At 33.6% G+C, this 260,656-nt stretch overlaps 1 protein-coding gene across 1 annotated transcript; it reads right to left on the bottom strand.

Moving 5' to 3' along the window:
• Positions 1 to 17,126: 17,126 nt before the first annotated feature.
• On the bottom strand, positions 17,127 to 223,103 carry SEMA3A (semaphorin 3A). The gene is made up of 17 exons (XM_045828814.1): positions 222,547 to 223,103; positions 160,829 to 160,986; positions 155,166 to 155,228; positions 139,743 to 139,862; positions 103,691 to 103,784; positions 94,786 to 94,905; positions 60,637 to 60,779; positions 58,952 to 59,066; positions 58,786 to 58,855; positions 55,965 to 56,109; positions 53,226 to 53,445; positions 50,305 to 50,396; positions 41,809 to 41,850; positions 36,122 to 36,279; positions 32,589 to 32,656; positions 19,930 to 20,072; positions 17,127 to 18,370 (listed from the first exon to the last, which is right to left on the bottom strand). The coding sequence occupies exons 1-17, from the start codon at positions 222,656 to 222,658 to the stop codon at positions 17,915 to 17,917; spliced, it is 2,319 nt and encodes a 772-aa protein (XP_045684770.1). The 5' UTR covers positions 222,659 to 223,103; the 3' UTR covers positions 17,127 to 17,914.
• Between the last annotated feature and the right edge of the window lie 37,553 nt (positions 223,104 to 260,656).

Genomic DNA, 260,656 nt, shown 5'->3' with positions numbered 1-260,656 from the left:
ACTCAAATTGCACACTGGTGAAGTTCTACCAACTGACACTATCATAGATTTACAATGTGAGTTTTTCCCCTGTAGGTTTTTAATTTAAAGAAGGACAGATGTTGAGATTCAAACCAAGTGGGACCAGCTCTCTGTGAAATGTTTTCCACTTGATTCCATGTTATGGCACAAAATTTGCAAGTGAAAGCTCTTAAATGGTTGGACAGCAGGCATCCACTTGAGTGTAAAGGTCATGAGAGTCAGTTAGCTGAGAATTTATGTGATGATAACATCAGGAGCTGTTTGTCTCATATTAAAAGATTGCTGAGTGGCATTATAGTTTAAAGCATACGTACGTTTGCTGGCATAGCAGAAGTACTCAATAGTCATTGAATTAATGAACTAAGATGTATATTATAATCAAAATTTAATTATTAATAATGGGAAGAGATATAGTGCAAATAGTAGAACTTTCAAATAATATAACTCTCACCTTTAATGCTTGTAATGCATTTTATTCTCCTGCTTGGTATATCTGCCATTCTGAGTGCTTTCAGCACTTTAATTTATTTATTAAAGCCACATGGAAAAGACTAATTTTCAGCCACAGCTGTGGCACTTCTTGGCTAACCTTTATAGCCTCCATACCAATACTAACGCATTTCCCATTTCACAAAGCTAACATCATTGCTTATCAAGATGATTCAAATTATTAGCTGAAATTGCTTTTTACTCCTTGATTTATTTTTGTTTTCAATTCTAGCCTTTCAGATACCACCTTTAAAGATAAATAAGAAACAACATGTCTTTGTTTCATTCTTCAGGATGCGTTCATGGGCAGCCAACCCCACTTGGATGTATCCAACCAGCTACCAGAACCCCAATTTCTACAACACTACCAATGCATTGTCCATAATTTCATGATGAAGTAAACTGACACTTTCCACCATTTACTACATGCAAGGCACTGTGACTTACATATTAAATGCATTATATATTTAAATCTTTACAGAAGCCCTGTAGATACCTATTGTTATCCTCACCCAACCAAGATGATAAGTACCTTGCTAGCAGGTAACAATGCCAGGCTGCATCTTTCATCTGGCAAACAGTTATGGAACACATACTATGTACAAAACACTTCGTTTGGTGCTAGAGAAAATAGTGAGCTATTAGATACTACTTGTTTAATGTTTTATTGCCTGTTTCGCACAATGAAATGTGAAATCCTTTAGTGTAGGAAAACTGTCCTTTTTTTCATCACTAAATATTTAGCACTTTGGCAGCATTTGGCATACAATTAAAGATTTAAGGATGAATGAATGAATGAATGAATGAATGAAATATGTTCTCTTGGAGCATTGATAAATGAATCAGAGGTATAAAAAGAAATACCATATGCAGGAGAAATTCTTTGCCCAGAAGTACAAATGCAATGTAAAAAGAAGAGCTAATAGATACTCTACTATCTATTTTTTTATGCTCATTAACTAGTTTTACCATTTTTTCCCAATGAAACTAGGTTAATTCAAAAGTTAGATTTTTCCAAAGTGCTGAAGGTGAGAAGCAAAACAACAACAAAAAAATGGAACGATGAAAGGATTTCACAACTCTATAACAGTTGGGAATCCCTGTGGTATGAGCTGTAAAAGGCTTTACTTCATGTAAGAAAGTTGTGCAGGTGTGGGTCTCTGGGGACGGTGGCAGGTGCGGCTTGGCTGAAATCATGGAGCTTTTGTAATCTACATTCACCTGGACTCTTGTAATGTTACATTTGTCACGATAATGACACATTGAAGTGTCTTTCAATTGAAAATAAAACGTCAAAAGCACAAGTTTCCAAGAAATTCAGACCGAGACATTTTATGATGTGAAAATAGCCTTTGCAAACCCCCTAGATACCCATATACTGTGAGGCCTTTACTTGAGATGCTGACAGCCGCTGATGCTTTCTCCCGGTACAGACCCATTCTCAAGCTAAAAGTATTCCTGAAGTATGTTTTAAGAAGTGAACACACTTGGCTAAATATAAATTGTGCATAACTTCAGAGTTATGTGAGGGAAATGAATAATCTAAATTTTTAAGATCTTTCTACATAAAAATGAAACAATTGTTAAGAGGGATTAATAGGTATGAATAGAAGCCACTAGCAGGCAAATTGAAAAGCAGAAAGTTGTCAGGATGAAATATTTATTTCTGAAATATCAAGAGTATTTACACAAAAACATTTTATATGACCAAATTTGTGTAAGTATATTAATGACCATGGAGAAATATTTATATTAACTTCACACATTATATGGAAAGTATTCTTTAAGGAGACGTGAACTCTAGTCCAGCATCACAGACTTCTACTACTTGTCTGTTTTTTTCTGTGTAATGGTTAGGAATGCTAGATCTCCCTGAGAAAAGGGAGCTATTCCAGAATCGGTTTTGATGTTTGTCTAAAACCATGTTATTTGTGAATTTCTATAACACATAAACCACTTAAGATATCTCTATTCACTTAACCACTTAAGTGATACCACTATCTCTTAAGATAGTCATTATTTACTCTTACACGTTTCAGTATCAACCCTTAATCTGTACGTTGTAACTTCTTAGAAGTTAGGTTTATATCTCCAGAGTCAGTACATAGTAAGGAATTGAGAGATAATTTTTAAGTGAATAAATGAGATATATCAATGTCTTCTGGTCTTCCCAGTGTTGATTCTTCCTAACTTATCTATCTCCTTGTGAATTTTTACATATTCTAAGTATGTGACAGGTGATTTTCTGTCATTTATATTTCTTCCTGATAAATAAAACTGCAAGTTAACGTTGTCTGAATATGGTGATGGTGTGAATGTAGCATAGGGGATAGGATAAGTTATTTTTAAAGTTGGCTCAGATTATAACCACAGTACAAGAGCCTGTCTCGCCACAGTTATGAGCAGAGATGAAGAGGTCTCTCATGTAAGGAGACAGTGAGGTAGTGTCCTTGGCATTCAGGCAGAAGAGGCACTGACATGAATGATAAGATTTGGGGCAGATCTTCCCTGCTTCCCAAACATTTCTCTTTAAAGGTTTGATATTGTCACTTAAATTTTTGGGATTTCCCTCGTTTACAGCAATTAATTTATGTTAATATGCATAACCTGGGAGGTTGTTAGAGTCGCATTATTAAATATTTTTGGAACAGTCCTTGATATTGGTAGCATGTCTTGAGGGACTTAACTTGGTTTACCTTTTTTCTCTGAAATTTGTGGGAGGAGTTTTAGGAAAGACTTGGAGGCCTATATTTGGTGTCTCCTTTAAAAAATGCATTCTGAGAAGTAAATGAGAAGAAATGCACTTGAGTATTTTCACCTGGGACAGAAGAAAGTATTTGACACAAATCTTCATCTTGTCTGAAGTCTGTCTGGGTTTAAATTAACACAAAAAAAGATTATTAAGAAATTTTAAAAATCCATGTATACTTACTGTGTCTATTGTTCAGTTACATGGAACTTACCAGGGACTCAGTGCTTTTGTTAGAAAATACCAGAAGCATTGAAGCTGGAGCAGCAGAAGAATTGGGATGGCACCAGTGAGTGACACCAGGGATGGTAGTGATTTCCTAGAACCATGTCAAGTTCTGCATTTGTAATGATTAGCCGAGATAGGCTCTAGGTAGTTCAGGCACTAGTGTCTGAGCTAGCTTGGGATGAATGCAGGTATGTAGCAGTAGAGATTCGGAGCTGGTCTTGATGTAGAACAGCAGGAACTGAAGGTGGGTTGCAGCAGGGATACTCAACATAACTAGAAGGGCAAGGCTCTGTAGGAGGAACTTATAACCATGAAGTGCCATATCACATTTTATTTTTCCAAATGAGTTGCCTGTGAATTTGGTAGTAAAGGTGGAACTGTTGGGTTTGTTCCCACTGATGTGCACATTCCTACTGAAGGAGGAGCTAATCCATTCTATTGGCTAATGGGACAGAGAATGCAAAGATGAGGAAGGTGGATAGGTGCTTGGGACGTAAATGCCAGAGATTCCCGTCAAACAATTTTAGCTTTGAAAATCAGGGTTCTACAATTACTTGCTTCAAATTCTGAATGCAGAGAGGTCTATAAGTTAGTTTGGACATGTTTGAATTAGTTAAAACATATACAAAAAAACACACACCTCTTTGAAACCCAGATAAAATAACCTCCATTTGAGGATTTGTACTTCCAGCTCAATAGTCAACTCCTTCAACAAATCCCTTAATCATCTCCCTTTTCAACCAATTACTTTTCTTCCAACTTCACTGTAATGGTTCTTTTGGAAGTTCAGATTTCCTAAAGGAAGGAAGGTCAAGTAAATTAATGTTCCACCATCTTTTTTACTTTTCTTTCTACTTTCACTTTCTGATATCTGCTCTGACTTCTCAAGCACATGTGGCTCTTTTGCTTTGGCTTGGGGGCACACACTTCCTCTCTGGAAGTGGTCAGAATCCTCCTGCCCCAACCTCTGCCATTGTCCTCTCTTTAGCCCCAAAGTGCAAAGGATGAAGAGCCCCCTGGAAAACACTGTTCTTCTGACCGATTTTCCAGCCCTTCTGAAAATTAAAGCCTTGGCCATGTTGCATAACATTTATAAGTTTTAAGCTACTGGCCACTACTCTATCATGGTGAGCAAAGGACCTGACCAATAAAGGAATATGGATTCTTCACGGTACTTGGTCAAGAAAACAGCTACTAAAGGCTTGTGGGTCTTCAAGAAAACTGTTACAAATCTATCTCAGGACAACACATTTCCCAATGCAGACCTGAAACTGGAGGAGATTATTTGTGCTAAGAGGAGATTTGGATTAAAAAAAAGTTAGCATTGGGTTTTGGCTAGTGACATAGCTGTTGATGCTGTATGAGATTTTATACAAGGGTTACCTTTTATGTTAAAAATATAAAAATACATTAAGTCACACCAAGAATCTAATATTCAATGATACCTCTTTGGTAGTGACTTTACAAAGTTGCTCAATTAGTGTATCATATCTGCTTTGGAAACATTCTTATACCTCAAATTGCCCCAGATTCCCATTTACCATTGTTTCCAATTTATTGTTTTCCCCAACAAATTTGGATGTTTTTGCTACACATTAGCAAATTGGTAGTATTTTAAGATGATTTACAGATTACTTTAGCAAAGACTGCACTTTTTAAACTCCATGGCTGGAAACTTTCTTGAGCTTTAATTTAAAGTCCCTGCTTTCTGAAAGCCCATTGGCATCATGTACTCTATGCAACAGTTCTAAATGGTTTTCTTGGAAATGATTTTTAATAGGCCCACATACTGCTGATGATCAGTAAACCATTTTCATAGGAACAATAGCAAAGAGTCTTTTTTCCCCTTAAGGATAGATATTCTGGTTGATAAGAATGTGTACCTACAACAATGGATAAGCTAAGAAAAAGTTCATGGGCTGCTTTAAACAGATAGTATTTGTTGCCTTGACATGCAACAGTGAGTGCAACAAAATAATTTCATACCTTCACAGTCATACTTGGGGAGAAATTATCAGGATGAATTTAACATTGCAAAAATATTTGTGATTGTATGACTAATGGTAGACATTGTTAATTTTTCCTGGTAGCAAACTGACGAAGTTACTGAAACCTTTGTAAATATCATCTGGAACTTAAACAATGCACACATGGATTGTATTAATGATGCTTTTCAGTAACCCTGAACTTGGGATCAGTTGGTTGTGGTGTGAAAAACAGTAGTAAGACCACCCAGGGTGGAGTACAAAATATATCTCAGAAATCGGTGGCATGCACACATGTGTACACTTCAGTGTTGGTTGTGTTTTTAAGTGTTGGCTCTGCACATCACTGCGATTTAATAGCTCCAAAGTATTTTAAGAAAATGGCCTTTGATTACTGTTTTTGCTAAATTACATATTTTATTATAAAAGGCTTTCTGTTGGCAGTCCAAGTAGTTCTACTTATAGTACAGATTTAAATTACTATATTCTCTTCACAAAAATAAAATACTGTAAAATTACAGGAAAAAAATGGTTTCAGAAATTCAAGCAGTCACTTTTATACTACTGCCAAATTTCAAGAAGCCTAATACTGGAATATTAGAAAAATGTGTACCTTCATAGTCCTAGAAAATCTAAAGGAAATGAGGTGACAATATTATCTATAAAGTACACCCTCTGACTGCATGGTACCACTTCTCCTAAGAATGTTATTTAAAAACTAACTAAAATTACTTATATAATTGAGGTTTTTCATATTTCATGTCCAAAACAACAATAACAGCAATGCAAACAAACACAGAAAGCCTCACTTTTAAAAAGGTGGATAATCTTCTAAATATCTTCTAAATGGAATTCTTTCACTCTCAAATCAGCCTGCATCATTATTGAGCAGATATTACATAAAACACAACAACTTGCTATAATTTCCATGGCAATCACTCTAAAAAATAGGTAATATTCCTCTTCATCAATAGTCCAAGTAAATCTCACCTGATGTGCCTGGGCTCAGACATCTTAGTATTTGACCTCTGCCCCTAGAGCCGACAGGTCCTGGGGGTGGGTTGGCCTTCCCAGGATTCAGGAATCAGAGACCTGAGCAGAGCTGTCAGGCCAATGAAGTCTTAGGAAATCAGCTATAAAATTCAGTAAGAATTATCTAAATTTGTGCCCTTGAAAGAAAATGAGATTTAGAAATGAGTCACTTAAAAAGAACCCTGGTGCTGAAACATTAATGTATGCAAAAGTCGTTGGAGGGTTTGGCTAATTCTGAATCAGTTCTGGTTCAGAAAGTCTGGGGTGGGTCTTAGGTATCTGAGTTTCTAATAAGCTCTCAGGTGATGCCCGTAGTCTACACTTTGGCCATATGTTTCCAGTAGCCTGAACTTAGTGGGTGGTCCATCGACATGGGCAAGATCAGTAACACATAAGTGGAATCTCCAGAAGAGTACAAAGAGAAGCAGATGAACCCATGTATCTGCACAGTTCATACAAGAGATGCTGGATGTATTCCTTTATGTTTTCACTTCTTTGAAGATCAATGAACTTTCTTCTCCTGCTTTCTCCAGCCACTATTCTCTCTTTCTTCATACATTCACAGCTTTTGAGATTTTTATGCTCCTTATGTTCTTAAAAATTTTTTGAGAACCCTCTTCCAATCCTTTAGCATTCTGTTAAATATGTTATGTCATTATGTAACTAATAAATGGAAGTTGAACGCACAAGGTAAGTGTTGCATTCAGCACAAGACATTTAAACATGGCAGGACTGACCAAAGTGCACAGAAACACAGAATTCAAGAAAATATCAAGAGAGGAGACCTAGAATGAAGACATAAAAGAGTTCTAGTTCAATGTTCTCTGAAAATTATCTTTAGTGCTCCATAAATATACAAGGTCTGTCCAGAAGGCATCCAGCCATGTGATATGAAAAATAGAGACATTTATTGAAGAAGATAAAAATATAAAAAATATTGTACATAAGACAATGATGCCTCAGTCCCTTCAAAGTAGGTACCTTGAAACCCCAAACAGTTCTCCCAATTGCTATCAGCTGCCCTGTTATACTTTCCTGAATCTCATTCGAAAGTCTGAAATCTCTTCCTTTTCAAAGGTGATTTTAGTTTTGTGAAAAGCCAGAAGTTGCAGGGCACCAAATCTGGGCTATAGTATAATTTGATGTTTCACCAAAAAACTCTGTGTCAGACATGATGCATTAGGGGGCATGTTGTCATGATAGCTGCCAATCACCAGTTTCCCATTCTCTGGCCTTTGAAATCATGCAGATAGTTTCTGCAGGGGAATGTTCAAGGTTAACACAAAATTTGATGCAGATTCATTGCTCTACTTGCTCAGTCATTTTGAACGTGATGGCCATACAGTACACATGCTCACTCAATGGTGTCTACCGCCCCCACTGACTAGTACAGTGAAGTCATCACTGTTCATTCATGAGCATTCCAGTCCACTCTCCTTGGCTGCCAAGTTACATCAATGTTACACAAAGCATTCTCATTATATTGACAATGGCTAGGCCTTTTTTAGACAGGCCTTGATTAAGTTTTGAACCTAATGCTCTTTTTTTTACTTATGGACAGTACAAATTTTTTTTAAAGATTTTATTTATTTATTTTTAGAAAGGGAGAGGGAGGGGAAGAGAGGGGGAGAGAAATATTAATATGAGGAAGAAACATCGATCAGTTGCCTCTCAAATGTGCCCCAACCTGGGACTGAACCCACAATCCAGACATGTGCCCTGACTAGGAATTGAACCATTGACCTTTCTCTTTGTGGGACTATGCCCAACCAACTAAACCACACCAGTCAGGGCTAAAATACTTTTGTACAATCATTATTTTTCCACCTACCAGATTGTCTGATACATACAGTAGTTTTTACTGGGGATGAGTCAAAATAGTCGCTTAAAGTCCCTATAAACAGAATAATCCTACTTCAAAGCCTACTTTTTTATTTCATCTCCTTATGCTGCTCTTTAAATTAATATCCGAGATAGTTAAAACTGAAAGATGACAATACTTCAAACAAAAGCAATTATTGTACAAGAATTACCAAATAATTGAAGCTGATCGGTGTTCACACTTTTGGAACTTTTATCCTCTCCTACCAGACCTTGAAGTTTGTCAGATTCTGCCAAGACTTTCCTATTAGTGAACATCTGGATCATGTCATAGATTGGTCTTATTTTTGCCTAAGAGTTTCCTTGTGGATTTGCCTCCCACAGCACATATGGTTTATTTCTTATGTTTATCCTTAGTTTGGCAGGGTTTTATAGTGTCATGTCTCTTTTCATCTCTACTTTTAAAAGGGAGTAATTTTGCATAAATTATTATCTTTCTAGGTGTGAATTATGGTAGTGCTCTTTTTCATGTGTTCTTTAGAGACTGTGACTAAATGCCTCAGCTTCTTGTAAATTATATCTTATTACAAGAAACATAATTTCATCTACACTATGTTTTTCAACTTAATTCTATTTTTGACAGCTCTTCATCTGTACTTGCAATTGCTTAGACTATGTCTCAAAATTTTTTTAAATATAAAAGCATACTTAATATAATATAGTTTATTTGAGCTTACATGAAAATAATTATTTTGTTTTCTGGAAGACAGTTTATGAAATAATATATAGAGATGTGTTTTCTTTCCAAGCTTGAAAAAGCCAACTTTGAAAACTGTATAATACGCACACACACACACACAAGTCAGTACTTAGTACAGCAGAACAGTGGTCTAACTTACCTTTAGAATATATCCTTTGGGGTGATGCTGGTAGACAGTAGCCCTTAAAACTAGAAATAAAAAGTTGACCTAATTAGGAATTAAGATAAATGTGTCAGTATCTTAATTGTATTGGGTTTTATGAGAGTATGAAAGTCAAACACATAAATTCTTTATCTTTAACTAGAATTTCTTTTGAGAATTTTTATGGGAAAAAGGCATATACAAAAGTACTCAGATGAATGATATGACTAAAATTATTATTGCTATAATTTAGAATTTCTGAAATTTTGTTATGCTCTTTTAGTTTTCTGTTTTAAAATTACATTATTAGATATATGTACCAAATAAATACATAATTTAATAGAAAATTATATATATTGGAGTTGAATATATATATACATGGTATGATCATAATTATTGTTGAAGAATGAGAACCTATACGGTATTTCTTCTGGCAATTATTGATATACAATATTGATAACTATTATATGATAAGAAGTAGCAATTCAATCAAAAGTGTAAGGTTGATCTAGCTGCACACTTTTTAAAAAACACTATTTTGAGGTTTGCTTCATGAATAGATTCATTTACAACTATGAAAAATAGATGTTTTGATAACAAAATTATTTTCAAATAAAAAGCAGACTTTATAAATGCATATATAATTCCAAAAATATTTTTTATTTTGGTCACATACTGAAATATATAAAGGAACCTCATTTTGTATGTTATAATATTCTTTTTTGAACTAATTTCAACAGTTCAAGAAAGATAGATGAAGAAACTAATAATTTTTCTTTGATTTTTTTTGTTATAAGAAGTGAATCAGTTCAAGTGAATGATAGCATTCAACCAACATTTCATTAGTTCATTCATCTTCCATATTAATTACTATCTTATATTACCAAGTACCCAAGTCAATAAATTGTTTTCTTAAGTTTACATTGTTTTAGATGATCTAACTAAAAGAATGGTTATTGCATTGGTAATTTATTAAAAGTGTAATTGATTAGTTACTTTCATTATATGATACAGCATCGTAAAAAAGGTTCTGTTCTAATTGGATCAAAAAACAACATATTAATCTGGTAATTAAAATTTGCTATATGTTAGATGCAGACAAGCCATTTGTTAAATTTCTCTCCTACAGAGCTGGGATGATAAAATTGCCCTACTTCATATAAGAAAGATCAAATGTGATCATGAAAATCCTGTGAACATTATAAAGTGATATAAAAAATGTGATATACTATCAAGCAGAGCATTAATAAAGCTTTATTATACTTCTGCTTATATTGATTTTACCATTATATTAAATTATAATACGTGCAATATATAATAATGTCTCTATTGTTGGGTTTAATATGTACTGATGTAAATCAGATAATTTTACAAAAATGTATAAACATTTCCTTTAAACAAACTCAAAAATATAATTTCTCAATAATAAATATAAAGCTACCTGATATTACGTAATTTTAATAAACACTGTTTAATGACAAAGAAGATCTTAGAAAGAGACTAGTATGGAAACAATTGCAGATTATATTCCGATTTCCATTAAGGGCAGTAGGATATATTTTTGGGAACCGCCCTGCCTGATATCAGAAATTGTAACCCCCTCAAAGGCTAAGGCTGAAGGAATGACCTTGGAACCGTAAACCACCAAGGAGGCAAAAGCTTATCTCCCTGGCAGGAGCACTGCTTCTGCTACTTCATTCATAACTGACCTCCAATGCTTGGTTGGTTAGCCAATGATGGGTAAGATTCCCCAAGGGGGGAACGACCTAAGACAGGCACGATCACATGGGAGGCCCCCAAGAAAGGACTTTGGGGGCTACAACAAAAGGGGGTGATGGACCCTAGTCCCTTGGCTTTGACATAGCCTGAGTCCTCATCATCTGGGAGAAAATCTCCTTTTCTCTTGGTTGCCTAGTGCCCTTACTCCACCTAAACCTGAAACAATGACAGGGTGGTGCAGCTCTGTGCTGAAAAGGGCGGGTTCCCCCAGTGATCAGGCCTAAGAAAGAACATGTAAAATCCTGTGAAACCTGCTTTGTTTAGAATGCTCTCAGTTGAATGATGAGTGTCCAGGGAAGAAGTAAGTTTGTTCCGTAAAGTTTTTTACAGCTCTTTGACCCTGACTCAAAATAGGCCCTCAGACTTCCTTGTTACCTATTGTTTGATCCTTACTTCCTAGCAATGAGTAATGAGCTTTACCTGAATTCTTATGCAAATGAAAACAATAAAAAACCTCTCCGGTGGGGGGAACGGGGTGCTCTCCCCACCAGAGAGAGTGGCCATTCCGTCTTTACTTCCCCACAGAAACTGCTTGTCTCTGTGTGTACCTTTCTTGTGTTTCGATGAGCCATCCACAGCGTTCCGCACTCACTGCCAGCTGGTGAGCACGCGTCAGCATATTTTTTGAATGATTAGAAATTCTATAACCTAGAGTATTTGTTCTCTGATTTTTAAATTCCAGAGGGGTTTAAAAGTTGCAAGAGAAACCTTAATAGTTGCATATTTCTAATGTCAATAACTATTGTTTTGATCAATATAATAACCTTGGGATGAATATTTAATCAAACTTTTATAAGTGAATATGTTTCATAATTATAAGAATTCAATATACCCTTTGATATTACGTTTTTCCGTATGGATACCGGATTTTATTTTCTATGTAGTATATTATTCAGTAGGTAATAATTTAACCTGCTTCCCATACCAAATAAAATATAACTAATTTCAACAAACATAGTATTAGGATTAAAAAAGTAATGCAAGAAGAGAACGAGTAATGTTTCTGAAATTGGTAGATGCCAACAGTGCTAACTTGAAACATTGCTGAACCACTTTTATTTCATATTTAAATTCACATAGATTTTATTGAATGCTATATAGAAACCTACATTAATTTGTTGACATCAGAAATTTAAAACATGGCATGAAAAAAATTTAAGGGTTGATAAAACTACCATTCATTTTTTATAAATTCAAAGATGCAAGCCTCCTAAATATTGAGGTGTATTAAAAATAATCCTTAAGTGGAAAAACTCTTTGATATTAGACACATAACTTTGTCTAAAAATGCTTAAGCCTTTCTCAAGTTAGATATAAAAACACAGTTTGAGCATTAAGAACTGGACTACACAAGTGACATGAGTTTTCAAAAATGTATTTACTTGAGATATAATGTTTCAGTGAAATGCAGAGAAAAAGGATGGAAGCTGAGACTTCAAAATTAACCAAATTGTGATGAATTCAACACATTTATGAAAGCTTTTGCGTGGGTACTGTAAAAATAAACAGTGTGTCTACAAGTGTAAAGTTTAGATTAAAGGACATAAAATACAGTCTTTTGTTATACAAGACAAACTTGACAGTTTAATATAGTGGCAATGTGGAGCTGACAAATTCAAGATGTAACTAGGCCTGCTCACTTTTTAAAACTTGTGTGTGTGTTTGTGTAAAAATAAGTCTTTGCTTGTCAACTATATACACTAACCTCACTTGTATGATTGTTTAGCCATGAAATGCTCCATGTAGGGTAACCATGGAATAAAGACACCATTTATATTGTAGTGATATCTTTGGGGAAGTCTTGTTAAACCAAATAAACTATCTGCAAATTAGCAATGTAATGTTGGAACCTGTGCCTGAGCGATCTAAAAACAGATGAGTGAGGTGGTTTTGAAGGAAGGTGAAATATAAGAGAAATTATCTGTTGAGTTGTGACAGCAGAGAGAGAGCAATCTGATGAAGCTGTCTTCTCCCAGACATTCATCTGTGGAATTCCCAATTCTAGCTGAAGCGTGGACAGTTGATCTAGAGAGGAAATTGTGGTGTACAGATTAGTTTGAAGATGGTTGTGGGAACTCTGTCCAGTGCTGATTTCAGCTGAGTCAGGATAAAAGAGGTAAACATTAAGAGGGAAGGTAGGGAAAGAAAGCAAAGTGGGTAATGGGTGGAAGGTAGGAGAGTGAATGACAGCACAGCCCAGTGATGAGGATATGTGGTACAAATAGAGGGCAATAAACCAAACTGTAGGAAAAGCCAAACAAACACCCCATTTTGACTCATAGCAGTGGGGCATTTTACTTTTCTTTATGAACATGTGCTCTGTCCATCTAAAATACTTGTTCCCAAAATAAAAGCATTTTTCCCACCTTTCCTCCACTCTCCTTATTTCTCTTATTGAGGTCTCCTGGACATCATCTAGACAAATATGTCTTATATTTTGGTTTATAGCTTGTATGTTATTTCTTTTCTGAAGCTTTCTATCTCTGGCCGAAGGAATTCCTCCTTCCTCTTTGATAATATAGCACATTTATTGTGAACTTGTATTTGGAATTTACCACATTATAACCTGGTTCTTTGCAACCATGACCTCACTGAACTCCTTCCCTGAGCCAGGAATCCTGCTAGGCACTAGAGTCAGAGATAGTTAAGATACAAACCCTGCCCTCAAGGAGCTCCCATACTAGAAAGTGAGATGGTGCTGTAAATAGAAAAATCATACCTTTGTGTTAAGTGTGACAATGAAAAAATATACAAGACCCACATTTAGTGTTGAGAAGATGGCTAGCTTCAGAAATGGGAGGTTCAGAAAAGACTTGCCAGATATGATTATAAGTCATGTTACTATCTGTTTCTTTTATTTTACTGTGAGCTCTTTGAGGACAAGGGTTAAGTCCCAGTCATCTCAGTATCCTCATCCCTTACCAGTGCCAAGTACACAGTAGATAGACAAGATCTATCAGTGGGATTTAATCAAATAGGTAGGAATCTGGCTTTAATGGGCAGTGTTTACAAGCCCAGTTTCTTTACACTTGAAATCGCCTTTGGTTTGGTTTCAGTTGCAAACTGCCTCTACTTGTGTGCATTTGCATGTTTGAAACCAGAGCCAAGCTTTTTCCTTTGGCCACATGGACTGTAAAAATGGTCACACTGCATGAGGCATGATTTTTGTGGCTTCATTCTCTTCTGCACGTATGGTTCCTCTTAATATATTAACTTCAAAACATGGTTCTTTAATGAACTAGTCTAGAACAAATTTTAAAAATAAAATAAACTAATAAGATTTTGCAGACTTTTTGAAAAAGTGTTTTCTTTTTTATAGAAACATGTTTTGTAAATATAAACGTTGACTTTAAATAATTATTACAAAGTCAAAATAGAAAGGATTGCTCACTTTGGCATTAGACCAGTTTATATTTAACAACTTACAACCCAGTAAGATGATTTAATAGTAACTTTGAAGCTATTAAATTTGATAGAGTTCCATTAAAGTGAAAGCAAATTGTGTGTAAAAAATGAGTTCATAAAACAATGGTTTCAAAATGTAATACTATTCACTCCATATTAATGCTTGCTTATGACCTTCAAGACTGGAAATTTCAATGACAAATTATCAGGCATCTTTGAAGATCCTGAATAAAACCAAACTGATTATGATGACACATTATAGAGTTTCATTCCCACATTTCCTTTATAGATATGTCATAAAAATAAAAACATTTAATTTGAAGGGCATGAATATTCACATCATCACCACAAATATAGAGCCCAGGTTACAACTGATGACAATGCAGAAACCTGATAGCTGATTATGTAACAACCTGATTGGTTCTCACCATTTTCTAAACTTATGTTCCTTGACAATATATGCTAGAGGGAACAGTAAAGACATCTGAATTCAAATATTTTGAAGAAATATGTATTTAGCAACTGAATACATGCTAAAAGGAAAAATTTACAGCAGCAGGTTCATTACATTTTCTCTCCAGTTTTGTAGTTCCCATCTGAAATGCAATGATAAATACAGATATGGAACATATACACTACCTGGAAAAAACATGCTTTTTGAATGGGCACACACCTTCTGCCCTTAAATAGCACATTAGCCACCTCGTCACCTGTGCAGGAAATCTGGCATTTTAGGATGATGTTGAACACAATGAAATGGAGTACCTATAAAAAGTTGCATTTTACACTCTTCTTTTCAAAATTATTCACATCTCTTTGCCTAATGTGTAGGTAGCAAAAATATTAAACACATACCATTGAAAAATTGCTAAATAATACATAAATGTAGTATTAAGTGTGCATTTACATGCATTTACATGTTACATTTGATTTCAACTGGGCCATAATTTCTCTGCTACAATGTACCTCTTTTTCTACCTTAAGACTGTGGTCATAATTTGCTTAAAGATCCACGAATCTCTCACCATAGTTTCAACTCTGATGATCCATGCATATGTTAAAGTCTATTAAAAATTAAATGGGACATTATTTTTCGTGCAACCAGTCCCGACTCAATACACATTGGCAGAAGATTATGATTGTAATAAGAGTTATTTACCCACAAGTTATATCTATAATTGTCTTTGAAAACTTAGACCTGATGACATATAAAGACATAGATTTGTTGGTCTTTTGTTTCTTTTAATTGATGTCTAGACTTTCTATGGGTGTTTTAAAATGCTAAACAAAATGCATTCAGATATTGGAAGATATCCTGAAGTTATATATTATCTCTATTCCTTCAAACGTTTTATTTTTGAAGACTAATAGGAAATAAAATACTTCTGTGATTGAAAATAAATTTGTTTCAGTGGAAAATATAGAATAAAATGGAACACCAAATTTTAGTACAGTTAAGATATCCTATAAAAATAAAAGAATGACCTATTTTTGGAACATTCTTTTATATGACTTTTATATCTCACACTTTTGTTTTCTCTCCATGAATATATTCTTCAAATAATTTAAAATTCAGTTAGCATTTAAAGATGTACTTTTAAAAGTAATACTGTATTAATCAATGGAGCTTAAAATTGAATGTAGAATTTTTTAGGCTTTCATTTGAAAAAAGTGTGAATGGATTGTTTATTCAAGGTTATTATTAAACTTGTAAATTGAGCTTCCATCTGTGAAATTTTTCAGTTGATAGCGAAATTTTAGAAAATTCACTGTGGTCTGAGGTGAGAAATTAATGCTGAGTTAATTAGAATCCCAAGACAGAGTTAGAATTTCAATGCTGCCTTCATTAAGTAGCAACAGGAAGTTTCTTTTACATTTTTGTCATGATGAAGGACCTAAGGAAGGATTTCTGGCAAGAAGAATGCAGCACAAAAGAAGCAATTGCAATGTTGATGGTTTTATACACCTTCAAGTCAAAGATTCTCAAGAAATCATCTTAGGACAATAAAGCAGGCAAGCCCTTAATTAATAATCTTTCACCTTATTTTAATAAATTGTTGCAGGAGACAAAGACTTTTACATGTGTAAAGTGTGGATTGTGTCCTGAAAATAGTTTGTATAAAAGTTGCTCCTACTGACATGAAAAGAACTAATGTTCTTTAGAAAGACAATTGTCTTTAATGTGAGATAAGAGACAATTAATACAGATATAAACAGAGTTGTAAAATTCATTTTTAAGATGTTTTGAATATTATTTATCTCTCTTTTAAAAAAAATAGGTAACACAGAGGTAATTCCTAATGGAATCATAAGAGAGAGTTTTTATGTCTCAAATATGCAGAGATTCAAACACAGAATTAAGGGACATTTTCTATGAATATATATTAAGATAATGCTTATTCCTTTCATGAAATATGCTCTCCTTTTCTCCTCATTGATTCATCAGATACAACAAAATGCATTTAACAAATCAATTTGTTTCTTCCCTTTTTGAGAGGGTTAACTGCTGTTTTTCTAAAAACACATGCATGTTAAAATCAACTTAGACAATACTTAAAGAAGGGGAGGTGTTATTTCTTTGAAACCCTCAGAGCAATAAAACATAATTTATATCCAGGCTTTACGAATTAACTGTGATGATGTGTATATATATATATATATATATATATATATATATATATATATATATATACATATTTCTAAGACAGTATTGGCTATCCCTCTTGCACAACTGAAAACAAAAGGTTGGGGCAAAGCAGCACAGAATTGGAATTTTTAAAACAAAAACTATATAGCACAATAATTGTAAGATGAAAACTTACTCTAGCTTAGAAAAGAGCTAAATTTTACTGCATATTTGTCATGGTACATTTAAATTATAGTTTTAATAAAATACATCTTTAGATCAAAGCTGAAAGAAGACATCAGTAGTAGATCAGTGAATTCCATTTGTTTTCTGGATGATGGATGGTTTATGTTTTTCATATTTCTATAGACCATTTCATTCAGTATCATTTTACTCCTCCCATACATATATAAACACAAGCGCTGGTAGACAGAAAAATATCCTTGGATCCAACCACATTTTGGAATATTCATCAGCTTAGTAATTCCATGCAGTTTATTTTAAAGTTTTAGTTCAATAAAATGGCTTTGCTGATGCAACTTTTCTTCTTTAGATGGCAATATGGCAAATGACATTTTTGTTTCTCAGGCAAAGAGGAAAGCGAAACCTGTACAGTGAAATCCCATAGGAAACATTAAGTCTGCTCAAGAGAACATGTGCACTCGCCGGACCTCTATTCCACGTTGGTATTAGAAAGAAAGCCTGTTAGGAAAGTTACTCATGGACTTAATTTATAATTGGTGGAACTCAGTTGCATTTCCCACCATTGTAAACATCCACATAATGCCATGGAAAAAAGTTCACGCATATTGCATTTTTTCCAGTTACTGTCTCAGGAGAGTTTCTACTTGTTTGAGGTTTCTAGAGGTAATACAGCTCAGACACTCCTAGGTGCCCTCTCAAATTCGTGGGTCCTCCTGTTTCTACCTTTCTTATTTTCCTGTAAGTGCTTCCATTTGTTACTGTTCCCTTGGTTATGTCCTGGCCTTTGCCGACGTTGTTTCCTGTCCCTTTTCCAAACTTGTTCACAGAACTCATCCATTGTGTTCAGGTTGGGGTGGTTAATGAGCTGCATGAAGTCTCTGTACCAGACCTTCTGGCTAGGTGTCATGCTGTTGGACATTTCTTTGGTCTTAGAGCCATCTCCATCATCATCTTTATGAAGAAGTTCTTCCAAATGCTCTGTGTCAATGACTTCCAGGGTCACTTTAAGAAGAGTTTGAATGAATCCGTGTTCCACGGCATGACACAGGTAATTGCCCGAATCCTTCCGCTGAAGACTACGCAGTAGAAGTCCTTGTTCCGTCCTGATGATATGGTCATCCACTCTAATCTAGCAAAAGAAAAAAAGGCAGTAAAATACACATATTTAAAAGGACCATATTTCTGAAACTCAGTCTCAGTAAAATTTTAGATTATGTGTTGAGGCACATTTTAACAGTCAATAAAATTTATAGCTTAAAAGACATGATAGCATTTTGCTATCAGAAAAAAGTTATACATTTATTTCAATTGTTTTTAGGATGCTTTGCAAAATATTGGTTGCCTATGGTTTTAGTAAATTTTCTCATTATAATAATTTAAAATATTCAAGATGATGGAAGAAAAGTACCAAGACATACTTTATTTTGCATATTTGAAAGCAAGCATATAAATAGAGGAGAAAGTTAACATTAAATATTAGAGTTGGAAATACAGAACCATGATACTAGAAAACAATGCAGCATTAGAATAAACATGTAAAATATGAAAAAATAAAGTACAAAAAATTAGCAGTTGAACAAGCAGAAAAAAGCATGGGTTACATGCTTCATAATTATTTATTTAATTTCCTGGGTCTTAGATGTGACATAAAAATGCAGATATGTTCTGGAATACATCCAACCTCACTTTAATTTTGAATGCGGTTTATAACAGAGATCCCTAAAAGCCTAAGCTATAATGTATAAAATCAACCTTGACACTTGCATGGTGTGATTATACAGATAAAGACTGCTTCAATCAAGAAACACAATGGGAGAATTTTTACCTTTATATTCAGATTATGCTTGTAAAAATGTCTGCACATAATCCATTTAAAAATCACATACTGTGGTTGCTTTTATATAATGCTTTTCAAAAGCTTTGAGTTCTCACTGAGATTTTCTTTACATAATTCTTTAATTTTACAAAGGAATAAATGTATTCATTGAGGAGACAGCTCTGATATGCAAATTTCATATCAGAGTTCATACTGGGACTTTAGATGTTTCATCCTAAATCTCCTACTCCCTTTCTCAAAACTCTATTTCCCATTTGAGGTAGAAGTTAATGGAGAAAGAAATACATATTTGGATAGCAGCATTAATTGAACAAAAGTAAAAATTAGTAGAATGATTTTTTTTGTACACAAATATAGATAATATAATACCTTGTAGATAACTACAGAAAGGAGAAAGCAGATTCTAAAAATATTGGTCCTGGAACAAATAACACCCCTTTTTTATTACAAAATCTTTTATTATAAAATCATAAGCATGTAATTCTATAACATAACAATAGCACACTCAAGCACACCAAATGGTATTTTAGGTGAAATCTTTGAATTAAAACTATAAATTATTGCACCCACATTATTACTCTACCAATTGCACTCAAGCAGGTGTTACTTCTGCCAAACATTTGTATATAACCACATGGCTTCTGGGACAAAACTCACCTTTGTTACTGCTACACCTAGCATATAACCTGCCATCTAATCAGACCTTCAATGAATATTTGTTTAATGAATGAGCTGTTGTTTTGTAAGAAAAGGATAAAGATTCATAGTAATTTTTCCCTTTGAAGCCAACCATGCTGGGGTGACTTAGTATAAGTTAGATAGAAATAATCCAGTCTATTTCATTCCTATACCTCTTCTTTGCGCTCTTCGTTTCGTCTCTGGAATTGCCAGTAGACCAGAGCTTGCTGTGATTTTGGGCTGCATTCCAGGAACGTGCTACTATTTTCTACTCCATAGATGATTCTTTCTTCAAGGCTGTGGCCATGGTGATTATCTGTTCAGTGAAAAGATGAAATGAGAACATGTTAGAGAAATAAACTCAACTTTCCAAAGAATTTATTTGGAAATTCAGGAGATAAATTTATTGCCAAGTTGGAAGTGTTTTCCAAATTGATTGAGGATGGTAGAAATGTCAAGGATGTAAGGTTTCAGAACCCAAGTGCTTATCAAAATAGACATTATTTTGTATGGATTATATAAGGCATGTGCAGATATTTGTCTTCCAGAAAATAGCATTACAGTAACAAAGTCAGTCATGTGTGCAGTGTAACTATACATTTTTATATGCCATGATAATACTCCCCAAGAAATGATTTTCACTCTAAAACTCTGTGCTCTGAGTAATGGGGCCAGTGCATATTGTACTATTTTCCAGCAGAGAACTCATTCCACAGGGCTTTGGAAACAAGATTTTGCCTCTTTGTGTTTGTTTTTTATCTGTAAAATTAAATTCACCAACCAATATTTATCTAATATTTTACAAAAAGTAGAGTTCAGGAAGTTTATACTCCTTGCCAATAACCCCTAAATAATCCGCAAGTTTGTTCTGAAGATCAGTTGGTGTGAAATGTTTGGAATGGCTCAGAAGAAAGATGCATAGTTCTAATGCAATGTGGTTTCAATTGCCTTTATTTTAAAATGACACATCTTTTAATATTTTCAAGAATTAAGCTAAAGAATATGGCAAGAGTATATAATAAAATGCAGCAATAAGAAATCCTGTTTTCTGATTAAGTTTCTATTATTTTACCCTTTATGTAACCTCCTTGAATGTGGTAAATGAAACACAGTTAAGATCAAAAGTACGACCTAGGGAGTGTAGGTAAAACTCATTTAGAGAATAAAAACCTCCTTATTATCTTGTATAATCCTGTTTCCATTATGACATCCTGTACAATCTGGGATTCATTAAATTAATTTAGAAAAAAATAAATATATTTTCACATGCATAGAAGGCTGACAGTACAGACAGATAAAAATATTTTGTTCTCTATTTCAAGCTCAGCTAGATTTTTAATTTAAAAAAGTTTTCCCCCTTTTTGGCATTGCTTTGACAGTTTTACTCTCCTTATAATCAACTGAGTATTTTGTCTGTCATAGACAATATGATTTGCTTTCATTAGCCTTAAAACTCTCCAAAATCCTGCTTCCATCCAATCCTTGTCCATGATTGAGGTCCACCCTCTCCTAGTCTCCCCCTGCCTACAGTCAGCCTTGGGCCTCCATTTGTTGTCTCTGGGGCAGTCAGCCTCAGTGCTTTTGCCTTTATTTCCCGATGTGTGAAATAAAACTCTTATAATATTGAGAAATATCTTATTTAAAGGACCGATCCCTTAGAGTTAGGAAAAATGAGGAAATCACTGAAATGTAAAGAAACAATATTTAACTGATTTGAAGTCACTCTATTTTCATATTGGAGGTATGGATCTTTTTCAATGTCTATATTGAATATAGTAGCATTTTTCTTTTTTTCTCTGAAAGTATTAGTATGTCTTTGATTGAACAGATTTGGCACATGTGGCTCTACTAGTTTGCAAGGCATCTGCTTCCCTGGATAGAGATAAATGTAATCTCTATGCCCAACAGGGTCTGGAAAGTCCCCTGTGAGTCAGGAGTTGCCATAAATAATTAAAATGCTTCTCACAGAACTCAATGCAGTGTACATGGAATTCTTTTTGTTCTTGCTAATTGCTTTGCAATTTAAATTTCTTTGATTTAGAAATCCTTTCAGTTGGAATATTAGTCAGCCTTAAAAAAGGAAATCTGCCATAAGCAACAAGGCATAACATGGCATTTGGTGTGCTTGAGTGTGATATTGTTATGTTATAGAATTACATGGTTATCAGGACAAACTTTCATTAGTTTGTCCTGATGGACCTCAAGGTCCATCTATGCTAAGTGAAATAAGGCAGTCACAAGAGAACAAGTATGAGAAATAAATCCCACTTATATGAGAAATCTAAAATAATCTGAGAGAAGCATGGTGGTTGCCAAGGGTGGGGGAAAGGGAAATGTGGATTTGCCTTCAATAAGAATGTGGTTTTAGTTATGCAAGATGAATAAGACTTTGAGATCTAAAATTTGTTAAGAGGGTGGATCTCATGTTGTGTCTTCACACCAGTAAAATCTTAAAAGGTTAAAAAAATTAATATAGTAAAAAGTTGTTTTACTTATAAGAAGAGAGTTTTCATTCACATTCTAAATATTACTGAATCATAAGATATACGACAGCATGACAATATAGAATGAAATCCATTGGATTCAGAAACAAACACCATGGTGATCCACTGATATCTTCTGATTTACCAACCATGCCTCCCAGGCCTGCTTTGCTTGTAGACTTGTCTCTCACCTAATCTATGTCACTATAAGTATCTATAGAAATGTAAGGTATAAGTAAGTTACTGCTCTTGAACATAGAACTCTTTAAATACTTTAGTATACTAGTTGCCCCAAAGGTAAGAACAATGTAACTTGTATAATAAGAAAGAACAGATTTTTATATTATATATTAGTTGGGTACATTTTTAAAAAACAACACTAAGTTTTCTTCTTCCCAATTAATTTAATCATTCCACCTGGTCCATAGAGAGTTTTTGGTTCAATTTTCTTAGAGTCCTGAGAAACCTGCTCAGCTTTTAGTTTCTCTACAAGATTTCCCCTGGTGACAGCAAACATTTCTAAACATATATATACACACAGAGGAATTCTCTTAATAAATATTCTCTTATATTTTTAAAAAACTCATTTTAACTGCTATTTATCTATAGGAGAATCTAAGATAGTATTTGATTTAATCAAGAACTTACAACAAGTTGTGTTTAGTTTAATAGAGTAGAAGTTCATGGACTTTTCAAGACACATCATAACATTTAGGTACTTTTCCACCTGAATAAGAAAAGAACCACAACTGGCGAATTTGGCACATTGGCTTGGCACCTTTCATTAGTTTGTCCTGGTAACCGCTCTTGCCAGTACCTTAAAGATTCATTCCCCTTTCACCTGGCTCTTTCTATCTCTTTTGTCCAAATAAAAATCAAAAGAGAATCTTTTAATTGGTAAGCAGTGAGCCAAAAGTTCAATCCTATTAACCTTAATAGTAAATTGTGTGTGGAGGTACTACTGTGGTTCTTTGGTTTGAGACCCCCCTCTTGTATGTTCCGTTGGGTTCTGCTGCCATCAGCAGTAATTGCAAAAGTGAAACCTCCACTGAATACAGTTTTCCGCTGATTCCACCGCAGCGGAATATTTCAATCATCAGTAACTTTGAATTTCAACTGGAACTTTAATTTAAAGTGGACTCAGCCAAGAATTCATTAATTTGGGTGCTCAGATGTAACAACCTGTAAGTGTTTTTCTGTTAATTTCCCCACACCTGCCACCTTGTAAACAGATATCCAGTAAATATTTTAGAAAGAATGATAAGACACTCAATAAATACCATTCTTCTTCCTAACCATTCTACCCCAAGTGCTTGATCAAATTTTGTGCAACATCAGAAACATTAGACGTCAAATAACAAAGTTTTTCTCCCCATCCTTTAGGGGCTCCCTTCTTCTCCCTGCCCCTCAATCTGCCTCTCCTCTCTCTCTCCCTCCTCCCCTCCTCCCTCTTGCCCTACTCCCTCTCAAAACATTACAAACAGGAACGATATTTCGATTGCCTCCTAACATTACTAGATTGTCAATACTTTCTCGGACTACAAGTGTGCTACCATATTGACTGTTTATTAAAGCAAACAGCTCTGCATAGAAATGGCAGCATGGTATAGTTAAACTGTAAGCGCTTTTTGAAGCAATACTACTGAAATCATAATTAGCCGATATAAATCAAAAGCTCAACTGAGAAGCATTGTTAATTAAAGATTTCCTGAATGATAAGAAATCTTGCATATTCATAGTAAATATAAGCTATAATATGTCCCTGGATTAAACTAGTTGATCAGAGAGCTGTTTACATGGAACACATTCTGTTAATGTCATGAGATAATGGATTTTATTAAATTGTGTTGTGCTGGGCCCCTCTGACGTGCTCACTGTGTTTATATCATGACGACTTTGCATGTGGTGTTCAGCACATCATAGTGTTTCCTGATGTACATCTTTAATTTTCTTTCTTTCTCATGTTGATTTTTAGGAATTATCGATATTCTCTTGATTAATTTACATTTTAATGTACCTTGTGACTCACCACTTGATCATATTTCTCCCTCTACATTGACTAAAAATGTGTTAGAAAAATTTATATCTTACCCTTATTATTTCTTGGTAAATATATTCTTAAATGCCTGCTTTTGTTCTCTGTCAGCAAATTTACTTTGCCTTGTGACATTATTGCTATCTTTGTTTTATATTTGTTTTTAATCAAACATAAATAACAAAATATTTATAACCCTTTAAATATGGTTTTTGTTGTTCTTAAAATATACTACATAGAATAACAGTATAGTGTTTGGACACAGAAATAGTCATAAAACTGTGCAGTATTGTTGTTATTACTGTTGTTGTAATAGTTTCAACTGCTAATTCATTCAAAACTTAAAACCTTTCATTGAGAATTCATATGAGACAAATTACAAACTCCTTCCCAACATCAATCCTACTCCTCATCACCATCACAGAAAGTATTTCCTCTTTTATGATTCCTAAAAATCTCTTTTGTGCATATATTTTCAGAGTACATACCGTCTTATTTATTATAATTGTTTATTAATCTGATTATCTTTCTTTTACTGTATATTCTATAAGACAGTCATTAATTCTTAGCTGAGATTTGCTGAATGGCAAATCTAAAACTATGAAGTCTGCATTTATAAGCATAAGTCTCATGTAAGCTTGATATCCCCAAGATAGAGTTATCATAATTTTATTTAAAGATCATTTAAAATATAATCAGTTAAAAAGGATGCAGGGATTATAATCCTGGTTATGGTAGAATACATTGTTAAACCACTGTTAAATGTAAACATTTCAAATTTTCTAAATTTGTTAAATTTTTAAATTTTACAACAGTTGATTTGAAATATGCTGGGAGAAAATAATGACTAATCAAGTATACTCCAAAATCAAAAATTCCAAATATGGGATAGTGAGAAGACAAAGAAATTTAATACATCTTATGAATATATTCTCATATGCCCAAGGACACCTAAATCTCTAAAAGACTTCCTTGGCAATGAGTAATCTTGTAAATTTCCAGAAAGAAAGAATTCCAATTTAATCTATTTTAAAATACATTTCACACTTAGAAAACAACTGTTTGAATACAAACTTTTGTCATGAAAATTACCAGTACACAAGAAGGGTATAGTTGTTAAATTTGCATAATGAATTCTCATGGCCTGAATTGAATATTTAGAGCAAAATAATTAAGAGCAACAAACATTAAAATAATTTTAAAAGCACCACAGTGTGTTTGAATAACACAATGTTACAATATGTTGCAGCTGTTAATGATGAGAAATAATGTTTTTAAGGAAGCAATTCTCAATTAATCACTTCCTCTTTTAGTAGGATAATTTATGGAAATGAAATGAGCCCAATAAACCAAAAAGAATGGGAGGAAAGAAAGAAGTTAAATAAATTGCTTCCTTTTGTAACAACAAAAATCCATGATATCCATCATTTGGCCAGAAATATCATATTGCTAAAGGCCTTATTTAGTATTTGATTCTCTTCCAATAAAGCAGAAACAGAAGGCATCACATTTCAGCTTTCCATTTATTCCACTCTCCATTTTAACCCCATAAATGTCTTTTAAGAATGAAACGTTAATAATATAAGAGGCTCAAAAAATTAGATGTCATGTAGAAAAGACAAAGATGGGTGAGTTAATGAACATTATATTTATTTAACTATTTGACCTATTATCATTTTTGATGTCCTCCCATTTGTTATTGAGAAGTTGAATTTAATAAATAATAGACATAAAAGTAAAGCAATTTTTGGGAGGGGCAAGTGGTTGTAAATTATTTTAAATATATTTAACAAATACAGTTAATTGCTGAAATACATAAAGAGAAATCTAATTCTATTTGTTTTCATCACATTGTAATTTTAATATTTTACAGTATAAGTTATTTTTTCTCAATTGTATTTACTGGGGAAGGCCAAGCAAAGAAGGGAAAGAAGCATTGCCCAGCAAGCCCTGGTGATGTAGAAAACTGCAGATATGCACTTCTTCAGTAAAACATCATTACTTAGATTTTCCTTACTAGATTCTACATGATTTTTTCCAGGAACAGAACAGACACTTTATCAATAGAAAATATATTAATTTGGCTTAAGGTGGATGAATTGTACTTATTAAGTTGCAGTAGCTAAAAAGGCACTTTATGGATGATCAAAAACTCTCTGGAAGACATAAAATACTTACAAATAAAAAATCGAGGACAAAAATTTCATTCCGTTCAACATCCATGCATATTCTTGGATCTGACTCCTAAGATGGCTAACAATTGTCTTAATTTCACATACTGTAGTGCACTTAAATTCTGTAGCCTGTACTAAGCTATATAGCAGGGATCTTGTTTGCTTTTTTATTAAGATAATGCTTAGTACAATGCTTCTCCAATTTTGTATAGGATGCTCAAGCTAACTAGTTTCTTTGTAAATATTTGTTGAGTGTCAGTTTGCGTGCACACGTGCACCCAGATATGAACACATATGCATATATTAAATCTATGTGCTCAATACATCTATTTGTCAAGTAAAAAAAAAGACTCAGTTAGTGAAACTTTAGAGACAGTTTAAAGTTACAAACTTATCAACTTGAAAAAAAGTTTAGGAATTTCAAACTACTTTGATTTATGCCCTAAAGTAAGATCGTCTCTGGTGCTGGGGAATACTTATTGGCCAGTATACAGCATTTAAAATTTTATAATTCAAGTAGTTTCCAATCTTCCTTGAATTCACTGATTCCTCTGGATTTGTATCAAAAACGCTCCTGTTCGTATACAGATAGGTAGATGAAAAAAAATCACAGACAGATATGACCAGGGCGCTTTAATTTCATTATTCATAGATAATTATTGTTTCAGAAATGGTCACTAGTGACTTATTTTTTAGAGATTTATTAAGTTAAAATATGAAAATGAAATTGAGGTATTAGGAAATTACTATGAAGCCATCTGAATAGTTGTATTTAATACTGTGCTTAATATCTTGTGATGCTGAAGTCTGCAATGCTTCTTAGCATAGAGCAGGCCGAAACTCAGTTACATGAAAGCCAACACCAATATGAAGATGTCTACTGTAATGTTAACATAGTCTATATCAAAATCTAGTATGTATTATTTTCATAATATTATAGCAAATGCTTTATCAAGATAACACATAATTCATATGCCAAAGTAAAATTATCATAGGAATGTTTACTTTTAGAAAACATGAAACATGGACTTTGATATTTAATTTACTTTTCCCCAAGAGGTATGACAGGAGATAATCGACAATACCCATTTGCTAAGGCAGAAAACTTCCATAAACAATAATGAAAAAAAATCTTCTGTTTTAATATGTTCTCCTTGTAAGTTTTGGAAATTAAAAAATACAGCATCCTTAAAATGTTTCCACTTACAATGGTTAGATTATATGAGTAGAAACACTTAAGTGATCTCTGAGGACATATTTAAAAACTTTAATAAAGAACAAGGATGACATAAAATATTTCAAAATTGTTATTCAGATGTACATGCATGTTTAGCACACATATACTATAAATAATTGGATTATTAGCCTAAAGTACTTTCAGAAGATGTTTATTGTGGTGATTGGTTATCTCCAGTGAAAAAAGTTTTGAAAAGGGTTTACAAAAGTTATGGAAGATAATACTGTAGTAAGTTCATTCTAGACGCATGCTTTTTTATATTTTAAGATCTCTGATATCAGAATGCAATGTCACAGTTGCTCTTGATCTGAGATGAAGTTGCTTTATTTGGGAAAAATTTGTTCTTCTGCAGTACACATGAGAATCTACTAACCTGATACCTTTTTGGTCTACCCTGTTGGTGCTTTCAGAAAGTAAACCTACCCCCGACTAGTGTGGATTGGGCATCATCCTGCAAACCAAAACGGTGCTGGTTGGATTCCCAGTCAGGGAGCATGCCCAGGTTGCAGGCCAGGTCCCCGGTTGGGGGTGGGAGACAACTGATGGATGGTGATGTTCCCCTCCTTCTCTTTCTCTCCTCCCTTCCCCTCTCTCTAAAAATAAATAAATAAAATCTTTTAAAAAAGAAAATAAACTTTGATGAGTACCACCTTGTGGTTCAAAGAGTATCCCCTCCCTTTTCACTACCCATAATTATGGTTGAAACAAGCAAATTTCCTTGCTATCTTCTGCTCCGGGATTTGTTTTGCCTTCATTTTAATACTGAAGCATATTGTGTTATGGTGTGCTACTGGGAGCATCTATCAGACAACCCATCTGGGGCAGGTATTTTTGTTTTTGTTTTAAGCAGTGCATAAAATAATGGTGTATCTTACATTCAGTAACATTTTAGACTTGATACTAACTTGATAATTTATTAAAGTTAGAGATTTGATAATTTATTAAAGTTAGAGATTTTTTTAAGGCTGACATCATACTCATCTATCAAATCTTGAGGCTTCTCTTGGGGCCTAATGCTCAGATTCATCGCTGGATTTTCCTACATGTATAAAAGAAGCCAAAGTATAGACCAGGCAGCATTGCTACAAAATACTAAATTTACAACTCTGCAGACCATAAAAATGACACTGCAAAAGATATTTTATGAAATTTTGATGCCAAGAAAGACATAAATTGATCCAGCTGTCAAGATAATTACGAAGACTGAATTCTGCAGATATTTTACTATGGGACACTGGAAAGGAGATGCATGTATGTAGAACAGCCAAGAGAACTATCACAAAATGAAATTCAATGATGGTGTTCAACTAGACGTTAGGATATTAAATACTTCAAAGATTCAAAAATTTAAGATGTAAAATTTAAGAAAATGTTACAGTGGAGGTTTATTCTTCTCTGGATATCTAGATCATAGTATGACTCCTTTTTGCTTGGTAAGGAAGAGGACATGGGAGGCCGTTTTAAAGGTAAATTGACTCAGATACTTATGCTGCTGAATGTAGTCAGACCAGCTCCAATTCTGTAGGCAACAGTTATTTTAAGGGAGGAAACATGTTGCAAAAACCTGAGGCTTGTCTTTAGCATTCTGTATGAGGTGTGAGTGGAAAGACAAGAAGATCTGGCAGCACAGACATATTTAGGGTTTTACACTAAAATTTCCCGAGGTGAAGAGCCACCAGTGACAGTGGAGAGCGCCCTGGATCAGGGGAAGGGGAGCTGGATTTGTCCGCCTCACCTAAGCCAGCTCACCATCAGTGCTGTCTTTACACCAAGGGCACAGGGCGCTGAGTGAGTGTTAAGGGTTTCATCAAGAGTAAGATTCCTTCCACTTAATTCTGAATTATTTTATGTAGTCTCTCTATTAAAACCTCAGGATACGTGAAATATGGAGTGTTACAAAATATGTTTACCATTACAGCTGGAACTGATTGTCCTGAAGTGTATAATTTGGCTTCAAGTTGCTTAGCAGCTTTCTGTGAAAACATCTCATGTCTTTATGTTTCCATATGAGCACAGATATTTTATTCCATGTGCAATGTGACATTAGCAAGACAACACACATGACATAAGAGGGCTGAGCTCTGGACTTCTGCCCATTTTACTTTAAGTATTGACAGCACCCATTCCAAAATAGTTCACTGATCCCCAGTGGTAAGCCTCAGCCTGGCCAGATGGGTATGTCTGACTTAGTTTCTAAACATTTAAAATTTACTATAAACTTTGATGTCTAGTTTTTTATGTTTGGTCAATTATCAAACAAGCAGACGAGGAATAAAGAGGCCTTCAGAAAAGAAATGCTTCACTGCTGCAGAGCCATTCAGAGTACTTTACCATTTCCTCCTGAGTGTCACAAGCATCTCCTTAGGACTGTTCACACACACACACACACACACCCAGTAACACCGAACCACAGCGGTTCCTTCTCCTCTCTACAGTGTTCATTCTGATAGAAGTCAGCAAGAACTTGATTCATGTTCATTTTACTTTGTGTAACTAAGCAACTTCATATTACCAATTTTTACAGGCTTTTACTAATCTGATTTCAAGAAAACACCACTTTAAAGTCTGAAGCTCTCTCAGGCTTAGTCAATCAACAGTCAACAATGATAATTTATTCAGTTTCACTTAAAAAAATAAATAGGTTTTTGGTCAGCTTCTCCTTGTATATACACTCATGATTCCAGAATATATGTAACTAAAAAATACCAACTGGGGCTAATAAGGGCCTGGATTGCTAAAAAAAAAGTGGCTGTATCAGTAAAATATTGCATTAAACACTCTATTGCATTAAAATTGTGAAATGTCATATTGTATTATACTAAAAATTGATTATTAGTAAAATATAAACATATACATATTTATATGTAAAATTCCCTACCAATCTTCAAAGTATAGCATGATATCCTACATATAGTGGTGTATAATAATTATTTATTAGCTAATTGATTGACTGATGATATTTCTTAAGATATCCCAATTCTAATTATGATGATATCAATAACAACATATGACTTAAAAATATTTACAAAAAGGAATAGATGTTATTTCAAATTTCTACTGTAAAAACAAAACAATTATTAGCTATACTGCAGCTTGAAATTTTTAGATGATTCATTTAACAAATATTTATTAAATATCTATGTGATATTTATTACCATGATATTCATGATATTGTATCTGTTATAGCCCTCAAGTTATAAGAAAAAACAATATAACAAGATCCATACTCATATGGACATTAAAGTCTGATTAAAAATGAGCTCTATTATATCATCTTATTTCTTAGCTTCTTCATAGCTCAGGAAATAGATTCTTTAATACAGTGAATTAATAATTGATAAGACTATATAGCATAAACATGCTTATCATAATTCAACATTTTTACATGAAACAGATGAACAGAATAGTGAATGTTAACAACATTTGAAAATTTAAAGACTGTAAGTCAATAAGGTACTATATCTGTACAAGGACAAAAATGTATAACATCTGCTCTAATGCAGTGGCATTTTTTTTCTTTATAATAAGAACAATAATAGATAAGAAAGTCCTTAGCAAGAAAATTTCCAAGCATAACAGATCTAAAATACAGGCTGAATTTGTGACTACCTGTCTTCTGATATTGGCATCTTCCAAACAACCCTGTGATTGGTCACGAATCAGACAGTGGTATATACAGGATACCTACCAGAGGATGTGGCCTTCAGAAGAGCAGCTAGATTGTAGAATACATGCGTGCCACTCTGTGGAATACAAGAGTGCCACTTGTGCAGTGTGTTTTCTTTTGTAACACTCATGAAACATGAATATTCTACATTCAGAATTAGTAGAGCAAATCCAAGTTAACTGATGAAAATATTAGACCTTCCTTTACAATTAATGTAAAAGGTATCAAAAAGTTAATAGGATAATTATGCTCAATTACATTTAAAATGCTTACATTTTACATTTTGGCTCTTTTTAACTATGAATTATTCATTAATAGTGATGTCATTGATCAGTTTCCCCAGCAGAGGGAAGCAGAGTTTCATCATTATTTTTGTAAAGGGTTGAAGCACAGGAGTAAATATACTACAATTTTACTCCATTTTAAATGAAGATTGTTGGTATTTCAGCATTAAAGAAGCATTTTAACATTAAGTAGGCCTTGACATTTTTAGCAGGCATAAAATGAACTTAGTCTAAAATCCCCAGTTCAAGAGAATATCATACTAGTAAATTAGCATGAAGACATTGGACTTATCTTCTACTTGACTAGGATAGCCAATAACAATATATTGGGTCTATGTCACCAGCATATTGATGAATACTTTGTATGACATTTAAGAAATACACTTTCTGCCCCAGTTGATGCAGCTAAGTGGATTGAGCATGGGCCTGCGAACCAAAGGATCACCAGTTCAATTCCCAGTCAGGTCACATGCCTGGGTTGCAGGCCAGGTGCCCAGTAGGAGGCACATGAGAGGCAACCACTCACTGATGTTTCTCTCCCTCTCTTTCTCCCTTTCTTCCCTTCTCTCTAAAAATAAATAAATAAAGTCTTTAAAAAATACACCTTCTTCTTTAGTATATTTACACATATATATTTGCCTATTACTCTCAGGTTGCTACTATATATGAAAGCATGTACTTAAACTGGGTTTTTTTTTGTTAATATTAGAAAATTGAGCTTTAAGTCTCATAAGGGTTCAAAGTCTTTACTTTATCATACCTGTAGTAATAAGACCTAATTCATTTCTTTGTGTTCTTTAGAATTTTCTTTCTCTTTGATTTTCTTTCTTTTTAGCTGTGTTTCTATGAGTATTCTGGGAGTGGTGTATACCCTGCCTGTGTGTGGATATTCATTATTTCTTGTGATTTTATCCTGGTGGTAGCAGGTTAAAAGATGAAAAATGTAACTTACCATGGTGTTGTAAGTCTGAACAGTGAGTTAGTGGGTCTCCATTTCTTATATCTTGTCGTCTTGTGCGTCTAAAACAATTCATTTAAAAGGTATTATTGTATCTCTAGTCCCTCTTGGGAATTTGTCATAAGAATTAATATGAATCAAAAAGCAAAGACTCTCAGAGTATATCGAAAGAGATCACCTATGTCTAACTAAAAGATTTTTTAGGAGCAGTTTATTTCACCTGTGAGGGCAGTCTCTAAGGTGATCGAAATGACAAGTGGTATGCAAATGTATTAACAATGCATTAGAAGTCTTCCAAAGACCTCGGTAATAGAAAATTAATGTTTTGTTTTGTTTTGTTTTGCTACTGGATATGAATCAGTAAAAATTGAACATTTAGAAACTCCTAAATTTTTAACATCTTAAATTTTGATTCCCAGCAAAAATCACAAAATATAGAATAGCAATCCATTTCTTCTTAAACAGGTAAATGGTTTTCTTTTTTCTTATGACTAATGAGGGAGTAAGCTTGAAAATTAAAATTCACATGAATGTTCTCATTCTCTTAACATAATATACATAGTTTCTTAAATTGACTTTTGTTAAGTTTAAAAGTATTAAGACTATCAATTCCATTGTTAAATTAGCTTAAAGTTTTCTTTTATGGTTGCTATTATCAACCTTTTTAAAACAAAATATTTCTTTTAAGATCACAGGGCTGTGACTGAAAATTGATTTACTTATTCAGTGAATAGAAGAAGAAATTCAAGAACAAATATTGAGGACAAGGCCTCCTGTCAGAGTCAGGTAAGAGAGAAGACAATGAACTTACCTCTAAAAGAAATGCCAAATTTGCTATAAAGATCTAAATGAGTTTCTCCTTCCTTCTACTGCTCAGATTATGTTAGTGGTGGTATATTCTGGGTGTTCTGCCTGCACTTAGCTAATGACTGACCAGGAAGAAGGAGGTTGTCTCTAGCCATTGTGGTGCAAACAAGATATATAGTTTCAGAAAGAGGCTGAAATGGAGATTGGCCATGTGTAACAGACTGGAAGAGATTGAGGACACTTGTCCAACTGTTTTCTGCATCTGTTTTAGTGGGTATTGTCTTTCTGCAAAGTTAGTTACTGTCCATGAAAAGAGCTCTCACAAAGGCAACTGAGAACTGCAAACATGGAATTTGTTACTGTATTCATAAATTTAGATGTCCAAAGTATTTATAGATTCCTATTTGTAGAATTGGTGAGACTGTCAACAGATGTTGCACATTTCAAAATTGAGCCAACAAGAGAACTTGTGAAACATGAACCACAAACACTTGGGAAGGCATTTTTTTACTGCATTTTAAGCTTTGAAAAATGCCATTACAAAGGATATATAAATATGAGGTCTCTAAACATCCTTTTCAAAGACACATGAAACTGGATTAAGTAAAATCTGCAAAGCACAACAAAATTTTTTAATAATAATTCCTTCAATCATGGATCGTAGGTATGCAATAAACACATTTCAAGTATATAATAATACACAGCTTTTTAACATATGATAGCTGTAGTTATGTTTTTAATCCTTCGTATTAAAATTAGCTTAAAATTAGAATGGAGTATTACTAAATTAGGCAATGTGATACACTCACACATAGAAAGGAAATAGTATTCAATTTTAGTTCAAACATGAATTCACACTTTTTGAATAACAGTGAAAGTCTCATAGAACTAACTGATTTAAAGAACCACAAAATTTTAATCAAATATTTAATTTGATTGCTATAAAATTGCACATTTTTATTTATTAAACTATCCATAGTTTCTTTAATCAATAGCACATTATCTCCACACTGACTTTTTGTTTTAAATATAAACTTCCAATTAAATCAATAGGTGTATATAAATGATACAAACATGTCATCTCAATTCTGAATGTTAAAGGCTTAAGAAAATTTTATTTATTAAATAGAATAGCCTAACACTAAATTTTCATTCAACATTATTAGCAAGAAAACTATATAGGTTTGAATTCATGTGGACTGACTATATGGCAAAGTTATTGATGATTTACCACTACATGTCAATATTATCTAGAGTGTATAATCAACAGAGTTTAGTAGATATTAGGGTTATTTTTCCCTTAATATTTCCCAACATTAAAAATAAAACAAATATTGTAAAATACACCTCACTAGCAATGAAAAATATCTATGCTATAGCTTCTTATAGAACATGAAATATGATAATAAAATTTATTTCTCCTAAAGTGCAGTTGCTTAATAATGCCAATTTCTAGCTTATATTTCAATAATTTTATGTGCATAAGTTTATGTGCACTGTTAGCCTTTAGGTTTTTATTAGCATGATATTGTATATTACTTTCATCTATCATTCCTTGTTTTTTAAACAGTGGTAAATATCAACAGAGAAAGGCAGCTATAAATGGTAGAGAACATGTTGAGATAATGATTTTGTAAAAGTAAGAAAAAAATTAAAGCAAAAGTAAAGCAAGTTAGTATACAACTTTCAGATTGTGCTGAGTTTCCTGAAGTATAGCTGAGACTCCTTAATATAACACTATATACAAATGCTCAAATCACTAATTCATTAGTGCTGTTCCTAATACATTTAACCTGCCAGATAGTGACTTACAGTTACATTATATGTAAATATATTTTAAAAATAACTTCTAGGCATACTTTATCAGTTTTCATTCAAGCATGACCTAAAAATATTTTAATTAGTATTATCAAGAGTATACTTCAAATATTTGTATATAATATATATATATACAGATTGAGAAATAGAGGTATTTTTAATGCAGTTTTATATTTGAAATTCAAACACTGCAAATACATGACAATACTATGATAATATAGTAGCCTTTATATTTGGGGGTGATCAAAAAAAGACATATTTGGTCAAATGAAGATGTAAAGTTAATCAACACTGTATAAAAACATGATACCTTCAAGCCTAGAAACAATTCTTTTAAATTTTTTATAATTGAGCCCTTGTGTACTCTTGAAGGCTCTAAAGGTAAGTAAATTCTTTCCTCTGAAAATTTGCTGTTCACCCAAGAACATGGATTGCCATATTAAAATTTAGAGCCAGGGTGAAATATTGCTGGATAAAAACTGAAGAAGTTTTCTTTTCTTTTTGACAAAAGAGCGCATTTTTGTCAAAAAGTACAAGGCTCAGCCTAGATTCTGTCTGTGACTTTTACTCTCAGTTTTCTCCTGTGTAAAGTGAAGCTGCAAAACTTTGTAATTTCCAAGTATAAACATTCAATGATATTATTGTGATGTTTTAGATTTCCCTCAGTAATTTATTAAAAGTATCTGTCCCATTACATTTGTCCCATATATGATAGGACCCAACTACCCTATTACACATTTTTTTCTGATGGTTTTGGGTTTTGACTATTTAGGGAAAATATCTAAACCTCTTTTTATTCATCGAAAAAATTTGGTACACTTATGTGAAGAAAGCTGTTTCAAAAATAGAATCAGGTACAATAAATAGCAAGCATTTGTGTTTATTCTTAATGTCTTTCCCACCTCTTTGCAGTAGGAAAGTAGCGAGAGCAGGAAGAGCCGTCCCAGGCGCAGTAGGGGTCTCGGGCTAGGCAGCACTCCGCGCAGGCTTTCCCGTAAACATCGCATCGGTGCAGAGGCAGCTGGGCCACCCCCACCACGGAACCAATATAGAGCTGTTGCTGCAGAAAGAGTTTGCCGTTACAGGAAAAACTATCTTGTTTTTCAAATCTCTTCTCTCTTAGTAAAGTTTATATATATCTTATCAATGATAAATTTATACTTGTACATCTAAAAAATCTTGTTATTGTTAGTCTCTTCAAAGGCCTGACAGATAATGTGACAACTTAAAATGGGCAAGATGAAAATTCAAATATTTGACTGAAACAGGTATAGTTTATAAGTGTAAAACCAAGGAAGATAATGAAGGTAGTAATAAGTACCATATATGTCAATTACACTTAAATTAAAAAAATTAAAAACAGTAAGACACTGAGCAATGTAATGTTCAAACTTTTAGGTTTTTTGTTCTTAATACTTGTTTGTTTTGACTTCTACTGTTCATGATTCTGAGTAAGCAGGTTACTTGCTGTGAGTTCCTGAGGCAGGGATCATTTGCTTCTGACTCTTGGCTGCCTTACTATACACTGCCTACCGTGTAGTTTCAGGGCTTGTGTCTGTGAGTTGTTCTGCCCAACACCAACTGTGTTGTTCTTGCACTACCTCCAGGAAGACTACTTGAAACAAAACCACTAACTTCTCATTCGAAAGGTCATCAAAGAGGGAGATCAAGTGTATGCTGGCTGGTGCAGTAGACTTAAACCAAAAGCTCAGGCATTATGAAACAGTGCTGTAATGGACATCAGAATACCTGCATTTTAGGTCTTGCCCTACATTAACTTTATGTTTGATCTTGAGCCAGTCACATAATATTTCTAAGACTTACCCACAAAATGGGTATGTTTAATTAAACTTTTAAAGTATGCATCCAGATAAAATGTTCTACAATGCCATTGTCCTCAGTTTGTTTGGAGTTACCCAATAAGGCAGATACAGGGGGGAAAACTTTCCAGTAGCAACTAATTCAGGGTTTCAGTACAGTGTAAAAAATGTCTTTAACAAAGTTGAGCAAAGCTAGCATATCAGCTGCAAATTTTTCTAAACACGACATGAAATATAAATATAATTATTTTTGTTTATTCATATTTACTGTAATTAGTGTCATAGCTCCTCTTTCTTGCACTACAAGCTTGAATAAAAACTGTGTAAATACTGTCCTGACCAGAGTGGCTCAGGTGGTTGGGCATTGCCCTGCAAAGTGAAAGGTTGCTGGTTTGATTCGCAGTCGAGGCACATGCCTGGGTTATGGGCCAAGTCCCCAGTTGGGGGTGTGTGAAAGGCAACCGATCTATGTTTCTCATATTCTCTTTCTCCCACCTTTCCTCTCAATCAATCAATCAATCAATCAGTATTTTTAAAAAATCTTTGTAAATACTGAAACGTGTAACAGTTTACATGGAAAAGATCTTAAAAGTGTATTTTAATTTCTCAACAATATAAGTAAAAATAAGTTACAGAAAAGATGGTCTCTGAGCCATGAGTGCTCTTTTATGTGTTAAAAATTGCCTGAGCATCAGCAATGGATATTAATACAATTGTATTTCCAAAAGACTTTCAAAGATAGACTACATATATGAATCAAGTTGAATAAACTGAAGTATCTATTAAAATTAAATTATTAAGGTTATAAGGACTACTTATATAGAAAGTAATTCTGTGCTTCAAGCTAACCAACTAACTTTTATCTTAATACAAGAAAGGGAACTTAGGGGAAAGAAGTAACACAATAAAAAATAAACCACTGTAGAAGCAGTTATCCTGATAAATGTTGCTCATTCCATTCAAGTAAGTGAAAACTATAGTATATCATATTTTAGTAGACTATAGAGCATATACTATAGCTGATCAAATTTTTATAGTACTCATATTTTACTACTATATATTGAAAGATGACACAGGCCATGGCAAGTTAAGAAATGATAAAGTCCCTGGGAGGAAAAGATGAAGTATTGTCTCTCAGTTTTTTGTTGAGAGACAATTAGATTAAATTGTATCTTTCTTAAAGCATTGTTACAGGGTGCAGCCAAAAGGGGGGATCCCAAATAGGCATTTGAAATGGGGTCCAGAACTCAAGGTGTCCAGGAGATTTTAAGCTGTCTTTACCCCTTCCCCCACAGGTGTGAGTTGGGAGAAGGGGCACACAGAGCAAGAACATACAGGGCAGCTTTGCAGCTAATTCATGGCATGGTCATTTAGCCTACCTATAACCTTTGGCTGGTCACTTAGATATGCTAAATAGCTATGGCCAGGCACAAGGCCAGGGGGATGGAAAGGGATCTCCCCCCAAGATGGGACTGGGGGGCAGGTCCCCCGAGTTACAGCGCCTGCGTGGGAGCTCAGAGAAGATTGGCTCCAGGACATGGGGTCACACCTGCCCAGACTCACGATGGTGACCAGAAAAGCTGGAGAAGACAGCAGATTGAGGGCAAGTGTGCCCAAGTGTAGAAGGAGTCGGAAATGGGGCTGCAGAGGAAGATTGGCTAGGGGATTTAAACCCAGACACGGCAGCCATTTAAGAGAGAACCACGTGGCCTGGACAGAGTGGGGACTCTTCCTTCCTGTAGCCCTGAGAGGGGGAACCACGTGGCCTTGACAGAGTGGAGACTCCTGCAGCCCTGAGAGAGAGAACCACACGGCCTTGACAGAGTGGGGACCCCCGCAGCTTTAGAAGGGGGAACCACCACCTGGTTTTAGCAGAGATCTTGGCGACTCCCCGGAGGGTGCCGGGAACCCAGGGAGGTCTCCCAGTCGAGATGGAGTACTAACTGGGAATAACCAGAGGACTGCCTGAGCCATGGACTTCTATTTCCTTTCCTGAGATACGGTACTCTGGACTGGGCAAAGGGGGAAGGAAGGAAGGAAGGACTGTGTCTGTTTGTGGGTGTTTTAAGGGACTTTAGGATTTTTGATAAAGACATTAGGTCACTACTTTAAGTTTGTATAGCATTAAATAAACATTTCCTTTCCTTTTCACAAATCTCTGGCATTGAGAGATGTCTTTCCTCTGGCAGTGGACGTGACGGACCTGGGGGCTTTTTTTTTCAATAATAGTATATTGTCCCAGGCCCCCCTTGTTTGTTCTGTAACAGCATCTACAGTATGCATTAACAGTTGACCATAATTTGAAAAATATTCACAGGAAACTTAATTAATGGGAGAAACTTCCCCTGCTCTTATCCTTTATTTCTCTCTTTCAAAAAGCATCATTTAAAAAATAAACTTAGACTGTAGAGAAAGCAATCTCAATGTTAATTATTTAAAATGGGGTAGCAATATCCTGAAGTGCAGTTGGCATTGGAAAATATGGACATGCTGAACCATATATTGGGGTCATTACTGTTTAAAAAGCTATTGATCAAGTTTGTCATTCCTAATAAAAAAAATCTCTATGTCCAATAGCTTTTAAGAAACATGAGCAAAATTCATAGTTATGTTTTTAAAAATATGACAATTGAGTAGAAAAAGAGTTGCTATTATCTAATATTTAAATCTGTAATATCCCTTTAATAGAAAAATAGAGAAATAATACACAGGAAGAATATAAACTCCCAAATATGGCAACTGAAATTATTGTAATGAAAACCTAGGGTTTATGAAATGCCAAAAATTAAATACAATCCAATAGCTAACTTATATTTTCCAATTATTCTGTGGTACTGTTAGTGATTTGCAAAACTGACTATGCTGTCTAAATGAAATACCAGGGAGGTTTGCAGGCACCATTGAGCATAATCCAGTTGCTAGCGAGTGACCTGATGTGCTTTTTCTGCCTAATTTAACATCACCATAGGCTTTCTCACTATCCTCCTTAACAAGTTGCAGGTCATAAAGCAGGAGATGAGTCTATTTATCCAGAAAATTAGTTGCAACACTGCTTATCCTTCTTGAAACTATTGCCTCACTTTTCAAATTTCCATGAGCAATGAAGAAATTGAGTCACATCTACATGAAATGAAGCTTCCACTATTTGAAAATAAAGCCTAGAGACACTGTCTTCTATTTTGGTATTTTAAATGTATATACTGTATTTTTTTGTGAGAAGTATTAAATTTACTAGTCAATTCCTAAGATAGCTTTATATCTGTTTAATCTTTTCTTAAAGATTTTATTTATTTTTAGAGAGAGGGGAAGGGAGGGAGAAAGAGAGGAAAAGAAACATCACTGTGTGGTTGTCTTGTGTGTGTCCCCTACTGGCGACCTGGCTTGCAACCCAGGCATGTGCCCTGACTGGGAATCAAACCAGTGTCCCTTTGGTTTGCAGGCCAGCACTCAATCCACTGAGCCACACCAGCCAGGACAGCTTTAACATTTTTTTAAACAGAAAAAAATATTTTACAATACTTGATAGGTATAATGTAATTAAGACTAGTGATGAAACCCAGCACAAAATAAATAACACATCATTACAAGAGAGAGTATCCCAGTCTCACTTCCATCTTGGAAATCCTCATATTTTCTTGCCAACAGTTGATAATTTTTAGATTATAAAAACAGGTGAACACATACTTATGAAGTGTAGGATAATAGTATCAGGTCTGTAATATCTGCACTCTGAGTTTCTGTAAATATCTTGGAGTTATCAACCTATTTTGACATGTATGTGTGGAAAGAATATACACTGAGTTGTACTGGCATAGTATTTCAGTGTCTTGTACAACGGGTAATGCACGGTCAGAGATAAGATTAGCTAAATGATTCTCCTATTAAACAATTTTGTATTTGTAAGTGCTCACTGCAGTGAGTGAGGGGCACCCTACCATACTCTGTTTTATTTCCTATAGGGTTATTTAATAATTAATTATTAATTCAACTTAATATCAAATCTTTTTGAAAAATATAGTTACCAGTTATATATTGGATAGAATGGTCAGATGACATTTATGAGGAAAAGACACATTTCTTAGAAGTTAAAATTATATTTGTTTTGTACATGTCATTTAGCAGTTAGAAGTCATTTGTTTTTGAGTGTCTTGCCAAAGGATTAATTCATTGTGAATGGACAGACTATTAACATGCCATCCATAACCTATGAATTCATGGAGTAGAATGACATCATTTGGCTATGACCATTTTTCTGCTTTCTATGCGTATTTAGCCAAACTAAATGTTTTTTCTAGAATATAATACTACTGAAAGAGTAAAATTACCTTTAAAGTCAAATTCTCCAAACACATATAATATGGTACATAATTTTATTAGTCTATAAAATGTATTTTGATTATACATGCAAATGAAATTATAGACTTATATTCTGAAATATTCATAGCTGTTAATTTTAAAGGACAGAGAGATGAAAATAATTATTGAGTAAATTATATTACAATGACTAAAAATGTTATAAATGAAAATTTACAACAAATAATAATCCAAGAAATATTTTTATAGAACATACATGAAATTGGTCAAAATGTGGGGCCAATGAAAATATCTTTAATTTTATTTTACTAGCGTGTTGTAAGACCATTCTTTTCTCTTTGTTTGAACAATTGTTAATAAATCTGTAAAATTTGATGGATCATAAAATATTTACTTATTTGAAACACAAAATTAACAAAATGTAGAATACTGATTTAAATACATAATGAAAGTACCTGTTTAGTGGAAAGCTCCATTGCTGAAATAGTAGTTGGTTCCTAAAGAAGAAAAAGAAAATGTAAACCTTTGGTCAATTATAAAGTCATTAATTAATTAACATGGAACAGAAATATTAGTTGTCAGGAAACATCAGTGCTCTAAGAAGCAACATAATTGGGAAATAAGACACATGAAAGAAATTGCTTAGAAAAGTATTAAATGTGTAGAATAGACAATAAGAGTGTGTTAATATCCCCCAGGCAGAGACTATTAAGAACACAGCTGTAGTTGATCAAGTTGGGTTTATTGTTCATTGCAAAAAGGGAGACCATGGTACTGCTCAGTAAGTGTTGGAAAAGACTTACATCTTTTGGGCTTGTGTTAGGTGATTTAATAGAGGGTTCAAGGAAGTGAGGGTTCACTCTGCATTAGAAGCTATCAAAAAGCAGAGATAATTCTATAATTAGATATCTATATCAATCTTACATAGAAGGAGGGAAGAACAGAGTGAAGATAAAGCAGTGGCTGGAAAAAAGTAACAATCACTCATCTAGGTATGATAGGTGGATTTGGTTACTTTTTATGGTTTGGGCAATGTTTATGTTCTTATCTGTGTTCTGACATAATTACAGAAAGGCCTTGCATTTCTCTTGACCCATCATGGTTTCAGAGTGAACATCTCTGATGTTGGCCTTCTGTGAAAGTGTGTATCTTTTTCTGGCAAACACTGTGGCCTGCAGAGTGGCAGGCCAACTCCTAATAACACCAATGAAGAGTTGATAGCATTAGGCTAGTTTCCAGCCTTTGAGGACTGTGTGGGCTTAGTTGGGATGAAAACACTGTTATATGTTCTACTGAAGCCTATCATGAACACACAGAGTTAGCAATAATAAATACTGTTCTTTGATGAATTCAGACTACCAAAATGCTGTTCACCTGAACTCATTAGCCTATTCCTCTTAGTTCATTGAACTATGCTCTACCATATCTTTCACCAATGACAAATAACACCAAGGAGATTTCTTAGGGGTTTCGGAGGTCACTAATGAGAATGAGGCTTAGGTAAGAAAAATAATCTTAAATGGCATTTCTTTATAGGTGGCTGAATCTGAGCCTTAAAGTGTAAAAAGCTAGACTCTGGTTCCAAACTCTATGTATTTAGATAGTAACTCAAACCTGGACAGAAGTGTGATATTAGAGCTACATAATCTCTTTGTAAGTCAGTTTTCTCATCTAAGTAATAAGTATGATGGTACCATCCTCAGGATGGTTGAAAAGATTGAGTTAATAAATATAAAGCACTTTTGCAAATGTGCTTGTTCTCTCTTTTTGCAAGTGCGCGTGCACGCACACACACACACATACCCATATCCTTTTCTTGCTTTAGTTTTTCTCTTTAGTGCTTATCATTACCTAGAAGTATATGCATATAATTTATCTTGTGTCTTATGAGTTTCCCCCAATGTCCCAGAGCAGAGTCTCAAGTATGCTTTTATCTACAGATGGAGAGCAAGAGTAAGGAACTAAGAATTGAGAGGAAGGAGGAAAAGTCAGTAAAAGGATATGTCATTGAAGTCACCACTGAAGGAAAATCTGAGAATAGAGGGCAATGACTGCCAAAACCGTCCACGGAGGTTTGTACCAGGAAAAGTATTCATTCATTCCATTACTCAGTGGGTGCCCACAGGGATGTTAAATCTCCTATCCTACCAGTTGTGACTCTTGTTTGCCCTTTTGCCTGCTGTCAGAAAGTGAAAGACACACAGCGGGAATTAAGGCAGGCTGATAGGATATGAGGAGGGGCCAAGTTTAGGACAGGTATTATTTCTATTTTCACTGCCATATCCCTAGCACCTGGGACTGTTCCTGGCATTTAGAGATTCTCCATCAGTATCTGCTGAATGAATGAATGCAGCAGTAAATTAATGAATGAATCCTTTACCAATTTTCTCCTTTCTCTCCTATCTCTTCTACTTTGCCCAGTATATTCTGATCCTTCCACTGAATTCATATATGAGATAAAGGCACCTATCATTTTAAAAGTCCTTAATCCTTCAAGCTTAGCTGGAAATTCTTTGAATCTATTATATTTAGACTCACTGTTTTTATTTGTTCATTTCCCATTTAGTGCCATTCATCCCTCGGCCCACTGAGTTTAACCCTTAACAAGAGAGGTTGGCTACCAACATCAGAGGCAGAAATCACCAAAGCGCTGTATTGCTGAGTGGACAAATTCAAGTCTATATTATTTCTGGACTTTGTTTTATATGGCACTATTGACCACTTATTTCTTCTTGACTGCTTCCTATATTAAATTTCTGTATGCCTTGGAACTCTTTATTGATTCTTTATTGTTAGCTTTTTTTGAGAGTCTTTTCAGGCTTTAGCTGTTCCTCACATGTTAGCTTTCCTTTGCTGAATCCTGTCTACTCTCCTTTGGATGCCACATTCTTTCCTGGAGAGCTCATACACTCTTGTGGTTTAACTTACCCCACTATGTGCTGCAAAATTGCACATTTCCACTTCAAATTGTGAGCTAATTGCAAGATTTTCTTAACAAATTTAAGATAATCTGCTTGAAACAAATTAGAAAAATAATGTAGCATGCAATTTAACTTAATTGGGAGATTTGTATATAATAAATTATATAATATTAATATAGAGATTTTCCATAGTTCCCCATTTTCATAGTTTAAATTAATAACATTTAAAATGTTTTGTAGGAATTATAGCCCATAAAGACAACTATGATAAGAGGAATCTCTATCAATTTTCTCTATGAAGAGATACAATCTTTAGAATTTAGTAGCATCAAATCACAAAGATCAGGGGACAATTCTTCAATGATTTTTACCTTAAAAGACAAAGATGACTATTTTATTTAGTTTTATATAATATTGGAATCAATGAACCTAAATAGAGAATTTAGAAGAATTAGGAAATTTTCCATAGCAATTTCTTCCAATCCAAGAATTTTATATGAGAAATGATTAGGTTATTATGTAAGTAGTGAACTTCAAGCAAGCTTTCATAAGGTGTATTTTATAGTCAAGGTGTAAGGAAAGTGCCTCTTAGAGAATTATTAACAGCTTATTATAACTGAAGTTATATGTATCTAAGTTCTTTGAAGAACTTAAGTGAAACTATTTAAAAGGGAAACTGATTAACATTCATACATTTCATCATCATTTAATTAAATATCTACAAGGTAGATGAAAATGAATTAATTACTTCATACATAAATTGTAAAACAAAACTAACCCCAATCCATGCCAGACTCACATTATGTCACATTATGATTTCAACATTCTTAAATTAAGATCTTAGAATCCCTTAATTAAAAGAACCTTATTTATTTTTTAGACTAGAAAATTAATTACAGTTTGGAATGAAAGGTATACTATATACTACCTGTGGTTGAGTTAATAGGTAATATATTAAGATGACATACATTTAAAGAAGCTATGTATTTTTCTGAGAAATAACTGATGGTAAATATAATTTCCATTTAAAGCAGATATAACTTTATAAGCATTTTTTTCACACAAACAGATTCACTTGCAAATACAATTGGTATTTAAGCAATTAGCATCTTTTCAAGATTTTCTATGATTCTAATTTATTATATTTTTTCAGATATTTTAACCTAAACCTTTTTAAACTTTTGTACTTATGTAGCTTTTCAACCTGCTGAACCTAAGACAATCCAACGCTGCTGCTCTCTGGAGGCTAGGCACATGGCGCTCCTTTAGAATGAGTTCATGGTCTAGGTTTCAGAAAGCATCAATTTTGCCTTATATTTGAATGAAAATTAAACTCTTTCATTTACTTGCTCTGCTGTCATGGAATATTGCATAAATTTGGTTTAAAGTGTCTGTGTTATTGAAGTAACTACCTTGCAATGCCTTGCTGTCAATAGGACTATAAAACCCATCATACTAAATGCACTGCAACTTGATGTAAATACTCCACTGTCTCAAAAGTAAAATGCGATTTGGACTGGAAACAAAATCCTGCATGGAGAAAAGTAAAAATCAACACATGTCTGACTTTTACATCCCTTTAATATTTTAACAAGATATATATGTGGAATTTTCAAGCATTTTAAAGGAGACTTTTATTTGAATAACTAGTTAACAATAGCTATCATTTACTAGTAATTTTAATTAAAAACAGTCAAAAATTATGAACTGAAGAAATTGAGGATCAACTGATTGTACCCAATATGTTTAGGATCACATAGTAAATATGATTCAAGTATTAATTTATGATTATAATAATATTTGAATTAAGTTTATCTTAGTATGTTAGTACCATTTTGAACATATAATGGCAATTTAAAGTCATTTCTAGACTCCTGTAACAATGCCAATTTTATTTCACTTCTTATTACCTATTAAAATTTTACTCTAAAGTGGAAATTTTTACTACAGGGGAATATTTTTTCCTATATTCTGATTGGGATTTGATTTCACTCAAATAAAAGTATCTTGGATATAACCTAAGCCACTGGAATGTTCTGTGAATAGCCAGGGTGTTTTCCTAAAACCAACCTCAAGATGGTAATGGACATAGCACTGGCTCTAATTCAGGATTTTATATGAGATTTGGTTATTCAGTTCAGCAAGGGTACATAATGAACATGGTCTACTGGAGATAATATGGTAAAATTAACTGGTTGGTTGATATTAAATGTCTTTCTTTTTAAAATCCAAAAGTGTCAGATACTTCCATTGATCCTAAATGTGTTCCTTGTCTATTTACCTGGTCACACTACCCTAATGCTCAAGTTAACACTTTAAATAAATCTTTAAAATTTATTTTTAGAGAGGTAAAGGAAGGGAGAAAGAGAGGGAGAGAACCATCAATGTGTGGTTGGCTCTCGCACACTCTCTACTGGGGACTGGACTGCACCCCAGGAATGTGCCCTGACTGGGAATCGAATAGGCAACCCTTTGATTCACAGGCTGGCACTCAATCCACTGAGCCATACCAGCCAGAACAGATTAACACTCTTTAATTTTATGTTAAATGGAATGAATCACAAGGATCAAATAGAAATATAAAGACTGCAACATTTCTCTCTGCTTTTTTATTGTATATAGCAACTGTTTCAATGTATTGTTTTTTTCCTCCCACTGCAAAATTAAACAAAGTTTGACAGTGAAATATTTCAGTTGCTAGACCACAATATGTGTATGAACTTTGCCTGATAGAATAGAATGTTGAAAGTAAATATTTCTCTAAACTCTGCTCAGATATGTTTTGTCTACTGGAGGACCATAGAAATAATGACAATAATGCAGAGCAGACAATATATGAGCAAACTGGAGCATTTATCTATGGAAAGAGATGTGCTCTAAGTTGCAATCAGTCTTTTTTTTTTTACAAAATCATAAGCTCATAAACAATATTTCTATGCTGGTACAGTATTGATTACTTGTATTTAACTGTTAAAGACTGATAAAGGAACTTTCTAGTGACTCTTAAAAATTACACAGATGCCATTTAATAGTGATCATAAGTGTAATTCAGTTGTATATTTCTCCAGCAACTGCCACACACTAAAAACATCTAATAAGTATTAAACATTTGTGCTTGCAACCTATGAAGATGTTGTTATAAGTCATTTAAGATCAGCATAAATTAATCTTATTAAACAAAAATTTTTATTAATGTACTAAAGAATATAGCTAACATGAAAAAGGTAAGCTTAAAATTCTAGAGATATGGGGAATGAAAATTAGCTAGAATACACCATTACTGCAAAATTATGCATGTTCTGATTTATAACATACCAGAACATAATTAAATAATAGAAAACTTTAATTTAAAAATGGCATGATTCCCTGGCTGGTGTGGCTCAGTGACTGAGTGCCAGTCTGAAAATCAAAGGGTCACTGGTTCAATTCCCAGTCTAGGGCACATGCCTGGGTTTTAAGCCAGGTCCCCAGTAGGGGGCCCATGAGAGGCAACCACACATTGATGTTTCTCTCCCTCTCACTCTCCCTCCCTTCCTTTCTCTCTAATAGTAAATAAATTAAAAAAAAATAAAGGTAAAAAGTAGAAAAGAAATAAAATGGCATGATATAACTTTTTATAACTCCACAAGGCAAAAATTAATTGTACTAATAGATGATAAATTAAGTCCTTAAAACTATGAGGGAAAACACATATGAATCTATAAGCTGTATAAGGTCAGGGACCATGTTTATGGCATTTAACTCTGAACCACCAGAACTTAGCATTGTGCCAGATTCATGGTAGGTACAATATATTTGTTAATTGTGAATTATTAATTCACTATGAATATTAGTAAATTATTAACTTGTTAATTAATAACAGTGAATTAATAATTAAAATTAAAAATAATATATAACAACTCAAGAGAAATATAAAATGAACCATGGTGAATCTGTAAATAAAAACTCTAAAAATAATTCAGAAATTTTTAGGTTAGCATACTCAGTATCTCCTATAACTTCATATGCACCATTGGTAGCAATATTAATTTTCAATATATAGAATTGGCATTTTTTTCTAGTAGAGAATAATATGGGATATAATCAGCGGTATAACTGCTGTTATACTTGTTGCTGTTCCCAGTTTCTCTTCCTCATATTTTGGCACCTCACTTTACCATGATCTCCCTGAGGAAGACTGTCTTTACTTTCTCATATTTCATTTTTTCATCAATACTGATCCCTTCATCTATTTAATAAATATTAGTTGAAAACATATTTTAGGTACTAAAAGACACAACAGTGGACACAACACCACAATTTATTTATCTACCCTTCAATGCCCACAATTGTTTGCTAACTCTGGATGGACTCAATATTGCTCACACAGTCCACTTGGAAAGCTGTAGTTTTGAATATGTAGATTAAAGTCTCAGTGTGTAAATGCTAAAATGGGGCTTAGTGAACAATAGGTATTAGGCATCGCCCTACACAAGACATAAGTAAAATAAAGCCCAACTACCCAATTAAAAAAATCATAATATAATTATGATGATTTTATTATTTTGAAGACTTACACCAGCAATTAGTAGAAAATGCTACTGGATATGTGGCTTACTTTCAGTCTAGCTAAATTAAAATAATAACATTAAATTAGCAATAAAATTTTGAGCACAGTACCTAGACTGTCCTGGATGTTTAACATGTAGTATCTTCAATTCTTTTTGCCTCCTTGTGAATTATGCATTCTTCTTGCTGTTGTACTGATGGGAAATCTCAGAGGGATCGTGTAAATGTTCCTACAGAAGTGCCATGTAGACAGGACTGAAGAGCCTACTGTTCAATTTTCATGGGAACAGTGCTAATTGTTACTACCAGATGCCTATGGCAAAGTTTATCGGTTACTGTTTCAGTGTTAATCATAATTTCAATCAAATGAATATACACCAGGATCTTGCCATATTGTACTTCTTTCCTTCAAAACAGTACTGAATAGTAAGCAAGAGCCCAATTAGGTTAATAAACTGGTTTAGAAATATGAGGCTAAGAAAAAGTCTTGGGAAAACTTTGTTTACGATTAACCAACTGTAAATATCTATTCAGATGCTTCATTTTATAAAGTAACTGAGACATGCAGAGACTAAATGAGATAATTGTGAACTATAAGACTACATCCAGCATTTTCTCATTCTGTCCACAAAAGTCTTCTAATCCCAGTTTACTTTGCAGTCTTATATGATTGCTCTAGTATTTTATCAACCAATTGAAATAACACCTTTCACAGGCATTTACTTCCCTGTCATATTATAACTAATTTCTACCAAGATGTGCTTCCATTCAAACTTTTCTAATTAGCCAGCTTTCCGAAGAAAAAGACATTGTGGTGAATGCTACATTACTTCAGCCGGACTCTCTCAGGTCAACCCATATCCTCCTGCCTCTACCCCAATCCTATATGAATCTAGCTGGGCCTTCTGTGATTCAGGACAAAGGGACAAGTATCGTAAATTTCTTAAATGTGTAGATTAGGAATCCATACAAAATGTGCTACCAGTGATTACAAAATCTCAAACTTTTTCTTCTAAAACTAATTTTTAGTGAAAATATGGTAATGCAATTCATGGATAGGCTATGGAATGGTTGAATACATTCATTCCCCTTTCATTCTGAATATATATTCCCTTAATATATTCATGAAAGTTAACTACCATCTCAGTTATATTGTTAAGTGTAAAAGAGAAGATTTTGGATGTGGGGGCTCATGAAGTTTGTTCATTGAGGTAACTTAACATACATGATATAAAATGTAAATCATATATATTATCACTGAGAAAACAAAATATGAGCCAAGAATACATTTCTTTACATTTTTATATTTAACTGGCATTGAGAATTTCAAGGTTTATTTTGACTAGTGTCTGGCTTTCTAATTGACAACCTAATTAGAAGGGTATGCTAGACTACTTGTCCATACCAACTTGAGTGTGCAGCTGTCCTGGGGGAAAGACATGCAACTGAACTTGTTGACACTTGAAATGAAGCAGCACTCACCCGAAAAACTGTCATTTCTTCCAGCAGAACTTCTTCTAAATCATGCCAAGTCTCTTTAGGAATTGAAACTACTTTGAGAACAGTTCCAACATCTTTGAAAGAAAGTGGAGAGAAGAGCAGAGTTTAAATAGATCTGAACAGAGTTCAGTGTTAATGAATGGAGTCAGTATTTGACTAGAAGTAACATTTTGACCTCAGTCTTCCTTGTTTTATTTTTGTTACAGCATTAGTAAAATACTCATATGCATTTCATGCAACTAGATAAACTACAAACATAGCATGATATTAAAAGAATTGAAATTTTAGAATATACAAAGTTATGAAGATAATGTCACATTGAACTTGCATTATTACAAATATAAATAATCATTAGGTTAGACTGTTATTATTATTTTTAATCTCCAATGTCAGATGTATCAGAAAAAACCTAAAATATTACCAGCTTTGACATGACAGGTTTTTCCACTTTTGTTATGAAATCAGGGACTGCTATGAAAATTTAATGTAGATGCAAAAAGCCAGGAATGTTGTCAAGCAACAGAAAGAACAGTATTAGAGCTTCAGAGCCTGAGAGCTCATCTTCTTGTCCCCTGAAAGCCTTTAGTACTTAGAGGCCCCTGAAGCCAGCTCAATGACCAGTAAGTGATGAAGGACAATAACTTGATTTTTCAAAATAAACACCTTGGATTACTTATCATAGTGTTTTTGTAATAATTGGTTAATCAGTTTTGGTTAACATATTGGTTAATCAATTTTAGAGTAATAAAACTTTAAAATTCAGAAACATAAATTATAAAAACTATTAAATTGAATATATTTTATATAGATTTCTACATCGTTTATTCAAACTTTCATTGTTAAAGGAGACAAACCATTTTAATGTGGAGAACTGTCACTTTACTCTTAGTTGGGTTAAGTGCATATTGAGTTTCCAGTATTTACCAGCACATTGATAACATGCAAAATAGGACCTTATTAAAATAAAAAATTTGACTCTTCACCATTTCAATTCTAATCAGCTGGTCAAATATATTTAGCCTCACTTGGCTCATTTTAATCAAGTTTAAGAGGGTCATTATTGGAGGAGAAAATCTTGCCAGTAAGAAAAATAAATTATACCAGAAAAATAATTCAATGTATTTATATCATTGATAACCATTTTCAGGTTATCAATATGAGATCAAAAAAAGTTGTTAGCATATCCCTCATAAAGTTTAAAAAAATCATCATTTCAGAGGATCTTTCTCTGTTTATAGGACCTTAACTCCTTATAACACCGAAGATTAAAGGCAAATTAGGTTAACCTGCTCAGTGCCTCTGATCAGCCTCCGGTATCCAAACATAACTTTATCTGGGTTCCCGATCAAGTTTTACCGAGTAGTATTTCGAACAATTTCACACAAATTGAATCAGATTACTCAACCCGGATCAATACGTTATGATGTGCTACTTAGTATAAAAGATAAAATTACTGTAATCAATTTGCTTTGCTGACAGATGACCCTGGCCTGTGCTGACCGATAGCCGTCCACATCATACAGTCAGCATGCTCAGGCAATTGGTTCCTGTAAGGACAGCTTGTGTCCGAGTGGGATTAAAAACTCATGACTGGGTATCTTTGGTCACATAGTTGAAAGCAAGCTTTTGTTGCACTGACAGTGAGTGAGGGACTTCTTACCATATTTAGGCCAGAGGTGAAGAAATAGGCAAGTGTGACATTCATGTACAAAATTAATTATTCTGTAGAGAGATCTAATTAATTTAATTTGACATTAAAAGATAAATTAAAATTTATAGGAAATAAATCATATCACCTTATAATTTCTAAAGATATTTAGGATCAGAAGTTGATATTTACTATTCATTGCCTTTTATCAAACACTGAGCTTCATTGGGATGCTTTTATTTGATAGAGAACCTTTCTCACTCACAAAAGCAGACTATAATGACTTGCTCAGAACCTGACACTGATATATCTGATAACATAAGTATTTCACAATTTTGTTATAAAACTGGAAGTCTTTAAAGCACTTACTGCAAGGCTGCCATTCCCCTGTAGTTAATGCATTTTTCCCTTGTTTCTCACCAAGGGAAAATAAATGTTATTACACAAGGTTTCAGTGGAGCACTCACTCAGTTTGCCATTGATTTATGTCAGTTAACAATGCTAATGGAGACTAGGAATTTATTACCTTGGAACCTGACCCTAAGTAGCAAGTTTCAGATTTGTAACTGGTACTTTCAAAATAGTATTATTAAAGAGAGTAGGGGAAAAATAAAATAATATGTCACAATAGCAATGGAATTCTTTCTGAAAATATACCTATAAAAAGTATATTTCTAATAGTAGAATAAGTAAAAATATGTTATAAATTTCTATACAAATGGATCTAAAATATATCTGATGATCACGTAGGTCCATTTTGTTGTTTTTTGATAAAGTGTTTTTTCTCACTGTATGGCAAAAACACTGAACAAGTTTTGTTGCCAAAATGTACTTCCTGGAAAATTTGCACCCTATGGGAATTTAAAAATTTGGATAACTTTACATCAACTCATTTGGAAACCATTATTGAATGTCTTGGCAATTTCAGGTACGGTTTGAATAATTCATCTTTGATCTAAGAAGACACTGTCCAGAAAAGAGTTATGATTCAATTATAGACATTGATTATTCACCTAATTATTAGCTTTACCTGATTATATTTCTCAACTTTCAATTGAAAGAAAAGTTAATTTAATGTATGTCAACTTGTTCAAAAAGATAACACATTATCCTGGTAGAATGTTCATGTTGTTAGGCATTTATTAGAGTTTAACTATACCTTGAACGTGACTATAAAAACTGCCTTTAATTCTCAGTATACTTAGTTCAACTGAATGGTCCTGAAGAAAATGGAGAGTTGAAGTTAAATATTTACCTGTTCCAATAAACATGACATCATACTGGCCATCTTCTGCATCCACTCGATCCACTACAATTTGGGTAAACTGATAGCTTACATCTGTTTTGATCATTATCGGGCGGTTATTAATAGGAAACACTGGATTGTACATGGCTGGATGACTTCTTGCAAATGTTATAACATCATCAGGAAGGTCTTTGGTAGAGTCAAATCCACCAAATGTTTTGCTGGGACACTAATAAGATAAAGAGAATATCTTTTGATTAAAATATAATGAATAGGATTATAAATTTTCTAATAATATGTGGCCTAAATGATCTGTGAATCTAAACCTATGGTTATATATTTTTAAATAATCAACTAAAAGTTATGTTAATTAAATTAGTATATGTAATATATACTATATATTTTCTGAACATATGTTAAGTCTCAATGGGATTTGGTTATGTTGTTCTTTCTTACCCCAAATTGCAAATGCTTCTAATGAATTCAGTGTACGGTAAGATTGGATGACTCTATTAGTGACAACACCACATATTTTATTTATGTAATAGATGAAGTGTTTGAACTAATGAATGGAATATGTTAAAGCTACATGCGGTTAATCATTAGATTAGAGAAACTCAGCATAACTGTCTTAGATATATTTGATTTTTATCCTATGGCCAATGCTGAAATACAAACGCTCTTTTCAACCTAAAAGCAATACAAACTATTCTTTATTGCTTTGTTTCTGATATAACCCTGAAAGAGTACCTGAATATATGTACCACAAGTACTATGTCTTTAATGATTAGAATTATTTTAGGGATAAGGAGAGATATTATTAAGTGTTCAATCTGCAGGGCACAGAAACTGACCACTCAGAATAGACTGAGTAGAGCAGATAAGATAATGGCCATAGACACTCAGAAAGGATGCTCTGTAGTATACTGTTGAAATATCACCTCTGGATGTAAATATTCCACATAAGGCAACACAACAAAAATGGGAAAATTCAGATTTCACTGTCTCTTTTCATTGCATTTAATTATGTGGTAGAAGCATTCAGAGTACAATATCTCCAGTCTCTTGCTTTTTGTCTTACACTGACGCAGTTTCTGCCACTTAACAGCTTGGAGCTAAAAGGAATATAGATAGATTCTTAAAAGAGGCCTAGAAGGAGAAATCAATTGTCTGTAATTACCTTGATATAGATCATTAATAATTCATGAGAAATAAAATAAATAAACCTGTTTTGAAATGAGAGGAGTATCTATCTACTTATGAATATATAAGTATATACACATTTGAATACATATGCATGTAACATTTAAGGGATTTAAGGAATTACTTTTTGTTTAAGTAAATTATAAAATTATTTATATTGTTATAGAAATATCAAAAAGCTATGAAAATTCTTAGCAAAAATAATAAAACATTTTTATGACATTTACTTATTTTTGCTTTTTATTTTTAAATATGGCTTGTAAAAATTTAGAAATGTGTGACTAAAAGTTAAAATAAGAAATTTATTTATTTTTATTTTATTCTATGTTTGTGTCATTTTCTTGCCTTTCTGGCCTTTTAGTTTTGCATCTAGTACTAATTAACTGTAGGTTGTTCTTTAAAAACAAATACCATCTACTGACACATTGTTTGAAGATCACAGTATATTTTTTTCCAGTAACTGATGAAATAAATTCTCAGCTGCCACCTTTTGGGATTAATGAACTTATCCATGTTGCTGACTTAATTTTACTTGTTATAACAACTCTCTGTGAATTCTGGTGAGAACACAGCCCCTAGAACCAAACCGCCTGGACCAAATGCTGGTTCTTATCCTCGCTTCAGTGTCCTCAATTGTGAAATGGGAACAATAATTGTTTTTTGGATTATATATATATATATATATATATATAAATCTCATACAACAGGGTCTGTCACACAAAAATTTTCTAATTACTAATTTTTTTATCCTCACCCCAGGTATGTTTATTGATGAGAGAGAGAGAGAGAGGAGAAAGAGAAAGAGAGAGAGAGAGAGAGAGAGAGACAGGGAGACATGGATTGGTTGCCTCCCATATAGATCCAGACTGGGAATTGATCACCAACCCTTTGGTGTATGGAACGATGCTCCAGCCAACTAAATGACCTGGTCAGGCCCTGAAGTCTTTTCTTTTTTTCTCCCTACTTTAAATTAAAGAAACAGATTTGGTTTGATTTTGAGTTTTGTCCGGTTTTATTTATTTCTCTACGCCGGAGTGTGTGCAGGGTTGTTGGAGGGAGAGGGGAGGCTGACCAGGGCAGACAGCATCTAATGCAATGACAGGCCCTGCTCACTGTACAGGATTTCCTCACACGTCTTCCTTACCTACAATATTGATTAAAAAGATGGTTTTGTTTTCATTTCACATGCACTCCTTGAGCCTTTTCTATGATCAGAGAGAACAAGTCCAGATGCACACTAATTGCTTCAACTCTCCATAAAGACCATTTTCATTATACCCCATTCAGAAAAGAAAATAAATAAGGCTTCCAAATCTATTTCTCAAAAATTATGGGTATTAATAACTGGATTTAAACACTGATATTTGTAAAGAACATGGTTTTAAACTTGGAAATCCATGGTATCATAGAAAATCCTTGCCTTGCTTTCATTTACAGTCTTGGAATCTTTAACATTATCAGAATTTAATATCTGTGTATAGCTGCTATTTTTAATGTTTAGCAGAAATTTATTCATTTTATGTTTTAAGCACCTAGGTCACTTACAGTTCCTGGTCGTGGGTAGGGGACTCTTCCTTGATAAGGCACCCACTGGTAGTTGGGACCATCCCTGTGAGCATATGGACCAAGAAACACCCTTCTCACATCACTCATGCTGTACATACACACAGCTGACCCCTTGAAGATGTTACTAAAAGAGAGAAAACAACAAAAAGACATTTTCATTTTTGTACAATGGCAGAAGAACTGCTGATATGAAGTTCTTAAATTTCAAATATCAATGATCAAAATGAACACAAATTTTTAGCAATCTCAAATAGTGTTTGGATTTTTTGTCTTTTTTCTCCTTTATTGAATGCATTGAGGTGACATTGGTTAATAAAATTACACAGGTTTCAGGTATACAATTTTATAGTACATCATCTGTAAGTTGTTGTGTGTTTATCACCCCAACTTAAGTCTTCTTCCATCACCATTTATCCCTCCTTTACCTTCTTTTACCTTCCTTTACCAACCCCTCTGGCAATCACCATACTATTGTCTTCTTCTATACATTTTAATAGTTCATAAGAGAACAAATTATTATTCTCAAAAAATAGAAGGAATAGATAAAACTTTTTATTATTCATAGAATATATATCATATTATTGGACTATAAGACACACCCTATTTAGGAGGAATAATGATTGTTAATGCTGCTGTTGAGTTCTGTTTACATTTACATTGTGAAATATTATGTTATTTATGTTATTAAATATTTTACCACATTTTTTGCTTCAAAACTCTTTTCCCTATTTTCCTCCTCTAAAACCTAGGTGTGTCTTATGGTCCAAAAATACCATATATTTATGTCATATATAAACTTGGATAGGAAAAACATATAATTTTCTAAAAAGTAATCTTTAATTTTAAAATCAGGTAGAAAAATAAAAATATAAACTTTGGAAATCTGTTAAGCCTCAAGCATCATAAATCAAACTAGGAATCTCTAAACAAGAATGCTTAAGAACTCATTTTATAAGCTGAAACTGGTACATAAAATGAGTAATGTTATATGACATGTTACATCACAATCTTTTTAACTCCCAAACCACCATCAATATTAGAACAACTAATTTTGTGAAGGCTTTTAAAATTATTTCTTCCTAGCACAGAAAGTCATTTTAAGTTAGTAGCTATAGTAGAGTATTATAGCAATTATCTCCATCTTTTTGCTGGACAAAAATCAGGTAATTGAAGCAAACCAGAAGTTTGCCATGAGCTGCCATAATTTTCCATTTTATTTTACTTATGTAAATACAGCCTGATGGTTATATTTATACAATGATATGAAACAGTTGTGCACATTTAAAATATGGAATGCTTATCTCTTAACCAATCTATAGAAAATTACATATAAATCAGACTAAATGAAAAACATGTGTTTATAGTTTATAAGAGTGTATCATTAGAAATCAATCACTGCTTATAGATAATGTTTAGTAGAGCACAAGCTTCATGAAGGAAGAAACTATGCCTGGCTTCTTTCCTGTAACTTTAAGTACATATTTCATGGCACTTGACACAGAGTCACTCTCAGTGAATAGCTGCAGAATTTCATAACAATATTATCATAGCAGAATGGCAAATTAATACACACTTGATACATCATAGTCTCTAAGGTTTATATATCCTTTTCCATTGTTATATACTTTATTGATGAAATCAGTCATCATTGAAAGACTTGATAATGATTTACAGCTGTTAAGACTAACTTACAAACATCCAGCTCATTGAAGTAGACAGGTGAAATTATTTTACCCATTAACCTAGTAATTTTCAAGGTATGTTCCTTAGCCAACAGAATGGGTATCATCTGGGAATTTGTTAGAAAGGCTAATTCTTAGGTCTTCCCCATTCCTACTGAATCAGAAACTGTGTGGGGCAGTGCCTAACAACCTGTATTTTAACATGTTCTCTAGCTGATTCAATGAATGTTCAAGTCAGAGAATCATTGTGACAGGCATTGAGGAAGCAGAGAAACCGATTAAATTTTAACGTGGACCTCTATTTTACACCAAAGGGGGAAATATTTAGATATGTACATAGTTTTAGAAATATGTCTTTCTATTAGTTCAGAATGTCCTATTAATTTGTAAGGCTTTACTATTTACAGAATAAATTGGTGTTGGACATTGCAGTTAATCTTTCTGTTGATGCTTTTATAATCTCTTCCAGTGGTTTTTCTGATTTTTTATTTTTAATTATTTTTTAAACATTTTATCCATGTAGGAATGTATAACCTTATGTATGTGCATGTAAATACGTTTTCTTTGTCAATTCCAGGTAATATAAACTTTATACTGAATGATATGGAAGATAATTGCTTGTTGATTTATAGAGAGAGCCTTGGGGGGCATGCAGAATGGAGGACAAGGAGGGGAAAAAGGGGAGGAAGGAAAAGGAGATGAGAAAGAGGGGAGGGCCAGAGAGTGAGGGAAGAAGAGGGGCTTGGAGGAATTGGCTTATAGGAGAGAGAGGGAAAAATCTTTTTCACTTTTAATTTACATCACTATAAACCTATCAAAACTCAGATTTCCATTTTTATAGTGCTCTACATTGCACTCCAATTTTTAAAGTCAAAGCTATACATAGGGTATTACATAAATTTTTCGCCATTATTTTTAGTGATAATATTTTTGCTTAAATTTATTTTAAAAATCTATTTAGGTCATAACTTATTTCTGCCACCAAAAAATGTATAATGCCTCAGAGGTTAAGTAAACATTGTTTCCTCAAAACTCTATTTTCATAAATTATGGATGCTTGGAAAGCACCTAAAGGACAGGAAGTTTCTGTGATAATAAGATAATAAAACATTGTTTACCTGGAAGTTGTAAACACTCCGTATACAATTGGGTTTTTAGGATCTTTAGAATTCATTAGGAATATATCCTCTGTTTGAAAACAAAATTGAGAAAAGTTGCACTTTTTGATGATTATGGCAAAGTCTAAACAAGTATTCTCTGTGAAACACAACCAGTTCTACGTACGCAATTCATCAAAATGAGTGTCAATGCCATTTGGACCTGGCACCGAGCAAATCAGGCGGGCTTTGAGGAATGTCGTCCATTTATTTACCAGACTTCTGTGCCCCCCGAAGTCATTCTGAAAGGAGAGAATGCCAGTTTCAGGAACTGTGCATAAAAAAGATAATCTCAAATATTTCTCTTATCTTGATGTAGATATGAATGCAATCTGTCGTATTTCAAAATGAAGAATGAGGAATTTTAAATGACAAGATACAAGTACCTATGTTTTTAAGTCATCTTGTTCATCAAATCTATTCACTCAAACTAAGGAGTGACTTAGTATTAAAAAGTCGCTTTTTCTATTCTCTTACTACTCTTCAGTGAACAATTATTACTCTTTTGTTTGTTTTTGGTTTGGTTTAAACTCTCTCTCCTGCACGTGCATTTCCTGAGATCTTATTTTTCTAAGTTGAGTCACAATAAAAGTATTGAACACGATGGCACATAGTAGGCACTTAACAAATATGTACTGAATGAAAGAATAAACTCATGCTTTAGAACCCACACTGAAAATACATCATGAACAAAAGCATGATAGCACTAAATATTTTATAAGGTTAAATAGTTGAAGCAATGCTGACTTTACAAATAGCATGTTGAAAAAATATTTGCATAAACCTTAATAAAGGAACCTCATTCCAGTGGAACATTTTGAAAAAGTCCCTTCAAAAATATAATACTGATTTATATTTTGTTACATGATTTTATATACTACCAAGATTTTTAAACTTTTGTAAGTAGTGCTTTTAAATACACATTCTGTAAAGAAAAGATTCTCATATAGTTCACATATTATTCTATGCTTCCAGATTGTTAAAACTTTTAATTTTCAAGTAATTTAATATACTAGAGATAAATAATTAAATCATTATTGGGGTAGCAAAGAGGCTAAACCAGCTTCTAAAAAAGAGGTTATTAAAATTTCATTACTTTTTTGCAAAAGAAAGAATTCTGTTCTAAGACAGTTACCAGATCTGGCTTTGTTACTCTCTTGAGATGAAAGTTGCTTCAAAATATACAAACAGCTGACTTTGTTCGCGTTGCACATACACCGTGCCACACATAGGCAGAGGGATGTTTAATGCTGTTATCATGTCTTACAGTGGTGTCAGTATGGATCCATCGGTATCGCTCTATATTTGTTCTATGCACCTAACACTATAATGCAATATTACACTTGATTTTGTGCTACACAGTAAATGAATCACTCGGATAAAGTTCAGGCCTTCATAACTATGTGAGTGTATATATACGTGGGGTGTTATGATAATCAATTTATAAAAACAAGCTTTAATACTTTTATATTAATATTTTAGTTATCCTAACAACTTAGTAGAAAAATGTGGTAGGTCTGAGAATACAAAAAAATTATCCTATAATTTATTTCCCTAGAATTTCAAACTAAAATCATTTAAGGTAATGTAATTTTGAAGTAATGCCTCATAACCTCCACCTGCTTGTGCGACTATGAAGAGTTACTTATAAACAATGATAATATGTTTTCACTTTTTACCATTTAAATATATATAGTGATTGACCAAGTATTTTAGCCAGATTTTTTTATTGTGTATGAAGATAGGTGGAAAAACAAAGGAAATAAAACTGTGATTGAACAGTAACCTCCTCATTGTTTTTCTTTATCTCACCTTGCATATCTGACCTATTCTAGCATGAGTGGCTTTTCCAGTGTGCTCTCCATCTATAGCGCTTTCCCGGAAGAAAAAATATACTTTGTCATCTTCAGGGTTGTCACTCTCTGGGATGAGGTGAGCACTAATGAACCTCGGATCTAGGAGACAAGTTGTAGGACATATGTTAATTCACAGGTGGAAAATAACATCATTCACTGCAGTCCACTTTGATGTCCCCAACTCCTGTTTGACATATTTCAAGAACTGATTTTTTCTTAGCTCACTTTTTTCAGTATATGCAGACCATTCTTTATACATTTTTAACTATGTTACAAGAATACCTTGTATCTCATAAAAATATTGATGAGTTTTTTTCTCAGAAAGTTGGTAGTAACTGCAGAAATCCACGGTGTGACCACATAGTGGTATTAAAATATTTTGGAAATTTTAAGTGCTATTGAATATTGCTTATTTCCATTGCCACTGTTATTCTTCCTCTCAAGCATAAAATAGTTTAAATCAAACTGCCAAATAGTCTATTCCAGTTTCCAGCAAAAACTGGGTGGGAGGGGAGAAATGAGATCTACATAAAACATCCAAAAAAAAAAAAAAAAAAACAACCCAGACCCTCTCCTGTTGTTCCCCATCTTAGTAAATGCAACATTATTTACTAGGCACTCAAGCCCAAAACCCTGGAACCACCCTCAAGTCCCCTCTGTCTCTCACATCCCACATTCCATCAGCACCTCCCTGTTCATCACCATTCCCTCCCACATCCTAGAAGACCAGACCCTCCCAGACAACCTTTGCCAGTGACAGACGCCTAATAGCCTCCTTGATCCTGTTTTACCAACCTTGGTCTACTTCTCAACACAGCAGGCAGAGAGAACATCTGATATGTCACTTCCCTTTCTAAACCCTCCTATATCTTCCCAAATCACTTACAATGAAATATTAATTCTTTTTTTAATTAAATATTTTATTGTTTTTCTATTACACTTGTCCCAATTTTTCTGCCTTTGCTCTCCTCTGCCTACCCCAGCCCCACTCCCACAGTCAATCCCCACCCAGCTCATGTCCATAGGTCATTCATACATGTTCCTTGCCTAGTCTCTTCCCTTTCTTTCCACCTTTACCACCCTTCTTCCTTCCCTGGCTGCTGTCAGTCCATTCCTTGTTTCCATGCCTCTGGTTCTGAAATATTAATTCTTATAGTGAGCAGAAGCCATTTATGATCCAGTCCCTGCTACCTCAAATGACTTTTCTGGCTGCTGTTACTCTGGCTGCTGTCAGTCCATTCCTTGTTTCCATGCCTCTGGTTCTGAAATATTAATTCTTATAGTGAGCAGAAGCCATTTATGATCCAGTCCCTGCTACCTCAAATTACTTTTCTTCTACCTACCCTTCCTTCCCTATCTCACTCCTGGTCAGCCATGCCTTCTGTTCTGGTTCTCAAACAAGTTAAGCACTCTCAGTCCTGCTTCAACATTTCCTCCCTGTGTAACTCTGCCTTCATGTGTCCTAAAGTCTGGGTTCCTACTTTTACTCAGGTTGTTGTTCAAATATTGCATTATCAAAATGATCTTTGTTGACTACTCCCTTTAAAGCATTGAAATCCTTACTTTAGTGTTTTAGTTTTAAAGAACTTATTTTTATGCATTGTTTAACATTATTCATAATCTGCTAGGATACATCTCTATCTCTTTTTTTGTCTCCCTCTGTGTCTAATCTTCATTTTCTCATTGCCTTCTTCTTCTCCACCCCAATGGAATATAAGTTCTATGAGAACAAGAACTTGGCATGTGTTGTTTCATGTTATGATCCTAGAGTTTAAAACATAGTGAGCATTCAATAAATATCTGTTCTAGGAGGGAAGGAAAGAAAACAGGAAAAAATAAGACTGCCTAGATTATGTATAAGGTATATCAGCAGAGTTTAGAGCCCTACTTTAAAAAAAAATACTCCTGTAAATACCTGGGTTGATATGGCTATGGCTCATACAAACTATAAAAATATGTACTGACTTTATAGCTTTATATGTAATATAATAAGAACCTGCATTTGTCTCACTGAAAGCACTTAGGACATGGAGGGTACTTAAATTCTTACAGTAATCTACCTTTATTCCCATGGTGTATGTGTAAACAATGAAATATATACACACAGGTCAGCATCATACTTAAGAGACCAGGAAAGAGTTCAGAATCCTGCAGTTAGATTTATTCATGGTATTGAGTCCTAATCTTTACACCTGTGGAAAATCATTGTAATCATGTTTTCCATGCTTGTAACCTTTCTTTAACATTTGCTCTGGGACCATGTACTTAGTATATCCCACTATCCATCTTAGGCAAATTATACAGACTCTGTAAGTAATGTAAAACATATGAAATATTACCTATTCACATTTAAAGTTCAGCGCTCCACTGGATAAGAGTGAGAAACTAGTAGTTTAAAAGTTGAAATCACTTAGCACCTCAATTTCTAAAATATACATAATATAATGGATTACTTTAACCTTAATAATTGTTGCAAATCTTGCCTTGTCTTCCTAAATTTGTACTTGTTCATATACAATATACAAAAAATATATTTGTGTATAAATGTTATAAATATGTGTGTATGTATATATGTGTGTGTGTCTGTCTCATAAGGAATGATAAGAGGAAAATTAATGTGACATGGTAGGAATTTTAATGTACAGACCAAGAATTATTACCTCACTGGTGAAGTTAGGCTCCTAGAAATAAGATGTGTGTGTATGAAATAACTCAGTTTAGTCACTTGCAACTTTTGTGACCTTTGATGTTACTCTTACTTCTCAGATCGCAGATGCCTAATTTTCCAATTGGATTTATCTCAAATTGAGTTATTTCAAACTGGGTTCTATTTACTTTGTATGGCACAGTTTATATAAAACCAATTATTTAACCTGAAATAATGAATGTGAAACAACTTTGCAAAATTTTAACAAATACATTATTATCATTAGAAGATAGTGAAAGGAAGCTTCAATAGCCTGCTAAGTTTAAGGGGTCACATTATAATTCAGCTGCATCATTTTTAATTTTAATTATAAAAATTCACACATTCTTTTGCTTTAGTCATGGACCAATGGAGAAGATGGTATAATATTACCTCCCAAATTGGTGTAGTTCTTCATGTAAACACTTGAATACATATTTTACATAAATACATGCAAAATACTATGTAAAAAACAATGAAAAAATATATCCCTTGTTCTCTACAATCTAGCAAGAGTGATGGTAGAAACACAAACACAACACAAAGCAAAGAATTTTTTACATGTAGAAAGAGTCACTTGGTGTTGGGCCTGAGAGAAGGCATTGTTGAGCATCACGTCTCCCTCTCTAAAACATATCAGGATAATTATCACCTTACAAATGTGGACTTTAGTAAAATATGATTCAAGAAAGTTATCAAGTATACCAATTGGTGAAAGGGACTTTCATCCTAATTTCTTCTTCAATATGTGAAACTACAGAAATAAAGGATATTGCAGGTGAATTAACAGTTTGACATAACTTCAGACACAGTCAAAAAATAAAATTATACATGTAAAATAACAGCCAAATTTATTAAAATAGGAAAGGAGAATATCAAAGAAAATTATGTCAATTTAATATAACTTGTATTCAAGAAATTTAGGTTATATCTTATACTGGAAAAACATTTATTCTTATTTCAAAATAAAATAGGTATACAGGAACAAGTATAAAGGACACATGAACAAAAACTAGGCGGAGGTGGAAATGGGAGGGAGGTGGAGATGGGTGGGTGGGTGGGTGGGCTGGGATGGGAGTAAAGGACAGAAAACTGTACTTGAACAATTAAAATTTAAAAAATCAATTAAAAAGTAACATAAAATAGGTGTTTTGTTGCTCTAAAAAATTTAACAGTAATATTCTTCTAATATTGCAAACTTGGAAATTCTTCTTTTTGGTCAAAACATTTGCTCATTATGCATTTTCTGCTTCTTTAGTCCACCAATTTTGCCTTCTCTTTCTTGTGCTATTTTGTTCTTTTACCCTCTCACTTATTCTATCAGTTTATTCCTCTCCTTACTCATGAATTCCCTATTTTATCCATTTTGGATGTTTTAATCAGTCATTCTAATTGTCTTCCTTATTACCTTAGGACCTCTTAGCCTTACAAACATTTGCTGTACTTTCTGTGCAAAACCCGAAAACTTTCTTCCATTTGGTCCTATATCTAAGCAAGGATGAACCAAATTCTATAATGATAGCAAATGGATGTGCTATAAATTCACTCTATCTTAAATAAGAATCTTGGTGTTGCTAAGGAATTATTTTACTTATTATAGATGCACTAACAATGACTTTTAAAGATCATTCTGATTATCTTAAGGTACTACCATCTTTCACTTTGCTTTCCAAGGATGGACTTGTTATTTGCTATATGGATAAGATCAAAGACATTAAGTAAAGTCTCCCCCCTTTTTCTTTCTTCATTTCCATTCCTCCTGCCTGTGTGTGTGTGTGTGTGTGTGTGTGTGTGTGTGTATTTCCTTTTTGTGGGGGAATGATCTATCCTCATTCTAAGTCTAAGGACTCTCTATATGTGCTCTCAATCCAATAATCTACAGAATAATATGCCAAAAACAATCCCAATTCTCCATGTAATCGCTCACCATTTTTATTTTCATTGCTCAAATATTTTGAAACTCTGTGCTATTTGTTGCAGAATAATTGGGGATATTATGATGAAAAGTGTTATGTCCACTTTTGCTTACTGTCTGTCAGAGAACACCAACAATTAAATAGAGAAATTATGAAACTGCACTAAAAGAACAAAACTAAGAGTTTGTGAAGAACACAGTAGAAAATCAAAGAGACAATCTTGCTTTGAAGGAATTAGGGAAAGTTTTTCTTAGAAGATATGACATATAATGTAAGAACTGGAGAATAACCAGGAACGTCCCAGGTAGAGGGAACAGATGCACAAGGTCACAGACACAACAGACAATGCTGTGCACACAGAGAGTGGTCAATGAAGACAGGTGGTCAGAGATGATGAGGGCGTTAAACAGAGGCCAGGATAAAGAGAAAGTGTTGTTCAGTAGTGTATTGTCCTAATGGCTAGGAGGGAAACCCTTGAGCATTTTAAAGCTAGTAATGCCATTATCAGATTTCTATTTTAAGAAGATCATTCCGATTGCTACAGAGTAAAAACTTATGGTGAGGCAAGAAAGAAGACAGATAGGTCAGTCTGGAGATAGGTGAGAAATGATGGTGATCTTGAGCTACATAAAGAAGGAGACATATGTAAGGACTACATGAAAGTAGAATTGATGGATTACATTAATTGATGTTGATAGAAGGAGTAGTGAAAAAAATAGAGATATTAAAGAGACATCTGATGTAAGTAACTGGTTGGATAGAATTCATTACTAAGAGAAGGAACACTTTAGGAAGGATAGATACAGCTCGAAATTCAAAATTATGACTAAAAATTTTTACCTAGATATTTCACTGCAACTTTGATTCATCCTACCAAGCAAGAAACATAAAAACATATCTTTTAAAAGTACTTCTACTCCTCCCTACCTTTCCATTTTGTTTAATGTCAACATCAACACCTAGACATTAAATATTATTTTACCTTAAATTGTCTCCATATCCTGCAGGACTTTTCCTTTGCACTCTAAGTTTATGATCAAACATATCCCAGCTATCATTTTCATTACCTTTTCCTGTTTTATAGTCTTAATGCTACTCTCACAATTCATTTCCTTTTTAACTTACAGCTATATTTTTGGAATCATCTAACTGTTCTTCTACTTGTATTATCCATTTCTTCAAAGCTATCCATACAGTGCTTTAGAAACAAATATGAATACATTTGTATCAAACATTTTCCAGAACAGATTTCAGGTGTCAGAGGATATGACAAAATAGCATAAATTAAACACACATTAGTATAAAGGATAATAAGGCCTATGTTACTCTGATCCAGAAACAAGACCAGTTACTACATTTATATATATGTAAATATATATTTGTTTATGCATATATATAATGAGCCACATTATATATGAGCTCACTGATATATAATGAGCCACAATTTCAGCTTCAAGCACTCTAGCATAAGAGGAAAATAGAAAACCTTGTCAGTTACATTATTCACAGGTCCTCTAATATAGAAAATAAACTGAGGACAATCAGTGTTATCCATAAACTAACTGTTACCTATATGTTCAACAGAGCTGAAAAACATTCATTCTTTAATCCCTTAGTGAACCTGTTTATCACTCTAGAAAGCACTGTGGCTACTATCTTTATAAGCATGTAGTTCACATAATATGAAAGAAAGTTTGCTTCTACCTGTCTTACAACATTTCTTTCTCTGTTATCCTCATTTTTGTATTTGTTATGACAGGCATTTGTCCTACATTCCTCCTTCTCTTGCCTTCAGCTTCTATATAGAACAGATTATTTCCCTAAACATATTTTGATTCTGTCCCACTGCAACTACTCAGATGTAGGTCCTTATCTCTTCCCACCTGGCAGTCCCCTGCAATCTGTTTTCCCTGCCTCTGGCCTCACCTTCTCCTAACCATCCTGTACTGATTATCGCCTTTTAACACACAAAACCATTCCCTGGCACCTGGTGCACATATATTCCCCAATTAGAATCTATAAAACTCTGTATCACTCACTTGTTTTCTTCCCCCTTTCTTCTTGTATGCTTATCTTTTTATTAACACTGACTATCACTTTCAGGCTAATCATAACTTCTGAAATAGAGCATTGTTCTTAAGAAGTAAATAAATTCAAATCTCCTGAACTAAAACCTGTAATTTTTTAAAAAAAATTTTGTTCTGTAGCTTTCTTTTCCAAAATTTACTTTTCAATTAAAATTAAGATACAATATTACATTAGTTTCAGGTATACAACATAATGATTAGATATTTGTATGACTTACAAAGTGATCACTCTGATAAATCTAGTGCCTGACTGACACCATACATAGCTATTACAGTATTATTGACTATGTTCTTTATGCTGTACTTGACATTCCCATGACTATTTGGCAATTTGTGTAGTTTTTTTTTTTAAGAATGAATCACAGTTTCTTGCCTTCCTGATACAGTTTATTAAAGCTTCTGGGGCGAGCAGCAATCACCACAGCTCAACGATGTTTAGGTTTCTGGTTAAAGAAACTTTTAGACATTCCCCTTTAAATGGCAACTATTTTTAAGGGTTTATGACAAAACAGCAGGTTTTCAAATAGTCTTCTGAAATGTTATGAATGTTCTTTCAAACTGGAATAAGCTTTTCTCTTTTTTGATTGCATCCTTTTGAGTTAGACAATTAATGAAGTAAAATTAATCATCTGTTTGTTTGCTGTTTTTGAAAATTAGATTGCATCAATAGGATTAAAGTAACAGAAAGCATATTTCTCCATTTTATGAAGCTAAAAACAGTGCATATGTTGGAGGTCAGAGATTACCAATATCCTGGAAAACTACAAGCAGTTCAGTAACTTGCCCTGTCATCAAATACTCCCCATGGGAATGTTTTACCAAAACACACTTGGACTGATCTACTTTATTAGTTCTTCTTAGGAACCTAAGAAAGTTTGTGGTATTCAAAAAGAAGCTATTCTACTTCCAGTTGCTACCATCAATGGCACACAGACATGGAAAATCCAAGTTTACTAGTTCCTTTTTTTCCCAATGTCTGTAGCCTATTAAAGCAGATAATGCCTATTTCCAGCCCACAGGTACAAATTCCTGATTTTCATGTGGCTAAGTCTATTGAAACTAACAGGTACACACATAGAGATCTTTTCATAATGTAAACAGTTAAAATGCCCCTAGATACCTAGCCATACTGCAGTGTTCTGTATTCAGTTCACAGAATCTCAATTGACAAAAATGTAACAAAATATTTGAGCTTGTACAATTTGAAAATATTTCTTTCCATGTGAAGTAGAAAGTCAATGGAGATGTATATTAAAGTTGACATCAAAAGAAAGTGGCAAATCCATTTAAGCAAGATCAAAGTCCATTAATCTCATCAGCACAAAACTACAATGCAAATACTATGAGAGGTAAATAGAGTTGGAAAGGAGTCTCTCATCTGGAAAGCTTAAATGGTATGCCTCTGGGGAAGAAACTTTGTCTTTACAGGTACGGTGGTACTTTTGCAATGCCTGAGCAGATGGCAGAAGCTGAACAAATAATATTTAATAATCTTGAGCCAATGCTATTATGTGAAACATGAAATCTATAGTCATGATAATAGCAACACTGGGTAAATACACTTCTATTTTCTTTCGCCCTTTATCTCCTTCACCACCCCTTGACATTCTTATCCCACAGATGGTATTTCTTGCAAAATTCACGTTTGGGCACCACCTGCCACCCACTTGTAACAGTACCACTCTGTTGAAATATTTTTAGCAGCTGCAAATTAAACTGTCCTTCAGGTGCAATCTCACACTTAATGAAAATGACACCTTGGCAAAGGACACGCAGCTGCCTTTATGATTCATTTGGCAGCTTGAGCTTATTTAAATAATGAACACATTTTGCTGCTCTCAGCATTAGAATCAATCTGAATTTCTAGTACAGCAATATTTTTACCAGCATTTGGATGGACCTATCCCTTCCACGAACAAGCCTACAAAGTACAAGAACATACAACTGAAATTGTAGAAATACTTTTTTATGGAAAATGAATTAGGATAATTAATTAAGGCTTTTAAAGTATCTATAAATTTAAAAGTTAGGACATATATTGGGTTTCTAGGATATAAATTATACATAGTTCATTAGAATAGAGGCTGGAATGAATGATTATATGCTATCTTGTTTAACTGCTACAAGCACCAGTTTCACACCATGAAGTAGTCAATCCCCTTGTAAAGCATGGCAGGAGGTTCCAGGGTACAATAGGAGGAACACAAACCATCAACCCCTGGTGGGAAAACAATCCAAGTTACCTAACTCTGAATTGACTGTGATCACATTTATGAGAGTAAAAGGAAGGCTTGAAAATTCATGTACTTCACTATGTACAGGATCTGTAAATACTCACCCTACTGTTGCTATGACTACCCATGAAGGAAAATCCTTACTAAATACTACTTTTATTATCAAAACATTTTTCCTTCACTGTATATATATATAAATATATATATATATAAAAAAAATATATATATATATATATTTATATATATATATATATAAATATTCCAGGATAGGAGTCAGAGAAAAAAAAATAGTAAAAACCAAGCTCTCCCAGTCACTCGATTTGTAACTTCAAAAAATTAATTAATGTCAACTAGCCCCAGTTTTCATATCTATCAGAAGTGCATAAGTACCATATACCTGAGAAGTGCTGGGATAATTACATTAGAAAAATTATACATCACACACACACACACACATATATATATATATGTCTTCCTTCCCGCCTTCCTTCCTTTCTATGTGTCTTATTTTACTTTCTATCTACCTACCTACATACCTACCTACCTACTTACATATGTCAGCATATCATTGGTTTTCAAAATTGCTAGCTGTTATTATAACACTGTTCTTATAATTTTGAGAAATGCCCTATATAAATTATATGTTTTAAAGTTAATGGTAACATAAACTTTTTTTGCTAATGAAAGCAAATTGAATCAGAAACTAACTGATGAGGAAACCTGTTGAAGACAACTGAGAAGAACAAAACATAATTTAGGTAAATTGTAAAATTATTTTTTAAAAATTAAAAAAACATTTCCAGTATCACAGCCTCAGTCTTCAAAATACAGACTAACTAGAGAGAAATTAGTGATGGGGAAAGGTGATCAGCAATTGACAGCCAGCACACCAGCCTGACAGTCATCGCGACTGGTTTCTTTCCTTTCCTGTGCAGCAACGTAAGGAAGGGAAAAGTCCCTCAAATCAGAAGACCTTGAATGGGAACTTTCAGCACATTGGGAATGTGGAGAATGCAGCACAAGGTCATTCTAGCTAATAGCCTACGCAAAATGGATATATCATTTTTGGCTGTGGAATAGAAGAACCTCGGCTGCCAAGGAACAGGCCTGGAAAAACTTTTGATGCTTAGCTGGCTGGGAAACTATGAATAGCTCTTGGGATAGCTTAACCCGAAGAAAGGTTGAAGATGAGTCATGTCAGGAAGGAGAAAAGGGCTGATTACGATGGAAGATGAGCATGAATGTTAAGTCATTGGTACTATTTACTGTGTTCTTTCCTCGTGCTTTTTATACATTATTGTAATCCACACTCACCCCAGAAGAAACCCTGACATTAAGACCCGGCAAATGCCCCAAAGTGCAAACTAGCACAAAAACAAGAGCTGAGCTCCTTCTATTGTGTTCTGCAGCATCAAGTATTTATACATGTACTTTGCACTGTGTTTCCAAGTTGCATTTGCCTGTACACTACTAGTTATTTTGTTTGCTATTTCAACAAAGAAAACAATGTTTATTTTTTAACATTAATAAAAAATCAGTGGAAAAGCTTGCTGTTTTCTATCACAACAAAATAAGTATATGTGAACAAAATGGTCATAACCAAATCAAACTTTCCACAGCTTTTCTCAACTGAGGGCAAATTACTGGATAGGAAATGAAAAGCCTTTGGGATATTGGATTTACAAGAAAAAACATATGAAGTAATTTCAGACATCACTGTGGCGTGTGATGCCTCCAACTGTACATGTCAAACCAAATTAATGACCTTACACTTTCCCTTATTTGGTCCTGTAAAGAGACGATGTTTTTCCATTTTTATCTTTTCAGTTTCATTTCCCCTATGTACTTAGTTGGCATTTCTTACTAACTCTACCCCTAATGCACTTTTTAGTGTATTTTTCCCCTTATTTCTCTTTTCCTAATTAAAGTTCTTCCTTCTCTCTCCTAAAGTACTGGTTTGTGTTCTTTAAAGATCCACTCACCTCAAATCATTCTCCTCAATCAACACTTCACAATTTAGCCAGTGTCAATTTCTAAATACACAATTTTATTGATGGTTTTCCAATGGCTAAACAATTAAATTCAGGCTCAATTACTAATTTATTTATTTATTAGAAAATTTATATATATATAGGTATACAATATTATATTAATTTCAGTTATGCAATATAGTGACTCTACATTGATAAATTCAGACTCCTTTAAAAGGTATTCAAGGTCTTTACCATACAACCCTAATATATAAAGCCTGTTCAGAAGATATCCAGCCATGTAATATGAAAAATAGAGACATTTATTGAAGAAAATACAAAGATACCAGAAACACTGTACATAGGGCAATGATGCCTCAGTACCCTTCAAAGTAGGGACCTTGGGACCTCTCACAGTTTTCTCAATCTCTATCAGCTGTCCTGTCATATTTTCCTGAATCTCATCACCAGTCTGAAATCTCTTCCCTTTCAAAGATGATTTCAGTTTTGAAAAAAGACAGCATTCACAGAGAGCTAAATCTGGGCTGTAGGGGAGCTGAGTCACCTGAGGATTTGATCTTTCACCAAAAAACTCTGCACGAGATATGATGCATGAGCAGGCACATTGTCATGAGGAAGCTGCCAGTCACTAGTTGCCCATAGCTGTGGCCTTCTGAATCATCTGACAGTTTCCACAGAGGAATGAGAAAGCTTCACACAAAATTTGGTGCAGATTTGTTGTGCTATGTGTTCAGTCATTATGAATGTGATGGCCACATGGTACACATGCTCACTCAATAGTGTCTACTGCCCCCACCAACTAGTACAATGAAGTTGTCACTGTTCACACATGTGCATTCCAGTCCACTCTCCTTGGCTGCCAGGTTACACTGAATCATGCAAATCATTCTCATTATATTTACAATGGCTGGAACTTTTTTGGACATACCTCCCATTTCATTTCCCTCTGTACTCTTCTATCATATCACTCTGGATTCCCAGAACTTCCATTTTTAAATAACTTTTCTAATTCAAATCCTTTCTGAAGAATAATACCAATTTTTCAAGATCCCTTTCCATTTTTTCCCCAAAAGTGCATTATTTAAATTCTTGAGGTAGAAACTTTGTCTTCTAAGATTCCATAATGTTTTGTTTATATTTCAATGAAACTATTTATATGTTCCCATCTGCCCTAGATTATCATTTATAGTGATATACTGTGTTTACTCACTAACTTCTTTGGATGCGTGATTTTGTCATTCACTTTAGAATCACTTCTACTTCTCAGGATAGCATATTATAATTTAAGATACTGCTAACTTGAATTCAAGTGAATGGTATTCTATTTATACAATCATTTTATGGTTTGTAAACTGACTTCACATAGACAATAATGGTGTAACTGACCAGTGGTTAAGGGGTGGTCACAGTATTCAGCTTTGCTCTATTATTTACTATCTATGTGACCATAAGGTGAGAATATGGAGATGTTATAAAAATGATGATAGAGTTAATATGTGTATACTTGGAACAACATGCTATCATGAAGTGTGAACTGTCTTTATTGTTAATGCAAGGTTGGTTATCTCTGCTTCATTGTTTAGCCTTGTACTGTTCACCAGATATCATTTAAGAGTATCATCAAAGTCAACAAAAAAACAGGTATCTTTAAAAAAAAGGAGTCAGAGATAAGGAACAGAAACCAAGAGCAAATCAAGAGCTCCTTTTCAATCACATGTTTAGAATGAAAGAAACAATCAGAATGAGTCAGAAACTAGAAAGAACAGCAACAACATTGTTCTCTATACTGGCAGATAAAGATACATGGATTTAAAATATTCAGGAAGAGGCTTTACTCCCAGTGCTGGGGCTTGAATAGTTATGTTCTTAGTCAAATAAAACTAGGTGTGCTGCTGTGTATAAGATTTTCTTTGTAATTTCTGTCAGCAAATTAATTTACACCATAAGTGTACTCAGCACCTTTGCAATATTTAAATTACTATTATTTTAAATTATATTCAGTATAAACACAGTTACATGGGAGTATAAATACAGTTATATGGGTGCATAAAGATTATGAAGAATTTAAAATTATTTTGGCTGTTACATATAAGAATATAAAAAATGTAGAGAAAGTAAATACTTGAAGACATATCACCCATGGATGCTGCTTCTTTCCCTTTCCTGTAATTTTTTTTTCATTATCTTAATCTATTTGATTCCCTGGTTCTCAGACTATTTTTCTATGCTTGAGGAGAATTTTTGGCTGAATTTTGACCATGTTCACAAAGTATTGCATATTTAACTAACTCTTCAGAATAACTATCTTATTTCCATTCTTTCCACATCTGGTATCTTTGTGGCTCAGTCATAAACTTGAACTACAACAAAATTAAGAAATTCAAGCATAAACTGAACCTGAGAACTAATCATCACTTAGATTTTCTTAGACATGCAAATTTGATAAAGTATAATCTTCAGTGTATGGTTAGTTTTCTATATCTAGATAGCACGTATGTTCATTTTACTTAAATATTATGATCTCTACCATCTTCTATTTAAATAGGAACATTTCTGTAACATAAATGCATACATGTTGAATTGTGCTTAGAAAGTAAATTGGAAATAAATATTTAGTTTATATGTTTCTTAAAAATATTTTGTCACATTTTGGTTTTGTTTTCCTGTTTTACTGACTGACTGATTTATTTCCATCATGTATATCTTCCAATTATTTCTTTATTTTGGCAGACTTCACAAATTGCAGGACATAGTGCTGAGCTTAAAGTAGGTTTTAAGGAAAATTATTGAAATATTAATCTAATTAAATGGATATATCACAAGGTCATATGACTATTTGTTATCATTATTTGATAATTATGTACCAATGATTATGTTTCTCTATGTTCCCACTCTCTTGTAATAACGTCCTGCTGTTTACAAGAACACTATGTGTAATGGTTTAGAGGTTTGTGTTTTATCATGGTAAACATAAATTATAAATATTTTGATATCTTTAGATTTAATTGTTTTCTCAGCTATAATATTGATATATATAATATAATATATATTATATAATATACAATAGTATATTATATATATTATATATTATATATATTATATATTATATATATTATATATTATATTATAATATATAATATATATTATATTATATATTGATATTAAATATATCAATATATAATATAATATTTCTCAGGCATTTCTATAGTTTTTGACATTTCTTCCCTCTTAACTACAAACAGCTGCAATATTTATAGATTATTCCTTGTATTAGGCCTGCAATAAAGAAATTCATTCTATTAATGCACTCATCTATCATCATAAACTGTTTTCATCTTTTATATTGAATCCTGTTGTGTATAAACTACCGTATGACTAGATTAGGTGGAATTGTTTTTTGAGAAGATCAGATGGAATTTCATGAAGGACATAATGTCCAGAAAGAACATTTTTATTACCTCACAATGCATGCACATATATGTATATAATACATGTATATTTGCAGGTAAAATTTGATATTAATTTTGATTACTTAAGGACATCAAGAACTGAATACAGATTTTTTCCCAAAAACCATAAAAATTGAAAAGATGTGGAAAAATAAAACAATTATCTTTTACAATGACATTATAGGAGATGTCAACATAAAGGGAAATTATGTAGAATATGCATAATATAAACTCTGTTTGCTAAACACAAAATGATGCTATCAGTGAAGTCTATGTTCATAAAGTAATTATGCTATATTGTATATAACACAAATTAAAAATAACTTTTGGACTTGAGTGAAGAAAACCAAGACAGCAACCTTTCATTTTCTACAACTAAAGAAAGCAGAACTTTCTATTTAGGAAAGTGAGTGCTCCATAATAACAAATAATTGATATGATCTTAACCAATGACTTCACACTAAAACTTTCTCTTAAAGAGAAAATTGATAGAGGTTCAAAAAAATATGGTATTACCTAACTCCTATTTTAAATTAAAGCAGGTTTTTCTTTCTTTTGCTAGAAAGTTCATCAATTTTTTAGACAGTGTTCTTACTCTGCTTTATTAAATGAGATGAAACAAGTGCAATTAAATGTGTGATTTATTTTCTAAAAGTTTCAGTGGTTAAGCAATGAGCTAAAAAAAATTCACCACACCAAAGAGCTATAGTACAGGTGTGATTTAAATCTCTGAGAAAGAAAAAAAAATACCAGTGCCTTCTTTTAACTTTCTCCAATAAATAGTCATATCTCACTCAATGGTTATGTTTAAAAATTGAAAAACAAATTTTTTACCCTCATCCAAGGATACATTTCATTGATTTTAGAGATAGAGGAAGGGAAGGTGGAGAGAGAGAGAGGAATGTCGACATGAGAAACATCCATCAGTTGCTTCCTGTGCATTCCTGGAGAATCAAACCCACAACCTAAGTATGTGACTTGATCAAGAATTAAATGAACCTGTAACCTCCTGATGTGGGGGCTGATGCCCCAACCAAATGAGCCACCCAGCTAGGGCCTTCACTTTTTTTATTGTCTTCTTTTTTTAGAGAAATAGACAAAGTTTTTGTTCCATTTATTTATACATTCATTGGTTGATTCTTACATGTATCCTGACTGGGGAGGAAACCAGCAACTTTGGACTGCTGGGGCAATGCTCTAACCAATTGATCTACTTGGCCAGGGCTCATTTAAAATAAAGAGAACTATATAAGTTTAAGATGCATTTCATGGAAATAAATACAATTTAGAAGATGATTATATACAGAGGATGAAAACTCAAGTCACTAAGAGAATATTTGCAAAATACATCTGATAAAGAACTGTTATCGAAATATATAAAGAACTCTTAAAATTCAACAATAAGAAACTACTTGATTAAAAAGTAAGACAAAGATCTTAAAAGACACATTATCAAAGTAGATATTCAGAGATGTTGCTAATATTGGCAGCATAGGTAAATTCAATACTTGAATCCTCCCACAACCACATCAAAATTTAAACTACAGAAAGACCATCATTCAGAATGTCTGAAATCTAATAGAAGTCCTACAAGTATGAATATAAATAAAAAGCCAAATAGAGACTGGTGGGAGGGGTGGACATGTGGAACAGGTTGGTCCCACACCCCAGTGTGGCCAGTAAGAATCAGCAGGGATGTCTCAGATGCAGAGCTTCCCCTAGAGGGTGAAGGGTCCCAGCCTCACGCCAGGCCTTTCAACCCAGGGTTCCAGTGCCAGGAAGAGACGTCTAATTTTCTCACCCACATACTTAATACATGATTCAAAAATAAATTAATAATTGAAATTTTGGTTCAAAACAAACAAGAAACAGAATCCCTAAGCAAAACAAAAACAAAAGCAAATATGGAACATCAATTTAATTTTTTATATAACATTCTCTTAAAAATTATGTGTGTACTCAATTTGTTCTTAATATTATTTTTCTCTGAAAAATACCTTATAATCTACAGATGGCAAAACTGGTATTTGTGAATGCCAGTAACAGTTTTATCTATTTATTAAAAAATATTTTTATCCTTACTTGAGGACATTTTTTCATTGCTTTTGGAGAGAGAGGAAAGGAGAGAGAGAGAGCAGGAGAGAAACAGTGATGTGAGAAAGAAACATCAATTGGTTGCCTTCTTGAACTCACCCCGACAGGGGATTGAACCTGCAATCTGGGTATGTGCACTGACCAGCAACTGAATCTGTGAACTTTTGGTCTACAGGATGATACTCCAACCAACTGAGCCACACTGTCCAGGGCCAGTTTTATTTATTAAAAAATGTTAATTTTCATATAATCATAAAATTTACCAAAATTTTTCTGAATATGTAATCTCAAAATATTTTTATTCTGTGAAATAAAAAAGTTAATTTTATAAATTAAATAGAAAAGTTTCCTTTTTGATATTTGCCCATTTCATAAGGCATAGTAATAATTTAAGACCTAATTCAAGTGCTTCATTGACACAGAGCTTTTCCTCTGAGGTGCCTCTCATCAGGCACTTGAGTTCCAGGGAAAAGGAAGTATCTGTTAAGAATGTGGCCTGATTCTTAAAATAAAATAATGATTTAGGGACCAGGAAAGATTTAGGTCAATTTTATTTGACACAGACCTTGGCAACTTTTTAGTAACTTGATTGTTATTATAGATAGAAACTAATTATACTGATTGCAACACTGGTGGAGTTTCAGCACTTCTCTCATCCTCTGGTCAGAAAATGTTCTCAAAAATGCTGGAAATCCAGGCTCTCTTCAAACAAGTAAAACCTGTCCAACTGTGATATAATTAGCAGCTTGTATTGCTTTTGTCTTAATAGACAATAATAGTTTTGATATTTAAGAACATCTAATTATATGGGGAAGGAAATTCAAGGCAGAAATGAAGATAATTTATAGCATAATTTTCAAAGTAATTAGAATTTGCAGAAAACAATTCTTATTATAAACCCTATTTAATTTGTAAGATCTTATTGTCCTTTAAGAAATAATAATTCAAGTGTGGCATTAGATACTATTTTTTGTACTTCCCTAATCTCAATGTGTTAAAAATAAATAATTACTGTTATTTTAATACAATTTCCTCTTATTTTCAGTTTTATTCTTTTTTAGGGTTACATCTATGAAAAGTGAATAGTGAGAAATTTGCCAGTTATGTATACATAAATTTGGGAAGTAGTTTTAATATGAAAAAGGCTCTATTTCAGTCCTACAATTTATTTATTTATTTTAGCTTTCATATTTTTATTGTATATTTCCATTACCATTTAGTCCCCTTATATTCCCTTCTCCCCAGCAATCACCACACTGTTTCCCATGTCCATGAGTCTTCTCTTCTTTTTGGCTCAATTCCTTCACTCCCTCCCCTCCCCCTACCTTAGTTGCCATCCTGCTCTCTATCTATGTGTTTGCCTGTATTTTGCTTGTTAGTTCAGTTTGTTCATTAGATTTCCCATATGAGTGAAATCATATGGTACTCATCTTTCTCTGACTGGCTTATTTCATTTAGCTTTATGTTCTCCAGGTCCATCTACACTGTCGCAAAAGGTAAAATTTCTTCTTTTTCATGGCTTAGTAGTATCCCATACTATTGTAAATGTCCCATAGTTGTTTCATCCACTTATTTACTGATGAACATGGGCTGTTTCCATATTTTAATGATTATAAATAATGTTGCAATGAACATAGTGGTGGTTATGTTCTTTTGAATTAGTGTTTTGGGTTTCTTTGGATATATTCCCAGAAGTGGGATCCCTGACACGAAAGTCAGATACCACTTTTTTAAGGAATCTCCATATCCATGCTTTCCACAGTGGATGTACCAATCTGCATTCCTACCAACAGTGAATAAGGGTTCCCCTTTCTCCACATCCTCACCAGTACTTGCTGTTTGTCAATTTATTGATAGTAACCATTCTGACAGGTGTGAGATTATATCTCATTATGATTTTAATTTGACATCAAACATCTTTTCATATGTCTATTGGTCCTCTTTAAAGAAGTGTATTCAGGTCCTTTGCCCATTGCAATACCAAATTAATGTTGTAACATTAAAAAAGTATATATCTTTTGTTTATGTTTGGGTTTGGGTTTGATTCTGTTTCTTTGCACTAAAGATCTACCTAGTTTTCATTACTGGATGCTTTTGACAAAAAAGATGTTTATAAGGAGTTAAATGAGTTATCATGTATTTTAAGCACCACATAGCTGTTTTATCATCCTTATAATACTTAAAATAAAGTATTATTTAGGCATTCACTAGAGCTAGGCATTAGTCCTAGCCTAGCTCTAGTGAAGGAAAGTTTATTTATTGCTTTAAATTTTTATTTATTGATTTTAAAGAGAGAGAGAGAGAGGAATGGAGGGAGGGAGAGAGAGAGAAAGAGAAAGAGGCATTCATTGATTTGCTGCTCCACCAATTCATGCATTCTCTGGTTGCTTCCTGTGTGTGCCCTTCCTGGGGATTGAACCCACAGAAACCTGGCATATTGGGATGTTGCTGTAATCAAAAGAACTACCCAGTTAGAGTGCAGTTAATTTATAGTAACCTGTTCTGAAAATGACCTAAGAAACCTACCTAAGTTTTCTTTGAACACTGGAAGTCATAACCTCTACCACAATTTTTTAAAAAATAATTAACATTTAACAGGACGTGTAGTTGCGGGAGATTTTCTGAGGTGCCAGAAGGTGCTGGCAGCTGTATTAATCTAATACCACCTCAGTAGAAGGATTTAAGCAGAATAAGGTGGGCAGTACTAGCTTTACATAGAGTTCATGTTAAGTGGTTATTGCATGAAATTCCACCCTACCTTTTTCAAAGGATGCTTAATGTTTATATTTCCCAAGTTTAAATGGAAACAAAAACCACTAATTTAAGAAGGCTTATATTAGAAGAATTTGAGTTTGTATTAGACCATATCACTCGAAATAAACTGAGTCTAAATAATGAGCATACTCACACAGTCGTTCTGCATTCTAACATCAATTTGAGTAGAGATGTAAGATAGTCTAGTTGGTTGTTGAGAAAAGTGCACTGTTGGTGGGATTGCAGACTGGTATTGTATAAAGGACACATGGACAAAAGCTATGGGGGATGGAAATGGGAGGGAGGTGGGAAGGGTTGGGGGGGTGGGCTGGGATGGGAGTAAAAGACAGAAAACTGTACTTGAACAACAATTAAAATAAGATAAGATAAGATAAGATACGATAAGATACGATAAGATACAGGCTATTTGGGAACACAGCCATTGTGTCTCTATGTCTCTTTAACAATCAAACATAATATATTTTGGTAGTTTTATATAGTCTGACTTAAATATTAATGTAAAAATAATAGAGTGGAGATTCTGATTGAGCAGGTCTAGGTGGGCTCTGAGATTTTGCATTTCTAACAAGCTCCCAAGAGATGCACATGCCACTGGTCCGAGGTCTAGACTCTTTGGAGCAAAAGTTTATAACAGCAGAGTTTTCAGTGATTTGAGGTATGCATAAGTAACACAGTTCATTCTATGATCCATTATTGGATAGAATTCTTTAACTCTGTCAAATCTTTGCTTTTTACAAGGCATGCATTCTCCCTGGTTGGTGTGGCTTATTTGATTGGAGTGTCACAGGTTCGATTCCTGGTTAGGGCACATGACTAAGTTGTGGGTTTGTCCTTGGTCGGGGCAACCAATCGATTTTTCTTTCTCACATGACATTTCTCTTCCTGTCTGTCTCCCTCCCTTCCCATCTGTTTAAAATCAATAAGCACGTCTGTGAGTGAGGATAAAAATAGATAAATAAAATGCATGCACTAGATGTGTATCATTTGTTTATGTTTTCCTTTATTTTCCTTACCTTAGGAGATGTATCATTAAAAAACATTGCTATGTAAGATGTCTGACATTTCTTTTAGAATTTTTATTGTTTTGCAACTTACATTTAAGTCTTTTATACATTTTAGTTTATTCTTGTGTATGGTGTAAGTTGGTGGCTCAGTTTTATTTTTCTGCATGTGCCTGTCCAATTTTCCCAACTAAAATCTTCTGTACAGTGAAAGAAGCCATCAATAAAATGAAAAGTAAACCCATCGTATGGGAGAATGTATTTGCCAATAATGACATCTGATAACAGGTTACTTTCCAAAATATATAAAGTACTTATACAACTCAACATCAGGAAGACAAACAGTCCAATTAAACAATGAGAGAAGAACCTGAATAGACATTTCTCCAAAGATGACATACATGTAGCCAGTAGATACATGAACAAATGCTCACCATCACTAATTATCAGATGGATACAAAGTGTAAATACAATGAGATACCACCTCACCCCTGCCAGAATGGCTATTATTAATAAACCAACAAACAAGTGCTGGCAAGAATGTGGAGCAAAGGGATCCTCAATAGTGCACTATTGGGGGAATACAGATTAGTACAGCTACTGATGAAAACAGTGTGGAGTTTCTTTAAACATTAAAAATAAAACCACCTTTTGACCAAGATCCCACTTCTGGGGAGTATACTCTAAGAATCCCAAAACACCCAATCAAAATGCATAGCTGCACCCCTATGTTCATTGCAGAGTTATTTAAAATAGCCGAGACCAGGAAACAGGCCAAGAGCCTATAAATAGGTGAGTAGATTAAAAAGCTGTTGTACCTTTACATAATGGATTATGTGGATATAAAAAAGAAAGAACTCTTACCCTTTGAGACAGCATTGATGAACTCTGATGTTACTATGCTAAGTGAAATAAGTCAGTCAGAGAAAGAGACACAATGTGATCTCACTTATATGTGGAAACTCATGAACAAAACTGACACAAAAATAGAACCAGTGACATGGATGCATGGATCAGACTGACAGATCCCCGAGGGGCGGAGTTTGCAAGGGACTGGATGAAGGAAGATGAAGAGATTAGCCAAAGAACATATATGCATAATCCATAGGCACTATTTACAAGGTTTTTGTGAGAATAAAGTGAATCTTATTGGAAGCATTTTGAGGGTATAAAACATTAAGTAAACATAGGATTTCCATTGTTCACAATTATTTCAATTATTTTTATATAAGTATATCAATTTTTCAAATTATTGCCTTAATTATTAAAAATTTCCAATATTCATTGTAATAATATGAAATGTCACAGCACTTACAGTGTGGTGTGTGTGATGTAAAATTGCTACTGATGCTTAAATCAATTTTTGGTCTTTTTTCAGTTCAGGGACTCTATTAATTTTATGCTTTTTTGTATGCGTGTGTGTGTGTGGCAACTCTTTTCTATTAATTCTTATTTAAGAATGATTATGTATTTTGAGTGCTAATATAAAGTTATTTCCATAGACACCTAATCAAGACTAATAAAGGTGTTTTCTAAACCAATTTGATGTTTCTACGTTAGTTTAGTATGGGTTTTGTGTCATTTTTAAAAATAAAATTTGAAATAAATTTAATTGTACTATCTGATGGACTTACTATTTCTATATTCTTCCATGATATCCGTAGTAAAACACATGGAACCATTATCTGAACAACACTCTAGTGAGTCTTATATAATTACATATTATTACAATAAATTTCTTAGACCACATACATTTCTTAGAAATATACATATATTAGTTAAATACATTAAAGAAAAGATTTTCCATTTTTTAAGATAATAGTCCTCAAGATGTTCCTGAGGCCAAACAAAGAAGTGTTTATAGATTATCTGTAACTGGAAAGGCAGACAATAAAAAGGCATCACAACTTATAGACTCAAATAATAACCTCCCCAAATTGGAAAATTACTATATGTCTGTTTAATGATAGAAAAGGAAGGCAGTATAACTATTGATATGTATCAGTTTTGTAGCAAATGGTGTTAATTAATTTAATAAAAATTGCTTAAGAACACTATGCAGATCATGCATTTTAAAACTTCTATTCAACTCCTGCTTTAAGTAACTTAACTAGGAATTAAAATCTTAAAACCAAATGAAATGGTTTTACTCTTAGAAAAATATTTGTATCAAGAATCACAATTATTGTTAAGTCAATTGATTTTTGTATATTTATTAAAGCTCAGAGAGCACCTTAAGAGACTTTACTTACTTGTTGGAAAAGAGCCCACACCATGTACTATTACTGAACCACTAAAACCCCTGAATATAAAAGAACAGTGATTCTGGTTTCTCCTTACTCCCTGACTATTTCTTGAACCACAAATCTCTGTTTGTCTCAGGATTTCTGGGATGACTTCCCCTCTTAAAATCTCTTTTTAATTAGTAAAATGTGCCATTAAAATAACATCTTCTAAAAATCTATAGTTGATTATGGTTTTTCTGATTCCCATCTTTTTCTTCAAAACCTCCAAGGGTTTCCATTTTTTCTGAACTCTCTTGTGCATGTATTCTCGAAGAGAACGCTGAAGAAGCATGTACAAAAGGCAGCCTCCCTTACAAGCTGTCATATCTTTCTAGTATTTCATAGTGAAAGCCTCAGACAGTAGTTCTGATATTGGTTTTAAACCTGAAAATTGATTGAATCAAAAAATTCACATTTCATTAAAAAATGAATAGTAGTAACTCCTCCCTTACTTTATAGGTTAAACTATGGTTTTAAGATATTAAGATACCTTGGAAGTATATGCATATGACCTCATAAATGTGCCAAGGCTTCTAGGGTTTTCCATTTGCTAAAAAGGGATCTCTCTTTCTCTTATAACAGTTTTTGGTATATAGAGGTTGCCTAATGGGTGTAGAAAATGCAAGTTACCTGGAGTAATATGTTGGTAGCTAGCAAATGTAACTAGCTAGCTAATGTGCCATTATCAGTGACCTAGGAGGACAAGATACAGCTGCAGGGTGAAGAGGACAGAATAGCATTCTAGCTTAGTATTTGGGTGATTGATAAACAAATTATGTACAGAAAAATAGAAACACTGTGGAATGAGATGTGAAGTGGTGAGACCGGAAGGAACTGAAAATCCTCATTAAAAAACAGAAAATAAGCACATTAAACAATAAATTGGATAGTTTAATATCTCATTAAAGTGATCTTTTCTTAACTTCCCATTAATAATGGAGCTACTTAACCTCTATTACATCGTATTACCTAGTATCTTGACTATTTTTACTGTCAACCATGCAGTCAGATATGAAATGGAAATCTCAGCATTCTCAAGAATGAGTATATGTTCCAGTAACATTTTACAATGCTCTAAGTCTGTGAAAATATTTTTAAGTATGTATCACATCTAACGTACATTATAAACTTCGGGGTTAGAACTTTAGTTAGAAGACTTTATGATGTACTTTGGGGATTTTTATTTTAGTTTGTGATGCTATAAATCTAATCAGAAAAGTATTATTAATCATTTTATATTTCTCTTTCTTCATTCCTCCCTCCCTTTCATCTCTCTTTGCCATTCTACCCTCACATTCTACCAATGGACAGATTTGCTTAAAAATTTTTTTTCCTTATGATGACCTCCATCCTAGAAAAAACAAAATAGTTTCAAGTAATCAATCATACTAGCCATGACTTATTCAGCTTCCTCAAATGCATTAAAATGTATTAGAGGAACTTTCACTTTTGCTATTATTATTAGAATGTCCTTTACTAACATCTTTTGATAACTCTGGTCTTTTTGAGGACAGATTGGGAATTCATGAGTGGCTTATAAGCAGTATTAAAAAATGGAGTTGCAGCACATTCATACAAACTCAAGAAGACAAAACTAATCGGAGTAATAGTAAATTTATTGGAAGTTTTGTAAATCTTCACTACATGGTTACCATTCTCTTCGGAGCTGCCACTGTTTTGTCTTTACCAACAGGCTTTGCTCTGTGGGACTGGGCAACAGTCTACCAGAGTTCGAGCTCCAGCTTGCTTTTCTTCCTCAAGTCTCTCTCACTCGGGACTTAGAAGTGGAAAAGGAAGAAAACAAAAGTAGTTACAGTTTGGGGAAATGTGGAAGATTAGTTCACATTTTAAGATTCATTAACCCAATTATCTCAAGGTCTTTCAAAGGCAATTATGATATACTACTTTGGGCACTGATTAATCAGAGCTGTCTATAGTTACCTTGCTATCTATGAAAAATATGATTTTCTCTTTTTTTATGTAATGGAAAGAAAACTAAAAAGAGGTCAGTCATTAGCCTTCTTATGGCAAACAGCACTATTCCACTACTTCTATAATTTCTTTTCAATCAAAATATTTTATGATTAAAGAAAATACATAAAGGTTATTGACTATAGATCCTGTAACTTATTGGCTTATCCTAGGCATATAAGCCCAAATTCCATAATTTGGATTGTTAATATGATTAGATTTCCCTTTAATTCACCCTAAAATGAGTATTACCACAAAATTTTTATGGTAATACATGTGTTTTGTTTCCTGTCTTCCAGATTAATTTATTTTTGTTTGATTTACAAAATCACTTTATCACCCTCCAAAACAAAGATATAATTTTTTATTCATTCTTAAATATGTTTAGAAAACATTTGATAAATACTGACTCTCTGGGTGTTAAGCAACTAAATGGCAGTCATCAGTTAAATGTTAGCATTGGCATTATTTAACTTCCAGGATCAGTGACATGAAGTCCAATGCATTATAAATGGGTCATAATACAATGTATAGGCCCAAAGCACAATTCTGTGCTGGCTGTAACACCAATCCCATTGTGTGCTAAACAGAAAAGGCAGTGTGGTTCCCAGATAGAAAGCTGAATCTGCTGTCCTAAACTTCCTATACACATTCATGTGGGATTTTATAAATGTATAAATAAGATGGGTCTCTATGATATTAAAAACTTGTGATCTTTTAAAATCAGAAATTAAATGAGCAAAGGAAATTATTTGGATTTATATGAATAGAGAAATGTATAATCATATTGCAAAGACACATTTTTTTCATGGGTCCCTCATGCTGTCAGCCTACATTAAATCTAAAAATATTTATCAAATCATCAAGCAAAATAACAAAAACTATATTTCTAATGAATAAAACATGCACATTCACATTAATTTATAAAATCACTACTGATAGCCTTGCCTGCTGTGGCTCAGTTGATTGACTACCTGCCTGTGAACCAGGGGTTCACCAGTTCAATTCCCAGTCGGAGCATATGCCTGGGTTGCGGCCAAGTCCCAAGTAATGGGTGTGTGAGAAGCAACCATACATTGAGGCTTCTCTCCCTCTTTTTCTCCCTCCCTTTCCCTCTGTTTAAAAATAAATAAATAAAATCACTACAAATAATAAATTGTAATGTTTTCAAAAGCATACCATTATTTTTGATTCAATATATTTAAAAATAATAATATTACCACATATATAATGGCATACTGTTTAAAATGCACAGTCTATGTGATGATCCAAAAATGTCATAGGAAATCAATAGATTTCTGAGAGCAGGGTGTGGGAGGCTGGGGTGGGTGGTGAAGGAGATTTGATTTCTCTCTTATCTAGTTCTTTAATCATATAGCAACACAAATATGTCTAACCTGAAAGTGCTCCTTTTAAAGGCATCTAAACACACTTAAATCTTCCTTACTTATAATATCAGGAAAACATTTTAAAGCCTCTTATCCTGGATAACCTTTGGTAATTTGTATTGAGTTGATATATGAAGTTTAGAGCATTTTACTGTCTTTTGTCATGTGTAAGTAATAGTAATAAGTAAGTCACTAAGCTTACAAAAATCTTTTTTCCCTTTATGGAAGCAAAGGAGTAGTAGATTCATTTTCTTCAAAATGTACAGATATTGTTAGGCAAGAAATCCTGTATATATAGACTCAGTCTAAGGAAGGGACAGAGGTCACTCTCACTTGATCTTTTGTTTTCCCTAAACCACTTTCATTGCTTTCCTAGAAATATGTGGCTGCTCAGTTAGTGAGATTGTGTACTCCTTTTGTAGTTATTGGACATATTTAGGCATTGTCATTGCCCCCTTCTTTAAAATTCTTACATAATATTACAAAACCAGGAAACATCAACTAATTTTTTTTTTGGTTTGTTTGTTTTTGGTAATGGTAGTGACTATTCCAAATGCTTTATGTGAATTTACTCATACATAATCCTCATAACAACTGAACAAAGAAGGAATTTTTATTATTGCATTCAAACCAGGGAACACGGAGCACAGACAGCTTGCATTAACTGTCTATAGTTGCTCAGTGCCCAAGGCAGATGGTTGAACTCCATACATTCCATTCTCTTAACAACTGTCCCAGAATTTATGTATGATGTCTTCACATGGAAAGATTTAAAAGCTAAGCTGTGAAACAGCAGGATGAATGATTTTCTTGTAGTTATCTATGTAGTCAGTCTTCTTAAAAACTGTACTGGAAAAAATAAATAAAAATCAACCTATATTTTCTTTATTTTAGTGGTGATTATTGCACTTACTAGAGCTAAGTTAATGCTTAGAAGAATGCATTTATTGAAATTTAGCTTTTGTACATCAATTCATTTTTTTCACATGCTAATTTTGTTGAGCTGAATTTTACTAAAAATTTGATTATTATTTTAATCCTAATTTGCCAAATGTGCATTATGAACTATTAATGTGTTCACTCATATTGTTCACTATATGGATGTGCCAAACAAGCATTATGTACTATGTAGAGAGCTGATATGCAAATGACAGTAGCAACCATAGTTATTATGAGCATTTGTTATACTATCATTCACTGTTCTCACTGTCTTACATGAACTGTCTCATGCATCCTCAGAAAAACAGCATAAGGTACTAGAATTAACTCCATTTTACAAATAATAAATGGGTGATGCAAATAAGTAAAGTAAAAGCCACAAAGGTAGTTAAATGGAGGACCTGAGATGCAAACTCAGGCAAATTACCCCAAAGCCAATGAATCAGATTTATTGAATTGTTTCTTATCTGATAAATCTAGAGTATAAGGCACTGTAATAGAAACAAACATGCATCGGTGTGCTCTAGGGATTCAAAGGTGGGAAAGATTAAACTCCACTGGGAGAATGGCATGGTTAAACGAAAAAAAAGGTAAATTTGAGGACAATGAACTCTGTTTGATTCCAGTGTGTCGGTGTTTAATATCGGAGAGGTCACTTAGGATTAGATGGCAAAGGACCTGACAGGGGGTGAAATCTGGATTCAATTCACTTGAAAACTGAGAGACATAAATGATTTTTGAATGGAAAACTGTTGTGATAGTCACCAGAGCTGTATTTACGGAGATCCCTGCCAGTGTTATATACAAAGGGAAAGTACATAAGGCTTATTGTGTTAGGTAGTCTCACAAAATTAAGCATAAACAATGATTTACTGACTAAAACAAATTTTCATGAGTCAAGATTTATGACTCAGGATTAATTTTATTGGGCATTTGAAGATTATAGTTCAAACAAGTTAGGGTAAACATATGAACAACATTTTATCAAAAAGAAAAGGCATTATTTTACAAACTTTTTTCATTTAGATATTATCATATTGGGTTTTGAGACACTGTAATTAAAACTTTCCAGTCTGAAAGCTTCTGAAATCTACCACTATGAAAGTATTTGTGTCAAGCATACATTTAATAATACTGTAAACTTATTCCTTCCACTGAGGGGATAAGAACATAGTAAGTTTGTTGGGGGGGAAGGGCGTGTTGGTCAAAACTATCCATTCCATTAAAGTTCAATGGCATTGCTTGCCATCATTCAGCTTTATCTGGCTAAAATCCTTTAATTCCCCAGCCCCTGCTGCTGGGGAGCTCTAGGCTCATCACACTTAACCTCTGCCTAGGCTTCTCAGAAGAGAATTTGTTTCAGTCCATTCATACTTTCAATAGTTGAGCAAGCCACACGCAACTGCACACTGGTCTTTTACCCTGAGCACACTAATCTGATTGTTTTTCCACTCTACAAACTCTGGGTCAACAATCAATCTGCCGCCAGAAACTAATTAATTTGCAAACAGGCTTCTGTTTTCACAGAGGGAAATCTTTTGAGAGCCATGTCGGAGAGGCCGGTCACACCATGGTTACACACATTGTGAGGGCATCCACTCCTCTGGGCAAATCCCTTGCTTGATGTCACTGCACACATGAACCCAGATTACCCAGCCAGCAGTAAATCCCTATTCAGGCTGGCTGAGCTCTGAATGCCGTGGTTCTAGGAGAGGAAATTGGCATAGACAGGCTCTGTATTCATTCAGCTGATGGTGAGACTGGAGAGAAAAAATTTAACAACTTAGGAAAAAGGGAGTTGGCTTTAGTTTAAAGAATTTTCCAAGATATTGTCTCATTTTCATTGATTTTAATTTAAAAATTGTAGAGGCGGTCAAAGGGGAAAAATGGCACACATGTAATAATATGAAGAATATTATATAAAAGTAAATATAAAAATAAATAAAAATGGGATTCTCTTGAGTGTAATAATATCCTTAAATGTTATTTTTCTATTCTCACTATTCAATTGTAAATTCTGAAATAAGTTCAAAATTTGCAACTAATAGGCCATTCTTCAGAGTTATACTTTTTCAGCTCATTGTTAAAAAATGTTAAAATATCATATCCTAACTATTTTATCCAGGTACATTTTCTCAGAGCTCTGGAAAATATAGAGTGACTTTCCAAAGATTGCCTCTGAGCTAATCTTTATTCCAAAGCTTTATCTGCTTTTGTCACTAGTGCCATTTAATTTTACATACACCAGTTGAAGGAGATTGTATGCCTTAGACAATGTATGACAGAGAAAGTAGTTCCTCTGAAAAGATCAAATATGTATTGGTAACTTTTTGCTCTTTTTTTAAATAAAAAGCATACTTAATGAACTTATTAAATGTATTATCATTTAGAGAGTAATCTCATGATATATATTTTTTAAAAAACTTAGGTGTGTGCTTTCTTTATTAGGATGAAAATCCTTCTAGGTAATAGATTCATGAGAAAAAACAGATAACTACTAGTTTGTATTTAGCTAAAACATGAATAATTTTTGTTGTTGAGATCTGTATTTTATTTTATTTTTCAATCAATGTTTACTTTCAATATTATTTTGGATTGGTTGTAAGTGTACAGCAAAGTAGTTGGTAGGTATGAATACTTTTAAACTATTACATATTCATGTTTCAGCATATTTCAGTAAAAATAACCAAAATACGATTTTTATTTTTGACTCTTTATAGTGATACTACAGGAGTGTTCACTAACAGAATAAAATTCATAGTTGTGATCCAAAAGTTGAAAAGACCACATCCTTGATGTGTCTTTCACAAGCTATGAAAACCAAGAAGACATTTGTGGTTGCTGTTGCTGTTTTAACTAGAAGGTCACTCTTCTTCCATAATATTCATCTGCTCATATAACCATAAAGTAAGGCTTCCAGAGGGCTTTTTTCTCCAAGGTCAGCAAAATATATTGCTAACTTATTTAAGCCAGAGAAATAATTCAAAATGGCATCATTGAGAAGTATGACTTTATACAAAGCTAGATTTGTTTTACTTATTAAAAAAGCCTAATTAAGTACTCTGACATAGTTTATATCTTTAAAGATAATAGAATTAAAATAGTACATCAAAAGAGTCATACAAATGATTCACAATTAGGTATCTGGTAACATTAATTTGTACTCTCATAATTTATTTGCAATCACATTTCTTGGTTCTATTTACATAAAAATATATCTTGTGGAGAAATCTGAATCTTCAGAGAACCTGAAATAGCCTGGTACATGACCACAGGGGAAGCTGTGCTCATTCCAATAAGGGCAGGCCAGGCTGGTATGAGAGTGTCACAAGTGAGAGGAAGTGGAATGATGACTTGCATACCATTTCAATTACAGAAAAAAGCAAGTGGGTTGTTCTATCCACAGGCACAATCCTTTTAGGAAATCCACTAAAAGAAAACAGGTCTTTCTGAAATGAGTGGGAAGGCCTCACACTCTGGGCACTGTAATTAGGTCTGTTTGTGTTCACTGGGCCTTGGTTCTCTCAAGGATCCATGTGGTTTTATATTAAACCCTACTGTGACTGCCCTTTCACCCTGACTCAAACATAATCACTTGCAGAGTGAATCTGACAAAGCTTCCGAAGTATGCTCCACCCAATGGAAGTGAAAGAAAAGATATGGAGGAAATTCACATTTATTAAATGCTTACCACATGCCCATCACTTGCTTAGTACTTTTTATAGATTATTATGAGGTCATATTTTTCACAACTATAAGTCATATGTATTAGTATCATCCCATTAAAAGTAAGGTCCAGAATAAGGTGAAACTTTGTCTTACTCTAAAGACTATGGTCTTTCCTCCATAACATATAGCCTTCCAATGTTAATCCAAGACATAAACAATACTGAGAATAGTGCTCATCAAATAGGAAAATAAATGTGGGTTAGCCATACATCTGCTCTAATGCATGTCTAGTATGTACAAGAACTAGGTAGTAGTACTTACATAATAAATGTTAAGAAATCATTACTATAACAATAGCATAAACTTCTTTTGTATCCTTACTATGAATATATAAAGAACATTTTTACCTAATCCTCATATTGTTAGTAAGCCAAAACTAGAGCTTAAGTTTAAAAAATATATAATATGGAGAAAATTTATAATGCACAAGGATAAGCATTCTGAATCTGGGACATCATAGCAGATACATACCAGTACGTTTTCTGAAATAACAAGTTCTAACATCTAACAGTCTTCAATTAGGAGCTAGTATCAATAATAATTCTTAAAAAAACAATTCTTATTTCTTTACTAAATATATTGCTCATTCCTAATATTTCTTAATCAAATAAAACTGAATTTAAACTATTACTGATATATTATACAAATGTAAATTTAGCCAGTAATTATGAAAGTAGTGAAATTCCACTAAAATCAGATATTTCAAGATTCAATTCTAGACAATTTTTAAAATTTTATTTAGAAAGATAGTAAAGGTCATTAAAATAGGACAACTAATCCTTCCAAAAAGAAATAGATTGAATTAATTTGAGAAAAGTAAAGTAAGTCCTGTGCCCAAATTAATTTTAATAGAGTTTTCATAAAGTACCATGCAAGGCAATTAATTTATTACTTCTGGATGCACAAATGATTGTGTAGTCTATTCATGCCTCTGCACTCAATTATTTTATGCATGAATATGTAACCATTACGTTTTTAACTTTATTCTGAAATGGTACTTAATTCCGCAAGGCTGTGATTCACAGAGTCCCTCGTCTCTATCTCAGAGGTGTCTGCGTCCCCCATCTCCCAGCAGCTCTGGTTTCTGCACCCTGTCAAATGTAACCTTTGTGCTAATTTGGTAAAATCCGTTCTCACGTTTAGTGCTGAGAGACTGATAACTGAATTCTCAAATGCACTACACATTTTCAGAGATGAAGTACAGAGCTGCGGACAATGACTCTTTTCCCACAGTGTAAATTCTTCGGACTCAGCTGTCAACATGTGAGTGTGTGCAGCGCAAAAACAGCTTTAACTTGATGACTTTTTCCTCCCAGGCCATAAAAATGAAATGGATACTGTACTTTCCTTTATGTGACTCCATCTCCTAATGAGGTTTTCTTTCTCATGGACAGCGAAAGCCTGTATGCCTTTCAGTTCCTACTAGATCAGTTTCATTCTTGCAGAATAAAAACAAACATTTTTCTTCCTAAATAAATAAATATTTCAGTTGGAGAATAGACCAGAGAGCAACCGTGGATATTCCAGAATTGTCCTCTGGGAATTTGGAGTTAGGCTTTTTTATAGTTTTACAAAGATAGGTTTGTCATGATCTCAGTATATTTTCTCTCTTTTGGTGAGACACACAACTTCTCTGATGGCCACCCCGCACTCAGAGCACTTCCTCTCTCCCCAGGGTAGGTATTTGACTATTTGTCCAATCTCCTTTGACTACCACGGTGTTTGTGGTTAATATCAAAGGTCTTAGGCATCATCTACATTAAAGAGAACAACAATAGGGAAGTGAATGATATGAAACTTACTTAAAACTTGGTAGAGCAGTAAAAAAAATGCTAGTTAAGAGTGACAAATACTTCAGGAGAGGTCTTTCTAAGTGGAGATTGATAAAAAACTACAGAAAGTGCTCAGTGACCTAGGAAGAGGCAGTTTCACCAGATCAAAGTCAGGTTGAAAGCAAGAAAAGGAGAAAAAATATTGAGAAAACAAGTTTGTAACCAGGCTATGAATTTGGATATACAGGGACTTCATTACATACCATGATTAAAGCAAGTGTAGGAATAGGTTAGATGAACAAGTTTTGAGGTCAGAGGGAAACATGGTGGTGAAGAAGAGACAAGGACAGCAAAAGAAATGTGAACTGGGTAAATTTATGAATATCATCAGTGCAGTTAGGAACAAAGGCAGGGGGTAAAATGTGGAAAGTAAGAGGCACGCCTTTCCCACTAATACATTAAAAATAATAGGATGATCAGAACTGCTGTTGCAAGTGGGAAGAGATGCTGATCAAAGTTATTTGTGGTGTGTTTTATGTTTTGAATAGTCCCTTAGAATGTGAGATATATATCAGAACAAAGATTGTCAAACACAACTCACGGTCTCCTACATTTCAGTGAGGTTCAGAGGCAATATTATAATTTTTTCCTCTAACAAATCAATGAAGGACTGAGTGACAAAATGAATTTTGGGGTTCTCCATAAGAAATGCCAGGAAAAACAATTGTAGTAGAAGTTCAGAGAAATGAGATAATCAAGCATCTTACTGAAAATATAGATGAACTATAAACCAAGAGTTTCATCCTTATTAATGTGGCATGTGAAACCAGTTAAAAGGTCATGGATGGAAGATTAGGGACTTGGCAGCTATTTTTATAAGACTTAAGGCAGATGTAAAGGGAGATAATAATTTAATAATAAAAATAACCATGATAATACTGTGGGGACCATTATAAAAACCTTTGATGAATGTGTAAGTGAATCATCCAAACAAAATCAAACTCTAGCTATAAGAATATATAAGATTACTCAGTTCAAAAGCTGAATAAAATAGCATTTATTTATTTTAGGCATATAAATTTTGTACCTTTTCTCCTGCACTAGAATTATTTATTTACTGAAGAAAGAAAGAGAAAAAAAAAACATCTACTCATCAAGTACTGAAGCCAGTGACTGAAGTTAGAAAAACTGGGTTCTTGTCTCACATCATCTACTACTGGGTCACAAGTAACCTTAGATATGAGGCTCAGTTTCCTTGCCTATAGCATGGGAGACAGGGTTTTAGAAAGATAAAGGAGAATTGGAGTAAATGTCATAAAAGTCCTTCGGAATTTTGAAAATACTTTCAATGTGAATGTTGTCATCAGCACAAGTTTTGAAAACTCTAAATAACTTACATGATGTTCTCAAGGAAATAAGAGAGGTGTGGAGGAAAAAAAAAAAACACTACATCATGAGACTTGTTGTGGTGCTCCTGCAAGACTGGATCAGTAAGTCATCTTATCACTTCACATTGCCTCCCTTCCGCAGCTCCAGCCCAGATCTCTTTCTTTCCGTAGTTAACTACTCAGAAATTTCACTTTTGGCACAAAGCAAATATTTCCCTGAAGCCTTAATCACTCTTTTCTCTTTTGCCCAACTTTCTCACACCCACAGTCATGAAGTCACCACTATAAGCTTAACTGCATACTAAATCTCAAGGCATATTGTTTGTAATACAAAGGAAGTTCTCCATTTACTTACTACATCTATACCAGCTTTGTGTCTGTTCTTACAAGCACCACCTACCATTTAGCCACCTGGAATCATGCTGCTCTGTCCTGATGGGGTGGTGGTGCCCAAGAGTTCGGAAGATAGCAAAGTCTCTCCCCATAAAATCAGCTGCTGTTCCAGAGTATAATTCTCCATCTGTGTTGTGACAAAATAAAAGCACATATGCATACTTTAATTCAATTAAGGCAAGAAAAACAAAACAAACAAAATGCAAGTTTGATGTTAAGACCATGCTAAAAAGAAAACAGAAATGCTCTCTGCACCATTATGCAAAGCTACTTATTTTTTAATCTTGTCTTTGTTAAAAACAGTATTTTATTAAATGATCATTTACTGATTAAATACTACCTGACTACTCATGAAGTACTACCTTTGAAAAATTAAGTAAAATATGATTCAGTGGATATTATTAAAACATGAATTTTGTTCTTTTAAACTATAACCAGATACAAACTTACAAAGTACATACACTGTTTGCTTTCATATCTGTAAAGAAACTAAGGTTCTAATAATCTTGTTCGTTAGGATAAGGAATCATTGTTAAACCTTTCTTATAGTTCTTATTTTACAGAAATGAAACTTCTAAGATATTCCTTTTTAATAGAATCTTATATTTTGCAAGTTAGAAAGTACTAACATTTTCTTTGCTATTTATTCTTTCTATTTATAACCTGGAAAGTGTTTTAATTTAGTAGAAATACAGTCAAAAATAAAAGTCTACCACCTAATCTCATATATGAGAGATGTGTTTGGAGAAGAAGAAATTTTATAAACACAGCTCACAATTACTACGGTTCAAATTCTTTGTCCTTTGACTCATTCCAGCTTGAACTGAATTAACTCTAGGTCAGAGTTTAATAATGGAAGACTACTAATCAGAAAACAAAGTATAGGAAGGGAAAGGAAAAAGGAGGAGAAAGAAAGGTAATATTTACTAACTACTACTCTGTGCTTGCCCGGCAGTACACCCTGGCTTGACACTTTCAAATGATCTAATTCAGTTATGCCAACAACCTCATGATGTAAATGTACCCCTATTTTACAGTTCAAGTAACCCAAGGTTGCTCAGCTGACTAGGTAAGTCAAGGTGAAAGTGCAAACACAGGCCCGTTTAATCTCAAGCCTCTTTTATTAAAATATAGGGCCTTTCAATAAACTGAAGTTGGTAAATGTTATGTTTTCTTTCTGTTAAACAGAAAGTGTCACATATTATTTCATCTAGAAAAATATATGATTGCTTGTCTACTTACAGCGAATTATCAGCAAAACAAAATAACAAAAAAATCCTAAAATTTTCTCCATATAATCTACCATAGTGACAGTAAAAAATACATTATGTTTTTGATCATTTGGGTATGTTAATGTTTTTCAATTCAATTATTTGAAATATATTCAGAAAATAAGTGGGAATTGATAAATTATAACCTAAATATTTAAATAACACTATTTTCAAAGAAATTTTATATCATTAGATGAATGGAAAACTTCCTGTGAATTTTCAGTTATAAATGCCCTTGAGAAAGTTTTATTAATTTGATTGCTTATTCAATATGCTTTGTTCACACCCTCAATTCTCACTTGCAAATCAGGGCTTTAAATCAGAAAATAGACATTCTCAGTGGTCCAACCAAAATCAATTCCTTTGGTAAAACCTGTGGTCCTCAGCAATGTTTGAATGTACCAGGCTTTGAGGCAGTGAAGCCCAAGGCATTGAAGAATAGTTATATACAACCATTGAACAGCTCCAACTTATGACTTTAAATATTAATAGAAAGACACCTGATCTTGGAGAATGAGTTTAAAAATACTGATCATTTACTTTGGATTGCTGTGAATCAATACAAATAAAAAATGATTGTTGGACAACATATTACGTACAAACAATCAGTTAAGTAAATAGAACTCATATTACATCTCAAATTGTCATACTATAGAATCTTTGAAATTCAAAAGCATCTATGTTCTCTTCACTTAATTGAATATAAAGTCCAAATCCGACTTGTTCTCACCATAACTTGCTGCAATAATATTTTGTGTAACCACAAGCTAAAGAAATAACCCTTTTAACAATGTCACCCCAATAAATTTAATTAAAAAAGAAATAACATTTTTCTAAAAGCACAAAAATATTATGAATATGTTAACTGTGAGTTTAAAAGGTACTTTGAAATACTTATTGTTTCCTTAATTTAAATCTATATTCAATTACTGTAAGTTAGTGTTTTATGGGATGTTTATATTGTCCTTGATGTACCATTCTTATTAAGCTTGAGATTTTATCACTTAGCAAATAATTTATATATATATATGTATATACACATATTTAAACTTCTGGTGAGTTATTTTTCTTGTTCTGTGTGAATAATGGGGTGTCAATTTAAAATATGTTGTGAAAGCAGCCTAAAATGTTCATGTCAATTTCAAAAATTTTTATGTTGTAACACCTGTCATGGGTTGCTTTATATGTTCTTTACCTTCAAAAATAAAAAATATTAAATTATTAGTCCAACCTCATTGCCCAATTAACCACATGTTAGGTGGTGAGAAGCAGAAAGAGTGAAAATAGAACTACCAACAGTGAAAACTGAACAATATTATGACAGAATGTAGTCTGATAGGCATGCCTAACAGGAGGTATAATTAGAAATATAAAGATCATTGTTAGTTAATCATTCATTTTATGTATTTAGCTTTTTTGCGAGTAAAATCTATAATTATGGTTGTTATTACATGTAAACTCTATTCAGGAGACAGTTGAAATAACAAAAATGACATCAACATAAATTGTTACTTGGATATAGATAGGTATTTGTTTCTCTTATTCATTTGGCTAATGATTTTATAACTTTCACTTACTTTTTCTAAACCACGCACACATGAGGAAGGCAAAAGTCAATATAAATAAAGGCAAAGGAAACATGACTGATTTGTTTCTCTTTCAATGATAGGTTGGTCATTCAGTGAAAGTAGGAGAGCTATTCAGCAGAAGGGACTATTAACTCAATTTACTACTAAAAACAGAATTAAATTAAACAATTGACTTATAAATCAAAGGAAGGTTGAAGTTTGGATACCAATTGCTTCCAGTTACAGGAAATTACCTCTTCCACCTGAATATTATTTTTGGCAAGAGCCAGAGTGATTTCTGTGAGCTGGAGGGAACCAGATAATTGGGTGGCCATGAAGGGGGCATTCTTATAGCGTCAGTACTCGACATCAGTAACTATTATAACAGGACTTAGATCAGATTTTCTGCTGAGGTTTCTCTAAAACTTTTATCAAGGATAATTGCTCCAGAAAATGTATGACAATTTTTTGATGCAAAATAAGAGGTGGTATAATAACCTACTCTTGCATTCTCATTAAGTAGAAATATAATTTCAACTCAGAGTATATTTCATTTAATATACTTGTTCATTTTCACCATATATTAAAGACTTAGTAGCCACATTCTGTGGCTATCTCAAATGATCTAATATATCTGAGCATAAGAAATTTACTATACATTTCAGGTGGCATGTTTACAAATATGTTTAACAAAAATGCCTACTTGCCGAACTTCTTTTGTAGTTTCTAGGTTGTTAGATATAGGTAGGCCTAGGAGGAATGAAAATCACCAGGTGAGAAAATGGCACCATTGGAAGCTGCCTGCAGAGCCTACCCAGGAAGATTAGGGTCTGGGGTTGCCTTATACAATATAACAGGATGCAGCTTTCACACGGCAACCAGCCAATCAGACTCCAATACCCCAACCACAGGTTTTGTATTTAAAAACCCTGATCTAAGAACAATCAAGCGAGTCCAAACCTCCCTTGGTTGGCTCTACTTTCCCTCTTATTTCCTGCTAATAAACCCTGATCTCCTTAGCTCCCTGCATCCATCGGATTTCTTGAGTGACTCTGACCTAACATAGGTCAATTCTGAAGTTATCAAATTATATGTTGACTCTTGGGCATAAAGACAATTAGCCAGATTCTGATTGTAAATATGCCTTCCTGAGAATCTGAAGTAGTGTATTAGGTAAATGTTATCTTATGATGAAATGACATTATAGTTATGATAGATACTTTTGGGTTTCCCATGTATACTAAGCTACCAGTGAAAGAACATATGACATGTGTTCAATTTATTAAATTTATGATGAAATAATATTCTCAAGGAATTGTTATTATATATATCAAAAGGTAGTTGTGGATACTCTGTCCAACAATGTTTTTAAGTCTTTCCACAGAAGAAAACATAGGCAGTTTGGTATCTCAAAAATAATATATTGGAGTAAGATACATTAGTGTGACATTTGTAATTAACCACTCAGAAATTGTCAAATATAAAAGTTGTTTTTTGAGTACACTGCCATTCTTTCTAAGTAGATAGCTTTTTAAATAGTCTTTAAGGAAAGCATTCTTTACTGAGATGAACGAGAAGTTTAGTGAACTGCATTGCCACTATTGCAGAGTTGTCTGAGAAACATGTGTTAAAAACAAAAGTTCATGTGTACTCTGGACTTTCTGTTCACAGCTCAAAATGAAGTGCAAATGTGGCTTAGATCAGCTAATGTATTATATTACAATTCCTAAGAAGGGTGTGGTGAGGAGAAACAGAAGGTGAAAAAACATTTCCTGATGAAATTGAAGCATTACTAACACAGGTGTAAAGTGTGACATGGATGTAAGCAAAGATCAAACAAAGCTACAGACCAAGCCCCATTATGTTGTTAACACCTTAAGTAAACTCCACTCAGAGTAGAGAGTAATCAGAAACAGAGGACAAAGAGAAGTTTTTTGCTCTCTCTCTCTCCCCACCCCTCTTTCTCTGCACACACACACGCACATATGCACATGGATGAAATCTATTTCCAGAGAATAGAAGGGTATGGGAATAATTTTACATTTTTAAATTTATTGAATGCCTTTTTCTATACTGATAAATACAGAGTGGGGCAAAGTAGGTCTACAGCCATTCATATGAAAAATATCAATAAATAATATGAATATTTATTATTATTTATAATGTTATAGATAATAATATATTTATTAACATTCTGTATTAATATTTTATATGAACCAGTAGTTAATAAATAGTAATACAAATAATAAATGATAATGTAAAAATAAACTGTGTTTTACATACTCAACTGTAACTGAGTTTTGCCCCACCTTGTATAATATATATTAAATATGTTGTTTTTGTTACTTATGCTATCCTTTAAAACCAACATTTTTGAGTAGTTAGTATGCACACACGGTACAAAATTATTAAGACATAAAATTTATAAGGTACCAAATCTGTCTCCCAGACTTCACACAGACAATCACTGTCACTAGCTGTTTTCTGTTTTGTTTCTATTTCACATATATTTCAGAATATGTAATCACTCAAATGTAGTATGCTATTGTACTGTTGTATTTAACCTCACAAAAAAAAAAAAAAAACAGTGAAATCAGCATGGCCCAGCCATTTTGTATACAAAGAAACTGACACTGCAACAGCTTCAAATAATTTTCTCAATTATAGTTAATTAATTTAAGGAGCACCTTGTTTGCACTACTACAAAGTAAGAGTATATCCTAATGTAAAATTTTGTTCTTTCTTGAGGCCCAGCAAAATTCTAGTTTGGGAAAATAAACCTTAGCTAACCATCTAGACCCTTGAATCAATAATATCTCTTAGTGATGGAATATTTCTAAATTATTAGCATTGCAATGCCTAGAGAAAATTTCAATGAGGAAATAAAACTGCTTTCAAATTGACTGCTCTTTTCATGTCATGAAAATGTAAGATGATACTGAGAAAATACTACATTTCAGTCTTTTGTTGTGTTCACACTTGGTATTTATTTTAAGCAAGACAGCAACTACAATTTTTAATAAAGAACTGTTAAAATTGTCATAAAATATTTACATGTGGGTAAAATAAAAATACTTAAAAATAAATACTAGAGTGATTTCATATTGTCAATGGCTTTTATTAAAGGAGATTCAAAAAATTAACTTGACTAATGTGATTTTTAAAAACTTAGACACATAGGATTTGGAGACTTAATTCAGTAACTATGTGTTGCTCAGGAGAGAATCAATAATTCCTATGAACATCAGCTTAAAAACCCATGGCATTTTGGAAAGAGGTTCTACTAAAGTATCATAGATTTCATAAACTAAATTTTAAGCTGTCATCTGGTTTTAAAGTTTACTACTAGTTGAAACTGCTTAATAGAGGGTATAAAACATATCTGCTGTCAAACCCCATCTAGCCACTTTATAGGTGTCTTGTGCCAAACATGAAATTTTATTTCCCAGTATTGGAAAAGAAAGCAGCCCAAATCACCTTGAAATTTTTTCTTATGTGCTGAAATGAGGAAACTATATTCAAAACCTTTTGGTAGATAGGTTTTCCCAACAACCTGTGTATTTCAGAGATAGTAGTTACCCTTGTATATAAAAGTTTGGGAAGTGCAGTAGAAAATACTTATGTTTAAAAAAACCCCATGTAATTAGTATGCATTCTTTATAAAGCAGCATAATGGAAAATGCCAGGAAAAATCCAATAAGGGGAGTTAAATGTACTGTGAGAAGAAGAATTTATAGCATAGTTATGAGAAGTAAATAACCTCGATAAAGAAAGTCACAGCTCTTGAATTAAAGTGGTGTTGTGGATATTTTGAGAAAATTTACCAGGCCTAATATGGCCTGTTGATTTTTATGTATATTGTTAATCAATTGATTAAGAAATTAATTTATGTTGGCTTGAATAATCCTCCTTGTCAATAAGCACTAAATATTTTTGAGTGGACTTCCATTTTAAAGCTGATTTCCTGAAATGCCTACTGTTTTTTTTCTCTAGTCATACATTCTGTCCTTGACTCACAGCACTTCCCTCATTCTCTTTTTCTTTTCACAAACTTATACAACTTTTTTCAAAGAATGTCTAAGATAAAACCCGAACCATGGAGTTAAATATTCTTTGTGGACTTTGTGTGGTTGCATACCAAATGAACTATGCAATACTTACTTGTCATCATCCTTTCTCAATGGAATATTAAAATAAATAATCAAACAAATCCCTACTGAGAAACATACCACACATTAAAGCTGCTTTGGGCACAATTTTACATACAGCTTTTTGAGGAAGATCTATCCTTTATTTCAGCATGCAATTTAAGTAAGTATAGGCTGCATGTTCAAACAAAGCTGGTTTCTTCTCTTTTGTTTAAGACAACTTTCCAATTTCTGTGTGTGCACTTAAGGAAGTCACCCACATGTAATCACTAGGCCATCTGTGAAAAGGAAAATTATGTGTGCTAAATTTGCTGCATTTCTTTAGGTCTTAAATTTTTGCTAAAATGCTCCAAAAATGCATCAAATGGACTAAAATTGTCTACATTTGAAAAGCAATGGAGGAAATAATCATGCTGTAGTGATTTTATTCTTAATTGAGAAGGGATCAGTGATATGTAGTAATAAATACTAGAGAATACTGAGAAAATACACTTTTATAGTTGATGTAGTAGTCAATATGACTAGTTCTATTTTGTTGAGTAGAAAATCAATTTTAAAAAGGAAAACACTAGAAAACTTTATGGACTTTTGACACATAAAATGATAATCTAAATATACAAGAGCATTATGCTAAGTTAAATAAGCAAGGAGGTGAAAGACAAATAGCATATAATCTCACCTACAAGTGGAACCTAATCTACAAAACAAACAAGTAAGCAAAATATAACCAGAGTCATTGAAATAAAGAACAAACTGACAGTAACCAGAGGGGAGAGAGGAGGGGAAGGGTCATCAAGGAACATGTATATTAGACCAACATACAAAGTCAAACGGGGGTAGGATTGAGGGTGGGAGATGGGGGTGAATGGGGCAGAGGAAAATGGTGGAGAGGAAATGGAGACAAGTGTACTTGAATAACAATAAAAAGAAAAGAAAAGAAAACTCTAGATTTATTCTTAAGATTTCAACCAGAAATTTTTATACTTGAAAAGCTTTACTATTATTTTTGTTGTATTATCAAATAATTACCTTCTATAATTTATAAAATAGTAAACAAAAAGTTACATAATTTCTACATGATTATATAGAAAAATACATTAGTAATAGGGTAACAACCAAGTATCTTTTGTATTTTAGGTTGTTGGTGTACTCAAAAGTTAAGAAAAAAAATTGTTTAATGATGTATTTTATTAAACTCCAGTATATAAGCAGTAAAAAATGTGGAAAAATGATCTTTCAATACAAACTAAAGTTTTCTCCTTTATCTGCCTATTTCTATCTTTCTATTTCTATCTTTTCAAAATCTGACTACGCATTCACTACCCATCTTCAATATTGAAGGAAAAATGTAAAAAAGAAAAACTGGAAAGAAAAATGGTTTAGAGGAAAGGATAGAAACAGTATGCAAAATGTTTTGTTTTATTTAAAAAAGATTAGAAGATGTAAAGTTGAAACAGATGGATATCGAAGGCCTTCATCAACTCAAGGTGCCTCAGCAGGGCCACTGCCAACTGTACCACCGGTTAGACCGACTATACTGAAGTTTCCTAATAGTGAGAGTGTGACAAACCTTGGAACTACAATGAACAAGACAATCATTCATTTTCTTTTGATTTGTCAAAATTCACCATTTAAACATATGTTCATGAAAAGAAACAAAGTACATTTCTTTCAAAATAAAAATTGTAAGTTCTAGTGAGGATGTGTAGTATTGAGCTGGTAACTTGAAAGAGACTATTAAACCACTTTGAGTTAAAAGAATCATAGTCTAGATAGTGCAATCATCAAAGGAGCATTTAGTGTTTTCTCATTTTTCAAAGTAGTTTATGATCAATAATGGAATATATTGGCATATGATAAATAACATGCCATCTGATTGATTATCTATAGAAAATTCACTCTTTCATTCATTGTTCTTTACGCACCTATTAAAAGAGATGCTGTCAGCAGTTTAGGGTCATATGGACTTTTCCCACGGCCGTTTTCAAAGTGTGAATCTTCCAGCTTAAAAATATTGTCCTGTAGATAAGAAAGAGAAGGACTGCATTTATTTATGATAAGAAGTATTTTTAATGTGCCAGTTTATCAGAGGGAGATTGAGTATTCATTCCCATTATCAAGGAGTATATTTATATAAACTTTAGATATAGAAATATAACCAAGTGAATTAAAATCTAGGTAGTACTAGCCAAAAATCTACTAAACTCAGTGATTTTTAGTAATGTTTACCATGTTGCAAGTAATAATGTACAAATGAACTCTGAAGACATGTCATGAAAAGAGTGGAGGGATCATTTTATTACATAGGTATGCCAAGGGCCATGTTAATAGCTCTTGAAAGAAATAATTTTAAATTTAAATGACCCTTTTTATTCCTTCACAAAAAGAAGAGAAATATTCCACTATACTTAATTTCTAGAATAAAATACACTGTTTTACTTTTCTTTATGATTCACAAGGAATTGCTAAACAGCCATAGCAGTCCCATTCCCCCTTCTTGCCATTACTACAAGTTTGCTACTTACATGCCCCTAAGCATTGTAAATTACTCACATTGGAAGGTAGAAGGTACCTGAAACTATCCTTATTGATTTCTCTAAGTGAGACATATAAAACTGTATGTGAGGGGAGGTATGCCTGGAGGTAGTATCATTAGAACAGCAAACACATAGCCAACACATTTTTATCACTGGGCGGTCTGCTCAGTTGACTCAAGTACCCAGAAACTCAAGTGCATGTTAGTCAAGTGCATATGTTTCGAGGGAGAAAGTACTCCAGAAAGCACTGCAACAAAATCTTTAATGAGGAGGCAACTAACTCGTGCCTGAGACCCTGCCCTCAGAATGTGTGTAGCTACTGCAACTTCTATGTGACAGTAAAACTAAGTGGGGGCTGGGTATTTCTGAGCACTCTTTCAGAACCAGGTGCACTAGAGAATAAATTAGGTCAGAATATGCGTGCTCTTTCCAGGAGCACATTAACTTGTCCAGAGGCTGAAATGAAATAGCTTCTTTGGCAATTTCTCTACTATTCATATAAAAAAAAAGTATTTTCTATCTTCTTAGAATAGTAAGTGATGTTCATTTTATGGCCAATGGAACATTTTATTTAAAATTTAATATTTCTGATGGAGCTAATGGCAGAGTTTCAAATTATCACTCTTAAAATTCATCTGAGTTAGAGAAGGAGAGTGAAATAAAAAGGAAACCAGAAGTGTTCTCTTTTTATTACCATGAGTAGGAATTACTGATTTTATTCTTTCCTCACATTGATTCTGTATTTGGAAATTAGTCGTCCCTTATCAACAATGACTTCTGTAGCTGGGTTCTAAAATTGACCCTGTGTGATATTTACAGGGTTTCTCAGAATTGTGCTAAGTTGTAGTAGCAAGAAGAGTGATGGGGGAGGCAGGGCCAGCGAGGCCAAAGGTTAGCTCTGGTGCTTTGGTCACCACTTGAAACCTTCTAGCCTCTGGCTCCAAAACATCAGTGCTGGTAATTGACTTGTTCATTGTGAAAACATTTTTTAGAAAATGAAATAAAACCTTTTAAATCAGCAAAATATAAATAAATACAATTTATTTTTATTTTAGTAATACTGCTTATATCACCATTATAACCAATAAATATAAAAATTAACTACACATTACCATTATTGTAAGTTTTCCTAGTATAATTTGAAAGAACTAGCACTTAAAGACAATTATATAAGTCATAAACTTACAAACTTGTTTACAAATACAAATTTATCACTGGCACTTGGATATTAAGATTATAATATGAAACTTATTGGTGTACACTAAGAAAAAGCATAGACAAACCTCTTAAATATTTCAATGTAATTTGATAAAAATTAGAAAGCAATACAAAAGAAATATGTTTAGAAAAAGATATATACTCTACTACCACAAGTCATAAGAGTATTATTTAAGCTTGCATATATGATTATCACAACTTATAGGTAGCAGCAGGGAAAAGTGGTGGTGTGGTTGAAAATGTTGTTATACATATTATAAATGTTTTGTCCTCATATGACATTTTCCAATACTGACGAAGATGGAGGAGATATCCCTCAAAGTATGAGACACTTGATAACTGGGATCATATGTCCAAATTAATAAGACAATGCCAAGTTGCATGAAAGTACTTCCAACCTCATGTTTAGTATTTGATGTACAAAGTAAAGGATTAGACTTCATAGGAAGAGAGGTTAAGCATATCAGTTATGGTTCAACAGAAGATGAAAATCTATCCTTTGTCATGGTGTCAGGCAATATGTTCAAAGCTGGCCTGCTTTTCCTTTCCTCTTTTTTTCTCCTTTAAATGTAATTCTTACCCAAATTTCTAGGTATCTACCATTCAATTCTTCTGCATTCTTATATGATTCTATTGAAGGGTAAAAAACTGAATTTCCTTTTCAGCCTAGTGAGTTGGGGGCCTGGAATAAATAAATTTGGTTTCTGAATAAGGAAGTAAAAAAGACATGTTTTTACATACAAATGTCTGTAGTGTAAAATTCATACCCATTACACATAGTAATGGGGTTCAAGGGTGTTGAAATCAGACAAAGCTGGTGTTATCCTTGGCTCTGCATTTTATTAGCTCCAGGCCTCAGGCAATGCTTACACCTTTCTCAACTCAGATTCCTCATCTGTAAATGGAGTATAAAAAAATCTCATAGGGATAATGAGAAGATTTGCTGTAATAAACTATATAAAATAATACTTATTGTTCCCTTAATAATATTAATTAATTTCCTACTTCTACTGTTCTGTTTATAACTGGCAAAATAAAGCTAGTCTTTCCTATACTGATCCATCTATCTTGTGCCACAGTGGAAATACCTGCCTATCTTTTCATAAGTGGAAATTGGGACATATGTTTGAAATAAATGTCCATCTTTGGACACTGAAAATACTTTGAAAATTGTTCTTTGCTATAGCTAGACAGGTGTCTAGTTCAAAAGCTATCCTGAAAAAACACTGTTAAATAAAATATATGTAAAAATTCTCAACAAGACTGCCTTTCTGATATGTCTGATAAATTTAATGTGATTGATACAAAGAGATACAAATACTGCTTTTTCTGTTATCTTATGAGTGAGACCTATTAGGTGAAGATATTAACCTATTATAAAAAACTTAAAAGAACTATGTCAATATAATAGATTATTAGCATCCTATGTTGTCATATGTAACATTTCATGTAGAAAACTCTCCAACTGTACTTGCTAGGCCATTTGAAATTTTATTGCTACTAGATGACTTTTTTTGTTTTAAAGAATGTGAAATAGATCACATATGCAAATAGTAAACCAGAAAATCCTAAGAACAATGTACACAATTAAACTGCATAGTTTATAAGTCTTACCTGAGTTGAAACAATTTTTAGTTTTAGTAATACATGACCAAGAATCTAGCTGCATGGATTCTAATTGCTTTAGCAGATACTATGAGCATATCATTTAAGTTATTATGCCATATTTTATTACATGATTGCATCAGTTTTCAGCAACTAGTTTTAGCTTTCAAGACCACTTTTTCCCCTCTGTCTTTTGGATTTCCTGAATGTTATTAGACTGTGGTGAGGTAAGGCATTAGAGGAAATAATAACTGTGCTAATGTCTAATCCAAAATCTTATAAATTATAAACCAAGGATGACATCATGGAAATATATTTTCTAAATCTCAATCTTGTCCAAGTAATAAATTTAGATAACAATGTTGTAATTTTATTTGTTTTATGTAATGATTAAAACATAAAGGATATTTGCAAAAGAGAAAAGAATATAAAATCTTACATCTAAGTGATAGAACTTCCATTTTTGGTGGGGAATGAATATAATTGTATCAAAATCAATACTTAGTATTTAAAAGTATACACTATTATCTTTTTTTCACCTTTTTTTCTCCCATCATGCTCTTCACAAAAGGTTCCTTGTTTGCCAGTTATACCGAATCAGGTACTCCCTGGTCATGCCACACTTTGTCTAGTCTTTGCAGAAAACTCTTTCTCCTTTTCACTCACCTTCGGCTCTCAACCCCAGGTGAACTTCCTTTCCTTTAAGAGTAAGTTCAAAAGTCACTTCCTGGAGAAATCTTCACAGATTCATGCAGATATAATTTATTAGTTTCTTTTGTGCATGTCCTAATTAACAATAGTATACAGGCAGTGACTAAACTGGGTAAAACTATTGGTTTTGGCAGAGAAGGGATGTAATAGGATCTCACAGGAAATGTTGTGGCATACTGTATTTTGCCCAGAGGAGATCTTTTTGTGGATCCAAATTCATCTGCAATTTATTTTTCCTAAAAAGGTGACGCTATGATCTATGTTATGTAACACTATAGTCACGAGCCGCATGTGGCTATTTAATTTACTTAGTCAACATTGAAATTACCATTCCTTGGTTACACCAGCTACATTTCAGGTGCTCAATAGTCACAGTGGCTTGTAAGTGCAACACTGTGTAGATTCAGGCATTTCCGCTGTCGAGGAAGTTCCTTGGACAACAAAGCTCCAGCCCCAGACTCCTATTCCCTAAGCAGGAAGGAGTAGAATCAGAAATCAAAGTGCCTCCAGGGAGAGAAAGCTTGTCCTCAGATCACAATCACAGCAGGAAAAGTCCATGAATTATATGAGGAATTACACTAAATACACTGGTTGAGCCATTGATTTCCATGAATCAGGGTTATGCTAAGTAACATTTAATGGCTGTGCAGATGAACAAATAAGTGTTCTATATTTTCTTGTATGTCGTTCTGTTTTAATTTGAATCACTTTTCCCTAATCTATGCAGGTACAATTTTTACCCATAATTTAAAGTTTAAGTTATGATATCCAGTCCACTAGATTTTCACTGATTTTCTCCAGCAAAAAAAAAAATGTTTTATCCCTAGAACTTGCATACCAACCTGTTCATACTCTCGATCATTGTTACCTTCAACCTTGATATTCAATAATGCAAGTGTTCTGCGTTTCCTACTAAATTATTTTGAGGTAAGAGATAAATCTTATTTAATACATTTCTATTAATACTAAGCTACAGCCTTGCATGAGACAAATCACAACAGAAGAATCAATGAAAAAGTGAATGAATAGATGAGTCACTGTGTGACTGAATGTAAGAGGCTTGATAGAAAAACTGTATTCGAGGAATAATGAGGACACAGCCATGGCTTCTAGGAGCAAATATTTTAAGGATATCATACACATAAGAAAATAATTTTGCAACAAGTAATATTCTATAAAATTCAAATATTAAACCAAGTATTCAAGAGAGTTAGGAAATGTGATATTCTAACTTTTTGTGCTATGTGTTACTATTAATATACTATTTACTTAGTATACACTTCAAAGATGAGTTTACTCTTACTATAAAAGATAAAGAAATAAAGTCTAAAGACAAAGAGTATACCCTTACAATGTCTTTAGATTTATATCCTTGTTTCTTTTCAATTTTCATGGGTCCCTGTAATTCTTCATTAGTATTGATATTAAGCTTATTAATAAACTATTCCTCTCAACAGAGCAATCTGCACCAAAAGGTAAAGTTATCACAACATTCCTTTGTAAAAATTCAAAAATCTTTCTGATCAATGTAATCTCATCTCTCCTGTGTATCCCATCATTCAGTCATAACTGCGTTACCTTATGAATTTTTACTTCTAAAGCCTTTGGGAAATAAGCAAGTGTGAGAGCAAACTAGAGATGCTGTTGGAGCTTGCCAAATGTAATTTTCTACTTATCAGAATGCATGATTACTTATTGGTATTTTCATCTTTGTACTTATTTTAGAACTTTCTAATTTATACATTTTCTGAAACACTAATATAGTTGTTAGTTGATTCTGTAAATACATACTGAGCTGTGACTCTAAGAAATATGTTTGGAATATGAAAGTGAAATGTCTAGTGGTTTAACTCAAGGAGCATAAAAGAACTCACAACACGATTATATAATGATAGTAAATATGATATTATAATTTTTATAAAGTCTTTGGTAGCTATTACACTTAACACTGAACACATACAAAATACCAATGATGTAAGACTTCATGCACATTATTTCACTTTGCATTCAAGCAACCCTCCTATTTTAACAGTTTTATGGATGAAAAATTGAGACATTTTAAATATAATATTTCAAGTTGTAAAGCTGATAAGTGATGGAGTAAGAATTTAAGAATAGAACTGTATCTTCTAAATCTGTGTTTTTAGCCATAAAAGGTAGCTTACCATAAATATTATGAGAGATATACCCTAAAAGAGTAGAAACTGGAAACCATAGGAGTTAAAAATGTGGAGGTGTACTTCTCTATTTCAGTATATGAAAAGAGGCTTTATTTGATTTAGTTCTGAAAAATGTATTTTGGTGGGAGATGAGCATGCCTGAGGGTGCGCATGTGTGTGCCTGGTGGGGGGCACTGCAACTAGAGGAGCTCATGGAGAGAGGGCAGAGAAAAGCAGGGAGGCAGATTACTCTATCTGGAGGAAACAGGATGAACAAAAGCCCTTTGAGAAATAAAATTCATATGTAAGATATAACACAAAATTGAAGTTAGACATTGAGGAATATATACGTGTGTTAAGAGATAAGGCTGAATATAAATGTGGAATCAAGCTGTGGAAAGGTTTCTGTGCCAGAAGAAGCAATTTAGTCTGTGTTCACAAGGTGTCAGTGATACAGTGATAATTTTAGTTGGAGAACAATAGCATCAGGAGGTGCAATATTATGATGAGCCTGACAGTGATGCGTAGGATGATTTAGAGACACACAAGTCTGGTGGCAGGGAGAAAACTATTGCCACAAACTGGAGAGGGAAAGGAACTTGGACTTTTTACATGGTTTAAAATAATTTTTTATGTTGTGACTTGGTCAAATCATTTAGCTCCGTTGTAGCTCAGGTTTCTTAACTTTGGTTACATCAGAATCCCCTTTAATATTTTAGCAAATCTATGAATTTTTTCCTCATGAAAATCGAAGCTCAGCATACATACAGTACATAAGCAATCTTTAGTGTTTATTGACTTTATGTAGTCACGGTAAGAGGTTCCAAATTAGTTCTCCTCCAGGGACCTATTCATTTCTAGCATGATGTGATTCTATCTTCCTGTCCCTCTGACCTTGAGCATTTGCTTCTGTTATTCACTGTCCCCCTCCTTGAACATAAATATACGCGATGAATCAAGTGATTAACCAGATTTTTAGAAGCCATTTTTTATTTCCATTCTCCACGTACTACTATTTGGACTTTATTTATTTTTATAAATTCAGGCACTAAACTTCAGCCCAGTCCCTCTGCAGTTCTAATCATTGAAACCTGGGTTTCCTGGCCTGAATGGAACCTGCTTATTTTCCATAGTTGTCTCAAAATTGAGAGCTATTAAGAGTCCTTGGCTCTTCAAAAGACTAAAGGAGCGATTATGAATAATAAACTTCAAAAAATTACTGTCAGAAGTAGTTATTTCACAATATACATTGTGGGAAGATACAAAGGAAATGTAACCTGGTCTTTGTCAGGGAGCACTGAGAAATTTAAAAAGCAATGCTGTAAGAATAAAGCAAGTATAATTTTCTATCCTGATTATAATGCATTAGCCCTGTCTTATGTTTAAATAAGATTTCAGCCATATCATATTAAAATTTTGCCTTTTCTACAATAAAACAAAGGAAAAATTCTGGGTGGAAAGGAAAAAAAATCAACAGTAAATCATTGTTGACTGAAAAAAAGGAACTTGGTAAAAAGTAAGTTCAAGGAAAAGGCATAACTGTCAAGGATTTTAGACCTGAGTATATTAACAATAATTTCCTTTCACATTAACTAATAGTTCTGAGTATTTTATATGTACAATAATACAATAATTGGTTTTAAATGCAAAATGTCATTGTTTGAAGTGGAAATATTTTGAAGCAATAATGGCAATTATTATATCTAATAGTTGCCACTTTATTTTTAAATATATTCTTAGGAAAAAAGTTTCCTCAGTAAGTACAGCTACAAAGCCCACTATATAATAATTGTTTTGAAAAAATGTATTTTATCTGTAAAGTTAAAATAATAAAATAAATAAAATAATAAAATAATAAAATAATAAAAATACTCCAGTTATATAAAATATGACCCAGTTTAATATTCATGCTACATACAATCAATCTCTAGTTACATCTATGTAGAACTTTAAATTAAATACAATTTTTGTTTCTAAGGAATTCTTATGACCCAAAATGGAAGTAAGAATAATACCATCAGGGTAGACAACATTCTTATAAAGTTCATAAATAGTTTGAACTTAAGTAGAGATGGTTGGCCTCTGGCTTCATTGATTTCAGTTTCTACTGTTTCTGTTTAAGCATTGCTCTAGAATAGTGGAAATCATACCTCTGAAATTGGTCTCCAGAGGTCATATGGCTTTTCTGTGACCCAGAACTTTCTCATTATTTGATCTTTAAGGTAGATGTGGTAAAAATATTATTGTTTATGAATTATGAAACCTAGATTCTGTGACCCATTATGCAAATTATTGATTGTATGTTTTAAAACAGTTTTTAAAATCTCTGGTGTCAATATTTTTATTCATGAAATGGAAACACACCACAGAATTACCTCTAGAATTAAATAACAATGTATATTAACAGAGAAACACACTTAAGCCACATAGAAATTTAGTTCATTAGCATTTTAGTTATCATAAGTACACTATCAATGGTACATCTTTGCTATGGTAGCATGCTGATAATTCATTGTCTATAATAATAATAACTAATATCTCTTAAGCAATCATCATGTAAGCACACTCTCCTAAGTGTTTTGTCAGTATTTACATTTTTTTTATCCTTACACTGGTTCTTGAAGTAAGGAGATTATCCAAATTTTGTAGATGAAGTAATAAGGAGAGAGAAAAAAGGACCTGCCTGGTGTCACACGGCTTGTAGTATAGCAGATCCAGGTAATCTGTTTCCAGGAACTATAAATATAGAGGAATTATAAAAACCCAATTTTTTGTATGTTTCATTTCCACAACCATGTTACTCTGTTGACAACCATCACACATAAAGTATTGTTATACCTAAAATCTATTAACTGTGCATTTGAATTGACCATGAGAGATAACACTGTATTTCATATACTCTTCATATTATAGGATAAATAAAAACAAGTAGGAGGAATTAACCGATTTCTAACTTTATTGGCAGAAAAATATGTGAAGTCACTTTGTTTTTAGGTGTATGTAAAGTAAGTATCACTTTATTCAGTGTCCTCATAGTAACAGTACGTACATATAGTCTTTACAGCTGGATTACATAGTATTTGCCCTCTAAATTTAAGAGACATGGACTTATCTGGGTTCCCCAACAAACACCAGTGACCCAATTCATCTGCTTTTTGTCATCATTAAAATTAATGGTATAAACCAAGTAAAAAAGAAAGCACATGTGTTCATACTTCAAGCAGATTGTATTTTTAATAAGAGCTTAATTTGAGTTTATGCAGATATCACAAACCTGTCACAGTATAATTATTCAGCTATAAATGCCTGTTAACTCCCCAGGTACATAACAATGAGAGGAAAAAAAATCTATCTTGGCTTGAGTGAGAAACTCCAGAACACGGACAGTTCACTCTCTAGTGTTTCGCCCCAGTGAGACTCGGTAGAGTAAACTCAGTCCAAGAGCAGATCTTCAGTCCAATGAAAAACACAAGTGGAACAATTCACTTGATCTTTTCACTTGAATTTTGTCTTATATATTTAAAACATCGTAACTTTTATTTGCTGCCTTATAATTTCAGAAAGCATCAGAATGCTTTTCAATCTTCAATTTTGAAAGGACAGCTATTACCTTTTTACAAATTCCTTTGTAAAAAGGAACACAGGGAATTTTATCAGTCTAAATATAAATATGTTGATACATAGAGCATATGTATTGTAAAAGAATTGGAATCTAATTATATGGTTTCTTTACATTTTATGATTTTTTGATACATGCCATCTGGAGAGTAATGAGGCCAAAGAGCTAACACTTTATTTAGACAAGGCTTCGTCTGAGCAAAGCCTTGTCACTACAGTCTTGTCATAATCAGATGATGTAAATGTGTAATTTTCTTTCAGCAAATTAGCAAATTAAAAAAAATAATTCTTATTTAGGTAAAGGTATTGAAGAAAACAGACAATCCTGTTTGGAGAATAATGTGGGGTTTAGAAAGATTATTAAGGTTCCATATAGTTTATCTTAATAATTTTGCTCTTGGAAATAAATACAAATGCAAAGGAAAAAATGTAAAGCAAGAAGAGGTTCATTATGGCATTTAGAATTCTGGAAAAATATTTAAATGTGATAAGAAGGGGACAGTAAATTATGACACATCTACAGAATTGCATAGGACATAGGTATTAAAATAGATGTTTATATCACATAGGTTATAATATATCATCCCCCAGTATGCAATAGAGATGGGGTGCAGCAGCCCTGTGATTACCAAAATCTGAGGATGCCCAGGTGCCTTAGTGGGCCCTCCATATCCATGGGTTCTGTATCCCCGGATTCAACCAACTGCATATTCAAGAAACTACCAACTTAGAGGGCTGGCTCTTCCTAGAATTGTTACTTCTGTTAAATCATTGGAAGCAATATGGAGTAATGTAACAACTATGTAAGATGAATAAGAAAAACTTGAAGGAAATGTATTAATTTTTTTCTTTAGCTTATGTTATATGGGTACTTTTTCTATTTATATTGTTTTTCTCTATTTTTAATATTTTATATAATTATCATACAACACATATTTTAAAACAGGGTCTCTATATCCTACTATTTAAGTAAATATTTAAATTGTCAGGGCATGGGCTGACTCTGGCCCCAGATGTGCCTTCCACTGGACTTAGTACTTTTATTCCTCATCCTTTTTGCATTTCTTTCTTCATCTTATCATGTCATGTACACGGCCACTGTAGGCATTTGAGTTTGCAACCTCTATAAAGCACTGCAACTTGATCACCAACAACCACATTGCATTTACCATCTTATACCCTGTTTTTCAGATTTATTTCAAATAACAAAATCCTCAGAAGGACTGTAGTCATCCTCTCATCTCATGATGGAAGTACTACAAACTTTAGCAACTAATCATGGTTAATCATAGAAGTTAATGGGAATTTCAAAGTGATCTGAGACTTCTTTAAATAGCATAGTGTCACATATCTCCATCACTTTTCACTCATTTTTATGTAATTAACCTGATTTAGCATGCACTGCTTTTTAACAATATATTTCTGCTTTATTAGAAAAGATATTGGCCGTGCCAAGTATTTACATCTAAATATATTTTCCAGAATCCTTAAAAGTTGAACTTTAAGGCTGTGTGGTTAACTACTGAAATATACAGGCAGACCAATATTCAGAAAAGTTTTCATATATTGGATGCTTTCTTTTGCTTTCAAATGAATGAGCGTAGAGGCATTCTATGTGACATGGTGAGTTATCTATTGGGTCATTATCTGTGATCTACTATACTGAACACTTGAATTATTTATATTTGAATGTTTCATACTAATAGATATCAGTTTTTGCTTATAAAACAAGACTTTTTTGTTTTCAAATAAACACATAATTACATAATCTGGAATAAATCAAGCATTTTTATTCAGTTTATTAATCAGAATGTTTGATGTTGAAAATTATACTTTATACCTAAAATTATCATTCAAATAGATTGGAAAATTATATCATTCTAAATAATATTTTTAATTAGAGAAAACATAATAAATCTCTATTATAAATTATTTTAAGAGTAGTTGGTACCCCAATTAATATCTCACTAACTTGTCCATAGACATTTACAATCCTTACAAATATACTTTAATCCTTGCAATTAAAATTTTTAAAATTTGAAATGTGAGAATATTAACACAAGTTGAGAATAGCAAAACATTAATTACTGTAAGTTATAGCATATATTAGTACATAATTTGTGTTACAGAAATTCAAAGCAGAGGGTTGAAAGACATGGTTTAAGTAAGTTGAAGCAATAACGTGATGATGTATTTGTGGCGTACTTAGAAGACTGGTCCAACCTTAATGTTGGACTGATGTAGGAATAATAGGAAAGAAAAAATTTGCAAAATTGTGTTTTCTAATTGCTTAGGCACTACTAAATTTAAAAAAGGCAATATTTTCCCTAGTCTAGGTTTGATCAATGTTGATGGGTAATACATAATTTCAGTTAGAAAGCCCCTAAATAAATAGATATTCAACAAATAAAACTAGAAGGCAATATTCAGATATAAAAAAGTTACGTTGGATTACTATTTATATATTCATATGCATATACACTTATAAACATGCATATTCATATGTAAATATACATATATATGCATATATTTTATATATTTGACCTCAATATATTATATGTTACATATAAATCTGTACAACTTGATATTATACTTTTGCCCTGGCTGGTGTGGCTCAGTGGTTTGAGCACCAGCCTGCAAACCAAAGGATCACCAGTTCATTTCCCAGTCAGGGCACATGCCTGGGTTGCAGACCAGGTGGAAGGCATGTGAGAGGCAATTTCATTGATGTTTCTTTTCCTCTTTTTTTCCCTCCCTTCTCATCTCTCTAAAAATAAATAAACAAAAAATCTTAAAAAAAAAGAAAGTTCCTCTCTAAAAAAAACCATTTTCATTAACTCATCTTTATTTATAATGTTGCATAACAAGGGTCTCTTAATTTTTAAAGATAAGTTATGTTTAGCTCATGAAAGTTTAGTCCTGGAGTCCTCTTTATGTCATGGCCAAGGAAAATCTATGAGCATTTTGAATATAGAAACTTGATAGGTAAAATCTATAATGCTATTAGCTTTTGAGTTAAAGAAATTTCTATAAATTAGTGATTGATTCAAAATCACAAGAAATTCAAGCCATCTGAAATCTGCACATGGACAGGAAATCTATAATTTTGATTTTGTGGCAAAATTAGGTTGCAAATGTCATGCTTCAGAGAAGTCATCTATAGCTTAAAAATTACATTTTGAAATCCTGCCTGATTTTCACAGGATCATTTAAATAATACACAATAAATTGCTAGTGCTGTTAATTATTGTTATTGTAGTTATAATTAAATTGTTTTATCCTTAAATTTGATATTAAAATTTAAGCAGTTGGGAACCTTTTCTTAAAAATATATAAAATCATTCAAAAAACATAATTGTTGAAATGTATACTAGGTCTAAATTTGACTGAAAACTAATCACTGAAAATTATTTTGGTAAATCAATTTCTGATAATATTTCTGCCATTATATTTATATTAAAATATGTTAAATTGTGGAAACTTTTTAAGAGTTGGTTTATAATATATGTTTACTACATATAATTTACATATTTACTAACATTCACTAATATAATTAACTAAATATTGATATAATTAACTAAAGAATAATTTGAAACCACATTTCTTTAAAATGTGCATATTTATTTGAAATTGTATATAGTTAATATAAATAAAACCAAAATGCTACTGACTCAAATATAAATGTATCTATAACTTCTACATAGTTTTTAATTTATTAAGATCACTATTTATATAACCCACCAAAATAGTTAAAATCACAGAATTTCAGAGAGAAATAAGTGATTATTCAATATTTCAGTTTTAGAATTTTTCCACCAAATGATCCTGCCTTTTTTCATGGTAACCTTTGTGGGTTACTGTTACAACATTCACTCCCAATTCATAATTAATTGTACAGATGTCATCATACTACATATAATATAAATTACATCTCTAGTTTCATTACAAATTATCTTATATTTATTATTACTGATTGAGCTGCTTTAAGTCCAGAATTCTGCCTGGCTGAGCATCAGTGCTCATACCAGTGGTGGTGTGTGGCAGGATGAGATACACAATGGGTCATTGATATTTCAGCTGATTACACATTTAATGTCTTTTGTTTTTTGAGTTAAACTTAATTTCATAAAATGATTTACACTTTTGTTAAAGTTCTCAATTTATATATCTCAAATGTCTAAGTTTTATTTATTTTCATAAAAGTACTTTTTAAAAACTGATCATAATCAACTAAAACTGGCTACAGGCTATTTTTTCCATACAATCTTTAAAATTATCATACATATTTTGAATAAATGACCAAGTAGCTCTAAGATAAAAGTATACTTATATTTTGTGTAAAAGTAATTATAAAATTAGGACAGTAAATGACACAGCAGTAAAATTTTATCTAATGAATTGTAATTCTATACATTTCACTTTTAAAACTTTCACTCAGAAACATTTGAAAACATAAAAGAGATAAATCAGCTTGCTGGGTAATTGACTTGAGATGGTGAATTGAGAATAACTGTATTAAAAATTAGGTGAAATTGCTTATAGCATTATTTAGTCTTACCAATTTTCCTTAAATCATAAAATAATCCTCTAAACTCATCTCTTTTAGCATAATGTATATTGTAAGAATTTGGTGTGGTGGGGGAGGGTGAATATTCATCTAATGTGCTTAATGGTTAGCAGCATAATACTGCTGCGCTAGAGAATATTATAAAATCTTTCCTAAAAAGGCAAAACACTCTCTTTACAGAGCTGCTTTATGTTGTGATTTTTAGTAATATAACATTTTTTTAAAATTTGAGCTTAGTCTTCTATATTTAATTTTATGCTCTCAGATATGGCATAGATTAGAAAGCCAGCTCCCCGTTATTTGAAGATACTTCAGTTTGCCAATGTCAAGGTAGCACTTTAAGAAAAAGTGGAAAACTAAGTAGCTCTCTAAAAAAATACAACAATGATTAAATAAAAAAAATATTAGAAAAAGACACCACACTAATTTGCCTCAAATGCCCTATTGCTTATGTTTAAATTTCTGAACATGACCAAAATAAGGTAAAAATCTGTTCTGTACATTAAGGTTACTTTTCTCTTTATAGAGATAGGCTGTCAAGTACTTGCAAACCAACTTGTAAACTGTTGTCGTCGTCGTTGCTATCCACTGTCAAAGACAATGCCATCAGAAAAATAAAGTCACAGGATGTGGAAACCTGAAAATGCCTATGTAATGCAATGCCTCATAACGTGGGTTTCTGGAGGGATGTGAAGAATTAGGGATGTGTCGATAGTAGTGAAGGTGGCTGCTACATTTGGAATGAGGTATATTTTGGCTAAGTGCATCAATGGACTGACTGTATTGAAGTTTAGGAGGACCAAAGGGAGGATGAGAGGGGGTGTTGTAGGAAATGAGAACATAGAAGTAGGAGGGTATTATATTACACAGAGCTTTGAAACTGATCGTAAAATCTTAGACACTGTTCTGGGGGAGAAAATAACTGATGGGCTGGGACGAGGGTGGTGAGTGAACGTAAATGGAAATGAAAAACTGCCGCAGGATCAAGTGAGGAGAAATATGAGATGAACTAAGTTGAGGAATATTCTGAAATGTGCTAAATGTTCTAAATTACAGCATAACTAAAAATTTTGAAATTATGATTTTTTGCAGATAAAAGTCCAATAACATTTACCAGAGGATAATTAGAAAACATGGAATACATTTGGTGAATTATTTATACCATATAATTAATTTTATCTTCCCATAATTTTATTTTTAGCATCCCAGCATATTACCCTCAATTTTTGTAACTTCCTTACCCTTTTAGAAATAAAGAAAGCCATCATTCTCCATGAAGACTTTGTATCCCTCTTGCCCTTTTAAAAATAAATAAGGCAAAAAGGAAAAGCTGCATATGAATGGGTCATCAGGAAGACACAGCTGTCTGTTAGAGGCTTTGACACCATTTGTTTGGAAGAGAGAAGTATGGTCAACCCAGACTACTTGCCTTACATATTTTACTGTTTTTCTTTTGTTGGTTTGTTTGTTTTTTGCTACTGTTGGGCATTTTGTAATTGCTTTAACTCCCAAAGATACACAGCTGCAAGAAATCAGAGAAGAGGTTAGAGCAATGTTGTTTTTATTGTTTTCCCTACCCCTGTTGCTGTTATAAGTTGTCTGTGTGCGCTGTTAGATGATTTCATAGAACTGGAACATGAACATCAAAGGCATAAAGCCTGCTTCTGTTGATACTGCTACTACACTCACTACCTCTAGTGTCGACTTTGCCAGCCCTTTCTCCAGGACTAGCATTAAATCACAGCAGCACAAGGTGAGAACACAGAAAGATGCTAGGTTATGCGCTGGCCATTGTGTGACTTTGACCTTCAACTCCCGAAGGCTGTTTTCTCCTGTGTAACAATAACACACAAAATCTTTGCTATTCTTTGTATTATTGTTATTTATATAACATATTTCTATTCCCCCAAAATGAGCTATAAGGCAGATGTTATTTTCTTCATTTGACAGTTAAGGAGGCTGCTTACGCTCCAGAGGGTAGAACTAGTAATTAACAGAACTGAAATTTACAGTGATAACATGCATGGCCACAGTATGATATGAGAAGATAGTAGGCTTAACTATTCAAGGTGGTGTGCATGAAACATGATTTTTAAAATTCATAGCAAAAATTATGTGGTTTGCATACTGGAAAAACATTCTACAAACAAAGAACTATTATTTCTAATCTTGCTTTACCACAAGTTGTCTTAACTTGTTTCTTTCTTAAAAACAGTAACCAGAGGCTTGTGTAACAAATGATATATCTGAGAAACAGGTTTCAATATGTAATCATTGATTTCTACAGTATTTTTCATGATCCTCCCTCATGCCAGGGGCTAGGGTTGCAAAACTGAACAACACAGACACAGTATCAGTCCTCTGGCACATACAACTCTGTAGAGGAGACAGACATTAAACACATACTTATACAACACTCATGTAACTTTAATGCACAGTATTCCCAAAAGACAATATCATATGCAAAATAGGATGGTGATTTAACCCAGGTGGGGATGGGGTATGACCCAGCGGGAAAAAGCTTCCCTGAGGGAAGGACAGCTAAGTGGAGATCTAGGGCATAAACAGAAGGTATGTTAGAAAGGTGCTCAGGTGTAACTCAAAAATAGTAGTTTATAGTTGTTGTTTTATTGTTATTATTACTACTCTCTATTGTATTGAACCTTTCCTGAATCCTTCATTCCCATTGACCTCTGTTCTTGAAAAGATACTGCTCTGTGTCATATTCTTGCACTATCAACGGCTTTCATCTATGTTTTGCATTTTATTTTGCTCTTGTTCCTTTGTGCCTTGCAGTGTTTGTCCCATTTTCTACAATGACTCTATTCATGTCTTGGTCTCATTTGGAAGTAGCTCTAATACTCTTAGGCAAAATTGGGTATTCTAGAATCAAGACTTCTGTGGTACATTATACATAGCTATATTATAACAGGTCATTGCTTTATGTTTCATATTATTTATTTTCCTAATGCCCATATAGTTCTAAGTGCAGGCATTTATATTTTATCCATAAATTCATTATATTGTTACCATTATAAAATGAGCACAGTAAGGTATTTGTTGAAAATATGTTTGTTGATTATGGTAGTTTTATGACTATAGCAGGGAGTGAGGGTAAGGTTCCCGTCTTATACAGTCTATTCTATTTACCTCTATCATAATATGATGCAGGTGGTATTTGTGTGTGTTGTAGGGTGATTATGAATACATTTTCACATCTATTTAAAGATATTAGAGCATTTCATTTTCCTTTAACTATAAAATTTGACAGAAATTAGAAAAATGGTGTAAAATGCATGATCTTACTTATTTTTCCCAACTTCCTGCCCCCTAAAATGAAATCACCATAATATGAAATATTAGTTTGAGAATTAAAAAAAACCAAATATATGATTTAATTACACCTTTGCTAGTTAGAAGATTCTGTTGTTGCCCTGAGTATTCTTTAACGGTACTTTTTTTTCATCATTTAAAACAATGAGAAGGGGGTTTTATTAGTTCTAATAAGTAAAGTCATTTGCTTAATGTTTTGAGCTTATACTGAGTGAAAAAGTCACTAAAATAAAGATCCTCCTAAAACCCAATGATGAGTTGATTTAGAGCTTTTAGGGAAGAGAATGCCACTTGGTGAAAATTATGCGTCAAAACATATCTCAAGCACTACTTTACAGCATGTTTTCAAAGTAGTATAAAATTCTTTCTCTTAAATAGGAACAGAATTCTCAACATCATATCATTCTGTTTGTTACTCCACTTGCAGGAGGATATATGTTACACATATTGCCACTACTATAACTGGTACAAATTTTGCCATTTTTAAAAATAAAGCAAATCTTTATTGGTGGTAAAGTCTTCAACAAGAGTATTTTTAACTTCATACATACAAATCTACAAAACTTGTCAATTATAATTCAAGGCAAGGCAAGTAAACTGGCTAGGCAAGTCAGTTTAAGTATCTATAGAGAAATATCAATGTGTATGTTTAATGAATATTTAAAAAATTGACAATCAGTACTACTAAATCATGAGAAGTCCTTCTTTCCATTTCTAAAATGTATTCTTTGCCCTAACTGGGTGGTTCAGTTTGTTGGATCACAGTCCCATACACCAAAAGGTTGTACGTTTGACTCCCAGTCAAGGCACACACCTAGGTTATCCCAGTCATGGTGCGTATGGGGGGCAACCAATCAATGTTTCTCTCTCACATCAATGTTTCTATTTCTTTCTCTCTCCTTCTCCCCTTCTCTCTCTTTAAAATCAATAAACATATCCTCCAGTGAGGATTAAAACATCCTTTAACATTTTCTCCTTAAAAAATGGGTAGGCTACACAATGTTTGCAGATGATTTGCCTAAATATGTGCAGGAATAGCCTACCAAATGGCAACGACATGTTTTCCCTGCAAGGAGAGAGGACTCAACCCAAATACATAGAAAAGGAAATACACAACACAGAGTTGAAGAATGAAAGTTAAATGGCATTTAAGCTTATACCTAAAGAAAAGAAAAAAAATCAAAATGGAATGAAATGCATGCTTTTAACTAATTGATTTTTTTTCTATTATAAAACAATCCTTTAAAAGCATTGATTTTAAATCATCAATGTTGATTAATGGATACTAATGGCTACTTGTTTTCTTAAATTAGTAAATATAAAGCATGTAAAATGTGTCAGACATTGTGCTATAGAAAAGTGTGTAGGTAGGTGCCTTGCTAGGTTAAACACATTTGATCACAATATTCCTTGGAGGAAAAATAATGTAGTAAAACTTTAATGTAGCAACACTGTGCTTAATTTAGTTTCTAAAAACTCAACCAGCCTTAGAGAAAACTGATTTACTTTGACTAATGTTTTAGGCAATAGCCATACTTTTCTCTCAATGACTATCCATAAATTTATTAATTTATTAGTAACTCAAAAGTAAAGAGCTTTCTTCAGTATTTTTGGTCTGTCAGAAGCAGGCCGTGATTTTGATTATAATTCTCTCTTTCTAACCTGCCAAACACTGCAGAATTCTAAGATGCTTTATCTATAATCTAAATCAGTAAGTTATGAACAATACTAAATGCTGTATTATATATAATGTCATTTTTCCAAAAGGACAAATATGCAGGTTGCATTTTTACACAATTCTGTACACTCTGCTAAATTCTAAAGTCTGAATTCTTGTCAACCTACCATCTATTCTCTGACAGCATTAGTGAATTAATGTTTTACACATGCCAAATGCATGCTCCTCACAAAGAGGGGAAAAAAAGCATTAAAGAAACTCAAGAAAAATGTGTCCTGTCAAGTTGTTCCACCTCTGAAATACCTGATTGTTAAGCAGGTTGTGTCATCTCCTGCCAATTAGATCCTGATGGGGGAAGATGAAAGGCAATTCTTTTACCAAAATAAAATTTGCCTTTATCCTCAGAGAGCTTTAATTCGAAACTCAAACAATGGAGCATAGTTTTACTGTAATACTACCTTCAGCAATCATCGTTCGAATATTAGTGTGCACGCATTTCTGCCTTTGCCTGCCTTCCTCTGGTCCCCTTTGCCCTCTCACCTTAAAGCTCCCACTTCCCTACACTGTCAGGAGGAAGGCTGCTGCTGAACATTGCCCATTATATTTATTGCTTCCTCTGTACTAGTCTTCGTCAGTGAAATGCAGATTTTGACCTAAACATTATGTTATGAGTGAGAGCATCCAAAGAATTTTTAAGTATCATACTTGATCCAGAGTATTAAAATCTATAAAGAATTTCTGGCCTATTTTGAATAAAAGGCCTCAAATAAAAAAATTAATAGATATGTTATTTTATTACTATTATTGTGTAATTATTCCATTGTTAGCCCAACCTCTTTCATCAAAATGGATTTTGAAGCCTATTTCTCCTTAATTCCTTCTCTCTTTCTTTCCCTTCTTTTCCCTTCTTTCCTTCCTTTTTTCCTCCCATTAACTTTGGTCATGTATATCATCCAACTATTTCTTTCCTTGCTACATAAGGGCTTGAACAACAGAATAACTAAATTGCAGATCTGTGTAAATGTTATTGTGGAAATTTAACTTAAATCTGTTCTCTGCTAAGGCCATATGCATATGAGGAATAAAATACATTTATCACCAGTAACAACAACAAAGAAGTGCTAAATATTTCAGCATAGTTGTATGTTAATCAGTATGGATTATTCCTGACTTGAAAGTTGTGATATATGTCAAATGTACAAAATGGCTTGTACTAAAATATGAGTATCTATTTAAAAACTTCTAAAGAGACTTCTTAGTGTTATTTCTCTAAGGGTGTATACTGGCTGGGGATTTTAACTTCATGTTTTCATTCTAATTTTCATCTTCTGGCTTTTGTACAAGAAAAACAATAACTCTTGAGAGATGAAGGATTGATCTTCAACAGTTCAAAGGTTATGACATGAATCCTACCTGCCAATATATGCATTAGACAGTGCTCTAATCCTTATGATAGGACTAATCACAATATATATGTATCTATTTACTAAACTGCCTCTTCACGCATGTTGCTATGAGAGTATATATAATAGTAGTATTATCAACAATCAAAAGAATTCAGGAAAAGTCATTCGAAGGGAGTGATGCTTCAGGGATTTATTAAAGCAAATATGTGAAGGAAAATCTGTCCAAGAAACAGTAATAAGTGCAAAGACTTAGAGGAAGAGAGATGCAAAATGAAAAGGAACTGAAAGAAGAAAAGGAACTCCAGAGTGTCAAGAGAGGGTAAGGGGAGAGTGGTCCAAGTAAGGATACAGAGGTAGGAGGGTCCAAGACTAGAAAGCAGGTTTCCCTAATTGCTAAGATTAAAAGGAGACAAGGGAGTGTTGAGGTGACAGGCTACTATTTGCTTTCTGAGAAGATGGCTCTGACTTTGATGTGGAAATCAGACTGAACAGTGCCAGCGGTTGTAGTGAGGATGGGGTGTGGAATGCATGTAAGTGAAAAATATTATTTCATCAAGTGTAACCATATGTCCAGGTGACCATTACACCTCTGGTTCCGTGTCCAGCAAAAGTGTCTATTACATACAGGTATGCTCTTAGAGGCAAATATATTTTGTTTGTTTGTTTGTTTCCTAAATACTTTCTCACTGCCTCTAAGCTCATGGCCTTTTGCCATTTTTTTTTTTGCCCATTATTCTCTCTTTCTGACCTGAAACATGGCTCAATTTCCTAAACTTAAAGTATGTACCTTTTTAAAAGTTTTCTTTTTAATTATATTTTAAAAAGAAATTATGCCCAATTCAAGATTAAGGCTTCTCCATCATTAATTTTCGAGGTTAAGGCTCTAATGTCATTATTATACCCATGTGTATTCCAGAATATTCTTATATATGTATTGCTGGGCATGCTCACAAAGGAATGTCACACATGTGCATGTTATTTACCAGATATAAGGTTTGGAACAGCTGCTGTAATATTCAAAATTCAAGAAAACACTAAGCTACATGATAGCAAAGTTTATACTTAACTGCATAATATAATATCAATTCTAAAAACAAAACCACCACCGTCAACAGCACCACATTTTGGGATATGAAAACACAAAATGAAAGTTCCCCCAGATTTTTAAAGTACTGATGAAAATGTGTTTGCTTTAGATATTTGTAGTAGTGGAGTGATGGACAACACCCAAGCAAATTCCATCTGTATATAGAACTGATCAATTTCAAAACAATCATTCTGCCCAAGATAAAGATTATTTCCTTAAATGGGAAATACACTAAAGTCTATATTTCAAAGTATACTCATATGTTCAGGCAGTCTAAATTTACTTTTTTGTGTGTTCTAAGGTGTTGTCATCCACTATGGATATAAACACACTACATATAATATATGTTATATATAGTTTTAAATATTATATACAAATATTATATATATACACACACACACACACACACACACACACACACACATTATATATAAATAGTTCCCATAGAAAACATTTGTAGAGAACTACTACAGGAATTAAAAATATTTTAAATATGAATCAAATTGCCTTTATTACCTTTTTTTTCCAAAGCAGACTTTATTTCTTCGTACCTATTGAGTTCTGTGACTATTAATAACTTGTTTCTGCATTTTATCTTTTTTTCTCAGGTTCTGTGTCAACACTCTACTAGAATTCACCCTGTTCATTAAACCTTTTTTCCTAACAGATGTTGCCTTTTTTCCTTTTACCCTTTCATGTTATCCAGGAGAGATCAAAGCATCTAGTCATTCTTGTCCATTGTACGCAGAGGTGTGTGGGTGAAATTTTGCATGATTCTTGTGTTCAGGTTGCTTTCCTAATGTTTTCAATTATTTTCTTTGATAATATATGATATGTGTTGATTGCTTCAACAGAAATCATCTTAAATTCAGCTACTTTTATGAGATAAAATAAAACAGTGTGAAGTGTTGAAACCACATTTAAATTGTATCTATATTGAAGAGACAATGGACTCATTTACAACAGATAAATATTACTTTTGTGAAAAAAATCATAAAAATTTTCTCTGAAATTACATGGAATAATTTATAATTACACCATGAGTGCATGGATAGAATATAAAAGACAACCATCTTTTAAAAATAGTTGTCTAATGTTCCTTATTTATTTTATTTCAATATTGGGTAAAAGAAAATATAAACACCTTAAGTACATGGAAAATTATGGTCTCCGTGTGCTTTTACACATTTGACAGTGACAGTGAAGGCGGTATGGTGTAATGGAAAAACTCTCAGTTAACTGTCAAAAGACTAAATTTAAGTCCAGCTTTTATCAATAAGTAGTCATGGAATTTGAGAATATTATTTAACCAATCTGAGTTTAAATACCCTATATTGTAAAAAGACTAGGGATTAGAAGAACTATACAGTAACTGTAAGTCATAGTGTTTTTTAAGTATATATCTTTGTGCAAGAATTTTATGGAAATTGTGGTCACAGTCTAACTCTGGACATATAATATTTTTAAAAAGTGGATATCAGAGATTGCTGAGCTTTGTGTTCAGTGCAGTATTGTGCTTAAGTAGTTGTGAGTATATTGACTTTTCCCACTTAATCATTTTATACTAAAATGTTCCAAATCAAAACATTTTTCTTAGTAGCAGAGTTGAAAAATGGCCTAAAAGATCACTGAAAATTTCAGACTTTATTAAGTAGATGGTAGAAAAATGAGTAGGATTAAAACTTTTCTCATTCATATACCGAATGCAACATTTCTTTTTTTTTTTTTAATTTTTATTTCATCTGAAGGTGTTAATCCAGAGCCTGGAAACTACTGACTGCCTAGGATGTGCTTTATAAACTACAGTGCATCAGGTTCACTTCCAATGTTTTGGATGTTTGCATCATAAAAAAGGTAATATTATGCTTACCAGTTAGATAACCTGCTCTCATTCCTCTGTCAAATGAGTTATTACACCTTATTTTAGAAAAAAATTGTTTTTTGCATATATTTAATATGCTGTGAAATTTCAGCATGAATTAAAAACAATTCCATATGGCTGTCAGAAAAATTTGTTATGGTATCAAAGAAGTATATGGAATTGCTAGCCAGCATGAGGTAATATAAAAAAAAAAAGTAGGCATTTCTCCCTGCAAATCTTACATTTGCCTCCAAAATTTAGGCCAGCTATGGGCAAGTAAATAAGGGACACTAGACATTCATCTTTTCCAGGTTAAGTAATTTAAATATGAGGTAAGACAGCTATTAAATGCCAACAAAGTATAAATCAAAAGAAGAAAAGTTTGCCAAGATGAAAGCACTTAAAAGGAGCTTGATCCCTGGCATGTATACAAAACTGCATTAGCAACGTTTGAAAGACCCAGACTTTTAGCCTCTGTGCGAAGCTTCGGAATAATTTCAAGTGAGATAACTCGTTGAAATAGAAGTTAGTCTTGTACGTCTTGATCAGTAAGCTATTTTTTAGTGGATTTACATAGTGTGTATTAGGTAAGTATTTTTAAATCATGGGAGAAGTCTTGATGTATAAAAATGTGAAGGAGACCAGTTTAAAGTCATTTTGGTGGCAGCAAAAGTCACACACACAATGAATCAGTGACAGACCTGCGAATTGATTTTTGGTCCCATTAGACTCCCTTTTTAGCCAGTCAGCAATTCCTGAGATTGCTTTCGGCGACCAAAGATGCACAATTAAATTAAAATGTCAGACTGGAAAATAAAAATAAAGTAAAAATGGAAAGTAGTGATTCAGTGTGGCTTGATATCTGGCAATTTTAAAAGATATATGTAAATACACAAATCTCAAAGCTGTATTCATGTACTATTATCAAATTTTCTATCACTTACATAGGAATGAATTTCAATTACTGAAGTATAACAGCAAAATATGCAAAGATAGAAGTAATTGTATCAAATGAAAGTTGAAGACCTATGCCGTTCAATTTTTTAGGCAATGATTAAAGAATATCTCTTCACATAAATATATGTTTTTTCAAATATATTTTTCTAGCTGAAATTTCTAAAGACTCATAAATACAAAATTAAATCTGAGTAAAAAATGAAACTTCCCACCCCAATCTTGGTAATATTTCAATATCTTTATAAGCTGAGATAGCTTGTAAGGCCCATTTACATTAAGCAAAATGGAATAAAGAGTATGCTTATCTTTAGTTATTTGATAATTTATATGACATATTTTTTGTTTATTAGAGAATTTAAAATTCTATTGATATAAATATATCAGTACTCAGACTTGTCTGTGTTCTTGAAATATTACATGATCAAAATATTAAGAAAAAGTGAAAGGACAGGTTTCAGTGCTAAACTTATGTTGAATGAAAGTTGGAAAACTCATTAACTTTATTTTAAATATTTTAAGAACTCTATTTCAAGTATGTTTGTATCAGTGGTATAGATTTCGATTTTCTCTTTGGGGTAAATATGAATTACAATTTTCTTTCTTTGTAGAACATTATCTCTCCTGTGTCTGAGTGAAAAATGAGTAGGTGGGTTTTATCTCTGCTCAACACCTAGACTAAATATACAGAGAATTAGTAGAAACAGAAAGCATTCTATGGGGTATATTAGCATTTATTTTGCTGACACATGACTCTCTGATTTATATTATTACCATATCCTTTAAAAGATTCCATGAATTTGCCACCTCATGAAATTTTACCAAGATAATATGCACTGCCACATTTGTAGCACAAAGAACTTAATGTTTCTTTAAAGAAGGTTCCTAATAATGTAATGCAAGTTGTAATTTACTTTACCTGAAATTCACTGTTTGAGAGGTTTTAGACCTGAGTATTAATGAGCACATAATACATGTTGTAGCATATACCGGTTTTTTTTTTCCTTTTTAAGGCTTAATGATATTCCATTGCATGTATATGCCACATTTTCTTTATCCATTCATCAATGATGGTCATTTAGTTTATTTCTATATTCTAAAATTATGATTAATGCTATAATGAACTTGAAAGCTATTATGCTAAGGAAAGTAATCCAGTCACAGAAGGACAAATGCCCCATGATTTGCACTTACATGAGAATTCTAAGATAATCAACTCACAGAAGAAGAATAGAATGCTGGTTGCCAGAGGCTGGGATTGGGGAGAAATGGGGAGTGGCTGGTCATGGGTGCTCAGTTTTAGCCATGCAACATGAGCAAATTCCAAAGGTCAGCCACACAACATTGTCCCTGTGGGTAACATTACTAAATGATATACTTAAGGAAGTTGTGGAGAGAGAAGATCTTGTGTTAAGTATTCTTACCACAACAAAAATTACTGAAAAACCCACACGGGGCAGCATCATACAAATGAAGTATAACTGGCACAACATTGACATTTATGTCAAAGGTTATGGTTTTATAACAGGTTACTAGTTGTGTGATGATAGGTAGGCTGTTGAAACTGACAGTTTGACAGGTAGGCCGTTTGAAAACTGAAGATAACACTTGCATTACAAAGTTGTAAAAAGTAAATGCTGTACTATGGATAAGGCCATCAAATATGTAAATGATAGTCATTAATATTAATAAAATAGTACAAAAACATGGAGAGTAAATAATTATAGCAGGAGACAAATTGTGCAGAATAAGAGATAAATCAAGCATACAATTTTCATAAAAACTCACAAAACCAGTATAAGCTATACATAAGAATAATATCACAAATACAACATGGCTTAGTAATTTTTCATTTAAAATCACTCTACTGAACAGCTGTGGGCATAGTAGGTTTACAGTTTTGAGTACACAGAGTTTATTCTTGTATTATTTATTAATTATCATACTATTTATTTGCATTATCACCTACTTTTGTCCAGCACTGTATAGCTTGTTTCTTTCTGGTTAGTTATTTGTTGTTTGTTATTTATATTTTTTAAACAAAATGTCTTTAATTGCTTTTACACATGCAGTACACAAAATAGCATTATCTGGATTTACAAGCTTGGGGAAACCACACCTTAGTGACATGGTATGAGTGAAAAATTCACATAATTTTTCATATTATAGCTTAATGTTTTAGGCACAACATAAATTCAGCTTATTTGCAGACTCATGAAGTGAGAATTGAGTGTGCAGGAGCCACAAAGTGCTGCAGAACATGTTTGCCTAATCATCAAACAGAATTGGAAAACCATCTTTCCACTGAGGAGCTTTAACAGCGCCACCATCTCAGCTGTATTTGAAATAGTGGATTAGGGTATTCGGATGTTATTTTGATTTGTTATTGTTTTCCTATGAAAATTTTAGGTTATATTCAGTATCTTTCCCTCAGGATCAGTCTAGGCTCACATAATGTCACACTACACATTCACCATAGTCTCAAAATGGATGCATGTGCATGTCCATTCATTTCTCCCTCATTTACACCAAAAATAGGTTTTAAAACCAATCATGGCAATAACAGTAGTCTCTTCTTACAAACTTGTACAATTCTTAAATAGCATCCCTAAAATCAGCTTGATCCTAATTCTCAAGCCTCCTTTTAAAAAGTTACTATACTCTACATGCAATGGGATATTTACCATTTTCCATTGGCTTTTTATATCTCTGTCCTTCTATTCACTGTTGTTATCATTTTATTTATCTTCCACATCCACCAATACTTCACCTAGTTTTCAAAATCCAGCTTAAATGTGAAGGCCTTTGTTCACTTCCTCAACACACTGTAAAAATGGTCTCTGAAAGTATAGTCTTATGTTCACTTCAAGTATTCCTTATCTACACTCATCACCTTGTTCAAACTAGGTACACATTGATAAATTTTGAAATATAAAAGAAACATAAGGTGAAATCCCTGACCTCACCCCCTAAATCAGAATTAAGGATTTTATGCTGTATCTCCCACTGTAGGCTGCTGGTGTTTCCTTGCCAAGGAGTGGGTTCTAGGATCAGACATAAACCACCAAATGACATGCATGGCTTGGGCTCATTACAAAGCACCCATGGAAACCTTAATTTTTCATCAGTTATATGGGGATACTAAGAGTACCTACTTCATAAGATTTTGTGAAGATTAATTGAGGTAATATATTCAAAATGGGCAGATAATACATATATTAATTATTTGATAACTATTATTTATTGGGAGTATAATTGTTATTATTACTGATGTCTTCACCTATGTTGAAGTTAGATATTTATGTATATCTGAGCCATTTGAGGCAGACATTTGCATTTTTATTTCTCAACATTACTATTGGGACCCTGCCTAAAAACATGTTTTCTGTATTTTTACTAGTTAATTTTATCTCTATTGAGTTATTCATCTAAATACAAATTGCTTCCAATATCACTTGGGCATTGATTGTGGCAGCTGAGCAGAACTGTAGCTGTAAATCTGAGGAACCCTATACACATCAATGCCTCCATTATATCCTAGTGTTTCCTCAAATCCATTCAATAAAACCTCTTTTCTGGACATCTGGTTTTACTATTGTATCTTTTTTCACTTTAGTGCTATTTTATTATGCCATGCCAATTCTCATCACCAGTCTTTGCTGTTTCTACCTCCTCACTTCCAGTCCTGTCCAAACTGACTCCTGCTGCAATGCTGGTCCAGTCCCTCCTCCACAAGGCTTCCATGGACTACTCTGATTGCTGCCTCACTGCATCCCAGGAGCTCTCTTTTTGTTTCTTATAATTCTTATTGTGTTTATAGTCAGTGCAGTGAAACACACCTTAGCAACCTACATAATGATATATCTTCATGGCTTGCTCTAATTGCATACGTTAGCTGTCACAGTGAGACTGTTCAAGATTTACAAGGATAGGTCCTTCCCACATGAAAAGTGCAAGTGCTTTCATGAGATCTGTATGAATCTGAAGCAGAGATTCCAGAGTTTTAGATAAACAAAGCTATGACATCATATTTATCTTCTTAATGCTCCAGAACAATAGTGAGTTCTTTACTTTTCCCTCAGAAATAAAGACCTTCACTGTGTATTTATACTTCAGTGACTGGCAACAGGCAGCATATAATGTTTGAAATTTTACCATAAAATATATGAAAAGTTACCATAATGTTAAAGTTGTTATGCAATTGTAAAACAATGTTTTGTTCTCCTCTCCACCCTCTTGAAGTTCAACTTGTACAATGTCTAGGAATCCTGGGGCTATTCTCCATTTAATTCAATGGGTTGATCTCATTAATTTTTGTGACAATGTTTTAATGGGTAAATATAAAAGAGTTTAAGTGATATTATAAGCAACAACATTTGATTTCATCTATGAAATAGTAAATATCTTGCACAAACACCAATATAGATAAGAGGCATCCTGCATTTTATCTTTGCCCTGCCTTCTACAACTGAGCTGTCCCACAATGTAGCACTAGCCACATGAGGTTATTGAGTGGGTGAAATTAGTGAGATTCAATTGAGTTGAGCTCTAAGTATAAAGCACACTCAAAATTTCTGAGATAGTACAAAAGTAATGTAAATGTTAATAGTTTCATATTGATTATAAACTGAAATGGTAACATTCTGCATACAAAGAGTTAAATATATTACCAAAATTAATTTCACTGATTTATGTTTACTCTCTTTAGTGTGGCTACTAGGGTAATTACAATTATAGTTGTGACTTCAATTATATTTCTTTAGACAGAACTGTTCTAGAAAACCCTAATGTAGAATCCAAGATGCTAATGAAGGGTAAGAAGGTCTGTGTATAACTATTAAAACAGGCTCTTCTATTTATTTGCCTTAAGAGAGCTTCTTGATTCATTTCTATTTAATGTTTCCATCATAAAATATATGTTGTATCCATTTTTTTAAACCTCAGGTTAGCTGGTTTTAGTTTTGGAAGGTAATAACTGGTGTGTTCTAAGTGCATGAGACATTCTCAGGTAGAGAAAGAGCAGTATTAAAACCATGCAGATCATCTGTGTGAAGCCTGGAGCAGCTGAGAGCCCTGGGGAGCTCTAGACCAGAGGCTGTTATACTAGGGCAAGGTGAGTGTCCCCAAATGTGGACATAGGGAACATGTGACACCACTTGATTAAAGGTATCTTCTTAGAGTGTTGCCAGAGTTACCTTACTTTGTGTATTTTCTAATAGTACCTACATTTATAGAATAGTAAATCAAACTATGTGTACATACTTATTGGTTAAAATTAAGTACCAACAAAGCTGGAAAACATATACAATCGAAGTTAGCAATCATAATACAATGTGACAATGATATTGTTGCGTATCCTGAAAACCAAACATCTTGCAATATTAACATGGTTCTACTGACTAGAAGCTACAGACTTGAGGGCTGGTCCTAGTCTTCTCTGTGCTCTGGGATGATTTCATTCCCTAACCACTTTTTTCTTCATGAACCACAGCAGTGTCTTACTTCACACAGCCCATTGTGACCTTATTTTGACCCTTACTTGGAAAACTACATCATTTGCTTATGGAGTCAACCATTGTTTCTTTCTATTAGCTCAAGAAAAGTAAAGGAATAATCTTGGCACTCACATGATCATAACCTCAAACAAGAAAAAGGGACTGAAGTCTTCAGATTTTACATGATTATGAGGTAGTTACCCAAATAATTTAGAATATACTTATATAATTTTTCAGATTATCATCAAAGTGAACTATCATGGTTTTAAATAAACCTGCAAGGTAACTTGCTGATGCCGATTTGAAACCCATAGCAAGAGGAGGCAAATGTATTCTGATCTGTGGAAATTCAGTCTAAGTTTATCCTGTTATTTTCTGATGCTTCTTGTGTATCAAACTAACACCTTTCTTCTGACTGCTATATCCAAGCTATACCTCTCCTATCTTAAACTTTGGTTTCAAAGGAAGTAATATAGGCAAGAAGACAAAAAAACAGAGGAAAGAAAACACAGAACTAGTGTTCAGGTGCGCAGAAAGGGTCATAATGAAAGACAGAGAACAAGTAAGATGAAAAGGGTCCAACAGGTGAGCAGGCAATGGGTTTTTGTGTCTTGTAAAAGGTAATGTTGACAATAAATTAAAGTTTTTTTGGATAGAAATTTCCTCTTAAAGGAGATTATATGGGGGAATGAGTGTTGAGGAATCTTAGAGGGCATGATAAGAGAAAGAGTAAGTTTGGGAGGTAAGTTCCAGTGACAGGCTAGCTCTAGTAAAAGTAAGATTATTGATCTAGACAGTTCATGAGAAATAGAAAGAAAATACATTGGTTAATGGCTATATATGATTTAGTCCTTATGTTTATATTGATGTGTTGTGAATAAAGGTGCTATTCAGAAATTAAGTACCATACATAAAATTATTTTTAATAAATAATTAATAATGATATAATTGTGACAATATGTCCTTTAGAAAGCTGTTTAATTTTTCTCTAAATTGTTTTTCTGGCAACAGGTAAACCAGATCTGCTAAAGCATGAAACTAAATACCCTATGAGTTAAGAACTGAATGTGAACGTACCTATTTTTGTCTTACTGTTCTTAGGAATAAAACACTGTGAGAAAAAATGGTTTTTACAACTGAACCAAATAAGTAGTAGAGGTTAAAAGGATGTTAATCTCATTATATGGTGTTTATGTATCAAATATTCAGGGAAAACAAGTTTATTAAGCACAGTAACTTGTACAGGTCCACCTTCCAACACGATGCAAGTATTGAAAGATAAGGAAAGAAAATCCTGGAAACCATTATGGACTTGCTCTACCCACATTTGGCTCAGGCTGGTAATGTAAATGAGGGATACACTGCTTCTGGGAAATAATGAGTAGTCAAGAAGAAATCACCAAGGAATCCTGACTGTTCCCACCTAGGTTAGCCTACTAGAAAGTAAATCCTCTCCAATGTAGGATCTGAGAAAGGTGAAAAGATGTTATCTACTCAAAATGAAACAAACTCCTCATTGTTTTGTCAACATGTCTAATTTTTTTTAGCTTGAGTATTTCCTCATATAAATAAACTTGTGTCTGTTGGGTTAAATGATATAAAATATTGAGAAAGAACTCAATTAGAAAAGGTTAAATTAAATGCACAAATTAGTCAACAGAACACTAGCTACCACTTAAATAGCACTTAGGCCAAGGGGACTGGTAGTAAAAGCATTTGATTCAAAGTTTTGCATAAAAGCAAACTCTCATTCTTGGTGTAAGGGAAGAACCTGACAAAACATTGCATTTTATATGTAGATATATTGGTTGTCATTGTAGAAATGACCTTGAAGACAACCATTAAGCTTCATTGAATTTCTTAATGTCCTTTAGGTTCTATCATAAATTGAGGTCATGAGATTATGAGAGAATTTATAGAGTTAATATTTTCCAGCTCTCATTTGAGTCCATCTTTCTTTAGATTTCCTGCTCAGTATATATAAGAGGCCCATTTGGAATCAGAGAAAACATCCAGATACTTCTTCAAAAAGCTATACTTGTCCTAAATCCACACATATTTTTTTAACTGATGTAAGTTTGAAAGGGAAATACTATATATCAAAAGCCATTTGGGAATATTTTCTCTCTTAAGGATGACTTACAACTCTCATTTGAGTGGCATGGATGCTAACAGTTTAAACTCAAAACTCATCTGAACTCTAGCTCTGAATCATTTCTTCCATGAACTCTGAATGTATTTTTATGATAAACACATACATGTGTATGAAGTATGTGACCTCACAGGCAGTTATCTGCAGTGTCAAGTACTATTGGCAGATACCCAAGAGTTGATTGACACATATCTTATGGAACTGGAGTTAATTAATATGTCTACCAATTCCCCAAAGTACTACAGGAAACAGAATATCTGTTTAATACAGCAATCAATGACATGCTGTGTGTGGTCAGAGGGTATTCACTATACAAGAAGAGCACAGGTTTGGAAATACAGAAATCAGAAGTGTAAGTAGTGCTATTAAAATGTGGGGAAAGTAAAATAAGATCTGCTTAACTAAAGAATAAATGAGCAGACTATTTTGCAAATTGCTTATTATTTTTAAAAGGAATTGTTAATTTTCTTCAAAAAGATATGAAGTTTTTAAATGACAAAGGCAGTCTTGATTTACTTCAAAAGTGATATTGTAATTTCGGTGACTATTGGCCGTCTGGAATAGTAGCCCATAAGGCCATTTTCTAACAATGAGTTTTAACAATCCCAGTAACTCATTATAAGACAAGTTATTTTAAAGGAAGTACATTGTAAAGAAGAAAAATGAATATTAAAACTGAATGTCCATGAAAGTCATGACAAAGTAAAATGTCCTTTTTTTGTATAATAAAATTATTTAAAATACATAAGGGCTAGACAGAATTTAAAGGAAACCATTTCATTATTTCATGTAGTGTGGGGCGGGTAACAACAGAATGTACATGTTACTTCTAAACCAGAATCTAGGACCAAAATGGGTCCTGTTCTCATCTGAAAAACCATCCTTGCAAATAAGGTGCTGAATTTAAACTTCATGAAAGATTATGAACTCTAATCGAAAATTCCTGCCCTTGGCCTGATTGCTATTTTATTTCTTACTCTTCTAATCTTTCCATTTTCCTTATTCTTTCCCTAATGGTATAAAGTACACGTCGTCTCTTTTACCAAACTCCACAAACAGCATAACTGTTTAAGCCCAAGGGTAGTATCCTAAGTACCAGCATACATCAATTTAAAACAGATTCTCTCTTAAGGAAGCTTAAGCATTGAAAATTAAATTTTACATCATCTAGACAAACTATCTTGATAATTTATTTTCCAGGAATTCCTAGATAGACTGTCTAGACTACTCTAAATACCCTAGGTAATTGAATAACCATCTTCTTGCCGACCTCCTAAACAGCGTGGGACAGTACTTCCCAATATATAGTTGCCGCACAAATAAAGATCACTGAGCTCCTTAAAGAAGACCTCTCTCAAAGGGTCTGGGTTTCAGAATGTTAGAAAAATACTTCCACCACAATATTCCACATAAAAGGAGATTACATGGGATACTTATACATTTATTTCAATCAAAGAAATGGCCTCCTCCATTTGCCCGAGTAAATGGATCAGCTTCAGAACCTGTACTTTTCCATCCCCCTACCTACCCATAGGTCAACAATGAGTAATTAATTGATGAGTTCAGAAGGAACACGTTGTGAACTGTACAAAATAGTAACTTCAAAAATAAAACAAAATGGACATTTTTGGGAAAATGAAAAAATATGGCAATGATATATGGTATTTAACTTAAGGTCATCTAAGCTTCAAATTTAGAAGTGAAGGAAAACTAGACAAGGGCAGAAACACCTGGCAAGAATGAGAGCCCCAAGCCATCATTTACAGACTCTGATGAAGTGAAGGTGACACTTAAGTACTAACATGAAAGAGAGCAATGTCTTTTCAGCCCTGAGATGCAGGTTTATATTTTAAAAATGACAACTGACATTTTCAGCACCTACAAGCTTTTAGATGATGTTCAACTCTCATAACAATGGCATTGGGTATGGGTTGTTCTCTACTACTTCCTGGATTAGAAACAGAGACACGGAGAGAAAGAGTAGCTCGCTCCATTTCAAGCATCTACTATTGAACTGAGGTTGGACAAAAGCCTGCAGTCTGAGGCCAGAGGATATGCTTTTAACAATGATGGGATTAGAACTGCTTGATTCTATAGCAAAAATGTCAATGGGTCAGGCTCTGCTAGGAGGGTTGGAAGGAAGTGGGAGGTAAATAGTCAAACTCTCACTTAAAATATATGAATACTGAAGATCAAAGAGGAATTGTTTAGTTTTGTTTCACATATTGTGAGACAGAGTCTCAGAAAGGTTAAATAATTATTCCAGTGCTCCACAGCTAGCAAGTTGTAGAACAAGATCAAAGTCAGATGTGACAACAAAGCCCATGTCTTTTCCACTAACCTGTGCTAGGAGCTCAGCTCCCCTGATGCCTTTGCTCTGACAGCGTGATGCCTGGCAGATGCAAGATGTGCAATATAATATTAGGGAATTTTCTAGAGATATCTCCAGAATATAAAAACAGTGGAACAATCACCCCAGGTTTGTGTTCTAGGGTGCATGACTATTGGAAGTGTCTGATAAGGAGGAAAAGAGGGAGGGATTGATCTAAAAGGTGCTACGAAGTTGTGTACAAAGTCTCCAGAACCATGTGCAAGAAATAATTCCTAAAACAGTGTAATGACATCATTTTGATTCCTAAGTCTTTGGTTTGAAAGAATACATTGGTGTTGATTTAGGACATCTTAAGAAAATGTAGAGAGCCTGCAGTTTAAGCTATAAAGAAGTGGCTAACATGTAAATTTTATTTTATCTATAGGGTTTCAGAAACATTCTGGGAATAAATCCTTCATTTGTTGAGTATTCCTGAATTCCAATTTGGAAGAAAATTCTGTCACAAATGATTTTCTCACTGCATGCACACTTTTATTCTAAGCGTTTTGAGCCAGAAATAAAAGGCCTTATAATTAAAGTCTATTTATTGGTAAGCTCAGTTCATGAACTGCTTTTAATATTAGTAACTTTTTTCTGTAAATACTCCCCTAATTTCAATTTTTACTTACATTGACCTAATTTTAATCTCCTCACTAAAATTTCCGACTAAAACATCTTTTAGGAATCAGATACATTAAGGAAACATTTTTCCTATTTCACTAAAATAGTAGCCAAAACTATAAAAGCATCACTTAGCTAAGCAAGAACACACATGTAAATAATTTAGATCACACATGAGAGCAGATCACTGTGCACATGTACAGCATCTTTTTTATCCCTAGGCAGAAGAAAACAACTGGGGTGGCAGACACTTCTGGCTGAGGATGGAAATGGAAGGGGAAGCTGGCTGGCAGGGTCCAAATGAAGGAGAAACGCTTGCATTCAGCCTGCTGACATCTGCTGCACATGCAAAATGGATTTGACTCTGCAATCCAGGGCGAAAGCAAGTGCTTTCTTCCTTCCTTCCTCCTGTTCCATAGTTATTGTTGAGTGATGGTCTCATTGTTTTTGCATTCACAGATTAAAATTAATAACAGCCTCTGAATTTGAAGTAGGTCTCACTGAATAGTGACCCACTAGCTAAATGACCTGAAGAGATTAGTGGTGAAGCATCTGAATAGGAAAGGGTAATCGGCAAATGCTATTTTTTGAAAGCCAGCTTTACCTCAGGATGATGTCCAATTTCGATGTAGGTGCAAATTGGATGAAAAGCCCCCGTTCCGCAGGCGTACAAATGAGTTTGATTGTAAGCCTTAAGCACCTTGATGAAATTAGCACATTCTCTCTGTAAGACAAAAGAAAAGCCAGTGAGTTTTAGCACTCAGCATGACTGAGGTATCCTCTAGGGTGCTAAGTATGACTGAACAGATTTTTTGTGTCCATTTTCACAGCATTTTTAGGACTTATTATTCTATTGTTTACTCATATTAAATGAACTAAAAACACAGACGTTCTTACTCTTTGGGGGGCTAAATAAAATATTTTCATTTACTCTTTTAATGAAATTATTTGTAATTCATTCAAAGGTAGAATAAAGTTAAAGATAACCAATAATCAAAGGTGCCTTTTCGAGAAACGAGAGCAGCAACCTGTTTGGTTAAAATAGTAGATAAATAATACAATGGTGAGAATTTCTTTGTAAAATTCAACTTTGAATTTCTCTTTAGAAAGGAAAACAAAAATAAAAGATAATATAAACTCTTAAAGTATGAAGCTTAAATATCAGTAGTAACTGCAATGCTGACATCTGAAGTTCAAGTTGACTTTGAATTTCAAAAGCGCTGCTTGATAGTGAGCTCTGCAGACTCCCAAAGTTAGAACCACCTCCTCCTGAAAATATCACATTAGCCTCAAAGACAATTTGGACATATTTAAGATGAGATAAAAAAGATGTTAGAGTTAGGAGTATCTGCAGGCTCATGGGTATTTTGTAGATTGGGTATAATTAAAAAATACTTTCCCAGGTAATGAACAATTACTGAGGAAGAAATTCTAGTCATATCATATTATTTATAGTTCAGAAATTCTTGGCATTTTATTTTCTGAATGAGGTATCATAAAATAAAATGGACAGAACTATTTATATTCTTTCTATAGACCCATATTTTGCCATCTATAATGCATACCCACGTATTTGGCTCAAACTTTCAGTAAAAAAACTTTCATTTTAATTTTGTATTTCAAATCTTTATTTATTTATATTTAAATACTTGTTTTGTATTATAAAAGAATTTTAGCATTTATTTTTCAACATATTATGGTACAAGAAATTTTATGGAACAAATAATTACAAAACACAAAAACAGATACAAAGTACAAGCAATTTTATGTACTGGTGACAAATTTGCAATATTTACGCATCATAGAAGACCAAGAACTCTTCGTTACTGTCAATATCAGAAGTATTGTCGTCTCCAATATCTACATTACTGGTGCATTCTGAAGAGTCACTTTCCTCATCTCAGTAAATCTCATCATCCTCAGTTCCATCTATACAGCATTGCTGATGCTGTATTTTTTAAATGATTTCACAGCCACTTCCTTCTAGACACTGTTCCACAGTCTTGGGATCCAATGACAAAACTAGGTGATGGATGCTTTCTTGATCCTGCCTGTAGGTGTTAAATCTTTACCACGCTGCCCACTCTTCCTTCTTTAGAGCCTTAAAGGGCTTGCTTACTGACATATTAAGAGGTTGCAGTTGGCTGGTTAGCCCACCAGGTATCACAGCAAGTTGGGTTTTCAAGTCTGCTGTGATTACTTTAGTGCTTTGTGTAACATGGACTTTGAAGTGATCAAAAACAAGCAAAGCTGTTTTTTTTTTAAGTAATCCTGTAGGTCTTTCGCAACCAGACTTTGTTAAACCAGATTTTCATGCCTTCTTCATTCATCCATTTTTTTTCATGAATGTGGACAATAACTCCACTTGGAATCTTTTCTTTTGGAAATGTTTTTCTTTTAAAGATGACCATAGGTAGTAAGTAGCTTTGCCCCGTCTACACAACAGGCTAGAAGAGTGAAATGTGTTTTCTCACGACCACTAGTTTTAACAGCCATGGCCTTTGCTCTTTTGATGCCACAGTTCTGTTGGATGGCACATCAAATGTGAGTGGGACCTCATCCACATTGGTGATTGGGGCAGCTCAGAGTTGTAAGTCTTATGAAGACTGGTAACATAAGAATAAAATTCCAAAACTTGATTCTAATAGGCTGCTGGAAATTTGAGGGTAAATTTCATTCATGTCCTCATGCTGAAACCTTCTCTCCATGAGGTTAAAGCACCATTTAGGGGTCCCTGAGAAACCATCAATGTTTTTTTCTTGTGCAATCATTTTATATTCTTCTTGTATCATCTTGGTCAAAATAGAGGTCCCAGTTTGACGCTGCTCCAGAATCCAGGTCTTCACCTCCTGATCCACCTCTGACCCTTTGGGAGGTTTCCCTGGCATTGACTTCTTCTGTTTAGGCATCTGAAGGAGTTTTTTCTTCCTCTTCCCCACAATCTGCTGACATTCTCCAGGGGAGGAAGTCCAAAGTGTCTCTTGGCAGCTCTGTTGCCATACTTTTTAGCATATTTAATAATTTTTAGGTTAAAGTTTGCAGTGTACAAAAACTGTTTTGACATTTTCCAGGGGATTTCCCAACAGCCTGCCTAAAGTGTACAGAGAGAAATGTTGCACACTGTTCACCCTGTGGTAACAAAGTCAGCATCACCTGTCTTATCAAGTGGATAATAATGGGCATAATCTGCCTTACTCTGTGGGTAACAGTATGTTGCTCTTCATTTCCTTTTGCTGGATTGTTGGCCCAAACTGCTGTCACTGAAAGTTTGTCACAAATTCAACAAAACTGATTATCCAGGGTATTCCAGAGTACTATTTTGGCATGCAGATGCCATTATTGCTTTCTAGAGTTACACTATTAATACATAAGTATAAATAAAAGAATTTAAAACATTTATATAGATATGGAATTGGTACTACCTATGTATAATGCACATCCTTAATTTTCCCTCAAAAATTTGGGCAAAAAGTGCACATTATACACAGTAAATTATGGTATTGCATTCTATATGCAAATCCAATTGAAGAAAATAGTTTTCTATTACCCATGTTCAGGAGAGATATGAGGGAAAATGTCAGATATTCATAATGTAAGTTGGATAATTTTATTGTCAAAAAAATCCTAAGCAAGAGATAGTCAATTTTTGTAAAATATTTGAAATAGATGAATCTATATTAATATTGTAAGAAGAAAACCTCAAACTCTACAAATAGCTTCAAAAAATGTTATGGTCTACCATCAAATCACAAATCTTAAAAACTGAATACATATAAGTAGAAAATAGAAAATATGCATTCATCATGGAATATATATCTACTTTGAAAATATCTGAGTATTCATGTGATAAAATTGTACTGAATATCAGTTTTTATTGATCACAGACTTTCCTAATTACTTGAATGTTTTTGCCTATATACATTTGGAATTAAGACCCAAATGTGTAACTAGAAGTGCAGATGAAGATCAAAAATAGACTACAGTACAATCAAGGTTGGGAAGTACAATGGAGGACCAGGTTGGTCCTGGCACCTCTACCTGGGTGACAGTCCTGAAGTCACTCTTTGTGACTTACAACGGGAAAGCTCAGAATGCATTGGGGTTTATACAGTCAGTGGGAGTTTATGAGTGAGGTGTTACAATAATTTAAGTGCATTCCCATGTGACATCTCTATTCTGTGTTTACCTCTGATCATATTGGGCTTAATTCTATTCTTTCCCTAAAAAGGGGGGCAGACAACCAAACTTGATTGGAATAATTGATATTTAAATTCAAAATATTGCTTCCCATCATCACTGACTTTTCTAGGATAAAACCAGAGGATGTCCTATGACTATATTGTCCTAAAAGTGAATTATATAAATTTCAAGTTATGACTCCTTATGATTTCTTAACATATGCTCAGTAGTTTACAAGAGTAACTACTAAAAAACACCTCATTTCTCATGCTGTTTTTTTGCTACTAAGATCCTGATTTTTACTTTTGTCTGGTAAGGCATTATAACATAATGTTAACATAACATACAAAACTAAGCTCTGAAATCAACTGATTTTTCAAGTTGCTATAAAGAAACATTTCCTCATGTAAAGGGTACATGGAGCTCAGCCATGTTTCACTTTGAACATGGTACATCTTGAGCAAAACTGTGAAACTGATACAAGTTAACTTCTAAGACTCTTAGCAACAAAGTTCCCATTCTGTTAAGTTATTCCTCTTCCCCCAAGAGGGCAGGGCATGGATGCTTGGGCAGAGGAAAGAGGTTGTCTGGAGGGAAACAGCTGATAAACTCATTTACAAAAGAGGCATTCATGGGTCTTACCCAAAGGATTTATTTGTACTTTTAAGAAAATTCAGTCATTTGCAAAGAACTCATTTTCAGGAAACTGTTTTATTGCATCGCTTTCCTGGAAACATGTAGGTGGCCACACACTCTGCTTTTATATAAAGATAGTCATCCCTGATTGTGGGTTGATTCAAGATTATAAATAACCAGTTCCATCACCATATGTTAGAGCCAAGAAATTGGCTGCATGTATATTGGTAAGCAAATGGATAATAAATAAGTAATAAATAATAGTGGTAGTCCCAGATGGATGTTGTGTTCATTTTACAAAAGAACAGGATTACAGTTTGTCTGCCATGCTTTTAAAGACAATTCATGCAATTTTGAATTCTCTAATCCTATTAGTAATACCTAAGTTCATCTTAGAAATTTAAGAGTAGGCTGTAATTCTTCACAATAAAAACATAAAAGGAAGGAAATTCCTTACAAACACGAACATTTGTGACCACAAATGAAGGCCCATGTCACCTCGGTAACTGTTTTTGAATCCTAAAATCATAGAATTTGTGTTATCTCTTATAGGTCAGATAACTAATTGGCAAAAGTTAGTGATTCAAAAATTCTTGGGGTTCTTCAAAACTACGGAAGAGAGTCACACTGAATGTCATAATTTCAATTTGTTCTCTATTAGCTGTCACAGAAGAACTTCTCTAACGTGATGAGTATCCCTCTACACAGCAGCTGAAAAAAAAAATCAATGTCAGAACTGTAGCTGTGAAACCTGGCAAGTGCTACACACCATCCTCACCGCTGGGGAGGCCGATAACGGAGTCTATCTATGCCACAGAGCAGCTAGACCCACCCTGTTGGCCTTTGGCCTGGAATGATCCCTTTCATTTCCCCCGGACTCTCCCAGTTGGCAGTAGATTGTATTGTTGCCATGCCCAGGGGCTAGCTCAATATTATTTTGAAGCAAAGGTTGATGCAAATAAAGTGGAGAGAAATTTCCTGGGTTTATAGTGTGTTAAGGCTGAAATGAAACAAAGAAATTGAGTTAAATACTTTCAAAATTGGTTCAAATAGCTTTGAGAAAATTCACCAACAATAATGGCAGAGGAAACAGTGAGGTAAAAGAACTGGATAGAAAAATACCCAAAACTTTAAGGAGACATTGTTAGTAAGGATTTGTTCTGTAAGCAGAAAACCTACATAAAAGAGTATTAATCCTATCATTCATTTGCCTTCGTTCTGTAGCTTTTCGCTGCCAAGGTTTCTGAGTGTTCCAAAACAGGATATTCATTTTATTTGGAAGCAGCCTGGACATCCCATGATAAAAGAAGGAAGCGTGGCAAAAAGAGGAAACACACTTCACACATTGCTGTTCTGGGGAGACGGAAGAGGAGTGCTCCTGACCTTTTCTTGAACCATGACGGTTCTTAAACCTCAGAATGTAATGTACTTTTTGGCATTAAACAACTGCACTGCTTTGCTCAGCACTGGCGGATTTACAGTGTAATAAAGAGAATGTAATCAGTTCAAAATGAATTCATTTTCAAACCTTGATCCTTTTTGGAATTTAAGTTGATATATACAGACAAACTTAGCAACAAGTTGGCTTCCCAAGAGTCAGGCAACCACACTGATGTTTTCCTTCACTGAAATGCACTCCAGACCCACAGCATTATAAATTTTTAACTTAGCCTAGAAGTAAAAGTAAAGGCAGTTATAAACCAGCAAACCCCAGGGCCACACCTGAGGAGCAATGATTCATCATCCTTAGTGACAAACCATTTACACTTATTTTTTTAAGGATTTCTAGTGCTTTCAGATCAAATGTGTAATTTCAGAGGAATTACACATAGAGATATTAGCCTGGAAAAATAAATTAGAAAGAAAATGTCTACCCTCTGAAAATGATACAGGAGCCAAATGCACAGAGCTTCAAAAACAAACATTACAAATATGTAGCACTGATTAGCCTGTGTTACACAGTCTTTTCCCGGACGGTTACAAAAATAAAGTCCACCCATCTGTCAAAACAACTGCTCCATGCATGAAAATTTAAAGAGAATTGAGGTGTTTTTAACTAACTTCTGATAATTACGCTTTTCACAAAAGAATATAATTTACCTCCAATTCCAATAACCTCCTTCCAGGTTCTTAAATTATGGATGAAACAGTGAAATTTTACTATAAATAAAAGAAAAAGGAGAGAAGACTGTGAAGATGAACAATCTCTATTCAAATATATTCAGTTCATGACTAAACATAACAACTTGTTTTGGTTCAAATACAAATTAGCCCAGAATGAAGGGGTACAGGACGTATCGCCTCAGGTCAATGAACATTCATTTAAAAAAAATCTATAGCCCATCTGCAGTTTGTGCAGAAATATTTTAATGTATAATCTAGCAGCTGGGAAAGCCTTTCCATATCATGAAGGGTGGATTCATTTCTGCATGGAAATCCATTAATAAGCTTAATTCCTGAAGTTAATCTGTTGACTTTCTTTTTCTCTGGTCAATTTATTTGGCAAGCAAACCAAATACTAGCATCTTCATGCCAAAGCAGTAATCCGTGAGATTGTTCCTGTCACTCACTTCATCCTTCTCTCTATTTAAGCTGTCCCATACTTATCTAACAGCAATGTTGTGTGCCTTTTTCTTTTAACTCTGTGCTGACATCAGATCATCCATAATCATGTCTTCCTAATACCTCAGCATTTACTAAAGAATGTTAGAAATCTCTTCCTCAAAGGGAGATAGCTAGTAAAACTAAGATTTAATTGTCTTCTAATTATAATACTAGCCATCTAATCTTGAATTTGTAACCTGAGGTTTTTAAACATCTGCCATATGAAATAGTGAGTGGGCTGTTTTGTCTATTTTGGGAGATAGGTTTACCTTCACTATTAAGAAAGATGGTAGAATAAAATCAATTGACCTTCCCATGTTAATGCTTTGTTTTGTTTTCTTTTAATGTCAGATTTTTTTTTAATTCTGATTAAACTAGGACAGCACAGTTGGCATAATTTCATGGCTAGTTATTTAAGAATGTATGTCTGTTCATATTAATTTAATTACGTAATCTTTAAACCTATGCTATTGGAAAAGAAATTTAAAGTGGCTTGAATGATGTGATAAACTAAATAAAGCCTCCTGCACTAAGCCACCAAATCATTTTACTTAAATGTTCGTTTCAGTTAAGGGTCACATTTGACTGGTTTTTCACTTCCAGAATGACTATTTGTTTTGAAGTTCTAGAAATACTGCTTGATGTTTTATAAATATTTTTCTTGCAAATTATTTGAAACTTTCAAACTTGGTCAAAATTATTATACACATAGCCACTACAGACCATGATATTAGCAAAAGTTGCCCAATGCAATTCTCTTCTATTTAAAGAAGCTTTGAACAAATTTCACTTTAAAATGACACTGACCAAGGAAGTTGATAACATCTATTTTTGGTTTATATTTTCTTTTCTATTGTGCTGTCTAATTGTCACATTTGTACTGTTCATTGGCTTTACCTCATTGTAGGTGGTCATAATAAGTACTTAGCATAATGTATTTTACATCCTGTTTTTTTTTAAGATTTTTTGTTTATTTATTATTAGACAGAGGGAAAAGAAGGGAGAAAGAGAAACATTAATGTGTGGTTGCCTCTAGTGCACCCCCTACTGGGAACATGGCCTATAGCCCAGGCATGTGCCCTGACTGGGAATTGAACCAGTGATCCTTTTGTTTGCAGGCCTGTGCTCAATCCACTAAGCCACACCAGCCAGTGCTGCATCCTGTTTTTCTTACTGTTGTTGAAAAATACAGCAAGCATAAATCTGTAAAAATTACATGATATAAATAAAACTTTAAGAAAGTTTCTTGATGTCTTGTGGACATAAAAAGCAGCTTTTTATTGCTATATTTCCAAATCAAATTGAGCAGTTAAAAAGTTAACCAACGTTTATTTGCCTTGAGTCATTGAGAAAGAGAGTATCTAAGAAAAATATTTCCAGATCTCTTGTTAAATCTACATTATGATGTTTAGTGTATCCTCAGAAATAAGTAGAATTTTATTCTTGAAGATTATCAAGTACATAAAGAAACAAAATATCAGTGACAGCTACTAGAAACTGCATATCACATGGACTTGGAACAATCTGCTAACTATGCAGTGAGATAACATTGGCTGAAGTCCTGGTCCCAGAGGAACTGTCCAAATTGTTCCAATGAAACTCATGGAGTAAAAAATTCTCACTGTACTCCAAAAAGTATGTATATTGATGTGTGGGTGAAATATGGTGTCTGATCAAATCTAAATAATAATTTGTCAATGACAAATAGTTGCATTTAATTTTAGCCATCTAACGATACAATTGAAATTTCTAATAAAAAAGAACACAATTAAAATCCCCAAGCCCTCTGAGAGTGTTTGTTTATATAATGTCTCTACTATAAGTGCTAGACTAAATACTTGCAAATATAAACTTAAAATGCATTTAAATTTTAATGCAGAATCAAAAGATTTCCAAAAAAATTAACTTCACATGTATGTGACCTGCTCCATGGCAATTCAGACACAATGAGTGCCACCACCCTTTGTTGTGTCAGTAGAACATGTAAGTTAAAAATACAAAGAAAACTTAATTCTTAATGCAACTTTAATGGTAAAGCTTCATTTCCCATGCATCTCTTACCTAGGATACAAAATTGGTTCATCTGATTGCTTTGAAATGTGTATCTTGTATCCAAATATGAGTTATATAAATGAGCTAGTAAAAATAATGTGTTTAGAACAATACCAAGTATATATAGCAAGTTTTCAATAAGTGTTAGTTATTACCACTACCACTTCTGAATGCCAAATTAAAACTATAATCCTTTTGTTTACTTTCCCTTAAATTTACCCCCAAGCAGCAATACTCCTGCATGAGTGTGCACCTGAAAACCTGTGCTTATTTCACTGATATTTAAAAGACAAGGTATTCACTGGCCTTCATAAAAAAAAAAAGTTATCTGCGTACCTGAAATGTCACCAAATCTCATTATGGGAGTCATGTTTAAAAATGAATAAACTGACCATAGTCTTCTTGTGAGAGCACCTACCATGTCCACGAAAATCAATTGTAATCGATGCCATCAAGAACTGTAAAGCATCTGGTTTTTGCCTTACTTGTAAGATAAGTCACCCTGGCATAGTTTCATGGACCCTGGCAGAAGATACAGGTCTCCTGGGTTAGAGATAAAAGACTTTATTACTCACAGAATCAGCAGTGTTCAGAGTATTAACACATCTCATGCCAGTTCTCCAAGCTCCAATTCCCACTGGGCAGTGAGAAGAGAGCCAGGTAACACCGGCAAATGCATTGAGTTGGATTACAGAAGAGGAGCCCTGGGTTGAGGGAATCTGAATGCTTCTTAGTAGTCAAACTCGTACTAGATCTTGAGGGAGATCTAGATCTTGATTTTATGTCCATCGTACTGGATGGTAAGCATACCTACCCTTTGCACCAATGGAGATGCTATCGCTACTTCTCAAGGCTGTTTACAAACCAGTCATTTGCTTCACAGGGAGGTACTACCTACCAAGTCTTTTCCCTGCACAAATATTTCTAAAAATATTCTGCAAAATAGACAGCTAATGCCTTTCTTCACCAGATGTGCAGAAGTGTGAGAGACTCATGAAAAATCTTCTCCCAATGATTATATTGTAAATAGGGTTTAGAGATTTTATAGAAACTTATAATTTTTGTAGAGTATGAGGTAATTCTAACTATCCATTTAATAAATTGCTATAATTCCTTGAAGTCTCTAAAATAAAATAAAAAAATATTAAACTTGTTGTCAGCTTTGACCTTTGAAAAAGTAAATGAAATTCAAGGACTAACATGCATTTTGGATGCTCTGCAGACACATGGATAGCTTCAAAGTCTCAATTGCATTCACTTGACAAAAATTAGTATTGAGGTCCTGCAATTTGAGCCAGAATATTTTGACAAACATGTTATAATATATAATAGCATTAAAATTGAATAACAACTAAAGACAAAAATATAAAAATAAATCCCTTAAGAATTTCAAAAATGTCCCAAAATTCAGGTGCATGATACTCCACTTTGAAACATATCCAACCATAGGGATGTTATGAGAATCAGATTTTTTGTTCCTCTCAGATGGTTGAAATTTTGATTTCCAGTGATATTCAAAATATTTCTAACAGTCATACGGTTGCCATTTGGTTTTATTGAAACAGCGCAAAGAGAGATGGTTTAATAGGATAAACAAAGAAGAGTCAGAGAGCTATTGATTTGAAACAGATTCTTTTAACAGTTTAGCATGTATTCGGTTTTCATTTCCAAACCAGGGTCAAGGAAGTTAATCCCTCAATAGAAATGTTATTGTGAATAACAAAGTGGATTTTAAGCACCAGAAAAATAGAAAAAATGAAAGTAAATTGGATAATAACAGTCAGAATAGATATATGTGGATTACATTTATCTCCTTATTCAGGGTCTCTGTCCAATAATATTATATATTATACATATTTTTAAAAATTACAACTCTCAAGTAACAACAATGGAAAAGTTCATGAGCAGTTCACTCCTCTAGTATAGAAATGCCATAACAATCTATAGGTTCAGAGCCTACACCACCAAGAAAAGAAGGCATATTAGTATATATCCTGCATATGCACTTCTGCAAGAGGAAAAATGAAATTTATATTAATGTTGTTGTCAGAAATGTCATCAGCAGCCTCAGCCTCAGACACATTTATGTGCACTCTCTCTCTAGAGAGAGAGACAGGGAATATTAAGCAATTGTCTCAGGCTGCAGATTCCCTCTTTGCCACAAAGGCCATCTTTGTGGAATAGCTGCTTGAATTCCAGTTGCTGACTTAACATATATATTTGACACAGAGCTGAGCCATGAGAAATGATGGTTTGTATTTTCCCTGCTGCCTGGAAGAATGCAGAGAGTGTTCAATTTTCTGTATGATCTTACACTCAGCAACACATTCTTCACCCGCTCTCAAGGTACATAATATTAACCAGTGTCTTTGCCCGGCTTCTCTTAATGTATTTATTATTGTATCCTTGCATCTGAATCTAATTCCGAGAAGAGAGCAGTTTCCCTAGGACTGGTTGTTTAAAGAAGTTTTATTTCCAGGGGGCTTTGTGAGAGAACACTAAAGCCAGAAGGGAAAAGGTAAACTCAGCTTCTAGAGAACACTGAAGGAGGTCATTAGTTTACTTTTCTGTAATTGTTCAGGTCAGTTCCTATTTTGGTTACAATACTGTCTTGGAGTCCCAATGGTTGCAAAAACCACTCAAACCTCATTCTTGTGGTTTTCAGCATTACAAGAGCTCTTTGAAAGGAATTATGGTCCGTGAGTCACAGCTGACTATCATTTACTCAAGATAGAGTTCAGAATTTCCATCAAACTGTCCATGTATCACTTCAAAAATCATGTGTTGAATGAAAATTATGAAACAACTCTTTACCTAAAGGGTTCTTTCTTTCTAAGTGGTTATTTACAAAATTATTGGTAAAAATACTAATGTTATTTATGTTTTCATGTTTATTAAGGAAGAAATGTTATAAATCCTGGGGAGTCAACCAACTGCTATTCTAAAATCATATAAGAAAGAAATGAAAGAAAAATGGGTATGTATATGAAGTCCAAAAAGAATCAATGAATTGTATGAGAATCAAGAATTCTTATACAATTATGCCATGTATTCTATTTAAATGAAATTGATACTTAAAAAGAAATACATAAATGATGTTACCTAAAATCTAAAATACATTTTAGTAAAATAAATTCCAAATGCACAAAATACATTTTGAATAATAGGTCAATAAAAGGCAATATTAAAGCAATAAGATGGGTTTCTAGAAAAGTAGTAGAAAATACATTTTACTATTTTAACATAGTTTAATGTTTGATGCTTACTGTAGAAGAATGCTACATATTCTTTCTTGAACTAAGGTATCTGAAAATTGTTGTCTCTTCCTTTCATTAAATGAGTGTCAACAAAGAGAACTTAAAATCCATAGTAATTAAATTGACAATGCACAATATAAACAAATAACCGCAGTACAAACATTTTATCATATTACATTAATTAGTTGATTTTGAAAAGATTAGTATGGCTAATATTCTCATACAATTAAACTTTCAGAAGTTCACTTCTCAGTGGACACATAATTATCTCTCTACTATAATGCATGAAGCACTATGTATATGTTTTCAGAATCTTTATTATGTGTTAAGAAATGATGTCTTATTTCCTTTTAATTTAGTTTTATAAAACCCATAAGCATTTTCAGTAAGCCTGGAAAATACAATAAAGTTACCCTTTTTAGAGTGGAAACTTCTGAGGTCACAATCAGGATTACCCACAGGGAACTTTGGGATCATGACTTTATTGCAGCTGCTGAATTAACTGCATCTGGGCTCACATTAGACTCTCTCATTTTTCAGTATTGAGAAAAGCAGATATTGAGTATATATTCAGTGTTGAGTATAGCAGAGAAGGGGTGGGGGTGAGAGGTAAGAGGAGAAGAGAGCCATAAAAGACAAGAAAAAATATACTGAGGTGAATTTTGGAAACCACAAACACAAAAGAATATCTGCTCTCTTAGAAACTGAATGATCTAATTCAATCATTAAATCAAATATGTTCAATATTTGGTTTCAGTGCTTATTATAAAATTCAGATAATTTGTCAGATAAGTCTGGTTATAATCTTCAATTTTCAAACTGAATTGAATTCAGAAAAGTGTAACTCTAGAGTGGCCATGATCACTAAGAGGGCAAAACTAATTTCCCTTAGAAACTGTCTAAACAACATATATGTATAATAATAATAGTAGTTAATATTTGTATCATGCATTACAGCCTCTGTACTAATTTTACTTGTGATTGTTTGAGTCCTACAGGAATGCTGTGAGCCAGTCATTATTATGTCCATAGCCTTGGTAACACTAGAATACATAAGGTATTTATTCAAATCTTTATTATTTATTATCTGTGTGTTCATAGGCAAATTCAAATCAATATATGCTCAAGACACCAAAAACTTCATCAGAGACACAGAAATTTTGACCCCAACTTCTAGGACAGTATTCAAAATGTTTCAAAACTTTTCAATGAAAAAAAATTCAAATGAATATTCTAAATCATTATACTACATGATTAAGAAAATGGTGATAATAATACCCACCTTACAAAGTTATCATTAAAACTATATTTAAAGTATTATATATAAAATTATCATAGTACTTGGCACAGAAAACATTATCATTAAGTTTGCATGTCTTCACCTATTAAACTTTCATAGAAAAGGAGAAAGTCTGTGTTTTTAAAAGTCACAGTTGTATATAGGTAATATCTCCATTTTTATCTACCCTTAGTTACCACCATGTTGAAATCTTTAAACATAATTCATTAATGGTAAATATGGCATTCTATGTTAATAAACTTTTGTATACTCAGTTATATATTTTGCCTTATGGTTTTGGAGTAGTTTCTACTTTTAAGTAATTTCTCAAAATTGTGACATATGTATATTCCATTTAATAGATAAGATACAAAAGCCCTCCCAAAGTTAAGGTACTTGCTCAAGTACAATGAGTGTCTGGGGGCACCAACAGAATATTCTTGACTTCTCTGGACTTCTACTTCATATTTAATCCTTTCCAATAGTCCCAATGTATTCATCATTTGGGATAGTGTAATATTTGATAAAACACACTTATTTTTTATCCAATTTCACACAAACACAAAAATATTTACTGTAGTATGAAGGTTAATGTGATTTATAATCATTATATATAAAATGGGGTTTTCAAAGATGAATTTTCCATGTTTGCTGAGGTGAAATTAATCAGGATGGTGAACACTTGTGCTGTGTGCAACTTTATCTGCCTTCCTTCACCTGCGGCCAGCATGGCTACTAGATTGATGCATTCTTTTCCCATGAACTCGATTCTATCTAAATCATTCTAAACATGCACAGACATACCTCGTTTTGTTGAGATTTGCTTTATTGCGCTTCACAAATGTTGCAATTTTTTACAGATTGAAGACCGTCCATCGGCAAATAAAAAAAAAAGATTACCACTCTATTGCAATACTTGCTTTATTACAGTGGTGTGTAACTGAACCCGAAATATCTCTAAGGTATGCCTGTGCATCATCTCAGGCAACTGCTACCAATCAATCAAGTTGTCCCTTGAACATGTCAATATATCTATTTATACACATACAGGTTGATTTATGTCTTTTGGTACATAGGATAAATTTCTTGTAAATGCTAATACATGGACAAAACTTTTAAAATATTTATTTTTGCTTTAGACATCCAAAAAATGTGTGATAGAACATAAAATAATACAAATTATATTTTAAGTACTGGATTTCTGTTCGTTGATTTTGATGATTATAACCACCTTTCATGGTCTGTGCAGATACCTGGCTATACATAAAACCAGTAGCACCCTTAACTGTACTGCTAAACTTTACCTCAGGAACAATGGCCTCATTTTTTAAAATGGTAAAAACATTATAGGAATTGCTTACCATTCATCTTTTGTTCTGCAGTAACCAGGACAATGCTGTTATATAGCCATTTATTTTTTTAATTAATAAATTATATATGTTTAGAGTATGTTACATAGCCATTTCTCAATCTATATTTATTTAAGGGATGAATAGAAGGAAGGAAGGAAGGAAAGAAAGGAGAAGAGGAAGGAAGAAATTTGAATGAAGGGAGGAAGACAGGCAAGAAAGGAGAGAGGAAAATGGAGCACACTTTATAAAGGGAAGAAAAGAAAGAAATAGAAAGAAGAAAGGACTGGTAATTTAATTATGGTTCAGAGGTAAAAATATTTCATGTCATTCAAAAGAAATTCAGGAGGAATTAACATATTAAAACCAATCTGTACAAAAAAGTTTAATTATTTAATATAAATATATGTGCTACAATATTGCATTTTATTCTTTTGCATATATAAAATCATCAAAGGGGACATAGTTGTGCTTTATTTAGGCATGTTGTTATTTTAACCTACTTTCTTTAAATAAAACTGTAAATACTTTACATAAAAATATAAGTATCCCAAATTAACTATCGTTTTGTTTCTAAAGAGTGATTAAATAATCCACAAGCACAAAAATGATGGTAGAGTAATAAATTACTTTATGCAACTACTAAAATTATTTCATAGATTTATACTTACCAGAATATCTTTTCCAGCCCACTTGCACTCATCCCTTCTGGTATAAGATACAGGCCACACAATCTAAAGGCAGAGAAGGAGCATTATTTTATGCCAATTAAGTTCTCAATACTAGATCCAACATTACAGTGTGTTGGACCTAGTTGGGGAAACTGAGACAAGGAAAGTTCCATAAAACATTATGTGGCAGGAACCTTTCAGTTTACACTGTTCAGTGGTATCAGTTAACTGGTATTAACTTAAATAATTCACCCTTTGTGTACCCATGTGGATTTGCTGTATAAGTTCTGTCCAGAAAGACTCCAGCCATTGTTAATATAATGAGAATGATTTGTCCAACATCTATGTAACCTGGCAGCTAAGGAGATTGGACTGGAATGCACATGCATGAACAATGACTTCATTGCACTAGTCGGTGGGGGCGGTAGATGCTGTTGAGAGAATGTGTGTACTGTGTGGCCATAGCATTCAAAATGACTGAGTGAATAGAGCAACAAATCTGCATCAAATTTGGGGTTAAAGTTGAACATTCCTCCATGGAAACTATTTGGATGATTCAGAAGCCTTTGGGGATGATGCAATGAGTGCCACACAAATAAAAGTGTGGCACAAATGCTTCAAAGATGATCAAGAAGGTATGGCAAAGTCACAGTAAGAGCAAGAACATCTGAATTCTGTTTTTTGATTGGGAAGGTGTTGACCATTGTGAGAACACTCTTTCAGGTCAAACAATTAATAAGCAGTGCTACCTCAATGTTTTTTGTGGGCTGAGAGATGCAAAGCGGCCACAGCCATGACCAACAGGTGACTGGCAGCTTCTTCAATACAACTTGCCTGTTCATGCATCATATTTGGTGCAGAGTTTTTGACAAAACATCAAATTACCCTGGTGACTCAGCATCCCTACAGCCTAGATTTGGCTCCCTGAAACTTCCAGCTTTTCCCAAAACTAAAATCACCTTTGAAAGGGAAGGCGATTTCAGATTGATGAGATTTCATTGATGAGATTCAGGAAACTACCACAAGACACCTGATGACAATTGGGAGAACTGTGTGAGACCCCAGGGTGCCTTCTTTGAAGGGGAATGAGGCGTCATTGTCCTATGTACAATGTTTCTTGTATCTTCTTCAATAAATGCCTCTATTATTCATAGTACATGGCTGGATACCCTCTGAACAGACTTCATATATGCAAACCAACCAACACAGAAATTCCTGTAGTTAATATAGGAATGCCTTGTTTTCTTGTGTTTTGTTTTATTACACTTCACATATGTTGCATTTTTTAACAAATTGAAGACAAGACTCTCCACCAGCAAAGTGATTTTTACTTGCTTTATTGAGATACTTGCTTTATTAATAGAGGTCTGGAAGCAGACCCTCCATATCTCCAAGGCATGCCTGTTGAACTAATCAGTGTGTGGTGCAAAGAACTCCAAAGCAGGTTGGGACAGAGAGACCATCTTGGGAGGATATGAGTGTCTAGTAAAGAGAGGTAGAAGTAGGCACAGAATATAGCTTACATTCTTCTAAGTGGATCAGTAGCTTGAAATAGTGATTTTGAAATTTTAACATTGGTTGCTCTGGATTCATTACCCTAATCCAAATCTCAGCAGAATGTGCTCGAATGAACAACTTATAGGGCTAGAAAAAACTAATCTTAGGAAAAAAATTTTTGACAGGGAAAATAGGTAAGAGATAAAGGAGAAAGTGAAGCAAATAAAGGGGAAAATGAAGCAAATAAATAGCTCTAAAAATAATCACCCTCTTTACTGTAGGCAAAACAGACTAACTGAGAAATAATTGTTTGCATTTTCATCCCTAATTTTGGGTCTTCATCCTTCATCCTGCAACAAAGGTTCCTATGTTGTATGAATTCAGTGACAGTGGTTGATAAACTGAGGTGTTTCTGGTGGCTTCGAGGACTGTGGATACATTTCCCCTCAGTAATGTTAATGCATATACCCTCATCTAAGTTCTAATATAAAATTTTAGTTTCCCTTAGCAATTCCAATGACTCTTATCTCTCCTGGGGCCAATAAATTTAATGTTTTTTACTCAGCCTTCTCTTCTGCTAGCATTAGTTAATTTCAGGGAGTGGAGATCTTATGTAAAAGTCCAGAGATGGTGGCACATAATCATTCATGTCAGCTAAAAAAACTTTTAGTCTCAAAATGACTGATTAGCATTCATTGGGAACCTCTAGAAAATTCAATATAAATGGTCATAAACTTGGACAAAGGCTGTGATAGTCAACCTAGGGTATTGAAAGGCAAAATACAGTATACTTATTAGCAAGAACTTAGGACATATTGAAATAACCTATGATGACATACACATTTCAGATCTATAGCATAATTAAAAACACTAAACATTTTTGGATGTGCATTAATTTTTACCATTTGAATCTTTTAATTTACATATTCTTTTTTATGTGCTTTTCTTTACATATATGTCTGTGTGTGTTGTATAAATTTGAACTGTTATTTGACTTGTTCCACAAGGCTATTTATTACAAAGTAGTCACACAGTCAAAAACACCCTAGAGGGGTAAATGCATGCCCTTCCCATTTTCATACCCTGACTCCTGAGTTACTACAATTGCTTGGCAGTTCCCTTCCACAGGCTCCACAGCCTTAGCCTTACACTGGCTATACAAAGGCCAATGATCTATTCTTAGTTAATGGTTACAACAGAGGAAGATAACTCATAAATGATCCCTGGGACTCCACAATAATAATATATACCAGAGCTAAAATTATTCACCTTTCTAGTAAGTTTGTACAAAATTCAAATATTATTAAAACATAATTTTTTAATTCAGAAAGGCAGTTTGCTTTTTCATAGTTTCCTACATCTTGATTGTGTGTTGAGATAGCATGAGCTTCATTTTGTGATTTCTCTCTTATGTGAAAAATTAATATAATTTTGTTAATATTTGTGCTAAATTACATCATACTAGAAAGGATGTGTATACTTTCAACTTTCTAGAGTTCCAGAGTAATGTGTGTGTGTGTGTGTGTGTATGTGTGTGTGTTTATATGTATACACACAAATATACATACATTTGTTAACCTGTTGATATTTTTTCTCTTATTCTCAAAAATTTACCACTTAACTAACAATATCTAAATTTCTTATCTATTATACTATTCAAAGTGCTTCATGATCTATTTTACACTGTCTTTCTTTATGCTGCTAATCATGGTGGCCCCTCTTAATTAGTTATTTAGTAACCATTTACACTTTAAAGATATTGCACCCTTTTATCATGGCCAAGAATCTTTCCATAGTCCTTCCAAGCCTGAGGATATGTTTTTGTATCTAACAAGGATTGGCCTAGTATTTACCTTTATGTTCATAAACTTTTATCTTTACCATCACTTTGTACGTTCCTCAAGAATTCTGACACTATATTATATGCTATAGAGTTTATCACAGTAGCAGAAGCTTAGAAAAAAGTTGTTAAATAACAGTAAAAATAGGGTAAAATATACAAATATATTCAAAGAGATGAAATACTTAAGAAAATTGTATTTACTCTTATAGGCAGCATGATACAATTAAAATTAAGTAATATTTTTGAAATGGGATGTTTTCATGTTAGAAATATATCTTCTATTACTAGAATAATGATTTTAAACTCAAGAGCAGGAGGTTCAACAAGAATGCTATAACACTGTGCAAGTCACCTAACTTTAATTAATTCATTCTTTCAGTATGCATGAGGGAAGACGAATGTAGGTTTACAGTTGTTCATATGAAAAATAATACAATACTTAATAAATAATCATATAAGAAAATCTAATTGGTAGAAGAGCTACTGTGATATATCTTGGGCACTCAAGTGGCCATAGGATTTTTCTCATAGATAAAATTATTGGCTTATATGATAATTTAGTCTTTTCAATTTTAAAACTAATTGAATGTGCAAACCAAAAAGACTATTTAGTGGAAAATGTTAAATACATTAAATATTACATTATGAAGTGTTATATGCTTCTATATTGCCTATCTATAGGTATATAGATGTGTACACATATATTTATATTTATATATGAATTTTACAAAATGATCAAAATATAAACATCCCAAAGTTGAACTGACATAAATGTTTGTTATTAAAATAGCAAATTTTTATAATCATCTTAGATTTTTCATTCATTTTTAAAGGATAATTTCCATTCACTAAAACAATAAAAATTTGCTTATTTTGTGACCTTTATGAAAGACCCTAAGATAAATGTTTTTATCATTTCCGAAAATAGGAATAAGCAGTTTTCTTAGATAATGGATGATGTTAGGGTACTGCTATTATCTGTGCTGGTTTAAAATACAGACAGATGAAAAAGTCAAAAAATAAATATCCATGGTGATTTTTAAATGTTATATTTTAATTCTAAAGTATTATGTATTGATATTATATATCAGTATTGTTATTTTATATGCCTATATATAGTGAATCAAATCTCTTTATATATATTCAGAATTTTAGTATTTCAGTAATAGAAACAAAGCAAGTCTTAGGTTTAGTGCAGCACTAAAGAGATCTTCAGATCTTTAGAGATCTGAATCAGCTCTGAATTTAAATCTTCATTTTATCCCAAAAGCAATATTCTCCAAACAGAACAAAAGCTTTTTATATAATCAGACAACTGTTAAAAAAAGTATTGTTCTGTCTCTTACAGTGTATATGAATTTGAGGCACACCACTTTAAAATCCTATGTGTTAAGAAGCAAAACTAATGTACATAAATACTGAAGTGTATACACTCTTAAAAGCATGTTAAACTAGCACTTTTGTAAAAGCTGTTGCATAAAGATCTTTGCTCCTTAAAGAACACTGGAAATATTGACTGGGAAAATGGTTCATTTAGAGAGTATAGCATATAGACTCAGTAGCACAATATCCACTAATTTTCAATCAATGTTTATGTTGCAAACTGTACACTTTATTAATTAAATAAGCCAGAAACTCTATAAAGCATAAAGATAAAACTGACAAATGACTAGTATCTAAATAACCACATATGTAAAAACCTGACACTGAAAATTGATCTTTCAGATAAGTGTTTGGAAAACTTTTTGTTTAAAAGACCAGATACTAAATATTTTAGGCTTTGTGAGAAAGATGATCTCTATCACAATAACTCAATTCCACCATTGTAGAATGAAAGCAGACATAGAAAATATGTAAATGAATGCCAGTTTTCCAATAAATTTTATTTACAAGCATAGTTGACATACCAGATTAGGCATGTGTATAATGATTAATGAACTGTGTGCATTTGCTGGCCACATAAAGGTGTATACATTTATATTTATATATATACATACATAATATACACATACATATATATGTAGTACATTAAATAAATTATAATATATTTTTATAATGGTTCAGGTATTTATTTAATTTTATGCAGGAAAAATGATACAACTATATATCGTTTTTGAAAATACTATAGCTTTTTCCTTGAGGGTTTCTATGGTTTACTGCATCCATTGATTTGTGATAGTCAAATCAATGCATTATTCATGTTTGTATCTGAAAAGATAAAGTACTCATTTAAACATTTTTTGAATTGTCACACTGTTATATATCTAGAGAATTCTTGAGATGTTTCCAAAGTACTATATTGCATATAGTAAAATAAAGATACCTTTTGAAAATCCTTGATATTAACCAGGTTGAATGAGAATATGTGATCCTTTGCTCCAACATACAGCCTGCTCCGTTCCTCATCCAGGAGGAAGGTGTGATAACTGGAGCTGTTGACCAAGCCATTGTAAGTGATCACATTGTTGGATTCCAACATTTCTGCAAGGTAACAAAGCAAGACGTTGGGTGTTAATCTGAGGTCCCATGTAAGCATAGATTTGGTACATGGTGATCTGACTACTCCCTGCTGCACTTACCAGTCAATGGTTTCTCTTCACAGTAATATAAAATATATAGAAGCCAACCTTTTTTACATTCCATTGAAATGGGGATTATACTCATTCATTTCTTGATATCATTCTCAAGACACACAGTGCTATAGAAGAAAGGGAGAGAAATCCCTTCTCCTCACAACAGGTCTGGTGGAATCTCTTTGCATTTAGCAATGGATTAGAATGGTCAGTATTACATATAAAATGCCTTTGATATTACAAAGACTGGTATAAGTGGCTTAATTTGATCCAAGTCATTAGTGAGAAGGATAAGCATTAGCAGAGTTAGTGGGAGGAAACATTGTTTAACCTCCTAGGTTGTTTGAAGTCTCATTTTATTGCAGAATTTTAGTCTTTTCAGCCACATTCTTTGTAAAATTTTGTAATTGACATATATAAAGGAGCTGAGATGGCCTTTTGTAAAAACACGAATTAAATTAATTATATTATCTGACTTCAACTTTTCTGCTTGTTAAAGCTCTCCAATTTGCTTTTGGTGTGAATGGGCAAATACTGAACTGTTAGAACTATACTTTAAGTGAGAAAAATATTTTCATATAAAGATAACATTAATTGTAAGTTCACTTCCATAGAGAAAGGCAATTATTGACTATCAGCAAAGAGGTTTTCTTTAAACATCTGCTTTCATCAAAGTTATGTACATAAACCATCACAACTCCCCTCCCAAGGACTAGAAATGTTGAAGAGTCTCCAAAACTGTGCCTTGAATCAATGATTCAGATTTTTCCAGCACACACATAATAGAACCTTTTCATCAATATTCATAAAATGTAGACAGTGCCTTTCAAGGAGAGGGAGTGGCAATGTAGACCCTTTCGCTGTCTCAACCCTGACCCCAGGACATTAGCCATTTGATAAATCTCTTTGATTTATCTATTTCTCCTACTGCCTTCCAATGTAATTAAAATATTATTTTAACAGAGAACAAGGTTCAAACACTTTAACTTAGCATTAAAGATCTAATCACTACCATCTGAGTTTAGACTCCACACCACTATTCCTCCTCATGTCCTCTTTCTCTTAACCTTGACCCAGAAGTACTCACCCTTATAAGCTACTTCAAATGCAAGTTCCAAGAAATTCTCATAGATTTAGCTTCTTTAAGATTTTATTTACTTATTTTTAGAGAAAGGAGAAGGGAGGGAGAAAGAGAGGGAGAGAAACATCTATGTGTGATTACCTCTCATCTGACCCCCACTGGGGACCTGGCCTGCAACCCAAGCATATGCCTTCACTGGGAATCGAACTTGAGACCCTACGGTTTGCAGTCTGCACTCAATCCACTGAGCTACACCAGTCAAGGCAGATTTAATTTCTTTGTAATGTTTTGCTTAAATCACTCATGACTTGTATCAACTGTCAACTATTACAATCATTCACATAAATGACTTTTCTCCAGAATTAACATTCCCTCATGTCAGGAAATATATCATTAATAGTCCACCATCCTCAACTCTTATGGCTTCTTTTCTATATTACCAAGTTACTCATATTAAATTGAATGTTTATTTATGTATCTATTACATATTTATCTATGTATCTTCTGCATCTATCCATTTATCCATATCTTACATAAAACTATAGGAATTGTTAACAAATATTTAAAAGGTGCTTTTAAATTTCATGAGAAACATGTCAATAGTGAGACTTCCCTTATCTCAACTCTAACCCTGACAATAAATAAAGAAAAAGAAACAAAGAAATACCTGGCTAGTGCAGCTCAGTGAATTGAGCACGGGCCTGTGATCCAAAGGGTCACTGGTTTGATTCCCAGTCAGGGCACATGCCTGGGTTGTGGGCCAGGTCCCTAGTAGGGGGCATACAAGAGGCAACCACACATTGATGCTTCTCTCCCTCTCTTTCTCCCTCCCTTCCCCTCTCTCTAAAAATAAATAAATAAAATATTTTTTAAAAAAGGAAGGAAGGAAGGAAGGAAGGAGGAAAGAAAGAAAGAAAGGTAGAAAGAAAGAAAAGAATAGATCAAGGGAAAGAGTTTCATTTATGTACATAATATTTGAAATAAATAAAGATCTATTAGTCTCCTGAGGGAAAGAACAGAGAATACACTACATAATATCTGAATTTAAATGCTATTCCTCTCACCAGTGTCCAAATGATTGCAAAAGATTAATAGATGACTCAAATTTCAGGTACTCTGAGCTGTGTGAGGATGAAAAGAACTCCTACCAGAAGTAGGGGCTATATCAGTAGATATATTCTTCATTGATCGAATGGATGTTTAAGGAGAGCTGTTCATCAAATAGACTAGATGTCCTTTAGTTTTTCTTCCAATTTTAAACTCTACTCTAAACTCTATAATTCTACCCTAATACCAGAGAAATCAAACTGAGTAGGTAATCAAAAACTGAACCAAACCAACCAACCAACCAACGAACCAAACAAATAAACCAACAGAGTTTGGGCCCTGAGTGAGTCTAAACTAAGAGATTTTTACACAGAGATCAATGATTCATCAATGGGAATATCATTTAAGAGACATGGTGAGACTTAGATCAGAAAGGTATAGAGTCTACTATGTAAGTGAGCTCTAAGCATCAAGTAGAAAACATTTCAGGAAGACAAATACTAAAGCTGCAGAACATAAAGTTACCCAGTTACAGGTAAAAACACTAGCAGCACCACTACACTTATTTACTAGGTATGCAAGCTAGAATGAATTCCTTGTAATACCTAGGCCTTAGTTTTTGGAAGATGGGATTAATAATGTATCTTCCAAGAGTTATTGTGAAAGTGAAATTGGATAACTCATCTAAAAACCTAGAATAATAGTTGGCATAGTAAGTACTCAATTAAAGTTTACCTGTTTGTATAACTAGGAAATTAGGATCCAGATGGAGCAGACAAAATACTTATCTTAACAAGTGTGCTAACTCATTATCACATCAGTAATTTTATGTGGTGAAAGGATAAGAAAGCATAGCAGTATTTATTTTGATTTAAATTAATATTAAATAGAATGGTAATTTTAAGAATATTGAAATATTTTTATTTGTCAATATATGTATCCTGAATTATAAATGCCAAATATAATGGCTTTCTATATCATAATTCCAAGCAATGAAAATATTTGTCCAATTGAAAAATATGTTACAGGTTGAATTTTACAAATTTGTTCTAGGAAAATTATTGGTTCCTAGGTATAGACAACTTAAAAGTCTTTAGTAGTTTTTTTTTAATGAAATCACTCTGAAAACAAACTACCCTTCAAAAAATGTTACTGCTGGGCCATTTACTAAAAAGAAGATGTTATTTTCCTGAAGTATGTGTCAGCAGCTGTTTTTGATTGCTTTCAAATGCACTTAACCTTGCCTCATCATTCCTTTCGCTCCAATTTCTTTAGATGTTCCTCTCTCTCAGGGACTCTTTGCATTGCTTTATTACTGAAAGAAGAGCCTTTTTGAAATGCTCATGGCAGTGAGCCATGGCAAATTCTGGATTGCTTAGGTTTACTCACCACTTTCCAGGCCAAAACATCTAGGTTAAAATTAGGGACTTTTTCTCTAAATCTAGATCTCACATTATTGAATATTTTGTTCTCCTTAAATGTATGACTTTGTTTTTCCTGTATGTAGACATATTCAGCTGCAATTGACATTAAAGAACTTCACCTTTGTCTCTAGTCCTTCACAATTTTAGGTATTTCTTTTCAGTGTCTGTTATGTAAATCTTACCATGACATAAACCAGCATGAGAACTAAAATAAATATTCAGTAGTGTGAGCTGTTTAACATCCCACTACCTTTTAACATATTTAATAGGTACATAATCAGTCAAACAACAACAAATGTAATTTTAAAGTACAACCTAAATTTCTATAGAAACAATTTGACTATGATAAATCCCAGTAAGACAATTACACCTTTTGGGTGCAATTCAGTATGTCTCTGGATGAGACATTACTTTGACTCCTACATTCTCTGTCAATCATAAAGAGAAATAAATGTAGAATTGTAATCAAAAGTGCCATTTCAGACAAGTTCTCATTAATGAACTCCATATTCTTTAAATTTAAATGTGGTTGAACAAGCATTCTATTTATTCCAGATTCACCAAATGATTTAGTGTTTCTATGATTTACTTAATGACAAAATTGAAGATATGTTGATCATATGGCAAAGCAAATAGTTTGTGCTCAAAAAGCACTATTATCATCCTTATTATTATTTAATAGAAAGCAATGTAGACGTTAAACTTAAGTATATAGATATTCTGGAAAGAAAACTCAATTTAGCTCATATAATTTCAAGCAGCACCATGTTCAGTTACAAATAGATTGCGTTCTCTTGTGATGTAGTTCCAAAAAATAGTCTTATGTAATTCAAGATACTTATATAAGAACTCCATTTAATAATTTATTTTTAATCTAATAAAATAGATCAAAAGAAGAAAATAAATTATAATTGATATAGACTTTAATCAAAATATCCTACCAAATTATTACCTTCCAAATAATCATGATAGGTAAACTTTTCTAATGATCTTTTCTAATGAGTCCATTTTAATTTTCATTCTATTTACTTATTTATAAATGTTTAGATTCATCATTTCCCTCTAAAATCTTCATGACCTTTAATGTAGCTCTATTTGAGTAAAGAAAGAAAGAAAAAGGCATTGTTAGCAGACACTATCAATACATTTTGTAGAATAATGAAAAATTATTATAAAGCCTAATGCTCTTCTTATATATTTATTTTAACACAGGAAAAGAAAAAAGATGGAAAATTATATCAAAAGTCATGCATGACTATTCAGCTCTACACATAAAATTATATGTTTCCTGTGGTACCATGATTATCTTTAGGATAAACACATATTTATACAGATGTTTACATTACAATGATTGGGTCAGATTCTCAAAAGGCAATGAAATGAATACTGATTTCTAGAATGCAAGACTGCCCAGAACTAAGCTTTTTATAGTAGGATGGAAAATTGTGTATTTGACCTTCAAATCCAAACAATAGCCATCCTGTTCTTTATATTTCTGACTTCTGTTACATGTCTTTCTTTCTCTCTCTTCCTTTTCTCCCTTCCCATCTCCCTTTTCTTCTCTCCTTCCCTCTACTCCACCCTCACCTCCATCTCTATCTCTTTGTTTTATAGCACAAAAGGTAGTAAGATATTTTCAGTTGCTGGACTCATGAATTGCCTGAATTCACTGATGGCTTTTGATTTATGTCATTTTCCTTGACTGAAACTTTGTGCTTTTCATAGACCATTCAAAGACCATTTTTAAAGCAGTCAGAGGTGGGTCTATATTATGCCAAAATATTTTGACTAAATGATGACATCCAGATATTTGTAAATATTGGAAAGTTCATTAATGTCTAAAATTTTAGACCCTATGTTCCAGTGCTTCCTAGATTATATTTTAAATTTCATAAACTGAAAATATTTGCAAAAACCAAATAGGACTGAAATAAAAGTTGGCACATTTTTATGGCATTTTAAAAACAAAATAGTAAGAACAAGTACTATTTACTATCATAATGTCATACAAAAGAGAGAAGTCGTGTTATTTAATAAAAAGGACAGAAAGGACAAAAACACAAACATAAAAAATTATCTTTAGAGATAAATTTATACTGTGGAAAAGTTCATCCTATTTTTCTTACTTTATTTTTATTTCACCAATGACTAGTTTTTAAAGCTTATGACACAGAAGGTACATACCTTTCCACAGACTCAGGTTTGGGAAGTAGTGAGCTAAATTAATCTGTGTGGATGATGAACTTTGCTCCTGGCATTCCTGGCCAGTGCATCTTGTCATGGCATAGATGGACCCAATATTATTGACAGTCTACCTGCTTTTATTTATTTGGTGATGCTAAATATTTTCTCTCCATTTACAAAGTTTGATGAGTATTGTTTCAATATATTGGGACAAATCTACCTTCTAAATTCAGTAGTAGTAAACACACAAAATGTGCATTAAGTTTATACATTCTAGTCCAAAATTAACTTTTACCTAAACTACTTTTTCCTGCCTATGCCAGAAATGACAACACTCTGTAAAATACAGTCCTACCACCTCTGCCTAAAACATTTCTTCAAGTTCTTCTAACATATTTTCTTTTTATTTGCTGATAGTCTGATCTCTGATGCTTCCATTGTACTGAATTTATGCCAGGACATTCCTCTGCCAAATGATTCTTATTCATAGTTGATGTGAATAATTAGCTTTTGGATTTGGCCAGACTCTCTGTCCAATGTATAATGTACCCACAATTGAGCTTGGGACAAGTTAAGATCCATTCTGAGCCTATGCCTACAGAATGGATTGTGCTTCTAGATCCCAAGTAATATACAAGTGCCCTGAACCACTTTGTGAGGGAGGAGCAATACAATTTCCCTGAAATATGTATATAAAACCTCAAAAGCAGGACTATCTGTGATTTAATCTGTTTTCCACTTTATATAATGTAAAAGATATGTGTTTACAATATAATCTGATGATTCAGGTTTTTTATTATTTCATGAAGTCATTCAACTACTAATTCAACAAACACATATATAGTCCTTATTATGTGTAACCCATAGGTATTGCTAAGAAGATTGGAGAGTATAAAGATTAATAAAACCTTGATGGAAATTTATACAAAAGCCATCAGACAAGCAAAAACTAAATGAACAACAACAAACAGAATAATAAGAACTAAAAAAGCTAACAGGAGGGAAAAATTAATGTCACAAGGAGATGTGAATAATTATTGGAGAAAGGGCTTGGCAGTTAAACCTAGCCTTAAAAAATGTATAGGACTTTCACCAGCAGAAAGAGGTGTAGGAGAGAATTCCATGCAGAGGACATGGATAAAGACCAGGGGACAGAAAGAAGGGCAAACAGAGGAGAAAGAAGTTTTAAGTGTTTATTATGTGCCCCAAACTGCTGCATGGTTTATTAGTGTACTCATTGAAGCTTCACAACAACATATGGAGATGAAATGTTTTATCCCCATTTTACCATGTGAGGAAATTGACTCAGCTAGACACTAGGAGTACCCTAGGTCACAGGGCTGGTGTGATGCAGAGTCCAGATATCCACTTCCTCCAGATACCACAGGCTAGGCTCTTTATTTCTTGCTCCATATTAGTTCTAAGAGGGTAGAATTTTTTAGAATTCTATGAGTGGATTGTTGAGATGTGAATAATGTAAGAATACATTTTGGAAATACAAATAACTGACTGGTGAGAAGTTTGGTTACCTCTCATTGTCATATAACTTTTCTTAGTTAATAGTCTCTTATTTATACTATTCTATTTGATACGCACTAGGTCTCTTTACACAGTAATAACTCTATGAGTAATCTCATTTGCAACTATTGCTTTTGTCACTAGCAGTATTTTGAAGTGTCTCAAATGTATATCTTGCAAGACATATTTCCTCCCAAAGGTCAAAGACTTAATAGAAACCTCTATTTAGATATTGCACAAAAATCTCAGAGTCTGAGACTTAAAAGGAACATACTCCATTTGGTGTTTTTTCTCCATTACTGAAATCACCTTTCTGTATGTTTTAAAATTGGTTGCAAATATCACTCATCAAAAAATCATGCAAACCATATCCTCTTCATTATCTACAGATCCAACCCATCACTTCAGTTTTGTTTAACTCTGTAACAAGTTCTCCTACATTTTCTTATGCTTATATATTCACTGTCACTGTCATAGATAAAATACTCATGATATCTTCCCTCAATTATTACAATTATTACAATTATGTTCCAGCTTGAGTTCCTCTTGAAGTTTACATCAGTAAACGATGTTATGTACTGTCTCCAGAATGTTCTTTCTACAAAACAAATACAACTTTCTTTCAGTAAATTTGAGAGAGAAGCCACTTATACATTATTCCCCTTCTCTTGAATCTCATAGGAAAAATAAGAGGCAAGAAAATATTCATATTAAATGAAAAGAGGAAACAATACCAGTGGAATATCAAGTCACAAATTTTAAGAGAATATATGCAAAATAGTGAAGCCTAAAACATTTTGATACAGAATGTTGAAATCTGGCACATATCTATATATTCAGGTAGGATAGAATTAGTGATAAAGGGATTACAAATCATAAAACTTATATTTGCAGGTGCTTCACTACAGAAACAAACTCTAGGAGTCTATTATGACTATAAAATTATTTGAAAATGTCAGTAAAGATTGGAAGCACAGCTAAGTACAAATGCAGCATCATCACAGCTAACACATGCGTGCCAGGTACCATTTTAATGAGACACAGACATGTGATATTTACCGCATGTGCATTATCCTTTTATCAGAGGAAACTACTGTATGGAAAGTACAGGGAAGGCAGGAGTGCAGAGTGTGAACATCAGACAGCTCCACAGAGTGTTTCTGATGGGGTTTTACACAAAAAACACCAATCACCAAAATATGAAAGAATGAAGGATTTATTTTCCCAGGAGGAAATACATTAAACATTTTAGAGCTTGTTTTCAAATCAAAATGACCATTGTCAACTGTAAACTCCTCCAGCTCACCTCACTGCCAGAGAAGGCAATAAAAAATTCACCAAATGCAATTAAAGAGCCCAGAAAAGACAAGGACTTGACTGAGCACAGAGAGTTAATTCTGGTTGTCAAATTCCAAACTAAAAGTAAAATAAGATGTTCTTTGGAAGAGATGAAATTGATTAATGTGAATATAACAGAAATGAAAGACAGGAAATAAAACCTAAAATTATACATATCTGCAGACTAAAATGTCACTACCATCCAGGAAAATCTTATTTTATAGAAAGATTAATTATGGAACTTACTAAATAAAGGAAAAATATATTTGGACTCCTTGAACAAAAAGCAAGTCATCCACAGAAGGTAAGTAGTCAGGTGGTTTCATACTTGTACAAAGCAACATTATATGCCAGAAAACAAAAAAGGAAATTGTGTAAGTACCTAGGTGAAAACATAGGTGACTCAGTAAGTTTATACCCATCAGATTGTCTTTCAGGAAACAGAGGCAGTATCAAATATTCTCAAACATGCAAGTTTTAAAAATATAAAACACTCACCCATTCAAGAAACCACAGCAAAAGCAACTTAATAAAATTCATTCAAATAAGGCATGAGTCAAAATCAAGAGCACTGATATTACATCATTTGTCTTTTTAAAACCTGCCTGAAAATCTGCAGTGTTTATTTGATTCAAGCCCTTCATATTTTCCATATTTTCTTTGCTCATTACCAATAGTGTATAAGTGTGTATACACCTATGTATTCAATGATATTCACATATATATTTACACACACACACAAGATTATTTCCATGAACTCACTGGCATGCCATCTATAGTTACCACAACTCAGAATGCTGTCTATTGTCCCCAGTGCTCTCAATTTTCCATGTGCACCTGCTTAGGTGCATCTGCTAACCCTTCAGGATCAAAGTCACTTCTCCAGCCTTCTAGGTGATTGTATATCATGCCTTCCTTTGTGAAACACAGCCATGTACAAATGTAAATTAATCACCACTTTATTTCTTTAGCTCCCTTTCTATACTTAAAACATGCTTCTTTTACTTATTTTTGTTTTCTTAGTCCTAGAACTTTCCCTAGCATATACCTAGTCTTGTAATATAGAGTATCTCAATACATATTACTTGAAACACCTTTTATTTTTTTAAGTGGAACAAAAAACTCAGAAAAAGTAAATGTAATAATAAATATCTAGGAAAAATTATAGCAACATATATTGCATGTCAAATTATATACTAGCTTTCTAGTTATCATATAATACATTCAAATAACCAATAAAATTGTGCAATCTAAACCCTAAATTATTTAAAACATGTCTATAAAATTATAATAAAATAGCTCATTTTAAAAGTCTATGTGATAAGCGATGTTGTCATTTTATGTATCATAATCACATAAATCAAGTTTTTCAGAGTTCAGTTTAACTACTAACATCAATCACAAAATCTTTTGCAGTGACAATAGTAAAATTAATTGAGAGAAATTATGATAGAGGGCTGGTTAAACTATTGATATAAAATATGGCAATAATATAGTGAACTAAATAAAGGAGGAATATATTTGGACTCCTTGAATATAAAGCAAACCAATAGTACTTGCTTTATGTTACTATCACAACAGTACTAAAAGCTATAACTTATAGCAATAGTTTAACTAACTGGTCCTATATATTCAATTTCTCTCAACTTTAATATATTCTTCAAGGCATCATCATATATATTGATGTGAGCATATTTCAAAAGTACAATGCTTTTATTAAAAAACAACAACAACAGCACTTTCATTTATGACTATTACCTTAGCCCGCTCTACCTAATAAAAGTTGCAGTCCCTGATTTTCCTTTGGTACTATATTTTATGCCTATTTCCATAAGTTTCCATAATTCTATCAGAAATGGCCAGTTTACTCTTCTTTAAGCCTGGCCTGCCACCTCTTATTTCAAGTATATTTGCCCTGCTCTTGCACTTCAAGGTAGAGTTGAAAGCCATCTCTTCCAGGAAAACCTTGAAAATTAGCCAGTATTGCTCCCTCCTCTGATGCCCCACCTGCTTTGACCATAAGACACATTAATGTGTTAATTGCATGTTGCTCATCTGCATGGACATTATGGTACATGCTTTTCTCTTACATATAAAGTTAGCACAGTGCCATAAGGGTCTAATTATATGTGGAGGAAATGGTTAAATAGACAATTAATCGTTGAATTTGAGATCTAGAAGGATCTTTAGATTATAAGGTCTGATACTGCCATTTACAAAAAAAGGCATTAAGTGACTTTTATTAACAGTTCTCTAAGTTCTTGGTTCAATGTTCTTTCTAAATAAATTTCTACAAAATTGTGGTTTATTATTCCTCTATATTTTTTGCTGCTTAATTGCTGATATTGATGATTTTTTGGTAAAAGTATATGCTGAAAAATAAACATTTGCAAACAACTTAGAAAATAATGCATGACATTCAGTTTTACTTCTTGGAAGACAAACAATAAGTTTTAGTGTCATTATTATATAAATCAACTGAATGTTGTAAGCTGGATGAAAATGAATACAAATATGTGTTGTAATTGATCACTCAGTTATGTGCAAGATTATTAATCAGTAAAAGTTTAGAATTAAAGTTTAGATCCTTCTTTTACAATTCACATTGGGTTAATTTACAACTTTGAGTGATGGGCTAGTAATCCAGAGATCAAACTTTTGTTTTAAATTCTGTCTTATGTCTTAATTAGTTATATGGCTCCTTTACAGGCAAGTTTCTATTACCAGTCAGCTCACCACCAAGTGTTCATTAAATTCTTAGGAGTGGTCAGCACTGTATTACCATTATCAAACTTTAAAAAAAAAAAAAGGAAAGGGAGGCTTATCTGATTAATACAATTGTAAGTCTGTTTTTCTCAGGCAGTCTTGGTCAACTATATATACATACTACAGCATGTATTTCAGCCTTTTCTTCAAATTACTATCATATTCCACATTACTGTAAAAAGGCAAATGTTTTCTGATATCTAAAAATTGTTATGTTTAATTTTTCCCAGTAAAAAACTATGGAAAACATTTACAAACAGAGAATTAAGTAGTTGTAAATCACTGAATAACCTGTTACCTGTTGTGTATACCCACTACAAGAATTTTTTTTAATTGGTTAAGAATGATTAATTTGAATTGTTGTAATGCTGAGCAAATGAGCTTTTATGGAAGAAAGACAGTGAGTATTTTTATCAGTATTTTTTCATCATAAGATGCATTTATGGAAGAAAGACAGTGAGTATTTTTATCAGTATTTTTTCATCATAAGATGCATTTATGTTACTGTAAATACACTGGAGAACATATTTACTCTCAGAGACAGGAAACTGTTCAGAGACAAGAATCCATTTAATTCTCAGGGTTGGAATGTGGAGAGAACACGAGGAAGTCCTGAATATCATACAGACATTCTCAAGGATCAGTCCAGTAACCAAATCAGAGGAGCAGGTAAGTCTGGCCAGGGATAAGAAGTACCCAGATCCTAAATTTGGCTAACAAAAGGTGTTTACTATAAGTTTATCAAATGAATGAATAAATGGATTTATGTTTAGGTAGATAAGATGGATGTGTTTTTGAGTAGGTAATAGTGCATGTGAGTTAGATATCCCATAATTTATCCTGCTCTTCTACTTCAAGTCTCTTCATTCCCTAAGCTGAATAATGTTTGGGTGTCATAACAAATGTAGCTTCAGTTTGTCAGTTTAAAAATTTAAGTTGTTGACTAGAGAAGTGGTTTTATTTTCTCTTTTTGGGGAGGAGAAGGAAGACAAGGCATGTCTAGGCATGCCCTACTCCTTTAACTAGAATAGATACATTTTGATTATAAAGACTTCTGGTTTACTCATAAAAGGATTTTGTTTGAGTCAGATTTCCATTCAGAGGGGTGGGAAGGAAATGAAAGAGAAAAGTGTTGAAAACCAATGAACTCAAAGATTCTTTAGATAAAATCATACAATGTGTTCTGGGTATATTCTACTTTTAGAATATACAAGAATGACAATAATATCCTATTTATGATGGAACACTATAAATATTTCCTCTAATAATGAGTTTAATTTTGGAGTGGATATATTTTAGAATTTAAGTATTATAAGTCAGATATCCTAATGAAACTAGTTCATAACAATTCATTGACACTTTTTAATTTTTTGACATGTAGAAATAAAATAGAGAAAGTGGAATTATTATATAGATAATTTGGACCAAATTTAATTTTCCTATATTCTGTTCTGCCCAAATAATTTTTTGTAAAAATTATCTGATGGTATCACTTCTAAAATTTACTTTATACAGAAAAAAACAAACAATTGAAGAGTTTTATATAAAAAATCAGACAAGTTTAAATTATTCTACTTTCTCTTCCAAATGCATTCTGCTATAAATATATTCTAATATTGGGTCATGTTTAGAACTGCTCTGGGACTGAAGTTAAATACAGTGTGAACCAGGTTTGGCTTAAGAGGCCTAAGGGCAACTCAGTGATTCCCTAGAATGACACTGAAAATACAACATGTTTGCTGAAAACCTTTGCTCTCCCAGGGGTCATTAAATCAAGTACATTCCTGGGTCAGACATGACGGCAGACTCTAAAGATTCTCTAGACCAGTGCAGGACACACAGACATTTATCACCACAAGGACAAAGTCTAATTCAGAACTAGATTTACCTTTTCTTCAAGAACGGGCAAAAAAAAAGTAGCCTAAGTCAATGCCTTATTAAACTGCATTCTATACTCATCAAAAAATGTGATTGTTTTGTTTTTACAAAGCAATAATGACAATAAAAAGCAAATGAAAATACTAATAACAATGTTAGAATAGGAAATAAATGTTGTTTAGAGTGAAATATGATCTTTTAATACCTGCTGAACACAGCACATTTTCAAAATGAGACTCCCCCATTATTCTGAATGCAGAAAATAACATGGGTAAAATTTGCCTCTAGACATTAGGGGAAAATGTGTTAGTGCTATTAAGTTCTGAAGAAACCCTCAGAGCTATTCAACATGAGCAAGGAAAGAGTCAAGTAACATTACCTAAGGTCACTGAATTCTTAATTCTTGCATTTTCCTGATACTTGTTTATTTTGCATATAAATAGTTAAAAGATTATCTCTGCCAATCACTTCTTTACAATATTGCTATTAGTAAATTTTGGATTAAATAATTTAAAATAATTTTATATCTTCACATTTGAAATATTTATTTATTTGAAGAAATGATAGGTATTATTTTTTAGCTTTCTCTTCAAATTGGTAAATTGTTATGAAAATAAAGACCTATGAACTTCCACCTCACAAAATTTGCTTTAAAAGCTGAGGTTATGTATTTTGCTATATCCCTAAGTGGTTATACCTTTGTAATAAGATTTCTAAGATTTTAAAAATGTATTTAAATTTTATACTTTCTAGTAAAGGAATTACTTTTAAAAAGACATTTGTTTCTTATTAAGCTAAAGGCCACTACTGATAAAACTCAAAAGAAACTAAGATAATTTTAAAAATTAAGAAAAAATTCTAGCTTTTCCCAATTATAAATTGCTTTATCATTCTAAACACTCAAAGGGGAGAAATTACTTCTACTTAAAAAAATAAAAAAAAATAGTTTAAAAGTTCATAGCTGAGTTTGTTTGATGAACTTAATGACTTCCACCTCATTTAGTAAATCAGAATCCAAAAAAAGCTACACTCGACCCTTTTGATAGGCTCTGGAGTCTATCAGCCCAGCTTTGCCACTTCATTAGATGTCAAGGAGCAGTAAGTGATACTGCTATGAAAGTCTTGATTCAGGTAGTTGAAAATGCTCTTATTGCAAAAGTACCAATTATCAACAGACTTGAAGTCAAAAAGGGGTGTATCCGGAAAAGCACATCATACATACTCACAGTTGGTTATCATCTTTGTAGACATCAAAGAAAGAGAGATTGTTTGAACAATCAGTAGTTGACTTGTAACATTCACAAAGAGTGCACACATTGATTTAATACATGCTGTAGCAGAGTTATAACTGACCTTGAAACTCTTACCTTGCAATCTTTTGAGGGCAACAAAATAGGTATAAAATGCATATTTTCTTCCCAAAGGAGAAACCATAAAATATAAAAGTTGCATGTTTTAATCTCTGTGCTGAAATGAACTCTTGCACTTGGTCTCGTACTATTTTTGTGGCTAATCTTTTCTTAAATGTAATTTTGTTTTGTTAACTAAATTCTACTATGAACTTCCCCTTTAATGTCAAAATAGTATATGAGACTCAAATTATACTTCAGTGAAATTTAATTTTAATTATATAGCCTTTTATTTCTCCTCTACCTTCTACCTTATTTCTATGGTTGGTAAAGAGAAACTAAACAGGAAAACTATTGAGGTAAAAATTCTTAAATAATTGAAATAAAAATTAGAATATATTTTGGTAACATTTACAAGACATTATTAAAGGGACTAAATGATATGGAAAAATACAATTAAAAATTAAAAAAAGAACCACTGACTGCATCTCTGCCTAATAAAAGCAAACATGTATGTATGTTAATGACTGAATGACCCTATACTGGTATGATCCATAAAAGATCAGTTTCCTTTGGAGCTCACTGGAATGAAGGATTCCATGAGGAAATGAATTTGGGAGAATACTAACTGTAGCACTATGTTAGAATTCAAATTAAGACGTTAAAGAATTTTGAAGGTCTAGTGTAAGGAAGTTTGCTCAGGGCAACTATGAAAACTGATGTTTCCCAACCTTATATGGCACAGAGCCCTTTATAAATATATAAAAGCACTCCTACCTTCGAGGACTATTTAGGGAGATACTATGATATTAATGTCAGACCTATATTTATTGGGATCATCATTTAGTAAAGTATATAATGTCTAACCACTGGGTTGTACACCTGAAACTAATGTAATATTGTATGTCAACTATAACTGAAAAATTAAAAATTTTATTTAAACTTAAAAAACACCCATAGGTCACTTTAATTTTTCTGTTAATTTTAAGAGAATTTTTGGGGGAGGTGGGGTTTTAAAATATATCTATCATCTGTACAATTTTGGCCAGGTCTTTGTTGTATGATGGTATATATACTGTATAGGCATTACATATATTGTATACCAGACATTTTATGCATATATATATCACTCTGATATATCACGCTTTGGGGTGGGAGTGTGTCCACCTGTCCTGTTAGGTGTGGGCAGCATTCTTGGAGGTGGCCCAGTGGAAGCGGGCACCTGCTCCTGCACCGTTGAGGCCTGCTGAGTTTTCATGGCCCTCCACAGGGCTGTGGCAACAGACCAGCTTACAGGCCATTGGCTGAAATCCCTATTTTGGGACATTTTGCTGAGTGATCAGAATCTCTAGTGGCCAGGCAGAACCTGTGAGGGACCTTGAGTAGGCATTTAGGTTGGAGATGACAAATTCTTAACACATTTGCAGCCATTCCTTTCTCCTGACACCCCGAGACACATGGTTAACTGATCACTGCACTCAGACTCTTCATGCCAGGCAGGCAGGCAGGCAGGTTGGCAGACCCAGCTGAAGGGTGAGGATTGTCCAGATCTCTAAAGACATTACGGGCTAATAGCCAAGCCCCTGATGCTAAGAGGGTAGTGCCCAGGGTTAAAGCCAAGCCCAGGCAGTGGGTGAATGAGGACTAGAACTCATGCCTAGGCACTACATACTGTGCTGCTCTTCTTGGGCCCTTCAAATTCTGGGTTCCCCAATCATGCTGGGGTGCTGAAAATATATATACATAGGACAGAGTGAGCATGGGTGGGATGGCTGAGCATGGAACTCACTGCCCTGAGGAAGCCCCATCTGGTGGGATCCTGGGAGTTTTACAGAGGCCCAAAAGGAAGTGAAAAGCTACCTACACTTTTGTCAGGGGGCTGTGACAGTAGGAAATGTTTGTTTACCTAGTAAAAAGGCTTAAAGTACACGAAGCAAAAACTATAGACCTACACAGGGAAATGGGCAAATCCACTTTTATATTAAGGAGTCAACAAACCTTCAAATAACTGATAGATCAACATACATAAATATAAGAATACAGAAAACTTAGATGATATTATCAACCATCTTGACATTTATGGAACATTTATACATTCATTTCAAGTGAACGTGAAACCCAAGATAGCCCGTATTCTGGGTCCTAAAGCAAGTCTTAATAAATGTAAATAATTCAAGTCATAAAGTATGTACTCTGACGGCAAGGGGATTTTTTGAATCTGATTTATTTCAAGGAAAATTATATTTTCATGCTGAAGCAGCATATCTGAAATACTTGAGTCCAAATGTCCACCTCTCTTTGAGAGTTGTGGAATCTTTAAAATGACAGTAGCTAGTTTGATTCCATTTGTGTGCAAGACGTTACATTTTATAAAAGCAGCTGTTTTTCATGGAATACATCCAGGTTTCCTCCCCAGGATGTAAACCGGTGACCTCATACTTCCACCCCAAGACCTATCTATCAACACTCTTTTCCATGCAAGATTTTCATTATGCCAGAACCCTCCTATGGCTGGATCAGCACATTGAGGACATCATAAAATAGTGTCGCTTTTAATTAGACTCAAATATGTTTAACTCCCAATAGAATTTTATAGCTTTAAAATTTTTAATACGAAGTTTGCTGGAGAATTTGGCTGTATTTTAGCTTTCATCAACTCTATACCTTCCTAATGTACAGCCTTTACATTTTAAGAAGTCGATGTACTTCGGGCAGGTGTGCCTTGTTCTCCCTAAGCAATTTGACCAAAACGCTTGACCTCAACTAGACCATCCTTTCCACTTCGGTAATTTCTCTTGGGTAGAAGATTAGAAATTGTGTCAACTTGTATCAAACATTGATTACTTTAAGTGGTTAGCAAATGCAGTTTTCTTGGCTTCTTTACAACATTATAAAGTTTTTTTACTTTAGCTTCTTATATAGGAGAGGGGTAAAGAAGTGATAATGGCTTAAATATATTTCTACTCTAATATACAATAAAAGTGTTTAAAGCATGTATTCTGTTTTTTAATGAGACTTCCTGAGATTTTCTTAAAGTTATACTATTAATACTTTTTTCTTATATTTAAGCAACATAGTATCATAAATACTATCAAGTATATGTAGTTTTATTGTAGGTTTAAGGAAGATCAGAAAGCTCAGTTTTTGTCTGAATAGCATATTAAGTTGTACATCCGATTTATGATTGAACTACTGGCAAGATGCCGTCTTCCTTTGTCTCTGTGAGACCACATGCAAAATACCTGCCCTTACATATTTCTCAGGAAAACTTGAAAAGAAAAAAAATGATGTAATGTCTGAATTCCTTTAAAGACTTTTCCTTCTGGTGTTATAATGATTCCAACATTTCGAAGTTTCTATACTATTCTTTCCAATCAGAATTTTATAAATTAAAACAAGAACTTTTTTTTTCTTTTCTCATATCCTCTGAATCAAGTGTTACCAGAGTTTCATGATGCATCAGGAAAAAAATAGAAATGATAGGGTTTATACTTTCTGACTACCTGAAGTGACAGAAGTATGCCATTTTTTGCAAATACTATGAAAAGTACTTAGTTACTTGGATTTAATTCAAGTTTGAAGTCTCTACCTGCGAACCTTAGCACAGAAATGTAATATTCCTCAACTTTCCCTTTGGGTCATTTTATGACTTGAAATTTTCAAAATAATCTATTTGAAAAAATGTTGTAAATTAATGTTATATAATTGAGTAGACACAAAAATAAAGTTTTATACCTTTGCCTAGTTTTTATTGCCTGGATTGTCTGCACAGGAATTATTTGTAAAATACACATTCCAATTCTACGTATGTGGCATGTTTCTGTGGGAAAGTTTGTATGTATCTAAGTCTGTATACAGTGAAGATACACATGTCAAAAAGACATGAAATGTATGTGGGAATATTATGTTTTCAACAGCTGTGTGTTCTAGCCATAGGACATTTTCCCTATATATTTATTTGAATGGAAGTCACAGTCCTCCATTCTGACCCATAAAATGTTAATCCTTTCAAGAATGTCTCAATTTCTTTTAAGGAACTCTGTATAACATTAGCAAGCCGCAATCCTTACTTGTAACTAACCTTTTCACCTAAAGGTGGATAAACAGACTTGAAATGTCTATTATGCATGCCAGCACTGAGTTAAAATACATGTATGGAATTCTTATTTTAAAAAAATTCCTCCAAAATTAGCAATCAGAATTGTAACTTTAAAGCTTGGTACATTTTGAGCAACTGATTGAATGTTTTATGCAACTTTGCATTTCCTGGAGCAAACATGTACTTTTTTGAATAGCATTAGAAGGAATTCTAATCATGTTTTTAAGAAAATTAAGTTTCTATTTTTCTTTCACACTTGCACCTCTACTCCTCCAAAACCCTTATACTGATATTTTACAATATGCCTGTTCACCTGCAAAAAACACAGGTAAAACTATTAGCTACTAATTGTTTTCCATACTGTAAAATATATACGTCCTTTGAAATAGTATACTCCACAAGTGAATGGTGAATAACATCTGCAGGAATCTCAAAAGCCTTGTGTCCAGGATCTGTTGACTGCAAATTTGAGAATCCAAATGCCAGGTTTTGTTGCTGAGCACATACTACCTGATATCTAACAAGGTTAAGGGGACTCTAAAGGGTATGTCTACTAGGTAAAATTAAAAGGTGGATTTTCCATTCTTATCTGCTTTAATGGAATGTGTGTGTTTGAGTGTGTGCACGTGTGTGTGTAAACAGCACTGCAGTCTTTTCTGAAGATCTAGAGCATATAGCTAGTTCAAACAATTTTAATATTCTGTTATCTTTGATATTTTAGTTATTAAGAAATTGGTAAAGTGCACTGTTGTTACAACCACCCAAATTCAGAAAGTTATAGTTAATTCTACCCTAAAAATACATCTCAAGCCCACACGCACCTTTCAATTGCCACTACTAGCAATCAATACAGGCTTCTCTAATACTTGGACAATGCAACAGAATTCTAAGTGTTTGGCTCTGCCTTTCAATGCATTGGACACAGAATGATCAGGAGAGCCTATTAAAATATGGACCAGGTGATGCAGCTCCTCTGCTTAAGTGCCTGCCAGGATAGGGAGGATAGGGCCCGTGTCTTATTAAATCCTTCCTCCTTTGCCACACTTAGAGCTGTAGTGCTTTTCTGTCTCATGTATTTAGCAGATACTATGACTTTGGTCTGGAATCTCCCAACCCCTCCCCCACCCCGACTTGACTAAATTGAACCTTATGTTTCAACTTAAATGTTACAAATTCAGTGATGTCTTCCCTGGTGTGAGAATCTATAATAGGCTTCACTGTTAAATTTCTCATGATATCCTGTTTGCTTCATAACATTTATCATAGGGTAGAACTGTGTATACTTACTTTGCCATAATTTTGTAGACTCTTCCTCTCTTTAGTTAGCCAATACCTTTCCTTTGGGTAGCACTAAATGTGTTGGTGTCTTCTCTCTACCACATTGCCTAGCACAGTGTAGATACTCAACAATACTGATTAAATAAAATATAAACAAAAATACAAAATATATGTTTGTGTCTCCCTCTCTATTCTTGTGATAAGAACATTTAATGGGCAGTCTGTGAGGTGATGGGTACGTCTGTCACCTTGAGGTGGTGCTTGCATATGTCCAAACCCATCCACCTGCATGCACTAAATATGTGCACGATTTGAATAAAATTATACTTAAATAAAGCTGTGTTTTAAAAAAGAAAAACAACTAAAATGAGCTGCTACTTTCATGCAGTAGGATGGCTGTACATAAAAACAAAAACAATCAGGAACAAAGTGTTGGTGAAGATGCGTAGAAATTTGAACACATGTGCATTGCTGGTGGGGATGTAAATGGTCCAGTGCTGTGGAAAACAGTGTGGTGGTCCCTCAAAAACATAAGCATAGAATCACCACTCCTAGATATACATCTGTATGGACTGAACACAGGGGCTCAAACAGATATTGTATACCAATATTCACAGCAGCATTATCTCACTAGCCAGAGGGTGGAAATAACCCAAGTATTCATCAACTGTATAAATATATGGTATATACATACTTTAAAATGGTAAACTTCATGCTGTGTATATTTTACCACAATAAAAACAAAACAAAAGATAAAAAATTATTATGTAAAGTTCCCATTACAATGGTTCTTCCATTGAGCTTTGCATATTGTGCAATGACCCGAATTTTGCTTTTTTATTACTAGAAGTTTGAAGTTTTAACATCATTTTTGATAGGATATAATAGTTGTACAAGATAACAATAAAGAAGAAAATTGTACATACTCCCTTTTGTAGATGATAAGTTATGACACAGCTGTATACAGATGGTCCATGACTTACAAGGCAGCCAGGTTTAGGATGGGTGGGAGTAATACACGTTGCCCTTTTCCCGGGCTAACAATGGACAGCGCTGCAGTCTGTGGTGATGCTGGGCAGTGCAACGAGCTGCAGCTCTGCCTCAGACACGTGATCAGGAGGGCAAACAACAGACATTTTACATACAGTGTACTGTGCTGCCAGTGTTTTTTAGATATTGCATTCTGAGTACCTTAACATAAGCTAGAATTAGCTATGATGTTAGGTAGGTGAGGTATATTAAATGCATTTTGACTTATGACATTTTCAATTTACAATGAGGTTTTCAGGAGGTAATCCCTTTGTAGGTCAAGGAACATCTGTTGTAGGTCACAGTATGGTCCTAAAGTAAATTGTATGGACTAATTTTTAAACCAATTTTAAAAAAACAAGCCTCATTTTGATGTGCTGGATCTGGTAAACAATTCCTTTTGTATATCATCAATTCAAAATATTTTACTTTTTTCAGTTTTTTTCATAGAAAGGGAATGTGTCTTTAGTTGGCTTTCCCCTCTTTATAGAAATCTATTGGAATAATTTTCCACTGTGCATATTGAACAGCCACTTCATTTTTCAGGGTCTTACAGGTACAACATTCATAAAATTCCAATTCACATTTTAGCACTTGATACGTTATGGTGGTACTGAAATACTGTTTCTATTCCAGCAGAAGTAGCCAGTTTATCTGAAACTGCTACACCTTACAAGAGCAGAAAACTTTAAGGAAGAAGAAAAAGAGAAAAACAACATTTTGTAGTTCCTTTTTTATGTTACAGTAATTTAAAAGAAATAAGGTTCTTTTTAAATAATATCACACATAGATACCATTAAAGAGTAAAACACTTTAGACTCCACACTCCTACATAAAAATCTATCAGTCTACCCTTACTATATTTTCAAGGGAGCTGACATAGTAATTGTGGGGGAAATAAAATTAGAACACCACCTCTTCACACCAGTTAGAGAAAAGCATTCTAACATTAAGGCAATTTGCAGTTTGAGAAGTACATTACTTAGTAATACTATAATTCAATCACAGAATAAACTGTCAAAAAATATGGTTAGGCTGTTTTAGCTCTTGATGCATTCTAAGCATTAATGCTTCTAGTAATTTTAGGGCTGGAAAGACCCAATTTTACCATTAGCTGTAGATAATGCCTATGTGCGAGCTGGATGTGGACAATTGTGTTCTAATGAGTTTAAAATTTTCACTTTCATGATTTGGACATTTTGCTGTTAGAAACCAGCAAAGGAACACTAAAATATTGAGTGCAAGAGTTCCACAATAGAAAGCATGAATTTCACACTAGATGGAATAAAAACAGGGATAAAGATCAGAAGGTGATCCCCAAAATGTGATTCAAAATTCAAATATATTTCTGAAATAATGAATGTGTTTTAAAACCTCAGAAGACAGCTATGAGCTCAATAAAATCTGAGGAACTGTAAACAGAGTAAAAAATCGTCTTAGGAAGTATGGTGATTCCACATTTATTCTTACTACCAAAATTGCACCAAATATTGGTATTGAGATATTTTTAACTGTAGAGCATTTTGTGGTGTAAAATGAAAAAAAAATAATGTGTATTTAGTTTTACCCTATGCCAAGTATTCTTTCAGACCCTTTACATATGCTATCTTTATAATAACTTTATGAGGTAGATAGTTATAACATTTTTACAGATGGGGAGACTGTTGTTCATAAAGATAAAGAAACATCGTTAAGACTTCAGAGCTAGCGCGTGGCAAAGCTATCTGAATTTCATGTCCCGACAGACCCTTAGCACAACTGCTTTCTCTGCTCGTTCCTCCAGAAGTAGGATGAAAAGTTGTATTGCATGAGTAGACGAGAATTCTTTTTTCAATTCATTCCAGAAATTAAAATGCGAACATACAATCTTTACACTGCAAACACTGCCTAGAGCACAAATCATCCCCGGCACACTCATGGGACACCAGGAGCACTGGCTCCTCTGTGTTAGGAAAAGCATGTAAGACAGTTTTTACTCTGCTAAACTATACAAGTAGTTGACTAGCTCATGAAATAGGTGGCTTGAAGTGATGTGTGAAATGATTTCATTGCATAGTGAATAAATTTCCCCACTTTGGAGACTGTAGAAATATCTTGACTTATGGAAAGAACTGCGGGGTCCTTGTGGTCTAATTTTGGAGTGGTACGGAGCTGATGCCAGGCAGGCATGCAAAATGCTTTTTGTACTGACTTTACTTAAGATTAAAAACAGGTAGATGTTTAAAATATTAACAAGACAATTGTCAGGTGAGATAATATTAATATATTCTGTTTCTTAAATACCCTAGAAAGATGAATATTTAAATGCATTTAATGCTCTTAATATTTTATTTTTATCATGTTTATATGTTTATCATTAAAAACAACAACAATACAGCCAAAGACTGCTTGGTTCAGTATTAATTCTAATCCTGACCTTAATTCCCATCCTGACAGTTTAACCTGCTTAAGTATACAATATTTAACATTGTGTCTGATTGGATTTACTTGTGATAGAGTGTTACTGAAAGACAAGGATATTCATCTTTACATAATGACAACTGAATACTATAAATATAATATTTTAATAATTTATTTCTATATGAATGTGGAGATGTTCCTATATACATGGAACTTGCCCCAAAATGTCATTTATTAAGTCCATTCTTCTCTAATGTAAAAGAGTCACTATTGAAGCAATATGGTGCTGTTATTTTCTGTGACTGGCTAGTAGAACTGAAGCCATATGTACACTTTAGCAGGATTGTGCAAATGCAGATAGAAGAAGGGTGGGAGGGCATTGGGGAAATGAGGCCAAGTGCCCTGCTAGAGCCAAAATGATAGCCAGACTTGGTTAATTTCAGGAAATGGAGTTGGGGGTGTCTCATTTGATTTAAGACATGGGAAGAGAGAGAAAAGAGAAAGAAACTTCCTAACATTTCTCAGGGATAAAATTGGGGGATGACTCTAAGTACAGCAAGTTGTCATTCCATTTGTGTTTTGGCCCACATCCTTCAGGAGTGGCAAAATCAAGAGAAGCATTTTACTTAAAAACACTTTTCAAAACAGAGGTTTACAGTCCTTTGCAGAAGAATGTTAGATCACAAGGAAACCATTGATTTCAGTTTACCAACAAAGACCCAGTATTTGGGCATGTCAAGGTCTTAGAGGCAATGTCTTGCTGAAGAGTTCCAGTAAAGGTTTCAGTATGCTGTGCCTTTTCGAAGCTGTAGTCAGGTCTATGTAGTGCCACAAGGTCTGAGGAGAATGAAGGTGCATACCTAAGTAACAGCATTACCTGGTCTATAGTTCGTGTTAATTAGGTTAGATTTGTTATCAATATCAAATCTGAAAACTCCCATAATTAGGCAGATAGCTGCTCTCTGGAGGCTGGGATGTTGCATTAGAAGTTGTATATCAAAGTCAAGAGAATACAAGTAATTAATTAATGCAATTGCTGGTAAGTCCTTTTAAAGTCAATTTCTGAATATCTTCAAGGAAGACCCATTTAACTTTATTTTATAGGTAAGTAAAGATATTAAGGACAAAGTTGTCAAAAACCACACAAGTCATCCTGGCCAGGTGGCTCAATTGGTTGCAGTGTTTTCTGTACAGCAAGGTTGCAGATTCGATCCCATCAGGACACACACCTATTTGGGGGGGGTTCTATCCCTGATAGGGCTGTGCACGGGAAGAAACCAATCAATGTTTCTCTCTCACATAGATGTCTGTCTGTCTCTTTCAAATCAATAAAAACATATCCTTGAGTAAGGAACCACACACACACACACAAGTTGTTGGAACTGCATTTTAATAGAAAATTGATTGCAAAATTGAAGTTTTTATCATTTATATGTTTTATATAATATTTTTAGTCCTATAAATTATATTTAGAGGTATCAACTTAAAATTTCAAGCAATATATAGATATGTGTCTGTGTGTATATACACACAGACACCTACACACATAAAGAGGGGTACAGTGTGTGAATGGTGAGAGCAAATATTTACCAAAAGGTCCAAAAAGTAACTGTACTTATGTTATTTTTAAAAAGAAATTATTTTTTTTCCTTTAGCACTTGGATTTTTTTTTCATCCTAACAGACACTGCCTATCTTTCTGGCCCAAAATGACTGTCTTCATTTCTCTCCTCCCTGCATGACTCTGCATCTTTATCTGTGTATTTTTTAAAAATTTTAACTGTCCTTATTTTATAAATTTGGTTATTTTAGATTAATTTGTAGTTTCCATGGACTGCACAGTTCAAATGCTGAATTCTGGTGATTTCAAATTCAAAATAAGTAATGTTAAACATTCTGATATCAAACATACATAAAAAAGATCTAAATATTTCCTAAAATTAATTTAAAAATCAGTCATCTTTCAATTAATATATTTTATATGTAATTTTAAAGAGCTGAAACTCAATAAAATGAATAGTATAAAAGGATATTTTTCTATATTTCTAAATTTTATAAGTTTATGTTGACCAATATTTAGGAAAAACTTATCTGTGAATTGTTCATTATTTTCTTTTTGAATCATCTTTTCCACTGGCATATATTATACTTTTGAGGAGAGTTATATTTATATGTGGAAATCCAATTAATTTCATATAGTATGGTTTTAACAGAAATGTTAAATCATAAAACCAAAAATAAATACTTGTAAAAGATACTTGAATGAAGCTGTGAAACTATTTCTTGTAATTTATTGACAAATTCATGATTTTTATGATTTATTATTAAAATAGAAAGGTTTTGTAACAAAACTTCTAGAGTACATTTGATACTTTTATTTATAAAGATTATACATTTGTTTTAAAAATCAGAATTGTAATTAAATAAAACTGAGTGGTTGAATAAAAATTTGCCTTTTGTACTTTGGACTTTTATTACGGATAAAAGACAATCTAGTATATTTGTTTGTAAAAATACTCTTATAACTATAATTGTTTCAACTTACATAATTTTTATATATACTAATCCCTCTTATATTAGCATATTTAGTCCTAGCAATAATCTTTTGAGGTAGATTGTATCATTATTCTGAATTTACAGCGAGAAATTTATAAATAACTTGCATGGGGTTAATAACTTGACAACAGAATATGGGCAGCTTGGTTTAAGAATCTTTGCTTTTGATCATAATACTGCTTTCTCTTTATGTCCTGAAACAATAAATCAGAAAATAATTCTTAATTCTTAACACATTTCGTAGTCCTATGGCATAACAGAATCTTCATTTTAATATACACGTATATTGAGAAACTCCAGTTTACATAATATTTTTTAAAGATTTTATTTATTTATTTTTAGAGAGGGGGAAGGGAGGGAGAAAGAAAGGGAGAGAAACATCAATGTGTGGTTGTCTCTTGCATACCCCCAGCTGGGGACCCGGCCCACAACCCAGACATGTGCCCTGACTGGTGATCAAACCGGTGACATTTTGGTTCCCAGGATGTGCTCAATCCACTGAGCCACACCAGCCAGGGACAGTTTACATAATATTTATAGTGAACATGGGTATATATATGTGATTAATATGAAAAGTGAAAAATAGTAGGACAAGAAAGATAAGATTGCTAGTAGAAATATGGAGTTAATGGCTAGATAAGGAATTCTGTGAACTTCTCCTTTGGTTATTACTATATCTCCAGGGCCTACAACATAGGGCCTACAACTGCTTATCATATAGTGGGTATTCAATGAATATTTGCAGAATGAAGAAATACTGCAAATGCAATTCAGATTTTCTGGGTCATTGTGTGACTAAATAGCAGACTGATGTGATAGTGAAAAGGTGGGAAGTTTAAAAACATAATCTTTTGGGCCAAGATGGAGGCATAGGTAGACACACTGTGCCTCCTTGCACAATCCAAATAAGGACAACAATAATTTAGAAACAAGAAAAACAACCAGTACTGACAGAAAATTGAATTGTATGGAAGTCCAAGAATGAAGGAATTGAAGAAGAAACATTCATCCAGACTGGTAGGAAGGGCAGAGTTGGGCAGCTGGAAGGAAAGGGGTCCAGGCAAAACAAGTGGTGCCTGGTGGACCCCTGGGAGCACAAGATCGCAGTGGGTGGACCCAACAAGGTGGCAGATTATGGAGGGTTGCAGCGTACAAGGTGGCTGGTGGGCCAGGCGGTCACACATTCATGTGCAGATAAACCAGGTAAAACTGGGGAACAATACAAACCTCACAACCTAGTGTTCCAGCACAGGGAAATAAAGCCTCAAAACCCTGATTGAAAAACACCTGTGGGGGTTGAGGCAGCGGGAGAGATTCCCACCCTCACAGGAAAGTTCGTTGGAGAGACCCATGGAGTTCTAGAACATACACAAGCTCACCCACCCAAGAATCAGCACCAGAAGGGCCCAGTTTGCTTGGGGGAAGTGGGGAAGTGACTGAAATCTGGCAGAAAGCAGAGCAAGCACCATTGTTCCCTCTCAGACCTCGCCCCCACATACAGCATCACAACCAAGCAAAGTGGGTTGCCCTGCCCTGGTGAACACCTAAGGCTCCACCCCTCATACACAACAGGAGCGACAAGATAAAAAAAAAAAGATGGCCCAATGAAAGAACAGATCAAATCTCCAGAATAAATATAACTAAAAGACAAAGAGATAGCCAACCTAGCAGATGCACAGTTCAAAGCACTGGTGATCAGGATGCTCACAGAATTGGTTGAATCTGGTCACAAATTAGATGAAAAAATGAAGGCTATGCTAAGTGAAATACAGGAAAATGTACAGGGAACCAATAGTGATGGGAAGAAAACTGGGACTCATATCAATGGTGTGGACCAGAAGGAAGAAAGAAACAATCAAACAGAAAAGAAGGAAGAAATAAGAATTCAAAAAAAATGACGAGAGTCTTAGGCACCTCCAGGACATCTTTAAATATTCCAGCATCCGAATTACAGAGTTACCAAAAGGAGAACTTCCCCATTCTGGCAAAGAAAATAGACTTCCAGGAAGTCCAGGAAGCTCAGAGAGTCTCAAAGAAGTTGGACCCAGGGAGGAACACACCAAGGCACATCATAATTACATTACCCAAGATTAATATGAAGGAGAGAATCTTAGAAGCAGCAAGAGAACAGAAGACAGTTACCTACAAAGGAGTTTCCATAAGACTGTCAGCTGATTTCTCAAAAGAGACCTTGCAGGCAAGAAGGGGCTGGAAAGAAGTATACCAAGTCATGAAAGGCAAGGACCTACATCTCAGATTACTCTATCCAGCAAATCTTTCATTTAGACTGCAAGGGCAGATAAAGTACTTCTCAGATAAGGTCAAGTTAAAGGAGTTCATCATCACCAGGCCCTTATTTATGAAATGTTAAAGGGACTTATCCAAGAAAAAGAAGATAAAAACCATGTACAGTAAAATGACAGCAAACTCGTCATTATTAACAACCACACCTAAAACAAAAACAAAAACAAACTAAGCAAACAACTAGAACAGGAATAGAACCACAGAAATGGAGATCACATGGAGGGTTAGCAACAGGGGAGTGGGGGAGGAGAAAGGGAGAGAAGGTACAGAGAATAAGTAGCATAGATGGTAGGTAGAAAATAGACAGGGGGAGGGTAAGAATAGTATGGGAAATGTAGAAGCTAAAGAACTTATAAGCATGACACATGGAAATGAACTAAAGGCGGGGCAATGTGGGTGTGAGAGTGTGCAGGATGGAGGGGAGTGAAGGGGGAAAATGGGACAACTGTAACAGCATAATCAATAAAGCAGATATAACAAACAATAAAAACATAATCTTCTAAGACATGGTAAAAAATAAAGAATATATCTGAAAGATGAAGGAAAACTATTGAATGGGGAAAAAAGTGGAAGTGGAGGAGACCTTATCAGGACTGAGCCCCAGAAAGGACACACACGACTCTCAAGCTACCTATGCGACATGTGGTTGAGGTGCATACGTTACAGTTGAATAATGTTGAAGTCATTAAAACTCTGAGTGTCCGTCACACTCAGAGCCTCCCTCCGAATAACAGGAACAGTATCTGCTGCCATGCTTTGCATCATGCAACCACAATTCAAAAGATAAGAGAACTCTTCCTGTGCCAAAGTCTGCACTCTACCTGCTTCTGAGGTGGCCTGGCACAATAACTATTTTCAATAGGAACATTTTATTATTGAAACCTCACTGAAAAGATTAAATTTCTTCTGATAGGGATTCTGAACACTAGAGACACAGAATTGGGTATAGCAAAACCCAGAGAGAAGGTTGGAAGAAACAGCCAAGACCATAAAAGTCATGAAGAGGAATAAACTATGAGGTGGAGAGAGGAGTACAGATGAATTTGTAAGTAATGTTCATAGAATAACAGAAGTGGCATTCATTTGGTACAAATCTTTCTACATCACTTAGATATACGGTTTGAGAATTCTAATGTCTTCTCTTTCTAGTTCAGGCTCAATGGCACTCCAAAAGGCTAAAGTTACTGTATCTCTTCTCAAATACAAATGAAATAAATAAATAAAAAACTATTAATTTGGAGATTGTTTTTTTGAAATGGCTTCATTATGAAAAGCATTGTGGTGATGACTGCAATGTTTTAAAGCAGAAAATGAGATAAAGAAGTAGGCTACAGGCTAAACCAACTAACTGTTTAAGTAACCAGAAGAAATAGGTAACAGAGCCCAGTTGGCTTGGTTTGACTACATTTACTATTTTCATTCCTGTAGATTATACAACTATCTCTCACTAAGTGAGGTATTATCTAATAATAAATAAAGGCACCCTGGTTTATGGTCAAGGATAACTCATATGTAAGTGAAAGAATATTCTGGAATTCTGTGATCCAGGCATATAATTCAATTACAAAACACTGCTTCTGAAAAAACACAATAAAGAATAAACACAAAGATAGTAAGATAAAATAATGTGTCTTCTGGGTGGTTTTGTCCTACATTCAAATAACTTTTGCAAAGAATCAAACTCAATAAATGTGAATATCACCCTCTCTTTTTACTCATTTAGTGCATGGTGCATTTACAAACTCCTTTGTTCTGTTTGCAGCCCACAGTTGGCACAGAAATCTATGTTCTAATGTTTTAATTTCTAACATTTAAAACAGCTAAACCTCTGTACTGTGGATTGCTTCATTGTTTTTATTAATAAAAATAGCAACAGTATTACAAATCTACATGAAAGTAGTAAAAGAATGGAATACCCTACTGGTGTAGCTCAGTGGATGGAGTGCCAGACTGTGCGACCGAAGCAAAGGGTCACAGGTTGGATTCCCAGTCAGGGCACATGCTTGGGCCAGGTCCCCAGTAGGGGGCACTCAAGAGACAAACACAAATTAATGTTTCTCTCACTTTCTTTCTCCCTTCTTTCTTCTGTCTCTAAAAATAAATAAATATAATCTTAAAAAAAAAGGATAGATGAGACTTTCTAAAAACTTAAGTGGCAGAAGAATTAAATGCATGTTTCAAATAAGAGTATCACATTTTTGTAAACCTAGAGGGAAATGAATGATAGCTATCTACTATGGAAATTAGGCAATATGGAATTTATATCATTTCATAAGCAGGTTAGATGATTAATAGAATATAATTTTATTTCAGAATCTGATGGGAGCCAACTGGAATATTTAACATAATACCTACTAGTTTACAACACATATGATCTTTCTGCCATTTGAGTTAATCTTTTTAAAATACACATTTTAAGACTACTTTCATTATCTAAATTTATGAGATAATGGTTTAAGCTTCTACTTGACTGTCATATACCTATTTTTTGAGGGTGCAAGTTTGTATCACACTATATACCACTATAGCAGTGTTATTAAGCCCAAACTTACATTATTATCTACTAGCAAGATAAAAAAAATGTTGAGGCTAATATAATTGATTCAGCATTGAGGTCAGGTGCCCGTGTTTTATTTTTTAATCAGTCTCACCTGGTGATTTTAACGTCTTGTCAGTGTTGCAAAGTCTACATTATCTCCAAATACATTAAATATTGTGATAAAATAACATCTATTATAAATTATAAATAGCATTCTTATTAAATAAACACATTTTAAAAATAGAGGAGAAAATGGGGGCATTGGTTTTCTCCATTACTTATGTATCTATGAAAATAATGAAATATCATAAAATGTTCAAAACACTTTTCTGTGAGTGCATACCATGGGCCTTCATTCTATCTTTGCCACAAATCTTTAAGAGTCAAAGCCAATGAATTATCATAGACTTCAATTTTATAATTAATAAAATTAATAAATTGGCCCATCAGATATCTAATATCACTGGTTTACCACAGTAAAATTTGGGCATTGCAAATAATTATCCCCATTCCTGTATCTACATAAATGTTTTTTATTGTAAGCCTTGATTATTGAAGCAAAATATAAGTGGTAGTGAATGCATTTCAGATGGATTATAAGTTTACTGCTTTTTAATAGGAATTGTTATAATTTCTATTCTTCAGATATTGAAACTAAAATCCATTAATATCAAGAAAAATCTTTTTCTGCAGAATTTTCTTCCTTGTTCCAAAAAAAAATACCATCTTTTTTTGCTGTTGGTCAGAGTGAATAGCCGACAATGAATAAATCCCACATGAAAAACGACCCTGTCATGAGAAGTAACATTAAATAATATAATCTCAAAGTACAATGTTGTTATTAATAAACATATTGATGAAATCAATCTTAAAATGATATACTATTCATTAAAAATGACCATAACTGCTAACAATTTTTTTTGTATAAGTCATTAAAGCTTTTCAATACAGATATTAAGATCTCAAGCTTTGTTTTTTTAAGCTACTTTTAAAAACAAAGTGCCTGTAACTGAGAGTTCTAGTAATAAAAGTAAAAAAAAAAAAAGAAAGAAAATGACAAATATCTGTCATCAAGCACTCTGCAATTTCAGGTTGCAAAGATGAATGATATATCAGGTGAAAACAGCTTTGTTAGCACAGCTTTGACATAAGTTATGGAAGGCAAACACATCTTGGTACTCTGAGTAACAATGACTCACTACCATGTAAAGATAAAACATGTTTATATATGCATTGTTTTACATTTTGCTCATATTCCTACTTATAGAATACAACATTCCATTTCAAAAAGTCAAAGTGATTTTTCAAAATACATAAAGTACACAAAAGTCTATGTAGAGTGCAACTGCTGAGGTTTCTCATTGCAGTGATATTTAAAAAAATTATGGGTCTTTTGCTGTAGGCTTTTTTTGTGCAAATAAGACTGCACAATAGCAAATGCTATGAAATTGTGGATAATTAGAAAATACCATCATGCCTTTTGTGTCTATTCACTGTATTTATATTTGTGACAATCATGAGATGAATTTGACATGTGTGCAAAAAAATCTATATATAAGGTTTTCAAATGGAATACAGCAACTGATAATTATGCTAGGATTTTGTGAATATTATGATATATTTGTCTTCAGAAACATACATACATATATACATATGTTTAAATCTCTGATAATATTTTCAGACTTCCTTACAGTTAAAAATTTAATTATCAAATCTCTTTGGATGTGTACAAGTGATCCTCATGAAAAGCCCTTGCAGCATAAAGAGATTTTCAGGCTGGAAACAGACAGTGTGTGGCTTTATGTTTGCCAAGTGTTGCCATCTTAAAATCTTGACTGTTGAAACAATAACATTTTGGCTGCTTTTATAACACTTGTTTAATGTTTACAGTTTAGTAAATGTGCACTTTTATAAACAGAGGGCTTACCTAATTAAACTGGACCAGTGTAACAACTAGGTCAATGTATTGTGAACAAAATAATCTCAATATGGTTGGGTTATGGAACAGCTTAATTTTTTTCATTGAGTTCTATCGATTTTTGGCAGAAAAGAAGGAGAGAAAGAACAGATGGTAAAAGAAAGAAATTGAGCTGCCGGGTGAGGAATACACTATCACACTGAATTATAAAGAATGGTATTCCAATCTCCTGAATAGTTATTTCAATTTGGGCACAAATTCAACACATGCTGCCTATTTCTGAAGCAACATAAATTTTTCAGTAATGAACTGCAGTAAGTTTCAAATCATGACTATCTAGTGTTAAAACATGACATCATCTGAAGGGGAAAGGTTGCCTTCTGCAGTTGGCTTGATGAAAAAATTAAACTGTATTTCCTTGTTTGGTTTGGAGAATGGGAAGACATTTGCACTACATGACAATTTGACATTCACAGATCTGAGGGTTTACACTACTTTGACATAGGTGAAGCTTGTTTATACATGTAAATTGCACATAAATATGTAAATTATCACCTTGGCCCTGATGAAGATTAGAAAGTATTCTACCTGGAAATATACAAAATTACTAGTAAAATGTACTTTTTCAAAACAAGCATACATGTATCAATTTATAACAATATGGCAAATTCATTTCATGATGATATTGATATTGTATTTAATTATTTTCTATTGTTTATCACATAAGTCTATATAAATAATATCTTGAACAGCTAAATAGTAGCTTCATTAATATTTGTATGAAATTAAGCACAAATAAGTAAAATATTAATACAATAAAATATTATAAGAAAATATAATTTTTATACTTTTTATTTATTTTCAACTATTTTTTAAAAATTTTAATTGTTGTTCAAGTACAGTTTTCTGCCTTTTACTTACATCCCAGCCCACCCCACTAGCCCTCCCCACCTCCCTCCCATTTCCAACCCCCCCCTTGTTTTTGTCCATGTGTCCTTTATACTTGTTCCTATATACTTTCAGGGATCATTTCTATAGTTCATTAGTTTTTATACTTTAAATGAACTGCTATAATAAGGAAAAAATATTCTGTTAAGAAAGGAAAATATATTCTGTTAAGCAAATTATTTTAATGCTACACATTTTAAAGATTTTAAAATTATCATTTTCTTTCTTTCTCTCCTTTTTCCTTCCTTCCTTCCTTCCTCCCTCCCTCCCTCCCTCCCTCCCTCCCTTTCTTTCTTTCTTTCTTTCTTTCTTTCTTTCTTTCTTTCTTTCTTTCTTTTTCTCTTCTTCTTCTTCTTTCTTTTCTTTTTAGAGAGAAAAGGGAGGGAGAAGAGAGGGAGAGAAACATCAATGTGTGGTTGCCTCTTGAGTGCCCCCTACTGGGTACTAGGCCTGCAACCCAGGCATGTGCCCTAGGCTGCAAATTGAACCGGTGACCCTTTGGTTCACAGGTCAGCACTCAATTCACTCAGCCACACCAGCCAGGGCTAAAATTAATATTATATTTTATTCTGTTTACATGGGACATATCATTTTGAGTTTTCTGTATCTGCTGTACCACCAGAATAACAATGTAAGTCATGTCATGCTGCTTGAAAAAAGAATCAAAAAGGAAAAAAACAACTATTGACTTATATGTTCAGTAGTATATAAAAAAGTTAAATGATCAAAAGAAGACTTTATTTTTTCAAATCTCAAACACACTCAAATTTTACAACATAATTTGTCTATATTTTGTGAGTTAACTGAACAATATATTTATCTTGTATGCCTTCATGTTATCAGCCATTGGGCTTAAACTGACCTTTGATCTCTATAAAGCAAAAGTGAATCACCTAGTCATTTCTGAGTATAATTTAGTTCAGTTATCAGCCACCATTTGCAGTCAAAGTTTATATAGTAAATATTTTGACATTGTAGACCAAGAGGAGGCATTGAGGTTTTTGTGTGGTTACAAGAGGGAACAACAATTTTATTGACACATTTCAAAACTTATGAAACAGAAGTTTGAACTTCATATAATTTCATATCACAAATAGTACTAGTTCTTTTTTTTTGCTTCCAACTATATAAATGTGTAAAATCTCTTTTAGCTCCAACATGTATGAAACTGGGCAGCAGGCAGGGCTTAGCTCACTGGCTGTAAATTCCCAATCCGGGATTTAATCTATTGTTTTATTTTTATTTTGAAAAGATCTCAGTTACAGAAAGAAACATAATTTTATTTACCCAAGGAAGTATAAGTCTCTTAAGTTAAGATATATATTTCTGATATATATACCAAACATGTGTGGGGGTAAGTGTTAATATGATGACTGAATTCTGAATTCCCTTTTGTCCCTATCAGAAGGTAAAGGATAAGTTTTTGTTTTTCATACCAATCTATAGCTCTTTTTCAGAGACAAAATATAGGGAGAAGCAATTATTTTTTGAAGCAAACATATAGTTATTAATATTTTAGTCATTATCTACATCCAGTTTCTTTCTAGTGAGGGTTTTAGGCCTATTTTTATCATATCATCTTTTTTTTTAAAGATTTTATTTATTTATTTTTTTAGAGAGAGAAGGGAGGGAGGAAGAGAGAGAGAAACATCAATGTGCGGTTGCTGGGGGCCATGGCCTACAACCCAGGCATGTGCCCTGACTGGGAATCGAACTTGCGACGCTTTGGTTCACAGCCCATGCTCAATCCACTGAGCTATGCCAGCCAGTGCTTCATATCATCTTTTAAGGTATCATTACTAACCATAGAAAAAGGGAAAGCCTTCCATTAACCATCTGAACTCTTTTTTAAAAACTTTTGTAAAATTGCTGCTTATTTATTGGAAATATGTAATCAAATACATTTACTATATTGGGGAGACCAAGAACTATCTAAGTTCTCAGCTCAGCTGCATGTGGTGCCATATACTGAGTGGTAGTGGATAAGAGAAAGAATTTGAGAAGGAGGAAGACCTAACATAATCAAGTTGACATATATTCAGTTTACACATGAGTTCAAGTTGGTACATCCAAGAAAACCAGGATACAAAAAGGTATATGTATATGAAACTCACAAGCAGAAATATGAAACAGAAATCACATGTTGAGGTGTAGAAATACTGTGATATTACATAATCTGTTCCTTTATTAACTATGTTTTATTGATTGTTATTATAGCTGTCCTGGTTTTTCCCACTTTGCCCGCCTCCACTGGGAACCCCACTTCCTTCCAGCAACCCCCCGCCTTAGTTTATGTCCATGGGTTGTGCATATAAGTTCTTTAGCTTCTCCATTTCCTACACTATTCTTAACATCCTCTTGTCTAGTCTGTACCTACCAAATATGCTTTTTAGTCCCTGCATTTTCCCCTCTTTCTCCTACTTCCCCTTCCCAGCTGATAACCCTGCAAACAATCCCCATTTCTGTGATTCTGTTCCTGTTCTGGTTGTTTTCTTAGTTTTTTTTCTTTTTTTTAGGTTCAGTTGTTGATATTTGTGAATTGGTTGCCTTTTATAGTTCATAGTTTTGATCCTCTTCTTTTTTCTTGGTAAGTACTGTTAACATTTCATATAATAATGGCTTGGTGATAATGAACTACTTTAGCTTTACCTTGCTTGGGAAGCACTTTATCTGCCCTTCCATTCTAAATGATAGCTTTGCTGGATAGAGTAATTTAGGCTGTAGTTTCTTGCTTTTCACCACTTTGAATATTTCTTTCCAGTCCCTTCTAGCCTGCAAAGTTCCTTTTGAGAAATCAGCTGATAGTCTTATGGGAACTCCTTTGTAGGTAACTCTCTACTTTTCTCCTGCTTCTTTTAAAATTGTCTCTTACCTTTAACTTTTGTCATTTTATCATGGTGTGTCTTGGTGTGGTTCTCTTCAGGCCCAACTTGTTTGGGACTCTTTGTGCTTCCTGGACTTGTGTATCTAGTTCTTTCACCAGATTAGGGAAGTTCTCTTTCATTATTTTTTCAAATTAGTTTTCAATTTCTTTCTCTTTCTCTTCTCCTTCTGGTATGCCTATGATTCAGATGTCTGGCATGTTTGGAGATATCCCAGGGTCTTCTTATACTATCCTCATTTTTTTGAATTCTTATTTCTTCTTTCTGTTCTGGTTGAATGTTTATTTCTTTCTTATGTTCCAAATCATTGATTTGATACTCAGTTTCATCCCTTCCTCTGTTAGTTCCCTGTAGATTTTTTCTTTATTCCACCCTGTATAACCTCCATTTCTTCCCTTATGTTTTTGCTGTACTCAGTGAGTTCTTTGAGCATCCCGATCATGTTTTCAAGTTTGCAACTGATAGGTTGGATATCTCCATTTAGTTTAGTTATTTTTTTCTGGGGTTTTGTTCTGTTCTTTCATTTGGGCCATTTTTCTTTGTTTCCTTAATTTGGCAGCTTCCCTGTATTTGTTTCTCTGTGTTAGGTATACCTGCTCTGACTCCCTGTAAAAGGCACCTGCAAATTGTGTACAACAGAGCCTTATATAAAGTGAAGCAGGGTGAGACGACCTGCTCACTGCTTTCTGGCTGTGTGGGGGGGAAGGGCTTAGAGAGGGGACTGTGCTGCTGCCTGGCCTTTGGGGATTTTCCTGGCACTAGCCCCATTTCCAGTCAATTCACCTACTCCCTGTATGTGACTGGCACCCTTCAAGCTGTTGCACTGGTGCTGAATCCCAGAGTGGGTGGATTAGCTTTTCTTTAAAGATAGTACAGGCCCTTTAAGTATAGTTCTGGCAGTTTCTTCTGCTGCTCCAACACCCACTGGTTTTTACAGCCAGAAGTTATGAGGATTTGTCTTCCTGGGGCCAGAACCCTGGACTCTGTGGTCTGGCCTGGGGCTGATACTACTCATTCCTAATGTATCCCTCCCAATTTTTATCTACCACACCTGAATGAGGAACCACAAACACCCATTTTGCCACCACTGCTACCACCTCTCCATGCCACACTGAGTCTCCTAGCTTCTCTACCCTGTCTCTGCATCTCTGCCCCTCTTGCCCATCTGGAGGAATATGGCTTTTTTAAATCCTTGGTTGTCAGACTACCATGCAGCTTGATTTTCTGAAAGTTTTGGCTGTTATTAGTTTGAGATTTAGTTGTCATTCTTTTTGTGGTTACATGAGGAGACAAAGCATGTCTACCTATGTCTCTATCTTGGCCAGATACATAATCTGTTCTTTTACTAATTCTTTATAAGTTTTCAGGTTCATGATAGTCTAGGCAAGTGCTTTAATTTTTATGATTAAGCATTGCAATTGTTCATCTGGGTAGCACTCAAAACATTTAAGTAAAAGGACTAAATTTTTAAAAAATGACCTGTGATGGTCATAGTTTTCACATTGCTCTCATCTGATCACTTACTTTAAAACTAGAGTAGCCACATTATCTAAACAGTTTTTTTTCTTTCTTCCTGAAAGATTGATAAGCCTCATAACATTTCACAAAAACTGCCCATTTCCTTTATACTGAGAAGTACTGTAATGCCTCTAATAATGCATCTGCAATAGTATGTGACAATTGATTCTATTCTCTGATTTTATTCATTTGTCAAAAAGTTTGCCAAAGCTTAGGAGCCTTTACACAAACCAGGTCTAAGTTTGCCTGTAATGCTCTAGTAATATTAGGATGTTAGGAAAGGATTTATGGTTTAGAGAGTAAATTCTGTGGAACACAGAGCTTTTTCATTATTTCAGTATCAGCCATCCATATTATATGTTTCACTTAAGTTTTGCATACATTTTTCTTAAAGCATATAATAATGGTTTGTATGCTGAAACAACTTAGGCATCAACAACAAAAAACAGAGGCTCAAACAGTTTGCTTTTGCAAAACCTACTTTTTATGTATAACCTTTATTTCAGTAAACTTAATTATATAATGGCATATGATTAGTTATACATTACTAGAACTCCATACATTATGATTCACATTAAAAATTATAGATTTTATGGATATCTATATCATTTCAAGATAAAGATATAGAACGAATAAAGATCTAAAATTGGAGTTAAGCTTCTTATAGTCCCAATTGTTCATTTTTACATGTAGCTCATATCTTTAAAAGAAATTATTTTATTTCTTTCAAAGATTTTAGGTATTAGCATGTGACTTTAGTTGGGAAAAACTAAACAGTCTCTGGTTAACTCCTTGGAAATATAATAGTTTCTGAATTTTTAACAACTAAAATCCAGTAGTAATAATTCATATCAAGAATTTTAGGACTCTGATTTTGTAATTAATTTTTTAAAGTTATTTTTCCACTGTCATGATTATGTAAAACAGCAAGGTGGAAGCATTTGAATAGTTGTTTCTTCCAGTCACCTGGAATCAGATTTTTTTTAATTGAGAGCAGTAATTAAAAGTAATGATTCACTTATATAAGTTACTTAAAATAGTCAAATTTATAAAATCAAAAAGGTGAGATGGTGGTTACTAAGGGAAATGGGAGGTTAGTAATAAAAAAGCATAATGTTTCATTTAAGCAGAGTGAATACATGCTAGAGATGTGCTGTACAATGCTGTACCTATAATCAATGATAACGTACTGTACACTTAAAATGTACTTAGAAGGTAGACTGCAAGTTCGGTGCTATTACAATAATTAAAGAAAAAAAAAAGAAAGGCTATGATGTCAGACAGATGCCAAAAATGTGTCCTTTACTACTTGTTCTACTTAGGGCTGTGGTTTTCTCACCCATAAAAGGATGAAAAATGTACACTACCTAGAATGGCTATAACAAATACATGAGATAGTTTACACAAAAGTTTTAGCACTGTTTCTGGCCAATCATAAATATTCATTAAATGGTGTTTATTGATAATTGTTTTTATCTTCACCATTGTATACTTTAACAGAAACACAGGAGTTACTTTTTTTAAGTATCTTTAAAAATCATTGTTTTAGAACTGACCTTATTTCAAACATCAGTAATTGGGGAATCCCAAGCATCCTCAGTGAAAAGGAATACAAAGGTTGATTTCAAAGCAACACCTCACTGTAGGATCTGTGCCAGTTGAGTATTCCGAGGGTCAGCTATCCTTGCTTTTGAGACATGAGGGGTCACCACTTGGAGGAACACAGGCAAGTTTAATAAGTAATCAGCACTCTGTGTTATTTGGGACCTTGGTTCTATGATTAAAAATTGGAATTTTCTTGAGAACAAATTCCAGTCCCTTCTTTTGGAGTCATCTGAATGGCTTAAGGGCAGTTTATGATACACACAGATAAATGGTTTCGATTATTCAAGTGATAGCTTACAAATGTTTAGACTGGAAACCGAGAGCAGTACTTTCACCTTTTTCTCTCTCTTATGTTCATTGTTCTGAATAAAAAGTCTGATAATCATTCCATCAGGTGAATGAATATACCATTAAAAGCTTAACATGCAAATCCTAAATATCTGGAAGTAGGCAAAGGAGCAAACTCTACATGAACTTGCCTGCCCCACAAAAGAATGCTCTGAAGTTTTATAGCAGTTTTTATTTATGGCCACAATGATTCACCAACACTAACAAGCACTAAATTTTCACAGCACTCCTATCACTTTATTTGGCATGGGAAATGGTAAATCTGTGACAGCCTAAATATGCAATTCTGAATTAAAACTCTCAATATTTTTTCTAAGAAAAATCCTTTCTGTTTAGTTGCTCCCTTTTTAACATGCAATATCTTATTTCCTTGAATTTATAAATTAATTTAGATGCAGTTCTTTTACATAGATACAAATCTTGGTACAGAATGCACATTAAGAGTTTATTTTGTGGTATGTTGTAAATTGTTGAGGCAATTTAAATAAAGGTCCCAATTAGTGGGAATAATAAGAACATTGAAAAAAGGCAGCCAAGTCAAAAAATTATTATCCAGACTGAAATAAAGATCTGAGGGGTGTAAATATGTTTTCTATTGGAATTTCTACCACAAATGGCTCTCTTTTCCTGTATTTAATGGAAAACATACCATGAGCTTGATGTATACCTATCAAAAAGAAAAAAAAATCTATTATCTTCTAAGATATATGAGCTTATTTATTTATGAAAGATGGCATGGAAACCACTTGGGTGCCAGATTAATGCCCATAGAGTCTAGAATGGTGGCTTAAGAATGAGCACTTCTCCCCAAAGGTAAAAGTAGAAAAATCAGTATTTGTAAACAGAGTGAACAGCTGTTCTTCCTATGCTTAACATCTAAGACTTAAGAGTAGTGTTTAAGAATGTTTAAGTATTTCTTTAAGCATTTAACAGGACTTTCAGGTCTGACAGGGAGCAATTCTTAGTATTCCCTATTCACTCACATTTCCTAGCCACTCTGACAACATTGGGTTTGTGAACTGAAAGCAATGACTTTGATTTACTTCAGTAAGCAATTTAGATAATTCAGCCTGGAGTCGTCTTTCCTAGTAGCATGCACTACATTTAGAGTATGCAACATTTAATTTCAGTAGTGAAGATAGCTGATTCTGGAAATCGGAATAAGTGGCACCAACTTAGCCTTCTTTTAGTCTTGCAAAATAATGTGTAGCCTTAAGCCATAAAATTGGACTACTCAGTGGTGCTATCAAATTTCCTGAAAATATTTCTGGAATAGTCTTCCACTCAGGAGTGCTCAGGGAAAAAGTTAAAAATTACACTTCAAAAATTTAAGAGGATATGAAACATGTCCATTCACATACAGCTTCTTCTCCTGTATGAGTCATTTAAGTGAAAATAGTTAAAACATAGAACTAGAATCCAGTGGAATGCCTTTAGAACCTTGATATTGGGAGAGAGAAAGGGCATACAGCACATAGCCTTTACTGGATGTAGCTGCTACCCTGCATAAGCATATTTAATCCATCATATACCATAGGCATATTATAATAAACAACCTACACATAGACTTGTGTTTGATTTCCATGATAGGCCATGTATTTTACCCTTCTTAAATGTCTATGATATCGTATCATCTCAGTCTTTTAGCTACAGCATCTATCATTGTCATGTAAGGTAAAACTCTCTTGCTGTTCTTTTCCTGAGCTAAAAGGAACTAGATATTCTTAGGCACAATTTTAGTAATAAGTGAAATGTTATGAGATTGTTAGAAAATGTAATCAGTTGGAAATAACTTAGTTTTTAAGCATTTTATGCATGATATTCTATTGTTCCCTTTTTATAGTGTACATTCAGAAAATAGCCCATTTAGCTATTGTTATTTAGTAATTCAATACTTTTTACAAAAGTTTAAATAACTTTATAAGCTAGACTTATTTCCTGTCTCAATAAATGAGTTGTAAAAATAGTGTTAACAAATGTATTTTTAAGAAAAGATTTCTCTTTCTTAATCACATACTCTCTTTGATTCTATGCTTCCAATTTAATTCACTCCTACCTCTTTAATATCTTGATAAACTTTGTGATAAATCATTATATAAAATGACCTTGATAGCTGTAGCTACAGGAATATCTAGTTATCTTGCTCTTTCAACTTTCTCTGGTTTCATATATATCTTGGTCTAGTCACATCTTATCAATCTTTTCAGGAAACAGGGAGAATAATAGAAAGTCAAGTATAGCCACACAGACTGAAGTGATTTCTTCAGCCCAATAGTTAATACAATAGAGGGATAATACAAGCAAGCAAATTATCTTTTCCTCCCAAAATGTAGCTTGTGTATTTACATAATTGCTCACACCATTATCTCAACTCTTGACTTCTGTTCCTTGCTCCCTTCCTTCAATCCTCAGCTCTAATCTCACGCCTTTGTGAAGAACGACCCTTTTGCTTTTCCATTCTACTGATTACCCGTCCTTCACTTTTATTACTTGACCTGATTATTTCACATTGGGACCTGTTCTTACATACTCTATTAATGTTTAATATTTACTGGGCACTCACTATATCAACTACGCTGTTAAGTGTTCCATGCGTACACCTATCATACATTTTAAAAGGCACCTTCCAAGATAGTAATCTACACAACTATTCAAAAGGGTAGAGCTTTTATAATCCAATTTTACAAATGAGTTTTAGTGAGGTATATTTTCTAAGGTCACACAGATAATAAGTGTCAGATTTGAGCTTGGAACTTCTCGATTACTAAAACTACGTTCTTAACTACCATGGTCTATTGATTTCAACCAGATTGTGATCGTGGGTTTGGTATGCCATGCACCTAAAATGTGCTCAAACACATGAATTAATAATAATGACAATGGCTATTTTATGAGTTATTTAATCATTTTTATTGGAAACTGAAGGGTGAAAGATGGAACAATCAATTGTTGGTTGCCTTGTTTGTGGCATACATTGTATGTTCAGAGAAGTCAACTACCCATGGTTATTCAGTTAGTACCTGAAATTACATGGCTTTCTTAAACATGTCTAGGCAAACTAGAATGCTAAACATATCAAGACATTCCCTTGACACTTTGCCCCTTGCCTGTTATTTATTTACTCCCATTACCTAAAGTATTCTCCATTCTCCCTCTTTCTCCCCCAAAATGCTCTCTTTGCCCACCTTCAGTGATTCTTGCATAAGGACTTTTTTGATTCCTCGACTCTCTGTGTTATCTTAATTTGCTCAGTTCTCACAGTTTTTTGTTTGGATATATAGCTCTTTGCATGTTTGTCCTGTAATATGAGTTTTGACATACTTGAATACCTTCTCCACTAAATGTGAGTTCCTTGGGGGCATGCTATCTTTATCATATATAACCTATAATTTATAGTATATTCCATTCCATGGTACACTTTATTAGTAGTTATTAGGAGAATGATAGAAGATTATGAAGAATCGCTGATGATTGAAATACTCAGATTGTCAGAATCAGCTTCCATTGCCTCACTGTCTGCCACTTTTTCATTTAAGATTAAATTAATGTTGCTGTATCTTAGTTAAGCTGTACAAATTGATGCCTCATGTCTTCAGGCTGTGCTTCCATAAGAAATGTCTTCCTCATTCTTTCTTGCAAAATTTCTTCATTCTCATAGGTCTAGCCTAATTTTTCCTTCCTCATAAAACATTTTTCTCATGTTCAATAGCATGCAATTGTACAATTAACAAATCATTGTCACTTCTAAACTTCATAGCATTTGTTTTATATCTGAATGATGGACCAAACTGCCTTATCATTGGGTAGTATTCTTTCTCTAACACTATGTGGTAACTGATATTGTTGAGAAAAGGGATTAATCATACATACTTTTCTACTTGTAGTAATCATTATAATGACTGATGTATAGTCATACTTAGTAAATTCTGTCCATTTGAAATACACGCAAAAGTTTTAAAAGAACTTTCTGAATGAGAAAGAATTTTTAAATAAGCAAGAGCACAATAATCTGGGAAATATACACCAACAATAATTAAGAGTTGCAGTAGAGCCATAGACCAAACTGCAAAAAACAACACACACACACACACACACACACACACACACACACACACACACACATTTGAGTTGAAGGATATGTCTCCCTTCTACATTTTTCATTCCAGCATGCTTAGTCAGTGCTTCTCTGCTTCACTGCTCCATTCACCATCATTCTCTCTCTCCTCACAGTCCTCTACCATTGCTGTATGAAATAAACTCCAAATGGCAACTGATATTTGTCTAATAGACCATGGAATTAATTATATTTCTGAAAACTTGTATATTAAAAAAAAACAGCCCCATGATATACTGAACTCTGAATAGCCTGGGTTGACACTAGAGAGTAAGATCCTCCTGCACAGGGACTGTCTCAGTTCTCTCTGCTAGTTTCTTAGCAGCCCTGGCCCAGAACATGCCCAGAATGAAGGATGTCATGCTGAGCCAAGGTTTGGAGACTCTTTCTTTCTTTAAATATTGGTGATTTTTATTTAAATACTTAGTATAATGATTCACTTCTTGTCTTCCTTAAGTAAATATGTTCCTTGAGTGGAATTTTGTTTGTTTTATTATGGGCAAATTGGGAGTACAAAAGATCTAATTTCAGCCTAACAAAGCATGACCTTGTGCTTTTTTAATTGAATCCTGAAACACCAATTCAAAAGAACCTATGCATCCCAATGTTCATAGCAGCACAATTTACAATAGCCAAGTGCTGGAAACAGTCTAAGTGCCCATCAGTAAATGAGTGGATAAAAAAAATCTGTGGCATATTTACACAATGGAATACTACACAGCAGAAAGAAAGAAGGAGCTCCTACCTTTTGCAACAGCATGATGGAACTGGAGAGCATTATGCTAAGTGAAATAAGTAAGGCCATGAATAACAAATACCATATAATCTCACCTGTAGATGGAACCTAATCAACAAAACAAACAAGCAAACAAAATAGAACCAGAGACATGGAAATAAAGAACAAACTGACATGACCAGAGAAAAAGGGAGAGGAAGGTAATGGGGGAAAGAAGGGGAAGGGTCAAGTCAAGGAACATGCATAAAGGACACACAGACAAGGTCAAAGTGGGGGGGGGTGGAGAATGAATGTGGGAGGTAGGGTGGGCAGTGCAGGGGACAGTAATGGGGGAAAATGGGGACACTAATGAACAATAATAAAAAGATTTTTTTAAAGAAAATAAATTTCTGTGGTTTAAAATTAAGATGATGCTTTAATACTCATTTTTTATTTATTTTATTTTCCCTTTATTTCCCTCTTCTATGTGTATGTTCACATGGGTGTGTGCATAAATGTGTGTATGTGAGTCTAGTAACACTTCTCTGAATTCATGTTATTTTAATATCCGGCTTTACATATAGCAGATGGAAGAAATATTTTAAAGACATAGCACCATCATATTGAGACTAAAAGTTTCACTGTTTTGAATTTAAAGAAAGGAAAACATTTATTTTTATTATATCTATTTCCTTTTCAAGGAAATTTGATTGATTCAGGTTTATATGTTTAAAATTTATGAAATGTTATGAAGCATATGTATATATATACACATATATAAATAGAAAGTATATTACAGTAAAAAACAAATTGATTCATGCTAATAAAAAAGGAGGGGTACATTTATTTAATAAAGGATAACTGTAGTTATTCTAAAATGCAAACCTTAGGTACAAACTTCCAGTTATAAAATAAATACATCATGGGGATATAATGTACAGCATGGCAACTAGTAATACCAAATTCACATTGCAAAGTTTATGAGAGTAAAACTGAAAAGTCCTTGTAAGAAAAAAGTATTTACCTATGCATGTTGACAGATGTTACTTGAACTTACTATGGTTATCATTGCACAATATATACAAATATAGAATCATATGTTGTACACCTGAAACCAGTATAATGTTGTATGTCAATTATACCTCAATAAAAATATAAAAACTAAAATGCAGCCCTTAGCAAAAGTGCTTTTTCAAAGATAGACTGATGTAACAATGTCTAACTACAAATACTAACACTTTAACAATTACTTAAGATATAAAATATTTGCCTTTGAGAATTTATTGTGCTTCACTAACAAAGTTTTAAAAACCCTAGCAGTTTTTAAGAATTCATCACTGATTATTTTTACATTTAAGTTACTATTAAAAGGCACATTTCTCTTTGTGATGTGGTTATAATTTATAACCACAGACATTCTAAGTTTTTAAGCTAAAACTATACCTCACCTTCACATATCATTTACATACAATGATTACTTCCACATGTCTGGCATAAGGTAAAATAGTTTGTGAGCATTTTAATATGGCTAAAGCCACAATAAAATAAAATTCATCTTTGTCTAGAGTACCTCAGAAATTTATTCATGCTGGTACATAAAGTGTTTTCCAAAGGAACTCTGCCTTCCAGAAAAATCCTTTAAAAGCCGACTGTGGTTAATGTCACCTCCTTTCTATAATGATGTCTAGATTTCCCAGTCTGGCTTCCAAGTGTCTTCTGTTAGACAAAAGCCCCTTTAAGTTACTCTCAACATGTTCTTCATTCTATTTACTAGCTTCAGACTGCAAGTTTATTTTCTTGAGTGACTGCATATCCTCTTTCCTGCAAATGGGCTATTTGTGATCACAGGTGGTTCATAGAATTGGTCAGAACAACTCAGACTTTATATCTACAAAATTTCATTTAGACATGGGGACATATTAAATAGGAATATTGTGTTAATTCCTATGTGGATTCAATACTCTTTAAGTTGTCATGAAGGATGTTGTGTCTTCATGAACCAAGTCATAACAAAATAATATTCAAGGCAACCATTACACCATTTGAAAGGATATGATGTAACTAAAGGAGCAAATAAAACTAGTCATTTCCTGGTTACTTTTACTGAATATTGAATGACTGACTTTGGTTCATGCTGAAAACATGAATTAAAACTTACACTATGTGGGATGCAGGCAAGCCTTTCCTAATAAAACAGGTGCTTCCTTGCTCAGCCTGGCTCCGTAAGTATTCATAGCAGAAGACCCAAATATCAGGTCTTCTTCAATGCCCATCATGAGCTTTATGTACACACTTACACAAACTCCACAGAAATTACACTTAAAACTGTGTCAATGAATAGGTCATCACCAAAGCATTTAAGTTCACTGGAAGGCCTAATGTGAGACTCAGCAATTTGTCATCAATTGTTGACTGGCAATGTTAGCTTTCCACAAAGCCTTTTCATATGCTCACTGACTAGCTGATACTGACAAAATTCATTTTTTTTAAACATTCACACTATTACAGGTCTTGAAAGAAGCACACTACAAATACAATTGTATTTTCTTTGTATTACTCATATAATATGTAAGTAATAACTAGAGAACACATGCATCTAGACTCACTCCAAATGAGCAAAACACAGAAATCTAGAATCTATGCAATTATTAATCGGCCTCAAGTAATTAGTAGTTAATGAACATCATACATGAAGTAAGCACTGATTAGGCACATTAAATATCTATAGTCATTAACCTGATAACAGCTACTATAAGATAGCTATTCTCCTATATTAGATAAGAGCAACCCGAGGCTAATAAAGCTAATAATATGCTCAAATCCTTACACCTAGAAAGTTCCAGAGGCATTTCAATGCTTTCATCACCATGTTAAGATTCTTTTATCCTCATGAAATTTTTGATCCAGCCACTAAATTAGAAAAAATCATTAATTTTCAATAGGCCAACAAGCAAGTACTTTACCACTGTAAACATAGCATGACTTAATATTCAATAACACTAAATAATTATAATGTATATTATCAATGTATTTATTTTTAGTTAAATATATGCTATCATTTTACGCATTCTAAGAGTGTGAAATATTATTCTTTAGAAATATGAAAAGACAATAAATCTGGCTGTTAGACGGGGCACACCAGAGACATTTAGCCATTACCTCTATCTATAAAGAAAATAAGTTGTTTGAAAAAGATGGTGTAATATGTACAGTTGGGAGTCCATCTGGAAGAGTGTGGTCCTTAGTGTGTTATGTGTGGTACAGCTTAATACTGTAGACTGAGAGCTCAACTAAACAAGTAAATTGCTGGAGCATCACTAATTTCACTTCCTTATATGACATCTGCTTAAAATAGACTAAACATATTCTTTTGAAATTAGTGTGCTGATGTTTATACAGTTGTAGACAGAAATCCTGTCATATAGTAGACAGTTTTCTCTAATTTGAGAGTTAAAGAGCAAAGCCAATCAGATACGTATTAATCTCATTCCTAATGAAACAACATTGAATAAAACAGACACTGATTTTGCCTTGCTCAGTGATTTTATGCATGGAAAAAAAAACTTGCTTTTTTTAGTCACTTGGTCTCACATTGTTGTTATGCTAGAAATCTTTCTCAAGAAGCTGTCTCCATTAGGAGGTTGAATGATAGACAGAGGATGTCTGCTCTGTTAGTGTGCTAAGGGGACCTTAATTTTGTTCTGAATAGGCACCTTGGGAAGCAAAAGAGGGCTGAGACTCTATTGAACAAAAGGAGCAAGAGAGTCCATGGCCGCAGGCCAGAGTGTGAGAGTGGGGTGTTGGGGGTAGCTGCTCTGTTTGAGCAGGGCTTCCAACTGTGTCTGGTTAGGAGGAAGTGCAAAGGAGTAAATCTTTGCATACCATCCCAGGGGGGGAAAGGGTCCATCATAAGAATGATGAACCCACATAATAGGGTCAGCTGAAAACAAAACAAACAAAAAAAGTCATCCTTGATATCTTATCCTGTTCAAATAGAGTCATCATGATAGAGTAAAACTGGTGGGCTAGTCCTCAGAAGTTCTAAATGCACACTCTGTCATAGATCTAAGAACATAAGAAGGAAGTAGTGTGTAACAAAAAATATGCTTAGGTGGAGAACTGTATCCTGACACTTAATTGTTAGGTTTTAAAAGTTGTAGGAAAGCATAGATAACTGCAGTTTTTCTTAAATATGATTTACATTTTTTTGGACACTTGAAAATATATTGCTCTAAGTGAAAGAAGCATACGCTGCGTGCCCACATATGAAGTCTTTGTACCCCAGGAGAACAGATCCTTATGTGAGGCCCAATCTGAGCTGTAGTCGCTTGTTTCAAATCTTGTTCATCATCTTAGGTGATGACTCAGTAACTCAGAACTGAAGGCCAACACCCAGATTTCTAGATTCCTAAAGCATTGCTTTGCACATACCACTCATTTATGAATTTAAAGAAAAAATATCATCTATTCAAGTTTAAAGTTTGAATGCTGTAAATGCTGTTTCAAAATTCTCTACCATTTGTCCATATATAAACTATAGCCATAAAGGATTTTTATTCTCATCAACTATTTCTCTACTGTTTTACAAATATTTCAATTAATCTGAGGTACGTGTGTTCTTACTTCTCTGCATTAAACCTCTCACCTGGAATAATATTTGCCATCTCCTCACTTATTCCTTCAACCACTCTGTGCAACAAGTATTTAATGAGACCTTATCATGTACAAGACTTTGTACTTAACTGAGGATATAGGATGAATAAAGAACAGGTGTGATCTCAAAAACTGACAAACTATGTCTCCTCTCCTTCCAATGGTTAAGTCTCTTCAGGACAGTTGCCGTATTATGTCTTATACCTGTGAGCCTCTTCAAAAGCCTTGCAAAGGAAATACTCAAGTCAATGTTTATTGGAGGGAACATCATCAGTAAGCAACTGAGTAGGTGGGAGGCTATGCACACAGGAAGGAGAAAGTTCACAGGTGTGATATGGAGAATGGCTTACTATGTTGGAGAGTTGGCGGTGCTGCAAGGTGAAGAGAGTTTCACTTTCCCATTACTATCACCTGTTGTGGCACATTCTTAGTTGCAAAAAGTTAGAAACCATTGTTCTTGAATTCTTTAGATCCTTCCTATGCACAACCACTTACCAAAACTACTTTTTCTATACACTCAGTGTATTTCATCTCCAGCCTTTCTTTCTCATTTCTATTGCCACAATCCTTCATTAATATCCTTATATATGAATAACTACAGGACCTCCAAACAGTTCTCTTTGTGCCTTAGACTCCTCTAGAACAACCATTCTTATAGGTTGAACTAAGGAGTCTGGACTTAAACCAGTAAGAATTAAAATTAGGAAAAGGCATAATTTGATTTAAACTCAGAAAGAACTGTAGAGAGTAATGAGGGAAAGAAGAAAGAATGATTATAGGTGGCTGTTGCCACAGTAGGGCAAGTAAGGACAAAGGCTTGCCTTAACCTGGAATAGAGAGTAAAACAGATTGGGGGAATAGACTCATGAGGCAGAATCCACAGGACATCTATCTAGTTAGATACAGGTAGGCCAGTGAGGGAAGAAGTAAAGATGCTGCTGACCTGGACAGGTGGAATAAAATGACATTCTCTAGCACTCTACTTAAGGAGGAGAGACAAGTTTGTAGACAGGGCAGTGAGTCCAAGAGTTTTCTGTGAGAAATCCAAGTGTAGATATTTTGTAGCCTATGACATGTGGAAGACATATTGGCAAAAGTCCCCAGCTGGCTTAGCAACTGGTCCCCAGACCTTGTAGCATCTGGGAGAGTAATTTTGCATGTAGGGGCATAGGCAAATGGAGAAGAGCTTCCTGGGTAACACTAGCACAGAATTTCCAGTTCTGTGAGCCTTCTGCTACTCTTCCCTTCCCAGTCATTTGGGCAACATTTCTACATCTCAAAGGTCAAGGAAACCAATTTCTCCTTTAATCAACATATTTTATAGATGTAAAGCTGAGGCATTGGACTAATTGAGAGAACCACACTCTCTGTATCAGGCACGATGTCTAGTTTAGATCATTAGGTGTATTTGTGTATGAAAGGAATATTGAGTGACATTTTCAAGTGGCAAGATTATCTAACTTTAAAAGTTGTCATTTTATTTGCTCTTTGGTAGATTGATCTGCTAAAAATAAAAATTACTGACCTCTTCCCAAGAAAGACATAAAGGCTTTTGATTTTTGAGGCCTAGAAACTTTTTGCATGCCCCAAGGGAAGAATAAACGGGATTTGGTTTTCAAAAGGAGAGCCTTAAATTATATTTATTTAGGTAGGACAAGAAGAATGAGTTCAAGGAAAGGGGGCAGGGTGAGAGTAGGGAGTGGAAGGGAGGGTGATCAGATGAGTTAAATTTAAAAATGTGTGTGTGCATGTACATATACTTATATATATATACATATATATGCATATATAAATTTCAAATTTGAAAGATGGACGGCTATTTTGTATTGGGAGATTTGTATCTAGCTTATAGGCAGCACTCTGGAGGTGGAAGGACTGGAGAGAAGAAACACTGAGTGCATTTCTGTAGAGGCAATGACACTATGCACATGGCTTGGAGCCAAGATGCTAAGAAGGCTCCATAGAAGGGTTGCTGAAATGAGACTCTTGGCAACTTCCTCGAGTCCAGTGCCTAAGAGAGAGAAGAGAAATCAGCTAGACAGCAGGATTGCAGAACAGAAGATGTTCAGGGAATGTTAACTATTAAAGGACAGAAGATCACAGACAAGCCTAGACCTGACATGAAGCAAAGAGAGAGAACCTTTCCTTAAGACATTTTGACTCATCCTGTGCTCTGGTGATTGGCATTATGTTTTTGTAATTCCCAATTAAATGTAAGATAATTTAGAAAAATAGTGACTGAATAACTTTTCTTATATTTGTTACATACATATGCACTAAATATAAACACAGTGATTTGTGTAGTTCTTCATCTAGCATATACAATTCTGAAGGTACAAGGGATTACATTAATATGACCAAATTCTAGAAGTGACTTTTTGTAGTTTGTATTGAAAGATTCCACAAATTTACAAGTTTGTCTAATATATTACAAAGTGTTCCAAGATTTAAGTAGCCTGTTTGTTCTGAAACTAATTTATTTTTAAGTGAGCCAAAGAAACGTCCTGAGTGATAACAAAGTGCTAAGTGAATTAAAATCTATGCAATATATAATTTTTCATTTAAAGAAAGACATGTGGTATACAACAAGAACGCATAGTTTAGGAGATATTTTAATATCTATTTTCATCAGGTAGATGACATAGGTATATATATTAAAATAAATATTATTTATGAAATCATTATTGTTTTCTTCACAACTTGTTCATCGGTCAAATGAACAATAACAAAGTAAAGAAATGTGGGAATTAGCTAGGAAAACAAGAAGAAAAGCCAATATACTTTATGATCTCAAAGAACTATAGTCACAGTGTTTTTCAACACTGGATAATCAAATTCAGCTTTCTTTTCCTTTTTTCCATTGGTTAGAAAGAAGCTTGGCCAATGCATTATATAGACAAATCTCAAAGAAGAAACAGACAAGCCCAAATGACCACTGTAGAAATGTCCTTACAAGCATGTACCACTTGTCCCTCCTGATCTCATTTTTAGTCAAACCTATCCAAGTACATATTAACTTCATGATGTTCCCAGTCTGATATGTTGCAGCTTTAATTTGCCCTTGTTAAAGACAGATTTGTTTCCATGTTGTATTTGAATGCAGAAAATAATTATATGGCTATATTGCTATGTAAACTATATAAAATACATTGTTTTCCTAAAAAGGAAAAAGAACATATCACAAAGAAATAGTTTTTTGATAGTGATAATTATCACTCTTCTCTACTTCTGCCCTCTTACATTCCTCTTGTCTTTGAAGGTTCACCTTCCTTATGCCCTATGTTCAAAAGCCCCCTGAAGTCTTTAGGTTGATGTGTTACTGCTGTCCTCAGACATCCAACTATATTCCCTTTATTATCCAACAACCTACTTGTTTGTGAAGAGATCCACAGCATGCCTTATGTAGGTTTGTGTGTTCATACATGTGTGTCTTACACATAGAATGCAAGTAAAAAGTACTTATAATTATAATAATTGAATGTGTAAATAACTGAAATTTGCATAGCTAGTGAAAACCTAGATTCATTTAAACTAATTTTTATAAAATGATCACAGCAAACTTTATGCCCTTGAAACTTCAATTTTAAAGATGAAAAAATTGAGAATTCTAATACATAATAATAAGATTCATAACTACTTGGACAGTTTAAATTCTTTTCTTTATCTTCACCTGAGAACAATTTTTTTCATTGTTTCTAGAGAGAGAGGAAAGGGAAGAGAAAGAAAAAGAGAAAGATCTATGTGAGAGAGAAACATTGATCAGTTGTCTCCCATAAGCCCTCACCCTAGGTACATGCCCTGACTGGGACTGAAACCACAGACTTTCAGTTTACTGGATGATGCTCCATCCAACTGAGCCACACAGACCAGGGCTGGGCAGTTTGAATTTGACCTCAGGTATAAACCACTTTGTTTTGACTTTTCCCAAATATATTCCTTAAGGGTTGAGAGTAGGCTTTTTAAAAAAAATACCCATTAATAGCTATGACTTGTGCATCACAGTACTCTTGCCTACTGTTCTTTCCTGTTGATACTTCCACTTTGTCACAAGACTAACATATATTTTATAAGAATCTAACATTAAACACTGTAAATTAATTCATATTCTATATCAATTATAGACTTACAAATGCACTAAAGAAATTAACCTATTATGTGCCCCCATCCTCTTAATTATATGAAACCAGGATCTTAAATAAAGAACTCAAAATGTATTTTGAATACTCACACTTCAGCAATGATCTCTGCAGCCATTTTCTATTACATCTATTCTCCTGGGCAAGTGGGGGCTTGGAAGCAAGGGCTGAAGAGAAAAGTGGGTGGTGTTCCTGGGTCACAGAGCCCAAAGCCAGGGGAAAAAGAGGCTGACTTGAAAATGAAAAGTGAGGGGGTAATGAGCAACTGCTGTTATCAATAAGCAGAATCAAGGATAAGGAGCAAGGAAGGTTCTGCAATACTAAACCTTAGCAAGCTGTCAGAGAGCAAAGCCAGGATTGTCCCAAAAGTGTGGACAAGGAAATCTAGGCAATTTAAAATTTAAACGATTGTGCTCTCAACTTTGGTAAGATTGATTTGTTTTACACAAAGGTTCAGATACAATGAGACTGATGATGAGAAATTTTATCTTTAGCCATATTTGGTTTATAATAGTCTTGCTTACTTTCTTTTCTGGTTGTATATACTGAGACACAATGATAAGGAAAATCAGGGTATTCCTCTGAAAGGGGGAAGCAACTCCTCAACCTGGTTCCCAGAGTCTTCCAAGAGGTATGCGTTACTACATATTCTCCACTCTTACTTGCAGGCAAACAAAGATGACCCAGATATTTTCTGATTCAGTCCCGGAATAGGCTTGATTCAGAGGAGACATTGTGTAGATACCACCACTCTCAGATGTTTTGTGTGCTCCAAAATGCCTCTCTGATATCCCCCTACCCCAGCATCTACTGCTGAGTTTACTTCCTCTACAATTTACTTAATAATGAATTCTGTACTACAAATTCGCATTCTTTTTATACTCACTCATAATCAGGTATATATTGTATTTAAAAAACAAGGTGTGTCACATAAAATACAAATTCACTCAACAATGAGGGACTTTGTCTAGCCATTGGAAATATAATGATGACAAATAATGCAGATTGGCCTTGAGAACCTCACAATCTGGTACAAAAAAGATAATCCACATAAGTAGTTTTACAGACTAAAGAAGTCATTTGATGTATTCAATAGAACTAAGCTTCAGTTAGTTGGTGGATGCAGACTCAAGTGGGTGATGTTGTATTTTTTTCTCAAGACATGTTTGTGATTGCAGCAGCAAATTAAGTTACTGTAAAGTTTGGACAAGGTTGTTTCCCATGCCAGTCTCTCCAAGCAAAGGAAACCTGGAAATGCAGGTCTAATGACTCATTCAAGAGCTGACAAGACTCCCTAAATTTGTGGTCCCTTTAAGTTTTACCCAAAGCTTGTAGAAAATAGTAAGACCTATTAATTTTTCATATATATCAACAGTATTCTACTTTTGCTTATCTTTATTCCCTAATTCAAGTATAAATTGTATATTTTCTTATCCTGGGTTTGATGAAGTCCAGCTTTGTTACTGTTTAGAAATAGTGTACGAATTCCTTACTTTAGTGATGTTTATGTCTTGGTAATAAAAAAACCTTAGTGACTTGGGACATTTGTGTCAGATAGAATTTATTGATTCTTCCATGTGTTTAATTATAAAAATAATTTAAAACAACCTACAGACCAAAAGGTGTTATTCTTTTAAAAATATATCAAATGTAATTTTCTAAACATTATTTTGCCTTCTCAACTAGCTACTTTCCAATTATAAATGATGGCAATTGCATGCCACAGCCATGCTGTCTGATTCCTGTTAACCACACTGAATGACTGTGGCTTGAGAAAAAAGTTATATATATGAACATATATGAAATATTAATGTATATTTCATACACATGAAACTGTCTTTTAGCATTGATTGTTTAGTGACTACTATTCCACCCATTATTTTGTTTTCCATTTTATAGATCTATCTCACATGTGAAGTCTAAGTAAAAACACTTTATTTTTTACTTATAACCATTTACTTTTTTAGGGTCAAACTGCACTAATAAAGGTATGCAAAAAGCATATCAAAAGCTTTAGCAAATTTTACTTTAACTAATATTACTTTAATTTCTGTTTTGGTCATGTTACACCTCCTGACTTATACCAGTTCTTCCAAGTTTGGCTCCAAATATTACCCTGTGTATTTATCCTAGCCGCCTGCCCATTTCCAAACCAATGTCACAAATTGCTAGTGCCACCTATTAGTGGAAGTGTAGTACTGCAAATCAAATGATAATGCCTTTAAATAGCACCTAAGAAGTCATGATGGGTAAAATCCATCCCAAGACTCACACTTGCTCTAATTTATGTTTACAGCTGTTGGTCTTTTAAAAATAAGTTTTCACTACAAGCACTATACTTAGGTACTATCATGAGTTTTGGAGATTTTTACCTACAAATTTACATTAATGAATAATTTATCATAAATTTTTTTTCCATAATGTTTTGATAAGCATGATGTTTTAATCAACTAATATGTAACTTTCCATGATATATCATGACTTTGTCAGTGATTGTTGTTAAATAATGGTAAGTCAAAAATTTGTTTTAGTACTGGTTCCTCTGGAAGATTTTAGAGAACTTCAAGTATAAATGCTATTTAAAATAGCCCTGACTTTAGATTTCAGAATTCTCCCTAAGATGCAAAGGTGTGATGTTCTGAGCTGTGGAACTGTGATATGCAGACATGTCACTGAAGTTTAAATGAGAAAAATTAGGATAAGAATCTTGCCATATAATTCTGTATAACTCACTTAAAGTTCATGATAACTTAATGTCAGTTAGTGTGCACATCTGAAATACAATTATATATTCATACTAAGCATAGACAGATTATGCTCTGCCACCAACAGTTTAATTTTAATTTTGTTACTAGGAACAGATGCAATCACACTAATTAATTATAATTAAACATTTTCCTGAAAGATCCTTTAATTGCATTAATTCTTAAATATGGAATTTAAATATAATTGACCAAAACACCACAAGATATTTGTTACATATATTGTCTGATTTATGTGTGATAATTAAAAACAACAAAACAGAGAGAAATTAGTTATCACAAATCTATACATCCATTTAGTTGTATACACCCTGGTGTTTTATATCACTGATACAAGTGGAATTTTAGAAATAATTTATATGAAGAGAAATAACAATATGAAAAGTTAGAATTGAAAAGAGTGATCTCTTCAATTTTTTTCAAATTTACTAAAGCTAGTAATGACTGAATATCATCATCAAAAGTTGGTGGGTTAGAGACTTACACAGAATGGTTTTGTGGTCTCTGCTATTTTCCTACTTGCTAAAGTCTACACTGCATAAATTAATATTTCAAGGACCGGCCTGGTTGGCAGCTTTAAACAGAGAAGCCACAAACTGGAGACTTTCACCAGCCCTCATTTGATCTGACCAGCATTGAATCACCAGATGTGTGATTATTTCCTTTCCTTTTCTTTTTTAAAATTATTTTGACAGGATATAAAGGGTGGGGCAAAAGTATGCTTACTGTTGTTCATAAGGAAAATAATACAATAATTAATAAATAATAATATAAAAATAAACTGTTTCATGCACTCAGAACTGTAAACCTACTTTTGCCCCACCGTGTACTTGGAGAAAAAAATGAATAAAAATTCTAGTTCTCAGTGTACTTAAATAGAAGACTTCAGAATCAAAATATGATTTTTTAAGTTAATAAACTTTGAGAAGAAAGGCTCATGTTATATAAGAATCAGCAAGTGAAAGAACTGATGCCAAATATGAAGTGACATTTGGATAAAAGGTATTGCAAAGACCTGATAATTTCTTTGCTCTTGCGGTATAGTATGCATACATATACTATACACACATATACTATACTATATGAACTATATACTATGCATACATCATAGTATAAAACATATACCATTATATACATTACATGCATATATGTACTATATATATGTATATACATATACTATGTCTATTCCCCCACATATTTCATTTTAACTCTGAGGAGAATTTCAGTATAAGGCAAATTTTATTCTACACCATTATGTAAACACTTGAGATACCCATGAAAACTTTCTATGGGACTCGAAAGAAGATGTGTATGTGTGTGTATAATATATATATATAAAGTAAGAATACCATTTAAAATCAATAAAAGTTTTATTTGTAATACATTTATTACAATTCATAACCTAAATATTGCTAGGATTACTTTACTCAGCTATAAAATATTAATATAATGTTTTGTTAGCTATATATTTATATATTCATATATTCTTATATATTAGTTTTTGTGTGAATATGTGTTTATGCTTTGGTTGAAGTAAAATATATCTCTGAAAAGTCAACAAGTATAATAAATAATAAAGTAAATACTTATTCTACTAATAAAATTTTAGAGTGATCTTAATATATTGAGCAATGACAAATCAAAAAGTTTCTGCAAATTTTACTTCATAATTTTTAATGATTAATGATTTTGATTATGATTAATGATGATTAATGATTTTGATTATGATTAATGATGATTAATGATTAAAATTTTTAATTTTAATGATTTTAATATTATCTTCTAGTATCAGAAAACATCTGTGACAATTTTGATTTAACCAATAATCTCATCCTTAAAAAAATAAACTATCTGACTTTTGGAAAAGTAGCTTTAGAGTATGAAAAGAAAGCCTTTATAATGTCTGCCATGTTTAAGTGCTGTTTGCTAGGTCCTCCCTATGAAGGTAAAGTTAGTGCATTGATTTAACCTTTGGATCCACACGGTCACCACTCAGACTTGCATGTGTCTTTGATTTCTCCTAAAACTGAAGCACACAATGTCCTGGAAAAGCTCATTACACTGAGTGATGGAACATTTGTCATTTGTTTAAAACCCCAAACCTAATTTATTTCCTTGTGATTTCCATAGCCTTTTTTTCTGAAGTCTTCATAGTACCACACATTCCAAAGGGCAGATTACATGATATTCTAGGATTTCATGAGAAAAGTGAAATTTGGCTAGTTTTATAGGGAAAATAAACTGTTATGCACCATTTTGTAAAAGAAGCATTTTAACATTTAGCTATATTACATATATTTAAGGAAAGCAGAAGTATCTCTGAGTGAATGTTTCTTGAGGATAATTTGTACGTGACTGCTGAGATTTACAGAGTTCTCACATTTGCTACCCCCACAAGGGTTCTAAATCAGACTGGTTCAGAGGAAAAGCCAGCATACCCCATTTTTCTAATATTATCACTTCTCCAGATGGTCCTCAAACATCTATTCAATTCCTTTTTCCTAGAAAGTAAAGAGGTACCTATTAGATATCTATGTACATCCACTACAAAAGCTGCTTTCTTGTTCTTCTTTTTCTTTTTCATTTAACACATCTAATCTCTTTTATCTCTTACCAGAAAGTAAGCACAGTGATTGCCTAAAACTTTGTCTTGGCAACCTAAGCAATGAGAGAGTTAATGGTGGATCTTTGAAAACAGTGACCATGGGAAATTAGGGTTGGCAGGGATTTAACTCTTCGTGAATCATGCTGGAATATTTTTAAGGGCAATGCAGTGGAAGTTTTAACTGTGTTTGACATCTAATTAAGGAGGGAAAAGAAGCAGCTAAAAAAGTGTCTATTTTAGTTTAGAAACAAAGTATTGATAATTGCCAACCAGGCCTCTGCTTTGGCAAAACAAGGGTACATGGAGAGACAAAAAGGTAATGACAGCCCAATGAAATACCAGGAAAAATTGCTTGGGCCATTCCTTTTGGTTTTCTTGCTGTTGCTCATTCCACAGTTTATTTTACCAAATTGCCAAGCTCTAGGTATATCAGCAGCACTGTCATATAGCTGTAGGGCAGTTTTTGATTTAAAAGAAAGCAAAAATTATTATAATGGATGCCATTGCTAAAATGAGCTCATAAAGATAGTGTCAAATATATACACCTTGTCAATATATACAGCTTACTTCACCAGACAAGTTTAAAGCATGTGAACATAACAAAGGACCATTCTAATTAAATGCTATCTTTTTAATATGTAGAAAGAATTGGTGACTCCTCTGTAAAGGAGAGCAATATACTAATAGGGAAATAAAATTCTTGCAAAATAAATAAGGGTAATTCCCAATTCTTATTTATTTTACAATTTATTTAGCACTTTAGACAAGCAACTGCAATTGTAATAGATTTCATGTTTCAAACTTACTTTAAAAGTATAGCCACTCATATCTTCAAGAAGTAAAGTTGCATGCAAAACTTACTTATAAGGAATATAAACTTGCATAAAGTGGACCATAAGCCTAAGAATTTGATGACATCCTCTCAAAGAGTGAAAATAGCAAAAACTGATGAAAACACAAATGCCTTATCTGTGTTTCCTATACTATAAGTAATTTAAAGATAGTTACTAAACAGAGACATAATAGAGATTTAATTAAACATTTAATAGAGTCTACATAGTTTTTTATATTTCATATAAGCACAATTGCAATGCTGTTTGCTCATGTTTAAAATTCATTCCCATTTTAATAATCAAGAAAATATTCTGCCAAAAATAAATATATTTTCCAACTCAGTGTATTTTATCTAACAAGTATTAAATGCAAATAATCACATTTAATAGGTGTCTTAATTTTCTAATCCAAAGTGTGAAAATTACATCCTATCTGTGGTCCTCATTCACACTAGAGTATTCAGAGAGATTATTCCCATTGTGTGAAAATTAAAGAAGCTGCTTTCTGGCAGAAGAGCAATGTACAGTATGCAATACCTCTACAGGATAGTTTTAATATGTTCATTTTATGTTAGAGGCTAAAAATGGAATATAATTGTAGCTTCTCATTGCCCCACCCCCTATTCTAGAAATCTGAGAATCATAAGAAAGCAACACCTTAGAGAGTATAACTACTTGAGTTAAAATAGTGCAGTCTTAAATTCCACTTTACTAATACCTCAGTTGTATAAATATTTTCTTCAACTAAAAGTCATATCTATTATTTTGGAATCCAGATTAGCATTATTTTATATATCTATCTGTAAAAATGTATCTAGACAAATATAGGGTTTCTTTAAAACCCTCATTAAAAAACAAGTGTACACATTAAACTATAACCAATCAAGTACTAGCAATAATGTAATCAATCTTTCTTTTCTTTTTTTAAATGTATACTTTTTTTACAAAAGAAGTTCACACAACTAGTTCTATAACTAGGAAGTAATGCATCTTCATTTCTCATTGAAGTACATATGGAATTAAAATAATATTATATTTCAAAGGCTTTTACTTTACACCAATTAACCAAATACACGTCTTTTTTGTACATTCATAACATACTGTAAAAAAATCTAGTCTGTTCTATCCAGTTTATATTCTCTTGGCAAACCATGATCTACTGCTTATGTTAGGCATCTGATTGTCAGATTTGAACAAACTGAATATTCATGAAGATGATTAACCATTTAGTGTCTAAAACTAAGAAAATGCAATTTATCATAATTATTATAGGTGAGGCATGCACATTCTACAAAGAGACCATTTTGCAATAGTAGTTTTAAAAATATTTTAAAAGTGGGATCAGAAAAAATTAACAGAGCACATGATCACATATACAGATCAGCATTTACCAGGCATTCAGCTCCTCTCTGCAAATGTGATTAAGTGTTCTTTGTTTGCTTTAAATTGTCATATCAAACAGAAGGCATGCTTTTATTAAAAAGTGTTGAAATCATCTCAGAAAGACACACACAGTGATATAGGTTCCCTAGGTTAAACCAAAGGTTTTATGGTTTGGGTTGGGAGGGAGTTCAAGGGATGAAAAGGGGGGTGGGGGGATCACAAAGCTAATCCAATAAAAGAAAAAAGAATAAGGATTTACCTTTGTAGGATAATTTCAGCCTTGGCACGTTGTTCTTCCCATTTTGATAGTTTGCTCTTGCTGTAAGTAATACTCCCCAGAAAAGACAGACAATCTTAGTGAAGCAGCCCATGCTGCAGACGCTGTAGGTCCCTATGGTGCTTCAGGCTTCCCTCCTGTCTTGTGCGGCCAGAGAAGTTCAAACAATCTGCAAACTGGAGGTAACAGGTGATTTAGGTCAGTTTCATTCATAAATGCAGACAATCAAGACTTCACCGCAACACTAACACCTCTTCTTCTGTAACAGTCACTGAAGCACAGAAACTTCAAAACCTCCAAAAAAAAAAAAAAAGCGAGGCAGGCACCGGATAATGAGGCACAACTGTTGTGTGGAAAGAAAAAAAAATTAACAAGGGCTGCTGCAGTAGTGCTTAAGAAGCAGTTCCTTTTATCTAGGCTCCTCTGATAGCCGGTGGGGACTCTAATCCTGCTCCCTGCTTCATTCGGCTCCGGGGAAGCAGAATGAAAGGGAAACAGAGAAAGAGAGAGAGAGAGAGAGGAACCGTGAGCAGCGCGTACTTTTCCTGTACACATGTAGGGAGAGATGACACAAGATCCCACCGACAGGTTTTCCCAACACTCACTAGACTGGCTGACAATGGGAGAACAGGCAAGCTCAACCCACTCCCCTTCCCTCCTGTCACAAAACACATGCAGAAAACATCTCGTAGAGATTAGAGCTGGGAGCAGAACCCTCCAGCGTGCCTGTGGAAGGCATGTAGCTATAAATTTACTTCCCAAGGCTAGCGTTGTTTTATAGCCATTTTAGGTGCAATTTTGATTTAAAAAATCTGAATTCAGCTACCTACATAATTTATAACTCATGCTTATTATATAATTCTGCTGAACTTGTGTATTATCTGTGTGTATGTATGTGTATGTATGTATAGATATATACATATATATGTATCTGTGTGTATCTGCATATCCTTTCATCAATATAACTTTAACCACTGAAGGTTTTAAAGGCTTGTTAGAGATCGTTCCCTCCTCCCTACAAGCCCACTTGGCTCAAGCACCCCCTTTCCCGCCCCACTGCAATTTCAGCAAAGAAATTCTTAGTAAAGCCAATTTCAACAATCAGTTCAAGACAAATATAGGTCCACTGAGGATTATAAATTACAACAGGGTATTCTCAAAAGGATACTCAGAATTTAAAAAACATCTATGGTTTTCCAGCTTCTGGAATGCTCTGGTTAACATTTTTAATGTATCGCATCCAATTAACTAAAGCCACTTTCAGAGTTTTGGTTTAAAGGGCAGAGGAAGATGACAAAGTTCACTAAAGTCCCTGCTGAGTGTCCATGCTGAGGACTAACATGAAGAGAATCTCCGTGTCTTCTTGAGCTGAGAAGGGTTACTAACTTTTCTGCAGTTGCATGTGCGTAATCGAGCAGTCATACAACAACGTTAGTTCTTCCCTAAATGAGAATGGGAATATATATATCGTCTAGGGTGTTTACATTTCCTCTTCTATTTTTCTTTTGTTTTTCCCCACAGCTGATAGGATTTTGGTGGGTGAGAGATCTAAGTTAACAGGACAGAACTTTTCCTTTTTTACTGTTTACTCCCCAAATCTTCCTGCCCTGTACTCTCCCCAGCCTCCACCCCCATACACCATAGGCACTAGAAACATAGAAGAGAGAACTCTACTTCAATGAACAAAAATTTCTTCTCTGAAAGCAGAGGGTGAGCCTCACAATTGAAAACATAAACACTCATTGAAAGTGGGTTAGTAGTCTTGTGAAAAAACTATCTGAGTATTGTCACTGAAGCTTCCATTCCCCAGTGTCTGCAGACCAATAGAGAAAGAGCATCCCCTATGTGTGTGTCTGTGTGTGTGCATGGAGGAGGAGGTGGAGGAGGAGGAGGTGGAAGAGGAGGATGAAGAGGCTTGAAAAGGGGAACATGGGGGAAGGGGCAAGTGATTCTCTCTCCACTTCACTAGATTGATTCATCAAACAGACCAGTATTGTATTTGGCAGTTTCCACAAGCCAATTGATCAGTCAGTATTGTTAAGAAAATAAAATCCAAAAATAATGTTGATTTTACTGACTGCCACACTTGTTATCCTGAGGACTTTTCACGCTCTAGGCAATGGATTAAGGCCACAAATGACAAGAGGCTTGTCTGTCTTCCATGGATTACTCTCTATAGACATTCATTCTGCAAAGGAATTCATGCCACTCTGGGATTATTTAAAGGACCGGACTAATGAATTATCCTATTGAAATATCACAAATAATCAGTTTAAATACTTGAAATAGTTGTACCATTTTCATTAATATATGTTTTAAATGTCTTAAAATATTTATTTTTCTCTAGCTCTTGTTCTCTAGAGTAGGAGAGCAAGTTTGTATTTGTCAAAACTGAACAGGATAAACAAATTTAGAAATGTATCCATTTCCTTAGCATAATGACTAATCCTGAAACATTTTGATGTGTTTCAGGAAAAATAAAAGGTTGTAGGTAAAATTCAGTTAAAAGAGGGTCAAAATTGACTCCATGGCAAAGAAAGACATTCAATCTGGATTTCAAACCAAATAGTCAGGATAAACTTATTTCATTTTTTAAAACAAATAATTTAATGTTGAATCCTAGAATTTGGTAACTCAAGCACCTCCAAGTTTAGATATACATACACACACATAAATAAAAATAAAACAAAATAAAACTTTAATATTTTAATTATATTTGATATTTGATTTACTCTCCCTTTTTAAAGATCCTTGTATCCTTTCAGGTGTTTGAAAATTTAATAAATTCACATTTACCTTAGCTATATAATTTTTAAATTAAAAATGTGAAAGTAGTAAATACTTAGGCAAGCATAATTGTCCTGGAAGGATTCAATTATAAAGCAGTAGAAAAGGACAACTATATATCGATATTTGAAATGTGACTGAAATCAAAGAAAAAGAACTCCATGACTATAAAATACTTTTAAAAACTATTAGAAATCTTATATGTTTACTTCTTCCAATCTTTTGACTTTGGTCAAGGTTAAATAAACTCATTTTCAACTTTTTTTAAAGAAAGTTGCAATACGAAATAGGTGAGCAATAATCGAGGGTAAAGCTATTTCTCAGCTGAGAAGGGTGGAACTGGGTGGGTGTTTGTCAGAGCCTATAAAAATCGGCTGCATGTGGGACTCATAGACTTTGATTCACCCTCTCCCCACCCTGCCCCCACCCCACACTCCCAGGAACATTATTCCCTGCTCTGAGAACCTGTGGCTGAAGCCTTGACATCATCAGGCCCACTAAATTGTCACTGTAGCCATAATTTTACTGAATATACTACTTTTTAAAAGTCAGAAGAATTATAATGATCTTTTAAGGTTTAATATTATTTAAGTTAAAGGTGAAAATGTTATTTTGTTTCTTTCTCAAAGCAATCTCTCCATCTTCAATTAGTTTAACTCATAATCTACATCATGTGTTATAATTAAGTCTACTTGCACTGAGTTCCTAATATCTTCTTAAGTTTCAAGTTTTCACATGTGATTAACTCCTATGCCAGAGTCAAATTTGAGCAGGTGCCTAGTATGATGAGCATGCTGTTGTATGCATTTCTGTGAAATGAACCAGTGGTTTTTAACCTCACCCCACTCTGTATTGAAAGAGATTACAAAGACAGCAGTTTTCTGGGTGGTTTGCTTGATTTTCTAGGGAAACAACACTTTCAACTGCACAACAAGTTGATTAACTCTTGCTTTTCAGTAAAAACTGTATAGCCATAGAAGATGCATATTAAAGCATTTCTCCACTGAAATATATTTCTGATCTTTTGATGAATCACATAAAATGAATGAGTATGCTTCTCTAATTTTGCTTTTTCTTATAAAACAAATTGGGATGACAAGAAGCATTGCAATTTAAGAGCAGTAATTATTGTTCTAATTTGTGAGGTGGTCTTCCAAGCACTTCCCTTTGTTTTAAATACTCTGAATCTTTCTGTGAATCGTAGGTGAAACATGTGCTAAATGTGTGCATAAAAGAATAGAAGGAAATACGTATAGTTTAGATGTATTTAAAAGATTTAGTGGATTAAAGGTACTTGGAGTTATAGTCCTTTCATTAAACACCCTAGCCTCCCTGCAATCCCATTCACCCCCCATTTTACTGTGGTTAGATAGACACCTCTAAAGTGTGTCCCTGACAGTACATGACCTCTGTAAGAAAAATCACTGAGTGAAGACTTTCATAATGAGTTGGTTTACTGGTTTTTCTAAGAAACAACATCAAGGAAAAATAAAATTAAAAACAAATGGAAAAATATCAGTACTCTTTCCAAGATGTTGTTCAGCTGAGTTGTGTGAAAAACAAGCAAACAAAAAGTGAAAACAACAACAACAAAGAACCTATATTAGTTTTTGTCCAACACCTGCTATTTCCTTCAAGGGAATGCTTCCTTAGTGTATGAGAAAGGCCTTCGGTAACAGAATTAACTAAATGTCATAGTCGAACATTTGTCCTTGTTCCGACATCTCATGTTGGAAATTCATTTTTAATGAGGGTTTTTCTGGTGCAGGGAATTTGAACCTTCTTCCTTTTTTTCTAAAAATGAATTGTGTGGGTAAAAACATTCTTTAGAAGATCAGGAGACATCCTATTAATTGGAAAAACAAAATAGTCACTGTATTATTCATTTCAGCCAAAAATGATAGCTATTTAAGAACCACTGCAGTAGTCACTGGAAGCTGGGTGCGGCAGGTTAAAAGTAATATTTAAGAAATTGTTAAGCTTTTCATAATTTGACCCTAGTGCTTTAGTATAAGGAACATGTGAAAACATGAACTGAGAGGAGGAATTGGTAAAAAAACAAAGGGAATTCAATCTTTAGGGAGGCATTCACTCCTCCTGCCCCCCACCCCCATGAATACAGAGTTCAGTAAAATAAGCTTGTTCCTCTGGATTGAATTTGTAACAGTTTGAAAAAAAAATAGTTCGTGTTTTCCTTCTGACGTCAGTCATCAATGTTCAGGATCCTGTAAGGTAAGTAGGTACTTTAGATAAAGACTCCTTGTTTTTCAAATTAATTGAAGTAATAAATGTTAAATCAATGCAGAAGGAGAGCAGAAACTGGCCAGTCACATTATTTGTACCTGTAGAATTTAAGAAAATTTTAAACATTTAAGGGTTTCAAAAATTTTAGTTCTTTGGTCATAAGGTGAGGTGGAAACTTCCCTTTCTTTGGGAACTTGATTTGTGTGGCTAGTAGGTGAGTTTTTTTTAGGTTCCTAAGTTTGAGCGGGGGATGGTAGAAGATGGCAAAAAAGGGGGAATGTGTAAAATTGTGTTTCTGATCAGTATCCATGCTGCCAAAAGTGGCTAAAATCCAGTTATAGGAACATGATTTTTCATTAATTTTGATAAATCTTTTTTGACTGCTTAAATCAATCATATTTTTAACATTTCAAAATGTTTTAAACATGTGATTTTTCCTTTTCCTTTTCCATCTATTTAAAGATCTAGTCATCACTTACAGCTCCTTTATTAGATTATCTGATAAGTGAATGCAGTGTTCTTGAATATTAACATATTGAAATAAGACACTGAAAATACCAAAATACCTAATTTTTGTAAAGTGAGAGTGTCTCCACCTCAACTCAATTGGAACAAGAAAGTTTTCAAGTAAGACAAAAATCCCATTGTTAATACTGATCTGTGCAGGCTAAGCAGTGAGGAGGAAAAAATGAGGCATCTGTGGAATACAAATGAAATGTGCAGGTTGGCTGTTGAGTGATTCAGGATATAAAGCTATTAGATATTTGCTTTCAGTAAAGGCATATCACACACTTTCTCACTGAATAAATAAATAGGCAGATATATACTAAATAAGCAAAGCGAAAAATTAGTCAGTATTATATAAAGGATTACTTTACATCTGACTTAGACAAAGCAAATGTGTATAGTTTCCCTCTGTTAACCTCTGAAAAGAAAGCTGCACCTCAGATGTGAGTTTAATAAGATCTCTATTATCTAGAAGTGACCTTTTTACAATGGTTTTCAAGAATTTGAAACGGATAACAATAGGGAACAGAAATGCTGAGACCTAGAATTAAAACTCTTTACAAGAGTTTATTATAATGGCAAAACCAACTGTTTGTTGGATGGTGACTCAAAAACTACAGTGCACTCTGCTTTCCAAGGGCACAGATTTCTCCAAATTTCAAGAGAAAGGAAAAAAGAGACTTAAATTATTTTCTCTCATCTTCTGTATGCTCTCAGGTGTTGAATATCACTTGGTCCAGTCTATGGACCCCCCCATTTTTCCTTTTGTGGCTTGGAGGTAGAGATAGAATCATACGCCAGGTTTCATTTACTGCCTTGGCTACAGGAGCAGCTGTCACCTTATGGGAGTGATTAGAAAATGCCTTGTTTATTAGTTAACAAATTTTATTATTAACAAATGATTTGTGAAGAATATTCAAGTCTTCCCCATTACTCCTCAGGGTATATCCATAGAATTAATCTCTTTGAAAATCAGTCAACATAAATTCATTTTCTCATTCCTATAGTAATCATGGAAGAAGAAATAGTATCCAATATGTCTAGCCTTGAATCTTCTTAAATTACAGATCTAAGTTGAAAGGGGCTTGACTTGCGGACTTAAATGGCAATATGATTATTTCTTTGCTGTTTTTTAAAAGTTGTCACATGACTTTAATACTTTAAAGATCCTCCAAGTATCTAATAGATGGAGTTTATAAAATATTGTTTATAAGATACCTTTTAATGTTTATAAAAACTTTAAAAATAATGTTTCCTATATCAAATTGTGTTCTCATATAGTTTTTAACTCTATTATCTCAATTAAAGAGCTTTAGCAATTAATTATAAAAACTGTCATCCTGATTTTACATAAGAAAAACTCTTTTGTAAAATACTTGCAGTGTTAAACAGAAAGTGTATTATTATGTAACTTTGTGGGGATGACATTTGATTCTTTTTTATAGGCCCAGTTTGGTGGTAGTATTTGAACATATATAATAATTCCGGAAGATTTCATGAGCTGTTAAACCTATTGCGATTTTGTTAAGCAAAAATAAAGACAATTAGAGAAATAAGGAAACTAAATTTGAATGAATCAAGATAAATATGGCGATCTATTTCTTGGGCTGTCAACATAAATCTGTAGGTAACCCCATCTGTCATTGTGTGTAACCTAACTTGGTAACAGAGATGTAATTTTAAATATATTCTCTTTTTTTAACTTTAAAAAACAGTGACCTTTGAAAACATTTTACTTACACTTCTTGCACTCTTTCTTTTGTATTTACCAATTCATTTAACAAGATTTAGAGAATAGCCTGGGTGTCAAATATTGTGGCTTGTAAAACAAATTGCAAGTTTTTTGAGAATAACCATACACATTCTGGGTAACTAATGCCAATTTATCTTTTTTTATAAACTTTCTACCATAAACCATAATACCATAAAACCATCTACAAAGCTTTCTGTACCTATTTTGGCTGACAGTATATTATTTATTTGTTTTTTAAACACATCTCACCTGATATTTTCTTTTCATCAAAGCCTGTATCTGTTTTCATGCCTTCTACTAATATCCTCTCTATTATTATGGAAGACGCTAACTGATGACAGATTGTCTACATATTTTGTTGGATTACTCATGATTATAGACTATTGTATTCCACTGAAGTTAATATGCCTATATCAGGATATTGCTTTAGGGAGTCAGGATGTAAGATTGCTTACACACAAAAAAAGCCTTGCATAATTTTTCAGTGTATTTGTGAAAATGCTGGAAGCTTTCTCCCTTATAATTCTGTGGTGTGGTGTGTGTACATCTGCTATAGCTCTTACTTACTTCATATAATGTTTACTCAGTAGACTCTAATCTCAAATAGGACAGAAATAGTTTTTCTTCATTACATTATTTTCAGTTCTCAGTATGACATTTGGCACAAAGTAACGTTCAACCTATTAATTAGTGGATTCATTAATTAATTAAGAGTCAAAATACATGCTAGATAGTTAAAATATCATAGCACACAAATCTCACAACTTTCATAGTTAGATAAATAATTCTTTGCAGATATAATTGCACTAGTTTTCTATGCTCTTATATTAAGCATATATTGTGGATTATAGACAGTAGCATTAGAGAGAATTCTAATTTGTTCATTTAAAATGCTGCTAAAATAACCATTAGCATCCATAAATTAAAATGTTTGTCTCTCCTTCAAAGCATGGAAAATTGTATTGTTGTTATGATTATTTTTATCTAATATCCATTTCAATGTAGATTAAAGGCGTATCTTCATATTTCTATAATCTGCAAACTATTACAGATGTTGCTAATATAGGCGTTAATCAAAATGATCATTACACAGTGTTTCCAAATAGCAACAAGTTCCCATTGTTTTATTTAAAAAATTTAGAATGGTGGGTATAAAACTCCCAGAAAGAAATCCACTACAATAGAGAAAATGCATGTATTATATGAAACAGGACACCTGGGTTTAAATCACAGGATCACAATTTGTAGAAATATAATTGAAATGTTAGTTCCTTGGCCTAGAAATGAAATTGCTTACCTCCTCCCCCTTTTCCCAATGGCTACTATCGTATTCGACACTGCCCAATACAAGGACATCTAGGGAGGCAGTGTTTCCAGGCAGAGTTTCCACCTCCAAACACCATGGAATTGGACTCTCCAGTCAAAGAGTTTGGTCAAGCATCTGGGCATCAGAATGGAATACGGGGGCCAGGGTATCATGTAGATATTGTTAAACAAAAAACAACAAGGTTGATTCTAAAATGTTCTGGTGGAGAATGAAAAGACAACCATTTGAGAATCACCGTAGCAAGCATATAGATGTTAGAAGAAAAAGAAGAAAGGAGGATCTAGGCTGCTACTCATTTTATGGGTTGAAAAAATGTTGTTTAAGTGTTACATGTTGGATTTTAACTGCACCAAACTGACATATCAAGTGCAGTAATTTTGCCTACAAAGAATATCTAAATTAGCCTTGGTGTGGCTCAGTGGATTGAGTGTGGGCCTGAGAAGCAAAAGGTCACTGGTTCGATTCCCAGTCAGGGCAGATGCCTGGGTTGTTGGCAGGGTCCCCCTTGGGGTGTGAGAGAGACAAACCACTTGATGTTTTTCTCCCTCTCTTTTTCCCTCCTTCCCTCTCTCTCTGGAAATAAATAAAAAATCTTTAAAAATTTTCTAAATGAAAGAATCAAGAGTAGAGAAGGCAGAAGGCAGCAGAAAGCAGAGAAACCATGGCTTAGACAAGGGAGCACGAGGCTGTGTTCTCTAAAAGCCCTGTGACTATTGGCCACTTCACATTAAAGGAGAGCAGTGTTTCACTTATTAACAATTTGCTGGTGACTCACTTGGCCAGACGTGGATTTGAAAGCCTCCATTTTCACAGCTTGCACAGTATAGAAAGAAATGCATCTTTTATGGTAAATCAAGCCTTACATTAGTGGAGGACTCATTACCAGCACTAAATCTCCAACATGCAAGAGGTTTTTAATAACCTGAGTTGCAAGCGTCATGGGTTAGTATTTATGATTCGGAGAAAATTATTTTCCCAGATAAGTGTTATACTTAACTTTAGGAAGCAGAGAAGTTTAGGTCAACAGGTGAAACACCTGTACAACTACTATGGGAATATATCCTGCTACTATTTATATTTTAAGTCATTACATCTCATAGGTCAATGGCACTCTTTAGTATTTCAACTGTTCAACAAGTTTATTTCATGCTGCTTTCAGAACACTAGGGAATCTTGATTGGCTGGTAAATAAGTTAATTTTCCATCCTAGTGGAATGTTTTACTGTAATAGTTTCAACAGAAACGCTTCTACTTTACCTTTATTACCACAGTTAAAATACACTGGCAAAAATATGATAATGATTTATATTGTACAACTATCTTTGAACAGTTTCTCAAATTTACAAACAGATACCCACAAAATATGATTTAGATTCACAAAATGAATTGTGGATATATTAATTTACAAAATAAGTAAATTTTCATATTCATTTTTTACTATAATTGCCAGAAGTTGAAACATAACAAAGGATGAAAACATAATTGTCACAGTCTGAATAGAATTACAATTCGTATTTTTGCATAAGTACCAGTCCATGGCAAAACTAGATTTTTTGGCAAGACGTAATGGGATGTGTAATGTAGATTTTAAAGAAAGAATCATGTTTTATAAACCTATAAAGAATTTTAAAAGTTCATCATGGTGTGCTCCCTCAAAAATGCTGTGTTTGAAATGTATTTAGCAGTATTTTTAAATGTGAATTCAATAAATGTGGAAATCCACTTAGTCTCCTACTAAATTGAGTCTATCAGAAAGCGGTTCAAATGTCACTAATTATTTTATACGAATAATCATGTTGCAGCTTTAAACAAACTTAAGCTTTAGTGTACTTTAAGACTGAGTGCCAGGATGAAAATAAAGACCCCTCTGCTGAAATAGAGATGATTGAGTTACATTTAACAAGACGCAGGATGTGGCACTTCGGCTATCTCATGGTGGTGGGCTCTCTGCCACCCCAGCAGCTAGGTCAGATTTCCTTTGCTGCATACAATTTCAGAATAATTTCATAAAAATTTCATGATTGACAATAAAACTTTCTTTCCATTCTGATTTTTAATGTTAATATCTCCACAACATATGCTTTAAGATATTTGAAAAGAAAGAGAAATAAGCCAGCAATCTTACTTTGTTGAATTTTTAATTAAAGAGTTCAGGTTATTGTATAAATCTTTACTCTAAAGGTTTTCCCTAATTGCTGTTACTTTTTGAAAATGTATTTATTGTTTTCATTAAACAGGCTTTGTGATACTTTCCAACTTCTTCTCAACTGCAAAAATGAGTGATTAGATACTATAAAAATGAGTAATATATCTTTTTCTATGTATATATTTCAATAAATATATTATACAATAGTAAGTATTGCTTCCTTAGTTCATTCTATCTCAAATTTGTTTATTCCCCCCTTCTGTTAAATTCTCTGCACAGTTTTGCAAAATAATTTATCCTAAATGTATCCATTCCAACACTCATTATGCGTTATGAGCTAAATCTTTACACATGCATTTTATTTTGGGACGTTATATAAATTTGTTCTGTCAATAAAATGCACATATCATGAATATATTTGTCTTTAGTAGTGCTTTCATTATAGGATGTCTTCCATGGTGAGGCTCATATGGATGGTTTCCCATGAAGTTCCTAGTGCAATTCCTTTCAGTGGGTCCCAGATAAATACAAGTGAATGACTTCCTGACTATTGCCACGGTTCCTGGGTGATGAAGGATGGGGCTGGCAGCAGATAGCTGTCAAAACTGTGATCTTCAGATGAACAGCAAAAACAATAGTTGGAAGAAATCTGAAGGTTTTCAGAAGAGAGTTGCCCATTCTGTTAAAAACTGATTCAAAGAATTTTACATATTCTTGAACCTATAGAGATTGGTTTGAAAAACAAATCCCAGAATTAAAAAACCTGGTCAATGATCATTTGCTTATTTACAGAAGAACAAAAGTAAAAAAATATGATTTTAAAACTGTATTTAAGTGTAGAAATTATGATGTTCTAGTTTGGAATATGTAGAAAAGTACTTTGTAGTCGGGTGATGAAATACTCTTAAATAATAGAATTTCATTAGGTATAGGTTTGGCATGAATGACTTTCCTTTGCCCAGTTCTCTGACCCACAAGCTAAATATCATGTGTTATAACATTTAAGAGCTAAGTCTTCTTCCTGTGTAAGTAGGTGTGGGGAAAATGTGTCACCCTTTTCCTAGGAAGTTGGTGGAGCTGTCTGCAGAGCTGTTGGTAGGGGAGGCAGGCTTCCCCTCAGATGCTCTACACTGAAGTAATACTGCCATGAGAGAATAAGGCTTCGTAGGTAATGAGGACATTAACACAGTGAGATAAGGAAGAGTTTGCAATTAAGTCAAAACCTTTTTTCCTAAGATTATAAAGTATTTAGTTTTATGTATTTTATAAATGCATATATATATGTGTGTATAAATCATACACACATGAAATGTGTATGATGTATATACACATATATACACATATATACACATGATACATATATACACACATGAAATGAATTCAACAAATATGTAGTGAACTTGTGTCAGGCATTGTGCTAAAGTTGTAAGAATTCAAAGACAAGGGAACACATACATTGCCTACCATCACAGATTTGCAATTTAGTTGGAGAGGGAATATGAGACTAGCCTTTTAGAAGTATATACCAACAATCTCCTAGATGCCATTCAATTGCAAACTTTAAAACATAGATCATTACTCTGTCTTTTTGAAGTATTTACCTAGATTTGGGGCAGTTTTCAGTAATGTGTAATATATCTCTTCTTTCTTAATACAAACTTATGTGTGATTTCTAGCATTTTATATACAACTGGAACAGTTGACTTTGACCCACTTCCTTATTTTGAGTAATAACAGAGTTTAGTCTTGGAAAAAGTAACAAAGTCTATCTTCAGAAATCAGACTCAGAATATAGAAAACTGCAGGTTTCTGATTACTGCATTGTAAATGGGTCTAAAGGTAAATACTATCACCTGAGTTTCATTACAAGCAATGGATACTATGAATATTTAATACTCTAATATAATGTTCAAAATCTAAATAGCATGTTGTTTTACAACTAATAGGTTAGTGGCCTGAACACCCTGATTCAATTTTAAATATCAAGAAAATTATTTTGTTGTGACTAACATCTGCATTTTAAATCTCTTTTTCTTCTGAGTGTTGTATTTCATGTTTACTGGAGAGGAAATGCCACTTACCCACTTTGTTACATATACCTGAAAAGAATCTGTAATGAAATTGCAAAGCAGAGTTGAACACTTCTCATTGATTCTACTAATTTTAGAGATGAGCCTTTCACATTGCCCAGTGGTCCAAATAGAAATGACAATAAAAAGATTACATTATTTAACCACTGTGTGTTGTGGTATGTGTGTATGCAGGCTCATGTGTGAGTCAAATACATGAATTACATTTTTAAGTAATAATTAAGTGGACAGTACAGTGTCATGAGAGAAACCCAGTCTGAGTCCTATTTCCACCTGGGGTACTCACCAGTTATGTTCAATAGATAATTAATTTGGAATGGGGAGCTCAATATTCTTCTTGATAAGTGAGTTAGCTGGACTAGACATATTCTACCTTTGTTTGTATCCCAAATGCTCTATTCAAAAGTGTATTTCCAAACCATAGGGTGAAACTTATCATTTTTAAAAGGGATGTCAAACTCATTTTCAGCAGGGGCCACATCGGCCTCGCTGTTGCCTTCAAAAGGCCAAATGTAATTTTAGGACTGTATAAATGTAACTACTCCATAACTAGGGGCAAGGAGCTCGGTGCTGCCACTGGGTAGAAACAAGATGCCAAGCTGGGTAAAACAAGGTGGAGGGCCAGACACGGCCCACTGGCCTTGTGTCTGCTACCTGTGATTTAGAATATTAATGATATTGAGTTATTTTAGTTAGAAATAAGAATTTAATTTTCTCCAGGTAAATTTCAGTTGGGGAAAAAATCTAAAAATATTTAATACTCTCTCATTAAAACATTTGAAATGTCTATGATTGCCACAATATCAAAAATATTAATTTATTAAATAAATATATATTTTTATGATTTTATTTTTATTTATTTATTTTCTGAGAGGGGAAGGGAGGGAGAAAGAGAGAGAGAGAGAGAAACATCAATGTGTGGTTGCCTCTCACATGGCCTCCACTGGGGATCTGGCCCACCACACAGGCATGTGCCCTGACTGGGAATCGAACCTGCGATGCTTTGGTTCACAGCCCGCACTCAATCAACTGAGCTATGCCAGCCAGGGCCTAAAATAAAATATATTTCTAATGTTCCTCTTATCCCAGTCTCTGAAAAATAAATTGGGGGTTAAAAATCTAATTACATGGTTCTGATGTTAAATGTAGTTGCCATGATGCAGAAGAATTTGCCTGAAATTAAAGTTTCTGGAGAGTGTTTACTGTTACTATCATTTTGGGGAGAAAAGTTAAATTTCTTCCTCAGAGAGGGTTAATAGAAACCATAGTACTTATGCTCAATTTACAGTGTTCTCATTTGGTTACATTGAAATATACTTTTTCTAGAAAGGAAAACAATGCTACTGATGATAATTTTAATTCAAATTATTTCATTTGCTATTTAGCAATCATTTTGAGATACTAAACTAGTTGCTTTTGGAGAAGATAAAGTGAATAAGAGGTGATCTTGCTCTTGAGGAGATCCCAATCGAGTAAAGAAAAGTTACAGAAAAATAAAATGCAAACACAATATGCTAATTGCACAGCACAGATGATAGCCAACTGGGATTTTAGAGAGGCTTCCTGTGGGAGACAGTTCCCCAGCTGGATCTTACATGATGAGCAAGAGCAGGTGAAGAAAGATGAGGAGGTCCTGCCAGGGCTTCCACCCAAGCACAAAGCCACAAAAAAGGAGCGCATGTGTGAGTGCAGGAAATGGGAGCAATTTTGCTATTAACAGGGTGTAAACTGCAAAGAGGAGAGGAAGGAGAAATCAGCAGGGACCAAATCAAAAAGTTTCTGTATAGTCATGCTTGTAATTCTAATATGGGTGATGAAAAGACACAGAAGAACTTTAAAGAGGAGGAAGCCATAAATAGATTTGTTTTTTAGATAAATGGGCCTGCTTGCAGTGTGAGGGCTATAACTGCTAGCAACAAGCATGAAGGTAGAAAAGCCGGGCAGGTTCCCATTGTAACAGTCTAGACCTGAAGTGACAAGGCACTGAGACATGCAGCAGTTTATGAAAAGCAGAGAGAAATCACGTGAGTGAGATAGAAAGGAGGTATGCTAGTCTTGATGAAAGGTATGATAAAGAAGAAGGATGGAGAAGTGGGGTTTGCATTTCCCACACTGTTGTTACAATATAGAAAATATTGTATTGTAAACAGTATAATTATTTATAGTAAGTCCTATGCTTATGACACAGATGATTAGAGCCATTGACTGATACTAGCAAGAGAAGAAGGGGAGCAGGTATGCCTGAGGCAAGAGGAGGGAGTTCAGTGGTGAACTTGTTGGTTTTGACATTACCCACTATATAGTTTAGGTGAATGTATGCAGTTTGGTAAGTTAGTTTAAAGCTCAAATGCTGCAGATAAAGATTGGGATATTGAATTCAGAGATAAAAAGTAGGCTGAGGACAGAACGCTGCATGGCAGTAAGGAAAAGGAGGACCCCAAGCAAGTGAATGAGACAAATAACCAGGGAAGGGCAGGAAAGCAATGCCATGAGCATCCAAGTAACCTTTAAGGTCAGCCAAATGTGGGCGAGGGCTTTTGGAAACTGCGCAATGCAAATTCTATATGAAGCTATGGAATGAAAGTCAGCCTTGCTCTGTGCAAGAACAGAGTGGGTGGTGAGAATAGAAGCCAAATTACAGTGGGTTTTGGGAAGACCACTGCAAGAGAAATAATCAACTAATAATTAACTGAGTTTTGGCTAATCAGTTCTCTTCCTGTCTCAATATAAAATGACATTTTACAATTCTTTACTGCAATAGAATTTTGAGTTCACAATGAAAATGGAAACATCTCTGAAAATGGAAATTATTTAGAACATGTAGCAGTTTTCATTTATCATCACCACATAGGGAAAAATAATTCTCTTTTATTGCAAATGATTTGATTTATTTCTCCATTTGCCCTCAAATTGTTTTGCAGCATACTCATAGAAACTGATTCAAGGGTCACAATGTAATATTACGCCTTTAGCTTTTACTGTAGACTGATAAAACAAATAATCTTATGAGGAATACTTTTCCAATGTCTGCAAAACCACTATTCATTATATTAGTCAACATCTCAAATAATGATATACATGATAAATTCCTCCCAGAATTTAGTTCCAGGAAAAGTTTTTCTTTGTTGAAGAACTGATATACTTTTCAGCAGTCAACGGAAATGTTTTCCCTTTTATCTTCAGCTGATGAGAAGTTTAAAGTCAAATTTAATGCTCACATGAAGAAACCAGCTTTTTCTAGTTTCTTAGCTGATTTCTGGGGAGTACCTTTTCTCTGTACTGTACTCTTGTTCTATATGATTTTAATCATGTGTGTATGTGCATGTATGTGTCTGCTTACTAAAGTCCTCTATAAATGCTATTAGAATAAGAAGTGCAATTAACAATAACAATAAAAATGATAGTAATAAGTATTTGGTCAGCATTTTATTTCACTTTTTTCTTCCTTCCTTTTGAAGGTCCTTTTTCCCTTCCACACAAATCCATGCATGTATTGTTTGAAGAAATAAGTATTTTTATATTCTTTTAATTAAAATTGTTCAATGAATTTTTCTTTTATCAATTATTTTTTCCTTTTTTTCCATATACTTAGTTTGAAAGAAAGAGATATAATAGAATTCAATTCTGGCTTGAAAAGCATCATTTTTTCGGACTATAAGATGCACTTTTCCAGCCCTGGCTGGCATAGCTCAGTGGATTGAGCACGGGCTGCGAACCAAAGTGTTGCAGGTTCAATTCCCAGTCAGGCCACATACTTGGGTTGCAGGCCACGGCCCCCAGCAACCACACATTGATGTTTCTCTCTCTCTCTCTTTCTCCCTCCCTTCCCTCTCTAAAAATAAATAAATAAAATCTTTAAAAAAATGTATTTCAATTCAGTATTTAAAAAGAAAAAGATGCACTTTTCCCCCCCAAATTTGGGAGTAATAATGGTTATTAATGCTGCTGTTGAGTTCTGTTTACATTTACATTGGTGAAATACTATGTTACTTATGTTATTGAATATTTTACCACATTTTTTGCTTCAAAATTTTTTCCCTATTTTCCTCCTCTAAAACTTAGGTGTGCCTTATGGTCTGAAAAATACGGTAACTATTAAATTAGTTTGCTTATATTTACTGTTTAATCATGTAGTCCTGTGCCTGGTATGAGTTAATACAAATATCTTTGGTGATTTTTCATACATTTAGCTGACTTAGAATGTCTTGAGTTTGTGACTAAATTTGAGCTGATTTTATGACATTCTCCTCCAACAGCAAGCATACTTTTTGTGTGTGCTACCCTTACTCATCATTTTTCCCAAACAATTTTGTAAGAACAGTGTGATGTGTGGCAGGTGCAAATAAAAGAATACAAAACATACGCAAAGTCATGGAAAGCTTACAGTTTGAGTATAGATGTGAAAATTTTAGAAGGGGATTTGATATGAGAACTAGCAAAAGCTGCTTCTTTTTATAAGAAATGTCCAAATATTCTAATTAGTCAAATATCTTCCCATACTTCATGACTCATCTCAAATGTCACCTTCTTTTTGAACACTTTCCTAAAACTCTAGACAATTGTCTGTATCCATTTTTTTCCTAGAGTTTTGATACTACTTGTCAAAATATACTAAAATGATTTATTTGAAAATCAGCTTTCTTTCTGTCTTCACAGAAAGGAATTGTATGCTTTTGCCAAACAACAAAAGAAGTAAGTATATAGTAGTTACTCAGTAAAAACTTTTTTGAAAGCTGAAATGTAAGAAAGAATGAAGTAGACATTTGGGTGAAAATTGCAGTAAACTGGGGATAATGAGTTGTCAGTCTGGATTTAAAATACTTTACTTTCTGATAGTATTTTATTTTATTTTTTGAGGGGGAGTTTCCAGGCATTGCTATTTTATTTTATTATTTTAAAAATTATTTTATCATTTATATTATTACAGTTACCCCAATTACTCCCCTTGGGAAAAGTAAGAGTCCCAGGAAGAATTGGAAAAGTTGGGAAATAAATCTGAGTCCTATTAAGCCAACACTAAGTCACTGTAATGCTCTGGAGTGGTGATGCAAGATTACCTTTAAAATATCACATAACTCCCAGTACCAGAAAGTTTGAACTGAATCTTATGAATGTACTGGCATAGCATAAAACTGTACAAATCACACGGAGGTAGTACAGCCTGGGAAGCACCAAGAAAAAAGACCCAAAGATAACTGGTTATAGTGCGCAACCTTGAATCTGTCCTGGATGTTCACTTTCTGAAAAGGGGTCATTGAACCTAAGGTTGCATCACACTATGACCTTAGCATGACCTTCAATCTCCACGTATATATGTTTTTGCCTTCCCTTTTGCTGGCTCAAGCAATCTGCTTATAAGGAGAGAATGTGATCGTCATAAAAAATATGAGCATTATGGGTTGTGCAACATTTAAGTTTCTTATTATACTTTAACAATAAATATTCTACTTGATTACACACTGATAAAACACATTAGTTTTTTATTGCCCACAATAAGCCATATGATAGATTAGACACTCTTGCATATGATAATGTTAATCCTCACAACAGTACACTGCAAGATGAGAACGGTTTTCCCATTAAACTGATGACAAAACTGAGTCTTGGGCAAATTAAGTAATGTGATGTCTGACAACACAGTTTGCATTGCATTTTAAGACTTTTTCTATATATAAATTAGAACCCAATTGGACTTATAGTGGTATATCTAGTCAGATAACATGATGGACAATATTAGATATATAAAGACTTTAGGTTTATTTAAAATTCAGTTGCCTTATGAAAGTAGACAAACATGATGCCAGTATTACCTTTTTTCAAATATTTATAAAAATGATAGAATACTGGAATGATAATGAGAGAGTATTTTATTCCAACTTTATGCCCACAAGTGAAGAGCTGAGTTATATGACAGTCAACTTCTCACCTTAAAACAGTTCCTCTAAGCCCTGCTTTCTTGGGCATCAATAATCAAAGGCCGAGAGTTGTGGTGCCCTTTGTTGGCACATTTTCCCCCCAGATAGCTGCAGTGTCCTTCCCTCACCTCCTTCATGGACTCATTCCAAAGTTACATTCTCAATGAGGTCGCATTCAGCCTTGACCATCCAACTTAAAACTGTAACCCTTATTTCTGTTACCTAACTAAAATCTATATTTCTTTGGAACCCTTGACACCATCTGACATATACATTTTACTTATGTGGTTTCTGTTTGTCTCCCTCTTTTAGAAAGTGCTCCTTGTGGTTAATCTGTTTTATTCAGTATCCCAAGCACCTGGAATAGTACCTGGTGCATGGTAGGTGTTAACTAAATATTTATTGAATTCATGAATTTTTAACACATCCAAAAGTATAGCTGTGGAAAACTAGTGAATTTGAAACAGTGTGCAGCCAAGAGGGGGCCCCAAATAGGGATTTGGGTCCAGAACTCAAGGTGTCCAGGAAACATTAGGATGTCCTCACCCCTTCTCCTGACAGGTGTGAGTTGGGGGAAGGGACACATGGAGCAGGAACATGCAGGGCTGTTTTGTACAGCCACAGCTTTACAGCTAATCCATGGCATGGTCATTTAGCATACCTATAACCTTTAACTGGTTGCACAGTTACGTTAAATAGCTGTGGCCATGCTCTAAGCCAGGGGGATGGAAGGAACTTCCCCCCAAGATGTAACTGGGGGGCAGATCCCCTGAGTTACAGAGTCTGTGTGAGAGCTTGAAGAAGATTGGCTTCATGACATGGGGCCACCCCTGCCTAGACTCACGATGGCAGCCCAGTGAACTTGGAATAATACAGGAATGCTGGCAGGTATAACTGATTGTAGGAGGAGTCAGGAATGGGGGTACAGAGGAGGATTGGCATGGGGATTCAGACCCCAACTCAGCAGCCATGAGTGGGAGAGAGCCACATGCTTCTGGCAGAGTGGGGACCCCCACAGCCATGTGAGGGGAAACCACACAGCTTTGCTAGAGTGGAGACCCCCACAGCATTGGTAGAAGAGGACCATGCAGCTTTGGGGTGCTCCCTTTGGCTGCATGGCATGGGAAGCAGAAGAGACTTTGCCTGGAAGAAGGGTGAAAGAACTCTTGCCAGTAGGCCATGAGAAGGTGCTGAATGACTTTGGATTAATTAGAGATCCTGCCTGGACTGCGACACAGCTGATGGTGCCAGCAGCCTGAAACACAAATGTTTGCTTTTTTCCTGGAGTTACAGTACCCTGAATTAGGGCGGGGGAGAAGGAAGCACTGTGGGCGTCTGTGGGTATCCTAAAGGACTTTGATATTTTAATGAAGACATTAGGTCACTACTTTGAGTCTGTATAGCATTAAATAAACATTTCCTTTCCTTTTCACAAATCTCTGGCATTGAGAGATGTCTTTCCTATAAGGCAGCAAACATAATGAACCTGGGGGTGTTCTTTTGGTAATAGTATATCGGTGTATTCCCCTTGGCCTCTTTGTTCTGTAACAAATTCATTTTTCATTCACTCTGAAACAAGCAATTTTTTCTATGCCATACAGAAAACATTCAATCATTTAAAAGAGGGCTAAGGCAAAACAGTAGTAACAGTTTTATAAATATATTATTACCTTGAGCCTACAGATTAATTATTAAACACTAATACACATCTTTTGACCAAATACTTATGATATAACTTCTTGTCTTTTATTTAAAAGTATATTCTGATACTGGAAAATAATCTATCCTCAGATATTCTTATAAGATAAAACAGCAGATGGAAAAGTCAGCTCTTCATATTAAGGTATTAAGAATCTATGGCAAACATATTTTAAAAGCATTTTTTCAAGATCTACTTTTTCTAAGTTTGAATTACACTGATATTTTTTGGTTAGATTAAAATAGCACAACAGAAGACTGTAGTCAAGTTATGCCACTGAGATGAAGAAAGACGCTGGGTGTAGCATTGCCTCTGCGTCACATAAGGCAGAGTGACAAATGGACGGTGATCTACAGAATGACATGGCAGTCTTTGGCTTTGGACAGAGGTCCATAAATATTTTGCACATGCTTGGAATACATGGACATCCAGTTGACAGGCTCTCCAAGAAACTTCTAAAATTAGATACCAGATCTAAATTGGTATCAGGAATTTAATAAAAAGGGATATCCTTTGAGACTGAGGTAATCGTACAGTGGTATGAATTGTGTTTCACTTAGGATTGCCTTGCAAGACTTTTATGGAAAAATACAGTACAAAGAACTGAACAATGAGGCGGTGATTCTCTTCCCCTGCATATTGTAATCAGTTTGAATAGCAGTGGATATGCGACTCGTGTTAATTATGCCAAAACAGCAGCAGCATGAATGCTAAATTATTCACCATGTTCACAAACTGTCAAATGGGGCAAATAGCCAACTATTCAAAATAATTGCAAAAAAGACTGACACAGCTGTAATGTGTTGTAGTGTGTATTCCATATCATCCTGAAACCCATGGTCAATGCAGAGAAATGAATTCCTCTCTTTGATAGACTCAGATGAGAATTTTGATTTCATTCATAAGTATTTCTAGAAAAAATTAATTAATTCATTTGTTCTATAATTTCTTTCTCTCTAATAATTTAAAAATACCAACATATTTTCAGATTAGGAGAAATTAGCCCTAAAAAGTAAACTCTCAAATACATGTTGATAATACATGGAGATGTGCTTTGTCTCCTATCATTAAAAGGAAACAAAGTCATTATTTCTGAATTGTAGACCTGTGTATTTTTATAGTAATGAATATAGTTGTAAAAATTCAAATATGTAAAAAATTTAGCTTCCATTCTGAATTTTATGTTATAATATTGCTTGCTCATTGTGCCATGTGCTGGGGTGTTTTAACAGGATAGGTATTTCCAAGAGGAGGGAGGGAGAGAGGGCAAGGCTGGTGGGGGTGGGGGGCACAGAAGAAAAGGATGGAGGGAAGAAGGGTGAAGACAAACAATGAAAGGTTTAGAATCTTTATTTTTAAAAAATCTCCCCCTGGGATCTTAGATCTATCCTTCATCCTTTTCATTTACTTATTCTTGCAAATAAGAATAGAATTTTGAATAAATTCATACCTAAATTTGTTATTTCTAACACAGCTTTTAATTTCCATACCTAGTAATAGGCCATTATTATTACTTAATAGAAACAAGTTTAAAATATTTTCCATTCATGGGTTATGCAAATAGCCTAAAATTAAAAATATTTTAAAGGGAATTTTGAAATTGGCTGAAGATTTTCCTTTTTCTTTTATTTTATTTTTATCACTTTTAAATCCTCACCCAAAAATATATTTGTTGATTTTGGAGACAGAGAGAACAAACAACAATTGGTTGCTCCCTCACACATCCCAACCTGGGGTTGATGGAATCCACAACCTTTCTGTGTATGAGATCCTCCAACCAAATATTGTGACACTGCCAGGGCAAAATTTGCTGAAGGTTTTAGTTAAAAAAAAAATAAACAATGATGGTTAATAATAAAGAACAATTTGAATGATGGCAAATATTTTTTAATTATGATACAAAATAGAGAATAACAATTTTATATGGTATATTTTCTTGACAGATCTCAAAAAGAAATTTAATCTTAGAGAAATATTAATAATGAAAAATATGGTGAGTTTTATAAATTAATAGACAATTTAGTTTTATTTCTACAACAAGAAAATATTTATTGGTAAATTTAATCTCAAATCTTTGGAACTTACATATTTTTATTAACATTGCTGCCTCCATTTATATGTGCTGTTATCATTATTAGTATTATTAAAGATTTGTGCTGTGCTATAATTACAGTTGCATATTTTAGAAGAACTATATGTCACATTTCTGCTTTTATCTCAGTGTGAATAAATTGAGGTAAAGGCAGTCTACTATTAAAATGAAGTCAGAGAGGTGTACATACATTTATGGAATAGTAAAATACAAGTTTTTTTCTACATTAGGTTACAAAAAACATTTTTCTCACATAATATTAGTTAATTGGCATCTTTATATCAAATTGTTCAGGTGTACTTTATGCATAATATAATTTTTACTTGCAAAAATGTTGAATTTTTATGACAGAGTTTTAGATAAACTGTGTATTTCTGAATGCTATCAGGCAGAAATATTTTGTAAAGTTATCTGAAGAATGGTTTTTAATTATTCTCTGCCTTTTCCTATTGGAGGATTACAATTTCCTATGCTGCTGATATTGGGCTTAGTCATATGACTTGTTTTGACCAATGAAAAATGAGCAATACTGCTGCAACCTCTAAACATGGGTTTTTAGAACCATCCCACGGTGCCACCATCTCCCTTTCCATGTCTCAGATGAGGTGGCTCCTTCAACCTGTAATCCAAGTGAAGAAGACTTTGGTTCCTCTTCAAAAAACACAAAACAGTATTAATGAACAAAAAATATATATTTTATTTTTTTTATTACAGCAGAATTTTTAGCCTAATATGACAGACATACTATTACTGGCCCATCTTAGCCAACATGAGGATCATTTTATAGTTTTTAACTAGGACTATTTTAAATTATTTCTATTCAAAATACCCACAATTTGAAACATTTATGGTATGATTCCTAAATTTGCATTTGAAGAAATGATGAGTAGAACAGTTGAGATGCTTAATCCCCACAAAAAGATTTGTATCCTAACAATCAAGTTGTATATGACACTATATATAATCTAGAAAGATAAATGAAGACAAGTAGTATTCTTAGATCTGGTAACATTTATATGAAATTACATGATCATTCCTTCTGCTCTTAAGCAAGTTAAGGATTATTAGTAAGTAATCACTAGTTCTCTTGCTTTCCAATACAAAATGATGTATACCAGAAATAAAATAATCAAAGAAAATTGTTTAACTTTAGGGGGTAGAAACAGTTTAACACTTTGCAAATTTGAGACAACCCATCATAACTTCTAGATTTTTTCCAAACAAAATTAAATATTAAAAACCCAAATTCTGCTAACTATTCTGTAGCCTTAATGAAGTTATACACTATTCTGCTGGCATTCATTAAATAATTCAAGTACATTTTATTTACTTTATTGATTTAGCATAATTTAAAAAAATAGACATGAAGAAAAAAGAAATAAGGCATTGAAAATATTTAGGGATTTAAATAGTATATTGTAATATAAATGTGATATTTAGTATGTTCTTACTTTCCTATGATTTGTTCCTTTAATTTTTCATAACTTACAAGAACCAAATATACTCTAAGTGATAAAGTAATATTACATTTTATATTTAAATTCCTCAAAATATTACTCTTTCTCATCTATCTTCAAGTATGCTCATGTCATGCCTCCCTATCTTAGGATCCCAACAGAAAATCGATGACATATACAAAATAAAATATTTTGAATAGAATTTACTTGCAAAGGAACTATTTGCAAAAATGTCAGTATGGAAGACCCACAAAGCACTCAGTGGGTTCTAGTAATGGCTCCACATCACCAACAGAAGACTAATAAACTAGTGAGGGTGATGTATGATCGAGATTATCTTCAGTGGAAAGTAAAATGACCTTGAGTAAAGATATTTAAGAAATTACTTATTTGTTGTCTCTAAGAATTTTATATTTCCACCTCAGTCCCAAATAAAAAATTAATTACAAAGGGCCAGGAGAGGAAGAGGTAAAAATGTCTGGCAGAAGGTGCCTAAAACTAGTCCTCAGTGTAAAGAGTGTGAACTTTTCAGAATGAATGTTGAATCTGTATAGAGATACAGTATAAGTTCTATAAGTGATAGTCATAGCTTCCACTAAAGCACTTGTAAAACCAGACATAGAACTCCCTCATGAAGCTTGGCTTCATATATATGTCAACACCATAAGGCTCTGCCATGATGATATGCTTCTCTACAATGTTACTAATATAATCTAGTCATTGCTGTCAAAATTTATTTTTATATCTCTGAGAAGCCTCTGAAGATAAAAGATTTACATCAAGAAAAAAATACCAAATTACCAATATATCAATTCTAACACTTAAGTTCTATGCTATTTAATGTTAAATAGATCAAAGAAAAATCAACCTACAATATGTAAAGGAAGTTAGATTCAAGTTTTATACCTGTGTTTGTAGGCTCACCACAGCCTACAAACTGGAATAACATCACATTTCCAGTTCTTATACTTAGGGATAAATTGAAATGGCATATTACCAATGATAAGTATATAGGTTCAAACCCAGTCACCAAAACTTTACTTACACATACCAGAATAAAATACAGAGGACTGGACACATGAGAATAGATCCATGATGGACATTTCATCAGTTGTAATTTAGTGAGCAGAGAAGATAGAATGACAAAAAACTTAAAATCTCATATTGCCTTTAGTAATTTGGCATAACTGAGAGGCATAGAAATGACAGTTGCTGACAAAGCCAACCACAAGGAATTAATTTTATTTTTCTTCCAAAACTTAATAGTAACAGTGAGCATAGGAGAGGTTTTCACAAAGAATGATGTAAAAATTTCATCTAAGCATTATATTTGCTTTCAGTATAGGAAGATTTATTGGCTCTACACTAACATTTTCAGCCTTCTTCATTTTACATTAAATTAGTCTCCAAGCACATAATCTCTACCATGTGGTTCACCTGTGCTAGGGCAACAGTTCTCAAAACTGCCTGTGTGTTGGTATCACTGGGTATGTTTGTTCAACATACAAATAGGTAGAAATCACTCTGAACTTTTTAAAAAATCCTCACCTGAGGACATATTTGCATTGCTTTTAGAGAGAGAAACATCAATGTGTGAGAGAGATACATCAATTTGTTTGCCTTCCATAAGCACCCTGGCTGGAGATCGAACCCACAGCTTATGTATGTGCCAGGGCCAAACTTTCTGACTCAACATCCAAAGATATGAAGCATAATCACCTGTGTTTTCAATAAATTTCTCAGATGTGTCTTATACCAGAGACATACATTAAATCAACTGAAAATAATTCTGAATATAACATCTCCTTATGCAAAACTGTCATTGTTTCCAGATGAAATGATAGTGTATATAGAAAATCCTATAGAATACACCAAAAAACTGTTCAACCTAATAAACAAATTTGGCAAAACAGCGAGATACAAAGTCAACATTCAGATGTCAAAGGCATTTTTGTATCCCAACAATGAAACATCAGAAACAGAAATCAGGAAAAAATCTCATTTGATATAGCAACAAGAAAATAAAGCACTAGGAATAAGCCTAACCAAGGAGGTAAAATACCTATACTCGGAAAACTACACAACACTGAAGAAAGAAATTAAGGAAGACACAAACAAATGGAAGCATAACCGTGTTCATGGATTGGAAGAATTAACATCATCAAAATGTCCATATTGCCCAAAGCAATTTATAGATTCAATGCAATCCCTATTAAAGTACCAAAGACATATTTCACAGATATAGAACAAACATTTAAAAATTTTATATGGAACCAAAAACAACCCCAAATAGTGTAGCAAATCAGCAAATTTGAGAAAGAGGAACAAAGTAGGAGGGATTATAAAATCTGATATCAAACTATACTACAAGGCCACTGTAACCAAAACAGCCTGGTACTGGCATAAGAACAGACACACAGACCAATGAAACAGAATAGAGATCCCAGAAATAAACCCAAGTCTCTATGGTTAATTAATATTTGACAAAACGGGCAGCAGCATAAAATGGAGTAAAAATAGCCTCTTTAACAAATTGTATTGGGAGAGCTGGACAGCTACATGCAAAAAGAAAAGGAACTTGATCACCAACATACACCATACACAAAAATAAATTCAAGGTGGATAAAAAACTTAAATATAAGTCATGACACCAAAAAAGTCATACAGGAGAACATAGGCAGGAAAATCTCAGCTATTGCACACAGCAATATTTTCACCAATGTGTCCCCTAGAGCAAGGGACATAAAGGAAAGAATAAACAAATGGGGTCTCATTATAACAGAATCTTAAAACACTATGCAATAAGTATATTTTAGTATAATCATTCAACATGGCAACTTAGAAGGTGTAGACTGAGAAGAGATTTGCACATTCATTACAAGATTGAAAATTCTGCCCATTTTTTAAATTGGATTGTTTTTCTACCCGGTATTGAGTTATATTAAGTTTTTATATATTTTGGAAATTAACTTCCTTTCTGATGTATCACTAGCTAACATGTTCTCTCATACAGTGGGTTTCCTTTCCATTTTGTTGATGGTTTCCTTTGTGTGAAAGCTTTTTATTAATAGTTTGATGTAGACAAATTGTCAATAGACATATGAAAAATACTAAATGTCACTAGTCATCAGAGAGATGCAAATTAAAACAACCAGGAAATATCACCTCATGCCTGTCAGAATGGCTATTATCAATAAATCAACAAACAACAAGTGCTGGCAAGGTTGTGGAGAAAAGGGACTCCTCTTTCACTGTTGGAGGAAATGCACATTGGTGAAGCTACTTTGGAAAACATGGAGGTTCCTCAAAAAATTAAAAAGGAACTGCCTTTTAACTCAGTGATCCCACTCTTGGGAATATATCTGAAGAATCCTGAAATACTAATTTGAAGGAATATATGCAACCCAATGTTCATCGCAGCATCATTTAAAATAGCCAAGATCTGGATATAGCCCAAGTGCCCATCAGTAGATGAGTGAATAAAAAAGCTGTGATGTATTTACACAATTGAATACTATGTGGCCATAAATAAGAAGGAAATATTACTCTTGGGGAACTTTGGGTGAACCTGGAGATTGTTATGCTGAGTGAAACAAGCCAGTCAGAGAAAGACAAATACCATACATCTCATTTTATGTGAAATCTAGACTAAAAGAAACTGACAAAGAGGATAGAACAGAAACAGAGGCATAGATAGATTGGACAGACTGATGGCTGTCACAAGGGAGGGTGACTAGATGAAAGAAGGTAGAAAGATTAGTCATAGATGCCTGATACATGGACACAGACAACAGTGTAGGGATGGCCAGAGGGAAGGGGGGCAGGAGGCTGGGTGCAAGTAGGCAAAGGAGGAGAGAATGGGGACAACTGTAATAGTGTTAGCAGTCAAAATAAACTTTAAAAAAACTAAACTAATTCCATCATAAAAACTAAGAAAATTCAGAAATTTAGATAGAAGCAAAAATCAGTCAAAACATTTTTCTTTCATTTTTTTTTTGTTATCCACATACGTATTTTACTGAATTGTTGTGTTGTACATGTTGATTAAAGTCTTGTTTTTTTTTTTGTTGTTAAAAAAAAGTTTGAGAACTAAAGACAGGGAAGGGAAGAAGGAAAGTTGATGGTAAGAAACTATCACAGGTCATAGTCACAGCAAACTTTACTTAGTGCTTTCAGAAGTTGGGCAGAAAAAAAAATAGAATTTCAAGCTGGTTTGTCACCATTCTAATAAATGTGTGTGCAGGTGTGTATGCCTTGCACTTGTCCTACATGTTACCTTGGTCTGTAAACTGTTCTTTTTGTGATTGATATAGAGGTTAATCCACTGATGAAGATCCAATTTGACTATTCATCTGTTTCTAAATATTATGATTCTTTTATATTTTATAGGAAAATAAACTCATTTGATAGGATTACACATATGATGTCTGTCTGGAAATGTCAAACCATTGTGAATATAATGAAAATAGTTTGCAAGACATTGAAGTAACCTGGCAGCCAAGGAAAGTGGACTGGAATGCACATGAGTGAACAATGATTTCAGTGTACTAGTCAGGGGGGCTGGTAGATGCTGTTGAGTAAGCATGTGTATTGTGTGGCAGTCACATTCAAAATGACTGAGTGAGTGGAACAATTGATCTGCATCAAATATTGCATCAAGCTTGAATCTTCCTCAGGTGCCTTCTTTGAAGGGGACTGAGGCATTATTGTCTTGTGTGCAATGTTTCTTGTATCTTGTATCTTCTTTAATAAGTGTCTCTAGTTTTCATAGTACATAGATGGATACTTTTAGGACAGACCTTGTATAGTGTGTTTCTAAATATATGAGTTTCTAATCAGAATGGAGATGTAAAAAAATGTATGACACAGGCTGTGAAGAGGAATACTTTATGTGAAAAGCTAAGGCTTCAACATATGAAACCAATATGAGGAATAAAGATAATAAAATTAACATGACATCTAGAGAATTTCAGATATCCTGAACTTTAGAAAAGATAAGACGATATCATAGTTTTGAAATAAAATGGAAATCTTATCTTAACTGAACCCAGTTGCAGGGTTCACCAGAAGAAAATCTTGAGACTTGTATTACCAATTATGTTGAAATATATATCCAGGTATACATATGGCTAATTACCAAAATGACATCTTGCCAAAAGCAAGGACTAATATATGAATAAAAGTACGTGGCCAAGAAACATCTTAAAAGGCTTCTGTAGAAATACATAAAATTTAAAAAAAGATTATAGAATAACTTACCACAACTATACAGTTTTCAGATGCTAAGTGTAAACAAATAGATTATTATTTTCTCACGTACTTTTCTGTATCTTTAACTCAATCATTTATGTGATGGCATCCTTTCCTTTTGGTTCTCCATGTTCTATTCACATTAATTTAAAGGTGACTAATTTATACCAAAGCATAGAGGAGAGCATAAAAGTGATGTAGGTAAGAGACAATGCTCCTAAGAAAATTATTCATAAATTTTCTTGATCACAAGGTTTAACCTAAAGGACATGGGCTCTGCATACAATTTGAGGTCTCTATTTCATGCATTATGGAAATATTAAGAAAACAGTTTTAAGCATTTCAGTACTAATTGTATTCTCAGCATGACACAAAGGAGTTTTAAGGTGTTTTTGAGAACTCTCCCAAGTTCTCCGATTTAATTATTTGTAAGAAATTGTCTGGTAAATATACCAAAGAGTAAAAGGTCACTTAATCTTTTGCTCTATTTAGGTTTTGAAAAACAAACAATAGCATGATGAATGAGCATTGACACAGAACTAAAACATTCCCATGAAAATATACAGTAAGAACTATATACAATCCATTAAACAGGACAAAGTCCATTCCACACTAGTTTCTTCTCAGGCAGCGTGAGTATTGAGAGAGAGATTTAGGACACCTTGATCACCCTTTCAAGTACCACCAACAAAATAAATAATATTTGTTGTCACATCACTCACTGGGAGGTGGACGTGACTTCACGCTTATTCATTTGTCACTCTCCCATTAAATAATGCCTCCCATGACACCCAGACCTTTTTCCCAACAGCTGGTGAAGACTCAAGTAGAAGTTAATGGAATCATTGGTTTCCCCTTGAATCTGTGAAATGTGTGGGGATTGTGAGCCATCTATCCTGTGTAATAAAATAATAAGGTAATAGTCTAATTTCTATTATGAAAACAAGATGGGTTTGCTGTATATTCTACTCAGGAGTAGGTTCTGGAACTGTACATCTTCAGAAGAAAGTTGGGGAGTGAAAGAATCAGGAAAAATAGAATAAGAACAGATTTCTTATAGCTCTAATAGGAAATATCTGAAAATTATACTTACTATATTTCACAGAAAAAAATAGAATTAATTTTTCTGATTTAGAGTCAATCAATGACTTCTAATATTTGTATATCCTTTTGCTCTCAGCTTCAGATTTAATATAATTTTAGAAAAGCATCAAACACTGTAAAGAAAAATGAACCTTGATCAGAAGGTCCGAGTTTGTGATTCTAGCTCTGAACATAAACAGCACGTAAGTAAATAAACATTTTATCATATCTCACACATTGTGCTGGATCTCAATATGTTCCATATTTTTCTTCTGGGAAACAACAATAATACATTCAGAGTTGTAAGAAATTAAAAATCCACAAACAAGTTTAGAAAAGAGGTTTACTGCTTTGGGTCATCAGTTGACTGATCCAGAAGACAGTACCAAAACCAACTTTTAAGGTTCGTTGTTCTATCATTAGTGAAAATCCCTTTCACAACCATCAAAAAAAGCATACAGAAGAGGTGTCAGGGCTTCCTTTAAGAGAAGCAAGGCTCTGTTTATAAACTAGAAATGATTTTCATTGAATCAGCACTCATGCAATATATTCGATGACTCTGCCTGCACCAACCATGTGCCTCACCATCTAAACAGAACCCTAAAAGCCTGACTCAAACTCCTGGATTACTTCACAGGAGGGAGCAGAGAGGCACAACACTGTGTGCTCTGTTCTTCGTAGATACAGGCAAGAAACCTGCCTGTAAGGTTGTAGGTAAGGCACTGTAGAATTCTAGATGGCTGAAGTGGAATAATAGGAGAAAGTGGGAAGAATAAGATAACTTGCTGTCTACTTTACAAGCAGTCTCGTGAAGATTAATAGGCTAATTTCTGAGAAGCAGTTAAACAGTGGTGGATGCCAAGTTTAAACATTATTATTTATTAGTTGGCTATGCAGTACATTTCCCCTGAGAGCATGACTAAAAGCCACATAGAATTGTGTCTTCTTATTTGATTTCAATATCCATATTGCATATAAGGTAGATTTTAATTGTATGAGAGCATTTGGAAAGATAATAAATCACCTTGAAATCTAAGGGTGAAATACTATCTCCCCAAATATTGAAGAGTGTTCAGTATTCACAGGGTGGCAAATCAGAAATTAACTATTAAATGAGACGCTCTGTTGTCTCTGTCCCTAGAGAACAGGATTCAGGACTGGGAACATAAATTCAGAATGGTGCTGTTGGGAATGGGAAAGGTGTCAGAAATCACACATTTGCTATGGACTCTCCTAAAAGAAAGTCTTTAACGAAAATGTCTTTGAATGTACAAGGTGAGCCCATAAAGCTAAAAGCAGGAGCTGGGAGAACCCAGGCTTGCAAATGTTCCAGAGAATGTTTGAAGCACTTTAAAATCTGTCTACAATGAAGTTACAAGGTGTAGTTTTTGCAATGACATGTGTTCATGCAGTAACACTCACATCTTCACATCTATAATTTTTTCAGTGTAGCTTGTTTCCCAGTAGAGCAAGCAAGATTTTTGATATATTATTATCATTTAAAATAAGCATGATTTTTAAAATGCTGCTAATATTTGAGCAAAGATTTATAGCCAGTATCAAGGTGATGATACCATATTTCATTTAAAAAGACTCAAATATAAAAGCATTCTCCTTAGTATATTTATAGTTATATTCTATAATCAATATCTGATACCTATTCCTCAATAACCAATATTTGAAGCTAAAAGAATGCAAGATGATTTTGGAATAAGTTTTCTTAAAAACAGTATAAATTACATATCATTCTATTCCTAATGGGTATGGCACTTGGGAATGAAGATTTATAGTCACTTATTAATGCCTTTAATTATAAAGATGCCATTAAAATCCTCTTTGCATTAAATATGCCTCACAGATTCAACTCTCATTATTTGTTTAATGTTTGAGGTTTGTTCTTCATAGGACAGAAAGGCAATGGAAATGAGAGCAGCTATCCTGTAGAATGTTAATTTATGAATGATAAATGAGTGCTTTAAAATGAACTGCATAGGTTACAAATTAGACAGGCTTTGGCAGATAACCAGTTTTCTCTGTGCAGTTGTTCTTTTTTTTTTTAAGAGGTTCAATAGCACAGAAGAAAATTTGAGTGATTGCTGTACAGAATTTCTCAAGAGAAACTGAGAAGTTCATCATGATATGTTCACTCTCAAAGCAGGCAAGATTTGCTATTTGGACTTGGACACAAGTATTTATTTGCTATCTCCTTTCTCGGAACAATGGAAAAACTAAATATATGTGTATATATGTATAGATATATATTTATATATGTATATATAGTTATATATATATAATAAGTGTGTCTTGTGTGACAGTTGAAGAAGCAAAGTGAATCTTAATGAAATATCTGAGTAGAAATTTCATTCTATTTATCCCTCCAATTTATTTCATTGAACTCTGGTAAAACAAAGCCACCTTATTATTACATTAAATTTACTCTTGAAAATAGGATTCCTATAGTCAGGAATGTTTTTCCAATAACTCTGAGTAGCAACCCCACATGCATTCTATTTGAAAGTATTAGTCCTAATGCCTAGGAGAGTGGATTTTTTCTTTACTGAGTAGGACTACCTTGTGATTTGATTTACATGGACAAGAAATACCGCACCGTGCAAAGTAATTCCACCACCAGACTTCTATAGCAATGTGCCTTTCTGTCCATATGTCTATCTTGAAATCCTCATCTCTGAGCACTTTCCTTTTTTTCTTTTCTTTTTTTTTAGCTACTGTAGGTAGTAGGTGATACGTGTGTGAAGGGCAGGAAGTAGTTGAAATCTTGCATAGGATTGGGAAGGAAAGACAACAGATAATGAGACATGAAGAAAAGCTCATTTAAATATAAATATCCCTTTAATGCTTTGGCAAGGACTTTTGCTCTGACTGTATGGATGACAAAATATGGCTGGGGCTGGTGGCATGCAGGGAGAGGGCAACCTAGGTGTGCCCTAAAACGGCGTGGTGGAGAGTGAATGAATGGGCTTGCGTGAGCTGCAGAGCTAGAAGTCAATGGAGAGCTGAATCATGGGTGGACTGGGAACTGTGGAGGACAGTAGATGTTGAACTAGAGAGAAAATAAAAATATTTTTAGTTAGTGCTGAACCAAGATTTAGGGACCTAAGGAGCCTGCAGGTAATACCCCACTGACCTGATATTCTTTAATTATTTCTTTAGCATATATTGATTAGGGTTAATAAGAAATTGAGTCTTTTAAATTAAATGCTACATTGTTTTAACATTAGTTTTTAATATTAAAAAGAAATAATATGTGTTAGCACCTTCTATTTGCCTTTGCAAATACTCTCTTGTCTTCTTGTGCTCAGAGAACTTGATGGTATAAGCATAAACTCAACCAGTGGGTTCTTGTGTCCCCTCGCTTCTGTCTGGGGTTTGCCAGTGGGTATTGATTACCAGCATGAGAATAGAAAGGGTCATAAAAAGGGTGAAGGAGGGGGAGGTTCAATGTTCATTTCCCTATCTTTCTTCCTCTTTTTCCAAGTTCTGTAAACATTTTCACCTTCCTCGCTCCCTTCAGTCTCTGGTTGGGAATAGCATTTTCAAGGCATGGGACACTGTGCCACACTATCCTTTGTGATTTCTCTCCACTCTGCCCACACAAGTGTAAATGTCCTTTATCAAACTTTCCTCAAATTATCCACTTTGAGTGTACCAGCTGTTTCTTACAGGACCTTGCCTCTTATACTATAATTTTTAGTAGAAAAGACAAACAGAAAAGTGTTGTTAACAAAATATTAAACAAATATGTATATTGTAATCATTACATAAAATATTCAAAGTAAGTTGTTATAGTTTTACTAATATATGGCAAAATAAAAAAAGCATCCCTTAATGAAGTTAACCAAATATGACAAAATATTTGGTTCAATAAATATTTTAAAATTTGCTGAAAGCATAGTTTCAAAGCACAGAAAACAAAAACCTCAATTTTTCCGAACATAAATGTACAATCTCACAGAAGAGTAACAGATTTGCACACATCACTCTGATACATTGTTCACTCAGATACTGACAGACATACACACACGTGCAGGCACATGCAAATCAGTAAAGATGTAGATTTGAACAACAAAAATAACAAGTTTGTACCCAGCCACTGTCCCTTTGTAAGAGCAATCCTATCCTTTCTTTTAAAATGTCCTTTATTTTAACCCCAGTATCTAGGGAGCATTGAATTTCACCCCAGAGAACTTGTCTGAGAGGTCTTTTCCTTCTCATCTTTACCTTTTAATTTTCTTACAAAACTCCCTTGATGTTTGTATTTTTATTCATTTTCTTGAAATGCCTCCAAGTTCTGTTTAAATGTAAAAGAATGCTTTACACAAACACAGACTCATATTTCACAAACATTTAGTCATCTTTGCTGTCCTAGGTGCTTTCCCTTCTCAGCATCACCTCAGATTCTGTCCAGGAGCCTGTGCCAAGGGTCAGTTCTTTCCTTAGGACAGCCTCTGTGGCTTTTGATATATTCAAGTCCCTTCTTAGTATGCACTAAGTAACAGAGAATTAATTTAATGAAGAACATTGGTTAAGACAAGAAAATGACATGTTATTAAGGTGGAATGCTCTTGGAGCTGCTCTCTTGGAATTGTGCTACTCTTTTTTCAGTGTTTTTCAATGACATTGTATACTTTCTATGTCCTATTTGCTGACCTACAGACTTGGTGGGACCAAAGATAAAAGTCAGGGCAACATGAAATTTCTCAACCATACAATATATTCTTCAGTTTAATCTCTTCTTATTTGATTGTTAAAAGATTCATTGGTGAAGAACAAAATTTTTCTTGCATACATTTATTCTCTTAGGTAAAAATTATGTTTCTAGTGAATACTCTAACAAGCAGAAATGTTTTAAAATATGTTTTAAACCCCAAACCCAATCCTTAATGGGTGATTTTCACTACTTATTTAACCTCTCTGTATTTTTTTTTCATTAAAAAAAAAAGACAGGAAAATAGTATTTAGTCCATAGGGTTGTTGTGAGGATTAAATGTATATAGACTATGTACTATAGGATATCCTGTGAGGTAAAATTTCATAGAAAATTTCACAAAAACAAATAAACAATATTTGCACATGATAAAAACTGAAAAGTGGCTTTTTGTCAATGAATAGGATTTATATAAATGGGATTTTTATTTAAGTGAATAAAAAAGAATACCAAAATCATTTTAAAGCCTTTAAAATACTTCAGTTATAGAATTATATATTTAAGAAGACCAAAATGCTTCATTCCCTGAACACTTGTAACCAGAATAGATTTTTATTTCTTTTTTCTTTTAAATTTACTCATATTATACTAAATCAAGAAGTAAAATATCTTTAAAATAATTTTCTGCTGTGTTTTCTAAGTGTCCTGGTAGGTTGTCTGGCAAATTTTGTCATGCAAAGGTGCAACAGTGCTTTTAGTGAAGCTCAGGGCCCTGTTAGAAACTCAGCACTAAGTGTCTGTTCAAAGCGTAAGACATATTTAATTAATAATAAATTTTAATACTGTCTTATGTGAACGTTAGATTCCACAGTAAAAAAAACCTGTCTCATGTCTATAAAATATTGTAGAACCAAAATTATTAGTCTTGCTTGTTCATTTGTTTTAAATCTGACCTCATAACCATAATGCAGCATAAGTAATCAATAAAAGCACAAAAAGTAAATACATTGATTTGGGGTGGAGGTTGGGGGTTGTGGTGGCAACCAAACCATATTGTTTTCATTCTCCAGACACTTCTAAAATGCATTTATTCTGGCTTTATTCCAGATCACTTAGAAAACTTTAAAAAATCCTACAATTTGACCTTTTTATAGAGCAGCGTCTCCATCTCCTCACCTGAAATAAAACCTGACCTAATCCTGGTAACGCTGTCTAATCTGAGAACCTCCCCCACAATTACACCCAAGAACACTCCGAGAGGCCAGGGTTCTCATTGCTCCTCATGGCTATATGGAGACCATTGTCCTGCTACCATGTATCAATAAGAGCTCCACTTTTGATTCCCATTTATTTGTATTTATCTCACCAGCTGTCTGGGGCTCTTCTCTTTTCCCCATTGACACAAACCTCCTTTGATTACAATATTCTTCTATTACTCCTGTCTGGTCTGGTTCTTAACATTCAAGTCAAAGAGCCTTTTAACTGTAACTTCATAGTGCCTAGACCTCTTCAACTCCAAAGAACTGTATTTTTATTTTACATACACATTTCTTTATCCAACGTTTTCAGTTCCTTTGAGCTTTAACCCTTCCAGCTCCCCTGCAGCCCTTACTACGTCCTTACCCCTTTTAGATTTGATAGCTGGCAGATTCATCATTAATTTCACATATGTGTAGATTTGCTCCTTACTCCCTCTCTTCTGCCTTCTGTGTGTGTCATTTCAGTTTTCAAATCTTTTTGAATTTTGGATAATCTTTTGAGTTTTCATTCCTGAGTGTTGAGTATCGCTGAAGAGGGTAAAGTAACAAAGGTAATTGTACTTACAACAAACAAGTACTAATTGATATCAGTTAGTGTCCCCTTGTTGCGTTGCTTTCCTTCTAGTCCACATTGGGCATATGGGAAAACTTTCACCTCAGCTTGCCTAGAGTGTAATTTAACTTAAATAATATGGAGGGGCATCTAATAATATGTTTGAAAATGATTAAAAAATGTATGTTTTTTAAAAACAACAATTTCATTATTAACATAATCCAAAGGCAAATATCAAAAAAGTACACAAATATGTATTTTTATTTGCACATAATGAATTTGTTAAATAATTTTATATAAGGATAATGCACTAGAATGTGGCAATTAAGTGAATTTTTTATTAATTACTATGATAACATTTTTACTAAATGGAATTGAGTGAAATGAAATATTATAAATGGGCATATTACATATAATTTGATATATGTAAGTATGTAGCTAACATGCAATCATGTATATGCATCTCATGTGTAATTACATACAAGTTTGGAAAAATGCTGAATTATTAATGATTGATTCTTAAACATTTTGATTGCTTTTGATAGCTTTTGTTCTTTCTTAAATTTTCTTCTTCACACTTCTCAGTATTGCATGAAATTTCTGCATGAACATGTACTTCTTTAAAAAGAAAAAATAACATTTAAAGTACATTAATTTTAGGAAAATAGTAGTTCAGATATAATTGTTTTAATCCTCACCTCCTTTTTGTCCCTAAACAAATAAAATCTGGTGTCTGACTTCAACTATTGTATTAAAATGGCTCTTTTAAAGATCAATTACCAGTGAACTTACCACTGTATCCTCTGATGCCTTGTTCATGGGCCACAATCTGAAATGGTTGAGCATGCCATCTTTATTAACAGTGTGACTGCTTCAAACCACTTTTTATACCATGGCTTCTTAAGCTCTTTCACTAGCTTATTCCACTTGTCCCCGAGTACAGATATTTTCCAGGTCCTGTGTTCAGAGTGCACCCTTTTCACTCTACGCATTCTTTGTTTTGTATTCTCACCCAAAGATGTGTTTTGTTTTATTTATTTATTTTTTAGTGATTAGAAAGAAAGAGGTAGAGAGAGAGAGAGAGAGATCAATGTGTGAGAGGAATATCAATTGGATGCCATCCAGTATGCACCCCAAGCGGAAACTGAACCTGCAATCTAGGTATGTGGCCCGACTGGGAAGCAAACCCACAGCATATGCATGTACGGGACAATGCCAGAACCAACTGGGCTACCTGGCCAGTACCACATATTCTTCCCTAATC

Source organism: Phyllostomus hastatus, unplaced genomic scaffold (assembly GCF_019186645.2).
Source record: "Phyllostomus hastatus isolate PE091 unplaced genomic scaffold, TTU_PhHast_1.1 phas_scaffold_78, whole genome shotgun sequence".
Classification (NCBI taxonomy): domain Eukaryota; kingdom Metazoa; phylum Chordata; class Mammalia; order Chiroptera; family Phyllostomidae; genus Phyllostomus; species Phyllostomus hastatus.
Note: the sequence above shows the minus strand (reverse complement) of the source record. Positions and strands in the feature narration are given on the sequence as shown.

What these genes read in the sequence shown, in the direction of transcription:
- SEMA3A (XM_045828814.1), bottom strand. Translation starts at nt 222,658, where the DNA reads ATGGGCTGCTTCACTAAGATTGTCTGTCTTTTCTGGGGAGTATTACTT. An exon ending in CACTCATTTTGATGAATTGC is followed by an intron (nt 58,856 to 58,951) that starts GTACGTAGAACT and finishes GTTTTCAAACAG; the next exon opens with AGGATATATTCCTAATGAAT. An exon ending in TGGAGCTTTCCACTAAACAG is followed by an intron (nt 36,280 to 41,808) that starts GTACTTTCATTA and finishes CTCTTTCTGCAG; the next exon opens with CAACAGCTCTATATTGGTTC.